The sequence below is a fragment of the Anarhichas minor genome, unplaced genomic scaffold (assembly GCF_050575085.1).
Source record: "Anarhichas minor isolate MPS153535 unplaced genomic scaffold, ASM5057508v1 ptg000055l, whole genome shotgun sequence".
Lineage (NCBI taxonomy): Eukaryota > Metazoa > Chordata > Actinopteri > Perciformes > Anarhichadidae > Anarhichas > Anarhichas minor.
The window spans coordinates 2360509-2620121 of NW_027466501.1; the positions used below are offsets into that span (position 1 = coordinate 2360509).

Sequence of the window (259613 nt, forward strand, 5' to 3'; positions counted from 1 at the left end):
GCGGACCAGAGAGCGTAGTACAGTTATCACGGTATGGGTTTAGCTTGAAAGGGGCAGCTAGAAGGATAACGCTGCGGACATTAGCAAACATCAAGGGGAAGATTTAACACCCCTTCAGACATGCACCCCTTTACATTACTCCGAGGGCATTATAACGTGTTGGTCTCATGTCTTAATAAGCACCCTGGTCATTTCTTTGTCACAAGGACAATAAGACTGGGTCGGACCCAGAAACATTTACAGACAAGTCTGCATTGTAAGCCTTCAGATTAACGTAAAGGCTGCAGCAGCACAAGGTTACACATGCAGAGAGAGAGAGAGGTTGTGTGTCTCTTAAACCACCTTCTGACATCACCGACAGAAAGTAAAATCAGTTCATTAACCTATGAAGCACTGTAAAATAACTCATTTTAGGTGGAGGCGAGTCTTCTCATCAGATCAGTCTATAAAAACTGACTTTCCCCACTCAGGGAAAATCCTTGTAACGCCAAAGTAATGATCGGACCAACAGTCTCTCCCTTTATCCTAAATGTTCATCAGTGCTTTACATACAGCATGTGAGCCAATAGGAAGTAAACATAGTGTCAGTAAATTGCAAAACAGGCATTTCTACTTCAAAATCACCTCTTTAGTGGAAATGTTCAACTTGTGCAGCTCTTTGGGTGTAGTATACACATCACAGCCCTTTCCTGTTGAACTCTTCACATGCATGATGTTCTTTGCTGAGGCTGACGGAGGGATAGAGCCAGTCAGGAACTGCGCTACACAGGAACTCCCTTTCTATTCCCGCTGAGGGTGCAAACGCCATCCCCTGAGGAGTGATGTCCAGATTGACAGCCATTGATCTCAGCAGCAGTGTGGAGGCGCCTGTGAGGGGGAGGGGTGTCTGTATTATGGAGGCTTCATTTTGTCCTTGAGGGGAAGGCACAACTGGGACTGGAAGTGAAGTATAAACTGCTGGGTAATGGATCTGTCCATTCCCATTTTCGTCCAGGCCGACAACCCGGCCTCGTTCTCAGACTCTCCTCTGCGAGATGCAGGACCCCCCCCCCACCTGTCCGCAGGGTCGTGCGGGACAACTTGTGCTCAAAATTCCAGTTTTGGCAGACATGAATATTGACCATCATTGTAGAGGTCGGTGGGAAGGAAGGAAGTGGAATGGAGGGAGACAGCAAAGCTCGTTCAGCACTAGAGTGTGCAGCGTAAGCTAAAGCGCGATGACAGCTGTGCTGTGTGCTGGCTGCAGCTGTTCAGCGTGTCAGGTCATTAGGGCATCTTCATGCTTAATCAGGAACAATGCCAGAAATACTCCAGCAGCAACGCGCCACACCTTATACAGTAGGGCACAACGTGGACATCCTCCGCAGACATTTTCCTCTTTTGTTCATTGTCCTACTTTGAAAGAATGAACTCCCCTTTGGACTGAGTGTTTCTTCCTCTCAGGTGCTTTCAGGCAGCAAGCGGATGCCGCCCAGCGATGCTCTGTATTTTGAAAACATGCAACTCTGCCGGGGAAAAAGGTTCATTCAGGGAACTCAGACGCCGCTTGAATCAGCTCCTGTATCGTTCCTCTCGCTGCAGTTTCTGCGGTTGCCATGGTCACGCAGAGACCCTGGGCAGCATGTGTTTTACAGTAAAAACAATGGAAGCGGCGGCCGACCTCTCGCTGGCTGAATGCACCTTTATGCCACTTTTGATTCTGTTTCACCAACCAAGGCACAAAAATCTGTTTTAAACCACTTTAAATTGACTGACCTGTTGACACAGGTGATATAAAGTGACATTTATCATAAAAATATGAATTTTGTCTCTTTATAATCAGTTTAACACTATATGTAAAGAAGCCTTAAAGTCAAAATGTGCATTACTTCATGCAAAATGTTATTATTTCATACTACAGTATGTTTTGATATTCACACACTGACGAGAACGTTTGTGTGTTATAAGATCCTCTGAAGCATAATTCATTTACATCTTAACTCCAGATCAGCTGTTGTGTTTCTGCTGTTCCACTGAACTGGACATTGATACTTAGACCTGAGCTGTGAACCAGAAAAGGGCTGTTTGCGCTCCTCTGTGTTGTGAGTACACTTTCCTTTAAATTGATTTGAGGTGACTGGGGAATTAGCACATGTGTATACGTGTGGTCATTTAGTAGTAGTAGTATGCAGTCCTGTCAGAGGTGTGGCGGTAGCATGGTAATGTAGTGTTACTGTATGTAGTTTGCTGATTATGTGTTTTTGCAGCACAGCTGGATGGCTATGCTTTAGAGCACATTTGCAAATGTTTTGCGTTGCTTCTGACCATATAAACACATCATCTGTCATCTATAGGTGTGTGCACGATCATGCGCTGTAGCGCTGTATCAATGTGTCTCTGTCTACGCTTAACCTAAGACAGAAACACGGTGCACCTTCAGCTACTTTAAGCAGTGGCAGATAAGACTGAGTTTTGGGGCCTCTTATAGCGGTAAATTTGCATCATAGTCCATCATTAGCATAAATATTATAATGGTCATTAAATTGACTTATTTAGGCATATAATGTAGCACCTGCTGTTATTAATCAAGCCTTCAAGCTTTCTTTTTATCAACACTTCTGCATAATCTGAGTTGGATTTCTATACAATTTGATTTCATCATCCCATGCAGCCCTTTAAAGGCCTCCAAAGGCCGGTGTATATATGCATGATTTCCCCCACTGATACGGTTCTATCAATGATATATTCTCGGAGAAGGGGATCCTCTAGACTGGGCTTTAATGTTCGGGGTTTGCCTCTGGCAGCTTCTCTGTTCAGTCCCCTGTTGACTGGCAGCATATCACTGTGGTGATTAGATCGTGATGGATACCATGACGTATCCAGAGCCGGCAGACTGCTATCTGAAATGATTCTAGACCTAGAGGGGGAGGAGGGAGATCGAATAAAGGAACTCCGCTGGAACACAAAATGCGTACCCTTCATCTATTTGAATGACCCCCCCCCCCCCCTACACAGGGAATTTTTTGACTTAATCTGATGGCTAATCCATTTTGACTTGACTTGGCTGTTCAGAGGAAGGGATCAATAACGGCAGCAAAATGGGAAAATAATTGTGCCGCTCAGCATCGGTTATGATCAATTCACCTTGACACAACACGACTGGCTGGCAAGGAGACGAGAACGTGCCGGCAGAGAGAAAATAATGCAGTCAGAAATGGAAGTGACATCCATAATCAACAGAGGTGTTCTCTCAGGAGTGGCTGAACAACGCGAGTGAGTCACCACCACTGACTGCCTATGAGCGACAGGAAGTAGGAACCACATCTTTGATTTTACACACCAATTTCATTTGAGTTATTCCTACAAAAAGAATTCTGGTTCTGTAAATCACTCACTAACGAAGCAACTACGTATTTATGTGCAGCTGAAAATAGTCCCTAACAAATGTACTATTACTGGGTCTTTTTTTTAAATAAACTATACATTTGTCACGTTTTTATGAAAAATGATGGCTTCAGTGGAATGGAGTAGTGGCTGACCTCAGGCAGGGGAGGAAGATTGAAAAGTATTGAGAAAGGCATTGTTGTTTTTGTTCTTTAAGAAATATATAGAATAACAGCAGTCGTATCCTTTAAAGTGTGTTTTGTTATGTCCTTGTCAGCGGGTTATAATAAAATAAATGATTATGTAATCACAGTGGGAATACAATTACCATTTTGCCTAAAAAGTCAATTAGAAATACACTTAAAGAATATCAATATGTTGATAAAGGATTGTTAAATCTCCCTCATATCTAACACAGTTAACTGTCATTATAACTCATAAAGCTCAACTCTGTTCCACACAGTACACGCTGCTTCAGCCGCCATCGTTTTTCTTTGGGACTCAACTCATTGTGAAGCAAACATCCTCAGTTGAATAGCGAGTTGCCGAAAAGACAGACAATTGATTTCACTCTGAACATCAGCTTGTCGTGCCAGCAAAGACAAAAAAATGTCTGCTGAGGAACGGAGCGGAACGCAGTCCGTACTTCAATGCGAGGAGGGAAATTGCTTTCAGTACGGCATGAAGGAGAGTAATGGGATACCTCTGCTGCTTTCATGGATATGGGACATCAAACATCAAACTACGCACATTGGATACAACACTGAACAGACTAGACAGAATAAACAGGAAAAGGTGGATCATGAACAGGTAATATGAAGTGTGAGCAGTTACATACAGTACCGAGGTGCCGTGTGAAAGGTGGGAATCAGGAGACACTGCTGACACAGCTCAATGAAGACGATACCCGAATCCTGACAAAGCTGTCCAAGTACCATGAAGCAGGCAAACTATTATCCTGTTGACCATCAGACCTATTTTCACTATCAAAATGAGCATATAAGTTTAGTTGAGGGCAAGAAAATGCCGTTCATCACATCGTACTGCTCTGTTGTCCAACCGCATGACAGCACAGGCGGCCTTTTTCTCTATCTGTTAACACTGAAAATGAAGGAAGCGATTGGTCACAATTGTTTCCACCCAACACAACAACCCAAGCATCTTATTTTGCTTCCCAACAACACAGCTCATGTCATCATCTATGCGAGCTAAGTGATCGACAGCGGATGGATTTGCTGTTGCCTGGAGACAGCGAAGCTTCCGAGTGTGCAGGCTTCTTAAAATCAAGGAAAGTAAGTAACAGTGAATTTAAACCTTGAGGACGAATCTGTTGTACTACTGAGGTTCCACAGAGCAAGTCATTAACGCCACTAATCCCATGTGCTTAGTTGTATTGAATGGTGGTTAACGAGTATCATCGTGATGTGGCTGCGTATAACTCGATCAAAGTACAAGAAAGCACCACTCAAAAGTGAGAAAAACATCCTCGCTCGGCGTTATTTCTCGCCTTATTGCCTTGCAGGTAATTCATAGACGATTAAGTGCCTCGTGCTGCCGTGAATCCAAGGTCGGCGCGGCTGTGACATGAATGACAATCTCAAAGTGATACAGTAAAGGAAAATGGAGGTGGACAGGTTCTGGGAGTAAGTAGAGAGGCTGTTAAAGTGTGATAGAGCGGGCAGGAAAGGGCAAGGTGAAGTGACAGGGGAAAGTATTTTTCTGCGCAGCTGGAAATGCTCTTTCAACTACTTTTCAACAAATATTTGAATGTTAAAGACCGTACAATGTGAGCCAATCAGAAAATCTCTCTCCCTCTCTATTCTGATTGAAAAAGAAACGTGAAAATAGCTGACCTAGCCTTGGAGACAGTAGTGGGACAAAACAATCTTGACTCAAGGTCTACCTACTATAGCTCTCTCCCGTGTTTCAAACCCATCCCAGGGTCTTCATGAGCAGATGGAATTTTCTCCATGACGACAGCTCCTTGACAACTGAGCAAATTTCATCCGCTGATGAAGACGATGAGGCTGAAAGCACAGGAAAAAAAGTAGTAAGTTGCCCTTGAGTCAGGATTTTGTTTTTCAAAATGTAGAAAATTATATAAATAAATATATAAAAACACACATGCAGCATACAATCTGTCAAAAACATAATTTGTATTAGGAATGCACCGATCAGACTATTTCAGTCGGGATACTGATAGTGATACCCGGGCTTTGGGTATCTGCCGAGAGTGAGTACCAATTCAAGAGTTTAATTAATAAGCTATTTAAATCAGGAGAGATAAGTTAGATACAGAAAAGATAGTTGTTTATTATTATGATATAGATGATATGTGATGATAGAGTCTTTGGCACTTGGACTCTACAGGGAGATTTGTAATGGAGGGGCGTCTGCCCTGAACAGCAACAAGATAAATCCCTCCGTGGAGTCCAGACACTGGTGAGCCACTGATGAGGCTGAGAGAATGATGAGTTGATGAAGCTGATGGATCTGTGAAGACTGGGCAGAGATAGAGAGTTGCGTAACAGCAGCCTGATTGTACAGAAGGTAAAGAGACAATCATATTTAAAAAGAGACAGCAGCAAGATGATAGGCTAACGATGTCATTGTGTCGTTGTGTTGATATCATGATTGACAGCCCTGAACAATGACAGCAGGGAAATAATGAGTGAGCATGCGTGAGGAGTGATTGGCAGATGTTTGAGAAATAAACTAGTGGCTTAGAGGCAAGAGTATAGTCTTCCTGACTGAATTTATGCCAGAGCTTCATATGCTTCACTGAGACCAGGATCATTCTCTTAAGCGTAAGGCAACATTGCTTTCCTAACGTTGTTATTAAACCAATTAATGCATGTATATAAATGTAATGAGAATATATATTTTTTTCTAACTATCAGGAATTACAATTCAAATGTAAACCATTTTAATGCAGAGAAAAAGATAAACAGGAATGAATTCATATTATATATATAATATATAAACATTGAATTGAATTGAATAAATGAGCCCAACTGCCACAGATATCCCATCCAGTTACATGAGTCAGTATCGGCCCAATGTCCAATATCTGTGCATCCCTAATTTCTATATGGTGAAAAACAATGTCATTCACTTGCTGAATATTGATCTCTCTGTGTTCCCCCGTCCCTCTCTCTCACACACACACACACAGCTACTGAAGGACACAAGCAGGACTTCCTCCCTGCCCTCCCTCCCCCCCTCCCCTCCTAGGTAATCAGCTATGAGCACATAAACAGCCGCCCATCCGCAGCCGCGCACCTGCTGCAATCTGTTGACTTTGAGCGGGATCTTTCACCTGTCGCTGCAGCTGAGAGAAAAGGGTGTGAGCCGGTCGGTTTGGAAATGTACCAGTTCTGCCTGGTTAGGTCTCATCGTGTGCCCACGTGTGACCCGTCAGGATTAGCTGACAGCTTTGAGAGCCCCCGCGGCAGAGGTGATGAATGCTCTGATGTAGCGGTGGCTGCAGGTGTCCTTCCTTTTTCTCTGGGTGGTTATTGACTCTCTGTTGCACTTTTACTCCCGAATATTCTGTAGCATTTACAGTAATTCCCTTCTGTGGCCACAGATGCATTGTTAATCCATGGCTACTGTAGGTCTTTACTGGGTAAATACAGGACTGTAAATGCACAGTCTCAATCCACAAAGAGCAGCAAATCACTGTGCATCAATACTCACAACTGCTAGGCGAACACATCATCTAAATACACCTACAGCTGCGACGCAGAAATCAACAGCAATCTCCACGTAATGTTGTCATTTTTCCTGCATAATTGGCAATTACAGCAAACAGAGGCAATCCTGTGAACAAACACCATCAGACGGCAGGGATGAGATTTTAAAGCCGTTACAGTGCGGAGCGCCATTGGTAATCAATGGGGGCTTAGAGGCATCTACCGATCGGCGCGCGGATGTCCCCCGTCACGTGGCGGCGATGATCTAAAGCCGGGAGACGTGCAAACGCTACGGTGTTCAATGGTGCTCGGCGGCACCACAGAGGTGACCCGGTGTGATCGATGGCACGCCGTGCGTCATCTTGGTTCAGCGGGGTTTTTGGTCTGAAGTGAATTGAGAAGCTTCGGGTGCAATTACTTTTAAAAACGTTGCAAATTGAAAACCCCATTTTCTCAATCAGCACCTCATAATGAGCAACGTGGCACTACAAGAACACACACGTTATTGCACAAGAGAATATGTGCATTTCTGTATTTGTCTTTGATTTCTCACTGGTTTGTGGGGTGGGGCTCAGCTGGAAAAAAAAAGGACCCCGATCCACCTGAACACCTTAGTACAGCATGTGTCCACAAGCAATTCCAGGAGACATGATTGCACATCGTTCGGACAAAGCAGCCTAATTGAGTTTTTGTGTGTTAAACTCAAATTTAATAAACAACTAATATTTTCCCTAAACTTTAACTTTGCCTATTTGGTCGGAATATTTTGTTGTAGAGAAAACACTTGAGATTCGTCAATCTCCAGCACAAGAGGCAGAGCCCTTCGCAGGCACAAACAGGACCGAAGTCCTTCAGCTGTGCTCAGCTGTCGCCCGTCTAACCAGAATCCTCTGTGGAGGGATGAGGGTGACGTGATGGACGAGACAGAGCAGAGGACCCTTCAGGAGTGCAGTGTTCCATTAGCCGGGCTGTGATGTGCTGCTGGTCCTCCTCACTACACTCACTCTCATACACACACACTCCTTCTGAAACCGCCATTCAAGCCTGCAGAGGAGCGAGATATGCCTCTTCATTCAGCTTCTACGAGGATGTTCATTTGGACTAAAAGTGAAAATTTCAAACCAATCCAAAAGAGGAAAACATGTTCATTTTGCCTCATTAATTCACTTCAAAACTGCCAAATGTGTAAATTTACCTTGTAATTTTTGCTAACCCCCCCCCCCCCCCCCCCCAATGTAGGTACTAGTATTGGCTGTGTGATTTCATTATTTTATACAATTGTGTTTACAACAGTCCCCTCCGCTGTTAGCAGCTGGAGTCCAGAGTCGTCCTTGAATGTGCCCGTCCTCGCACATCTTCATCCTTCACAGGCAGCAATTCACCGAGGACGATCTCCGGCTCAACTGGCCTCCATACGGGTGGGGGGGGGGGGGAGAGACAGAGAGCGAGAGCGAGAGAGAGTGAGCGAGAAAATAAATTCTCCCTTGGGCAAAGTATAAACGTCTATTCCCTTATTCTCCAAGGACGGCCAAAGAAGAAGATGAGCTTTGTTGGTGCGATGTGGCTGTTGGCTGCAGTTGGGGATGCAGCACACGCTTTTGTCTTCCCAGCTAACAAACGTGGTTTTTGGGCCTGAGGGAGCAAGTCCGACAGCGAATGAGAGAGCGGGAGATAAGTAAGTGTGTCAGAGACAGAAAACAGAGAGGATAAGAGATGATGAAAGCGTGACAAAAGAGATGGATGCTAACTTGGAGGAACGAAAAGAATAAGCGAGGCATGCTGGAAAAGAAAACAATGACGGTAAAGAAGAAGGGTGCCGTCTTTGTTACCGCACCTCAAAACCTCCTGTGAAGGATGGAACCGAGTCTCTTTGGACAAGACTCACAGGACAAATCCACAGCTGTGGGTAAGCCCAGCTTCAGCAGCACAGCAGTGAGGTTTTGTTTGCTATTCACTGACATGAGCCACCGCCTCAATTAATCAAGAGCAGCCTGCTAAAAGCAGATCACATCTGTCTGTTTGATGGGAGCCAATGATCGACTCGGCACGTATGCTCCCTTTCATTTTGTATTCACACGCTTACTCACATTTACAACTACTGCCCGCTGCAATTTAGCTCCACTGAAGTGGTTGCAGGGTTTGGTGCCCTGCTAAAGGCAGAGTGTAAGTCATGTCAGTTCAAGCTTTTTCCAGCTAAGTTAAAATGTAGACCAGACCACCAAAGCCCATCTTGAACCGAGACGGAGGTTACAGTCTTTCCTCCCAAATACACAACCACCTGTTTTTACACGACCACACGTCCACACTTGAGTCATCTACCACCTGGGCCAGCTATATTTGCAGAGGAAGACCATGGAATGCAGTGGAAAGCACCCTGAGATTCAGTTAAAATCTCTGAAAAGCGAGGAAGGGAACCTTTCTCCTGCTTTTTACAGACTTTGCTCCTGTCACATTTTACTCTCTGTGGCCTTGTTTTTCATTGCAATGTATAAGTCCTGCTCCTCTAAGGAATAAGGACATACATCATGGCTTGAAGTAGAGAGAACTCAAAAATGTATTTTGTGCAGTTTAACACAGTTCCAATGACCTGAATCATAAAAAAAGAAAAAACATTGTTCCAAGGACCCACAAGTGTTACTCTACGTCCAATGTACTTTGAACTATTTACATTTTTACAACCTCTACTAACAGCCTCTCCTGTCCTCTCTTCTCTGTGGAGATCAATACAAAGATTTGAATCACAGTACTGGTGAGCACTGAGATATTTTGCCTGTATGTTCGCACTTACTTTTGAAGATACCTTTTAATTTATAGAACTGCACTGACCAGATCACAGTCATAATTACTGTAAAGCTCCTCATCCTGGGTTGCAATGCTTTAATGATGCACTGCGCTCCAGGATCAAGGAAACAGGGAAGCAACCTCCTTTGCAGCGTCCTGGTAGATGTCCAGCGCATGGGTAAAAAGGGATAACCTGGTTTAAAAAGGAGATATCCGAGTCTGCCTGGCAGCCTTGCAGAGAGGAGGAAGAGAGCCTGAAGCAGAGAGGAAAACCCAGACAGAGAGAGAGAGACAGAGAAAGCCAGACAGGACAAGAGAAAAAAACAAAGCCAATTATAAAAGGAAGGTTTGAGAGAGAAAAAAGGAAAGGAGAGAGATGAGACGGCTATAGCGACTGACAGAGAAAGATGGAGATAGAGACCGGGAGGAAACGCCGGGCACAGGGAGAGAGAAAAAGGAAAGAAGAAAAGAAAAACAAGGAGAGAAAAAGGAAAGGAGAAAAGAAGGAAGACAGAAGACAGATGTAAGATCAGATGTAGAAAACAGGAATCAGAGAGAAGTGAGTGAATCACAGAGACCCTCAGATGGTGGCAGTAACCAAAGCATCGCTGGACTGTATTGGCATGGCTGAAATAAAAAAAAGCAGCAGTGCTCAGTGGACTTTCCTAAAGCTCAATAACTTAAACAAACAGGGATATTGGGAAAAGGGACATTGACATAGCAGACTGTATAACCCTCTGGAGACGACAGGAGGACGTTAAAGCAGGGAGCCAGAGACATCCAGCTGCAGCCGGAGAGGTGACAGCTGACTGTTTCCAGCTTGCGTCCAGACAAACAGAACCAGCTCCAGGTTGGAAGAGATCCAGCAGGAAGCTAGGGGGGCGATAACGAGACAGTCCTCATTTCCTCCGTCCAGACTGACCAGCCAGAGGACGATGGGGAGGGGGAGGAGGGCAGGAAGGAAAGGCTACAGGGTCAGAGTTGTCCAGCCAACAGCTTTAAACAAGCAGGAGGGAGGGGGGGGGGGGGCTGTGATGGAAAACACCAGCAGCGAGGAGAGCGACATGTGTCATCCATGGCGAAATTACTCTTCAGGCTTTCCTAGAGAGCAGCAGAAGACGCTCCAAAGCCTGAGGCCGCTCCTCTGCTTTTCTCCATACATACGCTTAGGTTAATTAACAGCCACCAACGTACGGTGTTGTTTTAGATGAACTCTGGTGCTGCGTTGCTCGGAAAGAGGTGTTCAAAGCCGGCGTCTCTCACTGATGTGCACTAAAAACCCGGTAATGTAACCGTTACACTCCATCTTGGCCAACCATCTATCTATGCATAATGTACGTGCCTGCAAAGTCCTGTGATTTACCACTTTTTTTTTATCTAGTTCTCTGTGAAGGCTCCATGAAGAACAACATAAAGTGAAATGAGCCACTTTCAGTGCGTTGGGTCTGTTCTGAGCACAATGCTGGCTTTGCCAAAGCCAATCAACATTTATCAATGGTAAATTGAGGAGAGTGCATCACACCACAACAGATGTCTCGTTTGTGAATTTTACAACGCTGTACGACACAGATGGATACTCTAACAATTAACGAATGTTTGATTTGGGATGCAATCATGAAAGTAAAAATTCAGAGTAAAGCAATTAGAGAACTTCATTGAAAAATAAACCAATAATGGAAAAATCACACTGACTAGCTCAGATATTCAATACAAACAGGTACTAATGTACAGTAACCGAAATAACCAAGTATCAAGTAGTACGGAAGCTACTCCAGTCAAACAATACGAGCATTAGATCCGTTTGTACCTAAATCTAGAAAAGAAATTATTATTTGCCTTTTTCCTGTATCTTATCAACGCAAACGTTCTATTTAACCCTTGTGTTGTCTTCACTTTCTGTATACACTACTTGTCCTAAGGGTCAAAGATGACCCGCCTTCACTCAACCCCTAAAATAAAGCAGCTTGATTGCATTTTATACCCCAAATCTACTTTGCATGTAGAAACAACCTTCATCATTCATCACAGACGTTGTGAATATCTAGGTTTTTCCTCTTCACAGTGCAGAAAGACTGTTTAATCAGTGGAATCCACTTCTCCCAGACCTCTCTTATGGCCGCAAGTTTGTCTGTCACACGCCTTGCATGTCTTGACTCATGATTATTAAATCATATCGTTCTTGAGAAAGTATGAAAGACTTTCAGTGGCATCGTTGCATGGAAAATCGCCCTTCCACTCTCTGCATCCCAAAGACTAGATGCAGCCTCGCATCGGGGCCTATACACACCTGCTAAGATTAGCAGCCCGATGTAGGCACGCAGGTCAATCTCATCCATCCTTTTCCATTTGTCTCCATATTTACGGAAACCCTCTAAATTTGTCATCTCCAGGATGATTTGTTCTGTGGCTGGTGTGATGAACATGCTGGGGTCATCCTTATGACATTTTGTGCTGCCATCCTGCCCTGGTTGTCATATATGGTGACAAGGACCATGTTATTTTTTCTGTTCATTGACAAAAATGTCTCTCTTTCAAATTGGGCGATTTCTTCTTCATCTGAAGATGATTCATCGTGCTCTGGGTCATATTCTTCCCCATCTTCTTCTTCAGATACCTCTTCCTGTTCTAAATCACCGTCCTCTTGTTCCTCCTGGACATCTGAATAAATCAGATCTAGGACCTGCTGTGCAGTGAAACGTGCACTCATGGCTACAGTAAAGAGAGTACTGGGGGTACTGTCATCTGCAGCACCTTTATAGCCTCTGACTGCATTTCCCATTAGTAAACAATGCTTTCAAGAAATGTTTATTCTCTCTGATCTTGTTTGTATTTTGTCTGCGAACTTCAGTCAGGTGTGGGGTCATGGAGAGGAGATGCTGCACATTCGCGAGAAAGTTTTCGTTTTCCCTAAGTTCAATCAGTAGCACACGGAATCTCAATTTCTTGTGTGTGTGTGTGTGTGTGTGTGTGTGTGTGTGTGTGTGTGTGTGTGTGTGTGTGTGTGTATGGTGTGTTTTTTATAGTTTCTGTAGTATGAAAATGATTTTAGAACTGCCGGGTCAAAAATGACCCCTAAGACAAGATTTGTACCCTGTTGGTGTACAGCTTTTATGGAAATATGAACAAAGGCAATGTTTAACTTTTTCTCATGTTGGGGTCATTCTAGGAAAAGTCATTGAATTTCAAGTTGAAATTGAAAAGATCATTAAGGGGGTTTCCTATGCTGTTAAACATAGCGGCGGGTCATTTTTGACTCCTAAGACAACACAAGGGTTCGGGTGATTGATTGGCCCACTACCGTAGCAGCTACAACCTATACATCCGAGATTGCTTCCACATGGCTCTCAACATGGAGATGTCTGAGCCGGTTGCTAACATTGCAAACAGCACTAACAACGGCTCACAGAGCTAACAGTGTTAACCAGAGGGGCGCTGTGCTCATGCGATTAGCTGGCAAGTGCGACACACACACAGCTTCAATTCACATGATGTGTAGCAAATGAAGCACTCTATTGGTATCGGTATCACTTTAAGGGGACTGGTATTGGCACTTGCAATGTCATTTTCTAAAATCAATACCCAGCCCTACTGTGTACGAAAGACAAAGTAAGAGTTGCAGGAGAGAAACCGGGCTGATTTGTCCGCCATGATCATTGTGATCAGACACCGGTGTGTTGCAGAGGAGGAGAAGCAGGAAGATGGGGGACTGAGGTGGGGGCTCCGTTGGTGCACTGCATCTGCAGGCAAGCAGTGTTCATGCTTCACTGGAGTAGCTGGATGACTTCACCATTTCCTCACGTTTTTCTCCACTTGGTGTGCGCACACACACACACATCTACTAGCTCATAGCCCATGTGGGGATGGTGACTTCACTTTCACTTCAGGTAGGATGACTTCATTTCTGTCTATCTCCCATGTTTTGCTCCCTCAAACCATTTCTTTCATACAATTTGTCTCTTCTTTTTTTTTTTTTTTTTTTAAACAAGGAAAAAAAATTCACTAATCATTGGTTCAATTTTGGAATAACTATGGATTTTGCCTCCCAACAGCTACACTGAAATTTCTTCACAGCCAGTATGGACGGGAAGAACAATTACGGAGACCAAAATACTCATCTGAGTATTATTATGAGACAAACCAGAAAAAAAGCTAACCTATGCTTTAATGCTTAACTGATCTCCTGGGTCCATATTTATTAAGTATCACAGAATCCCTCAAAGGAATCATGTGAAAGTCGACACAGGAGTTAAAACACTTCGACCTCAGAGTAGGACTTTGAGTTATTTATGAAGCCTCCAACACATACATTCAGCAAGGAGAAGCACTACTCCTAAGGGAAGACAGAAACTCAGAAATAGAAATTAGGATAACGTTATGTTTTCTGACAACTGTAGTTTCAAATATTTGCAGTCAAATTGAAAATGCAGAAATTGGCACTGCAAAGAAGTGTTGAATCTCATTCAATTTACAGTCAGGATGGAAGTGAAGATAACAAAAACAATGTCTGGCACCGTGCCTAACATTAATGGATCCTAACCTATCAGGTATGGAATTAATCTGCAGATGCTCAAACTTTTCTATGTGTGCCAGGTTTTGAGCCACGACAAAGGTCAAAATATGGCCCGCTAAAGACAAGTTGAGGCTTGAGGTCCTTGAGCATGCAGTCAGACGAGCACAGAAAAATATCAGGCTCATGGGTCGAGTAGTATGCGAGATCAGCCGTGGACAGAAAGACAGATACACACACACCCAACCCAAGGCATGATCTCCCCACAGGCTTAGAGACAAAAACATTGTGCAAAATATGTCACACGGTTTTAAGAAATGTACCAGAACAATATGAACATATCTGTCAAATACCATAGCACCTACTATTATCTGAGATATAATTATTATTATACAAATAATAAAAATAACAACAATAGCAATAATAATATTTTATTTTTTTTGGGTGACATCCAGCCAGAGGGACATGATTGTGTCTAAAATAAAGGTTTTAGTCTGCTCTCTTTGGACCCTAAGACCCTTAAGGGGAAGTTGTTTTCTGCAGGAACAGCACATGTTCTCTGTTCTGCACAAATTGCAATTAATTTGCTTTAACATATATCCGATCATCACCCTCTTTGTAAGTCAGTTGTCAAGGCAACGTACAGAGGCACAAAGAGGCCAGAGAGTCACTGCATGAAATGCTTACCAGCACTATTATGGCTATTGTGTTGTATTGGAAGGTCTTTTCCGTTATCTTGTCCACCTCCGGCTCTGTACAGTGGGGTATGTAAATATGTATAACTGTAAGATACAATACATAAAGACTTGGTGAATCACGGTTTGGTGCTCTTGCCGTTCCTAAAATAGTTTGGTCCTCATGAGGATTAAGACAATAGTGGACAGAGCTGAGAGAGAATTGGCTGCGAGTTATTAACTCGCAGCTCAGATAAGCAGAGATCGCTGCTCCCAGCTGTGCCACCTTGCCCTCAAGATAAGGGAATTAGAGGGGACAAAGGCGACAGTTTTTTGCACAGTGATGCCAACAGGAGCATATCGGAGCTGTGCGTGTGTCCCATTCAGGCCTCTACCGTTTCCACCATGGAGAGAGACAACAAGGCGTGAATACAGGAAGCAGTGAGGAGGAAAGGACTACGACGGGCAGAACACGGAGCCCCCGTGTGTGCGTTCGAGCCTCTGCTATAATACTCATCTATTTCTCTGAGGTTGTGACATTTCAGCCAGCAGTTATCACATCATCTATCAGCTCAATTACGCTACACAGGAACAACAGTTCCGCTATGTGCATGTGCAACTCTCAACAAAAACAAAAAAGAGGGATGGCTCACTCGTTAGGTATACTTCCATCATCAGCTCGTAAAACAACAATCGTGAGCCATCTCGCCTTTTTTCTCATCTCTGATTACAGTTCCACACGCTCAGTACCGACCGGACAGGTGCCAGCGGAGTGTGTTAGCCGTTAGTGTACTGTCAGCAATTCTCATTTTAGTCAGACTAGACTCTAAATGAGAGTTCTGTGGCATTCATTCTCTGTGTGTATTTGTTCATGTTTTACAAAGGGTTTAACCCAAGCAAGACCATACAGCAATGATAGCAATCATGTACATTCATACAGGGTTAAAATTCATACAAATGTTAAATGTTAAAAATAATGGTAAAATGTAAATTTCAGTTTTTAACGCACAGGTATCAGATCGGCCAATGTATAAGTTCAGGTATCGGAATCGGTGAGGAAACATCTGTCTCTTTAGCTGCTAAATGCTCCCCTGTGTTCAACAGCTGGTCTCTGGTTTTCTGTTCGCTGCCTTTTTGCAGCTGAAAACTGCATTGAAGAGAGCAGCGAGAATCAAAGAACACAAACCAATACAGAAGACACTAATAAAGAGCTCTTTAGAGCTGAGGGGAACTGTGGAGTCGGTGATATTATCTGAGGGTTTGTTACTACAGCTACCCTTTTAACATTTCACATAGTTGTTTGATCATTATTAATAATAAAACAATTATTATCAGAGCAGCTTTCATGGGATCTGGCGCTTACTATCAAAGGAGCTAATTCACGAATCTCGTTAGCCGTCTTTAGCGAACACTGTTGAGCACTGTTTAGGGTTGTCACACAGTACTTAAAGCTACCCATGTGTGGAATATCAAAATTTGTAAAATAGCTTTTAAATTCTTCATTACTTCTCGACTCTGAGGCCACTCCCTTCACCATTCCCTGCTGAAATGACCCAGTTTCCCCTCAGGGATCAATAAAGTGCATCTTATCTCACCGTGTGATATTCCTCATCTCATGAGTATTGCTCTACAAAGTCTTATAGCCGGGAGGCATCTGGGCAGACGTTATCACATCCCGGTCACTTCCCTACCCCCCTCATAAAAACTCAGCATTGTTTGACCTCTGCACCCCTGCCTAGAGGGGGGGGACGCCTGCTTGATTTGTTGGGGGGGGAGCAGCAAAGATTCCCGAAGCGGCCAAAGCGATAAATCCAAGGGACGGCGGTGGAATAGAGGAGGACTGAGAGGAAAAAGAGAGGTAGTCCCTTAAGAATATATCCGGGTCGCTGCATCGGAACTGTGAATGGAAAGAAATCTAGACTCTGCAACCCCTCACTAAGAGCCAACACACAGACACACAAATACAGTATGTCCATCAGCGGCCCCCTTTTGGTTCTGGGTCACGCATTACTGTCTGGGTGATTCCTGCTTCACGCTCACCCTGGAGGCCTGATGTCCAATTAGATCAAACAGCGCAGCAGGAGGCAGGCAGCCACCGAGGAAGCGGAGTGAGGTGGGAACTAGAGTGACCGCCTCGCGGTCGTATGCCTCCGCCAAACAGTCAAGTTAAAGTCCATGCCTGTCCAAAATGTTATCACTTCATCATTTCATCCTGTGAGACATTTGTTTGAAATATAATTAAAGTATGATTCTTGAAAATATGGTGACATTTAAGGTAATGTAACTGATTTAATGATTTGAATATGGTACCGATTGTGGTTGCTTTTGTCTGTGGGAGTATTGTGTTTGTGTGTATGTATAGAAAAGTGTTTTTGTGTCTTATATTCATACTGTATGTGAATAGTTGTGGCCAGAGAGGTATGTGCAGATATATCAGAGGGGGAGGAAGAGAGAGAGAGAGAGTCCAGAAGCACTAAAGAGAGAGAGAGAGAGAGAAATAAATGGTAATGTACAAGTGACAAAATCATTCAGGCGTTCCTGAGATGCAGCTTTCATGAGAGTGGGACACACGGACAGATGGACATACAGATGGACGGACAGACAAGACGAAAACATAACGCAGTGGCTGTCGGAGGCATAAAAAGGGCAAAGGTCTCATTCCTCCAAGAATACTTTAAGACAGTTTACAAAACATTTACAAATGAACCTTGTATTTAACGGATGTAACGCTTGTGTTAAATATAAGAATTCCAGCTTAAACAAGCTCATATTGTGCGACAATTAAATCAGAAAATCACAGCGAATATCATCCACACACCCTTGTATGGTGCAGTCTCCCACAATGCAACGTTGCGTTCACGCTCCTTTAGTGCCTCTGGACTCTGGTCGAGGTAAATGAGCACAGGGGTGAAGGGACATACTCATTTCATGAGGGGAGATATGAAGACGGGAACACACGCTTAATTAAAAGGAGGTGTGTGACCCACATCACTGCTGATTCGTTTCGCTGCCTTCACACAAGTAGCAGGGACGCCCAGCAACAAGAGGCACTAATCAAAGTGATCATCTCCCCTAAAGATTTTCAGTGCAATACATCTACATGTAGAGCTAAAAGCTTTTAACTTGCACGGACAAAGTAGGTGACACATTGGTCGGAAATAGACTTGAATCTTCATTTAAAAGCCCACACTTCCACCCAAGTAGATATCATCCACTCTACTAGCACTGCTGGTGCCCGGAATCAACGAACACATCATTTAGTGCAATCAGCTGGTCACCTCCGACAGCCCTGAGCGGTCCGCTAAGTGCTCCGCATGCAGCCGATGCTCTCCCCGCAGCATTTGTATTCAAAATGCTTCACCTGCTCCTCCGTCGTCCGACAGCTTCATGCATATTGCATGCGGCCTGCGTCAGCCTCAGCCGATAACAAAAAGACCGTCAGAGGAGTCCCGAGAGCAGCGTCCCCGTGCAAGTACATCAAACGGACGTGAACACAATGCCCGATGCCGTGCCGGTCACAGAGCGCGGCGCCGCTTATCGACTCCGGCGCAGACCTGCTGTGAGGAGAAAACATCTCAATCGTCATAAAAGGACGATAGAGTCTGGAGTGTCTGAAGAACAGACCGGGGAAATATTTATTGATGAAGTGGAGTAGGAACGAAAAATAAACATGTTCACTTTGTTCACGCATGAGACTTCCTAACAATCTGCATCGCTTGATTTGACACTCATCTGACCACATACATTTTGTGTGTGAAGTAAAACAGTGTCAATGCGGGCACCTGATTTAGTTTTAGTGGTTTTCTTTTAACAAGAAGTATTAGTTTGTCACATTCATGTCATTTGCTTATTGTTTTAGGTGAGTTTTTAGACATTTTGTCCAAAGCGTTGTATAAATGAGGAATAATCAAAGCCATGCGTGGCAGATCGAGGGGAAGCCTTCAAGAAGAAGCGTCCACTCAGTTCCATGCTCCACCTGACACAAGAGCCACAACGCTTGCAGGGGCATGAAGTGTGCCTGCGGTACTGTAGAAAAACCACAACCGTCATGTTGTCGTTTTTATTTTGGCATCAATTTGATACCATTTGCAGAGCTTTCACTCTGCATGCTGGTAGCCTTAACATGTTGTTACAATAGTCGGCTCAGCTTAGTTTGCATATTCATAAGTTACTTTTGTCTTGTTTTGGTGTTATATTCATCAGAAAAAAAGTACATTTTGTCACCATAGTTTTTTAAATTATCTCTGCATGTGATAATGAGATCAGTCTTGTGTGTGAGTGTGTGTGTGTCATTTACAGCTGCATGCTCAAGGACCTCTCTTGGATGCAGTGAGTCACATTTTCTCAATACACTTTTTATTGCCTGTTTGATACTTGACTGCTGACTCCTCACTCACTACTCTGAACCGGCCCCCGGTCGGCCGGCGCTGCAAGTCAGACACAGTGTGTGTGTGGGGGGGGGGGGGGACAGTTTGCTTAGCTTTATTGGTTTGGACGGTGTGTTTGGCTATGAGCTAACAGAAGTAACAGTACACACACAGCTGAGTGCATCGCCGCCGCTCAGTCCCTGCTCTGAGACAGTTATCTTTTGCTTTTTTGGGGCATCAAACTCCTGTTTACATGCGTATTATCGAAAATAAAGACTTGAAGGGCTTCAAGTAGTGGTTACGCCCGTGAGACAAAGCTGAGACGTGGACATCTGCACAGGCTAAAATGAGAGCGTATCACGTCCAAGGCCAGACGGGGAGTTAGCCAAACATTACAGCAGTGGTCGTTGCAGACACACCTGGCAGACATCTGCACTCTACTCAGTGCTTCTTTCTAATTAACACTGTTGAAAGGACATAGCACAAATAAGATTTGTAAGAACATAAACAGGCCCATGCACAAATGTCAAGAGTATTCACATCTCTACACAAGTGCACGCACACACACAAAGACAGTCTGGAGCATAGCACTTGATTTATTATTTTAGCTGTTTCAGTAAATTACATGCAATAATGACCAAAGGTGTAAATCAACCTCGCCATCTTGCCAAAGTTTACAAGCCGATTATAGCTGGAAGTACAGCCGCTCCACATAAACATAAGCGGCGCAGTAAAAGGAGGCCACAAACAGAGATTTCACCGGACGTAAATCCAAACAGAAGCCTCACGCATCTAAACTTCACCTTTTAGTCAGCGACAATGAAATCAGCATAGAAGTGAAGCGATTCCTTTCCGGTGTCAGCAGCATGTGAAACCGCAGAAACAGTTCATTTCCAGCTTCCTCTCTGAAGTGTTTGTTTGGAGGCAAAAGGTAGAATGAAGACAGGAAGAACCTATTGAACTCTGTCACTAAGCAAATCAAAAGGTGGGAATAGTTGAGGTCCGGTCTGAACGTGCAAACACTGCTGTGTCCTGCAAACATCTGAGACGAATAGAGATCTTTCTTCCATTTGTTCTTAACTAACTTAAAGCTGCTCCAACAAAGTAACTAAGAGTGCAAAGTGAGTTTTTCTACATCAGCGAAAGAATGATGGTGAAGTGTTGCAGCAGACGTTCCTTTACTCAGAGCAGACATGACAAAGGGCTGTGCTCGTTCTGTATTACAGTAAGTAAGCACTCATACTTAAACGCGCTGACAGAGTCCTTCTGCCACATTTCCGAGCTTGAAAATGAGACCAGAAAGCAATTTTAAGTCTTCGGATCGGTGGGGAAAAAAACAACAACAAGGAGAAAAAATAAAGATCAAAGTTTCAAAGATGTGGTCAGTCTCAGAATTCACCACAAGCGGAATAGGAGAAGTCACATCGAGTCGTGCCAAGTGATGAAGTCAACCATTCCGGGATGTTGGCAGGAAAATGACCAATTAGAAGGCTAGGAGCCGTCATCGCTCTGCCTGACAGCGAATCACGGGGAGGAGAGGGGGGGAAGTGAGTGGCTTCGATGGGCAGGTGATGAGACATTGTTGCCGTTGCTGGTCAGGAGAGTGAACCAGTCGAGGCAGGTCAGGCGCAACGTGAACTCTTGACTTCACACGCTGAAAACCGCTACAGTCCCAGATGGAAACACAACTCCTCTGAAGAGCATCTTGAAGTAGCCGCTCTCACTGGAGCTGATTGTTTTTACGCCACAAAATTCACTTCTTCAGGCCTACTTTTACAGACTGTATCATTTTATGACCTTCAATTATTGTAATTATTTTTTCTCTTTTGTTACTGATGGTTTTTGTGTTAGCATGAGTAAAAGTAAGCGTCATTTACACATAGCTGTATGGATAGTGTTGCCAGTTATGGTTACTGTTTTCATAATAACGTATTATTGGCGAGGTGTCCAGGCTGTATGTACCCCTTAATGCATGCTGGGACGGTCTCCAGCCTCCATATCGCCCTGAATAAGAGGTCTTCATGGGTTCTCTCAGTTCTTAGTAACTGAGACCTGGTCCAAATTCAGTCCAGTTGGGTCTCAGGCTGGAGAGGATGTCCTTAGATTTAAAAGGTATTTGGTCAAAAAAATGGGTGATAATGGAGGTACAAGTAACAGCACTAGAAGTACTCAGTAGTAGTAGCAGCAGGGTTTTGACAGTACTCGTAGTTATGTATCCTTCACCTCAATTGAGGATGAACATAAGAAAAGAGGCCAGTCTATCAATTACAGAGAAGGCTGGCCTACTTCAGAAGAAATACTCAATGTAATCTACCATCATTATTTGCAATCACCTGTCAACGTAGAACCAAGTCCTACAACAACAACAACACTGTTAATAACCATTCCCAAGGCCTTCTACTTTTTTCAAAGAGATCACCTAGACACAGAGCAGGTCCATGATGAATGAGAGTGCAAGCAGTCAGGTTTCCTCATACAGGATATATAGAGAGTCACAATAACAAACAGGCAGTGACAGACATGGCAGGCATGATGAATGGATCTCCATGAGCAGAATCTCTCAGCAAGACCTAAAGGCAGCGCGTGAACTTTAAATACATCGCCTGGCAGCATGCTGTTAGTAACAATGGGGTACAGATGTAGCCACTGTATGAGTCCTACTTTATTATGTCTGCTTACTGAATAAAAAAAAACGGCTGGACTTCATCCTGAATAGTGAATAGTGGTGAAACATCTCATTTAGCTCTCGTCTCAGCTGTCTGACAGTGTAAGGGATGGACTGTAACATAGCCAGCTAAGGGAAACTCCAAACTTCGAAACACAACGTATATTTAAATAGTTTGAGTTGTCTGCAGCAGCATTGTTAGACAAATACAAAATAAATACCTCACTTTATGTGTTTCACTATAGAATCAGCTGAATCTCAAATGTTGAGGGACTTTTGAATGATTGCTGGTTTTTACACCACCAAATAAATATTCATGGTCCCTGGAGGATAAATCCGTTTCGCATCAGCACTTTGGTTTATTTCGAAAAAACACTGTGTGGCAAACATTCCTTTAACCGTGGTTATTGCCAAGTTGCATGTGAATCACTCCTAAAGGCCCTACACACCAATCACCATGGGGTTTTCACTTGTGTTGCGTGATTAGACCTCATCTGAGCACTCGGTCACCAGAAGTAAGTGAAACACCTGTGTGGGTGTGCTGGGCCCTAAAAATTGTGTTTTCTTTACAATGAGCATTGCAACCTCACAAAGTGTGAATGGAGACCCTTTTATGCGACTGTAATAAAAAAGTTCTCTAATCATTTCTGAGGTGATAGTTTGTATTCTTGTTATTTTGTCCAATCCATGCATCCATAGACTGTATATATAGGTGGACATAGTCACAGTGACGTCACCCATTGGTTTGTGGACTAAGACTTTGAAGCCTTGAGTTTGGCATTTTGGCCGTCGCCATCTTGGTTTTTGCAATCAGAAGAGACACGAGAGGCTAGAGCTAAATAAAACGCTGAACAAGACATTTTTAGCAGACTGAAATGCTACAATTAACTTTTTTATTTTTTGTTCAGCACTCTCAGGTTGTTGTTCATATGCCTGTTTAGATTAAACCCAGAGAAGTGAGATGTACATCGTGAGTATGGAAATATATTCCCTCCTGCTGGCAATGCCACTGGTCTGCAATGAGAGACGGCGTTGTTTACTTGGAACCATGCAGCTAATCTGCTGCCCGTGACAATCATTGGCAGTCCAATAACTACACGCCGTGTGGGGCATTTCAGATGCCTTGCGCACTTCCTCCAATCAAGTCCAAATCTGGTCCCTTAAACGTCCTTGTTTGTGAGTAATTTATCCGCTGTGGCTCCGAGCCAAAGTATAATGAACACACTAATCCATAGATACGCTTCTTCCCAGCATCAGGTCAATAAAAACAAAAGGAGGTGTCGCCGTCATTTAGGTAAAGGTGAATTCCACCTTCAGCACCGTTCACTGATGTTTTAAAAGGCTCTGATCACACAGTGTGATTGATTTGAAACAACAGCAGTATAATTTTAAATTAGATCTACCAATGCTACTGAGTGTAAAGCTTTAATTGAAGATCCATAAAACTAAACTGGACCTGTATTTCTGAATACTGATCTTTGTCTTAACTTTTGCATTGATGTCTGTGTCTCATCTGGAAGCATTTCTATGGCTCTACATTGAGTTCTTATTGTCTTATTTCAATTTACTCAATATGCACTCTCTCTGCTTTTATTGCTGTGTGTAAATGAGAGTTGCTATTTCTCACTGGACAGCCCAGTGTAAACAAAGGTTAATGGAAGAATGAATGACTACACACAAACTAGCCCCCACACCCCACACCACAGGTAGGCCACAGCCGGGTGGACCACTACAGAAAAATCACCTGCAGTGAGGGGAAATTACTGTTGCTATGGAAACACCATTTAGGAATCCCATGATCCCAGGCGCACATGCTGCCTTCAGCCTAATTTGCTCAAATTCACATTGGTTCATCCTCACGTTTGATGAATGCTGAAAAACATTAACACTAATAAACACTCAGTGTGCAGCCATTTGAATTAGCAGGATTATTACACTGAAGTGGGCTGCAGCATCACTGTTGGCCTGTATAGTGATTTTAGTTACAACAACAGACGACTGCAGAATAAAGCCTGCATGATAAAGAATATGCATGATTAAACTCAGCCTCCCGGGGAAGGCTTGTGCCAGGGTGCTGCAAAGGAGGCTCCGACCGTTTGTCGAACCTCGGATTCAAGAGGAGCAATGCGGATTCCATCCCGGCCGTGGAACAGTGGACCAGCTCTTTACCCTCGCAAGACTACTGGAGGGGTTCTGGGAGTTTGCCCAACCAGTCTACATGCGCTTTGTGGACTTGGAGAAGGCTTTTGACCGGGTCCCTCGGGGGTTTTGTGGGGGGTGCTGCGGGAGTATGGGGTGCCGTACCCGTTAGAACGGGACGATCCGGTCTCTGTACGACTGCAGTAGGAGCTGTGTCCGCATTCTCGGCAATAAGTCAGACACGTTCCTGGTGGGTGTTGGCCTCCGCCAGGGCTACCCTTTGTCACCGGTCCTGTTCGTGACTTTCATGGACAGGATATCTAGGCGCAGCCAGGGGGTGGAGAACGTCAGGTCTCGGGATCGCCTCTCTGCTGTTTGCAGATGATGTGGTCCTCTTGGCCTCCTCGGATCATGACCTCCAGCATTCGGTTTGCAGCAGAGTGTGAAGCGGCAGGGATGAGAGTTAGCACCTCTAAATCTGAGGCCATGGTGCTCTGCCAGAAACCGGTGGATTGCTCCCTCTAGGTGGGGACGGAGTGCCTACCGCAAGCGAAGGAGTTCAAGTATCTCGGGGTCTTGTTCACGAGTGAGGGTAAGATGGAGCGGGAGATCGACAGGCGGATCGGTGCAGCTGCAGCAGTAAGGCAGGCGCTGCACCGGAACCGTCTTGGTGAAGAGGGAGCTTACCCGGAAGGGCTACAAGCGGCCGAAATGAGTTTCCTCCGTAGGGTGGCCGGGCTCAGCCTTAGAGATAGGGTAAGGAGCTCGGACATCAGGAAGGAACTTGGAGTTGAGCTGCTACTCCTTCGCTTCGAAAGGAGTCAGCTGAGGTGGTTCGGGCATCTAATTAGGATGCCTCCTGGGTGCCTCCCACTGGAGGTTTTCCGGGCACGTCCAACTGGGAAGAGACCCCGGGGAAGACCCAGAACACGCTCGAGGGATTACATCTCCCAGCTGGCCTGGGAACACCTCGGCATCCCTCAGTATGAGGTGGAACATGTTGCGCGGGAGAGGGAAGTCTGGGTCAGCCTGCTTGGCCTGCTGCCACCGCGACCCGATCCCGGATAAGCGGAGGAAAATGGATGGATGGATGGATGATTAAAAATCAACAATTCATTTTATATCATCTATAGATTGTATAATATAAGAAGTTGACATAGTCACTGTGACATCACCCATTAGTTTGTCGACTGCCATTTTGGTCGTCACCATCTTAGTTTCTGACTGTTCCCATCTTGGCTTTTTGCAAACAGAGGTGATACAAGAGGGTGGAGCCAAGAAATGTTCAGGCAACCAAAATGTTACGATTAACTTTTATGAACTGAAAACTCACTGTGAAAGGGTTAACGTTGTAAGATCGCAAACACTGACCATTCCTAGACCGGACAACACAGTGGTAGTAATCTGTCAATCACAAGGTAGCCCCGCCCTAAAGTATACTCCTCTCTATGGTCTACTTTACTCTAAATGGACCGTAATTTACTAAATGAACATCATGCTGTGTTGAAAAAGACTTGAAACTAGAGATTGAGACCATAAACTCATGTTTACAATGTTTACTGAGGTAATAAATCAAGTGAGAAGTAGACTCCGGTAGGAGTCGCTCCCTGCTGGCCATTAGAAAGAATGCAGGTTTTATCCACATCGGCTTTATTTTTCAGACCCGGAGGATGCCGTCTGGAATTATCTGAGCCACCAAAATCCTGATGAGACTAAATGTTTCAATTAAGTCAAAGCAATTACATGTTACAGTCACAACATTGAGCAAAATAATCAGGAGTATTGGTAAAAAAGTAAGTTCCTTCTCCCTTGAAAACTGAGCAGTTTACCTTGAATTTCGATGTTACGGTCAACTTCATATTTGGAGGACAGACATGAAAGTGGTATTCATCTTCTCTCCTCTTCCTTCAAACCTGACTAACCCTTGAAATTGCGCCAGCGTTATGGAATTTAGCCAGATTTGATTGGTTTTCTGTCAACAGCCATGAACGGCCAATTACAGTTCAGTTGTTGGTCTTGGTTTTGGTTAGTTAAAGAGATAGTACAGCCTAAGTAGCCCAAAGTTGATGTCTTTTGTTTCCAGCTCCTTTAAGACAACACATATGTGCAATATTATATTAGTAATAGTTTGTGTGCATCTGTATCTCTATTTTAGTTCACAATAAAAAAAACAAAAAATATCCCTGCTGAGATTGTTGGTCTTAGATTCATCGGGTGACTAGAAATATGACTCCAAATGAATGCTAATGTTACTCCGTATCTGCTGGATATTCAAATAGGCAACCTTTGCCTGTCAATTCAATGTTTGCGTTTCATTACGCTGCCGCCAAGTGGCAAAAAAAGAATCATTGCTTTTTTCATTTTAAGGCTACTCATCTGAACAAATGAATATTACGGAAATGCCAAACTAGTGAAAAACAGAAGATAATTCTGGTCAAAATAAAGAAACATCTACATACTTTGATGCAATCTTTGACTGTTTAACTGCCCACAATAGAATCAGGAGACAGCCCCATCAGTCAAAAAGCTCACTCCTTTCCTATTTAGCAGGACATAAGCTCTTCCAATCGCAGCATGACAGTCATCCCACACCCTGTTACACAAACAGAACAGCATCGTACCAGTGTGCCAATTTGTTCGGAAAGCAAAACCTTGTATCTTTGCCTTTGTTGACTGAGGCTGCCGCTGTTACATAAAGCCTGAGCAAACGCAGAGAGAGAGAGAGAGAGAGAGAGAGAGAGAGAGAGAGAGAGAGAGAGAGAGAGAGAGAAAAGATCACATGCTGCAGTCATTAATGCATCATCCTTCATCAATCCAATAAACTGCGGCCCCATGAACTCTTTACTTTCCTATCAGCTCGCCTGAGGACCAGGCTTGCACAAGAAAATCACTTTTTTCCCTCCGTGACACGGGCTCCCAGCCCCGCTCTATTGTCAACTCATGTGTCCTGCAGTATGTAAACAATTATCTCGCTCTACAATTATTGCAGCGCTGGCAGTGACATGGAAATGTGGATTACAGAGAGAGGGAGGAAAAAAGCACAAAGGCAGACTTAATGAACGACAGGAATTGCGGAGTACACCAGTCAAGAGTTGCATAGGGTTAAACAATTAGCTAATTGGGCTACTGGATAACCAATGTGGTTGTATATGTTTGTTCTGGGGGATGTTTCCGAGGTGAAGACATTCAAAATGCAGAGGCTATGCTGAGTCAGTCCTAAGTCTGTTTGCAGCGATGCTAAAAACAATTGCGGCAGCTGGAAAAACAGCACCGACGCAAGTGTCAAAACGGCAAAGACCTTGCTGCAAGATATTGAACACAGAGGCTCGCGCTCCGGGCTCATGTCAAGAGATATTGCTAGGAACACAAAGCATGGCAGTTCCCATAAGTCTGCAGGGAAGAATCACATCCACACATGGGCACATCGGGCAGGGAGGGAGATGGACGGCGCGAGGAGCGGAGCAAATTTGTTTGCATCCGAACTCATGCAATATGGAGGAGGTAATCGTCACTGTGGCAATTTTAAAGTGGATGCTTTTCAGAGCAGCGGGAGAGGAGAGCATTAGCTGTTTATTAGCCAGCAGGCAGAGAGCCATCAGCACATTGACTGGGTGTGTGTGCAGCACCGGGACCCATGTCTGTGATCTGTGGACATTAGAGAACGGTTGTCTCTCTCACGCTGAACTGCTGAAACCACATGTTTACCTGACTCATCACTGAAGACGCACATTTAAATACATATCATGTATATGGACATTAACGGCAAAGAAAAAACATCCTCTCTGCAGGCTTGTAGCTATAAACTCAAACCCTTAGGAGTGTGATATTGTTTTATCCACTCATCATAGTAAGAGTGAGGTCTCTTACAGGAAGAACTGGGACTCATTTGCTTAAATTAGCTTCCTTAATTTGCACATGTCGTAAGGTAGTCCCATAAGCCATGATGAAATGTAAACACCTTTGGGTTTTGCATTGCATCAATCTATTGATCAGATCAGACTGTGAGTCATTTTGGATAATGTGGTTGTATTTTCTTTTTAAATAAAGAGTTTATCCTTGCAAACAAAACAAAAGTGATGTTTGCGTGTATCCCACAGACCAGACCATGTAACCTGCTGCTAACAAAATCAAGATCGGTCGAAATCTAAACTCAGCAACAGTGAAGATGTAACCTGCGAAGGTTTGTCAGCGTTATTTAATATCTGACAATCAAAACTATAATTATTTCCACTATGTCAGGATATGTCACAAGTTGCTCAGCCATGGACCAAGAACTCATTAGTTGTTGCTTTACCATGTGGCCCTAGGCTTTGGCTGTACTAAGGACCATTTTTGTTCCATAACGGATCTTCAGAACCTGAAGAGGTGTGAAATTTTAGCATATCTGATCCACATATATAATATAATACATGTTTGATAAAAGCATTCAGTTTTCGGCTATTTAATTACCAAACTTGTTGAGGCATGGCCTGTCCAATATATACTGCCATACTTCGACACACTGAGCAATTGCGACTCAAATTAAAACTCGTATGCTGATGTGAAGATTTCCACGATAAAATGTTCCACAATAACGATGAGAAAAGTATGATATTTTATTTCAGTAATTATTTTTTGATCCGTTTACCTCAACCTAAAAAAACACTAAACGAACAGTCAGAGAACGGAGTCGTAGGCTCCGCCGTAGCATCTTTGATGGAGTAGGCTACATGAATGACGTTTCACTATCAGCATTCATCATCAATTCGTCTTGAAAGGTCTATAAGAGCCGCACGATTTAATTGTCATTCCCATTCAAGTAACTTTAGGGCTAATCTGATAGTAACCTGATGTTAGCCGGATTGGCCGGTGGAAGTCTTTGGTCATACTTAAAAGTAGCGAGCAGCAGTGAGACAGAAACTGTGCAGATGTAATCAACCCTCAACGACCAGTTCTGATAAAAAATTGTATTTTATGAACCATAAAAAACCTTCTGCTCTTAAAACTGTAAATCATACCATTTATTTCTGTATTTCCTCCCATGTCACTATGTGAATATTTCAGTTACTTTATTTAAATATGTAATGTCTACTCCATAATTAATGCACAACGAGGAAACAAGGTAAGGTGAAATAAACAGTATATAGAGTCATTATAAAAAATATATAGCGTGTTGATTATGGGCATTGATCAATATAAAAAATCCATATCCTAAAACCATATTTTACCATTTATCTTCCAGCCCGATGCTGATGGTAGTCCAACAGAATACATTTCATCAGACGTAGTAGTCATGAGTCTGACTCACATGAAAGTTTGCACCATTTACATACTTATATTTGCAGACAGGATTTAGGTATTCTTAAAAAAAAAAATGTCAGCATTAGGTTTGACCCCTCCCTAGGGGTCAGAGGTCAGGGTCAAAACAACGAGACTGACAACTAAAGAGCACTTGGTATGGAGCTCAAGGACACGTCGGCCCCAGGCAGTGGTCCTCCTCACTGATGTGCCCTAATCTTTATCTACCAGCACTCAAAGCAGCCGTTCCTGTCTGATAACAGCACCTGTGGAGAGGCAGGCATAACATCCCCCCTACTCCAGACCTTGTAATCGCTCCGTTCTTGTGCAGCCCCCCCCCCCCCCCATGAACCTCCTCTGGCAGTCACCGTCAGGTCTGGCTTACCAGGACTCCTTTTGCTGACATAGGATGAGATTCACCTCGGCTATCTTCTCCGTAATGCTGTGTCCTCCCACCTGCAGTGCTGCTGCTGAGAGGGGATGCGTGATAATCCTCGAAAAGGAAAAAAAGGCACAACATGTGGTGAGAACTTTCTCAGCGAGCAGAAATGTTGCCCTCGAAGGTGCTCTCCCCTTGCTCAACATGTTGGTCACCATCCTCCAACTCCACATGACCTGAAAGGTGTGGTCTGCACACACAAACGCCGTACCCGTTTACCCTCACAGCCTAGTTTTAAAAAGGTGCCACCGGCTGTGGGTGGCTATGGTTCAGACGTAAAGCAGGTCGTCTGTCAATAGAACCCAAAATTGCTTCAGATTGCTGTGCCATTTCGTGTATGAATGGGTGTGAATGTGAGTTAGTTCAGCCCTGATGGGCACGTGGCACCTTGCATGGTAGCCCCTGTCATCAGTGTATGAATGGGTGAATGATGGTAGTGAAAAGCGCTTTGAGTGACTAGAAAGGTGCGATACAAATACAAGTTAATTTACCAATTACCGATGACAAATGATGGAGAAGAGCCAACTCTCAGCTGCAGAACAACAACAAAACACAGACCTCTTCAATTCTGGAGACGTTAACTCTCTTACACAAATTAAACTAAACTCCAAATTTCCATCAAGCTGCAGGCTCGGGTTGTAAACCTTAGGCTTTGTCACAATATGATTTAAATTTGTAAGACCACAATTTGTCTATATATGCAATAGGATTCCTGCAAGTGATTTACAATGGGTATGATTGTTTCAATGCACAGTAAGCTAGGGCTCTTCCGTGTCATTTAGATTTACGGCAAATGTAACAACTCAATCTGTGCAGCCGCTTTCCCCCCTCTCTCTCTTGCCTCTTTCTGTCCGTTTAACAGAGCGTTTACACCAGCACTGGCCCGCGTCTCAGAGGACTCCCATCTTTGCAACTCCCTCTGTCTTTTGCTCTTGCTTTGCTGACCTGACCTTCCACCGTCCAGTTGTCTATGTGTGTGTGTTTGTGAGAGAAGGGCGGTGGCAGAGATTATATGGCCCTCCAGGCAGCTGTAAAAGATGACTTACGCCCCTGTGCTGTTCCAGATGCAACAGTAGTTCTTCCCGATAGTGGAAGAGCAGAGGGGGGTTTGGTGTTGAGATGAGGGAGAGAATTGATCTGCTAGGAATTGGAGGGGGGAATAAAACCAAAGGAGCGATGGACGTTTTTCTTTTCATGTACTGCAGAGGAGATTAGGGCCTAAACTCCGGCTAGTCGCATTGAAACAAAAAAAAACTCAGTGGACCAAGAAGGGGATTGAGGAGGAGAAAAAGGGAGTCAAACAAGGCCACTGCGTGAAGCCCTTTTCTCGCTCACTTGTATTCCCGTGTTGAAATATGGCAATCCAATTAGCACTCCAATTCAGAGTGTCGAACCTGAGAGGAAATAGAAAAGGGGCAAGGATAGAGCCTTGACATTTCTGTTCTGCACATTAAGGCTAGCGTCAGCTGCGGCTTGCACGCATGTTGCAGATAAATCACTGTTATAGGTCCAATCCAGTCTTGTCCTTGTGTGTGTGCAGTTGAGGAAAGAGGAGAGGGTGAAGAGGGAGCCAACAAAAATCAATTCGCAAGGGTGAGACATTCTGGCATTCCTACGTCAATCGATTGAAGGTAAAAGGACAAGAATCATTCAGCAGAGTGGACTAAAACAGTTTCAGTTCTTTCAACAATTTTTTTTTGGGCACTCAAGTGTAGCCCAGCTATTTATAGGTTCGATCACCTGGGAACTTTTATTGGATCAAGAGAAAGGACAGGCGGTCGACAACAGACAAATTTGTAAAACTCTGGATTTCATTTCATGATCTTTTTTTACATGCAATGCCAACGTTTTACACTAGTTAAGGCATAGGACAGGCTGCAGATAAGGTTAAAGTATGACTAGGGTAAGTACAGATTTCTGGCACAGTGTCACCTTCTTCTCCGATGCATAGAAGAGGGAAATTGTCTCAAAGGGTTTTGAGAAACTTGAGAAATTAGAGAAACACGTTTCAGGTTGCCCCTTTCAACAGGGTCATCGATGACCGTGACTTGGCTGGACGAACCAAGACAGTGGTGGGCTGCAAACCCTGGTTTCCTGCATAGAAATCGCTAAATGCCCGCACACCCGTACTTTCCCCCTCACTACATAAAGGGCACACTATCTCTTTCTGAACATTGGCATTGGTAGTAAATTGGCGAGGTGCGATGTCCACAATGGCCAACGTTTGTTCCCCAACAGCCATCTGTCCTTGAGAGAGATACCAAACCTTCATCATTCCAAACAGCACAGCGAGTAAAAGCCACAGCTTCATGCATAAAATGTAAATGTAATCTCCAAATAGTCTGTGCTTATCCACCAACACTTTGTCTCGCCCCAGGCTCCAGCATAATCTGTGTAAACCGAAATGCACACAGAGAAACAAGATGAATTTAGTGAGCCCGTTTGACAGCTTTTACCCCCCATTTCACTATGTTTTACATTTCGACAGTCGTCTGTGCACAGATGCAGGGGTGTGATGGGTGTGAAGCTACTGTAATCAACAGCTTTCCAGTGCAATGGGACCAATCTATGAAAGCACCAGTGTCGTATTGATGTTTGTTGGCGAGACTCCAGCCCCCTGCTCACAGCGATCTGAGAGGGACTCGGACCAAAACAGTATGGGTTGGAGCCAAACCTCATCAGCACATGCAATGCTGGACGAGACAAGAAAAGATGTTACCACTTTATCGAACAATCAACTGTTCATACGGCGTTTAATCACATGAAAAACCCAGGAAGTTTGTCGAACAGCCAGTGGTTTACTTGTCCATAACGGAGCTTTGCTGGGTGCAAATGGGCGTCAATCAGTGACAAATAATACATGCTACTAGGGTATACGGTGTGCCTGATAAGGAGATGTCACTCACTTTATTTGCTATACTAAGGAGTTTAGTTAATGCTCAGCGAAATCAGAAAAACATGTTGAAACAAAGCCTGCTCTCACTCTCTCTTATCACTCTCAGCACTATCGTTCATCCCACACTTCTTCTACCACGAACAAACAGTCTATCCGTCGAGGGAAGCATTTCAGGACCCGCGTCTTATCTGAGCTGTTTGTTTGGAAAATAATCCAATCTCGGTCTGAGCTAGCGGGACAACAGACTCCACACCGGGCTGATTTTAAAGGAGGCATGCACCGAGGCAGATACCAGCACAGACCAGTCATTCATGTCGCAAACAGTTAAAATAAGGCTCGGCTATCCGCCCAACTTATCCCTTCTTCATGTATCCATTTGAACCTTTTTTGTGTTTGTAACACTACTTGCAAGGGCCTTCCATTTTCCTATCAGCTAGAGCCAAATAGTGACAAAGTGGGGCCATTTGATCCCATGTCAGAGTTAAGACCCCCATCAGCTCCACTGATTAACAGTGCAATAGGGTGCTGCAGGAATCAGTCCTAAAACCCGCAAATATGTTATCATTTTTACACTTCCGGTTCCCTTGTCTCAAAGTAAATGGATTTTTTGGATATGGTTAACAAAAGCTATTTTAACGTGGGTGGTGCAGTTTGTTTGTAGCCCAACGTTAGCTTTCTACTTCTGTCTATTGCTTCTGTCTATTGCACATCTGGCTTAACAAAACATGTAAGTAGCCAAAAGGCTTGTTGTCAAGGGGACCAATGCCGTGCTAACTTCCGTTGAGGCCTACAAATATACTTCATCCCTGCAGCAATCTATAAAAAAATACAAGTAAAGCTGAACAACAGAAACAAGCGAAAAGCTGAACAACAGAAACAAGCGAAAAGCTGTCCAGCACAAACAAAGTTGTGTGCTATCAACCAATGAGCAACATGTTGCTTACAATTTTACTTCCAAATTTTCTGTTTTATGCCCAAAAGCCCTCATCATTTGTCCTCCGTCTGCCTTCCCCCTCCTGATCCAGTCCATGAGGCCATGCTGAAACTAATGTGAACCACCATAAATACATGCAAGCACATGAGCAACTCAGATCAATGCTAATTCCAGCCCCACTCTCAGCAGGAGCCCATCTGATGATGAAGGGGGGTGGGGGGCTTTACCCTCCCCACTTCACACATCTGATTAATGACCTCGGACCTTGCAAGTGGTGACCTCGTGGGCGTATCGGAGATGAACAGCCAACTGTGTGATAGGAGCTGCGTGTTCGGGGGTCAGAGGTCGAGATGGGCAGCAGAGGAGCTGCCGGTGGGGTCATGCTTGAAGCGTCTTCGGATTTTAAAGTGGAAACGGAGGGCTGCAGTGTGGCATGGCCATTACAGTTAGCGCCAGTTCACGCCCATTCGCAGCAAACGTCAGCCCTCAGACAACTCTAAGAGCGAGACACCAACTTGTCTACCAGTTTTCTGCTCCGTAGCTGAACTCAGTGTCCCTACTGACGAGGACAGGAGAAAAATAAAAATGTCTGCACACAGTAATCAATGGAGTTTCAAATGGAAAAAGCAGCCGTGCCTATTTGCATTTGAGTTATTCAGTTTAATGACCTTCTTGGGATAAACACTGACAAATTAGCATAGTGTTGTGATCCAGTGCAAGAGGCTGTTCCTAATTCAGTGTCGGCTGTGATTTCCTTCCCCAAATCCAAATGGGAAATTGAGAGGCTGTGGCTGTTTGAGCCAGTATCACACAGCATCAAATCATATGCCCCAATTGGATGGTTCGCGCGTACACTTCAGGTAATATAATACTAATTATTTTGGTAATAGATGACTGATTGTGCACATTCATCATATAAAGAAGCCTGTCCTTGGGGGGAATTCTAATGATGTGAACTCTCTGTGACAAGGAGAGGGTTAAGGCTACCATCTAAGCAGGTTATTTCAACATGCTCTGATGACTGCATCATCAACCAATTCTGCCTGCCGGCGGTGTGACATCTCCCCCGCTGTTTTCAAATCTAATCACAGATATTAAAAAGCCAGTGCCGAAACTGGGAGTGCGCTGAGGAAGATTTGACAGGTCTCCTTCCCAATTTAGTCTCTATTTTTTCTTGCACCAGCTGCAAAGCCCCAACCGGGGAAACAACCTCTAACCCTCCGCGTTATACCCATCCACTCTGAACGGCAAATCCCCGCTCTGCCGCACCCCGCGACACCCGAAACCTATACGGTAACTGCCACCACCGCAGTTCTTCTTGCATGACACGTCTGGCAGTAATGCTGGCCATCCGTCAGCGGCGGCGTGTCGCAGCGTAAATCATTGGCAACGCTCGATGAGCTCCAGGCATCACACACCGTCGAGTGTGGGGAGAAAGAGTGAGGCCAACGGGTGGAGAGGCGGAGAGCAAGAGAGAGGGAAAGAAAGATCTGAAGGTGGAGAGAGGAACAAAAAGATGATGGGCGATTGGCAGTAACCATGGTGATTCTGTTGTCTGTCCAAACTCCCATCCCTCGTCATCCCTCCCAAGAACTGATCAACTGTTTTAGCATCAGGCAAAGACAGTGTTTGAGTGGACAGATGCAGGACCAGGCTCATCTATGGTACACTGCTGCTTTTGGTCTCTGCCAGAAATATCTTCCAAGCGCCGTAATTCCTCAGCTAAGATTCTGATTTGATTGCTTGTACCTGGCCTTTTGGGTATGACCTTTTTCATAAATCCCATCATACAGCGCGGAGGTGTGTCCTAAACCTCATTTCTGGCACTGAAATGTATTAGTGCAACCTACAGGTTTGGTCATTGGCTCAGTAGTGTGCATAATGAAGGGCAAAACCATACGGAAGAAGTTTATTATTGCAAAAAATCTGTAAATCTTGCCAGCATGGTAAGGGAGCTCTCAGTCTGCACACATCAATCACACACACACACACACACACACACACACACACACACACACACACACACACACACACACACACACACACACACACACACACACACACACACACACACACACACACACACACACACACACACACACACACACACACACACACACACACACACACACAGATTTGCTTTCCAAAAGGAGGACATCGGGATGTTGAAAGTGGTCTGTCGCATTTCTGCATCCCCATCTTCGATTCCCTACCCATGCTTGACTGGCTTGATTTAATGGCTTCTTAGGAGAAATGGGGTGTCCTGCTTCTACGGAAAACATGCTTGCTTAAAAAAAAAAAACATAATCCAAACCCTCGCTGTGTAAATCCAATCTCTTACTAGATCTAAGGAAACCAAGCCTGGACAATAAATTGATCCAAAAACAATGGAAAAACAACAGCTCCTGATCCGTTAAAAGGAACAGAACAATTATCTATCTTGCAACCATAACTTAGCAAGGCCTCCGCCAGCATCTGAGACGGCGTCTGGCCTAATTCTCCAGTCAATTGTCCTCACGTTGAGTGGATAAATGTGTGCCATTTTAAGGACAGCTCTCCAGTGATGGGGGGGAGCAGTAGCTCTGGGACAACATGTACATGTCAGCTCCACAAATAGGCAGATCCATGCACTGCAGGCATGACAGGTCTTCCTCATAAGCTCATTTCTGCCTGCCTGCCTGTCTGTCCGTAGTACAGCATGTGTTATGATGAATGAGCTTCCTTCAGTGGCGGGGGAGGAGCCCTTTGTTCAAAGTCACAGCCTTGAGCAAGTTATCACAACTCGGAGAGCTGCCCTCTCATCCCTCCAGGAGAACTTAGAGCGCACACACACATACATATTCACTCAAGCATTTACATTTAGAGACATAAAATGCTCACATAGTGCTCTCGTTATTAGCCGTGGCCAGGCTTCAGGGCTCTTGGCAGGCAGGCGGCAAACAGAGCCGTGCACGCGTGTTGTCGCTCCAACCCTCCCATAGGCACAAAGCCTGCATGGAGTCTCGGCGACAACGCAAGCATGGAGGCCAACATGGTTTTGATCCCAATTGTGCTTTGTGAGGAAATCTGAGAATCACGGCAACAGGATTTCTTACATCCACACAGTATCTACCAGTGGCGGGCCGTGCATTTTATACCTGGGCCTTCTGTGCTGTCCTACTACAGTTGAATAACCTAATCATGAGACACAGCTACGATTATTATTTATTTCTAGGGGTGTAATAGTACACATATTTGTATTAAACCATTCGGTACGAGGCTTACGAACCGAAAAATACGTTTGAATAATACTAGTGCATTTGGAAAATGTAGAAGCTTAAATTGTGGGAAATATAATGTTTTCGGTGGACTGCGCTCACGTAGGAGACAACGGGCTTTGTGACCTTTGAACCCCGGAACAAAAATAAACAAAACAAAAACAGATGAGGCTACGCTAAACTAGCTTAACGGGAAAACAACCGCGGCAAACCCCGCGGTGACGGGATGCTTCGTCATTAACGGACAAGTCAGAATCAATGTAATTAACACAATAACGAGAACAAACTCACATGAACTAGTCACATATATTTATATGACAACAAAGCATGACAAATCAATCCAGCAACACTGCAGTGCTAACACGCGTATTCCGCCGCACACTGAAGAACACGAGCCATTCAACTATTATTCAGATCAGAGGGAACAATATTCACCATATCATAAACATGACACGATAGAAAATCAGTAGTAACGCTACTGCAGATGTAAAAACACAAAAGCACTTCACTTACCACAGCTGCTGTTCACTTAAAGAAAAGTCCATCCTCCTTTCTTTATTAACAAAGAGTTTAAAACCGCGGTTGTTCAGAACATTGGTTCAGTTCAGTTCCAGTCAGAGATCCTCCTGCGAACGTGTTCGCTGAGTTGTAAATCCACTCGGGTCTCAGCAAAAGTTTCATTCTTAGCCATAAAATGTGCAACGCTTCTCCGCCGCTGTCAGCCAGAAATACTGTTAGTACAAATCATTTTGCATGCTAGCTGTAGGGTTGACAGACCCTTTGATACGATGTCCAGTTTTTCTGGTCTTGAGAAATCCGTTTCTCCTCCTTCAGCCATTGAGTGTTAAAAAAACAAAGCCAGGAAAAAAAAAATAATCTATACCAAGCAAAAAGCTAAAAATGTCATAACTTCTCTTACATATGTTTCAACCTGAACTCTTACTAAACACTAAGATCTGCTAGCTAGCTTTCTGTTTGACAAAAGTCACGCTGGCCCACTGACCAATCACAGCGCACGTTAATGTAGACGTACTTAGCAGGCTACCGCGATACCACTGGCACGTCAAAGAATACGCCCAACATGTCAAACTAAAGATCTGATTGGTTGAAGACGATGACAATCAACAATATCGTCCCCATTTACTTTAATCTGCAAAGTCTACCTAGAGGGCATCGGGCTTCTCTCCTTACATAGAGACATAGGGGCTGAATCTGATTGGATAAAAGCTCTCCTTAAAACAAGCTGTGCTGGAAGCAGCGCTGCAGGCTGGAAGCAGAGCAACAGAGGAAGACAGGAGCTGTGCAATGAGAAAATAAGCTAATGGGGAAAATATTATAATACATGTAGTGTATTTGTGAAAAATTATTAAATTATAAAATAGCTATAACTTTGTGATTCTGTTTAGGCCAGCAGAGAAGGCTTAGCTGGCCCTGGCGGCCCACCACTGCTATCTACATATATGTAAGGTATCTAAACATGTACTGAAATCAATGAGGAGCTCAATTGTGACTCCCTGAAACCAGAGCCGAACATACAGACACCACAGGACACGGTTAAAAGATGGTGTCCTCTACGTCTATAACCGAGTGTTTCTCTTTGATCAGTGGATTTGATTTCGGCGCATTAACAACGACACACAAGCCCCCCAATCTCAGCAGAGGCGTGCTGAGATTGTCGGATGTCGGGCAAATAAGTGGATATATAGCTTGAATAAAGAAGGGTGCGGGTCGCTAAATTGGTGGCGATGAGACATGACAAGAAGTCTCTAGATTTGTCAATTATGGGAGTGACAGCGGCAGACTAAAAAGAAAAAAACATCCCAAAAATTCCTGAGAAAAAGAAGGCAAGACTGTCCACACCACTGGTGTCTTCTTTACCTCAGAGCGGGGAAAAAAATAGAAATACTACGACGCTAACAATGAGGTCATTGTAAGGGTGTACAAATTGGTGCATCCACAAGAAGAAATTATGTGATTCCAGCTGCAAATACTATATAAAATAACTAATATAATACAATTTAAAATAAAGTGGCTAAAAACTATAATTGCAAAATTAATCCATTTTCGGTTTTTTTTGAAATGCAGATCCCACTTAATGCAATTACAGGGTATTAAGGCTGGCTGCTGGAATGCAACACCATTACTAAGTGACTAACATTACTCGTAATCCGATGTCATGTCTGGAGCATGACGCCGTAAGAAGCTCTGCTGCTGTGATGTCATAATGTATGCCGAAGCTCCACAGTCTGCAGACGGTGATACCACCAAGGCTGCACGGCACTCATCCAAGCATTTTATTTCATCAGGAAGAATTACTAAGGCTGAACAATTATATTATTCACATCAAAGTCATACATCTGGAAAATGTACTATTTAGCTGTTATTAATCACAGTGATTCATCTTTATGAGTTGAAGACACTCATTCCCCGCACAACACACAATAGAACAATTCAAAAGGAAATGCTTTAGTTGTGCCCATATGTTATCATTTAATGATCATTAATTATGAAAATCGCATTGTTATGTACAATCAAGTGAGCTGTCTTGGAAGAAAACTGATACAGAGTGCTTTACTTGAGCTAGACAGAAGCACATCATTTAGGTACACCCACATTTTTCATCACGCCGTTTGGCACCACAATAACACATTTAAAGAGTTTCCTTTTTTTGTCAGTTTCCGTACACATTGGTCATTTCTTAAGGCATTACGTAAATAATTGTAAACAGGAATAAAGGTGCAGATCATTTTCTTTTTTTAGTCAGATGAGGCCATCTCCACCAAAGATGTTGGATCAGAAGTTTGTTTTATTTTAAGCCCTGTCCAGCATTGCGAAAGGGAGTTGATGTAGAAAACAATGGTTAAAATACCACTCGCCAGCTTTGATGCTCGCGGTACTACTGCGTGAAAAGAGCCAAGGCCGGGTTCAGTGCAAACCACATGTTTACATATTACGTTGGTTTAAGAGTAGAGAACTGAACCGTAGCAAAGATGTGGTCCCATGGTTGTGGGACGCTCTCCCAAACCATGAGGTCACTCCATCACAAGATCACTTCCTTTGCTAAGCAGTTGTGTTTACCTCAGTCCGAAGCAAATTAAAAACATCGGCACTATATTTATACCTCAGTCCAGCTCAAGCAAATGCACTCAATATCCGTTTTCTTGTACCACAGCATAAGTGGCTTGTTTAACATTTTCACGAGCCGTGTAGAAATGTACAGAAACATTCTCTCATTGGTTTGGGCTCTGAAGAAAGACTCATGAGTAAATTCACCATTAGCAGCAGCCAAAGACACCCAAGCAGTGTTTCTCTCTCTGTGCCATCAGAGTTATCAGCCAACTCTCACAATACAGTCCAAAAAGATAGAGATGAAGTCATTCTCATTGCAAATTACTCACTGGTAGCGATTACATCACTGTGTTTCATAGCAACCTCCAGACTTACAAAAAGCTCTCTCTCTCTCTCTCTCTCTGAGTCAGAGTAAATCCAAACTCTTCCCTCTGCCAGGTGTGAAAATCTACTTGAATGCAAAACCTGTTGCATTCCACATGGATCTCAAGGTTGCAGCTGGCAGATGTTGTAAATGAAAAAGCAGAACAATGTTTTAGGACAGACAGATAATAAATCAAGGGAGGAGGTGAAAGATAATGTCTTTCCATGTGGCCTTGGATTTGCTGATGGACTTTTTTTTCCTCTTCTGTCAACAGTCTTACATTAATGAGCAAAGAAAAAAAAGAGGCCTGCAGCGAGACTGATCAGAGACTGGCCACATACAGCATACCGTTGCATCATTGGCTTTTTTTTCCTTAATATGAGGAATGGAAAGAGAATTGGATGGTGTTGGGTAGAGCCATCCAACCCACTGAGCTACCCGAGGCATAGAAAGCTCACCCTATATGCACATGTGTGCGATTAAATGTGTTTAACCTCTTCCACTCACAATGTCAAAACAATTATTTTAAACCTACATTAACTTATTTTTGGGCAATGCAACAAGCTGTAAAGCTAACCCTGACATATTATCACCTCATAATGTTAGCATTTATCTGTAGACATGGTTCTGGCCACCTGACACCTGTCCAATATTCGCCAAGGAGAGATCTGGCTCTTTAGCTGCTAAATGCTCCATTAGGTTCACCAGCTAGTAGCTAACTTTGTTCGACACTGTGCAATTAAATCTAATTTCAATAATGATTTTGGCTCCCAATGATTATGAAAACAAGATAATAATAAACATAAAGGGCCGCATTCTATTTTGCAACGACGCTCTCTTTTTGCACGGCTCAGCGGGTCAGGGGCCGACGCTCTGTGTGGGAGGATCCCCTCGTTGGAACTCTCCCCGATGCTGGCTGGCCCTCAATGCGCGTATTTCCTTTCACGGTGGTGCACCGCGATCGGACCTCGCCGCTTAGTGCTTGCTGTGCTCTTCGTAGATCTAGCCACGTAATTTTGCTTTCAAAATGCAAAATTAAAGTTAAATAATCGTAATCTCAATTCTGACCAAAATAATTTTTGCCATAATCCAGCAGCCCTAACACTAAAATCCATGCCTTCAGATTGTGACGCATGCCTTCTGGTAGGGTTGGCCATTGTCTATTCAACTGGCATGACGATGTCCATGGTGAAACATTACGGGATCCCTAATCGGCCCAACCCTTCTTTCTGCAACAAAATTGTTTAGGAAGCTACCCACATGGGCTAATTCTTAGGAAAAACTCAGTGCAGTACACTTTAAAAACGTGTTTTGTTGTTCCAAGCGTTTTGCAATTTAAAAATCCTAGCAATGCACAGCTTTACAGCACACTCCTTTGCGTTTGTAATACCGCGTTGGCCAACTTTTATACCAACAGCTCACAAATTGGGGTTGAAAATATACTCACGATGCAGCAGGTGTTTCCAGCACTATAAAAAACCACAGCGTCACCATGACTGGCAGGTGATAATGTTCTTATTACTCACGTTTCATTGGAAAATCTGTGCAGATTTGCTGTGGGAAGCTTTACGACGTTTCCTCCGGCTTTGACGCACTTCAGGGCGAGAGAGCACATATTGAACCAGTCAGTTCTAATGCACGAGGGGGCCACTTTTAAAAACATGTAGCCAATACAGCCCAAGGATCTCTGAGGTGTATTATCGTTAAAAAAAAAAGCTCTCAGGACTGTGTTGGCGGTACAGTATCTGTATGAATCCCACTTTGGCTCTACATCAATGCCTCAAGAGAGGCGTGGACTTGGACATGAAAGCCAAGAGCAAAGCTGCCACTTTGGACCGCTCTGATCCCTGGGCCTTAGGTTGGACCGGCAGTTCAGAAGAGGTGGCTGCTGTCCACATTTTTCTAGTGTTAATAAATAAATAAATAAAACACCAGTGGGACGAGTGAACGGAAACAGGACAAATTGCACTCATCCCTCCACCCCTTGATGCCAACGGTCCCCCTCCCGCACATCCAAATGACAGGGTTGCCTTATAAATAGTGTCCAGAGATGACTGACGAGGGCTTTTGTGTCACATATGGTGCCCAGCCGAACATGCCGACACACACTGTGGCTGGGCAAATATGGCTGCAGACCTGGGGTCAGGACAAATTGCCTCGCTGGGTGTCTTTGCCAGATGAGGGCTGAAGGCTGATCAGCAGAGATGCACAGTGGCGTGGGCGGGAGCATCTGCTGCTTTCAGCATAGACAAAGTGAAAAAGTCACTGCTGAATGATAAAGACGAGTGGTTCTGTTGTTTATAGGAGCCAAATGTAAACAGTTCCACCTCCTTTTCAGTTTCTACAAAGGCCCTGTAACAATCTTGATGATCTCCTTTATTTAGGCTACAAAAACAAGAGGAACATTTTGAGGGAAAAAAACTAAAAAAATCTGGTTTTGCTGCAGTTTTGTTCCAATGAGCCTGGTTCCAGATCTCTGAATCACAACCCACATATCACTCTTCAGTTCAGCAGTTCAAAGAGATCTGGTGTCATTCCTATTGTCGTGTGGCTGCTTCCATTTGTTAGAGATGCAGTTGACCAATCAGATCTTTGTAGGTGGGATCAAGAATGGGGAAGCCCTACCCACCAAGCCAGCTAACAAGCTACATTTATCAACTAGATCAACAATCCACCAACCGGTCTAGTTGCAGTTTACATAACATGTCTGTCCAAAATGTCATCACTTCATCATTTTATCCTATTACACATTTGTGTGAAATTGTCACAATTGTATTCATTCGTGTTGGGTGAGTCACTAAAATCGAATCACTTCATCCTTGAGCGCAAATGGCCATTTGTGCCAAATATGAAGAAATTCGCTCAAAGCGTTACTGGGATATTGCGTTCACGAGAATGGGACGGGCGGACGGACAACCCAAGAACGTAATGCCTCCGGCCGCGGCTGTCACCAAGAAATGGTCACAAGAGCGGATGAGAGAGATGCAGCTTTACAACTTGTAGTTCGCCGACTCACGGAAACTAAATTGATCAAAACGGAATTCTTTCCAAACCCCCTATTGAATCGATACTTGGCTTGCACACTTTTATTTTTCATGAGCTACTTTCTCCAAATATCAGTTCCAGATTCAGAACTATTGCATCGGAATGCTGTTGATATGATATGAATAGAAAGTTTAACTGGGAGAGTCTTGCAACATTGATGAACGGTTACTGTCAATCTTAATATCAATTAATACATTAATACATTTTTTTAGTCTAGAAAATGTCAAAAACAACAGAAAAATGATCCTCGCATTTTCCAAAAGCTCAAGGTGATGTCTTCAAATGACTTGTTTTGTCCGACCAACAGTCAAAAGCCCAAAAGAGAACCAGTTTACTAATATAAACAAATCCTGTATATCCTGTATATGTGAGAAGCTGGGACCAGAGAATTTTGGCGATTAATCGATTAGCAAAACCGTTAACAATGTCACTTTCGTCTCTTTTAAAGTTACATAGCGATATTGCTGATATTGTCGCTTAATGAATCTGGGTATTTTGCCAACATCCATAATGAAACAGACAACTGGAACCCAACCCAAGCCTGGGTTTAGCCATCTTATTATGTCCTGCAATTTCTAATGAAAAATACTCTCACTGTGTTTTAGGGAATAAAATGTTAAAAGAAATGGCCCCTCGAGTGGAAGATAAGTCCCTACTGACTGAGCATCAAGATATCACAAAGTGTATAGACATCGTCTTACAACTATAAAGGTCACAGATCTGATAGCTGCAACAGCCTGTATCCATGAGCAACCTTATTAATTAACGGAACCCCCACCAGCTCACTGTCTGGCTCCAGATAAGAGCATCAATTAAATGCCATTGATGAAATATTTAAAATGTACATGAAAGGTGACAAGAAGGGCTACTGCTAACCTGAGTGACAGTCGCTCTGACTTTCATACATTATGCATCAAAGAAGTGCCCCCACCCTGTTGTTCTTCCACCGTGCTCGATGAGAGCTTAAAATAACTCTGATGAGTTTACAGCACGTTTAGGAGCAGCAGCTTGACCTGCAAGCATGACCCACTGCCCCATCACCTCCACCTTTTCCTAGAATAACCTGAGCTCATACAAATCAATACTGATGAATATTATGTCCAGCTTGGTTGAAGACAGAGTACAAGTAAGAAGGTGGAAATCAAAGAGAGCTGAAGGTAAAAGAATATCCGGCGTTGAATTTAAAGAGTGGAACATGAAAGATTAGACGGGGCACCACTGATCCACGTGATGATGATTCAGGAAGAGGAGGAAGATCCAGGCAATGGTTGGGTCAGATAGTCTGAACCCCGGGCCCTGGCATTGGTAAACTGCATAAACACTGCAATTACATGGCCAGTGCAGATGCAGTTTTCCAGGGTAATTAGCAATCCTCCATTTGAAAATGAGGGGGTTTCCTGAAGGATGATCCTCCATGTATAGTGTGTTATTTCTACAACGTGAGGTACTTTCAAAAAGATCCTGGAACACAGACAACTACTTTCCAAAGATGATAGAGCTCATCACTGTATATCCCAAGGCTGGAGGTAAAGATTACGTACTGGTTTCTGAGGCTTAGTTGGCATCAAGAAAGGAAATAAACTCAAATTTAAACCTTCGTTTTCTTGATTCCTGTACTGCTGCTGTTGTTCATGTGGACAGACGCTGACCGAGACGCCCAACAGATAATCAACCAAATAACCCAAACTTTTAAAAAGTACCACTTACTTCCGTCCTCTCTAGGATGTAAGAATGCAGAGCTGTAAACTAGAGCCAGCAGGCGTTCTAGATCATCAAACCTGCAATCTGTGACATCTTGCATTGTAATCATAGGAAATGCATTATTTAATGAAAAATATGATACTGTAAAAGTGGAATGTTGGTCAGGAAAGCAGTGTAGGCCAACCCAACAGGCTTAACCGCTCCCTAGTCGGTCCTTTGTCGGCATGCCGCTCAGACTGCAAGCAGAACATGAGGGTTTTACGGAAACATGATTTTATGGCTCAGAGGCTTGATGATTTTTCATTATTGGAGTAGCTGATAACACCAAAGCCCAGAAAAGCCATCGAGCAGTCTGGACTAAACTATGTGGATAACTGTTTTTATCTGATTGTCTTTTCTTTCATGCAGGAAAGTTTCGAAGACTGGAATCAAACCTGGGCCGCTGTAGTTATATGGCATGCACTGTAGCCACTCGCCTAAGGCGCTCCATTCCAATGATTCAATGACCCGGTGTACAGGATGTCCAGCAAAAGCGTTCAAAGCAGGGATGTTAACAATTCCTCAATTCAGCGTTAACCGTTAACACAAATTTGGAGCGATTAATGCAATAATAAATCAGTTAACCGGTTAGAAATATTAAAAATAAAGAAGCAGAGAAAACCTTTGAGGAGGGGCATGTCACATTAGGAGAATAGAGCTGGTCCACCTTAAAGTCAGCCCGCCTTAAGTGAGCCTGAATTGTTGCTAACTTCACTTTAATCAGCAGATGGTACGAAAGAAACGGGAACTTCACTTGGGTCTTGAAGAGTTGTTTTATTTATTCACTGACAAATAAACTGCACACAAACTTCTACGCTCACAGCTATAATGTTACAGCTTCATACTCATCACACGCACACACACACACACACACACACACACACACACACACACACACACACACACACACACACACACACACACACACACACACACACACACACACACACACACACACACACACACACACACACACACACACACACACTCTCTCTTTTTCGCGACTGGACCCTCGCTAACGTTACGCTGAGCTTGCAATACGCTGACGGAAACCCAGGAAGTTAGACACAGCTGACAACCTCCCACTTAAAACCTATATAAGTGGGAGGGTGGAGACTTATTGGGAAAGTGGCAACAGTGTTGTTGCATGGTTTTACAAGTGAGAGACCAACACAGTAATGCTGGTTTCCCTCCACCTACAACCCAAATTCTTCTAATAAATGACATATAGAAAATAAAACTACTATGCATGTAAAAAACATTCAGAAGAAACGCATGGCCCTACCTCTATTCTGCCCCTGCTATTGACATTTGCTTGGCTCATACTGGTTCATCCTTGCGTGTGTTCTAGCAAGGGGGAAAAACTGCCTGTCATCAAAAATTGCTGTGTGGTGACAGAATACTGTAATGGAAAGCCTCTCACTCAACCACCCGGCCTCAACAGCACAAAAAAATGAATAAATAAAAAAAAGAGAACTAAAAGGCATGCGAGTGATTTCCTAAAAACCGCTAAAGACAGAACCACAGAGGGCTGCGGGGGCAAGAGCAGCTAAATGACATCAGCAACGCGCAGCGGCAAGAAGAGCTTGCCATGTCACATTTACATTTTGATGTTTACGCCGCCCGCATGACTCACAGCTTGAGACGATTCAGCAGTCACCTGATTGTCAGTCACATTCCTCCGAGTTTGCGTGCATAAAATGTCATCGCCGAAATATCTAATGTTAGGTTGCAGCCACCGTGTCTAACCGGGTGTTCGCCGTGGCAATGGATTGATCTGTGCATTCAATGACTTCAACCACCCATGCAGGTGTGTTTGGTCACGCACTGGAAAAAAAAAACTGGAGAGAAGAGAGGAGGAAATACAGACTGAAAGAGCAGAGAACAGGAGCTTATATTAGTTTAGTTTGGGGTTTTGATGCAAAAACACTAAAAGCACACACCTCAAGATAACACAAAAAAAACTCTTTATGAATGACAACAGCAGTGAATGCACTCTTTAGGCTTTAAGTTGCTATCAAAAATGAATTCAAATGGATGCAGTAGGAGAAAATGTCAAATGGAAATCATTGGAAATCATTGCCCCAGAAAAGTTCCCAGAAAAGCATATTTTTAAGAAAGGTTTGACATTTTATGAGATGCTTTTATTCACTGGCTTGCTGAGAGTTAGATCAGAAGATTGATACCACTCTCGCATCCACCCCTTGACTATTAGCTACAACCAGCTTAGCTTAGCATAAGAAGGGCAAAACAGGAAGTAACTCCTCCTTTATATAGTATAAAACTCCTTTTTACAGGGTTATAACTTGGAATGTCTCAGGCCGATGGTAAGAACCGGTACCAGGGCCGATTTGAATTGATCAGTACCAAGCAGCTCAAAATGGGATAATTTCTTTACTGTACTCTACTCTGTGCAAGGTGTAAATGAGAAACATTACTTGGTCGCAAGGTGACACCCAGGTTGGCAAAATACACAGATATAACCTGTTAATTAGTGAGCTTTAGATACTGGTTCTTCAAAATGCTAAAGTATTCCTTCTTTTTGTTCGACCAACTGTCCAAATGCCAAATACAATTTGTTTTGAAATTTCACAGCAAATTCCTCAAACTTGACGTTTCAGCACTAATTACAATTCCTATTAGAAATCCTTCACCAATGTAAGTCATTTCTGTCCATGTTGAACACGCTGATGCTTCTAGAGCTGCTGAACAAGTCTTGCCCTTATTTCCATCCAATTATCAGGGGAGGACACTGTATCTGAGAAGCAAATATCAACCTGATATTTTTAAGCAGGTCACCAGGTCCAGTAGGGCCAACAAGGTCAGTGTCCTGACAGGACAAAAGTAAAGGGAAGACGGAGAGAGAAAATGAGTGACGGAGAAAGGATTTGATTACCGTCGGAGGTCTGTTCCATTGTTTATTAACTCCCTGACCAATGATGCATATCAGCAGGCCAGATTGTTAAGGGCTGGCATGTGCCCACTTGGCAGAGGCTTCTTCCACACCACACACACGCCTCGCTCTGTTTTCTCTCCGCTGTCTTCAGTTAATGTGAGGTCTTTTATGGTGGTTTACAGGCAAAAGTATGCTGTGTTAAGAAACAGAACATCTCATAATTGCTTCATCGCCTATTGTTAGAGGCAATAATAAAAATGGGAATCAATCCAAAGGTTTGGAACAGGAAGCAGAGCAGAGTAAGGCTACTGATGTAGGCGGGGTTAGTGCTTCCATTGCCTTTTAAAACTAAATAGATGGTATAAACGTCTGGGGCAGCAAGTGTATGCTTTACTTTTTCACTAACATCTCTGCCTTGCTGTAAACACAACAGTAACCAATGTATTTAACAAAAGTCATAGTTGCAGTCATATGTTAGCAGTTAACATTATTTATTTTGCAGAATTTCTGCTAAAAAAAAAAACTGGTTTAAAAATATATTTTCATTTTATTCACTCGTTAAAGATAAATCTCAATGTAGATTTACAGGTTAGGATAAAAATCTGTCAGAACTGTAGGCAAGCATATAATACAGCCTTCTCTTCAGATTTATAACTATAAACTGTAAATGGTAGGGTCGGGCCAGGGCTGTAGGAAAGAGAGAAAGAGAAGAAATAAAGCGTTGTGGCTGATGTTCAACTGGATGCAATCATAATACAGCTATAAATCCAAAGGTTTTGAAAAGGAAGCAGAGCAGAGTAAGGCTTTAAATGTAGGTGAGGTTAGTGCTTCTATTGCACTTCATACTAAATAATTGGAGTCAATGTTCTAATCTAATCACTCCTTACAAATGAATCTCAGTGTAGATTTACAGGCTAGACTAACTGAAGACATGCATACATGACTTTTCTTCAGATTCATCACTTCAAAAAATGTTTTCTGACACATCTGTGGTTTACCTTGTTTTGAAGAAGAACTCCAGAAGAGCTACAAAAAATGACAGAGACCGACCAATTATTGTGTCATTACACAACACACATTTCTGAGATGGTTTTAGTTGACAATGACAAAGAACACATTCTTTTTCAGAAGAACAACCGCGCTTGCGATAAGAACAGGACGCTGATGCACGTCTTGGTGACTTTATATAGTATAAAACTACACTAGCTACATAGGTAGTATAACATGTAAACAGCTTCAAGGCCTTGTATAAAATGTTGCCCCAATTGCATTTTTGATGGTATCCCACATTATTATATGACGATAGCTCTGCTGATTCGTGCAGTGAGTCAATGTCCCAATGGGGCGATGCATTCGAAGAGGTGTGCACACTCTCATGCCATGTTCATTTTTAGAGAACAAATGTCATGGGAGAGTATCTTACGGATCTCAAGTGTGTTTCAAGATTCATTGTTTGATCTAGAATGTGTGTGGTTAGGCAGATGTCTGCGTTGCAGCAAACCAAGCTAACATTAACACTGCAGGCACATTATCTTTGAGCTATCTTTTAAATGTGGCCAATATCAGATTCCAGTGTGAGCTGGTCCTGGTCCTCAACCGACAAGAACATGCAAAAGAGCAACAGCAAAGACGTCACATGCAGTCCTATGAAGTAAACACAGAGTCCACTGAAGTCCAGTGGAAGCCAGCGGATTCGAGAGCAGATGATATGGAGCGAGAGGCTTTTTGTGAGCAGTGGCCGCTACTTAATTTGAAAGTGGCCCAAATCTGAACTGAAATGACCAGATTCCATTTGATCCATTAGAGGAAGTGCATGGCAATTCCTGCATAACCTCAAAGCCCACCGGGCAGCCAGTGAGCGTCTGCCTGTCCTGTATCCAAAGTGATGCATACGCATCCTGCCAATCCAACCGCTAACAAAGCAGGGGTGCCTAATTGCAATGAGTATCTGCTGACGAGCACAGTGTCTGGGAAGATAATTGATGCTGAATCAGTAATTGGACGTGCAACCGTGTGTGTGTGTGTGTGTGTATCAGTCGGTGATTAAAGGGTTTCCAGTCGCGTCGAGACCCAGAGGACATTAGCAGCAACACCACTGAAATGAGAGGGAATTGATGAACAAACTAGAGTTCATTCGGTATGCATGAGTTGCTGCCCATGGGCCTCGACGGTGCTGTATTTGTGCCCATTTTCACATCTTTTGAGCAAATATGGCCACATTAACCAAACAGCGTGGTTATATATAGCTTTTGATTGACACGGCAACATAAACTGTTCCATCCCTGCACATTAGTTGCTCTCTGTGACTTTAAGTTATTGTGGTGATGATTTTGCTAAAGCATACAGGATTTCCATAAGGAGAAGGAATTGTTTTTCATCCTGAGTGGGTATTACCTTCCTTCATGGGTCAGGGTCATCCCTCTGAATTCTGCATTGTCGTGTATCAATAGTCAAATCTGTTTTATGACACAAATCAGTTAAAGATTCTCTACATGACATTCAGAGCATTACCATAGCAGCAAACAGCTATTGTCTCTATAAAGATAAATTGTGGGAATGTCTACCTAAGCAGAGAATGAAGTCACTCTCCCTCTGTGTGTGTGTTGAAACCAGAGTTTCTCTGTGGTTTGTTGACATGCCCGGGCCGGACATGCATGTGAGCGTGCCACAGTGGTCAGCTCAAGGCCGCCGCTCCGCACTGCTCTCACATGGCGGTCACAGCTGGTGACGCCGTCCCAACCAACCATACCTGCAAACTCATAAGAGGTGAAAAAGGTGACAAGCACCCGAACCCGAAACCCTGTCAGGGGATGCGGGGGCATGCTCCCCCAGGAGAATTTTATTTTAAATAGGAGCTTTAAAATGTAGCATTCTGGTGTACTCTGAGTTCACGCGGTCACTCAACCTTTCTCGATTTTACGGAGAAAGCTTAGCGTACAGCGTGTCGTACAATGCACGAATATAATGCATGTTATACACCTATTATATACCTGATTAAAGAACAAAGCCTGGGCTACAAGATCATGTAAGCCGTTTTTACATGTTCCAAACACAACTCAAACAATTCAAATAACCAACTATAAAATTACCAAAATATCATAGTCATATTTCGCCATGAGTGAGCCGACTCCGCACTCCGGTAGGAGCTACCGAGAGATAGCTGCATGCTAACAAAGGAAACCGAGATGCCAGAAAGTGAGCCAATTCTACACAGATTCCGGAGATATCTTCAATATTTCTCTCCGTGAAACCATTACCAAAATATGAGCCAACAAACACCAGAAACACAAACCGCTTTATCGATTATTATCAGAAACGCGCCTCAACTTTCGCCGTTTTCTTGAAGACAAAGCGTAAAATCCCGGTATTTTCACTCAGATATCTGTTCACCGGATGTCCTGTTTGTCATAAATCTGTTTCCGTGAATATAGTGGGTGTAATCTAAGCCTACGGAGCTGGGGGAAGGATTTGACTTTCGGCGTATCGGATTTTACGCTTCACGAGAGACGGCGCTTTGTTGATTCTGACTGGGTAACAGTGCTGTCAATCTTTTCAACGTGGCTATAGCTCAATTATATTGGCTCTAACGCGTCAAAAGAGGGGTGATTCATTGAATTCGACCAATGGGCTGCTGAGATAGAGCCCTGCGTACACACAGAGGACTGGAATCGGGCTCAGAGAGGATTCAGGCTCTCAAAATGAAGCCAAACTGCTGTATTTGGATGTATTGAACACCATTAGTGATAAAACAAGTGAAATATATAGTTATATAGTATAGAAAATTTAAATGGAACAGATGGTTCCAAAATGACCATTTTGGTGACCTCGCCTGACCTCTCTGTACTAAAACCTCTCTAATTTTGTTCTGCTTCATTTTATCAAAGTCACACTTTGCAGAGAGACTGTTCACATATTGTGCTATGATTTGGGAGAGGTTTTAGACTTCATTATTCATCCAAATCAAATGTGATTGGATGACATAATTAATTGGTTTGTTTGGACTTCAGGCCCTTTGCTTGAATTTCCAATAAAACGTGGTTGAGATCTTTTTTTATTCCTCCCTCGTCCTCTCTCTCCAGATCTTATAATAAGGGTGAAGGGAAATGTGATCCTCACTACAGATGTCCGTGGAGACGCTCTTTATGTCAAGTGAAGCAAAGCACAGAAAACTCTGACGTGGTTGACCACAATCGTCTTTCCTTTAGCGTGTTCATTGCGTCTAATGTTACCGACTACACATAACGCAGCCTGTTCATGTAGTGCCTCGCTAAAAATAAGGCCATTTTCCCATTAATCCTTCCCCCATGGGTGACCGTCTACATTTCATCTACCTCCATTTAATGAAGACAAAAAAATGTCTCCATGCCACCGTAGAATATACAATATTACAAACTGAGTGTGTGTGTGTGTGTGTGTTAACATACAGCAATGAGACTACATAACATGCTCTGAGATCAGTGATTTTCTACGTAGCCTCAAGTTGTTTCGATTCTTAACACAGAGCGGAAGGTTTGCATCCTCTGGCACCTACAGCGCAGCTCGCGCTCAGAAACCTACATTGAAGCATTAACACGTGGCGTTGCTAACTTAAAGTGAACCCACATAACCCTCTCGAAAACCCCATGAATCATGCGAGCCCCCTTCGGTTTCCCTGCGGCCAACCCCACCACCGCTTTGATGGTACGATTGATGCCATGCTGACTGTTGTGCGAGGAGAGAAAGCGGTTGCCTTCTCTTTGTGTCAGCAACATTCTCTGGCCGAGTGCCGCGGCCAAATCTTCCCCAAGACACGCATGCACACACACACACACCACATACACAGAGCAAGTTGCCGAAGCAGAAGTGAATCCAAGCACTAATTTCATATCCAAACTTGCACGTACAAACAATACCGAACATAATCCCAAAGCCGGAGCTCTAAGAAGTCCTCAGGGGCCACAGAGGAGGATTTGATACTTTCATAATGACATGTTGCATTGTGCAAACGCACTGAGAGCAGATTAGTGCTTCCCGAAGTCTTCGGGCTTTGCCACCTTCACATGCAGAGAAAGACAGGCAGCAGGAAGGAGGCAACTAGGTAACCGAAATGTGTTCACGGTGCCTACGAACACCAACCAAGTCGAAGAGCCGAATGGAGATGTAATGGAAACTGAAGCATATTTGATCCAGTGATGTGCAGTAGGTGTGCCAAGAGATCACTGATCAAGAGATCACAACATGCGAGGCTTGCAGAAACAAAAGCATCCCTGTAAAATGTAAATCACCCCCCTTAATTTCCCAGAATACCCGTATGGATGTGTGTTAGAGAGCGACAAACCCTAAGGGAGTCACAGGCAACATGTTGAATTCTGCTGCTGGTGCATGGTCGTAATAAAGGAGGAGGAATATGTAGTCACGGGGGAGGGTTTGGGTTTCTTTTTTTTATATGTGGGTGTAGAGGGGGGATCCCATAAGTATGACTTCTCCTTTATCCCTTTTACTCCACAGATCATTCCTTTAATTGAGGTGGAAGCCATCACATGGGAACGCTGCAGGCTTCCAGCAAAAGTCTATCTTCATCTCCCTGCAGTTAGCACATAATGCGCCTGCTTCAGCACTTGCCTTTGAGCTACAAGATCATTAAACCGCCATGCCATTCATCATGTCCGATTCGCCCCTAAGAGGGGGCAAAAAAAAAAAACTATGCGATACAAACCTAAGTCTCCTTTCTCCCGTGTTTAATACGCAGCCTCTTCAATGTCAAACTCAGCTTAAAATGAGCGGGGAGATGAATGGGCCTGATGTAAATAAGAGCCAAGCGCGGATATTTCTCCTTGCCTTGCTCTCAGCCTGCCACATTCAAACCAATGGGTTATCAATCTCGCGGAAAATGACATAAAAATGCAGATTCATGCCATTTGTGGAGTGCACAACGTTTCATATTAAAGCATTAGCACGAGTCAGGATTGAAAAGTTGCTACACATTGAGAGGAAGTGGATGCCGGCTCTATTATCTCTTCCTATGCAGCTTCAAGCTCCAAGATGAGTTTCATCTTCTTCTTGTAGATGTTCAGCTGTAGCTTGTTCCTGCCACGTCGCTCTGCATTTTAGGCATCAAAGTAAAAGACCCTGCTGTCAGCGCTGCCAATCAGACGGAATGTAACGCGTCTGTAGTCAGCACTCCTTAACAGCAGCAGGGTGTTAACATCAGACTCGATTAGGGCTCAGCTGGTTTGGATCAAAACCACCTTTTGCCAGAGAATGATGGATGCGTTTAGTGCATTTCACTGACGCAACGGCACTTTAAACCTAAACGTAGTTAAATCGAAAAGTCACCGCTGACACTTCCAGCCACTAGTACTGATCCCACTTTTCTTGGTTTTAACGGTATTAAAACAAGAGCACCATAGCACTGTGGGGGACAACATTATTTGGCAGTTCAAACCCCCTAGATTGCCTAAGATACCAACAGGCAAAGAACATGTTTGGAGCCCGACAGCTCCATTTTCAACATACCTTCAATGTGTGGGATTGTGTGAAGCTGAAGTGGGATGCTGCCAGCGAAGAAAACATACACTCTGTTGGTTCTTTGGACCGGTGAAGGTTAAAAGAGACACCGGCCGATGGAGGTTGTGGCAGGGAAAGTAGGGCTATGTCGGGTGTCGACAAGGAGCTGGTGGATTCGTGGGATGTTGGGGCAGATGTCGGAAAGGTTTATATCACCAAACAAGCAGATTGGACATTAATCTCAGTCTGAAGCCCTTTCTATCAGGCATCTATTTTTGCCTTGGAAAAGTTACCCTTCATTGTCATGTGCCATTTCAATTTCAAACGTTTACTTGATGCTATTATCTAACTCGCCAGCTGCTTTAACAAAGGACAATCAGTGCACATCCAATCAGTTAGCGAAGTAAAAAGACAGCCATGCCAGCAGCCTGTAAGGCTGTACATGTGCACAGATGTGCTTCCAGCTAAATGCTTAAGTCGTTGTACCTTGTTGACCTTCTTATTTTAGCCTATTTGCTAATAAGCCCACAGCAAATAATAGCTGAGCCTGATGGCTTACTTTTGCAGGTATTTGGTCATAAACCAAAGTATTGGACAAATTAAAACTCTGATATGATGATGGGGCTAGAAGAAAGGGCAGGGGCTCACCATCAAGTCATTAGGAATCATCCTCTGGGGAGCCTGAATGTCTGTACTAAATATCAGGGCAATCTATCTCAAAAGTTGTTATATATTTCAGTCTGGACCATAGTGATTGACCCACCGACCAACACTGCCATCCCTAGAGCCATGCTGCTAACATCACGGCCAGAATTTTGCAATACGCAGACAGTGCAAGTTCCCCAAAAGCCGATCTGGCACTTTCCTTCAAAAGTAGCAGATTTTTAGTAAATGAGGTCCTCTTACATCCAGCACCTTTTCTTTGTAATATAGAGACAAAACACAAATGAGCAACTGATCCACAGGGTAATACAGTTCCATTATTTCAAAAACCCCACCTGAAGCTAAGCTCTGTCAAAGACACTACTTAATAATTTTCATTTGACTCAGCCACCTGTTTTTCCCTTACCTGTTCCCTTCCACTGTTAGAGCACCTCATTTTAAGGAGCCAAAATCTTCGTTCTCCAAGCCAACCTCCTAATCTCTCACTGTACTGGAAAATGTATCCACGGCTCCCGGCTGCCCAGGGACGTGCCATGGCAAATTCATTCGGCATCCTCAAAGAGCAGCTTCATAGGCCATCAGTGTCATGAAGCTCTCTGCCACGAACACTAACTGGTGACAAATAATCCCCCTCCTACCCTCTCTGTGTCTCATCATCATTCCCTATTCTCTCTGTGTGGAGACACAAGCGAGCCTCTCCCCTTCTCCGAGGAGAATAAAAAAAACCAGAAAAGCCGTTTGTGTCCTGCACCCTCTGCTCTTTGATTATACACAGCTTTTGTCTTCCATCCTCCTTTTTGTAACGGCCTTTAATTCAGACTCGTTGCTGGCGTCAGAAACGCTTTGTAGTCAACTCTTTGAGCATCCGCGAGTAACTCGCAAACACAGCAGACTTTCATGGGTTAGCCCAGATTCACTGCAACAATGCATGACGTGGCAGGAGAACGTTTCAAAATAAACAAATTTAGAATCCGTGAGAGCATCAGATGGCGTCCCTCCAGGTACTATTTAGGGTCAGATTAATCAGACGAGACTCCCCCCACTAAAATGACAATGGAGCTAATCGATGGTGATGGGAGATCATGTCGCTGCTCTCCATCTAGGCCGTTAAACCCTCGACTGCGGAGGCTCACCCTAATTCAATCCGACACTTTAAATGAAATATCTTCAGCCGTCATTGATCTCGGTGAAACGCTACCCTTGTGATCTAACGCAGACATGACCCAAGGGCACGAAAAGAAGCTGTAAAGTGAAAGCTGTGACATGAAAGAGAGGGAAGGATGGGAAATGAAGAGAGATCGTAAGGGGGACGGGAGAGGAGAGAGAAAGGTGTTCCATCCATGTGGCGAGGAGTGGAAGAGTACAAGAATAGAGGACGGATTTAATGATGACAAGGAAGAAAAAGGGTGAGCGACGGCACTAGAGGTTGAATGGAAGCATGATCAAAGCGGTGCAGAAGACTGGAAGGAGCAGACGATGGGAGCGGCGGTGATAATGGAAAGCTACATTGAGGAACCAAAGTTGGAGATGCGGGTCAAGTCCCTCAGGGTCTATCGAATCAAGTCAATCAACTGTAAAACCCCCAACACATACCTGCACCACATCCCATCACCTTGAAGCTAATGCTAAGTGCCAAGCTACTCGTTTCAAACACGTTACTGCCTCAAATGTTAATTTCATTACTTCCTTTGCACCAGAAAATGTATGAAATAAATTATTTTTCGATCCTTTTCCGACATAACTTACAAACAAGTTTTTCTACAATGGTCTTTTTTTCATTTCACAGAGACAGTGACAGTTCTAAAATGTTAAAAGCTGCCTTAACACAAACAGTGTACAAGAATTTACAATAAATTAAATATTCCTTCCAACCTGACCAGGCATTTGCAGACATTCTTTGGTATTTGGACACATTTCAGTTGGTACCAAAAGAGTGATGAGGTTCAATACCCAGCATTACTTGGTGAAAGCAGAAAACAGCAGAAAATCTGTCATCGATCAAAAGCCAAGCGCCAGAACAACGGTAAAGATGACATTAGTCAATACAACATGCAGCACCACTGGAGTTCAAAGCCAAGAGCACGTTCAAACAGGGCTGAGACAGAAACCAGAGCGGAATCAAATGTCACCACCACCAATGTGGTGGCTTTTATTGGAGCAACCCAATAAAAAGAGTAAATGTCTTTCCAAATGTAAATTCAAATTAATTTAAACTTATTTAGCTTAGAAAAAAAGCACTTTTACTTGGAATTCAAACTGCATTAATGTAGGAAAAAATAGTATGATCTTTATTGATATTAGTATGATCTTTAGTATGATCTTTATTGATATTTCGGGTCATTCCCAAAATACACTGTCCATCCTGGTGCCCTAACGATAGGCTAGGCTATTGCTAGAGTTGAGCTGAATGGACAATCAACCAGATAAAAGCTAACGGTTTTGTTAGTTTGTCACATCAGTTCGACAGTGGTCGCACCAACATTTTTAGAGTTATTTAGAATTAGGAATGGAATTAGGTTAAGTAGCTTGTGTTCAAATACATTTGAACAAATTTGACTTCTTATCAAAAGTTAAGAAAGTTAAAGTAAGTTAACAGTTTGAGCCCTATCTAGAACTAGACTTAGGCCTCCTCTACAAAATGGGTCTATGGTGTTTGAAAGGTTTTGAGATGCATCTACAGTATGGCACATATGATTTGAATGATAAATATACATAAAGGCTGTCAAAATGTTAGATTTTCAACAGGAAAAAGTCAAATTCATCTTAACTTTGTTTATTTTGCATTTGTGTGTGTTGGGAACAGAAAGAAATCATATAAAAAGGTACTGGATTATTTACACAAAATTATAATATGTGTACTATTAACATCAATTTTAATTTGTAAAATATTGAGCTTATCATGACACCCCCAAGAGCTGCAACAATTATAGAATCACTGCAAAGGAAAATTAATCTTGAACTATTTTTATAATAAACAAATAGTTTCACTCATTTTTGTTTTTCTTCCTCAGAAGTGTCATATATGACAATCTTTAGCTTTTGGACTGAACAGAAAGCATCACTGTGGGCTCTAAAGAAATTGTGAATGCCATCTTCTCACAGTTTTTAAACATTTTATAGACTAAACGATTAACCGATTTTTCTTTGAAATAATTGGCGGATTAATTGATGGTGAAAATAATCCTTAGGTGCAGCCTATGTACATACATCACAGTATATACAAATTCTAAATCTAGTGTTAAAGAAAATGTAAAAAAAAAAAAAGCTAGAATGTGTGTAGAAAATATAAAAACAAAAAAAAGAAGAACAGAATTGGCAACCACCCAGCCTACCTGCTGGTCTTCAGGGCAGCATTCACCCCAGTGAAAGACTTCTCTCGGGCTAATCAAAGTGCTTCATTCCCCCTATCAGACTACATCCAGCCCCTAGCATGACCACAGAGTGCTGGCGCGCCATCACGCCTGCCTACTGGGTTAATGGTGAGCGAGGCTGAGACAAATCTCTCTGGTAAGGTTATTAGTATTCCCCGGGGGATGAAATCCTGAGCCCTCTCAATTCCGCAGCTTCTGGTTGAATGAATGAGGGGGTTAACGCCATCAATGGGCCCGCAGCCAGGCCCGGCCTCACACCGGTCCTGTGGGACGGGACACCAGATGCGGCAGCTATCGCACTTGTTACACAATCAAGGGAGTAATTGGTGCGCCTGACTTGGGCGTGTAATTCAATTAGGGCAATAAAGAAGCAGTTTTTATTCTCTGGAACAAATGCAAAGAGCAGCACGTGACAAGAGGCACAACTTCATGCAACCCGGAAAATCAAAAGACGCAGAAGATTTAGATCTGATCTATTCCAAGCAAGATGACAAGTCACTATAATTTCCCAAGAGTTTTCAGTTTACAAGTACCTCGCGATTTTCTTTTCTTCTTCTGTGGCATCACTATTTCCCTATCGCGACTAAGGTTTGCAATAATAACTTTATGGTTTTAGAATTTACTATATGATATATTATTTTGGTTTCGTGTCATTTGGTTGCATTGGACGACTCTTTACAGCCTCATACGGGCAACAATCGATGCGGCAAGCCCGTGAATCTAGTCAGCCATCTATTATTAAAAATGTTCCAGGCATCCGTGAGAGCCGGGCTGTGAGTGATACTAAATAGATTAGGATGAGCCCTAATCCACATCTGTGTCTCATAAAAACAGACCTCAGACAATGCCCCCCCCGAGGTGATATTTCAGTGACAGAAAAGAGAAAACCTTTGGGAGCATCCTCAGCCTAGAGGCATCTTCCACACGTTATAGAGGGAGCAGAGGGCAGTGTGGTGGATAAAGCTGACCGCTCAGTCTGAAAGTCCATGAGCCCGTGCAGCTTCACGTAAAGTTTGTCATTATCAAGGGAGGCAGACACAAAGACACTGCAGGGATGTAGCCTACACTGGAGAGTTAACTAAACCAGCTTTACTTCTCTGCAGAACAGCAAGTTCAGCTATTTTAATGTTGTCTAGTTTCAATAGTAGCATGCATCTCAGTAGGCAGCATCACATTGAACAGTTATATTGAAATGTGGTTTTAGAGACAGAAAATATATACAAAGGCACAACTCTTGTTATTTGCATAACACATATCAGCAACACTAACTGTTAACTACTACTCACAGCTGCATCACTCACTGAGAACAATACGCGAAGATGCGTTCAAGCGCGCCTTTAAGCAATCACAATCACTTCCCCAGTGACCGCCTTGCTGATGTCGACAGCACCTTGCAGAAGTGGTTTGTATATTTACACCCAACAACCGGCCGCACTCATTAAGAGCAGGTGCGGTCTCTTCGGAACAATCCGCGTTGTGCATATTGTCTTTCGTCCGTCTCCACGAGCCTCTCTGAGCGCTTTATAACACAGCAACGCAATACTGAGTGGCAACATGACACGTTTCTCGTGGCAAATTCATGATACATTCTCTTACCTGGTACCCAACAGCTGAAGAAGGGAGGCTCTCTCTCTCTCTCTCTCTTCAGCGCAGCTCTCTTTTCTTCTCCACTCAAGCAAACCCAGGCGGATTTTTAAGTGGAAGCACAGCGTCGGAAAAAGCAAGGTTTTTTTTTTTAGCTTTCCTTATATGTGTTGCTGGAGAGCGGAGGAGGACGGCTGTCAACCCGGGTGTCTGCGGGAGAAAAAAATAAATAAATCTCTGTTCAGGCGTGAGGGAAAGCGGTGGCGCCAGCTTGCAGACCTCCGAGCGCCAAGCCCGTCTGAGCGCTCAGCGGGGGGAGTGCAGCTGCTCGGCCGGACACGAGGTGGCAGTGTAAGCACACCAAATCTCTCAAAGTGGTTACCTGTGCTGCTCCTGCTCCATGAAGGGCTACTGTAGCCTCTGGGGCTTGGCTAGGGACGGCCAGAGGTTCTAGACAGGTGCCATGCCCTGCAAAACGATTCATGTGATTAAAAGGAAGAAGAAGAAAAAAACACAGTTAAAACACTGCACTCACAACCATGAAATTCCTGGGAGTGGTTTGTTCACTGGGTTAAGAGGGTTGTCTGGTAACCGCAGGGTCAACAGTTCGATCCTCGACTGGGACGTGTCACATTACAGTCATTTAGCAGATGCTTTTATCCAAAGCGACTTACAATAAGTGTATTCAACATCGGTTTTCGAGAGAACAACTAGTCACCAGAAGTAATAAGCTAGTATGAATACAATGTCACGTGTCGTAGTGTCCCTGAGCAAGACACTGAACCCCCGGCTCCCCGGGCGCCACTGCTCCCTATATACAGGGATGGGTCAAATGCAGAAGGCAAATTTCGTGTATGTGTATATGTATATGACAATAAAAATGGTTTAAGAGTGGTTAAAAAAATGGTTTAAAAATTCTTTAAGAGGGATGGGGTGAATCCAGCAATGATTTGGACATCTTACTTTAGCAAAGACTTGACCCTCACGGTATGACACGCCCTACTCTACCGCTGATTGGTTTACCTTTATATTCTTAAACTAAACCTAGGAAAGCATCAGTGTTACATTTCACCATCACTGTTTCGCTTACAAACATGAGATTTGAGCCGAAAAAGAGTAGAACAACGTCAATTTGAATAGCTTGTATGCATGATTATCATGCAATTGACAGACAACGTTAATATTGGCATTGGTATCAGCTGACAAGGATGTTTATAAATGTCAGTGGCACGGCCACCCTACTCACTGTGCCTTGCACATGTTTAAAATAAAAACATGAATATATGAACCTGTGTATTATTCAGTGGCGGGCCGTGCATTTTATACCCTTCACTGCTGTCCTGCAGCTGAAACACAGCTACGGTTATTATTTGTTTCGTGAAAAATGAAGCTCAACACTTATAGATAGACTGCGTCTCTTCTCTGCTCTGACTGCAGCTGGGACTGCTGCGCGAGGCTTCTGTGAGAGTACCCGCCTGTGTGTGCTTTGGGGCGGTGGAGGGGCTCACGTCAGCTCCCGCTGCTCGTTCACGACAGTGCAGAACGTACGTGCTTTAACGTCAAAACACCAGAAAAGTCTCCAATAACACCAGAACAAGTTGCTAGCTTTGTCACTAGTAGCTTTTGACAAAAAAAGTCGCCATGGGGGTTTGGAAATTCGCCAGATTTAGCGAGAAAGTCGCCAAATTGCCAACACTGGCACCAGTTAAATATGTCCCCAGAGCAACATTGGACGTAACAATGGTTCCTATCACATATAAAACCAAACAAAAATCCATCTTCCAAGTTGTACAAATAATAATATATGAACAAGCATATTAAAGCTACTGCAGATGTAAAAACGCATTTAACTTACCAGAGCTGCTGTTTACTATTTAAAGACAAAGTCCATCCTCCTTTCTTTGTTAATAAAGAGTTTAATCCCACGGTTGTTCAGTACATCCGTGCGTTTTTGTTCCAGTAAGAAGTCCTTCTCGATTCATGGACGCCAGTGAAGACAGTCGAGCCTCCCCAGTTGTATTTCTTGAATACGTTTTAATGCGTTTGAGGCTGAAAATGTCCGCTCGACAGAGGCAGCAGATTTTGGGATTGTCACCGCCCAACATGTCACGCTAGCCCACTGACCAATCACGTATGGCTCGGCCAGCTAGCAGGCTCTGACATGTCAAAGAATACGCCCAACATGTCAAACTAAAGATCTGATTAGTTGAACACCATGACAATCAACAACATCGTCCCCATTCACTTAAACTGCAAAGGGATTCACTTGTACTTCTGAAGGCCTCGGGCCTCCATTCTTACCTAGAGACACAGAGGTGAAATCTGATTGGATAAAAGCTCTACTTAAAACAAGTTGCACTGGAAGCAGAGCAACTGAGGAAGACAGTAGCTGTGCAATGAGAAAATAAGATAATGGGAAAAATATTTTTATAAATTATAATACATGTAATGTATTTAAGAAAAAATATTAAATTATAAAATAGCTATAACTTTGTGATTCTGTTTAGGCCAGCAGACGGCAGTGGTGACGGCCCACCACTGCCTTTATTTGAATAGCTTAGTATTAAATGCACAATAAAGAGGTATGTTTATACATGCACTCGGCCCAGTTTAAAATAAAACACAATTTCATACAATATATATAGTCGGGGGTCCCTGCTCCATCTCTCTATCAGTTTGGGGGTCCTTGGCCTGAAAAAGGTTGAAGACCCCTGATGTAGAAGATGCATGTAAATGTAAAGATATTTTTTTGGTGATATTTCTTGTAGGTGTACTGCTGTTACTGTTCTTGCTATACATACTAGAATGTTGTGTATAGCTTTAGGTTGTAACGCTGCTGTATCTACAAACATAGTAAAAATCCTCCTCTCCATTGTTAATGCCAGACTGTGAGTACTTGCTTACCTTTGCAGGACCTGGCCTGCTGTGGACACTCCAAAAACCTTTCCGTCAGTCCCTGCTTCAATCATTAGCAGACTTCTGCCCGTCACTAATCTCCAGGCAGTGCTTCTGCAGGTGCTTGGGTACACTTGTGCGTAGTAGACCCGGTAGGATCTGTCGACTCCCCAGCATCCGTTGTGTGGGCTGCAGCTGAAGTACCTCATCGACCTCGACAGGTAAGTCCAGCTCAGGGAGCTCGGTCGACTGTAGGCCAAAGCTGACGCACTTCTCAGGCAGTAGGCGCCCCAGGCGCTATTAACTCCCACGACCTGCTCATCACCTCCCGCGTCCACCTGCAGCATAGACAGACCTGAAGACGAGTACATTTAGTCAGCAAACAGTTTGATGTGAGTACTGTAAATGTGGAAAATGTCACTTGGGGACCGTTCTACATAGTAGTGCTGTACTGCACTAGCGCTATATTATACAGTAAACTAAACAAAAGCAGTAATGATGCCCACGTAAACCCATCCAGCCTGTTGTGTAGTGGATGTAATAATAACAATGCTAATAATACTACTACTAATAATAGTAGTTACCAGAGGATTGTTGAAAGTTGCCAGCTATGTATTTGTAGACCAAGTTATTGTAGCCAACTCCCCAGATTCCTGCAGGTCCCACTGAGACATGCTTGAGTCTGATTGTGCTCAGTCTGTACCAAGACGATCCAGCCAGGAAATACGGATAATTCTGGTCTCTTGCAATCACTTTCCCAAGCCCGGCGTCAATCTGTTGAACATTATTCAGCCGCGGAGCCTCTGTGCAGGTCCAGGCTGTGGAGGCAAAATGATCATTGTAGAGAGTGGAAAATACATATCCGTTAAAATAAAAATAAATCTAATTTCACCTGTAACCGCTTCAACGATTAATTTTGTTATGAAATGTAATCTGACGGTGACTTACCAGCAACACTGATGGCCAGGTAACACAGCACCAGCAAGAAGGCTACGACACCTTTCATGTTGTCTCAGTGTTTGCGAGTCTCTAGTCAGTGTACCTCGGTGTGAAGCTGCTGACCTACATCCCATCTGGTTTCTCTGGCTTTTATACTTCTCGATCCTTGGGTCCAAACTATCTGGCTAATTATAGGCAAAGCTGGTTCTGCAAGCTGTTCGGGGAAGCTCGGAGGACATTTTTATTTCCTTCTATTATTGTGGCCTTTCACTTCAAATATGCACCAGGTTTGCCAGCCTAGATGGTACAGCCTCCCACGTTGCACTGGCCAACATTACAAAAACAAAAAGAAGGGTGGTGATCTCTGAGATGAAAGCATACTTAATATGGGAGGATACGTTTGTATTTTGTGCTGGTTAGAACATTAATTGGTGAGTGCGTTCCAAATCGTACAAAGTGAATAAACAAAATGTACTTAATGTATCAAAAGGTTCTGCAGAACAATGGCCCCTTTGACTGATATATTTGACTCTGATGTAGTCTTTTGAGCAGGAGCTAGTTTAACTACTTGAAAGAAGGTTAGGTAGTTTTAGCATGAAAGTGGTCAAAGCTAAGGACTCTATCAAAATATTTGCACTTCAAATTTGAGTCATTTTGGAACTCATCTGAAACTCGCATGGCTTCCATGTAGAGCTTTGACAAGGGACTGATAGCATTACCTGACTGGTGTGCATGCGTTGGAGGCTAAAGGGATTAGTGTTGGTGCGCTAGAAAAAAATAGTTCCTGAATGGAACTCGAGGAAAAGCTGGAATGAGACCTACAGTTAAGGCCCTATACTGGCCTTATACATGATAGCACATTGTGTTTAGAATAATAACACTTTCAAAACTAAATTCACCTGTTAACACCACCGTTGCAACCTCATATCGTAGTTATTTCAACATTGTTTATTCAGTTTCACCTATTGTCAAAGACGTTTTCCATGAAATCACGATTCCCCTAAGAAAATGTTTTCATATTGGTGAAGGATCGAAATAAAGTCATGATGTGACTCAACGTCTAGTTTGACTATTTAAGAAAATGTTTGCCGGGTTGTTATTCCTTTTCACATTTGAAACAACAACAAACAACAAAACAACTAAATATGTAGTTATCCATGCTCTCCTGGGTCCTGGGCCCCGATCTTTGCACGAGGAAAACAGATTAATCCAGATGAGAACGTCGATGATTTTGAGTTCATCTGAAACTGTTGTTAAGGAAACAAGTCCTGAAGCTTAAATTTGTGAGATTGCAGCCAGTTACCTGGATCATGACCAAGATGTTATAACCCATTCTAATTCTGCTGTTATTTTGATCTCAACTACACACCTGTGAAGTTTCGTGCCTGCATGTTGGACAGATGTCATGCTATCACGGGGTCAACATCTGTCAACAGGCCGACAGATAAATAAACACATGGATACTTCTCGATCCTTGGGTCCAAACTATGTGGCTAATTATAGGCAAAGCTGGTTCTGCAAGCTGTTCGGGGAAGCTCGGAGGACATTTTTATTTCCTTCTATTATTGTGGCCTTTCACTTCAAATATGCACCAGGTTTGCCAGCCTAGATGGTACAGCCTCCCACGTTGCACTGGCCAACATTACAAAAACAAAACGAAGGGTGGTGATCTCTGAGATGAAAGCATACTTAATATGGAAGGATACGTTTGTATTTTGTGCTGGTTAGAACATTAATTGGTGAGTGCGTTCCAAATCGTACAAAGTGAATAAACAAAATGTACTCAATGTATCAAAAGGTTCTGCAGAACAATGGCCCCTTTGACTTTTATATTTGACTCTGATGTAGTCTTTTGAGCAGGAGCTAGTTTAACTACTTGAAAGAAGGTTAGGTAGTTTAGCATGAAAGTGGTCAAAGCCAAGGACTCTATCAAAATATTTGCACTTCAAATTTGAGTCATTTTGGAACTCATCTGCAACTCGCATGGCTTCCATGTAGAGCTTTGACGAGGGACTGATAGCATTACCTGACTGGTGTGCATGCGTTGGAGGCCAAAGGGATTAGTGTTGGTGCGCTAGAAAAAAATAGTTCCTGAATGGAACTCGAGGAAAAGCTGGAATAAGACCTACAGTTAAGGCCCTATACTGGCCTTATACATGATAGCACATTGTGTTTAGAATAATAACACTTTCAAAACTAAATTCACCTGTTAACACCACCGTTGCAACCTCATATCGTAGTTATTTCAACATTGTTTATTCAGTTTCACCTTTTGTCAAAGACGTTTTCCATGAAATCACGATTCCCCTAAGAAAATGTTTTCATATTGGTGAAGGATCGAAATAAAGTCATGATGTGACTCAACGTCTAGTTTGACTATTTAAGAAAATGTTTGCCGGGTTGTTATTCCTTTTCACATTTGAAACAACAAACAACAAAACAATTAAATATGTAGTTATCCATGCTCTCCTGGGTCCTGGGCCCACGATCTTTGCACGAGGATAACAGATTAATCCAGATGAGAACGTCGATGATTTTGAGTTCATCTGAAACTGTTGTTAAGGAAACAAGTCCTGAAGCTTAAATTTGCGAGATTGCAGCCAGTTACCTGGATCATGACCAAGATGTTATAACCCATTCTAATTCTGCTGTTATTTTGATCTCAACTACACACCTGTGAAGTTTCGTGCCTGCATGTTGGACAGATGTCATGCTATCACAGGGTCAACATCTGTCAACAGGCCGACAGATAAATAAACACATGGATACTTCTCGATCCTTGGGTCCAAACTATGTGGCTAATTATAGGCAAAGCTGGTTCTGCAAGCTGTTCGGGGAAGCTCGGAGGACATTTTTATTTCCTTCTATTATTGTGGCCTTTTACTTCAAATATGCACCAGGTTTGCCAGCCTAGATGGTACAGCCTCCCACGTTGCACTGACCAACATTACAAAAACAAAAAGAAGGGTGGTGATCTCTGAGATGAAAGCATACTTAATATGGGAGGATACGTTTGTATTTTGTGCTGGTTAGAACATTAATTGGTGAGTGCGTTCCAAATCGTACAAAGTGAATAAACAAAATGTACTTAATGTATCAAAAGGTTCTGCAGAACAATTTCTTTTCTACTCAATAAATCTGCATTCACACATATATTTATCTTTTATTTTTGGCCTATTTTGGGCCTCAAACTGTTTAAAATCATTAAAAACACACAAGAAAATAATAAGTCTACAGCCAGCAGCTGGTTAGCTTAGCTTAGTTTATCATAAAGACTGGAAGCAACTAGCCTGGCTCTGTCCAAAGGTTATCAGATCCACCCTCCAGTCTTGCTGTTTCCCCTTGTTTCCAGTCTTTGGGCTAAACTGAGCTAACCGTAGCTCTAGCTACATACAGGATTTACCCTGCACACTTGTGAGTGGTGTCAGTCTTCTCATCTAATTCTCAGCAGGAAACTGAATAAGTGTATTTTACAAAATGTCAAACTGCTCCTGTAGAAACATTCTCTTCAGGTACACGCGACACAAATTTCCTGCAAAACATCTTATTCCGTTTGTGTGGTGACAAACGCATGCAGACATACACAGAGCTGTAGGAAGAGGAATCTGTTCAGGCATTTAGGGAGTGGTTCACTTAAACCACAAACAATTCTGTTGACAACACGAAGTTAAACAGGTGAGAAGTCAAGGTTGTTGGTCTTATCTTAGTAAAAGAAAACCCAAACTTATTTAATATAGTTTTAGACAATGAAAACTGTTGACATTTTAACTTTTAATATCAGTCAATCTAGTTCGGCCAAAGTTATTGGCCAAATATACCGAAACAACGACCCTGTTGATGTCATTGGCCAAAAAAATACTGGCCCGATTCCGGCTGCTGACACTGCCATCATTGGGACATCCACCATGTCCTCTTGCTGGGTTGTTTGGTTCAAGAATCGAAAGAGTATGGCTCCAATTTGAAATTGTATTGCATACATTTGAGATGACGAATTCAAAGCAGCGAAAGACACAAATTTTGTCAGCTATTCTTTTATTTAGTCTTCGTCATGTGTTGAATATCCTTTTTCGTCAAATTCAGTCAACTTCAACTTTGATTTTAATTTTAGTTTACTTAATTTAGTCAAAGACCTGAACTTATTAGCATAGTTTTAGTCAATAAAAACGGTTGACTTACTGTAAGGAGTGGTTTGCTCATAACATAAAACAATTCTTCATTCTTATGTTTTTTATCGTCATCTTCCTTCTGTACCATCACAATCACCAAAACCCTACTAATCTGAAAAGGTGCACTGTATTTTTCTCGCATGCTATCAGAGCAGACTGGGCTTTATCTGGAGGGAGGGGGCCTAAAGAGACGGGTGCTGCAACGGGCTCAGACTCAGTGTTGAGTGTGACCAAATATGAGCGGTTGTCGAAAAAACAGCAACACCACAGGCCAAGCATTCGGCCTGTTTAGTTCTGGACAGGCATGTTTTGAGTTGGTACAATATAATCAGGTACAACCACAGACATACTGTAAATGTGGTCATATCCATTATCCTACCATGCATGTCTGTACTCTGATTGCAGCGTCACTAAGCTGGACGTTATTTGCACCTTAAAGGATAGGTTCACTACTTTTCAAGTCAATAGTGAGATGCCCAATTGCACATTAAAAACAGTTTTGTTTGCTCTAATCATTCCTTCTGTTCGTACTGGCCATTAAAAGATCCCTTTCTAATGCATTTACTATGTAAAAGACAGTTTGTTTGTTGTCAGATTCTGTACAGCAGTGCGGCTGAACAAATGCTTATCTTGTCAAAATTGACATCAAGGCAGCGTAAATGATGAAAAGACCCGGAGATATTCACTCTGACTGAAAACAAGAATCTCAGATAGGGGCAAAAATACGATAGCAGTTAGCTCATCTGCAGTGAAGGCCGGTCCTCAAACCACAAGGTTGGCGTTTCGATCCCCGTCTCCTACTGTCCTTGAGCAAGACACTTAACCCCAAGCTGCTCCCCGGGTGCTTTACAGCAGCCCACTGCTCCATAATATTTAGTTATTCCCGAACTTTTTTGAAGTGTAATACTAAATCCCCAGATAACCAATACTACAGTAAAGTAGCGCGATAACGTATCCCACAGTAAACCCAATAAGCCCCAAGATGACTCACTTAGCTCCATCAGAGAGCTGTTTTATTCAGCTTTAACCATATTACAGGAGAAGTGTGTATGGAAGTGGTCCCTTTTATTTTTACTGCGCACATTTGTGAGCCAATTTATGTTCCTGCAAAATGTTTGGCTTCACCCCTTCATGTTGCTTATCTGAGAGGATAGTCTTTGGTGCCTCACAGGCAGCTGATGTTCATTTGACTAAACCTCTACTAAATATTGAAAGTTAATTTTATTTGTAGAACACTTCATTGAAATAAAACATAGTCTTTTGATGATTTGGTGAGAAGCTGCTTCAACACCATCTGTGATTAAATGTCTGCTTTAATTTGCATCACAACACACAGGATTAAAGTTTAGCCATGTTTAATGAAATCTTTGTATGATCGCTGCAAAACTGATGTAGAGTCAGCACTGAGTTTGCCTGGTGGCTGTCACGCGTAGAGCGCGCCAACATGAAAGAGAGAGCCACTCAACTGCACCAGTTATTAACTCCTATTTTCAATTCTCAACATCAAAAGTCAGCTCGGCATTTTTCAATTAACCTCAGCAGAATCTGTCACAGTAACTGCAGTGCTCATGTACATACTGTAGCAACAATATGAGATGAAAGCATTACTCTTTTTGCCAGAGGTGAAGGATTCCGGATGAGTATTTCTACTGTGTGGTGCACAGAAAATATCAGTGATATAATATCAGTGAGTAACCTCCGCTTCTGCTGAGTGAAACCAATGCGGAAGTGTCTTAAAACTTGTATTCTCTCTACTGACCAGCAGGGGGCTCCAATTGTAAAAAGAAGTCAGATTGTATAGAAGTCTATGAGAAAATGGCTCTACTTCTCTCTTGATTTATTACCTCAGTAAACATTGTAAACATGAGTTTATGGTCTCAATCTCTAGTTTCAAGTCTTCTTCAACACAGCATGATGTTCATTTAGTAAATTATGGTCCATTTAGAGTCAAATAGACCATAAAGCAGAGTATGTTTTAGAACAAGGCTACTGACAGGTCGCTCCAGCTACCAGAGCCGTATACGTCACGTTCTCTCAAAACAGTGCAACAACATTCTTCCACACAACTTATCCTCAATAATACAAAACACCATTGTGAGGGGAAGATGGGACTACGGGAGCTTAGGAGGTACAGAAGAGGTGAGACGCCGCTTCCGCAGGAAACATTAACAACATAAAATAACGTTAAATAAAAAATAGCTCATTAAGATAAAATTCACACATATGCAACATAATCGTTAAAAGACAAACAAAATTAAAATATTACAATAAGAAATAATAAAGTACATTTTTAACTCTGTTACATCACTCCTCCCAATCCAAATATGGTAACTTCTGTTCATTGGTTGCAAAAAAACAACAACTTGGCAACGGCCGTATTCCAAGATGGCGACGGCGAAATCACCAAACTCGAGGCTTCAAAACAGCAGTCCACAAACGAATGGGTGATGTCACGATGAATACGTCCACTTATTATATACATTCAATGGTTCGAACACGACAATTAGCAGTATATTATATTATATTATTTAGGTTGACCGGGTGCAGATTAACCTGAAAGGAATTTTTGACAGCTAATTTATGCTTCACGAGCCATAGGAACATCCTCTCTACTCGCTTGACCAAGAAATCGTGCCCTGTCCGCCATCATGTAGGATCTTCCAATCCTTTAAATGCACCCCGAGGAGACAAAGAGCAAGGAGAGAGGAGGCTTCTGAAGGAGCTTTGTGGTGCGTCTTTTTGGCACCCGCAACATAAAAGAGGTATGACACACAGCTGGAATAATCTCAAACCAGGAATCTAAATGTAATTGTTCCTTTTGTATTCGTAAGTTTTAGTTATTTAAGATGATCAAACTCTGTGCCCTTCACTATTTGTGTAGCGCCTCATAAGGCTCTGTTCTAACCGCATTCCTTTATGACATTTCACATTAATATTACTTATGCTTTTATCTTAAAGATAAGCTACAACCAATTCAACTGCTTTCATCGCAACATGATGTTAACAAGTGCAAACAGCTGCTGCCGAAAAATCATTACATTACATGAAAAGGAACATTGTGTGTATATAATATATATATCACTCAATCATATATATATATAATAAATTACACTTTTTATTTGTATAGTACTTTTCATGCCAACATTTGTAATGCTTCACATAATCAAACATATAAAGGCAATTGTGTCTCTACTAGTGATGTGTATTCTGTATTATTTCGCTAACTTCACCAACTCCAAGTCCATCACCGTCTGCTCAGTCAGGACCGTTTGAATGCATACGTACGCCGTCGGCTGATTTGACCGAAATATTCAAAGTAATAAAAACAAGCCACCTTTTGTTTTCTCATAATAACGGGTTAATCTTGTGATCTCAAGATAACGGCGTTAACAGTGCCCGAAGTGGGTGACTTATTATTCAACCAAGTTTTGTCATCAGTCTTTTTAGGCGATAGGCTACAAATATCAGATGAAAGCACGAAGGGTTAATATAAAAACACACCACCTTAAACCTATAATGTTTCAGTTGGAATATTATTGGAGCATTTTAGTCGTGCTATAGAAGATGCATAGCCCAAGTATAATAATATAACAATAAAATCACAACAGATTATGACTGACAGTACAACATGCTAAAATTAATAATCATTAAATAGAAAGAGTTTGCTAATACCGGTCAACATGTGAACAAGGGGAGTACTGGCACTTATTCGTTTCTCTGCCTCCGTATTTAGTAAAGGGTGTTAGCATGCTAACATTTGCTAATCAGCACTACCCTCAGGGTGATGAAATGCTATTAGTTTTGTAGGCATCCTGTCATAAAACCAAAGTACTACATTGGAAGTTTTGACCTGATGTTTGCACTAGAGGAAAAGTGAGTCACTAAAGTCTGTAAGATGCATCCTGTAGAGCCCATGAATGCCTGAACAAAATGTTATGGCAGCCCATCCTGTTGTCTGGACGAGAAGTGGTGGACCGACCGACCACCTGACTTTGCCATCCATGCTGCCACCATCGCTAAAAAGCTACCTTGACAGACCAAGGTGTAGTGTCACTGCCAGACTTAATGTTTTTTAACAAAACACACCTGCGATACAAATTAATAAGAAACATATATAACATAAAACTACTCGAGCAAAACCAGACCACAGCAGCTGCTGGTATTTGGGATTCAGCATGGAGACCCTGTTGAGTAAATGTGTTGAGGAAAGGGACCCCGAACTGATGATCTACATCCCTACCCTGTGAGGCGTAATTCACTGAGCGCAGCCTCCTCTCTCTCTCTCTCTCTCTCTCTCTCTCTCTCTCTCTCTCTCTCTCTCTCTCTCTCTCTCTCTCTCTCTCTCTCTCTCTCTCTCTCTCTCTCTCTCTCTCTCTCTCTTACCCATACATCACACATGTGAAACCTAACAAGCAGCTGGCTGGCCGGCTCCACGCCAATTTGCACAAAATTGTTTTCCTCTTGTACTGTTGATGGAATCAAATCACATCGCGCTGCGGATGAGAATATTAGGCGGCATCATTCCTACTCAAACTGAGGGGGGCATTTGATAGAGAACGCCTCTCAGCTATAAACAGGTTAATTTTCCATCCATCTGTAATGATTCATATTGTGTAATGTATCATCTTTCAGTAATGCAGCCTCTGGCCTCATTTTCATTTCACAAAGAAAAATGGATTTCAAAATGCCTAGGTGGTAAGAACTGCAACAACAGGGGCCTTAACGGATTTGTATTATGGAAAAGTTTGTATACTGTGCGAATCCACGTGTCACAGGTCCTTACAGTATTAGTGGCTCAAGGGCGCCCTCTCTCAGTAGCTAAATGCCATTGCTCATTGCCATGAGAGACAAGTCAGAGGTAGGATGTTGACAAATACAATGTCTTAACATCTGTGAAACCTACAAGGCATATTTTAAGCCAAGATACATGTAGCAGCTTCTTCCTAGCAGTTTCTTTTTGCTAAATTAGCTCTAGCCTATATGTTGGTTGTGAATGGAAGTCTAAATTTGAAAAGGGAGTGAGGCACAATGACATTTCATGACAAAAATAAAAAAGTGAAGCATGAATGTTTTAAAAAATGTACTTAAAACTGAAAAAAAACGTGCAGTTGTAGAGACGTGTAAATTCAACTTTATGGAACGGACGTTTCACAATTTGGATATAATCTGTTCCAACTGACGTTTCACGTCCCTGTATTCCTATAGAGCCTTACAGTTATAGCATTTATATGCATTGTGTCTCTGTACAATATAATATATAATTACTATGGATTCTTTGGTGAGATAAAACATGCCCTGATAAATCAATGCTGCAGTAATCCTTTCAGCCATCTACTATTAAAAGTGTTTAGAACATTTATGAGAGCAGGCTGTGAGGGACACCGAACACATTACAGTGAGCCTCATAAACACACACCTCAGACAGTGTTTTACCAAAGGTAATGTTTTAACATTACCAGTAAAACCTCAAGATCAAGAAGATTAAAAAAAAGAAAAAGAACTTGGAGATTACAAAAGGAGCAGAGTGAGATGAAGATGGCAGTGCTTAGTGTAAGTCCAGGAGTACAGTACTGCCTACTGCATTTAAAATACAGTTTATGTCACTATCAAGGGATGCAGACATTAAAAAACCCATCTTACATATCACAGCAGTGATGTAGCCTGGTGGAGGGTAAAAGCCTCTTTGGCTATGTTTCAAACAGCCTCACTTCTTTGATGAAAAACTGTAATCAAGCCACAATTGATGCTGGTATAAATGAAATCTGCATCATGGTGAAGCTGGGACCGGTGCTTTGAAGTCTATCGGCATGCAGTGAAGGCGTTTGGCTCGCAACTAACTTTTTCCTCAAAATTAAATAAGGGACTTTTATTAGATGGTTCTTGCAGCTTCAAGTAAAGCGTGTTAAAAAGATAATATCGAAGACAACCTGGATGAGCATCTGGATGGTACCACAGCCAGTTGGGATGACAGGATGAACCGTTTTTTTCCATAACCGTGTTCATATAAGTAACGGCTTCATAACCGTAAGAATTGAAGAAGCTACGACATCTATGGTGTCCTGATTCCTGCCTTGTTGCCCTGTGAAAAGGGCAACAAGGCAGGTGTGCGCGGGGAAATCTTAGCTAGTTGGTAGTCTAGTGCTGTCTGAAATCATCAGGAGGAGAGCGAGTACCGTTGATAGAAACAGCTGTTAGAACGTACGGAGCAGAACCATACAGCTCTGGTACGGAGAATCTATTTATTTCCATTATAGTGTGTTCAATATCCATTTAGTAAAAGTTAGTATTGGATGAAAGTAAATTATAGTTCTCGTGATGTATTTAAATGCATTCTTCTCAAATCTGTTTTGGTGAGAAACTTGAATAAATATTGTTGTCTGAAGGAGCAACATAAAAATATATTAGAGAGGGAATTATGACCTGTTTAACTTCTTAACACTAAGCTCTAAGCAGCCTATAATACATCATTAAAACTGCGAACTACTGGCCAGCCTGCTCCCAGCCAGACATCTATCTCCAAGGCTTTTACCGTCATCTGCATCAGCTAACCCGTACACCAATCTGAATGACTGCACACACTGAATAGACCCCTCCAATCCAGAGGGCACAGATTGACTTCCCATATGTCTCTGTTTCTAGTCTCACCATTGACTAATTAAACCCACAGTGCTAATTGTTAAGCTCATTAAGCTTGATCTCAACCATCCCTTCTAATCTGTGATGTCCACTCATTCTAAAGGCAAAAATGTCCTGATAAATTATGAAATGATTGTCACTATATTATGCTTATTATTATTATTAGTAGTAGTAGTAGTGGTGGTGGTGGCACTTCCCTCTCTTACACATACTAAATTGGAAAGATCATGTCACTGGTTTTCTGAAGGCCAGTTCACTATGGGGTCTTTTTCAGTGGGTGCTGATTTGTTGTGGGCTTTCCAAAATTATATACAGCATCTGTAAGAGTTAGCAGCGTGGAACAGGTATATTTTCTCAACGTGGAGTGGGAACCCTACCTGTCAAATGATAAACAGGATAACCTGATCAACCTTGCATTGGTCTTCTTTTGGTTGGCGATGAAACTTATACCATTATTAATCCCAATAGGGAAATAATTTTGTCTGCTTTATTTAATCATTTTTGTTGTTAAAATAAAAACAAAACTATTTGAATAATACTTTGTCTTTTGTATGTCTAGTTTGTTTTTAAGGAAAAAAAACGAGATTCATATCTTAACTCAAATGTGGTGTGAAAAAAATCAGAATGTCCTTGTTCGGCCATATCACCCAGCCCTATAGCGCAGGAACTACTTTCCCTGAAACCACACATTTTTCTCCATCAACCAGCTGGCATGATTGAAAATATAAAGATAGAGTACTGGTCTGATGGTGGTGTCGCCCCTTAACCAGGAATTGCCAACAAATTAAAATGATCCACATCACAGTGTTTCATGGTTTATGAAGTATGGCTGTGTTTTTCTTTGCCCGTAAAAGATGATAATTAGGTGATACATTTATCACAGGAAGCCAGAGCAAGGGGCGCATTTAATAGTATTTGTGCTGCTGCTGCTGCAGCTGCTGCCTGGCATTCAATGGAGACCTGAGTCGTGTCGGAAGGGTTTTAAGGGAAATGTCACTAGAACCAGCCAAAGACTGCAGTTGGGACTTTTACGTAAAAATGACTTATTCAGACATGAGGTGTTAAAGATGCCATCACAGTGATGTAAACAGAAGAATGTAGTTATGACTTTTCAAAGTGCAATATTTGGAAAAGACCAACAAGGCGTTATAAGAAACATTTGCCACTGCTACCAGTTAATCTTCCAAAAGTGCACGTTATGGACCCTGAAACAATGGTATCCATAAATCTTTTTTTTTTTTTTTTTACAATGCTCTCTTCGGAATATAAAAATCTATCTTCCCAACAAACGCAAAGCACAAATGGGCAGAACTGCCATCAGGCTGACAGGGGCCATATTTACACATTTAACATGTTAATAACATAACAACAATATAAATGACGACCGTATCCGTCATAGCTGAGCCGTTACACCATCTGCAAACCATAAAAGCATCACAGAAAGGTACTGAAGGTCAGGGTAATGGACTGAATCAAATCCACGATACATAAAATGAATAACTAAAACCCAACAGGAAAAAAAACAGGCGCGAAGCACTCACACTGTTTGGGTGTCACTATCATTTGAAACACTGCCAGTGGAGAAGAGGGAATTAAGTTTACGACATTTAGATGTTAAATAGTGAATTGAGTTGTGGCTCAATCTGTTCCTTGTGTTGCTAACAGCGCAAAACTATTATTATGTAATATTAATGAGGAATTTGTTTTATGTTATCACTTTTCAGAATACATTCATCACAATACACAAGCAACAAGGAAAATAAAATGAAATGCATGCCATTTCCAACTACCCAATGATAGCCCAATGGCTACAGCCATTTCCAGCCCAAAAGATGCAACATATGGATTCCTATTTTAAAAAGGAGAATACATTTCATCAACAGCTACTTTTAACCAGGGTTGTCAATTCTTGTAGATGAGGTCTATTTAATTTAAACTTCAAAAAGAAAATCCTGCAGAGTGCATGTCATACAGACATAATACACTTGTCCTAGTCCTGGTACGACGCCTAGTACTCGTCGTAGGTTTCAGGTTTTATTTATTTATAGGATCTTTAGATATGAAAAAATATTGAATTATGTTACTATCCTTAATAATTTTACCCCGAAATAACTTACAAATGCCCCTAAAGCACTTGAAAAATATCAACTGCATACTTCTTACTTTGTACTTCTATTTCAGAAGAAAACATTGCAGTAGCCTACACATTTACCCAACAGAGAAATGTCATTACGTTGCAGATTCAGATGTGACTCACAAAATACAACAATGAGGAAATACAATCTTACTCACGGAGGAAAAACACACTCAAGTAACGAAACATCGGTGAAATGAACTCTGCTCCTGTTGACTCCTGAGAAGTGAGGAAGACTTTGGTTGTAACGTTTTGATCCAGCATCCATGACACATTAACAGGCTTTGTCCAGCATTCAGGGGCAAAAAGAAGTGCAGTGAATACAAGTTGCTGAACATATAGTATATTATTAAAGTGGCAATTTGCCACTTTAATAATATATTTGTTTTAACGTACTGTTATTTGTTTGTTGACCATATTTTATGGCAAATGTTTCTATTTTTAAATTATGTCTCATATATAGCACTGTGTTTATTGTTATGCACCATTCACCTAGTCAAATTCCTTGTATGTGTAACGTACTTGGCAATAAACTGTTCGGATTCTGACTCGACACTGCTCTCCCTTGGGTTCCCAACAATACATTCGCCAAGTGTGAAGTAGATTGAATTAACGGTTCTTGAGATATATGCGATGGACACACTCACATAGCGACTGACAGAAAACCCTTGATGTGTAGTTGGATCAAATCATTTCAGAATAAAGAATTACTTTATGTTTGAACAGGGCACAAACCCATGGACACATGCAGCCTGCGACAAGAAGCCATAGCTTCAGTTCAAGGGTTCACAAGACAAAAGGTAAGGGGTCCCTTGTGTTTACGTTGGTTAAAAGTATATTGTGTCACTTACTGATTTATACCCCATCCACTCTCCCCACTCCCTGTTCCTATAACTGAGTGCTGTGTTTTCCTCCCGTCTCTTTACGATGACCCTGAGTAGCAAGAAGCAGCACAACATTCTGTTTATTGGCAAACAGCCTCCCTTTTTACAGACTGCTGAGCAGGTGAGGCATCAGGTGTAAACTCATAAATCCTCTAAGATGTTGCCTGCATTTTAATTAGATCATAAGTTACTAGAAAGTGTACTGTGTGGAGTTTCAGTGCAGAAGTATGAGTTTCCCAAACATCCCTGTATGCTGAGCCTCTGTTTCCTCTTCTCTCCACAAAGCTAGGAGTTAAATCCTACCTCTTTGACAGCTCAGCCTAAGACTGATGGTCGAAGGTCGCAGGCACCTCCAGCACCGACAAGCCCCACAGGATGCCACAGTCCAGGGGGACGGAAGCTGATGGAGGAGCCCACGTGGCTTCCCAGAGCCTTTGGTTCCAGCATATACCTGTATACGCACTAGAATCTCTTCATCCTTGAGCCGTGAGACCGATGACTGCACCCGCCCTCTGATGTGCGAGGCCATCCATCACAGAAGCAGAAGTCAAACTATCATTTGATACACTACTGTGTGGTCCTCAATGCTACGGCTTCCTTTATCGACTTGCCATATACACACACAGACAGACTTTGAAGCTGCACTAATCAATATTATTACGTCAACAATCAATCAAATAACTACGCACAACATGGAAGGGGTCGGTTGTAGAGCGTGGAGACCAAACCAGAACTATAATTGAGAATGTTGGTACAGGCAGTGGTAACTTTGTTTTCTAAAGTAAAACTATTACACGTTAATAGTAACTATTCATTAATTAATTATATTAATACTTCAATTGAGTCAAAGAGGCATTATCAACACAATTTACTCAACCTACCTAACTTTCAATTCTAATTTGATGTTGGATAGTTTAATTAGTAATATGGCATTACATTTTAAATGTTATGTATTTGGTAAGTTAAATCTGAATCTGCAACATATTCAGTAACATTTCTCTGTCAGGTAATTGTTAATTCCTCTGAGGTAGAAGTACACAGTAAGTAGTGTACAGATCAATTACATCTTTTTTTAAGTGGTTCGGGGGCCTTTTGTAAGTTATTTTGGGGTACAATGAGTTTGAATAGTAACATAAAACAAGTAACATAAATATTTTTCAAACATGGAAGTATAGATGTTTAGGGCCCTTGTGTTGCTTACCTTGCCTATCGGTAAAGTCTGGCCCTGGTGGGGTTTTCTTTCCCTGTGAACCAAAGTGTATTTGTGTGTGATGCAACTTTCTTTTTTTTTTTAAGTAAAAAAAAAAGAGTCAAAATATATACATAACAAAAAAATGCGATAAAGAAAGTATACCCTTACAGTGGTTACTCCTATGTATTTGAAACTTTAAAGTATAAGTAAATTATTTTCACGTTGGAAGGCTCGTTCAAGGCAGATCTTCTATAAAAGTAAGGTCAGATAGGAATATAAGAAAATAATAATAATTAACAATAACTTAACGCACTTATTAAAGCAGCAGAGGGAACAGTCGATGCACACACCGTGGCTGGCTCTCTCCCAGTCCCCTGCAGCGAGTCAGAAAATATGCAAATGAGTGGAAATCTGTTGATTGTTGTTCAATGTTTGCATCTCCCGTCATGTCAAATTCCTTGTATGTTCAAGATACCATGGCAATAAACGGTTCTGATTCAGATTCTGATTCAGATTCTGAAATCTCTCACATAATTAACAGAAAAAATGGGCGTCAATGTTGAAACTCAGGAACACACTGCCTAAGACCTATTGTAACATTTACATGCAGTTTAGGCCATAAAGATCAAAACATAGAACATAAATAGAAAATAGATAACATATCATAGAACATAGTTTATATTTCCTGTCTAACTATTTTCTGTTGTTTCCTCCCAGCTGTCTTTTGCTTGAATGGAGAGAGGGTAACTGTACATGACAGCCACAGTAGCCTGTTGCGTATATATATATATATATATATATATATATATATATATATATATATATATATATATATATATATATATATATATATATATATATATATATATATATATATATATATATATATATATATATATATATATATATATATATATATATATATATATATATATTCATAAGACCCTCACGACAGCCTCCAGACGTGTATCTGTTCTGAGCAGCACAGATCACATCTGCCTTCTGCATTTAAATGTACAGAGGAACTTAACATTTCCTCTGAACATTTAAATGCAGGAGACAATTTGGAATAATCCCTGTTAGGCTCCCACATCTACTTCCCCTGACAGTACCTATTATCAGTTAATAGACTGTTCCCAAACTGCTTCTTCAAGCCTTTAGCTTATCTCCTCTGTCACTGAGATAAATCACAGAGTTCTGCTTTGGAGCACTTGTGGAATACAAACAGGTCTGGAAACCTAGAAACACACAGTCCTACTGTAAATAAGGTCATATGCAGCAGTGTAATAATGTCATGCCAGTGATGAACAGGGTTTAAAGAGTAACGGGACATTTAAACTTTTTTTTTTTCAAGTTATAAACTAAATAATATTCTTATTTCTTCTTACTTTTAAAAAAATCAGCATTTCATGATTGAAAATGGCTCAAAACACCATCTAGTGTTTTATATCAGCACTAATCTTAAAGACCAACAAGCCTACAAAGCAGCTCTGATTGAAGCATACAGCAGCTTAAAGCTTTTTCTTTTCATTGGGTATGTGTTATATCTTACAGATACCAGCAGTCAACTGAACAGACCTATAAGCCTACATTCACTGTGGAAACAAAGCAAAGAGGACGAGGACACTTTTAAATTAAGACAGCTAAGTCTGCCGAGATGACAAGAGAGTAAAAGACAAAGTGTTTCTCTTTTTCTGGGCCTGTATTTATCAATCTTCACACTTTGATTACATTACACTTAATTATTGTATTACACTTAGCTGTCTTTTGCTGAAAACCTATTGAAGCAAAGAAATTACATAATTGAAATTTTTATAAGCAACTGAATGTTGAAATTTAACCGCCACAGTTTTAAATTCCCCATGAGGTACTAACAGGTTGAGCAATTTCAAAAACTTGATTTAAAGTAATGTTTTTAAAAGGTTCAAATTCTGATTCAAGTCAGGTTAAAAAAGATAGAAATTGATTACATTCAAACTTTAAAATTGAAGGTGAAAAAATTAAAACCTGAACATCCAGGTTACCGAAGATAATCGAGGTTGTTCCTCCTCTGAGGCAAGAATAAGTTCAAAATATTAAAAAGAGCAATTGGTTGAACTCATTACAAATTTCCAGTGTCATTTGTAAAAAAAAGTTCCTCTCTTCTTTGGAAAAATATCCGTAATTGAAATTCTGATTAAAATCCTTGAACAGCCACACCTGCAGGACAAGAAAGTGTCAGTGGGAGGCAGAGGAGGACTGGACCTCTTGTGTCTATTTCATGTGAACCATTTTTTCCATGCTCATCTGTGATTGGCCAAAACACACTGCAAGGGAAGACGTCCTCGCTTAGGGTCTTTACCAATCAACAACCAGAATACAATGTTGACATTGCGTTGGTCCAATGGTTATTTCCAAATGTCATCTTCAGTGCACTGTATGTACATGACAAACTGGAAGTGAAGCGATAGCACGTTAGGAAATAAATTATAGCTTGCAATTTATGAACTACACATCAGTAAAAAGAAAATTCCGTTTTACTTGTACTATGTAGTCTATTCCCACTGGGAAAGTGACAAATGAATTTGAATCAGAACGGTGAGTATAAAACATGGACGTAGTCTCCTTGAAGTCACCCCATAGGTTTCTGAAGAGCTCAATGTGGTTGGCTCCGGCCCTGGCCATCTTGGCAGTGACAAACTCCTGGCTAATGTAAAAATGGGCAAAGAGATGGATCATTGGTGGAGCTGAGGCGACTCGGGTGAGGCAGCAGAAGAGCTTTATCTGTGTCAATTTAACCTTTAAGTGCAAGGCTCAAACCCTCCCTCTGAACAGAGCTTATATAAAAGGAATCACCTTTACCAAATCACAAACTGCTGATGTTGCTGCATGTGACAAGACCTCCGCTAAATATCAAAAATTCACTTCATTTAATTCAATTTGCATCAATATGACACTGGAGCTATAGGATTAAAGTTCCGCCGTGTTTAATGAAATCTGCCTCAGATCTCATGTTTGAGTACAGAACAGGGTGCAGCTCTGTGAGCTGCCTCTGTCATAGAGCAGTGTCAACATGAAAGAGGGAGCCACTCACTGCACCAGTTATCAACGCCTATTTTCTATTCCCAGCATCAGAAGTCGGGACAGCATTTCTCATTTATCTTCAGAGGAATATCTGTCATATTAGCTGCAGTGCCCATGTACTCAGTGGTGTATAGTAACGAAGTAGAAATACTTCGTTACTGTACTTAAGTCGTTTTTTTGGATATCTGTACTTTACTTTACTAGTTATATTTCTGTTGACTTTTACTTTTACTTCACTACATTTTGCAAAGAAAACTGATACTTTTACTCCGATACATTTCCCCTGAAACCTTCGTTACTCGCTACAAAATCAAATCTATCTTTAGAAACAAAATGAATCATGAGACCAGCGTTGGGGACTGTGGTGGAACAGAGACTGCAAGCAAGCAGGTTTGGTGAATCAGTGGTCCTAGCTTACAAGTTAAATCATTGGTTAATCACGTTAATGCGCAATTACAAACAAGTGCTCTCAAAGCCGCGGTGTTTAGATTCCCAGTGATGCCCAGGATGCTACATGCTATAGCTAGCGAGCGACAACACGAGTAGAATTCCACACAGGACGGGTGGGATGAGGAGAGGTGGATGGGTCAAACAAACACTGGTGTTTCCTCCAGGAGGCCGCAGTTTGTGCCGTGTGTGAAACGAGAAGCCAATGTTGATTTATTTGTGACGTGATTTCCGTACTTAAGCAACGCCACTTCCGTAGATATTTTAACGCAAACCACGATCTTTTCCTAAACCTAACTAAGTAGTTTCATCGCCTAAACCTTAGTCGTTTCCTGTGAAGATGGAAGTTTATTTTGAAAATACAGTATGCATGTAACAAGCGAAAACAGACTCATGTTGCTGGACTTTTGCAGGAAAAACGCACGAAAAATGAGGAGTAATATTTCGTAAGATATCAACAAAACGGGGATGAATTTATATCATTGTATAAAGAGAGTGACATGAGAAGATCAATCTCATGTCTGTATATCACTCTTTTAAAGTGATTAGTGACTCGTCTAAAGCATTTAAAAAAGGAATAACTTCAATAGAATCATTCTATACAATGTAGCTTCTTTACATTCTAATAGAATGTAGAATGTAAAGAAGCTACAATGTAGCTTCTTTACATTCTAATAGAATGTAGAATGTAAAGAAGCTACATTGTATTAGAATTGTCTTTTGAAGATGAACAGGACATTTTTCAGTTTCAAGTAATGACTGGGTTGTTACTTTCGGTGCTGCTTTAGTATCGATCATGTTTTGATATTTGAGTCATTTTGTGGATGATCAGATGGAGTTCTGATGGTAGCAGTCGCCCAATTGCAGATTCAGCTTGAGCAAAACCTTTGCCTATTGTGTTCAAATCAGGCCCATAGGAGTTTACAAGGCAGGTGTCCTTTCTCAAAACACTGACCTGATGCATCAAGTGGATATTTTTTGCTGAACACAATATTATGCATTTGCCCTCTACATCCTCTAGTCGGAATGAGCATACTTATAAACGCACTGTTACAAGTCCTAGTGTCATATTGCTTTTCGGAGAATTATGATGATAAGTTCATAGTAGATGCAAAAGTATACTTATGTACAATATATTATGTTGAACATTGTTGCTCCTGGATGGATCACAGCCAACCCAATTATTTTCAACACAGCTCCTTGTCCTTGGTCATGGTGCCACAGCACTTAAAAGAATAAACTTCATAATTCTCAAAATTCTGACCCTTTGCTTTTTTATTAACAGCATTTACTTGTACTTTTACTTTCAATACTTAAGTACATTTAATATCAGAAAATTACTTTTGATACTTAAGTACAATAAATATCAGATACTTTAAGACTTTTACTCAAGTAGTTTTCTAATAGGTGACTTTTACTTTTACTGGAGTAATTTTCCAGTAAGGTATCTTTACTTTTACTCAAGTATGGCTTTTGGGTACTTTATACACCACTGCATGTACTAGGGGTAGAGCTGAATTCTAATATGGTTTTATATATATGCATTTTAACTAATACTTATTTCATACAAATATTTAAAAAGTATGTGTTCAGGAAGGACAGGGGGTCCTCGATAAAAAGGGGAATAATTTATTTTCACAATAATTCTTTCCATAGAATGTATGACTATTTTGGTCAGGGCTTTCATACGCTTTCTGTAATAAAACATCTTAAATCAAAAAAATATCAAATTGGGTTCCATGGTCTAATTTCAATTTTAATTTTAGTCAGTTTAGAGGTGTTGGCATGAAAAAGGTGTGGGATCCACACCCTAGCCGCTAGCGTTGGCCTGTTGCCCTGTAACTTAGCCTGTATTGATGGCAGTGTAGTAGCAGGATATTTGCATTGTCATGTTAGGCTATACTCTCCTTTTTGCAGACAGCACGATTTCAAGCACAAGTGCTATATGTCACCTTCTGCAATGCACAATCACTTGCAGTTCAAGCATCCTTCCCTGGTGCAACGAGTTTGTAGGCCTTGATCAGACTGCCAACTCAAATCTGTTCTTTTGGCATATCCAAATTGTATCCAGATTGATTTTAGAAAGTCTGGACAGCAAAATGGAATTTTTTTGGATGTGGTTTGAAAACAGATGCAATAACAAATAATTTTGCTGCCAAATACTGGGCTGTTTGCACATCCCTACCATGTGCATACATGTACTTCTACTGTAGCACCAACATTAGATGAAACCATTCAAATTTTTGCCAGAGGTGAAGGATTCCGAATGAATATTTCTGCTTTGCGGTGCACAGACAATATCACCTAGTCGTACCGAATCAGCCTTTAACAGAAGCAATTCTAATTTACACTCCAGGCATTTAGCATGTGCCGTTTTTTAAAGCATGAAGACATACTAAAACATTTAATATAGCAGTTACATTAACAGTTTGAAGCAGGTCAAAGGTCATTGTAGCCTGACAAATCCTCAAGTGACTGATTCCAGATTGATCACAATGAGAAAACCAAAGGTAAAGAGGAAGGAAGGACACGTTGGGCTTTGGAGGTTGTTTTTGAAATCCCCTCACACCATAACTACACTGGAGATATACCCAAAGACTGTACTTCAAAAACTGCCAGCTTCCATCTCCACATGATCAGAATATAAATTCACTCCAGGCTGACACACACTCCTCATGCTATATGTTTTTAATATACAGTAGATCAAAAGACATTCAGTGAGTGAAACCATAGCAACTTGTAGTAAAGGCTGCCATATTTTCTGTTGATTCTGGAGTCACTTTGACAGATAAGAGGACAGAGGTATTTTCATTCCCCTTTAGTTTGCCTTGAATTCACATTGGAAGGTTGTGACAGAATGAAGAAGAGGCTGCTCGATATGTACTTTAATCAATGAAAAGAAATTAAGTACAAGTAGCTAAGTACATTAACTCAAGTACTACTTAAAGGTGCTGAAGTTGAAATTCAGAGCATATACTGTATATTGCCTCCACATGGCTCTCAACGTGGTGACGACTGAGCCAGTGGCTCGCAGCTAACGGTGCGCTTAATGAATGCCAATTGACCTTTCCCACTGAAGACAAAAACCAGATGTTAGCGGGTCTTAGTGGATTTTTAGTTCAGTGGGAAGAGATGGTATGAAAGATATCGCTGGCAAGTGCAACAACAACGATGAGTCGGCCTACAGGGAGGAGGTGCGGCACCTGGCGGTGTGGTGCGCCAAGAACAACCTGGCCCTGAACACCAAAAAGACCAAGGAGCTTATTGTGGACTTCAGAAAGACCAATGGCTGCACACACACTCCCATCCATATCAATGGAACGGAGGTTAAGCGTGTCACCAGCTTTAGGTTTCTGGGTGTCCACATCTCAGAGGACCTCTCTTGGACCCTCAACACCTCAACCCTGGTCAAGAAGGCACACCAGTGTCTCTTCTTCCTGATGAGACTGAAGAAAATCTACATGTCTCCTCTGATCCTGGAGAACTTCTACCGCTGCACCATCGAGAGCATCCTTACAAGCTGCATCACAGTTTGGTATGGCAACTGCTCTGTCTCAGACCGGAAAGCACTGCAGAGGGTGGTAAAAACTGCCCAACGCATCACCGCTACTCCACTTCCTGCTTTCGAGCTTTTTAGCACCTTTCCAAAGGTATGTTGTTTGTCATTCATGAATATTTACCACAATATCTGCTGCTTGTTTGGTGACTTGATTGCTCCTCAAACATTTTACCACAAGGTTACAAGGTTAATTTATTGTCATTGTACAACAGGGTTGCGCAACGAAATGTAGTTTTCAGTCCCATTTTGCTACATAAGAAAAAGACACAAAAAATGTATATATGATATGGTGGAGGATGAATTTAGGAGTCTCACAGCCTGAGGAAAGAAGCTGCCCTGAAGTCTGATGGTATGGCAGTTGATACCTCTGTATCTCTTGGCAGAAGGCAGTAGAGTAAACAGGCTGTGGGTATTTAATATCCATTGGGCTTTTTGCAGGCCCCTCTTGTCACCAATATCACTGATGCTCGGTAGATTGGTACCAATGATGTTCTGTTCTGTTTCTATACCTCCTCTGTAAATGTTAGCGAGAACTTGGCACAGGAAGTTTGGCTTCTTAAGTTTCGTTAATGAGGAAGAAATACAGCCATTTATTAGCTGACTATGTCAGGTTGTTGGTGATACTGATTCCGAGGAGCTTGCTCCACTTCAGATCCATTGATGTAGACAGGGGTATGTGTCTTTGAGTCCATCCATCCATCCATCCATTTTCCTCCGCTTATCCGGGGTCGGGTCGCGGTGGCAACAGGCCAAGCAGGCTGACCCAGACTTCCCTCTCACCGGCAACATGTTCCAGCTCATTCTGGGGGATCCCGAGGCGTTCCCAGGCCAGCTGGGAGATGTAATCCCTCCAGCGTGTTCTGGGTCTTCCCCGGGGTCTCTTCCCAGTTGGACGTGCCTGGAAAACCTCCAGTGGGAGGCGTCCAGGAGGCATCCTAATTAGATGCCCGAACCACCTCAGCTGACTCCTTTCGACGCGAAGGAGTAGCAGCTCGACTCCAAGCTCCCTCCTGATGACCGAGCTCCTTACCCTATCTCTAAGGCTGAGCCCGGCCACCCTACTGAGGAAGCTCATTTCAGCCGCTTGTAGCCGCGACCTTGTCATTTCGGTCACGACCCAGAGTTCGTGACCATAGGTGAGGGTAGGAACGTAGACCGAGTGGTAAATTGAGAGCTTTGCCTTCCGGCTCAGCTCCCTCTTCACCAAGACGGTCCGGTGCAGCGCCTGCTTTACTGCTGCAGCCGCACCGATCCGTCTGTCGATCTCCCGCTCCATCTTACCCTCACTCGTGAACAAGACCCCGAGATACTTGAACTCCTTCGCTTGAGGTAGGCACTCCGTCCCCACCTGGAGGGAGCAATCCACCGGTTTCCGGCAGAGCACCATGGCCTCAGATTTGGAGGTGCTAACTCTCATCCCCGCCGCTTCACACTCGGCTGCAAACCGCACCAGTGAATGCTGGAGGTCACGATCCGAGGAGGCTAACAGGACCACATCATCTGCAAACAGCAGAGAGGCGATCCCGAGACCCCCGAACCTGACGTTCTCCACCCCCCGGCTGCGCCTAGATATCCTGTCCATGAAAGTCACGAACAGGACCGGAGACAAGGGGCAGCCCTAGCGGAGGCCAACACCCACCGGGAACATGTCTGACTTATTGCCGAGAATGCGGACACAGCTCCTACTGCAGTCGTACAGAGACCGGATCGCCCGTTGTAATGGGTCCGGCACCCCATACTCCCGCAGCACCCCCCACAAGAACCCCCGAGGGACCCAGTCGAAAGCCTTCTCCAAGTCCACAAAGCACATGTAGACTGGTTGGGCAAACTCCCAGAACCCCTCCAGTAGTCTTGCGAGGGTAAAGAGCTGGTCCACTGTTCCACGGCCGCGACGGAATCCGCATTGCTCCTCTTGAATCTGAGGTTCGACAAACGGTCGGAGCCTCCTTTCCAGCACCCTGGCATAAGCCTTCCCCGGGAGGCTGAGTAGTGTGATACCCCGGTAATTCGAGCACACTCTCCGGTCCCCCTTTTTGAAAATGGGAACCACCACCCCGGTCTGCCAGTCCATGGGCACTGATCCCGACCCCCATGCAACATTGAAGAGCCAGGACAGCCCAACTATGTCCAGCGCTTTCAGCATCTCAGGGCGGATCTCATCCACCCCCGGCGCCTTGCCACCAAGGAGTTTTGACTACCTCAGCGGCCTCTGCCAGGGATATGGGTGAGCCTCCCCCTAGATCTTCAGGCACTGCCTCCTCTGCAGAGGACATGTTGGTCGGGTTTAGGAGTTCCTCAAAGTGCTCTTTACACCGCCCGACGATGTCCCCTGTCCGGGTTAGCAGTTCCCCCCCCCCCCCCCCCTGCTGAGAACAGCCTGGGGTAAGCCTTGCTTTCCCTTCCTGAGTCGTCGGATGGTTTGCCAGAACCTCCTTGAGGCCAACCGAAAGTCCTTCTCCATGGCCTCCCCGAACTCCTCCCATGCCCGAGTTTTAGCATTCGCGACCACCGCAGCTGCAGCCCTTCTGGCCTGCCGGTACCTGTCAGCTGCTTCGGGAGACCCCTGGGCCAACCAGGCCTTGAAGGTCTCCTTCTTCAGCTTGACGGCTTCCCTCACCTCCGGTGTCCACCACCGGGTTCTCGGGTTGCCGCCACGACAGGCACCGATGACCTTCCGGCCACAGCTCCTAGCGGCCGCGTCCACAATAGAGGCTTTGAACATGGTCCATTCGGATTCCATGTCCCCAACCTCCCTCGGGATGTGTGAGAAGTTCTTCCGGAGGTGGGAGTTAAAGACCTCCCGGATAGGGTCCTCCGCCAGACGTTCCCAGTTCACCCTCACTACACGTTTGGGCTTGCCGGGTCTTTCCAACCGGTTCCCCTGCCATCTGATCCAACTCACCACCAGGTGGTGATCAGTTGACAGCTCTGCTCCTCTCTTCACCCGAGTGTCCAAGACATACGGCCGCAAATCAAATGACACGATTACAAAGTCGATCATTGATCTCCGGCCTAAGATGTTCTGGTACCAGGTACACTTATGAGCCACCTTATGTTCGAACATGGTGTTCGTTATGGCCAAACCATGGCACGCACAGAAGTCCAATAACAAAACACCATTCGGGTTCAGATCGGGCAAGCCGTTCCTCCCAATCACCCCCCGCCAGGTTTCTCCGTCATTGCCCACGTGAGCGTTGAAGTCCCCCAGGAGAACTATGGAGTCGGTAGGCGGCGCCCTTTCCAGGACCCCTTCCACCGACTCCAAGTAGGCCGGATACTCTGAACTGCTGTTTGGTGCATAAGCACAAACCACAGTCAGGGCCTTGCTCTCCGCAACCCGTAGGCGCATGGAGGCGACCCTCTCATTCTCCGGGGAGAACTCCAACACAGCGGCGCTCAGCCGGGGGCTCGTGAGTATCCCCACTCCCGCCCGGCGCCTCTCACCCTGGGCAACTCCGGAAAAGGACAAAGTCCAACCCCTCTCCAGGAGCTTGGTTCCAGAGCCAGCGCTGTGTGTGGAGGTGAGTCCAACTATATCTAGCTGGTACCGCTCCACCTCCTGCACCAGCTCTGGCTCTTTCCCCGCTAGCGAGGTGACGTTCCACGTCCCTAGAGCTAGTCCATGCTGCCGGCGATCGGCTCGCCCAGGCCTCCCGCCTGACCCGCCGCCCGGTCTGCATTGCATCCGACCCCGATGCTTATCCCTGCGGGTGGTGGGTCCACAGGGTGGCTGCTCCATGCTGTTTATTCGGACTGAGCCCGACCGGGCCCCATGGGCGAAGGCCCGGCCACCAGACGCTTGCCGACGAGCTCCCCTCCTGGGTCTGGCTCCGGGAGGGTGCCCCGGTTTCCCTGGTCCAGGCGAGGTGACTGAGTCCGTGGGCTGCTTTTCATTGGGGTTGTTTTGAACCGCTCTTAGTCTGGGCTCTCCCCTGAGACCTGTTTGCCTTGGGAGACCCTACCAGGGGCTAATGCCCCGGACAACATAGCTCCCAGGATCACTGAGCCACTCAAACTCCACCACGTTAAGGTGGCGATTCGCGGAAATCTTTGAGTCCTTTTTTCTAAAATCAACAATCAGCTCAGTTGTTGTTTTTTGTAATACATTTCCTGTTGGTGCTGATTCCAGGAGCATCCATTGCCAAACAAAAAATGTGACACATGTGCTGTTGTTGGGAATGGTGGGATCTTGACCAACAGCAACTGTGGAAAGATGATTGATTCAGCTCAGTTTATTATCAGGTGAGAAAGGTGTCCAGTGTAGTGGACAATCTTAATCAACAGAATTAAACTCATCTCTGTGGAAATTCTATATAACAATCCCTACATCTTCTTTGTTGCTCGTTCAGGTGCAACCTACCTCCCTTTGACGAAGGCAATGCGAAGGATGTGGGCATCAAGACTGACCTTGTGACAGCGAATCCTTCCATCCTAATACATAAGTAAGCGAAAGGATGAATCACTGCCCCTTTAAATGTTCCCTTTTGTCATGTTGCTTGACATCTAGTGTTTATTTTCAGGTATGGGTCTTTGATGGAGCGTCGCCGTGCGTTTGTGGAGAGTCTGCGTAGCTATGGCAACTCCCTGCTGCTCCTTCACCCCTTCTCCTTTGGCTTCAGCACTCCCTTGTGCATGCGGGCCGCCTACAGTATTGAGGACTTCTGCAACCCTGAGTACCTCCAAAATCGGACCCTCTTCTGGCGCTCCCAAGGCCTACAAGCACAACGGCCCAGCACCGGCCTATTCATGGTTAGCCTGGCGCTGGAACACTGTGCCAATCTGTATGGGTTCTGGCCCTTCAGTAATCACCCATATGGACTCTATGGCTTGACTCACCACTACTACGATGACATTTGTCATTTCACACCATGCCGGTTGAGTTTGACATCTTGTTGCGGCTGCACAGTCAGGGGGTGCTCAGGCTTCACCTGGAAGATTGTCGACTAGGTAAAGGAGTAGCTGACAGGACAGGAGCAAAGTGCCTTGTTTGTATCCCAGTCTTTCATATACATTTGAATGAATTGCTAGATCTCTTTTGGCTAAAACAAGAACATTTTATAAATTTCTACATGCTTGATATCTTTCTCCACACTCTTTTGCAGCTGGTGCCCTTTTTTCAGAGTCCACCACTGTTTGATGACATGGATTAAGTGTGTCCAAGCAAGATGGAAGGTGAATGCTGAGTTGGCACATCAGCAGCCAAGCCATTTGTACTAAAAACCAAAATGCAACAATCATAAGACTGTAAACATTTTAGTCTTGCAGTAATTCTAAAACTGTCTGGAGGGGGTTATTTTGATTTTAATGGGAATCCTTTGTGAGACATTTTTAACTTAAGTTGAGTTTAATCTCGACAAAACACGTCTGCAATACAAATTAACAGAAAACTGCTGCTAGTATTTGGGATTCAGTGCGGAGACTCAGTTGAGTAAATGTGATTTGACTCCTGCAGGCTCCCAACTCTCTCTCCATTACCCATCGGCTCCACACCGATTCGCACCAAATTGTTTTCCTCTGATATTGTTTGATATTGTGCTGCTTGCCAGGTGAAATAGAATAACATCAAACTGCGGATGAGAATATGAAGCGGTATCATTCCTGCTCAAATCGAAGTCTGCGATGATTCATTTTGTGTAATGAGTCACCTTTTACGGAAAAAAAATAGATTTGAAAATGCATCTAGCGCCAAGCTGGTAATAACCCTAACATTTTTGCCCTCTACTGTTTTGTACCGCATGTTTGATTATGTGAATGTCCAAGCTTTTGGGATGCAACACCCCTGAATATGAATGCTAATAAGATTGCTATGCATCTAAAGGCTATGGACTAGGACTTCGCCAAAATCAGTACCATACATCTCTAAAGAAAATAGCTACAGTTGTGAAGGTATTAGGTAAATGTAAACTTTATTATAGTCACAGCGGGATGGAAGTACTGTAATGGCTTTATGGAATTTATATTTCAACACAGAGAGCAATTTTTATGGCAGACAAATCATCTCAATCCTTTTTTTATTCATTCACAGTTATTATCTATTCCACAGTTAGTAAATGATTGACTTGGGTACCTGTTTGCTGGGTACACCCACAGCATCAGCAGTAGAGTAAAGTCCCTATGTTTATCTGCTGAAATGATCCATTGGTGAAATTGTGTAGAGGCTCCTTGTTCATGGTTGAAATAACACAATATTGACTGTAAACAGATGAAATGACCCTGGTTGGACTCTGAAAATGGCATCCCTGTTTGAGCATCACTCATGACCACAGAGGACAGAGCTGGTGGCTGTTTTCCTTTAATCCATCTCTCCACGTCGGCTACATCATTTTCCATTTCATTCTGCAGAGTACCGACTCTGCATGGCTCATCATTTCACCCCCCTTGAATCAATATTAATCTCCATGTTTGGATAAAGGTTGTTTGTTTACCAATTCCATCAACAGGACTAATCCATAGATTTACATTTGGGGTCAAGTTGTCAATTTCCATTCAGTTTCCATTAGTTCAATTGTCGTTAGGGGGTTTTGCAGGTGATGTAAGGGAATATATGTAAATTACTGGAATGGCCGGAAATAGGTGAGGGTTATATTGTTTTTCTGTTGTTTTGATTTAATGGATTTGCTGAAGGGAGGGTAGTCTGAAATTTGGGGTAAGGCAGATTAGACTGTTTGAACTGTTTTTCTTTCCAGACGTGTATTGTATTATATTCTGCCTTTGTGAGACCGATTGTAAAAACGTAAATATGATCAAATAGATTCTAACAAATATGGCATTCATTGACACTATTTGCCTTTCATGTGTTTGAACAGTCGCTCCAGTGTAAAAGGGTTTTCTTTTTCAAAATGAGCTAGAAGGTACTAGGATTCATATGCTATTGTAGAACACAACAGACATTATAATCTTTATGGTTATTAGTTATTATTGACATTTTATTAGAGTGAGATATTGCAGGGAGTTTATTGCGGTATCTTTTCGGGTTTAATAATGTTAAGGGCCTTGCTATTTTTTCCAAAAAATATGAGATTCCCCTCCACAATTAATTTAGAGGTGGACTACAATGGCTTCTGACTCATCAGTTTTCTGTCTTTGGTCTGCTGGGAGAGCAGGCAGGAGCTCCGAGACTAGGTAGCTAACTAGCCAGCTCTGGAGATGGACAAGCTAGCTAACCAACAAGCCAGCCGTCCTCTCCGGAGCTCCCGTCTGCTCTCCTCCCGGCAAAGTAGTCTGCCAGTGGCGTATCGGCTATGTTCCCACTCGCTAATGTTAACTTTCTGATGACCATACATTTTGAGAGAAACTCATATTTTCTTTAGCCATTATTCAAAAGAAACAGATAAAAGGTCTTGTGTTTACTGGTCTATGAAAATGTCAATGTCCTTGGGAGGTTTCAATTCAACGCATTTCAGTTTAAAACTGTGTCCCAAATAGATATACTTTAATATTTCAAACAGATTGATTTTAAAATTCCATGGAGGCACAAAAAAATTGTGGATAATATTCTGCAGATGCCCTCTGTGCATTCCTTGCATCTGTCACTGCTAATGTTGACGACCTACTTTATCTTCCATCAAAGCTTCTGTAAAAAGGATACCGATGAATGTCCCATTGATTAATACGTCAGAGACCTGATGACTGAATGAGTTACACCGAGACGGATGGAGGGAAGGAGGAAGACGAGAAGAGAGCAGGACGAGGCCTGCTCACCGTCTCATGGAAATTATCACAACAGAAAAACATTTCAAGGTGATTTTCACCAGAAATATTAATTTTTGTCTAATCTGAATAAGAAGAAGGCATCAAAACACCATCAGCCTTCTAAGTGCTATTGATATTCTGTTTGCATGCCTTGTGAGAGAATGCTTTGGAGAGGAAGAAACAGGAGGTGGAGGGGGCAGGAGAGTCCTGCTATTAAATGTGCTGTTAATCAAGAGGAGACATGGGAGGGGGGTCATCAAAGATTCACTTACTTTGATTGACTCACTTCCCTAACATCCCATTGGATGAATGGATGAGCTACATCAAAGAGTATAGAAGGAAAGCAATTAAACTGTGGGGCTTTTTTGACAACTGGTAGTGCTGCCGCCATTTAGGACTGACAACGCCAATGAGTCTGTGGCCATGGATGTGGAAAGAGACGTCTGTAAATCAACGGATAATTTTTCTTTTTAGGTAGATAAAAGTTTTTTGGAGGGACAAGTCATTTTTTGCAAGTCAAGTCTAAAGTCGTTGAGGGACAAGTTCAAGTCAAGTATAAAGTATTTGAGGGCCAAGTTCAAGTCTAAAGTATTTAAGGGCCAAGTTCAAGTCTCAAGTATTTGAGGGACAAGTTTAAGTCATGTCTCAAGTATTTGAAGGACAAGTTTAAGTCAAGTCTCAAGTATTTGAGGGACAAGTCCAAGTCAAGTCTAAAGTCTTTGGTCACAAGTCCAAGTCAAGTCTCAAGTCTCTTATGGTTGTAGTGAGTGTTCCGTTTTACCAGTGGTGGGCCGTCAGGGCCTGCAAGGCCTTCTCTGCTGGCCTAAACAGAATCACAAAGTTATAGCTATTTTATAATTTAATATTTTTTCTTAAATACACTACATGTATTATAATTTATAAAAATATTTCCCCATTATCTTATTTTCTCATTGCACAGCTACTGTCTTCCTCAGTTGCTCTGCTTCCAGTGCAGCTTGTTTTAAGTAGAGCTTTTATCCAATCAGATTTCACCAGTTTAAGTGAATGGGGATGATATTGTTGATTGTCATAGTCTTCAACCAATCAGATCTTTAGTTTGACATGTTGGGCGTATTGTTTGATGTGCCAGAGCCTTCTAGCTGGCCTACAAGTACGTCAGCATTAACGGGCAGCTCAGTTTTAAGGAGCAGCGCTGCAGTGAGGTGCAGCGTGCGCTGTGATTGGTCAGTGGGCGAGCACGTGACTATTGTGAAACGGAACTTAAGGAAGCTGGCAAAGCTTAGTTGGAGTAGTAAGAGTTCAAATTGAAAGATATGGAAGAAATTATGAATTTTTTTGCATTTTGCTAAGTGTGGATTTTTTTTTTTTTACCTAGCTTTGGTTTTTTAACACTCAATGGCTGAAGGAGGAGGAGAAACGGATTTGTGAGTTGGGATCAGCATTTGGTAAGTCAACTGCCTTTGGTTTTTTTACATCTAATATCTGAACGGCCCTCGAGTGTGTAGCAGAATGCGTGTTGCTGCTGTTGTTTTCACCTTAAGCTAGTTTAGCATAGCCTCCCAGAACACGTGCGGTGCCTCAGCTGTTTTTGTTTTTGTTTTTTTTGTTCCGGGTTCAGAGGTCACAGCCCGTTGTCTCCTACGTGAGCGCAGAAAACATTATATTTCCCACAATTTAAGCTTCTGCATTTTCCAAATGCACTAGTAATATTCAAACGTATTGCTTGGTTCGTAAGCCTCGTACCGAACAGTTTAATACGAATAAGTGTATTCAGCTGCAGGACAGCAGTGAAGGCCCAGGTATAAAATGCACGGCCCGCCACTGCGTTTTACTGACTGATCATATGGTAGTCTCCTCAGTCCAAAATGGCGGAAGCGAAGCTCTGCTGCTGCGCACTGATGTTGCAAAAATACGACCAATTAGCTTTCACTTCTTACCGATTTACAGTAGGTTCTTCAGCTACTTTCAGAAAGGTACATTATAATGACCTTTGACCTTAAAAAAATCCAAATGCAGTTACAGCTGTTCACCTTTGTGGCGCGGTGTTTTGTTGCACTATAACTTCCATGCTTCGTTACCTAAACAACTATTATTAAAGAAATGAAGCTTAGTGTTGCACATTTAAAGTAAGCTGCTATGGATGAATGCACTTAAAGCCAATGCAAGTAAGGAATGAATATACAAGCAGCATTTTACTGGGGAGGAAAATGTGCTCTAATAATTTAATATCAATACCGCAATGGAAAAATACTATTAAAAGTAGATAACTGGGATTACTTCTCTGAAAAATGCTTTTTTCAAGACTAATTCACAAACTCTTGCCCAGAATGTGTTTAGCATCCATGGTTACGCTGTAGCTGAGCTGAGCTGCGAGCATAACACCTAATGTGATGCTGTTCATCCTCAAAACTGCAGTCTAAGTTTTTGTGATGTGAATTATTGTTGCTTAAACTAACAATTTCCTAATGGATAACATTGTCGATTATTGTGTTGATGAATTGCTTGTTATAAAAAGGTCGGATAAAAAAGGCCCAACAGAGCTCAAGTTGATGTAATCAAGTTGGTTGTTTGGTTCAAACAACACTAAAACCCAAAGATATTCAAGTCACAGAAGATGAAGAAAACCAGTGTTTTTGCCTTAAGAAATAGCATCGCTTATATGATTTATCGGTTTTCATTTCTGTTCTTGTTTAGGTTGAGTGTTGATGCCAATCTGTCAAACCCCTTGACAGATTGGTATCTTAGGATGCACAATGCCTTCAACGGCCCAATCAGATTCGAGTGTTGAGTTGTGACATTATTTAAATGTTAGAGACCTGGGAAAGCAGGAGGAGGGGAGTCGCTGCTGGCTGTTGGGGCCCAAACAGCTTCAGCTGACTCCCTGGCAACTTGAAAAAGGACAAGTCACGACCTGCCCGGCTGACAGCTGAGAGCTGAAATATAACTGACTGAAATATAACTGACTGATAAGTTAATTCATTAATCTGCAACAGTTCTGCTGATCAACTTAACCCTTAAGTATTTATTTTAAGCAAAAGTGGAAGAAAGTCATTGGCTTGAGCTTTTCTAAAGTGAATATTTGCTGGTTTTGAGCCTTCTATGATAGTAAACTGAATAGCTTTGGGTTTTCATTCAGTGTCCTCTGACCAGTGTCACTGCTTGTCTCAAGCAGCTGCTGAAGAAATAAAAGTCTTTGTCTACCCTCCCAAAAAAAATCCTCATCACACAGGTGTATTTATAGATCATATTCAACACAGCCTACAGATCAAATTAAAGAAGTGAGAATGAAGTGCTGATGAGTTTCTGCATGTGTCTCTGTGATGTAGGTGTTTTATTTCAATAAATTATCATTGATCTCTTGATAAAGATGCAAAGGCAAAGGAGGTTGAAGAAGTCACTGCCAAGATTTAATGAAACTGTTCTGTGTTCTCACTTTATGTTCCCGACCGTACTGATCCACTATATGCTGCTTTCATATGTGTTAACAAATACATAGTTTTAGCCATGCTAGCAGGACTTCTATAGAGAAGGCTAACACATTAAAGAGGTCTAATCTGATTTCATTAGACCGATATGATTGCTTACAGCTCCTTTCCAAAAAAAAAAAAAAAAATATTCCCTCATCTCTTTTCTCAGTTTTTATTTCCTCATTTTCCTGTCACTTGTCACCTGGGATGTATTTTGCGTTTACTAAATGTGATCAATAGGACATTTAGCGTTGCACCAATGCATCTTCCCTTTCAATTCGAATTTATTTATTTCTTTGAAAGGCTGCTGGACTTTTAGCCGATAAGGCAGACATTAATCACATTCGATGAAACATTCTGCTTTGTTAATCACTAGTCAGAACAGTCCTCTGCTATATTACTCTAATATATGTTTGATTTCAGATTAACACTGTACATAACAACGGTTTAAAATATGTTTTTCTGAATAGAATGTAAATGTATGAAATATTCACATAAATGGATGTTTTAAAGAGTTGGTGGTCAAATGTTTTCCATTCTTTTAAAAACCTTAATAAAGTTAAGTATTTACTACCCCCGCTTAAGTTCTACTCATCCACCCCGCTTACAATCTCTATACAAAAGGCAACAGGACACAATTTTGGTATCGGAAGCATTATTTTTTCGTTTGTAATTCGAGTATATCGACCAATCACATATGACAAGGCATCGGTAAAATGTCGACAAACAGTCCATGCGGAGAGCAAAAGAGGTGGAGCCCATTGGCCAAATCGCCTACTGCTCAGCAGACACTTGTTCTATTTCTACGAAGACCCTCGTTAAAGTTGTGGCACCATCTGGAACGCAGAAGGGCACCATAAGTTGGGGGAGAGTTGATGATGATGGAGGGGACTCCAACCTGCTGTAGCTCCCAGGGACACCAGTGAGACAAGTGAGGGAACACCTCAAAGTCACTATGTCCATTTCTACGACAATATTTGGTTAGACGCATCAATGTGTGATGGAGTTGAGCAGGGAAATAATAAAAGTTCTCATAGCAGCATTTACCATCTGTTGCACACAGTGTAAAAGTCAACCAAGCATCAACCTAACCTGGCAACGTATATTTATGGGACTTTAAAAATTTGGGAAATGAGTAATTTCAACAAGAATGTGTGACAGGAAAGTGCAACTGTGATAGAGGGCAGTCCGCACCTGGGAAGCCAACTTCAGATTGTGTCTGAAGCCTTTACTAAATGCTAATGTCAGGTGTAAGACATTTCAGATGTTGTAAAATGACGGCACTGAGCTCAGTGTGAATACGAACAATTTTCCAGGGGAGCAGTTTGAGAAAAGGTCAGCGTGCAATACAGAGCAGAGAAACAGGCAAGAAAAGGCTACAGCAACTGTGTTGGAGTCATACAAGTTCAGAGGAGAGTGAAAAGGGCAGGCAAAGAGAGACAAGTGGAGAGGGTATAAGGCAGCAAGAGCCTTGGTGATTTAACATTTCACAGAATGCCTTGCATAGACAAACCCCAGAGAATATTCCAATTAGCACAGAAACAAGTAAAGAAGGGACAACTTATATTATCAGGTAGAAATCTAGATCTTGGCTCCAAAATCAGCTCATTACAAAATACATCACACAATACCTCTATGAAAGCATCATGCTTTTTATCCGTTATTTCTCAAGTGTAAACCTAACATTTCCATCAAACCCTACAGTTTGTGCTCAATTGAAAATGTTTGCTCTTGTTTATTTCACAATGGATAGCAACATTGAAACTACATGCTGTGAATGTCAACCTCTGGAACCATCACCTTTGTGCAGCACCCTCGCAGTATTGACTCCTTTGAACCACCGACAGCCATATTTTACTGGATTTAATACCGAGCATTCTTACCTCAGGAATATACTGTCAGAAAGTATTTTCTATCAACATATATGCATAAAAAATATTGTTATGTTTTTGCATTGCTGACTGTAAAGCATATTCTAAACAACGACTTGTGTACAAAATGGCAAAGAGTCCTTCACAAAAATCAACATAGTTCCTTTCAGACCACATGCTGTAAGAGATTAGGGCTTGAAATAAACTTCAATCTAGTGACCTCCTTCATAGGTTGACAACTACAGTAGTTGATGAATTGTGAACAGAGAATTCTTACAGGTGCTGATGATATGAAGAATTGGGAACCCCTCGATGGGCCCCCACCCCCCAGGTTGGAAACCACTGTCATAAAGTAACATGCCTATTTTTTACAACAACTTAACTTGCAGTGAGAAGGAATCCACTTTAACATTATTGTAGATCAATAAGTGGAGTGATATTTTGAAACAGTTATCTATCCCTCTAAATTGCATCACAGATTTAATGTACTTGTGTTGTTTCCCTCCTTCTCCACTGGCTCAGATTTGAGTAGCATTTGGCGGCAGATTTTGTGTATTGTGGGCTATTATGTAAGAACTTTGGGGCTGTTCCTCAGACAGCCTCTTTGCATGCAGGGCGGGACCCTGTCTGCTAAAAAAAAAAGTGAGCACTCCCCCTCCACAACTTTTCGCGCTATGGCCCAGGTGATATTAGCGCCAGTCGTGTCGTCCCCCGCCTCCCTCCCCGGCCTCCCATCTGTCCGTTTCAACCGCAGAGCTAATTACAGCCAAACAAAAGCCTGAGGGATTAAGTTAAAAGGTACTAATAGTGGATTTCTAGGTGCGGGGTTTAACAAGCCTGGTTGGCGCTGGTGTCCCTGTGGGAAAGGAAGCAGGGGAGCTGCAAAAACTCCCAGCTGAAAATCAAAGACCGTCTATTAAGGCGACGAGTCACTTGTTTCAGAAGATAAATCGGTCGTAAAAGAAACAAACTCGGTCGTCATTAGCGGTATATCATCATATCTATGTTATATGGTGTCAACAAATAATTGTACCCTTTATTTTCACGTTCTTTAGAATACATTTGTTTTAATTCGTCCAAAAGTGGGCAGGATTAACAGTCATTATAGAAAGTTGTTACTGAAATTACTGAAGTTATGTTCAAATGCTACCTGTTAAATATTATTCAATTTTCTTTGGCGCCTCCCTGTGTCTCCCTTGCTTACTAATTATTGCTGAAACCAATATAACTGGAAATCATTTTATGCCCATTCATTTTGTACTGGAAAGGTGCTAGACTGTAAAAAAATAAAAATAAAAACGATTTCTGGTGCTGCACTGGAAAAAGTTACAGAGTGAGACCCTTCTTTTTTTAAACTCCCCTCAGGCTTGGACAGAGCGCGCCGGTTGCCCCGCCAACACAACTCTGGAGGCGTGGCCGTTGTCCACGCCCCTTGCTCCAAGTTGCGGCGCGTACCGAGCACAATAACGCTGACTGGCTGGAGATGAATGACGCGTCCATTCATCTGGGCGCTGATTGGCTGGAGTGTGCCAGATGCCGGAGAGCGCCAGAAAACAAGCTTGAGCGGGGGATGCTGGAGTCTCCACGGGACAGTGCTGAGTTTCCGCGAATCGGACAGGAATAGAGGACTGGAGTTACAGTCAGAGGACAGGCCCGCTTATTTTAAAGAGGGAAATTAGCTGCTATGTTAGTCTGAAGAAAGTACGCAGTGACAAGTCGATAAAACCGGACACAGACCTCCATTGGAACATTTCATTCATTCAGCAGCAGAGAAAGGTGAGAAATGAATTTCCTTCTTCCTGTAACACTGCGTTATGGTATACTAGTCAGCTGAGCTAGTAACGCTAGCCAAGTAGCTCATTAAAGCTGAATTAGCATTTATGACCAACGTTATAAATATGTCACAGTAATGTAACAGTAAGCATCCCCGTTAACAGGCTCTGCCACACCTAAATGTATGGACTAACACGAGTGAATTGGCCTTCTACCAAGTTGAGAATGTTGAGGCTATCTTACAACTTCGAAGTAACGTCATTTATGAATGTCATGTAAAAACACATACAGCTCTCAAGTTGCTACATATGCGGCAATGCATTAGGTGTACGTGACGTTAGCAATAAACCACTGTTAAGGAAGGAACTTGATAGTTAACTTACAGCCGCTAGCTTGCTACGGGCTAATTAGCTGATGTCCTTTGCGCCAAATTCAGCTGACCACTCGTCTGAGTTTTTAGTAAGTTACTACCTGAACTTCACCTGGCTTCCCCGTTCACCCCGCTGTTACACTAGTCGGGTAATCTATATCCGATTTCTTACATCCATCTTCACTTTTATTTGGACTGCAGTTTTCCCAGATGGAAGTTGAATGTCTCGCACTGAAAGACCTCACAAGTCCCAGGAAAGGTTTCACGGATGAGGATGGGGGCCACGGTGAACAAAAGGTAAGGTGGCCTACTGCTTGGTCTTAGGTGTGGTCTGAGCAGGGAAACGGGTTTGAGGAGATGCAACTTAGGGAGGACTGCGGAATCAGGCTAATCAGAGACCCATGTTTAGAGTAATGTGGTGGCATCTGGATCAGTGAGATGAGGTTGAAAAAAAAATGGGCTGGGCTTGGGTGGCTTTTGGATTAAACAGATAGGTTTCTGTGAGGGAAAGTAGTTTGTAGATTAGAGGGGGGACAAAAACGCCAAAGAAGTCAGTGGATTTCCTTGAAAGTACATCATTTCTTATTTTAATAAGGCACCCAAATTCATCCGCATGTCTCAGGTCTCTCTGTCTTAGTGTCAACGTCTGATAAAACCCCTGGATGGAGATTTGTGTTGACAGCAGCAGGTGAAAGTATAAGCAAATGTTGGAACCCGTAACCAAACATTTGTAACAACAACACACCATTGTCTCAACCACAGGAAAACATCTGCTCGGAGAGAAGGTGGTCCACGCCACTGAAATCAGCAGAGTCCCCCATCCCTGTCTTGCTGATGGGCAGAAAGGGGTCCACCCCCGACCTGACCCACATCACCCCCATCAAACACACAGCCCTGGCCGAGCCCTGGACGCCCACGGCCAATCTCAAGATGCTGATCAGTGCGGCGAGCCCAGACATCCGGGACAGAGAGATGAAAAAGGTGCTGTTTCGACCCATCGAGAACGAGAAGGACAAGCCGGCAAGTCCGGATACTGTGGCGGAGGATACGGAGGTGGAAGACTCTTGTCAGGTATTTGACCTGCTAAAGAGGCTAAGAGCCAAACCATGTTATTGAACATCATGTGGTTTCAAAAGATTTCTAAATTAGTCAATACAGCATTTAATACATTCTGTTTAGTTCTTGAAGTCTGAAAAGGTCTTATTCTTTTCTCCCACTGAGGAGAGATCTGTTAGATTGCCAGCCATAACTTCCACTGTCTTAGAAGTCCAGGGAGTAAACACTTACCCCCTCACTTTACTTACACTAGCAGCTGAACACTCGAGATAGGGAGTTTTCAAAAGCTCAAATACATTTACTCAGTTATGCCGAATAGATAAAGTCATATTGTATGTAAAGTGGCAGCTGCAGCCTAAATCGCTGAGCTTTTGTGTTGCGATTATTTCTTTAAATCCGACGTGTGAAGGTTTTTCCAGCCTTATTGGGATTTAATTATTCTCTAAAATATGTTTCCGCTGAAGACATGTTACAAAAAAGCTCTGGACTGCGATATGTCACACTCTAACCCTGGAGGATGGCAGTCCCCTTAGCCGGTGTAAAATTAGTGCCCGAATGAAAAATGTTTGTCATTCATCTCTTTATGCGTTTATCCGTCTGTCCAGTTTGAAGCTGTGGATGAAGAAGATGACGCCGACAAAAAGCCGAGCAGGAAGCAGAAGAGTCTGGGTCTGCTGTGCCAGAAGTTCCTGGCCCTCTACCCCGACTACCCACCGCCGCACAGCCCCATCTGGATCTCTCTGGATGAGGTGGCGACCAGTCTCGGTAAGTAATGGGGGCAGAGTTTGGACTTGTCCCAGCCATTGTGTTATTGGATTTAGGGACTTCTTTTTCATACAAACAGCTGCATTTGGAACCGTGCAATGCGTTCATTTAATATAAACCCTCAACATTCGGTGAGTTTTTATTCAAATGCGAGCGTATTGTTTCCAAGTACAAGTGGGCCATTTCTCTTCTCTCGCCATTACATAATCAGGAGTGGAGCGGCGGCGTATCTACGACATCGTCAACGTGCTGGAGTCCCTCATGATCGTGGGTCGGATCGCCAAGAACAGCTACACCTGGTACGGTCGCCTGCGGCTGGAGGCCACGCTGGAGGAGCTGCAGCGGAGGGGTCGGCAGCAGGGCTACCATCTCCAGATGGACCTGGCCACTGAGAGCAGGGGGGCCGGACCGGGGCGCGAGGACGACGGGGCGGACGGAGACGCCGGTAACGGTAATGAACCGGGACTTTTTTTTCAAACTTTTAATAGTCATGGGATTCTGCAAAAAAACATTTCCTTTTCCACCAGCTAATTCCCTCATTTTCTTCAACTAGCACCGTTGCATCTTTATCATTGGCTGCTTTGATGGCTGTTGAAGTTCTACTTACAGGAATAGACCATCAGTTTAATGCAGCACATTTAGGTGCAGCTTCCTCTGAATTAACACTACAGCTAAACGATCATTACCTTCAACCCCACGGGAACGAATACAAACCTGGTTTCCATAGCGATCCCTCATACAGTACACGCACACCAGCCTCTCATTGAGGCTGTGTGTGTGTGTGTTGACTTGGCAGGGTGGCTGGATAATAATAGCACTTACTCACTCACTCACTTAATAGTGAGTTAACGAAAGGTACATGGTGTCTGTTCAGTGGTTAGTGCGCTGGTTATGTTGTGGCTCGATGAATGTGACCTCAGGCGATATAATAATAATAATACATAGCTGCCAGCACGTCTGTGCTGCAGATCAACACACACCCACCAATGAAATTGTTACTAAGGCATCAGCTGCACATTTACGCATCGCATAATCGTTATTCCTTGCTGCGACAGTGACAACATTTTCACAGATGATTAATAAAAGTCATCTGATATAAAGTAGAGACCTGTGACTGCAGTGGTCTAACACACTTGCCTGTTTCCTTGTTATTTGTAGCTGGTGGCAACAGGAAAGACAAATCTCTGCGCATCATGAGCCAGAAGTTCGTCATGCTCTTCCTGGTGTCCAAGACTCAGACGGTTACTCTGGACGCAGCAGCAAAGATCCTCATCGAGGAGAGTCAGGACTCGTCCAGTCACAGCAAGTACAAAAGTAAGAGAGTACAAAAACATATGTCTTGGAATACAAATCACGTCTCTTCTGGGTCAAAACTAACCATCATCCCTGTGTGTTCAGCTAAGGTGCGGCGGCTGTACGACATCGCAAATGTACTGACCAGCCTGGGCCTCATAAAGAAAGTCCATGTCCGTGAGGAGAGAGGCAGGAAGCCGGCCTTCAAGTGGCTCGGCCCCGTTGACTTCAAAAGCCCTGGAAGTGCTGGTAAGAATAAAAGTCTCCCAAGTTAAGCTGAAACTTTTACTAACTGGCTCTCCACTCTAACAATTCTATAACAAACATGAACGTAAGCGTTTCAAAGAAGAAAGAAGCTCCGTTATATCTTCCGTGGCAAGAGCGCCGCCATGTTGCAGTATTCTAATCTGTTATGTAACGAGGTCGGTTGATGTAGCTGAGTTCAACAGCTACAGAAAGTAGAGACGGTGAGGGATGGAGACTTAAGAACCACAGCACAGAGGGAAAAAAAAGGGTGGTCACTGTTGTTATTGCCCCTGGGTGTAAAAAAAGAGCTTATTATAGCATCTGCTGCCGTGTAACTTCCGCTACCGGCTCAGCATCAGCATACCAAAATCAACATCTAACTCAATCTCTATCCATCTCCCCATCATCAGCTGTAGGAAATACTGTGAACATGGCAGCCATCACTCTGCCTGAGGCCACGCAGCCGATGTCAGGCCTGGACCTCAGAAGAGCCAAGATGGCGCGCCACGCCTCCTTCAACATCACACCCACTTCCGTGGCCGTACAGCGGCTGGTCAACTCTGCACCCAGCAGTCCACGTCGAGACCTTATGGGTAAGAGACACTCATTTGTATGCCTTTTTTTTTAAGTCAATGGTTTACTACAGTAGAAAGTTTTATATTCTCATCTGATGAATTGTTTTCTTCCCTCACACCGCAGGTCTGCCAACCCAGCCTGTGGATTATTCCAGAAAGACAATAAGCAACAGCGCGGTGTGTCGACTGCAGTTCGGAAATGGCCCCGAGTGAGTTAATGCCAGCACACGCAGATACCCAACCCGCTCTGTAAACTCCTTTGCATGCTCTCGGTTTAGATTTATCTGCAGTCTACCAACACAGATTTACTGCCAAACAGTTTACTGCCCACAGTTACTCTTTGCTGGCCTTTGCCGGGACAGTCTGTATCAGATTTACTGTAGAGAATCCACATCCGCTGCCTGGAACAAGGACAAATGTTGGAAGGTAAAGGCAATATTATAAACGGCTTATCTCAAAATGAAGTCCCCACTCACTGAAGGAGACTCCAGAATATTTCACACTCACTGCCAGCATTTGCATTGGCTGATGCGTTTGTAGCTCCGGGCTACATGTAACATGCCACTGTGGATAGTTTTCATCTCCTGTGAATGTGTGCTTTGGCTGCATAGATAGAGTACACAGTAGTTCATGTTGTTTCTATGGTTGGCCTGCTCGTGGCCCAACCACAGCTGCCTCAACACTGTGGCTGCTAAGTGTTTTTTGGAGGGAGAGAAATAGTAGGACATAGAAGTGTGTGTGTTGAAGAAAAGGAATATTCTTGGCGTAAAAACGAGAGCCATTACTGGCCCAAAGCCTGAGGGGCCGACTCAGGTTCAAGCCGACAATTTAAGCTTGAATTCTAATCATTTCTTGCTTCTGTCTTTGTTTTTCTCTGTAGTAACCGTCCTGCCAGCAGCAGCCCGCTGGCTCCGTCCTCCACCCGTCCCGCCCCGCGCGCACCACCCGTCCACCCGGAGCACCTCTTCGCCACTTCCTCCTCCCCCTCCCCCCACTGCTTGGCCTACCTGCCCAGCCTGTCCCAGCCCTCGGTGGTCATGCTGTACCGGGCGCCGGACAAGCCTGACTGGGCGCCCGCCGGTCCGAGGTCGCCCGGGGCGGAGTCTGAGGAAGGGAGGAAGAGGCGGAGGGAAGAGAGGGAAGAGGAGGGGACGGGGGCGAAAAAGAAAGGGACGTCCGGGTCAGACGGATGCGACGAGGTGAGGCGCTTTTAGCCTGAAAATGAAAAGTGATCTGTGTTTCATATCCGTCACGGCTGTTCTCGTCTCGGTTGAGCTTGACTGGGAACAGCAGAATTACTTTTGCTTCAGTGCAGTACTATGATGTTTCTTTATTTCTGTGCAGTTTTGCGGCTAGTAATTCTGGATCGCAGACCGTTAAATTGAAAATATGAAATACTACACGCTCGCTGATGGGGAGAAGTCATTCCTGGTGTAATTAAATACTTATATTAGTAATGTATAGGATATTATGATTGGAAAACCCTCGTCATTAATCAGGTTACACAATCTTAGTAATTGGGAAAAGTCACAGAAAAGGTTAAGAGAGTGGACTAAAAGCGCTGCACTTTTGCAATGACTTGTCAGAAGGTAATTCTAATGTTAGAAGGGGAGAGTGTTAATCACTGCAGTGATTTTTATTTGCCGGGTCATAAATTGTTACACTTTATCGCATAAAATATTCCTTTAAGATGGATTGTAGACTTCATCTAGCTTGAGGAATAGTGCCATGCGTCTCGGCCTCATGGATACAGCTCTAGATGGATGGTCCCAGGATTTTAAATCAGCTGATCCAGGTTGATTTATCCACAGTTTGTTCTCCTTCTAGGTGAGAGATGAACCTCGCAGGAAAGCAGCAGAGGGCTCGCTAACGGGTCACCCCAGGACTTCCCCCAGTCGCCCAGCGGGTCTCATCAGAGAGCATAGGCTCGATGAGAGTCCAGGCAGCAGTGAGCCCCCCCAACCATCGCACTACCTCTATGTACCCAACAATGCAGGTAATTCACACGACAAAACCCAGGTCACACAGAGACGTGTGTTTTTGTGCAACCTCATATAGAAGTACACTATACTACTAAACCATACTCTATGTAGAAACTAGGCTGCAAAAATGGGCAAATGTGTATGTGAATGACATCAGCTGACGGGAAGTAAACATGACACAAGCTATATAGAGTGTTTTAGAAGCACGTCTTTGGGAACAGATACAGCTTCCATTTTCTGAAATGTATGACTCCACAGAGCTCAAACATACACTGACAGTACATGTACAAATCCTGTTTGCAAAAATGAAATAAAAATGACTCAAGACTGGGATTTGTTCTCAGTTGTTTGGCTACAAAAGACGTAAAACTAATCAATAATTACGTTAAAGTTGTGAAGTAATTTGTCAACAAAGAGATGGTTTATTACAGAGGTAAAGATAAAATACAGATTCAAGTAAATAGTTACTTAAACGCATGTTGATGAAAACAAAGTAATCACCATATAGGAGTCAAAGAATGACGAGACAGTTTATTAAGACAGCTGTGTAGTTCTGATAGACAGGTGGCTTGATATCCGTCTCCATGTCTCTGTACAGGTTAGGAGACTACTTCCTAACAGGTTTTTAAATCACCAACAGCGTCCATAAAATTTTATATTCTCTTCTCCTGATCCGTCTTTTCCAGGTCTGAACGGCCTCAACTTCCTCCTCTCTGCTGGCCAAACACCAGCCGGTCTAGCACTTCCCCACGGCGGCGTTCCCACCCTGGCGCTGCCCTACGTCCTAGTGCCCTCTGCCGCCCTCTCCCGCTACCCCCTGGTGGCCGGCGGCATGTCGCCCGCCCACTTTATGGTTGGGGCGACGCCGTATGGCCTGGCGGCGGAGATTGGCGGGTCGCCGGCTCCATCGCCGTCCATTCCAGAACAGAGCGGTCTGTACGGCTCAGCAGCCGGAGCTCCACATTCCCCCTCAGGACTGCATCAGACTGTCAGCATCCACACACCAGAACCACTGGTAAGACACATGCACGCACACGCACACGCGCACACACACACACACAGATATCTGCTCTAAAAAACACATTAACTCCAACATCATTTTCCTCCATAATGATACATGACCTTTCTGGTACCGGGCGCTTGCAAAATACCACGACACAGCTTGACACCAGAGCAAGTGCGGCAGCTTGTTTTGTGGAGGGTCTCCCCTCATTTACTCATTCAGACGCTCTCATTTAGCGCTTTCAAGTTGATTAATCTCCAAGTTGTTCAATGGGGATTAATGTTCTTGTCCGAAGCCCAACATAGTCTGTCGGCACCGCTCTTCTCAAACAGCGGGTTCAAGACGACCCGCCGAGGCGCTGGATGGCTCATTAGTGCAACGTTAGAAACTATGCGAGGAGTCGATGGCCGTGTAGTAATGAGGCATAAATCAGGGGAGTACTCCCCCCCCCTTTCATTTTTAATATGGGCAGTTTTACTACCGAAAACAAAATCACTGGAACCATTGGTTAATATTTGCTGCTTTTTATTGTATTCTGTGATAGCAAATTGAATAGCTCTTTGTTGGTCCACCAGAAACAAGCAGTTTGAATAAGCTGACTCGGGCTTTGGATTTAACTATTAAATCAATAATTACCTTTGTAATACTTGCTCATGAGCAAACACATTTAACATGAAAAAATGAAGACCGTTTGCAAGTTACTAGTGCCTTTTACAAACTAGTTTGAAATGCTTTTGACTAATCAAAGTTTGGAGATTTGCTGTAGTCAGATATTGAACCTTGAACAGAAAAAAAGAAACTCAATTCAGACCATCTTAATGTCATCCCCAGTTGGTCTTTAACTCTCTAGCACTAGTCATCTATAAATAGCGTCTCAACAGTGGCAGTTTATTGTTATCTGAGAGGCACCTCCATAGAAACATATCCCTACAGTGCATGGAAATAATGCAGGACTCCGTCTAAATGTTCTCCGATCTCACATCGCTTCTCTACCTTCACAGACTCCACACACTCCGAAGGAAACAGCTCCGTCTGCCTCTAGGGCTTTCTTCCAGACCCCAGGCACACTGGGAAGTGTAGTCAGCGCTGCGCCGGCTGCCCGAAAAAGAGGCTCGGCACAGAGGAGACTGGACGTCGGCCACCCGCCAACCAACCAGTTGGACATGTGAGGAGATGGAGGGGTTGGCTAACATGCTGTTTTAACACTCAGGTGTTTGTCCTGAAAGTGAAAAAAAAAAAATGGTTTTAAAACCACTGGTGCTTTGTTATAAACTGTATGAATATAAACTTAAGCAAAACACTGTCAGCGGAGAACTCAAATGAAGTCTTTCCTAAGATACAAAACAATCCGATGTCTGACATTTTGCTAATGACTGTCAGTTTTTAACCAAACTCTTCCGTTATTGGTCCGAATGTCAACAGTCTGAATGTGCCTCATCACACAAGATTTCAGAGTGCATGAGTGAAGCAGTATTGCCAGTGTCACAGTGCCCTCCTGTGGTGGGAGTCGGCCACTGCTGTATTTAATATTTCAGCCTTAATTCCCCCTCCCAGACGTGATCAGGCTACCTAATTCCCCCGTACGTTGTGTATCATAGGCCAATTGCTATTTATATTTTAGCTAATATATGTTGATTACAGGGATTGTAATGGAACATTAACTGTGTTTTTAGCACTAAGCATCTGACAGAATGTCTGTCTAATTTTGAAGTGATTGTTGTTAAGTCGGCCCCTTCAGTTTTTGTTTCATTATCACGGTATAATAGAAATTCTATTAGCTGCAGATTACCAGTTTTTTTTAGTTTTTTTTTTTACATGGACAGTAGCAGACAATCCCCTCTTGGCTCATTTCAGACATTACTGTGAGGAGATAAATCACTAAAGCCTTAAATGTTTACAGTCAGCCAATAATCTCCAGGAACAGTTCTTGGCCTAGCGGGTGCATTCATCTACCCATCAGGAAGACGCATTTTACTGGTGCTGTGTATGTTTTCACAGAGTATCTGCAACCGTAGTGCTTAAATGTTAAACACCAAACCCTTTAGCCGCCGTTACTGACGACTGAGGGACAATGTGACGATGCTCTCAGGGACTTGAATACTTGGGACTTTATCAGAGTACTGTAAAGATGTTTTTTTTAAATCCTTAATTTATCCAGGGAAAGCAGACTGAGCTGAGTGTCGTTCGTACAGTCCCGACACATTAGGGAGACCTCCCAGTATGACCACAACCTGCTGTTGGCTGGTGATGTCCGGGGGGGGGGGGGGGGTGGTGGTGTAAGTGCCTTACTTAAAAGGCACCTTGGCTGAGATAAGAGAGTTGTTGCCTGATTACAGATTCTGAAGTTGTGCAGGGGATTCGTATCAACAGCCCTCTAACTTGCCTCCAGACGAGCCAGCCATATCGGTGCTTTGTACGGGAATCAGATTGAGGAGAGTTTAGCGGTGTCACACCAAAGGGTGCGCAGATAATCCACTCTGACCCGCCGACGTGTATTCATTAAGTACAATCGTATGTGTATTTCTGTATATTCTATTCATATTGTCATTTATGCAGAATGTTATATGCTGCTTTCCTGTGTTTGAAAATAATGATTATTGCACTGCTAGTTTTGGTAGTTGTGTCTGCTGATCCAACTTGTTACAACACCTTCACTGTAGCTCTCTGCTCTCTGTAGTTAAGAGCTAAACTGGCTCTGTATGACTTCCACAAACTTTCATTAAAAATGTATGACTCCGACCAGCATGTGTGCGAGTTTGTGACTGTATTTTCAGAATTATTTTTCATCAATTATCCTATTGTTTTATTCTACAATGGGAGAAAAAAAAAATCCCCTAAAATGGCAAGCCAAATGGTGACAGATTTACAGTTTACCGATATACTAATTAACAGATGCGCCCAATAACTCAGAGTCCAAGTTATAATGGCCCGGCAGATGGAGGCTAGCCATGCTAAGGCGGTCAGATGACACTCTTCATCTGTTACACAATTCCTGTCACTGCAAACTGCGGTGTTGTGCGTAATAAACACTCAAATGGAGCTGATGGTCTGTGTGAAGCCACTGTTATAATTGCATTATTACAAGAAATGATTCACTCCTCACATGTCAGTGCGAAAAAGCAGAAAGGTGGTTAAATTTCAAATTGACCATGCAGTAAATCCGCGTCGGTTCGCTGAGGTTAAGTTATTTATAATAAATACAAATTCCGTTGGGGAGAAACACATTCAACACATCAATTGTGATCTGTGGGTCAGATCGGGCTGATTGAGTCAAACTTAGAAACACACACACCATCTGTGCGAGGACATAAACATCTAATCTAAGCTTTTATATCAGCACTTAAAGTGAGCTGAGGGAGCTGCCAATAGATGTGTTTGGCGCCTGCCAGGCATTTATGACACTAAACCTCAGCAGATGGGACAATTAACTTTATATAGACGGATGGTTCAGCCAAGTATCTGCTGTGGCCAGAAACACTACAATGAAGACACACTATACACTTTCAAATATACACTAGTAGCTACTAGTATTCTTACCACCATGATACTATTGTTTCTACTACTATAACAAGTTAAACTATGATTCATACTACTACAATATATACTGTTACTACTGCATAATGTTAACTTACAACCTTTCACTCCTGCTGCCTGTTCTACTAGTGCTCCAACTACTACCACAAACGACTGCTAGTTCAACAAACGTTACTGCTAGTACACCACTGACTATCGCCAGTAATACAACTACACCACTAACTGCAGCTAGTTCTACTACTGCCACTACTACTACGCCACTTACTACAGCTAGTTCTACCACTACTACACCAGAAACTATTGATAGTTCTACTATTACCACTACTACACCATGAACTACTGCAAGTTTGACTACTACTAGTAGACCACTAACTATTGCTAGTTCTACTATGATAGTTCACCACTATATTGCTAGTTCTACCACTACGCTACTAATTACTGCTAGTTCTAGGAATATAGTAAACCACTAACTGTTGCTTGATCTACAATTACCACCACTAAGCCAACTATTGCTAGTTCAACTTCTACTAATACACCATTAAGTATTGCGAGTTATTCTACGGTTACTTCCAGTGGTGTATAAAGTACCCAAAAGCCATACTTGAGTAAAAGTAAAGATACCTTACTGGAAAATGACTCCAGTAAAAGTAAAAGTCACCTATTAGAATACTACTTGAGTAAAAGTCTTAAAGTATCTGATATTTATTGTACTTAAGTATCAAAAGTACTTTCCTGATATTAAATGTACTTAAGTATTGAAAGTAAAAGTACAAGTAAATGCTGTTAATAAAAAAGCAAAGGGTCAGAATTTGGAGAATTATGAAGTTTATTCTTTTAAGTGCTGTGGCACCATGACCAAGGACAAGGAGCTGTGTTGAAAATAATTGGGTTGGCTGTGATCCATCCAGGAGCAACAATGTTCAACATAATATATTGTACATAAGTATACTTTTGCATCTACTATGAACTTATCATCATAATTCTCCGAAAAGCAATATGACACTATGAAGGACTTGTAACAGTGCGTTTATAAGTATGCTCATTCCGACTAGAGGATGTAGAGGGCAAATGCATAATATTGTGTTCAGCAAAAAATATCCACTTGATGCATCAGGTCAGTGTTTTGAGAAAGGACACCTGCCTTGTAAACTCCTATGGGCCTGATTTGAACACAATAGGCAAAGGTTTTGCTCAAGCTGAATCTGCAATTGGGCGACTGCTACCATCAGAACTCCATCTGATCATCCACAAAATGACTCAAATATCAAAACATGATCGATACTAAAGCAGCACCGAAAGTAACAACCCAGTCATTACTTGAAACTGAAAAATGTCCTGTTCATCTTCAAAAGACAATTCTAATACAATGTAGCTTCTTTACATTCTACATTCTAATAGAATGTAAAGAAGCTACATTGTAGCTTCTTTACATTCTACATTCTATTAGAATGTAAAGAAGCTACATTGTATAGAATGATTCTATTGAAGTTATTCCTTTTTTAAATGCTTTAGACGAGTCACTAATCACTTTAAAAGAGTGATATACAGACATGAGATTGATCTTCTCATGTCACTCTCTTTATACAATGATATAAATTCATCCCCGTTTTGTTGATATCTTACGAAATATTACTCCTCATTTTTCGTGCGTTTTTCCTGCAAAAGTCCAGCAACATGAGTCTGTTTTCGCTTGTTACATGCATACTGTATTTTCAAAATAAACTTCCATCTTCACAGGAAACGACTAAGGTTTAGGCGATGAAACTACTTAGTTAGGTTTAGGAAAATATCGTGGTTTGCGTTAAAATATCTACGGAAGTGGCGTTGCTTAAGTACGGAAATCACGTCACAAATAAATCAACATTGGCTTCTCGTTTCACACACGGCACAAACTGCGGCCTCCTGGAGGAAACACCAGTGTTTGTTTGACCCATCCACCTCTCCTCATCCCACCCGTCCTGTGTGGAATTCTACTCGTGTTGTCGCTCGCTAGCTATAGCATGTAGCATCCTGGGCATCACTGGGAATCTAAACACCGCGGCTTTGAGAGCACTTGTTTGTAATTGCGCATTAACGTGATTAACCAATGATTTAACTTGCAAGCTAGGACCACTGATTCACCAAACCTGCTTGCTTGCAGTCTCTGTTCCACCACAGTCCCCAACGCTGGTCTCATGATTCATTTTGTTTCTAAAGATAGATTTGATTTTGTAGCGAGTAACGAAGGTTTCAGGGGAAATGTATCGGAGTAAAAGTATCAGTTTTCTTTGCAAAATGTAGTGAAGTAAAAGTAAAAGTCAACAGAAATATAACTAGTAAAGTAACGTACAGATATCCAAAAAAACGACTTAAGTAGAGTAACGAAGTATTTCTATTGCGTTACTATACACCACTGGTTACTTCTACACCATTATTAGTTCTACTACTACTGCGGTTACCATTGAAACAACTGCTACAACTACTGCTGTTGTTTTAGTCAATTGACATTTGTAAATAAATATATGTTATTGGTGACCACAAACAACATGTAAAATTAACGACAACCTATATATTATAAGATTTATATAATTGAGAATTGGCTAAAATGAAATGAAAGCATATCCTCAGATATAAAGCATGACACTACCTTATTCTTAATTATTCAGAGAACATATTTATTATAATCAATTACAGTCTGTGCAAGACCTAATCTAACTCATTTATTTTTAAATCATAAGAAAATTGATAAAGCTTTTATTCTTAGGTTTACAGATCGCAGTAAAAGTGAAATATCTGTACTTTTATCATGTACTTGAGTCAAAACTTTACTTTTAGCAATTTGTTAAATGTTCCCAGGTCCTGTTTGCCTGGATATACCTGGATCCTGTTATTGTAAAATGTTTCTCTAGTTGGTCCATTGACCACATTCCTAAAATCCTACAGGAACATTCAGGTCCTAAATCCCATTGTTTGCCAGTCTCTATCTTTATTGTGGAGTCATGAACACTGACCTTAGCTGAAGCTTGAGAGGCCTGTTCTTTTCTTTAAAGTATATTCATGGCTCTGCTGAGACTTCCTCCAGTTTTCCCTGCATATCCTCGGAGAACTCCTGGGTAGATTTCTTACTGTTCAGAGAGTTCTCCTTTTGCTCATAACTTCTCTCAGTGATTCTGTGCGGTCTCCGGCTTTGTAACCCTTTCTAAACCAATATACTTTTTTTCATTGCAAATTCCTTTGGTTAGAGGCATACTTTGACTGTAGGAGGGGATGTGTGGTGACTGCTTCACTGTGGGGTAATGGTTCAACACTAGCGAGATTCACATTCAGCAGGGCTGGCTGCTCAATCAGCTGCATGTAATTAACAATCACATTAGGTTAATGTGCCGACCGAGAGAACCGTTTTCACATGAGTGATGTCGGTCTCGCATAACTTTATTGCTTAAATAAATGAGATAGAAAAATTCCCATTGTCAATATATCAAATTCTATTTATTGTGGAAATGCTTTGCACAGCCCTGCGGTGTCTAGTAGCTGCACATATGGCTTCATTTAATGGCCGACAATTACCATCTCATATGTATTTTCCAGCTATTGTCTATAGTCACAATAAATGTCCTCGTCATCATCCATTTTACATAGAATAATGCTGAAATGAACAGTCGTCAGTCTGCGGATAAACAGCTGATTGAGTATTCCTCCATCAAGCGCTCTATTGTTCTGGTCATTTCCAAACTAACAGCATCATGGCAGAAAGATGAAGCTGAGGTTTGCTGGGCGACAGCGCAGGGTGCTGTCTGTTCTCCCTCTGCAAACCACTCACTGCAGATGATATTCTAACAGCAGGAGACTTGGATCAGCTACACATGCTGGTTTAACTAAGGATCAGATTCACTGCGTCTCTGTTTACATTAAAGTCTTTAATTAAGCACAACCCATAGCCCTGCCCTCCTTAAAAGGAGTTCATTTTATGATTGAACCTTTTAATTCAAGTGAATCTGCTCCCATGTAGCTCCATGTGATGGGACTTAGTGATGCCATGACAAAGGTTATGAGAATAAAGGTCATAACCAGGAGAGTTGATGCTTTCTCCCACATTGCATGGCACCGTAACAGCGGCGACTTAAAGCTTTAAAAATCATATAAAATATGGCTTGTCTGTGTTTAATGGTCTGTCAAATAGAATTGTTTTTATAACCCCTTTATGTAACTTGTAAAAAATTAATTTTTGGCGGGGCATATTTAAATGGAACTTAGTGCATGTTTTTCTCTGATTTGAGTCTCGCTATACAGAAAAATGCTTCCATGTAAGCTGTCCATGGGCCTATTACATACGCATCATTACTTGGTCCTCCGTTTACCATGAGCCAGAATTTCTGACGGCACCTGAAGGCAGCAGTGTTGAGTTCACGCCCCTTGAAGCCCCTCCTTGCGTTGAAACACTAAATATGTGGAGTATGTGGCATCGCAGCGTCAGTGTGGTGGAGTCTGCTGCAGTCTGAGGATCCGGAGGGTCGTCTACATACACAGGGAGCACGTCCAGCTGGAACCTAACTTCACACCTACCTACACCATACCCGCTTTTTAAAAGTCTACTTAAGGTAACTTTGATTTTGTTTAGTGTTTTTGTAATTTTTTAATTTAAATGTTTTTTTCTGAAACTCAATGGTGTGGATTTCCGACCGGTTTACTGACAAACTTGTGCTTTTATTGAATGTTACTGAATGTGTTGGTTGAAGAGCAAATAAAGTTAGTGTACTTGTTATACGTTGTATAACAAACTTTAGGACAACTTTTGCGCAATTACCATGGCCGCAGGTTCCAAGTGAATCTCTTTAGTTATGTATTGCCCAATTGTAACGTCAATACTTTGGATACATTGTTGCTTTTGCCATTTAAAGCCGACACAAATTAAGGTGAAAGTGGCAGACGTTAGCTAGCAATACAATACAAACACCGAATGACAAATTATCAGGCTAACAAGCCAAACAATACCCGCGAAACTATTTGGGTGACATTAGCACAAAAACATGCTAGCCTAAATGAATATGTAGTGTTTTAAATACTGTATAACGTTAATAATAACATGCTAACGCTGCTGAGTTTTTTTTTTTCATTTTATATATTACGTCGAAGCGAAAAGTAATTTACTTTAGCTAATAACGTCACCTAATACACTTTTATGAGAACAACATCTCACTGTACCCACCGGAATGTTGTACAGCGAGCAGGATTGTCTCCTAAAGTCCGATTCCTAAACCATTAAAAACATGTTAAAATTCGACAGAGACACTTGGTCCAGCTGCTGCTATTGATTGGTTCGGTATGTTTTCAAAGGTCAGAGGTCACACCGTATATTGACTATAGTATTCTGAATAGTGCCAGGAGAAAACAAAAAATAGAGTTCAATTAAAAATCAGATGCAATTTCATGTAATGGCAGTAATGTCTCCCAGAGTTTCCAAAGGGTTCGGTGAATCACCCTTTTGTAAAGAGTTCAACAATAATACAATTTAATTAGTCTTGGTTGAGTGGAACATTTAAGTGAGCAGCAATGATCTCAGAGCTGTTTAGGATTATTTTCTGGGAACAAACACTGAATACTGAATGAAATGTGCCGTGTTTAAAATCACTGGATATCAGCACAAATGTTGGTCTTTGGACACTTAAGTCTAAAAATAGCATTAATGAATCAAAGGCACATATGTGAATCCTTAATTGTAGACTAGATATTACCACTGAACTGTGTGAGGCTTTCAATTGACTGCGGTTTCTTTGATGGTACACATCAGCTGACTTGTTGGTGTGTGTGCCTTCTCATCACACCCAACCCCCTGAGGGTAATGTCAGTGTTCTTTTGATCTCCCCCCCGCCCCACCTGTTCTACACTCTAATCCAGCTGGGAGGAGGGCCGACCACATTAATGGTTTCTGCGGCTTTGTGCTTTCTCTTCAAATTAATCAAAGATAACGGAGCTTTTTAATTTCAGTCTTCCCGAATATATCGCAGCAGGCTTGCTTTTGCGGTGATGAAATGCTAAATCTGTCTCGCCCCCTTTTGACACCAATTTTAAAGGGGAGTGAGTCTGTAATTCCAGACAGATGTGCTTGTGAGTCAAGGAGTGAATGTGCCCGTCATGTCACGGAGGCTCTGTGAGGTAACAACAGTGGTTACTTTACACTGCTGTTTGTGTTTGTATCCTGCAGTCACGGCACACAACAGAAGCCTGAAGGCATGGCGCCCTGAAACATTCCTTTGGGTATTAGTCTGCCCTGTTGTTCAGGCCGACCTCTTTTTGCTTTGTTATTATTTATTTTTTTCAGGATGGCAGCGGTGGCCTGGAGCAGCGGATTCAGTTCAACCATGTGCAACATTATAAATCCACCCCCCCCCCCCCAATAGAGCTTATTGGTGGGACGGTCAAAGTAACCCTGCCCCAGATGCTTCAGCCTCTCACATCATCTCCACCTCTCCCTTCTCAGAAACGCTGACAATGCCGAACTGGGGAGGAGGCAACAAGTGCGCAGCGTGCCGCGGGACGGTTTACCACGCCGAGGAGGTGCAGTGTGACGGGAAGAGTTTCCACAAATGCTGCTTTCTCTGCAGTAAGTACGGCTGGAACACCTCAACGCGTGGACTAGGATCACATTTAAAGAGCATAGCAGTGTTTGTGCATGTTTTTAAGTGGAGTTTGAAGTCATTGGCATTTACCAGGGATGGTTGGTCCAAAAGAGGCTATGGAGGGGCATCATGGGAAGTGTAGGATAGTGCGCTTGCTCCATGCTACAGACTAAACGTCAGGACACCTGAGCCTCCGCTGCTGCTTTGATTTTGAATATTCTTCTTTTGTTGTCTCTTGTGAGTCCCACGACTTAATATAGTTCCCCTTTTAATAATGTGTTCTTGCCACATAGTAAAGCATGAGTGAAAGACCATTTTGTAATGACTAAAGCATCTCACCCCCCCAAAAAAAAAGAAAAACGGCGAGAAGCGTTGTGAAAAGAATCATGGAAGCTCATACTGCCATTTGTCTCACTGTTTGTTGATTTCACGATGTATTCTTATCAATTTGTTGGACGGGTGGGCCTCTTGTCCTATAAGATAGACACCAGAATTATACAAACTCTTTCATTCAGCTGCCATCAAGAGAAGACCAAAGCAATATGAGCCACAAAAAGACGAGTTTATTTTCTTCCATACAACGGCAGCTTTGTCTGACATTCCTACTGAGGAGATTACAGGCAAGGGGACTTGGTGTCCTTTGCCCTTTTCTCCAGTTTCTCAGTTTTGACATTCTGTGACATTCAGTGACATTCACCACTTTTCCGTTCTGTGTGTGAAAGGCATCTATATACTGACAGAAGTGTCAAACAGAGCCTCATGCGACCCTTTGTGCACGTACTGAAACTTTGTCTTCATTTGTATTTGCTTACTCTCTGCCAGCGGTTACGCGTGAAGATGGATGATCCGACTGTAGTGAAGGGAAACTTGAAGCACTCTGAGAAACCCTCACAGTATATGAAGATTTAGGAGCGATTGGATTGGACGAACAGAAATTTTCAAACAAGCTTTCATTGTGAAAGTGATTTGAGATCAGAGAGATGCGAGTGGAGACATTTTGTCCCAGCCAGTTGTGTGAAATATTAAACCGGTATCAGGTGGTCACACAGTGCAGGCCAGTGTGTGAAGAATTCCTCTAATCCCAGCACCAGCCAGCGTGCAGTCTTAAGCCTCTGTAATGCTTTTGTTTTTCCAAACAATGCATTCTTTACTTTGCACAAACCTGCTAAATAAACAAATCGCCCCAACTGCTACTGTTTAGATCTAATGAATCCTGCACCGACATCAGAAAAACTAGTTATGATGAAAATCTAGATCAAAAAGGGCATACATAAGAAATGTAGCCCCACTACTGAATGCCTCTTCCTGCTTTGTATATGAAGACTTTTACTTTATTGGTTGAGTTTGTGTGCTTTTCTGGTTGTGCTAACTTAATGTGTACAATACGGTATTCAAGGCATCTATTGCCTCCACGCGGCTCTCAACATGGAGACAGCTGAGCCAGCGGCTTGCTGCTTACGGTGCTAACAGCGCAAACAACGGCAGCAGTGCTGACAAAGCTAACGGTGTTAACCTGGGGGAGGAACGGAGCTCTAAGCGTCGTATGGAAACAGTGCAGAGCGACGGGCATTTAGCTAATGGGGGAATGCACTAATAAGGCATGCAGCCGGCCCGGCTATGTCATCAAAACAAGGCAGAGCTCAGATAACAACACACACGCAGAGGGAGGGTGACTTCATTCCATACTCCACTGTATCTTTACAGTCATTTCTGCGACATCCTGATCACAGGAAGATGCTGTGTTCCACTTGCGTAACTCCTTCTCTCTGTGCGTCCTCAGTGGTCTGCAGGAAGGGCTTGGACAGCACCACGCTGGCTATTCATGACCAGGAGATCTACTGCAAGTCGTGCTACGGGAAGAAGTACGGCCCCAAAGGCTACGGCTACGGTCAGGGGGCGGGGACGCTCAACATGGACCGGGGGGAGCGACTGGGAATCAAACACGAAGAGTGAGCTGGGCTGTCGATTGGGATGGTCGAGATGATTATTTCAGCCGACACGGAACCAAAGTGATCTGCTCTAGTGTGCTGTGTTCCTGTTTGTTACTTGCTATATATATATGGTCAGAGCTGTGTTGTTGTTGTTTTGTATCTTGAAATGTTTGCATAGAGGCTCATTTATGCAACGGCACCACAAACAAACACCCACCCACCCTGAATGTTTACGCCTGCCTCGGGCCTCAGGTGACGACCGTTGTGAAAGAGTTTGATTATGTAACCAGCAGGATCCCGCTTTCCCTCCTCTCTGTCCTCCGCCACAAAGGGCTTCATTCAGGGGCCGCTGGGGCTGGCAGTCACCCTTCGATAAGCAGCGCTCTGCTCACTTTCCCACCACTGGCTGAGGACAGCGAGAGAGACAGTTGAGGACTAGGGTCTGCCAGGTTTATTTATGGTGTCTTTGCATATGTCAATGTTTTGGGTCATACTTGGTTCACTATTGGTAAATGAGTAAATGTCTTCTCAAGAAAAGAGGTTCTGGTTCAGAAAAATCTGATATCCACCACTTAAGAAAAATATTTTTTATGACAAATTACTTTTTAAAGGATCAATTTCAGCTTGTAATATTTTTAGAGACTAGATTATTGACATTTTGGATGATGATGGTTTTAGATTCATGACTTTTTGGAAAACAATTTGTCATGTTCTTCATATGCCCCCCCCCACCCCCACCCTCTCTCAGGACACAGACTCACAGACCGACCACCAACCCCAACCCGTCCAAATTTGCCCAGAAGTTTAGCGGTTCGGACAAATGTGCCCGTTGTGGAGACTCGGTCTATGCAGCGGAGAAGATCATGGGGGCAGGCAAGGTGAGAGCTTTGTCCTCTGAGGTTGACATCTGTCGTTTTGAGTGAAATATCTCAACATCTGTCAAATGGATTGCCATGATAGTTGGCACATATATTCATGAATCTGATCTTTCGCCCCAGAATTGAAGGTTGTGCTCCTGCAACTCTACTCAATGAGTTTCACTTATTCAAGCTGCAGTGTGAACTTAACAGGGTTATAATGACCTGTGAGATGTGTTGTCCACTTCACCATGCTGCATCATAAAGTTTGATCATAAGCAGAAATCAAACCTCGCCAGCGGTGTTTGTTCCTTGAACTCCACAGGCAGGTTTGGTGTGGTCTCCTCTAATGAGAGAACACAAAATCCTGTTTTTCTGATTGAAGCTGTTCAATGACATTGAGATGGGAGCTTCCTAACAGCTGGCGTTAATCCAAATGATGTTTCGACAGGATGTTTTGGTTCTGAGGAAGAAAAAGCAATGAGTCTCGGACTCGTTGTCCACAGAAGAACAAAGAAATGTGTTCTGAGGGGCTCTGTTTTTCCCTCCAAAAATGGGAGCGGAGTGTTTCCTATCGCTGATCGCATGTGGATTCACACAAGCTGTTTCATGGCAGATGATGTCATCGGGTTCATGTGTTTCCTAATGGGAGGAACTCTACGAGGCTCCACTCATTGGCTCACAGCACCACCTGTAATTTTCTGTGTTCGCTGCTCTGATGGGACTTAATGAAGGAAACGATGACGTATGTTGTGAGAAACATCTGCTTTTATCAGCTCTTAACTTAAGTGCTTAACTTATTTCATCTGACCATTTAAAGGTAGATTTAGCATTAAAGCATGAAGACAGACTTGAACAGCAATACAATTCTCAGTACAACTAAACGTGTCCCTTTCTCCTCATAGCCGTGGCACAAGAACTGCTTCCGCTGCGCAAAATGTGGCAAGAGCCTGGAGTCGACCACGCAGACCGAGAAAGACGGAGAGATCTACTGCAAAGGTGAGACAAAAACATCTGGGGCGAAGGATGTGTGACGTTTCACTCACAGCATTACAACAGATTGTTTCTGATGGATTACTGTCACCACTAAGCTAAGGTGAAATAACATTTGCGCTCGCCAACACGTTTTGGCAGAGCAGGAGTGGAATAAATCCACCACGCAACACATTTCTCACTAAACATAATGAATGAGTCGTGAAAAGCCTGCTCATTGTGCCTTTAAAGAACTTTCTGCTTGTTTTTACCACCAAAACTATTGACGATCTCATCAGCCTCAACTGTGCTTTGTGTCTGCCACTAATTAGCAAATGTTATCATGCTAACATGCTAAACCGTGATGGTCAACATGGCAGACGCATACAGTCTGTGGGTAGACACTACATCTGTTAACACAGTCGTTGTCAGCTCAGATAGAGCCTCAGTAGCCATGTTATAGGTAAATAAGAGCAATAACAAACGAGAACATTTAACACCTGCTCATAAGATGAATTAGGGATTCACAAATCTGTGCAGAGATCAGCTCTTGCAGCTGAGCTCCTCACCACTGTCAGCTGATGTGATCGTATCAGCAAAATCAGACCTGGACCAACAAATCGCACAAACAGTCGTGTTCACGGTCGTACCACATGAGTTATTCCACACTTGGTGAGTCGGTTTTCTGAGGCAGAGATGCGTGCAGTGTGAGTTCTCCCTCCTCATCAGCACAACGAGATGCGGCCGGTTTGGTTAAACAGAAGACATAAAAAAACAAATGAATGTTTTGCTGAGTGTCATAATGAAACCTTGTACTGATGAGGACGAATGTTGCATCTCTGCTCTAAACCCAAACAGGCCAGACTCTGCTGCTGATATCAGTCTGTGGTTCAGAGACTTCCCGTCTCTGTCTGAGCAGCAGCTGGATATTCTTACTGTAATCAGGAACATTTTGAAGACTCATGTGGACAGCAGGACGGAGAAGTTCCCCCTTTAACGTTTTGTTCAAAACAAACCAGGAGTGGTTTATTAAAAAAAAAGTGTCCGAAATTCTGCACCTCATTGTTCCGACCACAACCTGAGTGGTGAGCTTGTTCTAAACGTTGCATGTTGATGTGAGGTAAACAGCTCTGAGTGTTCGAGCTGGGAAACTCCACTGTAAACGTGAACACACACACGCAACAGAAAAATGAGGGAGATGTCTTAATAAGACGCAGTAAAACTTAATGTTCTTCTTACCTGGAGAACTTTTTGTCCATCAGTGTGATTTATTAGATGTATAAGAACACCAGCTGTGGATCATCTCAATACAGCAGCAATAATTAGTCCTAATGATGGAAAATATGTGGAGCTCAGTAATAGTTCAGCTCCCTGATATGGGAAAAAAAATCTCTTGATCAAAAATCAGGTGCATTTTTTAACAGTAATATTAATTAGCTGTGTACATCTAGGATGCTAAAATGTCTGGAATTTATCTAAGGAGCAAAGACTGGAAAAATATGCACATCTGGAAGAATGGAAGCAGGTTTGTTCAATGTGTCATCTCAGTGATGCAGGAAATACGCTTTTATTTTTCTTTTGATTGAAATCTCACAATACTAATTAGTGGATTATTTGTAAAAGTTACGTGGATGATCTCCAAAAATTGGCTCTTCACATATGAAACATTTACACCTTACCTAGATACACAAAGAAAAAAAGCCCTTTAACAAGATTAAAGGGAAAATTCACCTTTAAATGTGGATGTCCAATCAGTGTTGATGGTCCTCAGAGCGTGCTATACTGACCCACAAAGCTGAGCTTGCTGCCGCAAAATGTGGTCCTCCTGCATCCTGACTCGATAGTGAAGAAGTTGGAGGTGAGGAAGAACTGCAGGCTGCTGGTTCAGCTTTGATTCCTCGTTCTGGACAGCCAGAGTGTTCTAGATGCGGCAAGAAAACAGAACCTCCTTGTTCTATTTGTTTTAAAAACTGTAAAATTGGCATCCCATGATATGAGCGCAGAAGATGTTATGGACATTTTAGGATGTTTTGGATGACTCAGATATTCAGGTATACGGCCGAAGAAATGCGGTGGAGAGAGCTCGAGAGGATCTGGCACGACGGGGACCCTCTGGACGTCAGAAGCTCCCACGCAATGCATTCTGGTACATGAAGGCACTGCTGGCACGGCGAGCAGTCAATATATAGCACTGAGGAATTTGTTGCTTTGGTCATCAGTTTACCATAAACACTGATTGGATGTCCACATAAAAAAGTGGTGCATTTTCCCTTTAACATAAGGCCAGAATATGTTTTGTCATATTTGATATCTACTGTATAGATAGCTTTGGTTTTTAATCCCATGAGGGACGGGCCACAGGTTTGGTATGACATGGAAATGAAAAGTAACCTCCATAATTCTTACACTGGTGAGGATTCTTCCCTTTGTGAAAGCTTGACCAACAACATGAAATCACCTACAGTTTTTAAATGCCTGCTTAATGTCTGTCATGTGAGGATGCAGTCACCTGCAGCTCGTTAACGTTTGTTTCCTCTCTCCCTCCACAGCGTGTTACGCCAAGAACTTCGGGCCCAAAGGCTTCGGTTACGGCCAAGGAGCCGGCGCTCTGGTTCACGCTCAGTGATCACAACATGAACGTCAACGTCCACCCCCCTCCCCCCTGTTGTTTCCTCACTCGATACAAATAAATAAACATTAACAAACCGAAACCCACTTGCTCACATTTGACTGTATTTTATTATTAAAGCCATTAAAACTGAACCATGCCCATATGTTTACATCTGAAGCGGAGTTACAGTGATGTCTTAAGGTGGGCAGAGAGGCACTGGAGATGATTATGTGCTTTCACTTTTTTTTTGTTTTTTTGTATTTATTTTATTATCCCACATGGCGAGGGGAGAGGGGAGACAGAATGGAGACTTTCAGGCTGCTGGAAGAACTAGTGAGGACTGATACGGCTTTGAATCCACGTCCTGGATGAGCTCTGCCCTAGAAAAACAAAAACACAAGCCCTCCTTTACCTCCTGTCACTTAAAAGGCAATATTAGAACACAAGTGGTTAGTTACTGGTTACTGATATGATATCAAGTCACCACCTTTGACCTTTTAAAGCACGCAAACACTAGCGGCTGTGTGTTGACTTTGCAGGGCAGAAATGACATCAGTTAGCAAGTTAGCAAGATGAGGGGGAGGGGCGCGAAACATGGGCCGATGACATAACCGTCCCCTTCTGATGATGAAGATGCAAACACGAGGCCCAAAAGTTCCCGAGGCCTTAATGTAATAGAACCTCCCCTCTAAACTATTGCATGATCACATTTCAGCTTTTAGAAAACAAAAAACAAAAGTTGGCGTCTGCCTTAGTTCTCTAGTGTCTTTGCTTTACAATTTGTACATCCAGTGGTATAACAAACCCAGCGATATATGACATAGAAATGATAAAATAAACCTTTAGGATGACAACAGAGTCCACAAGCATGGAACATTCAAATATATTACACACTTGCACAGGAGGGCCCGACTGCAAATCTGGCAACCTGAAAGAAAAGTTCCACTAAACACACTGGATTTGAGAGAAATAAAACTAAATAAACAAAAAAAACAAGTACAGACAAATGAAATGCAGAAAAGTACTTGCAAATACTTAACATTCACTATATACAGACACGTGGCTTGCCGGGCTGCCAGCATGGTGATGACTACGGGGTCGGGTCAATGGGGGGGGGGGGGGGGGGGGGGGGGGGGGGGGGCGTGAGAGCCCAGCTGTCCCAAGCATCGTACATGCAGTGGATAGTCCTCGGCAGGGTATTTAGGGGTTAAAATGCCAATAGACAGCAGTGTCGGACATCACTAGAAGCTATGGTCATACACTTGGAGTATAGTCACTTGATCTTCTTCTTTCCGTTTGGTTGGAAGAAATCCCCCCCCCCCCCCCCAAACTCAGAAAAAAACTAAAAATAGAAATCCAGGAGCACCTTCAACTAACACTGAGAAAAAGAAAATAGTTACAGAGAAAAGATATTGTTTATGTACAGGTGCACATTCTTTACACTTCAGTCCATCCTGCTGCTGACTGCGGGGGTGTGTGGGGGGCAGACAGGAAGTGATGGGAGTTGGCCATGTCTGATGGGCCCCTCCTCTTCCTGTCTGTAAACAATGGAAGCGTCGCTGATGGGTCCATGTGTTCCGTAACAGCCAAAAAGAGCCAAAAAACTACAACTAAATGATCAGTGCAATGTCATAGGCAGACAAAAGACAAACAAAACAAATAAGACTTTACAGCTTTTTTTGAGAGAAACACACATGGAATGAACCTTCCTTGTAAACTCGTCCGTCCTTCCGCCGCGTTCCCCTTCCTCTTCTACTGCTGCTAATAAATACTCGCTTTATAGAGGTTTACTGTGACGTTCCATGTCGAACCGCTACAGGTACTTGTTTAACCATTTCTTCTCATAAAAACCGACTTCAGCTAAAATGATGTGAAATGTAAAAATGGTGGTGCTAGCCCATAATGACTTTATCTATAAATAGTTTTAAAATAAATATACCTGTATCACATTGTCTGTAGGATATTTTCTGTCGCCTCTACAGTGGTCGCCGCTGGAGGAGTCACACACTTCGTCCTGTGTGAACGCCGCACGACGACTGCTGTCAGGGTGCAAAAAAATTGAAACTGCTCGGATATCTCCTAAAATTCCGTCTAACAGCTTTTGTCTCGAACAGGTGAGAAGTTGGACTCCTGCAGCAGCTCCACCTCTTAACCAACTCTGATGAGTTCAACTGTGTTGGCAAATCCTCATCAGCTCGACTCATCCCGGTGCAAAATCAAGACCTTTAAAAAAAGACATTCCCTTATCTCTATCATAATTAGAAACAAATTCATTATTTAAAAAACAAAACAAAAATGTTTTCCTCCAGCCTCCCTGGCCAGCACAGTTCACCTTCACAGGACCGACAGACTTCTTGAACCAATCAAAAACAAACAAAATACGTATAGGGCATATCAACAGGGACACCATAAATAGGGATATAGTGGGAGGGGCAAATAGAGATGCTGTCTCCGGTACAAACAGAAATGCTTTTATTTTGTAACTCCTCTGGACTGTCGGCCTCTCTCCTCTCCGTTTGTGCCTGGCAGCAACGCACCGTCCAAAAGGGCTGAGGAGAGGAGACGAGGTGGAGGAGTGGGACGGCTGATGCTGTAGAATAGTAGTAGTAGTAATAGTAGTAACGGTAGTGGTGAGGGCGGAGGGGGGGTGGGGGGTGGTGGTGTTGCCCCGTAACAGCATGCTAGTCCTGTCAGATTATTTTTTTCTAAGTCTTTTGATCGGTGTGAGAGAGAGATGGTCCAAAAAAAGCAAGCGCTCTTGAGAACAGCATCGCTCCGATATGAATGCCGGCGTGTGTGGGGGGGGGAGACGGGGAGGGTAATCCTTCTAAGCGACACTGGACACTCCCCTCCCCCCCCACTACCTTCCCCTTTTCTTCCTCCTCTACACCAGCTGGTAGCCCGAGCCTGACGTCTGGTCGTACTCTATTGTGTACTGCGTGGTCCAGTCCACCGCCACAGGCCGGATCAGACCGCAGCAGCGGATCTCGAAGAAATCGATGAGGTTTCTGATGCAGCCGTGGCTGCAGAGAGAGAGAGCGAGAGCTAATCATGTTATCATCATTTACCATGGTAATAACTAAAGAGTACTATCACATAATTTCTAAGAACTGCTGGTGGCATCATTTAAAGACTACTCCTCCAGTTTAGCATTACACTTGTCAAAACCGGGTGCCTACATTACCCACAGTTAGGGGTGCAACGGATCACAAACCTCACGGTTCGGTTCGGATCACGGTTCGGATAATTTTTCGGATCAACAAAGAAAAGGGGAGGAGACAAATATAACTTTGCTTTCCATTTATTAATTAAAGAACTTCAAAAACACTTAAAGAAAAGAACTTTGGGCTATAATCTTACATAAAAACAAAAATATTGAAGATGTCCAATTTGAAACAAAATTAAATAAATAAATAAAACATTCAAATATACTCAATTCTGTTAAGTTTAAGTGCAACATGAGGTATGTTGATACCCTCGTCCTTTGATCAATATTGAAAGAGAGAAACAGCCAGTGAGCTAGCTTCCACTGTTTACACTTAACTGAACTGCTCAGCAACAACTTGGGTCTATGTTTACTTCCTGTCAGGTTATGCCATTCAAATACACTGAAATAATGTTTACCATTACTGTGACATTATTTTCAAAAAGATGAGAATATCTCCATTGTCTGGAGTGAGGGTAGACCTTTCTGTGGTGACTGGGATATTACTTTTGGGCGTGTCTAGCTTCCACTCTACTGCTTCTGTCAGCACCTGCACCAGGTGTGTGTCTGTCACAGAGGGGGCGTGTCTGAAAGCAGTCACGTCTTTTCCTTTTCATAGAGGTCTGGAACAAGCTTCACACTGAAGTGGGTGCGTGAGTGGATTTCGTAGCGTGGCTACCAGATTTTGAAATCCTTTGTTTTCCACACCGGAGTGTCCCCCGTCGCTGACAGACGGGATGGTCTCTTCATATGTGTGGACATGCCGATGTATTGCCGGTGTCGTGTGTCTTTCTCTTTAAATAATGCCTACATACGGTTCACGAGTGATCCGAACCGTGAGGGCTGATCCGAACGGATCACGGATCAATCCGTGATCCATTACACCACTACCCACAGTGCAACCGGACCGCCGACAGTTCAGTCGTAGGTTCCTCTGACTCAAGTGACATCACTTGAGGATATTAATCAGTCCTCACACAGCTTCCTCTAGCGAGAACATATCTTTTTTCCCCCTGATTTTGGCGAACCCTTCAATGCTTTTTACTGAAACTCGCTGAAAGGATGGGATTCAGCTCTCTGTAGTAAACAAATAAGAGAAGATCACTCACTTGAAGGGGCTTTCGATGGACGTGGCTGTGACTTTAAAGTGCTTGTATCTCCGAGCGTTCATCCTCTCGTTGGTGGTGATTCCCAGAGCTGCGATCTAAGAGAGGTAGAAGGCGAAGAGGTCAGCCAACATTCCACAGAGTAACAGACTCAACTATTTAAGCGTGCATATTACAGGCTCAATTGTAAATCCTAGTTGTCCCAGACCTGGTAGAGCTGACACATGATGAGCACCGCCACCCACATTAAGTGGAAGACGCTGTTGAGGAACATCCAGAACATCCAGGGAGAGCAGGAGGCGATCTGGGTCAGGTAGAGCCAGAAACCATCCTTGGCGTAGCTGGTGGCACAGTGGATCCTCCAGTCTGAGGGAGGAGAGACCGAAGGGAGGGAGTCAGCAGAGAAACAGAGCAAAAACGAGGGAAAAGGGAGCGGGGCTTCCTACTCACAGCAAATGCAGCCGTATATCATCCAGCAGATCATGCAGAGCAGGAAGAACAGGTAACCCATGAAGTAGCGGTGATTGCCACTTCCTGTTGAGGAGAAACAAACATGTCACGTCCCATTCTCATCACCTTAGCTCTTTGCTTTGGTCATCTCTCTGCCGACTGAATGGAGGTCAAGTGAAAGGAAAGTCCAGAAGTGACAAGTTTACACACACATGCACCTTTGCCCTCTTCATTTCCTGCATCTCGTCATGATAGCCTTCTCCACTGTGTTGAGAACTGATGAACAAGTAAATGAAAACTAACCTGAACAAGTCTACACTTCATGATGTACTCTGTAAAAGGAATTGAAAAGCAATAACCAAATCCTTTTTTCAAACTAAATCGGCTGGAACAGTGCTCATTAAAAGGATCCCAGCTTACGTCCAGCATTTCCCTCAAGAACAAATTGAGAGCAGGAGTCCGGACACATGCTGCTTGTTAGAGTGGAATATGGAGCTGATAAAACACCACAATAAAAAGCCACAACTCTCTGTCAGGGGAAGGAAAATGGCGAGTGTTTGAGGGAGAGCGTGACATCGTCGTGAATCTGTGGCGGCGTTGACGTACCGACACAGTTCCCCACCCAGGGACAGTGGTGGTCGAACTTGGCGATGCAGCGGTTGCACACGGCGCAGTGTTTGGACCTGATGGGCTTCCGTATCTGCAAGGACGCAGACGTAATGGAGCAAAAAAAGGTTGTATTGTTATTTCTGTTTTGCTCTGCATGTATCGTCTTGTAAAAGAGAGGAGTCAGATTTTTACCAAGCAGGTGCTGCAGAATATGCTCAGATCCAGGCTGCCCGTCTCTGCCAGCTCCACAATTGTCTGGAGGAAGGAAAAGAGAAACAAAAGCAGGATTTTAGATTTTTTTTTAAAGCAGGCAGAGGCGTGGCAGAAAAATGAACAACCAACAAAAAAATGAATCTTGGAGAGTTCTAATCCGCACCGCAACAGAAGACCTACAGACAGCCTACAAGCTGAAGCTGAGGCTTCCAGCTGAGCGATCCCACTAAACTAAAGCTACAATGGGAATACAGTTTCATACAGCCATTAGTTTGGTTTCTGTTTTGAAGGCAAAAATACTTAACATACAGGGTTTGGATTTAATCTGCAGAAATATGATTGTTTTCAGACATTACGTCACTGTGCAAATAAACTAAAGCTGCAGAAATCAGAGGAAAAACAAGAGGTGGAAGGGCTCCTCTGCAGTGAATGGAAAGCTTTGAAGCCTTTGATGCAGAGGAGAGTCCTGCGCTGTGCTGAACAATGCAGGGTAAATATAGCCCTTCATCAATCACAGGGGCCCGGTGGGAAGAAGAGGCCTCTGTTGTCCCCCATTAGAGTGCGATAATGAGGGACGGAGACACCAAGAGGCCAGAGGAATCAACCGCGATCACGTCGTGTTCGCGGTAAAACAAATGATCGGACGCCTGTATTCACTGCACATACGTTAAAGGGACAGTGTGTAGGATCAGCCCTCTGCTCACTCCCCCCTTTCCAAGACTGCTGTAACGTTAGCCGCCCAGTGCTAACAGATCCCCCCCGAAGTGCTACACACTGGCTCTTTAACACTTTGTGTAGTAAGATACGACAAAAATAACAAAATCAAAAACATTCAAAGGAGAAACAAATGGCCAAAACACAAGAAAGCATCATCACTAAGTAGGGTTTCAAACATTGTTCTCAAACGGTGTTCCTGCTGCTGGTGTCTTTACCTTTTTCTTCTGCTCCTCGGTCGCTTTGATGATTCCCGGGTCGGACTTCCAGGACTTGCCAAAGTTGTAGAACAGCGCGATGGTGTTTAACAGGAAGGGCAAGTGGACGGTGGCAAAGGGGAGATGTGCAGCGAACGTTAAGGAAGACGAACGAACAGCTACACCAGTTTTAACAACTGCAGTTTTTTTTTTGCCACGATCAAATCCTATTTATTCTTGCCTGAGAATCCTCCTGTTTTTAAGCCAATATGTCAACAAAACTGTGTCCTGTGTTCTGTTGCAACCATGAACCATTCCTGCTCTCACAGAGGAAACTACCAGCACTAGCAGACTGTTTATGTGACGCTGTTATGCAGTGAATGTATACATGTACATGGGCCGATACCTGTTCCCATAGAGCACTGGTGTGCAGGTTCTACGGTCCTCTGTGTAAACAAGTGAGGCCTGTAACGGATTACGAGCAGAGTCACTCATGCAGGTGGGCATGACTCAGCTAAAATCCCACAGGAAAACCAGCCAAGTGACACAGAGAGGCCCAGATTTGCTAATGTGTGGCTGAAAATGGGAAAGTGGGAAAAATATGACAATTTTGAAGAAAAAAAAAAAATATATATATAGAATCGTTGAGAAACAGCTTCACATGTGTCTTTTGCATCTTGCAAATGCCCCCCCCCCCCCCATACTCTTTCAACAAAAGATTTGAGAATGGAAGCTGGCAGACCACTACGCTTCCACTTGATGTGTTGGGATCATATTCTAGGCTTCAAATGCTACCAAGTGCATAAGTCAGAGGGATTCATCCATGAATGTATAAAGAGAACTGGATAGAGTGTTGGAGGCAGCACCCTTGTTCATTCCTATGAAAGTTTGACTTCCGAGTATAAAATGACCTGATCTTCAGCATTATGGGGCCCATAGAGCAAGCTCACTAGTATTTCCTTTAACCCGGCCTCCCAGCCCTCCATCTGCTTAGTAACAGTTATTTAAGTTCAAACCAAACTGAACGCTTGGATCTGGACCGTCAAAGCAAACTGGATGCGAACACCAACCTCGAAAAGGCCAAATCCACCATAATAGACGATACTAAAGTCCTCTGAAGCACGAGGGACACACACCATGAGCATCTCAATAACATGCCCCAACAGCAACCTTCCTTTCACCCCTCTGGCACAGTTATGACCTCACTGATGAGCACTTACTCAGCACCGACAGAGTGAGAGGCCTCTACAAGTCCCTAAAGACCACATGAAGCCATTGATCTTCAGAAGTATCTCCACAAAGAACTGGGTGTTGACTTAATGAGTCAAACCCTCTCAGAGCTTGCCACTGGTCTGCTCACTCAGGGACCGGTGGAGATGCAGAGCGATCAATGAAACTCCTCAGACAAATGGGTTTGAAGCTTCCTCAGGGAGAGACTGTGGTCACCTCCCGTTAGCACCCAGTTATCTTTTGAAAGGAGTGGTGAGGTGGTTTTGACAAGGTCTCCCTACCTAACAGCAAGAGGGTCACAGACAGATCCATCAGTTTGCTGCTGAAGACTTACAATGACATGCAGACATACTATAGTGACATTAATGCTACATCACCAGTACAAAACTCCAGGGTCACCTGCTGAAAATGCATTCAAGAGTCTATCGAGTCTGAGGAAAAACACAGCATTTTGCTCATCAGGAGAAAAGGTCACCTAAAACAGTAAAAAGTGAAACGTCTCCACTCACATCCGACCAGATAATCGTCAGGCCAGATGTTGAAGTCCTTCAGCCCACAGCTCAAATACAAGGTTTATATTCTCATCCTCAAATCCAAGATCAATAAACCAAGAGCTCGTTGGAACGGCTTCGGAAAAAAACTTCCCTCGCTGCTTTCAGACGGCAGAATTTAAGTGCAAATTTTGTCATGCATTTCCATCCGCTACTTATGCTTTGTTTAATATGAGAAGTCGGGTGCATCGAGATTAACAGCTGGTGGTCTGGTACCATAAAAACCATTGGAAATAGCGTAATTAAAAGAGCTCCAGTCAAACCTCAAACAAGTGAAAAACAATGCAGAAAACATGACGGTGCATTATGGAGTTAGTCTCCTCACCTCTCCACACAGATCTGATGTTTTCGTCTGCTGCCATTTCTGCTTCAGTGGACGATCAAATCACAAGCACATGTACATTGAGATTCATTCACTACATCCGTTTTCATTGCACTTTTGTCACAATTTGTTTTTAATCAATGCACAAAACTTTTCCACCTCAGCCAAGGGGATTTTTTTTTGTATTGCGATGTTCAGACTTTGTAATTTCCTGCGTTTCCACTAATTCATGCCAACTTCACGCAGAGATTGAGCAGCTGTGTTGAGGTGAGAAAGTCAGATCTGATCTCTCTCGAGTTGTCTTTATTCATTTTCAACACAACTACTATCTGTCACTTTTCATGTGCACAAACAAGTGCAACACGATGAATGCCTTCCAGGAAAGAGTGTCCAAAAGTGTGCGCCATTATGGCAACGGTCTCGATCATATGTGAGCTTTGAATATATCATTAACTTCTAGTTAAGGGGAGACACTATAGATGAATAGGATAAAAAAACAGTCAATCGGCATGAAACTTCCCCAGTTGATTACTTACATTAAGACTATTTTTTGTATTACAAGTTCTATGACAGGAGACACAAATAGAGAAAGTAGTAAACACCGAAATGTGTATTTTGGATGTTTCATTTCCACTAGTCTGAAAGAAGACATGTTATGGAAGCACCAAACCATCCAGTCCCACAGTGCTCCTGATTTACATATCACTCAATTTGCATAGATACATGTGATTATAAAAATATGAGCTGTCAGGAACATGACTTTCAACTAAAAAGACACCATTACTGGAAAGAGATACATGGCAGATACGGCACACAAGCCTGTGTGTGGTCTGACTACCTTGATAGCTGGAGAGCAAATGAGAAGAACTCTTCTTTTCACTCTTTTTTTTTTCTCCAGACAAGAAAGAACCTGCCTGCCGTCAAAGGGGCAACTTTTGACCTGTGTACGAACAAGACTGCAGGTTGAAACGTAACCTGGGGGGCTGGTCTTTGAGGCTGAGTGCACGCATGTGTAAACCTCACTTAAGGAGCAGGTCAGGAGCAGGTCTGTCATTGTAGTAGATTCCCTCCATCAATTGTATGTCGAGTAGACACGTAATACACCCACCAAAAACATGCTCAGAACAAATCTCCAGCAGCATTTCACAAGAACCGAAAAGAGAACAGTTTTCTTTTCCAATGAGCTCCGGTCAAAGTCATCTTACCCTCTTCCCATTAGCGGAGCAGTGAGGCATAAAATCAAATGCCTTCCACAAACGAGAACTCCCCTCTCACAATTAGTAGCTTCCGAACAGAAAGGCAATTCTACCATTACATTAAAATAAAATAAAAACCTGAGAGTAGCCACGCTGAGGTCAACTGCAGCTCTTTGGAGTCGCTTCGTTGGGTTTCGCCCAGCAGCTGCTACACACTGAACTCCCTGTTCACAACTCTAACACAGCAACAGGCACATTTGTTAGCTCCGTCACAATGAGACCGTTTCAGCAGTTGCAGTTGTTTCACAGAGTTTCCACTCTTACAACTCTTTCTGCAGTAGTCCACGGGCCTGTAACTTAATCTCACTGATGTTCCGTCAGGCCAACACAAGCACTTTTCTCCTCTGCAACCAAAATGCATCACAGGCAGCAGAAAAAAATAAATCAATTTTACAAGTTATTGAGATCCTCCCTGCTTGGAGATCACATGTTTGCCAATTTTACAAACTGCCCTAACAGATTCGCAAAAGCTCTTGGCTTTTGCTGAATGACTTGTGCAATTGCTAATAAGCCAAAGATAAATAGCCCATTTTAACCAGCATGTGACACAAGTGCAAGGCTTTAAATTGACGTCTGTTTTCCAGACGGTGTGCGCCTGGTCTGGAAGCATTGGCATGGGACTAATCTGACTGAGCAACTACTACATTCTGTATGACCATAAAAATATTCAGTCTCATATTGCACAGAACAAAGCTCCATGGGAAGTCATCCCAATTTTTTTTTAAGCTAATCGGCTGCTGACTGTAGCGTTTATTCGTGTGTCCCGTACAGATCATTCTTCTCATCTACCTCACAGCAAGATAAAGGAATTTCCCCAAAATGTCAAAACTATCGCTCTGAGAAAAACAAAGACTGATGCCGTCTTAAGACGGAAAAGGATATCGTTCCAGAACCAGTAGAACCAGGTGGCGTACATCCAGAACTTGGTGGCCAGATAGATTCCCAGAGGGAGAGCACTGTGCATGGAGTGGTCGAAGAAAGCCCTGCAAGGAGAGAGGAGACAGGAGGAGGGTCATAGTGATTAGCAGTGTTTCTTAAAATGGTCATCTGTTCAGTTCTGAATTTTTGTCTTGTTAGAACTTATTTCTGTAGATAAAAAGTCATAAGAAGCCAGAATTGTCCTTTAATGGGCATCATTCCCACTGCAGGCACTGCTCAGCTCATAACGTATGTGTTCAATATATCAAGGCCCTCTTCCTGCAGATGTGAAGCTGCTCACTGTAGCACATGTGGTCAAATGCAAACCTGGGTGTTAGATCTGAATCCTGCAGACAGCAGCAAAAATAAACCAACCCATAACCTGCAGTTGGACTCAGTCACCATTGTTTTTTCACCAAGTAGGTATTCCAAGAATGTCAGTAAAAAGAAGCTAAGACACTGCGTAATGTGTGTTATCTTAGTCACAGAGCAAACAGTATTGAGGAGCACAACAAACTATAGCAGCAGGACCAGGTGGCAGAGGTAATGGGGCTTAAGTAGGGGGAACAATGTGTGTATGCTTAAGGGAGTATTTGTTAAGGAATGGTGTGGAATGTCGGAAATTACATGTTTGTTTGCATGCAAGAATATGTGTGTGTGCAGTTTATGTGCTGGTGCAATAAAGAATGTGTGTATTCAGGGGTGTGTCAAGTAAATCTATTGTAGTATAACGTACGTGTGTGGTGTCACGACATTCGGATCTAAATTGGGACATTGGGACTGGTATCACCCGGAGACCTTTAGTGATTTATAATAACTGATCTTAATCCTGTGAGAATCTGCCATGACTGCAATTCGACAAGAAAATTTCCACCGCAAATGTGATAGTATCAGTCCAGTGCAGTGTGATTTGGGGTCGTTTTTTTCTGCCTCTTTCCCAGAATTATGGAGGCTGCGTAGGTAATTATTAATATTAAAGGTTTTGACAGCATTCTGGGTGCAAATTCAGGACCTTCATCTCGCTAGATGCTTTGATTGAGGTTTTAGAATGAAGCTTGGAACATCTGTTGTCATATTTTATGATTGTATCACCCTTAAAATGGGAACAATATGATTGTGTTATTGTTGCTATATTAATGTAATATGGTACAGTAAGATTGTTAACGCAGGTGTGTGCGGGACCTGTCTTTTGACCGCAGTGAAAATATTTTTGAAAGGCTAAACGCCAACATTTTGTGAACTTTGGAAATGATTACATCTATCTTTAAAATAAAATACTGAGATAGTTTCAGAGACAAGGACATAGTGCGAGAGAGACGGGAAGTAAAGGTGGAAGCCTAAGGACTCTAACACACAATTTCTGTAAGTTATTAATAAGCAAAAATAACCAAATGTTAAGCAGAGCCTTGACGTCAGTAAATTCGAGTTAAATACAGACTTGGCGAAAACATGGACATTAGGGGGTGATTTGAAAAATGACATGAAATCCCCAGGTAATACTAGTCCTGTGTGTATGCTAGCTAGTGTATGGGTGTGTTATCTGTGTCTTTCATGTAATTGTGACGTACTTGGAGAGGCACTGCACGGTGACCCAGACGCCGGCGTACATGAGGCCCTTGATCAGCCAGGAGTCGATGTCCAGGTCAGCGATGAAACCAACCAGCCAGATGACCAAGAAGGGTGTCGCCAGCATCACCTTCTGCCTGAACTCCTGCAGGAGGAGGAGAGGAAGGAGACGATAAAATAACAAACAGGAGGGTAAGGAGGTATAGGAGAGGAGAGATGTAGTAGAGGTGGTGAAAACGAAGGCATAGAAAGAAAGTGGAATGGTGTAAAAACAAGGTGAAAGACAAAGCATTTGGGGGAGACAGAGAAAATGAAGATTGATAAGAAACAGGGAAGTTGGGCAAGAGATGAGACGAGACAAAAAATGGAAAAAACAGATGAGATTTTTACAAGCAGGAAGGAGTCCCATTGAGCTGCGTAAAAGTACAAATATTTCCTATAATTCACATCAGCCAGGGTAATGAATCATGACCATACACATCTCTCTACTGACTGATCAGAAACATTGTACACATTTACAATAGTTTCTATTCGAGGCGAGAGTGCAAACAGCAGTTTGCTTTGAATATTAGAAGCGTCATCGGAGAAATCACAGCGAAATAGTAATTATTCAAAATGTCATGTTTAAATAGCAAGCAAATATAAGTGTTTATACAAATCAAGTATTACATCTTTTTATAGCTATTTGTATTGAATCACATTTGTCTCTCAGCTGTGGAGATATAAAGAAAGGTAAACAGCAAACCAAACAAGTTAGATGCATTCTACAAATCTAGACATGGCCTGTAAAGCTCTACTCACTACAGCACTGGGCCTGACACGAGGGATCTGGACTAAAGGTGAGGCAAACCTCAGATGGGCAGCAATTCTAGTCATGTTTTTACATGCTAACTTACTGTCTCATTCTAAAAGTTACCTTCATTAACTAATAACATCCCAGCAGACAAGTGGAAAGACAACAAGAGTTAAAAACAGTTTTAAGTAGCAACAACAACAAGTTTATGCATGCACGATCTTTAATATTTCTGAAAACTAAATCAACATTCTGAGTGTTCAAAGTTCAAAGCTTGAGTAGAAGAGGTTATTTATCAGGATGCATGTCAAGTCACCCACTGTGGTGACTGGACGCTATAAAAGTTGTCCCTGTATTTTCTGGTAGTTGTAATATCAGACATAACCCGTCATTTAAGAGTCATCTCCTCTCTGTCAGACTGTCTGATCGGAGGCCAGCTTTGGACTAAAAGCTAATCACAACCCCAGACATGCTGTGCTGCTGCTGCAGTGCAACGGTTCAGTGTGGACAGGCTGGTCTGAGCATGTCTGTCTGAACTGAGACAGAGACACAAAGGTGTGCATGTCTTTACAGCAGAGATCAGATGGTTCATGTGACCTGACTGAAAAGGATTCTGTCTATTGGTTCAAATTGCTTGATGTTTCTTCTACTCCATGCCTGCCCATCCCGTCTCTTGACATATAATGTAATGCATTTAAGCATGTGTGTTTGTGTGTCTGAATGTGTACCTTGTCCATCTTCAGTCTTTTCAGGTAGGATGGGCTGTCGTAGCCTTTGGCTTGTCGCGCTTCCTGTAAGTGATTGATCATCCAAACGTTCTTCCTTTGCTTGGCGAGATCTAGCGGTGTTTCGCCCTAAAAACACACAAACACAAGAAAGGTCTATACAAATCTACCATTCCAAAAAGCTCTGGATAAATCCATATAATACGGCAGTACAGGCACACGAAGACAGTGGATCAAGGCGTTACCTTGATGTTCTGTGCGTCGACGTTAGCGTTGGCGTCCAGCAGCAGGCTGATGACGGTGGTGTTGCCGGCCAGCACGGCCCAGTGCAGCGCCGTGTTCTTGTGATATTTGTCGCCCAGGTTGACAGAGACGTTGAAGGTCAGTAGCAGCCGGGTGGGATCCACGCTGTTACACAACGGGGGAAAATCCAGTCAAACAAGCCGGCTCGTCACAAGGACGAAGACGGACAACGATAACGGGAAGGTGATCACAAAAAATAGGACAGTTGGAAAAGTTAAGGATTTGTCTGGCTCATACCCAACACTTTAGAACCAAACTCCATCGGTTTAAAGGGACAGTGTGTAGAATTTGGTGGCATGCAGCGGTGTGGTTGCAGACTGCAAACAACTGAGCACCCCTCTGCTCAGCCTCCTTTTTCATCCTAACCATAATGACACCAATAACACTACTACCGCTGTTTCACAAGCGTGTCGGAGAACTACGGTGGCCTTCAGGTAACGTAAAACCCCAAAGATATTCAGTTTACTATCAAGTATGACAAAAAAGCATCACATTTAAGAGGCTAGAACCAGATTATTTTTGTTGCCATTTTAGCTTGAAACAGCAGCACAATTCAACTACAAGAAAGCCTTCAATGTCATTAGAAAAGGATCCATTGAAATTTGCTTGCATCGGATTTAATTTCTTACATCATCATTTACAGAAGCTCTTAATAATCATTACCTCATTCGTTTTCATACAAATTTTTTTTGCAGCTAATGGGTCAATAAGTACATTTTTAAATGAAGGCCAGACAAAAAAGGCTGATCAGGGAATATTCAGATGAAGCTGACTTTGTTTCTGTGTTTAGAGATTTATGCATGAGCAAGTTGTGCGTGTGGCTGCAGTCAGCAGAAACATGCTCGAGCTTTCGCGTGGTGTTTAAGAGGTTTGAGCTTGAAATTAATCACCGAGCTGTAGCAGCAACACGCACAAATTACACACGTACGCACCTGTGTGTCCTGTAAGCCGCCCACATCAGAGGAGTCATGCCGTTCTGATCCATCATGTCCACATCCTGATACAGAGGAAAGATGCAATCAAAAAACTGAAGGAGTGAGAGGTGGAAAAGAGAAGCAATAGGGCTCCCCCTACTGGAGAGGACTGGTGCCAATTTATTTCAAAACAGACTTTTGCTATCACAGCAACATCTATCTCTGTCTTTAAGAACAACCTGGTGGACTGCAGTAAACCTCCTAAAGATCACCCGTCACACAAGCACCTTTGCTGTTGTGAAAAGCACCAGTTTGTGCATGACGAATGAGCCGCAGTGTTAACATTTCCTACCTGTCCTTTGGCGATGAGGTAGGCCACGATGGAGGTGTGGCCGAACTGCGCGGCCAGATGCCCGCAGCTGCAGCCCTCGCCGTCGATCAAAGACGGGTCGGCGCCGTACTTCATGAGCTGCACCACCATGGATAGATGGCCTTGTCTGGGACGAGATGAGCGCAAAACAAAAGGACACTTCTTATTCAGACAACTCGCTACTCAAAGAATAACATCTTTTAAAATGAACAGCAGCGTGCCAATAGCCGGTGACACGCAGGAACAAATAACTCCTGTCTTTCTCCTGAGGTTTGGGGTGAAGAAGGCCAAAGCCATTTTCACGCGATTACACATTTAGTTGCCGAGTGAGTGACCAGGCTTAAACTCAACAGTCCAAAGATCAGGGTCTCATTTACTCCGGCTGCTGTTAAACTGCCTTATTTGCACGTGAAATGATGTAGCCTCATATGCTGCCGCGACATCGAGAGACTGACTCCCTGCTCTTATCGCTTGGTGTTTGTCTCTGCGGTGTAGCGGGTGATTTGTTACATGCTTTTATTGCATATTGAGTTTTCAAAATGTATTTTTATTACGAACCTTGTCTGCAAGGTAAACCTCCCCTGCAGGACAATAATGACTGGTAAAAATTTAGAATAAATGCAAAGTCATAGATTTATTTCAAGTGAGAACTGTGTTCTAGGACTTTCACTTATTTGCTGCGTGTAAACGTGAGCAGACAAAACACCCGGTGCTTCCAGCATGTGTCTAAACGGCTGTGGTCACACAGACGAGAGGAGGCTGGGGGGCTTTTAAAGGTCACCGGCGGGTGGAGACCGGGTGGTGTAGGGAGATACACGGCTCCTGAGTGTGTGTGAGTGTCGATGGTGTGGATCCCGTGTGTCAAATCTATCAATAATTCAAGATGAGGAGCGCTTCATGCCCCCCACTGTCTGCTTGGGAGAGATGTTGGCAAGCCCTGTCCCTTCTCAGCCGTTACATTATGACTGAGTGAGCATTACAAAAAGGAATAAGACCCTCAGTCAAGCAGAGTCATAAATGTGTGCTTGTAGGAGGGATTTAGAACGAGACACAGAGGAAGTTGGCGAAACTGTCTTCTCTGAAAAGTAAAATAAATAATAATTTTAAAATGTTCTGCCGACCACAATCGGGAAGCTAACAAAGGTGTTTCTTAGATTCAGTTGCTTTCCGTTATAACGATTAGTGACATCAATTTGAAGGAACGAAAGGAAACATTGTATTAAGGCATGAATTACATTTCAAATAATAATAAATAAGGGCTCCGTGGATTCCACATGTCCACCAAATGGCAGATGTGTTATCTGCAGTGAGTGTGTGTCACCTGGTGGCCCAGTGCAGAGGTGTGGAGTTGAGGTCTCCTCCCAGCTGGTCCACTATGCCTCCCTTTGATATGTAGTACCTGCAAACACAAACACAATCGTCAGGTGGAACTTCATACCGCATTAATTCTCCCGAGAATCTCATTTAGGTAATCTAATCTAGGTGTGGGCTGCAGAACTGGTTTAAAAACAAAACCACAACGGACTAATCTGCAACTAATTTGTTAATCAATTCACAAATTTTTCAAGGAAAAAATGCCAAACATACTCTGGTTCAAGCTCCTCAGATTTATCTGTTTTATGGACATTGAATATATCTTTATATCGTATTTTAAGACGTAATTTTGAAGTCTAAGAAAGTGTGATGAGTATTTCTAGGCTTTTTTCTTCAATTTTTACAATTTTGTAGACAATTAGCTGAGTCTTGATAATGCTGTTAGCAGCACTAAAAGGAGGCAGATTTCTTCACAAATTATCTGTCTCATGTACTACTGTCAGGATATTGTGACAGAGCAAATGTGACAAAAAGTGAAGTTGCCTACTGAACCTTTATTACTCAATTTGAAATTAGAGTACATGTTGGGAGTTCCACACTATCCTGCTGTCTTGATGAAAGGCAGGACTGCATTGACTGAGCTCGATACTAATTATGACCCTTGAATTCCTGTAACATTACCTCTTTTAAGAAGTAATTAGTATTTACAGAGGAGGGGAACATTTATGCTGTCTTCCACACCGTAATACATTTGCAACTACAGCCAGTTCATTGCTAAATTTGCGCTAACCTTGTCTTCACTGAGCGACCTGAATCAAGCTAGTTCAAATCTCAGTGTGTTTAGAAACAGGGCCTCCATTTTCCTCTGATGGGGGTAAAGGGCTCAGTGGAAACGGGTTGTTAAACAACAACAAAGTACACAGGAAAAGCTGCCCAAGCAGAGAAAATTGTGTCCAAAAAAAAGAGAAAAGCAGGAGAAAAGCAGCTCCCACATGTAACTTATATTTAGGGTATGCTGGCTGAGCACACTTCTTTTACCTGTCATTTTTTGCTTCATACTTCAAACTCACACTTGTGAACTGACAACCGCATATCTCCAGCCAGTCCTGGGATTTGGACTCAACAACCATCCAAGTCTCTAACCTCTCTGGTACTGTGCCACCACCAACTCCGTGCAAAACGTGACTGGACTCACTTGACCAAATCTATCCTGTTGTTGATGGCGGCCCAGTGAAGGAGTGTTACGTTTTCTTTGTCTGGCTGCCGAACATCGAAGCCCGCCTCCACCAGCTCCCTGCAGCGCTCGAAGATGCCGTACCTGAGGAAGAGGAGCGCAGAGGGATTAAAGTCTCCAGACGAACAGAGGGTTACACACACACACACACACACACACACACACACACACACACACACACACACACACACACACACACACACACACACACACACACACACACACACACACACACACACACACACACACACACACACACACACACACACACACACACATTCCTGACCTCAAATCAAAACAACATAAATCTGTTGTTGTCTAATGTAGTATCACACACAACGCTTCTGCTGTCTTATCAGGAAACATGTCCACATTTGTCCTTCTCTCATTATTCTCTGAGCTTGTGAATGACTTCTTTAGCATAATGTGAATCAGACAACCACAGTCAAAAACACGGCGCCGTTAGATCCGGATTTAAAATATGTAGTGTCGTGATAACACAGAAGCTTATAAATTAACAAGTAAACATGCTGCAATCCAGTAATGATGTCACTTTTTTCAGAAAGGCAAGAGCTTGAAAAGCAGGTTATAAAAACAAACAAAAAAACGCCTGAATTACACCATTTATTATAGCTAGAAGTTTTAAAAAAAGCAGATATCTGATTTTCAATATTCCAATGGTCATCTAACACATCATGTGGGACAAACACGTCACGAAAAGCAACCACATCTAAGCTTAAAATTGTGTTTTTCAAAAAATATCTAAATCACTTTATTCTACATGCCTCACAATAAACCGTTTGAACTAGACAGATCCTGTAAAAAACATTCAATTCTGCGATTCTCAGCGCAACTGGAAAGCCATGATCAACTTGGCTGAGACCAACAGTCACGTGATAAAAACTCCGGACTGAACTGCAGGCTTTTTACATAAAACAGAGAGGGGAGGACATGAGAGACAGTAAGTAGATGTTGTAAAATTGTAAATAGTTCTGCATGTATAGCATGTGGACCCACATTTTTTATCAAATATTGGCAATACTCAAATGTTATATAGCTGATGTATAGCTTCCATTGTTTTCCAATTTTTGTAAAAAGAAATTTGCAAAGAAATTCATTGGGGGTACATTGTTCATAGGTCATCACAGTTCCAAGCTACAGTTTGGATTTGGAATAAAAAGTTACATCCTCAATGACAACCTTCCTGAGACTAACCAGTGTAAGCTATGACGAAACCAAACAAATCCATTCATCATTTTCTGAGGTTGCATCAAAGTCTGACCACATGACCGAAAGAGCGCAAAGCTTATCTTGATGTCGTTGTGAGACAACAACGCGTATATAATACATATCCATAAGCTCCACTCACTGTGTGGCTTTGACAATGTCCCAGGTGCTGTAGTCGTCCACATGGTTTTTACGGCTGACGTTCTCACTGTAGCCGTGGTTGAAATTACTCTGGGGCTTGATTTCCTGAAAAGGAGGACAAGAGATAGAAACACAGAGATAAAGACAAGTTGTTATGGTTGTGTTGCTTTATTAGATCATGAGGGTGATGTTGGAACACACAAGAATGCTCTGGCATGTGGGATGTGGTTGCAGGTGTGTATTATATACTTAATTTATGGGTCATTCTATGTCATATCAGATAAAGGTTTTTGTTGGTTTTTGTTGGAACCCTATGTGTTATTTGAGAACAGAAAATATATTTCGGCTGAATTTTAAGCATTTTAAATGTTTTTTTGGGGAATGTCATGCTGTTCAGCATTTGTAGCCTATATCGTGATTGTACAGCTGAGTGAAAAGTGACAGTGACGAGCGCAGCGGTTTCCCCAAAGTGGAACATTTTTCAACTCTCGGCAATCAGAAAAAAAAAAACAAACACCTAAGGTGCAGTGCTCAGCGCAGAACAGACGCACAGCGTCTCGCTCCCATTGCAAAGAAATAAACTAAGTGAACGTAGCGTTTGTGGCGGTTGCTTGCCATCCCTTGTGGTTGGCTCGTCAATAGCGCAGGTTTTTTCAACATTGCTGTTATTGTGACAGCCCTAATACCATTCAATTGTGACAAGGGTTTGATAGGATATGAAGTTCAATGCAATCCCTTTAATCCTAAAAACATTAAATGCTACAAATGTCAACACTGGGTTGCTAAACTGGAAAACCTCTGTAAGTGCTTTGAGTCTTCAGACACTGCATCTTTTGAGCCCATATTTTCTTGGCCTTGTCCACCAAATAAGATACAATCAGTGGCTGTGCCCACAGCAGCAGAGTCTACACATGACCAGCTGGGTGGAGCTACGGACAGTTACAAGATACCACCAAAGACTTTGAACTTCAAACAATGATTGACTGGACTTTCACAGCTTCACTCCCTGTTCAGTTGTCATGAACGGGAATATTAGCTATAGAGACCCAAACTGTTTTTGTACCAGGCTGTTTTAACATGGCGGCCTCCTGGTTGACCAGCCTCAAGTGGATATTTGATCAACTGTCAGTTTTCAGCACCAGAGATAGCCGCTTGGTGCACACGTGCGTGGTGACTTGTCAACACAGGTATAATTCCATTATTAATTGCACAGCAGTGATTGCTTGAATTGAGCCATCGTTAATGTTATTAGTTCCACCTGTGATTCTTCTGCTATGACAAGTCAAAATGTCTGTGAAAAAGTCTATGAATCGGATTCATCTGGAAACAATAAAGAAACAAGAGTGCTCCGATGCGCTCAGGGCCATCAAAATTTTAGTCAGCAAGAATTATTCAGAGAGCAAAATAACATTATTGTGCAAGATGGACAGGCTTGACTGAACTACTAGATTCAGCCCCTGGTGATGGCCCCGCTCAAAGATGACACTTCCGCACTCATTCCAATAAATGACTGCTGTATTAAGAGAGGGAAATAAAGGCGGTGGGACAAAAACAAAGACAGGCTTGTCGGGTCCTGTTGCTGGTGAAGATCTAATCTGTCGCACGACTGTGCAACTCGCATTCAATTAGCCTCCATAGCAACGTCAAGGACAACCGTAATTAGCCTCCATCATCCGGAAACAAGGGCTGCGTGAGGTAAACACAGAGCTCCCACAAGGCCCTTTGCCATTCTGACTTTCTGGAAAAACAGTGATTTTAGTTTTTACTTGGTGCTAGTTGTATATTAACATGAACTAAAAATACATTCACAGAAGGTATTTGGAGTCTCTGTCTCAATACCCTGTTTTTGCAAGAAATTATGTGAAATTACAGAAGCAACACACACCAGAAATACGGTTTCATGGTCCTCATGGCTTTAAATAAACCACCTAACCAACATTTTATGTCATCTCTGGATATACACACAGTGATGTGATGTGATAATGTCAGACCTCAAAACCACAACTCTACATTTGCCCCAACAAGTTAAATAAATAGAACCGGTCATATTTCTTCATCCTCTTCACATTCTCTGGTGCCGTTACCCAACGTTGCATTTACATGAACAGCAAAATGAGTTTTAATTCTGAGATCCAAAGCATTAAAAATCATCAGTTGTAAGGAGGAGAAAAGCATCAATGTTGCTGTGCTACTACAGGGGAGATAAACAGAGGCTAAGACGAGGGATTTTATTTCGGAGAGTAAATAAGACCGAGGAGGAGGGTGTGAAGGTGGGGATATGAAGGTGACCACCGCATATTTTTAATTCCTGTTTTTTTTAAGTCATCAAAGCTGCCAGCAAGCGTTCCTGCTTCTCATAGCCAAGTTTTGGTCATTTGCAAATCCATGCGATCTGTTTCAACTACCCCATGTGCTATTCAGACTAGATTGGCTGCCAGAGAAAAGTGAGAGTAACTCAAGTATGATCGGGACTGTGCTGAGCATTTTTCCTACGGCAGATTGACAAACAGGAAAAATGTATTCCTCATCTGGATATTCAATTGAGCGGAAACGGTTTCCCGTGTCTTTGCAGGGACAGGACAAAGACGTCCTGGCTCTAAACCCTCAGACAGCAGCTGTTCAATCACTTTCTCCATCTCAACCTTCCATGGAGATAACCTTTGACTTCAGTCACAGCAGCCCAACACTCTCTGTTCATTTCCTTACTGCAATCTAAAAAGCTGATGATAGCATTTGTAACACTATTGATGTGTATTTCTCCAGACTAGGGATTGTAATGATCATTTTTTACGTAGTATATATTTCTACTTACTTAGTATATATATTTCTACTCAGTATATTGTATTCATGCATAGGTAATTTTGCTCTGAACTTTACCGTGTCTCTGTTGTGCAAAAGAAGAATTCTCCCTTGCCTGTTCACAAAGATAACTAACTGTGTTGTATGATAATGTTCCACCACCAAGGCCTTTGGGCCACTTGTTTTGGTTGCTGGCCGTGGCCGGTCTGAAACCAAAATGTCTAACATTGGCCATCGGCCCCCACCGTTGCTCATTCTGTATAAAGAAAGTACATTCACTTTTTTCTTGGTTCTTCCTCCCTGAGACTACGCATTCTGTTGCGATGATGATTGTGATGATGAGTATTTATTCTCTGTGCAGAGAATAAATACTTAAAAGACAACCTGGTTTTCGGTATTATTTATTTCAGCAGTAAAAGACTCAAAGCGAGTATAGGAATATTTTCCTATACTATATTTTTTTAGTCCTGATACCATTAGCGATACCTGGGCTTTGGGTATCAGCTGATACCGGGTAGCGATCCGATATCAGTGTGGTCATCAGTTATCAGGAACTGGCTAATCCAGCATGTGATCTGGAGCACACAGCAGGAAACAGGAGCTTCTTAGCAGCCTGGAGATGTTGTTCATCGCTACATGTAGGCTCTTGAAGCAACGTGGACGTATGTGTGTGTGTCACTCACACATACGAGAGCAGCTAGTGATCTAAACAAATCCCATCAAATGGCCTCCGCAATTAAACTCCAGAAATAAATAGCCTTAGAGGAAAAATGTAGGTCTGTACAAGAAGAACAACAAACAAATAATGTGCTGGAGCAGAAGGCTCAGGACCTCCTGCAGTATATCACGTGGCAACACCACCTGGAAGAGAAGCGTGGAAAAAGGCTGGAGGAGAACAATGCCTTGACCCAACACAACCTTTCTCTGGAAGGTTGTGTTCAGGAGCTGATGGACAATCTCAGAGAGGAAAAAAAGACGAGGGACGAATATGCAACATTCAAAGCCGAAGAATCAGCCAAGATAGACCACAATTACAACCACCAATGCAGAAGCCAAGATTTGAAAGAATACGAAAATGTGAAACCTTGGTTCAACAAATATTACGACATCAAAGCTCAGATGGTCGCCCTCATGCGGCAATGTCAGTATGTCCACAGTAAGATCACACAACAAAACTCTATACACAAAGAGTGTAACAAAATCAAATCTGCAGACACTGTGTTCTCTGCTAAAATATTGAGGCGCTTAATTAACAACGAGCTCCAGGATTTTTAAACTGAGGGGCAAACACAAAGCTGTCATTTTACTGTCAAGTTTCTGAGAAAATTAAAGGGAATGTTAGCTAAAATGATGTGACAACATTCACAATTTCCTCATATTTGAACTGTTAAAAAATACTGATTATTATAAATGGCGTCAGATTAATACAGTGGCAATGAGCGGTTTTCGCCTCCCGGTGATGCAAAAAAACAAATAGACAACAGCAGCAATGATATCCTCAAAATATGTTCCATTTCACACCAACCATTGATTTTAGGTTGGAGTCTCATCTGTTCGGTGAGGCAGCAGGCTTGGCTCTCGTCAATGGAGCTGGTCAGTCTCGAGCCAAAAATGTTGCACAGCACCATTTCGTCAAAATGCATGTTTATTGGTTTACAGTAGGATCATCAGTCAAATACGGGTGACCAATTCACAGTTTGGAATCCACTTTAAAATCAGGAACACATACACAAAGATACAAAATAATTATAATTATAATAGTTTATCACTGCATCTGTAATGACTACTTTGCTGAGACTAGGTCGCACTGTTATTGTGTTCTTTTTCTTGCTGGCTGTGGCCGTAGCTCAACATCAGATTTGATCTGAAATGAGAGCCATTACGGGGGACTAATTCAATACTCAAGGCACAGTTTACCTCCACGGATCGGGAGGAAGCAGAGGGGGAAACTCTATTTTTTACGAGGGCATTAATGTGAACGTTCTATGGAAACAGAATGCATGTTTTCCAGTTTGTAAAGTATCAAATCAAGTGCCGGAGCATGTACCCTCTTTTATGTGGCTTTTATGCAAGAACACTCATTTGCATTTTCAAATGAGATCAGGAGACATTTGTCCGTTACGTTCCTCGAGAGAGAGCTCTCACTACAATCTACCCGATGACCCAGATTTCCAGCAGCACCCTGCTGAAAAAAGGAGCAACTTTAAGCCGAGCATGTATAGGCAAAAAAAACTCAATCTATGACGAAGCTACCACCGTCAAGACGTGTTCTTGCAATATGACAGGTGTATGTGCAGCCACAAGGTTTTAAAGACACTGGAGGTTGCGGCAACTTTGGGTCAGGGACACTGGAAGTCTGTGCTGTGCTGAGATGAAGTCAGTCTAAATACTACATGCTGCGTGACATTCATGTTTATTGCTTTAATTTGAATAGGCAGCCGGGTTTTTAGAGGGCTTCGTGCCATGCAGCCATTGGGGTATGGGGAGCGGGGGGTTTTGAAAATGAAAATTTGAAGCCCCTGATTTTAGAAAAGCTAAATTGAACACAAACATATAGACAACGCGGAGCTGATGCATGACAACTGCGAGGAGAGGAAGGAGGAGTGAGGCAGCGTATGGATGACCCATAACCATGTTACTATAGTTTATAATAACGCAGGACAGTGAAGATGCAACCATATCATACAGGAGACCAGCGAGGATATTATTCAAATAATACATACATTTATATTTTCAATTGCAGTTTAACAAAAGGCCTACAGAAAGAAAAAAGGGGTGTTGCAGCTCCCTCTGCACCAACACTTTCCACACTGATGCTTTAGACAAGGCCTAAGCACAGTTATGGTCTTGTATATAAAGTTTAAACAAAATTACATTGACTGTTTCTCTGATCTACAATTTGAGTTGATTGAAAATAGAGTATTTAGTTTTAGTTTTGTAAGATAAAGAAATGTAGAATAACCTTACAAACTACTGTCTTCCACAGTCTGATTCTCCTTCCTTTGTGCAAACCAAACTTGACATAAACACCAAATTAACATACAGTATGGGCCTTCACAAAAGCAGCCCCCATGGACCACATTTTCCCATTGTGGGGTCACATATGAACTGAGAGCCAGTACCGCAGTGGAGGCAAATCTATTTGTGGCAATTTGACTGCTTAAGATGTAGCATCATTACCACTTAAGTTCCATACATAATTACATAATGTGTGAGCGGGACTTTTACATTCAGTTATTTGATTAAACTGTTTGGACTACCAGCCAAAATAGCTATATGAACTTATCCGTCGGCACTTTCAGGACACACTGGACATTAAATATATGAATCATTTGAACTGTGCACTGCCAGGATTAAGAGATACTGACCAAGCCTCAAGGTAAAGTAACCCACTTAACCTGCTGGCTGCAAACCAACAAGCAAAACTGGACCACTGAGAGAACAGCACGCCAACTATCATTGAGGCATACTGATGTATGCAATATGAGCTCTTACTGGTTTTTAGTTCACCTGCAAAGCACAGATAATAACAAATGATAACCGGTCTGCGTTCCATATGCAAAACCTAGCTCTATCCAGAACCATGTATTGATGCATACTGCTCTGTAGCAAAGTACAGCACTACATGCACGTGATGTAGAATAAATAAGAGGTGAAGCCATTGGATCGCGATAAACAGAATGGTCACAACAGCCTATGTGGCTCTATCATCATTTAAGTCACATGGAACTTAAATTACGTGTAGTAAAAACGAATAAAGATAGGTAACTTAGGCTCAATTAGGTTTACAACTTCCTGTTAGCTAGGTGTCATTAGCTAACAATGTTGAAATGAATAGTTTTCAGCTGCAATGTGATTTCTTTCTTGAGTCATTGTTAGAAAGAAAATTACTTCGACATTATCCTTTATTGTTCTTTGAAACTAATTTGTTTATCATGAATCGTATTCCTAGCACAACAGTATTATGATAGAAACGACGAATGCTAGCTAACGTTAAATGACAACTTGGCAGATATTGTTAGGTTACTGTAAATCCCTTCCGAGAGGAACCTGTAACGTTGGGTTAGCTAGCTGACAGTGACTACAATATCCCATACTAAGACACGATTATCGTCAACAAGAAAAAGTGTGATTCATTTTTCAATCGTGGCTGTATATGTCAAGTTATTATGATTGCCGTCTGGACACCACAGGTTGATGTTTCCATGTACACTTGACCCCAATTTACCTCACCGCAGCTCTACCAGAGCTACCACTACCAGCTCCGCTAACGTACAAAGCTAACGTCGTACGACTGCAAGGATTAAGCATTAACATTACTGTTTTCCATTACAGACTTAAGCACACAGTTTAGAATCTCGTTTACTGACTGAACGGCGTCCCTGCCACATAAAGCACCACCTAGCATAACGTTGAAATGAACAGGAACATCTGCCCAGCATTTCCTTGCAATGCAGCAGGAGGAGGGGGGCTAGCGTTAGCACCGTTAGCATCGTTAGCTTCCTGCCACCCCCCCACCGTTGGTCCTGCAGGGGGCATCGGAGTTTCTGAAAAAAGCACGGCAAAAACCAACAGCCACCCATACACCGACCGGTGTAATGCGTTTTGTGTATGTTTATGTGTCCGTGCGAAGGAGTGAAGTCCAAATACTTTACCTCGGCATGGAGAATAGGGACGCAGACAGCTTCTTTCTCATATTCCTCCATAGCGTCCGCCATCTTGGTGGTGATGTTCGCAGAGCATTGTGGGAAACAAGAGGCTGTGTGTAGGGGGGAAACAAACAGAGGAGGCGGAGAGGGGAGCAGTCAAAAACACACAGATGAAGGACAGGCCATACCACACAGAAGGTCACATAATCATAGCATAGCCAGTGACCCAGGGCTACGAATATAAAGCATTGATTTATATTTGTGCTTTTAAATTCAGTTACATGCATTATTATTGCATACTACCTCTAAGGTTTTATGTAAGAATGGTCTGCTGTAGCCCAGGGGCGTCGTTAGGCCTATTGTAGGGGGTCTGCAGCCCCCCTAAAATGTTCTTTAGCCCCCCCCAAATAATTTGGCATTATTGGCTTTAAAAAAAAAATAGTGTCATTAAATTAAACTATTGTTTCTCACATGGACAAGTTATTTATAACTCTAACATGCTACATCTGTGCGTGCGTTCTGGTTTGTATGTTTTCTCCCCCTTCAAATTACAATCCAATAGCCTATCATCATACTTAACGATATAAAGTTGACACTGTCAAGGTCCATTCTCCATCCAATGTGTGCGGTCCCTTTAAGAATTAGGATTTGGGAGTGACGCGGATATGAAAGCTAGTTTATCCGTCTTTCCTTTACAAGCAGGAAAATTATTTCTCTCTCTTTATTTGAGAAAAGTTCATATTTGTGTTGTCAAATTTCACTATGACCCTGAAATTCTGTCTCTTGTGTTATCATATACTGAATGCAAGCAAAACTACAGAGCAAAATCACACTCTTTCTGATTGAACCAATCTATGAACTGTCTGAAACAACTGATATACCCCAAATGGGCCCCAAAAAAAATTGTGCGCGCAAACATACCACTCCCCTTGGGGTTTAGCCCCCCCTTTCATTGAATCCTAGAAACGCCCCTACTGTAACCTATGTCGCTTGTCACTGTAAGCTCATGGTGGACAGGCAAGAGAATGTGAAGAAAGATATACTCTGGGTACATGATGAACACTGGGTATGTGGATGTGTGTAAAGAAGGCAAGACGAGTGGTCGAAAGGGACCCATAGTGCAGCTTCCCCCCTAAATTAGTTGGTTAATCTGCAGAAAGCAGAGTCCACCAGACCGGCTCTACAGAAAACAGTGAAAGTGTGATTGAGATGTATTGTGTGTATGGTATATCATCAATCTTAATTTAATTTTGCCTTATGATCATTGCATGCCCATGCTGATGTTATTCGTGAGCAGAAATCACAAGTCCAAATAGTATATATTTGTATTATTTTTATTTTAACTACAAATATAAAATAATGTAATGACCAGTAAATATATATAAGTGTTTTTCTCATTGTCTGATAAGAATACAGAATAGAATAAATAAAATAAAAATGGTTCTCCAGTGTTTATGGTCACGAGAGAACCTCCGTAATGACAGACATGGGTGACATCTGACATTTCATTAGAAGGCCAGAAGCAGCCAATGCATTGCAGTTAGTGATTTGTGCTGAATCTAGACTCTACTAAACCTATACCTCCATCAGCCACTGGAGGTCACTAGTTATCCAAGCATGCGGCTCCTTGACTGAAAACAACTGTAGTAATCCTGTGTACAGTTTATAAACCTTCTTTTAATTGTGTAATTTCAATATTACCATAGGAACTTTAAAATATGTCAAATACGTCTATGATAGGATACCCGTTATAGCAAGTTCACCACAATGAATCCCAGAAGCATGCTGTTATATATGTATATATATTATTTATATGATGTTATATAACCCCACATACACAACTATAATTTCAGCAAAAATATATTTCATTAAACTTAATTCCTAAATTGCTGCATTTAATTTATGAATTGCATACATGAATTAACCCAGTGAAGAGGGCCATACATCGAATACATAACTAAATGGTGACTATCAAGAATCTGAAAGTGTTCAGTTGGACTGCATTTGGAGCGAAAGTGGACTGGACTGATCACATGTTTACGATGCCCTGTCCAGCCAGGCAAATCAGATGATCACCGAGCAGAAACAAGGGAGGAAGTCTGCAGTTGTTGCATCAAGTTACCTCGTTATAGATTAGAGACAGGATATTGAATGTTCAGCCTTCAAAATAAAAGCAGGACTACTACTTTTAATTCTACCATCATATGATTGTATACATACAGTATGGATATATATAGCACAGAAATAAATCAGAATGTGCTTTACAGGAAGAATAATAACAATTTAATAATATGTGTTACCCGTAACCACAGTGAAGTCAATACAAGCAGATGAAATAACTATGTAAAGTAAAGAGAAAGCACTAATAATGAAATAATACATAATAAAAAAAAAGATGTTTAAACAAATCAAAAATATGAAAATTGTATTCACAGAAACTGTACAATAAAAGAACGAAGAAGAAGCCCACATTATTTTTTTTAAATATGCATAGAAAGGGAATGTCATGCCCCATTTCCTGTACGATTTTTATGATTTGTTTTGTTTGTGTTGTGCAAATTTAGTGTATCTTCGTGCGCGGCTTTTAGTTTGAAATTTGTAACCGGAAATATTGTGCATTCCGCTTGCATTGACCGGTTACCAGTCGAACCACGACAGAATCGTGCGCGCGGGCTAGTGGTTATCGAGTTGGCTGAGTATCAGTAGGCGATAGACAGTAGAAAGCATACCAATACCAATGAAGATAGATTTTAACTGTTCAAGCTTTAATATTGGACCCACGTGACGCCGCTGGGCAGAGGAGGACGCGAGCCATCACAAGCAGGGGCAGTGAACACCTGGTAATAAACATTAACACGTCGTTAGCTAACAGCTAGCAGTCAGACATACGTCCCGGAGGAGTGCCTTCACATTTACAGCCAGCGTTTTTCTTCCGTGAGCCAGTCAGACAACCTACTGGGAGACCCCCAGCGAAGCAAAGGTAACGTTAAGTGCCACGTAAACCCAATGACAAAAACATAACACGAATGCTGCCTTCCACCGCCTGCTAATGCTGGCTAAACGCAGCTAATGTTAGCTCAATTTCCAATTCGCTCTGAGAGTCTGTTGCGAGTTCACAGACGTGACTCTGCAGTCAAGCAGTGCGTACTGTTATGTAATAAACCGGGCTAGCGACAGCTAATTAGGAAGTCGAGCAGCTTCTCCGTACGCTTCCCGTACGCCTTTTGCATAACCCGGCGGGAACATTTTTTGGGACTAATCTTCATCTAGTTACAAGTGTGTAACGTTAGCTTGTTTGCAGCTGTGCAGTTAGTACGCGATGTGCTACTGTATGCAGCAAAGTGGTGAATGGCTATGGATGCTTGATCAGATTTTCCTGCAGCCACACTGTATCTGGGAGATTCATGGCGAAATACAGTGACTTAGCAACCCTGTTGGCTGTGGTGTGTTTCTAGAACAGCCTGGGGTGCTGAAGATGTTGCTGGCTGCTTGTCCTACCTGACCTCCCCTGCTGTCTACATATTACCCCTCCACCCTCAAACATATGATCCTGCTGCAGTGTTGCATGTCTGCAGCCTCCTCAGCCCCTGTGCTCTGTTACCACTTTCCCCTGACAGAAGCCAGCAGCAGAAACAGGAGACTGGCCTGTTCCTAATTGTGTCAGACAACGGATGCATCTGGCAGATCCTGGTCTGTTTTCAGATATCTGATATCAGATAACATGTTATGTTGGTTATCCACTCTTGCTTATATTTTTTTTCTATAAAGGGCTCAACACAAACCTTTAAAAGTGGTTGCCAGCATCCATTCTCTCCCTTTCAAATGTTGGTTTTCTGGGCTTTTGCTCTGATTCCCGCCACAGATCCTTTGGCCCATCAGCAATGAAGTGTTGAATTGTGGGTCCCTCAAGAGATAACCTCCAGTATATCTTGGCTCTCTTAGCTGAATCCCCTCTCATATACAGTTAAAGAGACTGGGGTCCATGTTTGCCCTCCCAGTTTTTCTACATGTTAAAAAGTGGTTGCCACTGATGGCAACCATTTATGTGGATCCTAAATTAGGTTTTATAGTTAGTAGCTAATTCTTAATTTGAAGGCCTCACATATCATTTTTTTATGTGTTTGCATATAATAGTCCTGATAATAGGAATTGATTGACTTGTAATTGACGTCAGGCAATTTGAGTCAATGAGGAAAGCACCAGTCAGTTGTTTCTGTGAACCTGTGCCAACTCACATACTGTATTTCCATGTTTTCCATCCGCTGCTTATTTGCATGTCAATGAAGGGTCATCCCAGACTTTCCATGCCAAACTTTTGCTGAGGGGAGGATCGCGGTCACAACAGCGACCGGCTCATTTGCCATCCAAATGGAGTTTTCCTTTCTGCCCTTCTCTAACCTCAGCCTTTTGCCTGCTCACTGCTCTGGCAGAGACACGCAGATCCACATTTGAATGCAGAATCTAATTTTGGGAGTACAAGTATAAATACTCTCATGCAAAGGAAAACAGAAATAGATAATTTTTTTGTTTGGGTTGTTTGCTCATGATGTAGGGAAAACACCGAACTGGAAAAGCAAACGGTATGCTACAGCAAATATGTTATTCTGGACTCAAGACCAGATTATAATGCAGCAGTGGCAATTTTTTGCAATTTCTATTTATTGTTACCTATTATGGAGAACTATGGCCAAGGAAAATAGGGCTTCAGTGGGACATTTACTGTGAGATGCACAGTTATGATAATGATGCTGATTAATTATGCCAAGTGCTGGGCCAGCAGGACTAACTGGGAGGGCTAACTTGTGGCGAGGAGAGGTGCTGTTTCTTTGGATACCAGCCATTTAACAAGGCCTGGTATATTCCTGCTTTACATAAATGATTCTTTCCTATGACACGTTAGGTAAATTAGGTGCATGCATACAATTGGACACATCAGTATTTAGTTGTGGGACATTATACTGTACATCCACATGTACCTCTACAGCTGTTTTTCCAGAACTAAAAGGCCTTGTGTTCACAGTAGCTTTCATTTGCGTTTTATTGTTTTATGTGTTTGCACATGAGAAATCTGATAATGTGGGTAATATCAGTTGGACAAAATGTGTTGAGTGCTAATCTCAGCTGATACCAGTGTAGGGTATAATCTATAAGCGTCGTGAAATCTGCGTTTATTGTCCTTAATCACAGTATCAGTCCTCAAATGGCTTCACAGCAACCGCGTTATGAAACAATAAAACGACCCCCTTAATTTCAGTCCCTTACTGAGCAAATATTCACCTGTTGGCAAGGCACAGCGACAGCCTCGTCCCTTCCTGCCTCCGGACAGTCACACTATTAGGAGCCATAACAAACGCTGCGTCGCTCTTGAAGTTATTGAAATGCCAAGGCCAGTGCATCAGCGTGGCGTAATCTGCCCAGCTGGGACACTCGGGCCACTGGCTGTGGTTTGGCTGATTGGATGCATTTGCTCTGACAAATGCCAGATGGGCTCGAGATGCCTCGCACTTCCCGTCGGTGGGGATTTGCCCAACAAGCGGCAAGCAAGTCAGGTTAGGCCTCGGCCCGCTTTACTTAAGCGTGTGGTTCAACAGATTTTATTACCATCCAAAACAGCTGGTTTTGTTCCAACGGAACCAGTTAATTGTCTCCGTTTTAATTATTCTGAGAAGCTCAACTACCCTCGGCTCCCGTACATCAAACAAAACTGAACAAACGTGGCTTTAATATGCACCTGTCTCCGGTGATGAAAGGTTTCCAGTGTTTGCCTCGCACCAGGTCCACTGCTGAGCAGAGTTTGTTATTTGATGAAGGAGCGTGGGAACGTCGAGCCCTTTTTTTAGTGTCAAACTTCATTAACTTCAGCGTCCACCCTCGTCGACCCCCAGAGCATAGCTTCGGAAGAAGAGGAACCTTATTACTGCCCACCTGAACTACAGCTTCCTTCTGTATCACAGAGAGATCTGCTGGTTTCAAGGCTGTACACCTAATGTGGGAAACTCAAGCAGAAGCAGCTTTAGATGCAGTGTTGGCCTGTGCTACAGATTTAAAGTACGTGTATGTCTCGCTGACTCAAACCCTTAACAAACTGAGAATGACATCATGTCAAATGTCTAGATATCCAAGGACAAAACCTTTGATCTACTTAAGCCATTTCCTCCAAAGCTGACTTGTGATCGTGGATCAGTTGTCGTGTCAACGCGTGTGACCATCCAGATTAGCGGTTCCCTGATCCAGTGGAAAACATGAACATGACTTCCTTAAAATGGCCTTACTCATCTTTCGCTCACAGGATGTGGGGAACTTTTTTATCAGGGATTGGCATCTATAAAGCATTAATGCCAATCTCCTATAGCATATATTTGACTTAATATCGGCGAATACCGATTGGCAGTAAAACTGTATTTCACGCTGTGATGGTTAATCACAATTTACACTCATGTGTGTGTTCGGTGTGCAAGTCAGGTTAGGGTGAGATTTTCCTGACCGAGGACATTCGTATCAAAACGTAGTACATTGAGAATCTTTTAGATAACACAACAACACCGGCACAACTCTCTCTCCGACTCTCACTCACGTTTCCACCGCTGTCTCCCGGCAACAAGTCACACGACACAATAACAAACAGAAAGCAAAAGAAAAAGCGTTTGTTTCTCTGTAGGGTTCTTTCTGTAATGTTGTCTCACACACACACACACACACACACACACTAATAACAATTGTTGTCCCCATCAGTCCCTTGGACACAAAAACATTTAAAAATACATGTTGAAAAAGCCCAAAGTCACCCTTTAGGTGTGAAAGATCTTGACAAGCTAAATAAAGCACCCCTCCCAAATAATGTGTTCCTTTGCTCTTTGGTATAATCATTATGAGTCTTCTTTGTTTCCCACAAATGGTATTATGAATCAGTCACTGAGGAATCTTGCTTTGCTGCATAACTGTCATTAAAGCCACTTCCACAGTCCACCCCAAAAAAAACCCCATTGTGTCTGAGCTCACGAGTTGACTCATGAAGTCTTGGCTTGCACCGTAGGTGTTGCCTCTGACCACACCTAGCTTTGTACTGAGGGCTGCACCACGGAATATCTTCAAGAGGAGACAGTAAAGAAAAACTGAGAGGAATCTAAGGAAGAAGGTGGCGGAGGCTGCTCTTTTAGCTGCATTTTCTATTGCTGCATATTTTTTATCCATTTTCTAAAAGCAACTTCATGATATTTTCAAATACGGAGACAAACACTCGCACGTCTAAAAATCCACAGTGTCGAAGCCCAGAGCCGTGGCTCTTTTTTAAGGGTGTCAAATTGCGCATCAGGCGTTTTTGTCCAGCTCAGTAGCCACTGATCTTAAAAGAATTGGACACTTTTGTTGTAGCAGAGTGATGTCTTTATGATAAAGTGAATGTGAAAAAAGTCAATCATAGTAACTTTGATATTGACACTAATGGTCATAAATACTATTTAATGTTTAATCATTCACTCCAAGATCTTATACAGTTGTATGTAATTAGTCTATAAATGACTGAATAGGGTGGGCAATATGGCCTAAATCTACTATCACGGTAAATGCCATTTCATATCACGGTGATGGTATGTATCACGACACAGTAATTGTTTTGTAAATTTCAATTAAGAAATTGTTTTAAAAATAATTTTACCCTACATACATTTGATTAATTTCCTTTATTTGGACCTTCTACACAACAAAAAAAAAAAAATACAACTTTCCTGCAGGATTTGCTCATCTTTTAATTCAAAAAGCTGACTAAACCCTGTCAAAAGTTGTGTTCAGTTGTCAGGTCATGTAACTAGAGTTTGTCCTCATCTTGGGTTGATGATCTGTTCTGTATTTACAACTTCTCTCTCTTCCTCCTTGTCTGCCCAAATCTGGTTACCCTGCCAGGCAGCGGGACATCACAAGCTCACGCAATATCTCGCGAAATAACGTGAGAATAGCCACCGTAGTGTGAACGATATTGCCGTATCTCTACCGGTGGACACATTTCCATAGCCGCATGGTGTACACCGTCACATCCACAACCCTTGTTTGCAGTATGACTTTTCATCATGATCGTATCTGGCCACTGATACAGTTACAGCCTCTCCTCGGCTCAGGCTTTGTTGTTGAGCTGAAGGAGTTCCGAGTGTTGTACATGCTCTGCTTCCTCGTGTCCTAATTCACTCACTCAGGCTCCAGAGTCCTGTGCGCAGCTGCAGCTCTCTGAGGGATGCAAAGTGTATTGCTTTTCAATGACGGAGATGTTTTTCTTTTGCCGAGCTCATGCTCGGAGAGAGTGTAAGCGCCCACGCCAACTTATGGTCAACAAAAACCTCACCAGCTTTTGACGGCGACGTATTCCAGCCGCACTTCTCCAAAAATCCCCAAAGGTCTGGCTGTATTAATCCCCTCGGGCTAAGCCACGGTCGGAGGGGAAAGGGACAGCGGCGGTGACGCAAACTCACACGTACTCGAGTCGCATTATTCACACAGAATCAGCACTTAGTGGGTGTCGCATCTCTCACGTAACGTCTTTGGGCCCAGATGATTTGGGCTGATCAGACCAGAGAGGAGGCAGGATAGAGTGACTGGATGGCATTTAGCTCTTTTAAAGTAAATGTCTCTCCTATATATTCCCAGAGTTACAAGCAGTCATAATGCAAGGGTGTGATAATATTACTGCTTCGCCTGAAGTGCTGGGATAGAAAATCCAAGAGACCTTAGAGACAGAGGTGTTTTCATAAGCTTGACTCTTATCTCTCTTATCTAATTGTTGTGTTCTTATCAACATTTAAGCATCCCCTAGTTGTCATATAAAAAAAGTTTCTGTTAAAATCCAATGTTAGCAGTCTACATTTATATTAGGATACTAGATTAGCTTCGTTGTGCTTCAAGCTCCACACCACTGTGTAATTCAATTGAATACGATGCATCTCTCTCCTGAGCGATAATGTGAGAGGGTGAGATAGAAAGTTTTTTTCTCTATTGAGATTATATTTAGGAAATGTCTCTCTGTCTCTGTACATTCGAAAGATTTCCCCGACGAGATGTTTAATGTCATGTTTAAGGAATGTTACCGTGCACAGAAATATAGTTGATTGTATTTTTGAATAAATGGAAACCAGACTCCTTCACAGGAACAACACACAAAGCAGTAAAGGTTTTTAGGCCATGGAGGTGCTCTGACTTAATTATGAAGGGCTGCATTTGCTAAACAAAACCAAAAACATGCTGTGAGGTTCTTCAGATGAAATCGTCAAATCAGATTTTTGTTCTGATTTGTTGTCTGATCAGCCCACCTGGTGAGCTCACTGACTAATTTGTCTTCATCCAAACACCCTCAGCTATGCGGTGCCATGCTATTGCTATTATTATTATTATTATTATTATTATTATTATTATTATTATTGTGGGTGCTTATTTTGTGCAAGTCTTTTCCCAGGATTACTAGCGCACCAACCTCAGCTCAGCCTCTTCTCCCCTCAGGAACACGCTCACAGCTGGGTGCTTTTGTCTACAGCATGTTTCCCCTGCAGCTGGACCGAAACACACACCACACATGTAATAACACAGGAACACACACACACATCATGCACGTTGACGCACACAAGCACTACAATCTCCAATCACACAGACAAGTGGACAGGATGCTTGAAGAAAAGACTGCTCATGGTCTTGATCTTAAAATATGACAGAAATGCTCAGCTGTGCTTCCTCATGTTCCGCAGAATTGTGCTGGATCAGAGCCTGATAACCAAGACGTTTGCAGACATCACAGTGGGCTCTGATGACGTTATGACGTCCATATGTTGGACATTTATCATTATTGTACAAATGTTCCAGACTGGATTGAAAGAAAACCGTTAAATGAATAATTGATGTGTAGCCCTGTTCCACATAAATCATCCCCACACCCAACTTCGTACTCAACCTTCATTTTGATCTCAACCTACACATCTGTAAAGTTTGACAGATGTGACCAAATCTGTGCACAAACGTACAGAGATAGAAACACCTGGCAAACTTGTGTCTTTATGGCACATTTTGCCATGATGACACACACACACACACACACTGAAAACAATACCAGCGTCGCGGCTAGCAAATATAATACTATTATATATATTTTCTTTTAATTGTCCAAGCGACAGATCATAAAATGCTGTGTAGCCCTGCAATAAAACAATCAACTTCTCCTTCATATTGACTATAGACTGATATTTACAGAAGAGTCACTGGTCACATGACACGTGTGTTGCTGCACAGCCGTCGTGCCCTGAGAAATAGGCATTTTGGAACGCGAGTGCCGCCGCTCTAGGTTGTATCATAGTTGTTGCTTGGTGGCAGGTCACAGGCTTGCCTCCCAGGTGATATACTGGGTCACATTTAAGCTAGTCCCCATGGAGGATTTAACACATATTTTTCTTTAGAGGAATGATATCAATATGTCACTTATTCAGGTGTTTTTATTGTGTGTGTGTGTTTGAGGACTCTGTTGGGGTTGCACAACTACAATAGATTGAGCTCACATCCAGTTGGGAATGCCTACATGAAAAGCTGTCATTGCGCACACACACACACACACACACACAGAGGGAGCTCTGACTGCTGCCGACACCGGTAGCCCTGCAGCGGTAGCCTACATTTTAGAGGAGGAAGAAAAAATATGGTGATGTCACCTCTGTCTCCCTCTCTCTCGCGTCCTCTCTCTCTCGTCCTCTCTCTCGCGTCCTCTCTCTCTTGTCCTCTCTCTCTCGTCCTCTCTCAGAGGCTGTGTTGTGAATGTAATGGTGCTTTCTGCTCCCCGAGCTGCTTGAGGTAGGTCGTTTTATTCACCTCCCCTGTGCTCTCTTGCACATGTGCATGCCGCGTCGGTCCGGTTGCCTCCGCTCCCGTGTTTGTGTGCTAGAATGTACCTGCACCTGATCTGGATGAACGAAGTCTGCTTATGTTCTCGTGTGTGGAAATAGTTTCACTCTGGAGGCTCCTTCTGGCTGTTTTCATGCTGTGTGTCTGTGTGTTGGAAGGCTGCGTTGGGGCGACAAATGCTTATACATTGAGGTCACATCGCACCACAGCCCGATGGTGTGTCCTGAATGTGCTGACTTCTCAGCCTCACATCTTCTCTCTCTTTTTCTGTTATGCAAGAGACATCACGCGCACACACACACACACACACACACGTATAATTCCACTCGGGCTGTGTGCGTCACACACATCTCTCCCCGTGCAGCTCTCTAGCTCCGTTCTCTTACGATTTTTTCCTGTCCGTCTCCGTGGCAGGGATGGTTTCGTTATGAGCCAATAGTGAGTCAAAGAGCCGAGCAGCCGCAGCGTTTCTCCCATAAGGGGGTCGCAGTGCTCCGAGGTCACCGCCGTCTCCTTGACTTCGCAGAGGTTCACACCTTTTCCCGGCGCTCATCAGCATTCCCATCCACACGCCGTTCTGATGAATCAGATAAATGTGTGTTCGTGAGCGCTGAGTCACCTTGTTGCATTCCAAAAGCCTTTTAATTTTGCAAGGTGACACACTTGATGCTGGTGCTCCCACATTACAGGATAATATAGAGGGTGTATAATAGAAGGAAAAGAGACGCTCTATCATGTGGGAGGTTTTGCTGTCAGAGATGATATTGAAGCACCACGGGAGCACTGTTTTCATAATAACACTCATTATATAACTCTGAATCAGGTTTATTTACATGGTATCAGTCTCTAGTTGAGCAGGGCTCCATTTGGCTATGCTGGTTGTGCCGCATGTCATACAGTGGCAAGGATGTGGAAACCAGCTTTGATGAGCTGCATATGGCACATGATATTCTAAATGTCTCCTACTGTCAACAAATCCCATGAAAAGACCGAATCAACGAATGGATCCTTCTAACAAGCATTGTTTGTGCACCCGGAGCCTGACAGATCTTATTTCTCTGTGCCATATAGAGCTCTACTGTTGCCCAACAAATATTAAAAGCACGTCAATGAGCCACTCACATGTTCCTTTATCACTGTAGAGCAGACACTCACTGTAGTTTATTTAGACTCAATCACGAGCACACCGTCCTACTGCTGGAAATACTCACCAGAATGTGTATTCGGGGGGCTGAATGATGGTCACCAAGAAATACACTTTTAAACTCTGCTGTTTAATACAATGATTTAGTATTTTTTTTTAATTAAAGTATATATTTGTGAACTTTTTTCTTCAGGAAGAACCTATAGGATTGGGTCCGACAGGAAAACGTGGATGAAGTTGAGAGATGGACTAACGTTTGGTCTTTTTGTGACAATAAGAAAACTACAGAATAACAGTAGCCGTATCCTTTAACTGCTGCCTGTTTAAATGTTTGCAGCTGTCATTTAGTTTGGCCTTTGGACAGTTGCAACTGTTGGTGAAGGCAGTACTTTCCCCTGCAGCTCGACCGATATATCGGCCTATATTAGCCTAGCCTAGAGAGTAGGGAAGTTACCCAAAGACTAGCCAATGCAAAGCGCCTGAGTGATTCAGCCTGCTTTATTCAACACAGTTTTAATAGAATTTCTGCTTCATTTGATCGGTACACCGTGTGCACTCTCTCCTGCCAAATCTTCAGGACGCTCCCAGATGCTCTAATGGGGGAGAGGACAGAAATTATGTAAAGTTATCTTGTATTTATGAAAACCGGATCTGTTCAAGGATGAGATTTAATCTGTGCTACAGTAATGGCTGCCAGATAATTTTTTAATTGTGCAATGCTGTAAGTCATGAATGAATCATCTGTAAGTGTCCTGACTCTACTCTTTACATTGAAAGTAATCCTACTCTCTGTGTTTGAGTCTCTGTACAGTATACAGTATCAGATTTCTGTAGATTTCCTAGCCAGGGTGGGGATGGAAAGTGATTGTTATTCTGGTGAACCGGTGTTGGGTTCTCTGCGGTCCAATCCGCTGCCCCTACTTACATGGTTGATTAATAGTCCTCGCTCCCTGACCTACATGGCTTAATTCTGTTAAAAGATGTCTCCCCCTGAGCACGGCACCAAACTGGGACAGGCAGAAGATTATGTCGGACCCAGAGAGTCAGAGACTTGAATGTCCTCCCTCCTTCCCTCCCCATGTCCTGTTCTCATTTCCATAGAGAGCATAGTTGGTCCATCAGCCCCTCATTTCTAACAAGCTGGCATTTCTAGTATCGCCTCATGTTTGATATGCCTCTGCACAGGAAATTACATCTAGCCTGCTTGGGCTATTTTATCTTTAAAAAATAGATGCTCAGTAGATTTCTGAGCTGTCTGTATTTTTGTGAGTCAGTGGTCCTAATGGTATGTTTGTCTGTTTTCCATGTAATAATTAGCTCAAAGTCTTCATTTGCAGAGCGATTCATATTGAGCGTTCAGACTGAAAGCAGCTGTGTTGGTGAGAACATGTTGCGCCAGGTAACATTATACCTGTTGAATATCATGCTAGCATGATATTCAGCATGATATATCATGCTAGCATGATATTCAACATGCTATCATATTCATGATAGCATGCTCCCAAAACACATGTAGGTCTATATTTAGTTTTCATTCTTATTTGCAGCCAATAAACATCCGTTGTCTTTTCTTTCTTAAGATATTGGAATAGCATTGACATTGGCAATAGTGAAAACTATTAATTCCAGCAATGCAAACGCCCCACGAAAAAATACCGTGGCATAGATTTCTGGTCATGTCGTCCTCCCCTAGTTGAAGGAGAGATTGAATCCTCAGACAGAAACGCACTGTGCTTTGGTGTTTACATTTCTATTACTGAAGTGGGGGAAAACAATATCAAGGACCAACATGGGACATCATCACAAAGTCATGCTTTGCTTTTTATCATCAAGCATGGTGGCGCCCCGTCAGTCTCACTTAACCACTGGGTAATCATTCCTCAGCCTCCACAGATCTGCCTCTCGAGAGCGGACTGCATCATCACCACAATCAGCTTAGGGCCCTGAAATGATTGCTGTCCTCTCTTGCCCTTGAGCTGAGCCCTAATCTACCGGAAAAACAATCAAAGTAAAAACTGTGGCACATTCAAAACAATAGCGACAAGCAGTCAAAACAAATCTTTCCTGGTTCTCATTATTTTCAAACCGAGCATTATGTAATTATCGTAATGCATGTTGTCGTTGAAACAAACTTGTATGCATCATATTTTTGGGATATTTGGCAGACTACATTTAGTAATGTGCAGCCCATATTGAAAGCAAATAATGCTCTGCAAGGCTCCTATTGAACTCCTATTCAAAACCGCGGAAATACAAAAAATACAAGGTTTATATTATATACTAAGCCATCATCAACATCCAGAGGGACATGACATCGATACACTTTGAGGGAGTTCAGTTGTACTTACTGCCAGAGATGCTGTCGTCATTCTGAACTTTGTGGATTAGTTATTGTGGTATTGTCTCGTAAATCCACCACTCGGCCATCGTCCCATTCGTCTCTCAAAATATGCAGCACAAAGAATGGTTTCTTTTATCAAGACTGAAAAGATGCGTTGGCCTTTTTTTTGTTGCCAGTGATGCGTATTCACACACCTTTGCATTTATGCTCTCGCACTACAAATGCATGTTATCCCAAAAGGTTCCCTGCCATCTTTTGGCTCTGTGGAGGAACCCCTCAGCCAGTGTTTCCGGCTTTGTTGTCAGAGCCACTGCCAAACCACAAGTTTAGGATTCCCTGTGCGTTGCCCTCTATTTTTGGCAATGATTCATAGCTCTTAGCTGACAGACCGCTGTGGTACGGCTGAAACAGATTGGTATGGGCCAGCTTGTGCAAAGGGGGCCGAGTGTCACTAAAGTGTGGGAGAACGATAGAACAATAGAGCCGTAGCAGAGTGGATGTCTGTCACTGGATAGTCCATTGTTTAGTGAAGTGGAGTCTCCATCATGCTAAATGTTAAATGCTAACATCAGCATGCTAACATGCTACCATACAGATGTTATGCATGTATAATGTTTACCATTAAACTCTTTGTTTAGGATTGTTACCATGCAAACATTTGATAATTAGCACCAAACACAAAGTGCAGCCGAGGCTCATGGGGAATACCATTAGTTGTGCATTTTATTTGATCTTAAACATAAAATATTGGACGCATTTTTCTTTTCTTTTTTTAAAAATCAAGCACGAACATCTGTACTAAAATGTAATGGCAATCCATCCAAAAGCTGTCGAGACGTCTCACTCAAAAACAAAAACCGATCCATGCCATGTCCCCATGAGGGAAGCTGCTTATTTAGGGCAACTTCAGAGCTAATGTGTATTTAGTCATCCTAAAAATAAACTGGAGCAGAGGGGGAAGCATATGTTGCACATGGAGTGTCAACTAAATACGAAAAATGTAAGTCAGATGCCCAGAGCTAACTCTAGACCCGGTGATGAGAAAAAACCCTAAACGTATCCCAGAGGGACATCGGTTGTCATCGCTACAACTTCAGAGACTGTATATAATAGCAGCAAAAGATGACAGGGAACAAAACAAAATAAATAGTCTACCTCCCTTACACCGCTAGTCGCGGGCCTTGTTTTCTGTGTTGTTTCCCTGCCTCAGCTGTGCGGCCCGTGCTCCAGGCCGAGTCCTGGACTGATTGGTAAAGCTGGTTTTGAGAAAGAGTGGAAAGCATCTGTCTCAGCGTGACGGGGTCCTTGAGACTCGAGGCCAGATGAAGTGTGTGTGCCGGCCGGAGCCAAGAGGCTGTTGGAGCGCTGGAGCGTTACATTGGTAGAATGACTGGTGGGGGGGTTGGGGGTTGGTGACCTTCTCCTTGTGTCCTCGTCTGATAGAGTCTCCTAGAGCCGCTTGCTTCCTTCTACTACCTTCTTGGCACCTTTCAAAGGAAACTCTGGAAGAGCTGCTGCTCGGGCTGACAATTTGGGGTCAGTTGTTCTGTTGGTCGGTCGATATGCTCTTGTACGACCAAATTCTCCTTGGTTTGCTTCTTAATCTGATCACTTCGGGAGGCGGGAGGGGCATGTGTGCCTTATTAAAGCATACATTTGCACTGTTTGAGTTCTCAATTCCTAATTGAGCCAATTTAATACTGTTTGCTGCTGTCGAAAACATATTACAAAGAGAGGGCATCTGCAGTGTCAACCCTCAACTCACAGTAGTCAGTCTTTCTCAGGTGACCTCTCATGGCCACGTAGTCCTACAAGGTGTCATCTCAGTTGGGTCCACAGAGTTCATACCATTAATGTATCGACACAAAACAGCAATCAGCACAAGTGGCTGCCTCCCATAATCTTAAAAGCATTTTCAGAAGGACCACGTGTTGGCAGGCAGCTTCTCCACCCAGAATAATCTCCCCGGAAGCATAGAGTGTAATTAACAGATGGCCCCACTTGTTCATGAACTGATGTTGAGGATTTGGTGTAGTGTTGGCATTAGTGGCGGTACAGTGGCGGACAGTTGGGTCAGGCCTGTGTTTTATTGTGTGCTTGTGCATGGAGAGCAAAAATATTTTGACCATTCAAGGGCTAATTAACAAACCTTTACATCAAAATAAGACTTAAAATAAGATTCTTCTTCACCTATATTCAGTGCGTTTTTGTTTTGCCCATCTGCCCTACAGTGTGTTACTCTGCTGCTCTGGACTGTAGCCACAGCAATCAGGCTTCCACTGTAGGGTGAATGCACGGTGGCACAATACTTCCCCAAAAGTGAAGCCACAACATCTGGATCGCCGCCTGGTGGCTGGCTGTTCATTTAGGAAGCGTTTGATTTCATATGCAGCATCATTTTCTGAGAGGAGCACGCATGTTAAACGTAAATGACGCAGTCGAACATTTAATTGTGTGAAGCCAAAATCAGTTACTTGTGCAGCCCAAGCTACAACGAACGATATACTCCAGTTACGGTGCGTTCACACCAAATTCGCGCCGCATTTGGTGTAATCGCGTCATTCGCGCGAGACCATTTGTGGTCTACGTAATGATGCCGATTTGTAAAAAGTTTGAATTCATTCGTTTTGTTAGTTCTCTCCGCAAGACGACAAGCAATAACTTCAAAAATACTTGTTTTCTCAATGGAGCTTGGATCGATTGGTGCTATTCTATGCTAACACTGTAGCAGCTCCATCAACACTCAAAATAACGTCATCTACACGTAAATACTGCACCGTCTTTTTCCTTCTTTGTACCATATGGTTTACACACATACATTTATACACAGTTTCGTCCGGTCTCTACTAATATGAGGTATTGTAGAGCTCAGGGTGAACACCTACGGCTACAGAATTTGTTTCCTGATTCAACAACGACAGGACGTCAGTGATGACAGGAGGAGCATCTCAACGCCGATAGGCTATCGTGCCCAAGTTGAAAAATTTCAACTCACGCGAAATTTGCGTCAATCGCGCTGCGCCATCGCAAATTTGCGTCTCATTGCGTCTGTTCATAGATTTTGTATGTAATCTACTCGCACGAATAATTCGCGCCGCGTTTGGTGTGAATACACCTTTAGTTTGTTTGTCTGTAAAAAATGTTGAAACGGTTCTTAGAAGTAGTATGATAGTCTAAATATTTCTGTGTATTCCCTTGTGTATACACATGCCTCAACGCTTATTTGGTTTGTCATACGGGTTTATAAGTAAAGCAACTTTATTTTGCACAGTCAAGTTTTTTTGTGTTTTTTTTATTACCTCAGAATTTGCTAACAGCAAGACTTTTCCTGTAACATGCCACCCTAAATATACCAAGAACAATAAGTAATTCAAATTCCTGCGAGTAAAGTAACTTACAGCTTGTACCCTCACTGATGTAGCCCTGAGTAACTTCCCAGCGGGTCAGTGGAGCAGCCAGCAGAAACCTTCCTTGGATAGATGAAGGTTAGAAACTGTGTCACGCTCCAAGACTTCTAGAGGGGAAAACAAGCTGAGGCCAGACAGAAAAATATAGACTGGATGGATTTTTCAGGAAAAGGAGCAGACATCGCTGGCGTATTCTCCACCCTCTCCTGCTCGCACTAGAAACAGGCTGTTTATTAAAAGCCTGGAGCTACACCACCTTTGTTCGGGTGGAGACAAAAGGCAGCGGGGAATGGTGAGCAGGTTTCTGCTGCATTCGTATATAATAACAGAAATGAGGGAAATCTTTCGTCGTGCTCGTGTGTTGGAAAACAGCCAGTGTTGTCTGTTTGTTCTCAAATGGGATAGATAAGTAGGCATGATGGCGAGCTAGCCGTCCCACGTGAGGTCAAACCTAGTGCTATTCCAAGGCAGAAAATAAACGTAGAGGACCAAATGATGAACATATTGAAGTGGAAGAAATGAAACCTATGTTGCACTGTTGTCCTGCTGTGGTAACACTCTGCTTCTCCCTCCTAACAGATATGCAGTCGTCAGAGCAGCGCTGACACTCCCGACTCTGGTTCAACACAACCATGGAGTCCTCCTCGGAGTCCCAGCAGGAGCCTGAGAAAACCTTGGTGAGTCAACACACTCGCATATGCAGCTAGTGCCACAAGAAGAAGATAGCCAATAACCTGCTCATCAAAAAACAGGAATTATCAAACAATCGGGAATGCATAAAAAAAACCATTATGGTGCTTTGAAATGGTAATAGGTCCTTGTAACTGCTACACTTTTTGAACCTTGATTAACTTAAGGTGCTAGCTTGCCATGGGCTTGTCCGGCTCGCTGTGGCAGACACTGCACTTTTCTGCCAGTAATTAAACTTGTCTGAGGTTCTGCGTATATGTGTGTCAATAGATGGACGAGACCGCTACACTCACTTTAGCTGCAAACACACACCCTGTTTCACAGTCCGACTGCACAATATGTCTTTAAATTGTAACTGTTGTCCTTTTTATTGGTGCCTTTTGTGTTCAGTCCAATGTTTGTCCAACACAAGAATATTGAATATTATTTATTTTCAAGGTTTAATTCAACAAGCAATAATTTGTATTTTAGCAGAATACTGAAAGCAGCAGAAAGACAGAAATGAGTACACTTGAATATCAGTTGTTAATGGCAAGTTAAATCGTTACGTTATCGCATATTTTCCTCATATTGTGCAGCCCTTCTTCATAGTAACGTAAATGATGATGAAAGAGCACTGAAAATCAAAAGGGCCCAGTCATCCACATGTTCTTTGTTATGCACAACAATATTAAGTTGCTGCTACTTCCTGTTTGGTGTTGCAGGTTGATAGCGCCATACTAGAGGAAACCGCAGCTTTAAAATGAAAAAGTTCTGCACTGTCACAATTTTGACTTTATAAAGTGAAGTTTCGTTATTTGAAGTTAAATTTTTTATGTTTTTGTAGATTGTTTGTTTTTAGGATTTTACAAAAATAGAAACAAACAAAGCTAGGAAACACTTTTGTCTTTGGCTAGATTCATCTCATTGACCTTAAAAGAGAGGAAATACTGTTGGGAATGAAAGGGAGCGTGTTTGAGTTATTATCAGCATATATAAAAACTAAATTAGTGACATCAATAGAATTATTAACGATTATTAATAATAACGGGGCACCACCCTGCGAACAGGGACCAATAACCAAACTATAAACTAAGTCACTCAGGGTTAGCGTTACGCTGGGAGGGGCAGGACCAATACCACATAGGTCCTTCCACTCTCCCCACATGTGTCAGCCTCCCCTTCACCCAGAGCAAATACTTAACCCTGGGCTGACATTTTTTTCTTCCGCGCATATTCCATATCATAGCAACCAGATGCAACCAAAGCTCACAGCTGAAAGAAATGCTGCGCATCCAAAGCGCTCTCAGCTAGCGTTTTCAGAAGTGTCTGGCATTTTCAGCTGGGAAGAACTGCTTTGGTGGACACATTTTTGTATAATAAATATGACAAATGAGATATTTTGTGCATGTTTAAATATATGTATAGCTTCTGTGTTTTCCTATGATCACTTGGTAAACTATTATTAATGATTGTGAGGAATCACTAACCATAATCAGTGAACTTCTACAGTCTCTTAATACTGGTAGCCCACTAAATGGATTATTTTATTTAAAAGAAAACGTATATTATAGATTATATTACAACTAGTCCTCCATATTACTCTTTACCCTTCAGGTAGTTCTCAGTCTCATAAAAGGTTGGGGACCCCTGTTCTAAATTAACCTTCAGACAGCATGCACCCATTCACTCACCCACACATAGAATACCACTCCACTTCTCTCAGCTCTCAGGAGTGTGATTCTGCCCTTTCATTTCACCTTCATCAAAAATCCCCAGTAGCCATTTTTGCAGCGAGCAGGAGGGCAATTATAATTGCAGATAACGAGGGTGATAACGGTTCCGGCCATCTCTCCCACGGGCCTCCGCAGACAGTGACACACAATGGGATCGAATGGGAGCCGAGCTAAAAGCCCTTTCCTACTTCTTTGAGTCTTTGCTGAGAGTGGGAGTGAGTTTTAATAACACTTCATGTCTGCTAGTAGTGCGAGCTAATTCCTCCCTCCGCCTCCTCCAGAGCTTATTTCAGTGGCCGCATAATCAAACTGCTGATGCATGAATTGATTTGAAAGCCACGTCGGTATATCTACTGTGTCTTTTGAATGCTTTCTTTTTGATTGAATTGAATTTTACAAATGTGTACCTCTCTCTGGGCCATTGCGTTACTTATCACCCGCAGTGCCGGGACGGTGTGAGACTCGGGCTATGGGACGTAATGTGTGGTTGTCCGGTCCTGCTGTTTGCTAAAAAAGGGCCCGTCGGTAGAGATGATTGCTCCCAACGCGGGATGAAAGGCTCTGGGAAGCACGCCAGGTGTCTGGTGCTCTGACATCCTCGCAGTCAGGAGACGCTTCAGGAAGGGTTTATGGCAGCCAGCATTCAGTCTGCTGTCATTTGCATTGTACATACTGTAATGAAAGAGCTGGTGACCTGCTGTTCCGAATAGACGGCAGTGAAAAGGCACATAGACAGACATTATGCACTCCAACAATGGGTTTGGGGTAGCTTAGAGGTAAGGACACAGGATCCGTGACAAGGGGATCACTGACTGAGAGGATTTGAGCGGCTGAATGAGAAAAAAAAACGTTCATCCTCGGTGGCTGTTGAATTGCCCCTTTGGCCAGGCTCACCCCCCCATTTGTTCTAGAGGTGCTTTACAGTTGCCAACAGTACAAGACTAGAAGCTCCGAGATAAGCTCAGGTCTCTCTCATAAATGTTTTTTAAAATGTAGTCATTGCAATCCCTCAGGAAGCAACATGGGTACCATTCCCATCTGACGCAACACGCCACAAACCAGTTAGCATCAAACATAATGAGACTCATAATACGTCCAGAAGGTTCATGATTGAGCCTTCGTATGTCAGAGTTTGAGTTCTTTATGAATAAAAACGTAAAGAATTGCCCAAGTGTGCATCTCTTCTTGTTTACGGCACATAAAGGCCTATATATGACAGTCTGGAGGCCAAGATCACTTTCGTAATAAAAATCGACAATTGGTGTGTCCCCTAAATAGACTCCTTCCATGCGTGTCAGGAAGCCCTCCACGTCTCAATAAATCATCAGCATGAAAATCTAAACCGATATTTGATTACAGAGGCTAACCTCTGGTTTCCACCTGGCACCACGTTCCAACTGCAACTTTTCTTTCGTGTTTAAGAAGCACAGCGTTTCGCCTGCCCGATTGTGTTGACTTGATTTGGTCCTTATTCCTTGATGTTTGTGCATCTACCATAAGTAGTAGGCTGAGTAGTTTATTATTTTTGGTCTGTTTTAATCGTGTTGATGTTATTTCCTGCTTTGTTGTTCTCTAGCCTATAGACAAAGTTTAATGTCGTCAAAAAATCGGTTCTAAACCTTTTGGTCCGGACGGAAAGATCTCAACAGCTACTGGATGGATTGCTATGAAATTCTGGACAGATATTCATAGTCCACAGACAATTTATGCTCATGAGTTTGGTGATCCAATTACTTTTTATCAAGTTCCTCCAGCATGTCAAAAGCCTGACAGTAAAACATCTCAACATTTGCGTAATCGGGTGGCACAAAATTTGGTAAAGAAATGCGTGGTTCCCCTGAATGCCTTCCAATGACTTTTGACTTTTCCTCTAGCGCCACCCTGAGGTTGACATTTGTGGTGAGGAGTTAAATGTCTACTATTGGATGGATAGTTGTAACTGAATTTGCCGTTGCATCCACTTTTGTTCAACTTGCCGTATCTAGAGCACCTAAGAAAAGTTGTCACACCCTTGGAAGTGTTCATGTTTTGTTTTTTCACACAGTGAAACAGTGAATCAAAGTAGGTTTAATGTCTTTTTTTCACCGAGCAACACAAAATAGTTCGATACCGCTGCTTCAATTAGCGCTGACCAACATTTCCTAGAATTTGACAAGATCAAGAGAACAGACATGGACTGAATGCCTGTAGAAACTGCCTTGTGGCTGCATTGCATTGAGATAAGCTGATATCTGTTCCTCTGCTACCATTGATTTGATTTTGAAGCTTTTGCCCCGGTACCAACAAAATATAAATCTTTATTTAAACAGCAATGTCACAGAAATGCAAGATCCAATGCCAATAGTGCACATTTTGATACCACTGTATTGATTAAGCTGGATTTTGCTTTTAAAAAGCGTCTTAACTGGCAGAGACGGGGTCTTGGTTCTTAGACACACAGAGCCACAGCCTGTGACAGCAATAAGCTATGGGGGGGGGGGGGGGGCTGAAAGAAGCCAGAGGTAAAAATTGTCTTCAGGCGGCTCTTAGGGAGTGAGAAGCCGAGGCTGCATCAGTTTCTGCACATCAGTAGTGGGACCCGGGGTGCTGTTGACAGAACCGAGCTGACAGCACGGGCTGATGAGACACATTCTCACTACTAAAGTAAACAGGAAGAGCAAGCGTATTCTCCACGGCTTAAGCTTGGCCTCAGACGCGGATAAAGGGAACATTAGACGATGTGGGGGAGGTTGCCGATTTTTTTTTTTTCTCTCCAGGATTTAACCAAGTGCTGTGGAGAACCTTGAGTGGAGTGTCTTCTGCCAAGATTTGCTCAGTCCTTTCCCTGACAGAAAATCTCGAGGTGGTGGGGGGAGCTATTGATTTGAAGGCAGCCATCAAGGCAGTATGGATTTATTAGCACAGAGAATGGAAAAAGGCAGGGGGCATGTGTGTGTTCCCTTAAAGCAGTGATTCTCAACTGGTGGGTCGCGACCCAAAAGTGGGTCGCGGACCTGTTTTCAGTGGGTCGCGGGCCTTTGCATGACAAAAAAACAAAAAAAAAGTTGTGATTCTATTTTGAAGGGCATTTTTTATGCAGCGGAATTATTCCAGCATTTACGGCACTTGTTCAGCGGTGCAGGAAAAACACCGACCAATGCGTTGTGAATCACATCACGTGATGCAGCTCAGCCAATCAAATATGGCCATTCTGACAAGTTTCCTGACTTGAGTGAAATGTACAAACACCACACACGGGGAGAGACGAGGATACAGAGAGCAGAGCAGGACTGTTGAGGTGAGAGTTGTGGTGAAAGTCAAATCATAGGACGATCTCCAAAAGAGAGAAATGTCCAGAGAGACCAGAGTCATTAGACTCTGACTGGACAGACTCATATAGGTGAATTCTTCCAACACTAATTTCTCTTTTTAGAAGATGAGAAAAATATAATATTTTGGCTTTTTCACTTCACCCTGAATGAACTGAATTTAAAGCTGCAGGGCAATTCAGTGAAAATAACTTTTCTAAAATGAATTTCGTTACGTAATTTATTTTTAAATCCATTCGTTATTGTACTTGAAATAAGAATAACATTTATTTATGTATTTCTATGTATTATTTATAATCCATACAGTTAAATTTGAAAGCTGAGAATAATAATTGTTCTTTATTTGATTTGACTAGCCGCGACCCAAATTATATATATATATATATATATATATATATAATTTGGGTCGCGGCTTAAGGGGTGATGGTGGGTCCCGCAGCCAGACCAGTTGAGAACCACTGCCTTAAAGTATTGCTTTTTAAAGTAGGATCCTTTAGGAATTGTTTAAATCACACTAAGCACTGTTTTTCCTCTGGTGTGAATTGATTAGTGCGCACATGAACACACACGTACACACGTCTCTTGGAGTTTGGCTCGAGGAGGGTAATATATTGTCAGCTGACTGGCTACAATTATGATGAAGTATGTCTTCTGCTGGCTTCAATGCTGAGAAGAGGCAATCGTGTCTGACATGGTGTATTATATGTGTCCTCTTTTACAAGTCTATCCTGTAGCTATTATGTGCAGGTACTTTATAGTCCGATATAGGGTAGTACCCACTGTGTACAAAACGTCATATACTATAGGAGGATGATGTACTTTTTTCTGTTATGTTTTCCTCCCAAGGATGGAGGAAAAATGCAGCAGTGCATTTCTCTGAGCATGAATGAGATATTATACCGTGGAATATGCCAGACATAAAATGTATTCTGAATGCGTCTTTGCGATATGGCAAAACATAAACAAAGTTTCCTACCGGTTAATGTTGATGTATATTGAAATATGAAAGCGTAAATTCCCAAGAAGTAAAGTCAAAATCTGAATTGTTTGAGCTGCAAAAATAAATTTGAATAATAGATAAATAAATTGTACGAAATCAAACCCGTTTATTGTATATTTATAACTGAATTGCAGCTATTCTCAAGAAAATGAATAATGCCGCACCAAATTACTGATATTTTTTTTTACTCCTGCCTCACTCACTACCATAAATGGGTGCTTTGTTATTTCTTCCTCTTTGAAAAAACGTCAAAGTCACAGACTGAATCGCACTCAGCAGGAGTTTCCTGCCAGCAGCTGAGCTCTTTAGTCAAATTAAAATGGCCAGTGTTAAATTGCAAATGAGCTTTACATTTCTGAATCTGATGCACTTTGTGTATTTGACTTTTACTATTTTCAGTCGTCTTGAAGGAAGTTTTGGTGACTTGCTTTGCCACCGCGGAGCACTTCAAGGAACAGTCCTTTTTTGTCAAGATGCAAATGATAGATTTCATCTAACCCCATGATGTGAATCATGTTCATACCTCTCAGCAGACTAGATGTGGATTACTCCGTTACAACTGTTGCTTTGTAGGCCTGATAAGAAACAAATTGCCAGTTTCCACTATGTGAAATAAGCTTTTCAGTACTCGAAACAGCAGCTACTGCATCTTCAAAATAAAACTGATTCTTCCAATATTGACTAAATGTAGGTGTTCATTTTCAGCCCCACACTCATAAAGCTTGTTTAACTCACATCCAAACAGTCAACACAAAGACTCCATATTCGGAACCAGGGTTGCAAAACTTCATTGCTTTTTTTCTAACCGTTACAAAGGCAGCGCATACCAGAGCCACGCCTTACTTTTCACAATAAAAGCCTTAGAGTATTTCGCATTTCGTGTCGTTTATTTGCCCCGTCCCTGATGTGTAAAGTCCTTCAGAAGACTGATAACACTGTCATACCTGTCTTTAGCCATCTGTCACCTGTCACCAGCCCACCCTTGAAAGAATGCAACAGACGCGTATCTACTAGCAAACAGAAAATGTGCCAAAGTAGACGGTGGCTTTGAAGTGACTTGCCAGGAATATAAGTTAACAAAACAACATGTGATATGTTGTGTTTTCACACTATCTTAAGTTTTTTACAGTACATTTTACTGCCACCAACTGAGTTATTAAGTTCAAAATCATATTTCAAGCAATCTGGAGACAAAGTTGGTGAGAACAACAGCAGGCTGCAGTCATGTTGTACCATTCTTTAGAGCCAAGAAACTACCCGTCCCTTTTGTCCTAATTGCAGAGTACTGACAAAAATGTTCTGTTGTGCAAAGTAAACACAGCAGACCTCAGTTTCACCTTGCCCGAGGACACTACATGTGTTTGTTGATGACACGGAAACCATTCGGCTGAATCTGGTTCTGCAGATTATTCACTCTTATGGAAGGCCGGACTGTGTTGCTGCCTCTACAAACGACCTTTTGGTTAATGCGTCTACAGTAATGACAAACTCTCCAACGTACGTTCAATTCCACGTGGCTTTAAACGGCCCCCGCTGCCCCGTGTGTGGCAAACAGTTAAGCAGGTTAATGGAAACGGTAGCACAGGAGTGCATTAAAGCTTGCGTTATTGGGCCCGTAATAAGGTCACAGGACGGCTGCGTCGTGCATGCGTCGTCCTTTGGGGGGGAGGGGGGGCATCCATGATGGCCCGGGAGATTGGCCCGCTGACTTCGGTTTATTGGCGCAGAAGGGCCATGAGCATGAGGAAGAGCCGTGTGAGTGCTCCGACCTGCACCAATAGCAGCTTCAGCACACTAGATCCTCATTGTGGCTTTCAGTTGAGCCCTTTATAAACGGGCGACAGACCACTTCCTCATTTTGTGGCTGCGTGGTGTTTCGCTGGTTCGTCTGTCAGATGATGTTTGCCGGACAAACGTGTGTAAAAGAGTTGCATTGTACTTCGAAAATGCCTGATGGGAGGTTCTTAAAGAGAGGAGTAGATGAAGGAATCTGTTTTATGGATGGGGTGATAGCAAGAGGGAAGATCATGATTCCAGACTAAAAGCTGAGGAAGAGTAAACAAATGCAGACGATGTAACACATTTACAAAGTAGGACAATTACTTGTAGGAGGAGAAGAAGAAAAAGAGGAAAGGGCACTCATCAGAGGGAGAGAGAGAGGCTGGAATTGTCTCGCTTACTCGTTCTCTCTGGCTTGTCTCCTCCCTTCAGTGTTTAGTGTGTCTGTCAGTGTGTGTGGGAGAGACGGGGCTGAGCTCAGTGGCTTGTCGTACCAGGTTTAGTCCGACCGAGAAGCTGTGGCGGCGACAAGCTCACGACACACGGTACGCATTTCCTCTTTCTTTCGAGCGAGCCTCAACACCATCTAGCGTCAAAGCAGGAAACACGAGCTGGCGGATTGGACTGCGTGTGAGGCCGAGATGAAGTTGATCATACTGTGTGCAGTCGCATTTGAAGAATTTGCTCCAGTGAAGATGTAGACAGGTTAAAAAAAAAACCTGTCAGTCAGCCTTAGAAAATAATTTGTTGTCATGTGTTGCCATAAAAAGAATATGAGCTTTTTAAACTTCTGGCTTGTCTTTGTGATAAAGTTTCACTCTTTGACACTGCGTCTGCTGCGTTGCTTCCGCTCCAGCTCGCCGTTTGCTCGGTATATTGTCACCAAGCAAAGCCATGCCACACTGTGCTCAAGGGCTTCGTGGATAGCTAACACAGATCATGCTGCTCCCATTAGTGTGGCGGAGAGAGTCGCTCGGCACAATATTTGCCGCTTAAGAGTCCTGTCTTTCAGATGAATCCTTGCCTGTGTTTGTACCTGGAGGCCTGCTGTAGGCTGATAGCCAAACCAGGGCTTTAATCAAGGCTAATGACCGAGAGGGGAGGCCGGTATCTGGTTGCTTGCAACAGAGCATGGAGGAAAATCCAGTGCATTATAGAAACACGATAGCTACTTAAGGCAACGCTCTTTAGAAGTCCCATTGAGAACCCAGTGAGGCTTTCAAGTACAGTGTTTTAATTTTCCATCTGGTATGAATTAACAGCAAAATAAATGCCAACCAGGATTCTTAATTGCTACCTAAATGTGTCACCATGTGTGTGGCTTGTTGGAATGAGGGCAAATTAACCAATTATCTATTGCTGGGATGCAGTTATGTAACAACAGATTTCCAGGAATGGTTGTTTTATTTTTTTTCTGCCCACAAAAGAGGCTCTGGGGTGAATCTTGGCTGCAGCACAGGAGTGCAGGCAGCTGGGCCGGAGTGTAATCAGATTGATGGTACCGGCCGAGGCCTGTGTTCATTTACTCTCAACAGCTGCCAGAGTCCGGAGTTTTAATTCGATGCGACTTCCTACAACAGGACAGGGAATCAATTTAGAAACAAGCAATCCAAAGATATTACACAGTGAGCTTAAGTGACCGTTTTCAATTCGGACCACCAAAACACTTTAATGTAATCATATACATTAATTGTAGTAATCAGATTGAATTGCCATTTTGCTTGTTGTCGTTATTGAGTCAAATTTTAGATTCATGCTGGTGGAACAAGTATTGAAATCCTTTACTTAAGTAAAAGTAGCTAAAGGATTTCAAATACTCCATTACAAGTAAATGTCCTGCATTCAAAATCTTACTCAAGTTAAGTACTTAAGTATAGGCAGTAAAAGTGGTATGATATTGGATTTTTAGTTGTGAAGCAATATTAATAATATGCTGTATGTGTTGCTGCAACTGGTTGAGACGAAGCCATGCCTGTTGTTTATGTCTTTGACACAGGAAGATGACGTCTTCAACCTTCATCCTGCGTGCAAAGCTCTGATTGGCTTGTTTTATTCCACCAACCAAACAGCCTTCAGTGAAGACAACAGCTAATATATCATTGAACACATTATAGATATATGGGCATTGATTTGTAGACTAAATGAATCATACATTCTGTTTTGTAAAGACTTTGATCATAAGATCTTTTAAGTGCTGATTGTCCAGCCCCAATTTTTAAAGTGTATTTTAAAAAAGTACCTAACCTGATTTCTCCATCACAACCATTGTAGATCTTCTATATTGCTGCCATCCTTCCTCTTGGGAACATTTACCCTGTCACCTCCATGCCCTCCCCCCGCCCCCCTTGCAGTGATGAAACTGAGACTCCACTCTATGTGAGGCCCATGGACCCACCCAGCTACCCCCCACCTCAGCCAACTTTGAAGGCTGATGTGCTGAAATTATGTCTGCAGCCTGTGAGGTCCAATGTCGAGTCCTTCCTCATGAAAGATAAAACCATGGACAAGACACAATTGTCACAAATAGTCCAAACAACTGTAGACCCTACAACCAACAGGCGTCTTTTTTTTAATCTTTTTTTTTTTTTATCTACTTGCTTCCCAGTTGCCTCTGAGGCAACTTCATTTGGTTTTATGTTGCAATGGAGAGAGAGGATGACAAACAGAAAGCCAGTGGGATTGCTCCGGTTTGCTCCAGTGTCAGAAATATGCCATGCTGCTGACAATTATCTCTTTATGGATTTCCTCTCTGTCCTCCTCCACCCATATCTGGAGCAGAAGTTAAATGCTCTATATTTAATTGTAGTTCAGCACCTCCCAATACATTTTATGTTAAAACCCACTTTTAGAGCCATTAGTTGTAACTTATTTAAATTTTAAAAAATGTGTACTTATTCTTCAATGCTAGTAACAAAAGGATACTTAAAATATGTGACCATTCATGAAGCCAAGTAAGCAAATGATGAGATGTAGTGAAAAGTAAGTATTGAAAGAATGCCAAAAAGAAAGAAAAGCAGTATGGAGGCACCTTAACTCTTGGTTGCAGTCCACATCAGTGCCACTTAGTAGTTCATTGATACTGTCCATTTGGAGGACGCGTTGCACACGTTCCACACAAAGCCGTGTTCGGGACATTTCTGGACGTCAACTGACAAATCCTACTCGTACTACATTTTAGACTGGCCCATATTTGAATTATATCGTTCTAGACCAGAGGATTACAAACTGTGAGACACACCTTCCCAAGGAGGCGTGGGATAGATGGAGGGAGGCGCAGAGGAAGAGAAGGGAGGCAAAGATAATTGCCTGAGGTGAATTGCTGCAATTTGAGTCAAAAACCAGTCATAACGCAGTCACATCATAACACACAGACACGATACACTTATTTTTAGATGGTGACCTCCTGAGGATGTCTACATCTCTCATGTCCATCATGAAAAAAATGTCCATACATCTGCCGTCATAGAACAAAGAAACTCATTATATCTGCAGAACTGTCCTGAGAAGCATCAAGTTTGAGCGTTTTCTCCAGTATCAAGTATTCCTGTGACAGTTGTCCGTACATCAGTGGGTACGCTGCAAACTGGAGCTGCTAATCGATAACAATCTGGGCTCAAATTGTCTTAATGCAGAAGACAATGAGAATGAACTCCGTTCTAGACGGTTTATGAAAGTGTTTTTTCTTGTATGCAATTTGAGCTCGCTAAGTCCTTATCTGCTCCCTATCTTTGCTTATTCTCTGCCCATGCAGTCGACACAGACATTTTAATACATGCGGCACTGAAGGCTGCTCAATCTGATAGATTGTAAGTCCTACCTTTCAGCCTTCTGGTCAATTGAATGGATAGTGTTTTACAACCTTGGCTCAGGCCTTACTTTGGACAGTATCTTGGCCACACTCTCTGGTACCACGTGATTAGTTATTTTATCGCTGGTGCGAGTTGCAGTTCCAGTCCCACTGTAAATCAGCCCACATATGGGCGTCTCCCAAGGTCCGTACCTCCATACAGTCGCGCCAGATGTGTCATTTGATTGATAAAGCCTCTCTCACACTACCGCATGCTGGCCCACACTCAGCTAGTGCTGCAGAGGAGGTCGTGTTTGGGAGTTGGTGGAATGCACTGTCATGGCAGTTTGGCAAGGTACAAATGACAAAGCTTTGCGTCGCACAGATGAGATGGCGTTTTGTTATGTTGCTTCTTTTTTCCTAATGGATACATTTTTTTTTTATGCATTCTGTGACTTTCGCTCATCTGTGACAACCCAGAAGCTATTTGTTGCAAATTACAGAGTAAGATTGTAAAGTACAGTGTGTGTTTGTCGTCACTCAATTTAATTTCAGCTCTAAGAACAATCATGTGTCATTACTGTGGTCAGAAGAACTTGAATGATTTGTCACTAATCAGGATCATTGCTTTTTCCACAGAAATGTGACTTTGGTTTTCAAGTGGCTGAACTCGGGTTAGTTTAATTCTAACATGTGCTGGAGGTTACCCTCGAGGTTTCCCCGAGCCTTACAGAGGAGTGAGTGTTTCCCCTGTAACCAGCTGGAGCTCCTTCCTGTCTTGTTTTGATGTCAGGGGTTTACAGTTTGTCTTCATGCAGGAAATTAAGACATTTTCTCATGATTCTGATGATGATTCTACCTCTTAGAGAACTAGTCCTAGGCTGTCACGATAAATCATTTTGGTGGCCCTTAGTTAGTAGACAATATTATTTTTATTTTAAGACCATTTTATGCCACTGACGTAATGGCATAGTAAGGTAAGTACACCCTTTTAAAAAATGTTTCAGTATTGTTGATCGCTGTTGTGGAAATTTATCATATGGTTCTTTTAGTTACAACTTGTATTGCTTAAACCTGCATATACCACCCTAACCCTCTTCCCACGAAAAGGCTGGGAACCTGGCCTTGGTGGGTGCAGCGGCCAACAACATCTGCGAGGGGGAGGGTGAAGGGAGAGGAGACGAGATAACGCGCATATATACTCTGTTTTGTTTTTTATTGGGGTTAGACCTCCGAACCATTCGTGGGGAAAGAGCTCTATCCATTCAGCTGAATTTTGATTGAAGTGTCTGTTCATTAAATATGTTTTTAATACTTTTAACAAGTTCCATCGTGATTATTTCTCACTGGGAGGTCAAAAAGATTTTTTGTCCACCACAATCGCCACTTAGAATAAAAGTCTATTAGGACATCAGTAGAGGACAGCTCGTATCAGGTTGCTTAATTAGGGCGGAAACAGAGAATGAAACAAGATAGCAGATACCATCATGTGCTGAGGCTTGCCTGGAAACCACAAAATGAACACTTTCCTGTTACTTTCATTCACTCTCGGGGTGCAACCCCAGTAGCTACACAACAGCAAGTCACCATTTAACGTTAACATCAACTCAATTTTAGTGTCTTTCATAGCAGAGGGAATATCAGACGAACATTTGCGACGTGCCCTGAAACACGATTTCAAAAGAATGCTAATGTTACTCTGTTTCTCCGTGTTGCTAACTGTTTGCTAACACTTAAGGGGTCTGGAGATAGTAGGGAGCCAAACTGTGTTTATTGTATTTTTGCTGGCAGTTAATGCAGCTTTAAGTAAAGCTGCACAAACCAACAATTGTATGTAAAAAAAAAAAAAAAGAAATACTGCTTGAAAGTTATATTTATTATAACTCAGCGTTTTTTGTGTTAAATCCTCACTTCTTGCTGACAGTGTGTCAAGTTCTGCCCTTTGTGGCTGTTAAGGATACAGCCACGTGGAAGACGCTTCCATACAGGGAACCAGGGCTAACTCAATGTTCTGTGCATGGAAATGATGTGAATCATAGACTATGGCCTTAACAGTCACCACATCTAAAGGGCGTCTTGTCAGACAGCTCTTCCTACCACCATCACCAAAAACCCATCTGTATTTGTAGCGACCATTCAGTATGACGAGTATACAGCGGAGTAACCAAACGAAAAGAATAAAAACATTCGTAACCATCGCTGGATCTCTCAGAATGCTAAGTGTTAGCGACACAAATGACTCAGCTGCTCCTACCGTAGAAAGACTTGCTCTCTTTCTCTTTGAGCGTCTTTTAAAAAAAAATGTGTGTACTCTTTGTTGCCTTAAATACAAAAGACAGTCCATTCAGTATTAGACCAGCATTTATGTTTTGCCTTTATATCAACATGTTTTGATTCAAAGCTGAATAAACGGCAAAAGGTGCCCTTCAGATATCAAAAAACAAACAACAAAAAAAACTTATCTCTGTTTTCCCTGCTACTAGAAACTGGGTCATAAATCTGCTGCGAGTGATGTTTAAACATTATGTAATATGTCATGGCATTTTATCCCGTGTAAGCACTCTTCATCCTTCCAGGGGCAGAGAGAACGTGCTGCGTTAAAGGCAGTGTTTGGAGGAGATGAGGGTATTTTCTGTTACACAGTACATACAATATATAGGGTCATTTTTGTTCTAATTACTGTATGTAGTTTGGCTGTGGGTTGATAAACTCTGTGATGCATTTTGAATTACTATGCTGAACTTGTGTTGATGGGAAGCAATGTAGAGAACTTATGTGCAAGTGTGGGAATGGATAAGGAAATGTATCAATCATTTTAACTTTCAAAGGGTAGTTTATGGACAAGGGTATATTTAACAAGCTGCTCTTAGTTAATTAAGTCCTAGAAACAGTGGTTGATTAGCATGTCTGCTCTAGATGCTAAAGTTGACGTGCTTGCTAGCTTGTTTTGCCCGCAAAGATTTGCGATTCAACTCTGGCCAGGAGCAATGGTTTCAAATGTGTGTCGGGCTTTGTTGAGAGAGTTGGGTGAGCCAGGGGTCAAAACACCGGATAAATAGCGCTATTGGCAGCTCACAGTGGGTGATTAGCCTCCTTAAAGTCTCCACTTAACATTACTCGTAAAGGTGCTAAAGTATGGTGTGATAACCCGAAGAGTCACTGGAAGTTAATAATCCCAGCAAACTTGTAAATCAGACTTCCACAGAAAGGAACATATTAGTGAATGGCGCCATCCCCGTCTGTCATACCAGCGAGATCATCTCTGAAAATGTCCTGAAAAAGGATTCGTAGAAAAGAGTAGGAACCCTGGAGAAGCTCACAGAACTATTGTGACTGACCAGCACCAGCATGGCCCCGGTTGGCTAACTAGCCTTGTGAGCAGTTGCTTTGTCACAAATGCTTCGCAAGGTGCCAAACAGAAGAAAAGCGGGAACAAAATGGCTATAAAATATGCTGCGAAAAGCTATTGGAAGCATTTGTACTGGTAAAATAATATTAATAATAAAAAAAAGGAATACCTCTCTAGTGGCCCACAAAATCAGCTTCTCTCAAAATGAGAAGAAAAAATAAATGTTTCGCACAATTACTCCCTGCTCCCTGCCTCAGACAAGACTAGAGATATTTCAGTATTGGTTCAGAGCATCTCCTCTGCTGTCCTTGTATGTCGTGTCACTGACACAGCAGGCTGTCTGCTTTGGTCTGAAAGCCAGATAAAAGGCAGCCAAAATTCCCCCTACTCAGACAGCGAAATGTCACCTTGTCTTAAAATACAGCTTTTTCTCTTTTCCCCATCGACAACCAAACCACCTTTAGGTGACGATGTCATTGTTCTGTTTTTATTTGACCTCTTGTTAATGCAGGTGAGGTTGGCTGACATACATGCAGCGATACACACTTAAAACATTCAACAAAACATTTGCTCAAACAAAATCTGAATATAAATAGTGTGAAACTTGCCTGTTCTGTGGTAGAGAGGCGATGCAATGATTGCACAACTCATATGTGAATACACCTGCACCCAAGGTCGAATTATGGGCCAAATATTACATGTCTATTATGTTTTTGTCCTTCGCAGCAGAACGGCAGACTACTTTGGTATCTAAATGTGTGAGTCGTCACCGTGACGTCTATTTGCTTTGAGTCATATCATCTGACTTTGCCTTTATCTAACACAGCAGGCTGCTCACCGCCCAGTAGTGCAGCAGTACCTGTCACGTCCAGCCTTGTTTTCTGTATTTTCAGTCTCACAATGCACCATATCCGCTAACATCCTGGTGCCATGGATTGCTTTACTCCTCCAGTTTGTCTAAGACCTGATGTTTGGTTTACGCTTAAATGAAAAACTGGGTCATCAAAGTCCATCTGCTGTCTCAGAAAAAGACAGGGTAGACGTATGGGACTGTTTCTGGAAAGTCATGTGGATTCTGTTAAAAGGTACATTATGATTGTCAGCTGTCATCTTTCCCAGTGTCTGTAATCCGACCTTCGGTGTGAGTGTGCTTTTTTAGCAGTCAGACACTTTTGGAAGAGCCTTTTAAAGTGAATGTAGTAAAAATGTATTTTGTCTTCCATGTTCACCATACAATTCCAGAAAATAAAGTAATAATACATTTACTTATTGATGAATTAGTCTCCCAGGTCTGCTCCTGATTAAAAGTGGTAAACTCAAAATTCAGGATACTTCTAGCACCTCCACGTGGATCTCAACATGGCGACGGCTAACAGCGCAGAAAACAAGCTCTGTGGCAAACAACAGTTTATGGTACTTAGACATTTTGTTCGGCAAGATAATCTTCACAAATGAACTATTAACAATACTATAAACAAACTACACTATGGTCACATGACTTCACATCACCACGCAGCTGAAGGCAAACTAGTCGGCATGATGAGGTTTTGTAGTCATTCAGCCACTTGCTAACATCTGCCATTTTTAAGACACGTAAAAGCTTCAAAATTCACAAGTATTTTATGTGGTAGAACAAACAATTTAAATCTCTGAAGCTTGTGTCATCCAAAGACATTATTTCAGGCATCTAACCTAAAACCCATTTAAAAAAATAGACATTAAGGGTCAGGAAGTGACAAAATGCAGACTAATTTCTGGGTCTTTACAGAGACCATTTGTGTTAGCTGCTATATTAATGCTCTGAATTTCACGTAGAAACCTTTTAATGGATGAGCAATTTTTCTTCAACTCAAACTTTTGAAATGCCCTACCTCACAGTTTGGGACGCCCTAAAAGTATATTTAACAGGTTGGATTTTATCCTATTGTGGCACATGAAAGAAGATGTTCCCATACAAAACCCTATTGAAATTGATAAGCAACATCCCTGAATTGTTCAAAAACTGGAATTCCAAACTGTTTTGCTTATTCGATCAACTGTCTGGACTTAACCCACTGAAGGGCCCACTATGCAGTGTCGAATATCCCGCCTTCCCAAGGCACCTGACACCAGTTTAATCGATCTGGCTCTTGCCTTCAATCCAATAACTAAAGATGGCCCGTATCAGTTCTCTGTGATTAAATATAAGGCCTGAACTGTGCCCCTTCAACCAAAATACAAGCAGCTTGGCAGAAAGACATGGACCACTCGACAGCTTAGATTCATTCTGGAGAGATGTATTTTAACACTTTCTCAGACTCTAAACTGTGCAATCAAACCAGATTTCCCCCAACCAGCCTTATTTGGAATTTCTGATGCGATTGCACATTTGAACACAACTAAACCTAATGCTCTGGCTCCTTTTTGCTAGATGTGCAGTATTATTGAGATGGAAGGAAGCTGTCCCACCCACACATTCTCAATTGAGGCACATAATATCTTGCCTGAAGCTTGAGAAAATTGGCTACGCTGCACATGAATATGATAAGAGGTTTGGGGGTCCTTTCAAAGCCCCTATGTGGTGTGAGCCTGTGTTGTCACTGACCTCTTACACTTCACACGATGATTCGATTTTATTATGGGAGTGGAAGTTCGATGTTTTTTTTACAATGCCTCTCCTTTGAAACTCTTTTTTGAAAAGAAAGAAACTGTGCTGTACGTTTTACAAAGTATCAAATGAGCTATTTTTCCCGGACATGTCTACGTATTGAATGAGTCAAACTTGAACTAGAAAGAACCCTTTTAATTGGCCTGTCATGCAATTAGATGCACCCCTGTAGTCGAGTCACCCACCAGCCTCCGCTGCTTGATTGTCGATGTATAGTCAAGAAAGCTTTTCAAATACTAATACAGGCCTGCCACATGTAGGGATCCAACTGTGCCTCTCATTACACTGTACCAGTAAAACCCCTCTGAGGCTGCTTTGTCACAGTTGATTTTTATTAGTGACACTTTGAGATTATTCATAGGTTGAGATTATTCACTTTGTCTCTCCCGTCAGTCTCCACCCCGCCCCCACACACTCATCTGCATAATTAATCAGCACTAATCATCAGGTGAGGCTTTCATAAAGAGTATGAAGTCTGTCAGTTGAGGAAGTTGGCAACAATTGCCATGAGTTTATCTTTTGTTTAACCAAACAGAAAATGCGATGGTCAAATTATCACACTGGTTGGAAAAGCAGAAGATTGTTGATATGAATCCGTGAACTATTTCAGAAGAACTATCCAGGATTCCTCCCAGACCTTCAAGTCGCAAACCCCGCTAACATCCCCCGTGCCCTCATGACCGTAGGTCAGTGTTTTGCAACCCAGAGGGAGTGGCCAACTTTCCCACCGTGAGGAAAACGAGCTGAGCCAAGATTAAATTAGAAAAACCACTCTGTTGATTGCTCGCCCACAAAGCCTTGTTAATCGACCTCTGACGCTCAGTGAGAGTTACCTAATCTGTTCGCCTTATTGTTGTAAGCAGCTCTTAGTACTGTCTATCCTCTCAGACAGTGGCTCTAAGGTTCGTAACCAATCAGGACTTAGCATTTTGCTTTCCCTTCCTGATTAACTGAGCAATATCCAATCAGTGGCATTGTTCTGTCTCTCTGTTTGCTGACCTGCCTGTGGTTGGGTTTCGTCTGACTGGATTAGGGCGATCCAGCGTCGTTTTAGGTATGACTCTGACGTCAGTTTTCCACGCCATCCGCTGCAGCCGCAGGGATCATGTGCTAATTGAGCTCTTGTGAAATGGGCAGTTCCACAAAAGCCACATGTCCACCTGAAGAGATAAGGAATATTCTGCAAGTCTGAGAGATGATTGTGAATGTGAGTGTAGTAACTGCTCCTGATGCGTTGTATGACCATGGTGAGTAAACGTGATCAGAGCCCATTTTTAGCTAGCTGCTGTTTGGAGGTGTTTGGGGCCAGAGGTCAACATCTGGCCAATGAAAGCTCCTTTTGCTGCACTGTGGGTTGGACTTAATACAATTTTTTGGTTGCAATGTGCTTACATCTCTTTAAATGAAAGAGATAAGAACTGTAAATGTAAATGTATCCTTTTAATATCTATAATAATGAAATCCTGGTAATGGACTCCCAATATCCACAGAATTTATACTGTAAATGTCAAAGCAGGAAACGCATGAATTGTACCATGGAATCTAGACTGTTTAAAAGAAGTGGATGTAGTGACCGTGATGTCACCAATTAGTTTGTGGTTTTAAAGGTTCAACAATTCGGCCATCGCAAAGACATTTAAAGACGAACCAAAATGTTAGAATTCACTTTCATGAACTGATCGAAAACACGGAAACTCCCAGACGTGGTAACCTGTCAATCACACGATAGCCACGCCCTAAATCATACCCTGATTTATGGTGTATTTTACTCATGTGAAATTATATCAGATAGACTGACATTCATGGTTCCCAGATGATATATCCTAATGACTTTGGTGACTTTTCCTCTTGCTTCACCATGAAGTTGACATTTGTGGGTTTAAGTTAAACATCTCAAGAACTATTCATGGATTGTAACGAAGTGTTGTACACAAATTCAGACGCTTTTTAGGAAGTGCTGTCATGGGGTCGAATTGTAAAACTGTCAAATTATTTGGTTTATGACCCAATACCTGCATAACTAATGACATTCCCATCAGCCTCACCTGCACTGTGTTAAATTAGCAATTATTTGAATTAGCAAATGTTAGCATGCTAACAAGTTAAACACGGTAAACATTATAGCTGCTACTGTAAACACTATTACTACTATAGTCCAGGTCTCAACATTAACTCCTCAAAGTGTTTGCCAGTTGATATTTCAGTGTTGTTTTATAGTTATTATCGGTGAATGCAACAGTAATTATCAGGTCAGATGAAATAAAAGCATTTGCTCTTGTGAGCTAGTATAAATGTGTGTGTGTGTATATGTGCCAATCCGCTTGTATTGCCATTATCTCCGCCATTGCCCGATCTGTTGCCTGTTTTGTGTCAAGTTGTGTCCTCGGTTAACATTTTTGGTTGAACTAATGTCTGTTTTTTCTTTTGTTTTTGTCTCTTGTCTCCTTTTTTTTTTTTTTTTTTTTTTCTTCGTCCTGTGTGGCTGCGGCGTCTCCTGCTGCTCCCGTTGCTGATGCCACCCACAACCGTCCATCCTGCCGCACGCAATCCTGCCACTGCCAACATCTGGTCAACATGATGGATGCCCCCCCATTCTTGCCTTCCCTCCCATTCTTTAATCTTTATCCAAAATCTCCAACACACTTTTTCAATCCCTTTCTCTTTCTGTTCCTTGCTCTCTCTCTCTCTCTGTGTTCCCTGATCATCACCTCTTTTCTTTTTCTTTTTTTCCCATCCCTCTTTTTCTCATCCCGCTTTTCTTTTTCGTTCTCCACTCTTTCCCCTCCTAGCACCATGCAGAGTTAAGAGAGCACCATGCCACCTCCGGTAAGCCAGTGACCTTTCAGAGGAAGGGCTAAGGGCAGGGCACACAGTCAGGGGAAGGGTCAGCGTGGATATTTAGGGGTAGATAAAACATGAAGGGAGTGTGTGTGTTTTTTAATGAAGGCGAAGAGCTAATATAAACGCACCCATTTGACACAATCTCCTCTGACAAATGCTCTTTTAAATGTTTATTTTTCCCTGGTTTTTGTGTACTTAAACTGGTCTCAGGCTCCAAACAGTTTTCTTGATTGCTCTGCTAGTGCTTAAGTTTATCCAACCTCATTAATAAACCATTAACTGCAGATTGTCATGTAGCAGCATTTGCATGCAGTCTCTTTGACATTAACTTAGCTCTGGGCTTTCTTTGCACATGCAGATTTTTTAAGTTGTATAAGCCACCTATTTCCTTTTATTCCACATTCTTACCACTTGGTTTCTCACTGCTGTTGTGGAGGTTCAACACCTTTAACCAACCATGTCTTGTGGGAAGACTGTAGAGTAGCTCAGCTAATTTGAACAAATATGTATAAATTATTTCATGATTTAATTATATCCACGGTTTCTGTCATTCCAATAGGCAGTTATGGGAAAGCCAAGAAGTTCCATGTCAAAAACATTCCCATATCTGTTGGTTAGTTTTCATACTCGCGCTGTGTTGAGCTTTGTATGGAGTGCAGTTAGAAACTACCGTATATTAAAATCATGCAGCATCTCCGTTAAGCAGGGATGAATCTCTTGTTTTAATTTATAGATTTATTTTTGTCTTCTGCCAACCACAATGAGCTTCAGAGGGAACAGCTAGCCTGCTCGATTCCTTAGCACCAGGTAAACAAGGTGGAGCAATAAGGGACAAGCACACATATCGAGCCGATCAGCGCTCGTGAAATCGAAAGTTACACACAATATTAAAAATGTGTTATGAAACAGAGGGCCGCACCTAGCAGATGCTTCACAGGAGGGCTGTCTGTGGATGTTCTCTGATGTGAAGTAAGAAGGCAAACATGTCTGATCTCTCCTCTCATGTCGCTCCCTTTTCATCTCTCGCCTCCCATCCCCCCCCCCCCCCCCCCCCCCCCCCCCCCCGGCTGCCTCGTCTGCAGCTGCCGTAGTGTGCGGTGATGACACCGTCCTTCTGACACCAGGCAGGATGAGCCAGCGCCAGGGTAAGGACCGGGACAAGGAGAGGGAGAAGGAGGCGGGCCTCCAAACGCCCAACAGGGAGCTCGTTGCCAGTCCCTCCAGTCTCAGCCCGGGGATCAGTTACAGCCACGGTAAGATGCGCCATTCACCGCAAGCAGGCAATTTCCCGGCTTAAACTTGTCTTGTAGGTCAGCTTTGGTTTGTGCAGTATTACACTGAGCTCCATGGATTATTTTTGGATGAAAATATACTCACAGCTTAACACCTTTTCCTTTTTATGATGTCATATAATACATAAATGACTTCTTCAACTCTTTTAAGCTTTTTATGACCTGCACTCACACCACATTCTAATTCAGGAAGATAAAAATAGCTTATTTAAAAGAAAGAGAAACAAAGTATTATGACAAAAACTGCTACTGTAAATTCAGAAATACAAGTGGCCAGGGTCTTTACTTACTTCAAGTATAAAAACTATTTCTTATTTATTAATACAGACGGACCTGGTGTTCTAATTTCCCTGTTTTGTGAGCATATTGTACCATATTTCAGTATGATGTCTCTTAGTATCACCTCATGTGCTCCGATAAGCCAAATTAATTTGCTGCTGTTCACTGTGCAAACTCAGTACTTCTTCCATGTTTACCTGTAATCTTGGTAAATTGAGCACAATATTAATTTCTACAGCAATGTTTTACATAACTACAATAACTTAGTTGTACAGTTGAATAAATCCAGCGCTTCCTGCATAGGTTTCATAGTCAAATAACAACTTTTGTCCTCCGCTCATAAGTTATAACACGTACACTTCCTCAATGCAGGTCATTCAGCGGTTTTGTTGCTTTAAAAGAGAGTAATCCCTCCCTTACTTGTGATGTCTTCCTCACGTGACAGATTTGCATGGGATCTCCAACATTCACATTTTCTGGTGTTGCTAGTTCTGTGTGATGAGCCTGAAGGCCGAAGTCCAGTTCCTCTGTAGCAAATGTCCTGATAAAACACATGAATGTGACTTGCACTTGACATTGGACATTTGCAGCCCCCGGGACAGTGGTCAGTGTTATGTGTAGGCTGTACCTTTCCCAGACTCTCCTGCTGGAGAAACTATGACTCGGGCTCTCGATGAGTCCGTCTACTGATGCACTGCCACAAACCTGCAGGGTGATCAGGTTTATATCCTCTCTTCGTTGTTTACACCTCGCGAGTCTGTGTGTCATCGTGGCAAAATGTCTTCCTAGAGACACCAACTGTAGCGGGAACCACCACATCGGAGGTATTGAGTACGTTGCAGGTGTTTGTGTGTCTGTCTGTCCGTGGCAGGGCTCCATGATGAGCTCCTCACCGAAGATTTTAGTCAGACACTTCACCAACACATTCATATTTTTTTCCAATCTTAACAGTATGACTGACAAATGCCTTGGTAATACATAGACAATTTACAATAACAATAAATAACAATGTGTTCTTTAAAAGGAAAAGTCACAAAGTGAATTAGTACTTTAAGAGAAAAAATACATTGCTTTTTAAACATAGAAGGGGGTAGGAAGTGTGGACCCCCCCCCCCCCACACACACACACAAACACACACACACACACACACACTTTGTGCCCCTGGCCCGAATCCCGATGTTCTCTAGTTTTGCTGCCTTTGTCATTCTATGACAGCAAATGTTTTACACACAGTAGATCACATAGGATCACTATAGCGGCTGTGTATGACCTATATGCCTAAACTCCAGACCAGGTCAGACCCCTCATCATCGGACCCCTCATCATCAGAACATCATCGTCGTTGCACTATAGAGCCGTTGGAAAACGCCGTCAGATTCTGGCTGCATGGCTGTAAACCGTCTACTGATTTCTATTGACGGCTCATGAGAGTCACACTACAGGGCCTCCAATTAGGAACAGATCAAATGGAGGATGCATAACCGTCTAGAAATAAGCTCACAGGTAGATCCGGCCAGGGTCTTACATCACCCCTCGTCTCACTGCTTGGACTTTGTTCTTGTGTCACGGCGCCCTCTTGTGGATTCTCTGCTGTGGTTAGTGAACTGCAAGATTTTGATGGACATTTTCTTTGTATCTGTTTTGTTCAAAGGTTCATTTGGTCAGGTATTTTTTTTTGTTATGACAGCGCTGCAAAAATGGGAAATTAAAAAATATATATACTCTAGTGATGGGCAGGGCGAGATGCCTCAAGACTCAACAGCTTCTTTTTTTCTCAACCGAGTAGATTTGAATAACTTTGTTTGGCTTGTTGTTGTCTGGTAGTTTTGAGCCAGATAAAAGGGCATCTCACCAGATCCATATTCTGCCAGCATCCCAGATCACATGTGAAAGCTGTGTGGGCTTGTCTTCACTGCTAGATTTGATGAACAAATGGATTGCTGCTGGGTTGCACTTCCACTATTTCAAATCTCAAACTGCAAATGTGTTGCCTTTCACATTTGGTTGTTGAATTTGTAGGGTCACAGCTCAAAGATGATTGTGGAGAGAGGGAGGGAGGGAGGGAGGGAGAGAGAGAGAGAGAGAGAATAATAATGTGGGAAAAGAGCAATGACATGCAGCAAACAGTCCATCCGGGAAACGAACCGGAGACTCGCTGCTCATGACATTTAAGATCATGTCGTATGCGCTCTCAGCAATCGGCTGTAGCTTCATGCCACTGCATGAATAAATTTGATGTAACTTTTAAGAGAGCTGTAAACCTAAATCCAACCACAAGAGGGAGTGAGCATAACAGGAATAAATACACATCCCTCTTTCTTGACCTCCACACAAAATAACACACATTATATCCATCACATGTAGGCATGTTAGATGTATGTGCACACAACAATGTTAGTCATTTGCGTTAGCTTCTATTAAAGCTTTTTAACTGATGCCCAGCTTCTGTCATTGTTGTTTGTATATTTATCAAGAGGAAGACTTCATGCACTTCACAACAAACATAGTAGTTGAAGTCCCCCTTTGTGCAGGTGTCCTACATCTGTTCTGCACTCAGTTTTGTCCAGTTGACTCATATTAGTACAATGAAAGAAAAAAACCTCTTTGGCCACCAGTCTTATTGAGCAGATCTACAAGCGGACGTGGCCTTTGTCTGTCCATCAACATCACCTTCTAAGCAGTACTGCATCCGTGAAGCACGAGTCGGCAAAACAGCATGGAAGCTTCTTTTTTTCATCCTCATCTCCCTGCAGCACAAAATGTGTATCTATGGCAACGGATTTCCCTTCTGCTAGCCGTAGGTCCTACGTCAAAGTGATGACAGTGTATGCCTTGATTATTTTTTCTGGACCAATGTTTGAAGATGCTGTCTTTTTTTTTTCCTAAATGACTGATGTTTAAGTTTTCATCTTTACTCCAGAGTCACAGGGTGATGACTGTTATTTCTGATTTGAGAAGTAGGTCGGACGAGTAACGTGTGAAGATGGATTATGACGATAGTTATTCCTTTTTTTCAGCTCCTTTTATTAAGTTGATGCTGCTCAGGAAACAACATGCATGATGTCTGGAGGATGATTGTCATAAGTTCAGTTGGAACATAATCACATTTGATTGTACCAGAGTAAGTGAACTGCCTCCTCTGACTGGCCAGTGTGCTATATTTATACTCAAGTACATCGCTCTCTAAAACCCTCTTGTTTACTTTACATGGGGTTTGGCCGGTAATCAAATTCTCCCTCTACCCTCTCCAAAGAAGGAGCTGACGTCATCATGGTGAATCACGACGTTCTACTAATTTTGGTTTCGTAACCAAATACAACGTGGTTTCACATTTACAGACATTTTTAAATCAAACTACTGGCAAAGGTTGGGGAATAATCAGATTAATATCTGATTTCTCTGCCCTCATTGCCTGGTCCGTGAGTATTGGTCCTGCCTTGGCAATGTTTGTTGTGGTGCCTCATTCTTTCCATTTTGTGATAATGGATTTAATAGTGCTCCGTTAATGGGCTTCATAGCAAAGTGGTTACATAGTCACACACCATTTTCCCAAAATACGTAAAACACCAAGTGGTTAATACGTTTGCAAGGCACTGTAAGAAACTAAGGACCGAATCTCTGGCAAACACAACATCTAAAGTAATGCTTTTGTGGGATTCTTTGTGGAGGATCTCAGTTTTACAAACCTGGCGATCAATTAGTCGACAATCATATGAGTGTTATTAGACCACGAATTTCTTTGGTTGAGGACAGCCATCGCCCGGTATTTCCAATATTTCGGCGAAGTCCAATGTTATCCCCTGATGTGAATTTATCACAGATATATCGTACATAGAGATGTTGCATATATTACACATATATATTTACATATAAGATGTTGTACATGTCACCCGATTAGTAACAAGCGAGCAAAGCAAAGTATGTATGTTTTTTTCAACCCTTCAAATGTCTCGTCGGTACATATATTTGTCACAACTCTTTAATTATTATTTTTTTCTCCAATCAAATATCATTGACCTAAAACATATTTTGTCTATCTATTGGTCACACTCTAATAGAAAGTTACGTAAGATGTTGATATTATTTGTTTATGATTCAGACTACTTTCATAATGGAGCTGGAGTGGCGAGTGTTTGTCGCATCCTCACGCACAGACTTACTCTGGTGTCCGTAGTTTGGCTGCCAAGTGAGCCATTCTTTTCCATTATGACTCACTGAGAACCAAAAATAGACCCAGGAGGTTGTTTGACAAGGCTCCCTCAATCCGCTTTGGCGCTGCTCTCACTTTGACCGCCTCTCGCTGACTGGCCGTCGTCTTCCCCGGTAAACGGGAGAGTCTACCTGTGCTGCAGAGCGAGGCCGCGGTGGCTGGGGGGGGGGGGGCACCATGTAGTGAAGATAATAAGATAGTGAGAGAACCGAGAAAGAGATTTAAAAATGAAGAAATTAAGAATATATTTGAATGGAAGTTAGTTGATCAGAAACGTGAGGTGGGGGCGCAAGAGCGAGAGAGCAGGTGGGGTCAGCATGGATTTAGACTCAGCCTCATGGATTATGCCCTGTCAGACGGGGTTAACCACAGCCGAGGGGGCTGGTCTTATCCACACTCTCAGCCACTGCCAATCCGTTCCTTCTCCCGCTCACACTCTCATCCAATGAGCGCCTCAGCCCTGCGAGGCCTGAGCACTAAGAGGCACAAGGCTTGACAGCCGAGACGTGTTCTGTGAATAAGGAAGAGTACAGGAGGACAGGACGAAGCGATGGAGAATATCCCGGCCTCGGGGCCTGAGCTCTGCCCGGACGACCGAAGGCTTGCCTGCACTGACACGACCTGGATCTAAAGCGGGAGGGTATCCTAGCATGATTTGGACGATTTGGGTCCTGTCGACACTTGACCTTTGCAAACTTTTTTTCTACGTTTTAGCCTGAAGGAAAGCAAGGTACAGTGTGCAGTAGTGCCAACTGACAAGGGAGTGCTTGTTAGCGCTTGACGTCTGTGTTGTCCCAGTTCTATCTGTTCACGTGGAATCCCCCTCCCTGTGATGATTTCGGTATGTATGAAATGTCTATGTGAGGTGGCTCTCGTGAGGATAGAACAAAGATCACACCAAGGTGAAATGGCTTTTACTGACAAAATGTGGAGAGAAACTAGACCCTTGATCGTTGTATTCTTCAAAGTGTCTGTTTCTTACAGTGAGATTAGGAGGAGAGGACTACAGCAGGAGATACCTGTAGGCTAGTGTTCAAAAAGCCTCTTTGTTGAGAAGCTAATCCCAGGCTTACAGGGTCCCCTTGTCGCATTTATGTAAGACAAGATATGTTTGTTTGCATGTGACTGCAGTGTGTGTATTACGGTATCGAATGGATTGCAGCTCTTGAGTTACTGTGTCATAGTTTGTCTGCATTGCAGTCACGGTTTTTCATGGTTTCTCATGAACTCCTTTAAAAAATGTCTCGTGATTTGTGCATCCACTTGGACTCTAGGGTGAACTAATTTGATAGAATTTGTTGGCCAAAGGTCACCTGTGTCCATAACTCAAGAATTCATATGCTAACTATGCTGATTTCAGCAATGGAAGCGCACACTGTAAATAGTAGGTTGGTAGTTGGAAATTTCACCTGTGAAAATTGCGACCTCCGAGTTGTCTGGAACGCAGCAATAGGCACAGCAGTGCTTTGAAGCTACAGCAGCATGCTAGCATACATTCAAGGATTATGCTAACATACTGATGTTTAGCAGGTTTTCCATGTTTGCCATCTTAGTTTAGCTTGGTAGCGTGGTAAGATTTGCTAGTTAGCACTAAACAAATAGGTTTTGAATTGAATTGTTTTGAATAAAATATTTATTTTCATTTTTCACTTTCATATATATTTTGATATTTGAGGTCTTATATTTTTCACTTTCAGATTTTATATTTTCAGTTTCAAATCTTTTTTTTCACTTGCAGATAGTTTTTTTTCAATTCAGACTTGGGGGCGTGGCATCAACTGAGAGGGGCGTGTAATCATGATTGACAGCATAACAAAGAAGGCTGAGTAACTTCCTCAACCACGTTGCCTTTAGGCAACATAGGCACCGCGAGAATGATGATTCAACACTTTCTATACACCCTATTCACGTGAATGCAGTGGGGAAAAAAACTGTGAGAACTGGAGCAGGTAGACGGGTCGCACCAGTAACTTCATCAGGCCAGTCACGCCAAAGAGCTAAAAAACAACGCTCACATTTGGACGCCTAGTGGTTTTGCACGTCCCTGTGACGGGAATGCTTTTAAGACAAAGCTGGATGGAATTCGAAATTTTGTTGTAAGAGTGCATGAAATGATTTATTGGTGCCAGGAGTTCAGAAGATCTGTATCCATAGGACGGCACAAGTGGACAAAACGTTTGTTTACACGAGGATAAAGCCATGCTTGACTGTGGATTAGGTCTATTTGTTCAGTCAGTGAATGTGGTGCGGTGTAAGATTTGCTTGACCAGAAATAACTTGAAAAGTTATCCAGATGATGACTATACTCAGCCAATGTTTCTCAAGTGCCTCTCAAATGCCATTGGAGCAGCAGAAATGGGCTTTTCCTCTGCAAGCAGGTTAATGAGGTCTGGGATCTGAATTATACATACTGAACATCATAATTACCTGTGTTAATTAAAGCACATTGGAGTCATGCAGGCGGAGCCGCACATTCATCAGTTTTAAGATTCGTCAGTTGGCTCTGGGACAGTTGGCTCCGGAGAGGATCACACTGTTTACTTCTCCAAGCTGTCTTGGATGGAACGTCCCCACGAACAGTTGGTAGCATGGTTCGGTGTCGTGCGTCTTTCAACATGCTGAAATGAAAGCGTAAAACAGTCCAAGTCCGCTGAAAGGAAGATTAAGATGTTGGTAATATGAGGAAGGATCAACAGCAGATTGGGTTCTTAAAGATAAGGCCCAGTTCCAGCCAAGGCAATTCATTTCTGCAGAGATACAGTAACCGCTGGTGCCCTTGCAGAAAGAATTATCTTTCACAGCCTTCATTACAGCAACCAGACAGCTTTTCCCGGTTTGAGATCTAAAACGGCACATGGCTACTTACAGCATGCAAAAGGGCTCAATTTCTCATCGACATATGAAAAAAAAGCTCCAAGTATAAAGCTTTTCCTCTGGTCTGAGCCACATTTTTTCCGCGAAAATGCAGCTGGATTGGCACCACCGAGATAACATTTCTCTGAGTCCCAAGTGGGCCACAGATATCTGCCAACAAAAACAATTATGTCTACTCGGTCACACACAAAGCATCTGCTCTCTGCACTATTTAACTGCAGAAGCACATGCTTCAATGCAGCACTCAGTGACCAGTGCTCACCACACGGAGCCTTCGTGTCTCCTCAGCTGTCAAAGCTGAATATAGTAAATGGGAAGTATGACGACGTAAGGAGAATGTGATGATATTCCCCTTGAATTAGAATTTTGATTGATTTGTTAACGTCTGTGGAATATAGTGGGGTCAACAGAGCACTGGTGTGATCTTCTGTCCTCAATAGAGCCAATGTTTTGTGATTCAATATTGTGTGTGTGTGCGCGCAGTCTGACGCATAATAGTCACAGTTCACAAGCTGCATAACCTGAGCGATGAAGAGAATAGTGGGATTAGGAGGAGGGTCAGTGTCCTAAAGGAACATTTCACCGCTATTAACGTGGCTGTTCATTAGCACCTCGTGGTTTGTAAGGCCGTTAACACAACAACCCCTTTAGCGCCTTTCATATTGATGGAGAAATCAGCGCCCCTCTGTACAGACAGAGCCTTAAACCACAGTGCCTTCATGTACCAGTATGTATTTCACAGTGGGAAACCAGCCTGACTGTGTTTGCCAGACTTTAAGCTTGGTCCATTTACAGACTACAAGCTTGATAAAGTTACAAACAATAAGTAAATTAAAAAGGCAATTATATAATGTAAAAAACCTGTGGATTCAAATTAATGAAGAGTGTGACTTTCTTTTGCTATAAGTGGTTGAAAGCTATGTTTCAGTAAACGAGATAAAGGATTCTGATTTGATAAGCATAGTTCCAACTATTCGTCAGTGGCCCCTCCGTTGTCACGCAAACCAGCACCTCTTCCGAACTGGCAGCAAAAACAAACCTTCAATGGTGAAACTCTCTCCATGTGAATGACTGGATTTGGCGGGCAACTGGATCCAAATATTATTTTTTGCAGGTCTGCTTTTCTACTCCCAGTGGATCTGCTGTCACTTCCCTTAGCTGGCAGCACTGATGCTGCTGTTTGGCCAGTCTGTCCGTCAGCCACACGAGCTGCTACCTTTCTACGTCAGCCACTAGCTGGAAGGCAGCACCGCCGGTAGCAGCTTGAGCTCATGCATCTTCTTGTTGCATCGACTCCTCACCAAACAAATCTCTTAAGACTCCCGACAAGCGACATGGTGATGTTAACTTCTATCAACCAAATCCTCCTGTGTTTTCTTTTGCCATCATCCACTAATGTCATAAGAGTGAATGGAGAGATTACATCTGACTACAGGTGTTGTAGACCCCAGTGAATAATCCATTGAAATAAGTCGGGAAGCGGTGAAGCGTCCCTTTGAATCTTAAGTCCTTGAATGGAAAAAATAAAAAATGTAGCGAGAGATTGAGCAGCAAAGAGAGATGAGATGTGGAGCATAGGGGGCTTTTTTCAAGATTCAGCTCTCCTACCCATCCAGAAGAGAGGGAGTAGGAGGGGCTCAGCTTATTTGTTATTAAGTACTTACAGGCTGCTGCTTTCGGAGACGCTCACAGAGCAGAGAGAGAGAGAGAGAGAGAGAGAGAAAGAGTGAGTGTGCGAGGGAGAAAGGGAGCAGTCTGCTGAAGGAAGCGTAGAGGAAAGCAGCATACTGCACTTGTTTTGTGTCTGAGCTACTCTGTGTCTGTGTGTGTGTGTTTTGGTTGGTTTATCCGCTTGGTTCACTAGCTGCGTGGGACAGATCGGACTGTTTCCCCGACCCCCCTCGACCTTCCACCCCCGGGTTTCCTCGGGGTTCCCCCGTCCCTCCCTCCCTTCCTCGCACACGCCGAGGGAGAGGGAGCTCCCGCCAGCCCCATGATGATGAAGGAGGAGGGCCTGCTGAGTCGCCGCCGTTTCTCCACGTGTGGCGGTACAGCGTCGCTCCGACCCCCGCACCCGGACGGACGCAAACTCATCCGCAATGCCTCCTTCGGGGGCTATAACGAGCTGTCGCCCATCTCGCTGCCAGGTGGGTGTATGATGGCGTGGAGACTGTGGTTTTTTTGCCGGGAAAGGCCCATTAGTAGACCCTGTAGTTTCACGTCGTTATTGACTAGTTCCTCTGTAGTAGTGGATGTAGATGTACTTGTTTGGACTGACGGGCTGTGACGAAGGTGTGTCAAATAGTTCTCCACTGTGTGTGCTCTTCAGGTGTAGTGTTGACTGTCAGAAGCTTGTATTAGACACTTGATAGAGTATCTATTGCTATTCTGATCAATATACTGCAAGCTGGTTTTGACTGATTTGTGTCGGCTCATCCTTGGGTTTCAGAGAATGGATGCAGACTTGAGGTTGCGCTCAAGTTTCTGCAACAAAAAGCACATTGTTCATGTCAGCAGAGAGAAAGGAACCTAGAAAAGTGTACAGTTAAATGCATTACTGCCATGAACACCGTCAAGGGGCAACTTTCTCCTACTGTATGTGTTCTGTTTTTACAAATACAATGCAACCATTTCTTACTGCTAAACACAAATGGAAGTAACTGCAGAATATGAATTTAAAGTCAAATTTAAATTTGAAGTATAACAATACTGCAGCTACTGTGCACAATCTAAAAGAGGATGAAATCGTTGTGGACATATTTGTGGAAACTGCGTCTAAGCTTCAAGCCTCCGGGTGGGAGTTTCTCACGGCAGCTGGTGACATCTGAAGGCCGGCCTCTCTAGGAGATGAGCCGTCAACTTCATTATGGTATATTCTACAAACACAATACCTCAACCATGATTCAAGACATCTGCTCCAACATTTTGCTGCTGTCGAGTACGTTTTCCACCTGGAAAAGTTCAGCTAGTTAGCCCAGTTTGTTCATATCAGCACTGATTCCCACTTTTCCTTCAGGTTATTTCAACACCTGCTGAGTCATCTGCAGCTGTAGTCACAGATAAGAAAGGAGGGGCTGTAGTCTGCATAAGCCGTTTCACTGCCATGGTTCCAGATATGGTGACAACAAATCACTGGATTGTCAAAACTCGCAGCAACCGGGTTGTTTTGTCACTTTAACCTCCGTACGGACAAAAGCATGGAGTACTAAAACCACTGGGACACTAAGCAACGGCTCACAACACCGCTCCACAGCCTGTGAACAGCCTGTCTGTGGATGTTGGAGTGATATTAACTACTTTTAGTGTCGCCCCCCCAAAAAAAAAAAAAAAAATATTGCAGCAATCAAAATGAAGCACTGACATTGTTACTCGGATTCCAAAAACTTCAGCCAAAAAGGTACAAAAGTCAGAACAAACACAGAGAATATATGTACTGCCAACATACTGTATCTGTCGCATCGAAAAGTACATGTACATTTCTTTGAAGACTGTTGCTTGGTCATAGCTGTGAGGTGCTTGATCTTACTTGTGGAGAACACAGATAACTACTTAGCGGCTGCTGCACTTCAAACAGGCCGGCGCAGACTGATGAATGAGGGCGGCTCAGGCCTCCACTCAGCTGGCTTGTTTTTACTCAGGTTCCAACGATACCTCTATGAGAGTGCAGCGATAATCCTTTTATGTTTTTTAGAAGCACACCAAATCCCCCAGAACCTCTAGGATTAAATTAATTCCGTGTTCATTTGTAAAATGGCCTCCTCTTGTGATCTTCCCACCGTTTGTCCTGGAGTCAGACAGCTGGCAGCCCCCGGAGCTTTGAGAGGGTGGATGTTCTGTTCCACCCGACTGTTTTTTAACCTTTCATCAGTCCAGGAAAGACTGACTGTGCACAAACACCGCCACACTTTAGTGCAGTAATTCAGACTTGCACAACCTCAGTCAGATAAGTGCCTTGCCTAAGGGCGTCTGAACAGCAGTTGTTGAGGGAGCGGAGTTTGTTCGTCACCGTCTTTCTCTCCTCCGACCTTTCCGCGTCCGGGGATTCAAGCTTGTGACCTTTTGGCCACAAGCCCGCTTCTCTCTCTTTCCTCTAAACTAGCACCACGGCTCAGCAATACAAATAACATGAGCCGCGAGACATTGTCTGAGTCATGTTGTTTTCCTCACAGTCAGCTCCCGGCCTCGGCTCCATTAATCCTCATTTTGGACGTTCCGCTAACAGGCACCAGCTTTTAGAGAGACTGCAGGAGAGAGCTGGTGCATGCGGGTTGCCCTTACTCATTTTCGGTTTGTTGTTTTGTTTTTTCTTCTCTTCATTTTTACGTCTTTCTCCCATCGGTTCCGCAGTGGAGTCTGCCTACTCTTGTGTTGCTTTTACACATTCAGTATCTGTACTCGTTGTGGTTGTGTCTCATAGAAAACTGCCTCGCGTGGATGGTTGAGCGGTTGATGCCTTTTTGGTTGTACGCTGGCAATGTGTGTGGCATCAAAAGCTCTTCTTTGTGGTTATGCTTGCCTGTCAACTAATTGTCTCGAGTCATTTAACTTCCAATTGTGATTTTACTGGGTGTCTTTTCCATTTTTCATAACTAGGGAAGATACAATGCCTTCAAACCATCTGCCGTCTGGTTGATAGTTATGATAGATTTCGGTTTCTATCGAGTGCATTTGATGGAAACCAACACTCTGACTCTCTTTTGGCTCTTATAAAAGAGTATCAAAGTTCACTACTAGACTTCTATACAATCAGACTTCTTTTAGCAGCCAGAGGATTCGCCCCCTGATGGACATTAGAGAGAATGCAAGTTTAGGTTTCTTATGGATTGGCTTCACTTTTTAGAACCAGAGGTTGCCACCTGGATTTGATACATTTGACAGTTCTTGCTCTTTTCCTGGTATCTTTTTCTAAGCAAAACATATCAGTTTGACTCTCCCAAGCCTTCTTTTAAAGATCAAAAGATGGGCCGTGGCCTACAGTCTTTACCAAGGCCAAGGAACAGGCCAGGCATCTGGCAGTGCACACAAACTCAACCTCGGTGGACTATATTTAGAACACCAACACAAAACAGCAGCCATGGTAATGCAACCTGCCTAATGCCCCCACTCTCATCCAGACACATCCTGTTTGAAATATCACCCCCCTCCAAACCAAGAGATAATGTGCTTTTGTTTCCTCAAGCCTCCCGTGTGCAGACAGGATAAAAGTACAGCCCTTTTAATGTGGATTGGGCCGCTTCATCTCTGGTGGTGTAATGTTTGTTTGTGCAATACTCTGACAGGCTGCATAAGAAACAGGGTTGGAGCACAGGAACAAGGCCTGGAGATTCAAGTGAATAAGGGCTTGGGTTCAGCTGTGAAATTTTGATTCCCCCACAAACTACCGTGATAACCCACAAATGCACTTAATCCCAAAGTAACTTTATCGTTCACGTGTGCAATTACTTTCTCATATTGTGGACGCACCCTGTCATGTAGAACGAGCACTCTCTGACATGTTGTTTACCGTTGCTTCCTCGGTAGCCTGGGACTAACAAGGAGGGAAATTGATTTGGAGGTTGAAAACGGGCCCTTTTATAAAGCTAATTAGAGAGTGGAGAAAAAGCTGTACCATTGTGGTCGATAATTAGATGCAATCATGGCTCGTCTTGAGGTCAGCATGACTTGGCAAACTGCAAGTTGGAACGTTCAGTGGAGTCTCTGACCATGACGATAATGTTAGATAAGATTAGTGAGATAAGGTTTTTGATTACCAGCAGGAAGTGGTGCACTACAGTAGCAAAGAACAGAAATGTGCTTTAGGTCCAATAAGAGGTTTATATATTAAGGATATTAAAGTTCCCCCAATTTCAAAAATGTCTCTGTGGCTCTGGAGGAGCTTTTTGACCCTGTTGATGTCACCAGGGTTGGAGAGTGCACATTTATAACAGGAAGCCTGCGTTAGAATCAACAGGTGTGGAGCTTGAAAGACACATATGTTTAATATGATAGGGTCAATGAAAAGTGACTCTGAGTTGCATTATGGGAAGTGTAGGACCCAGCATTTTTGGAGCTGGAGACTTTTATTTCAGGATATCTCGGCCTCTTCCACTTTGATACTGACCACTCTTTTTACAATCAGTTTCTAACAAGACCCTCAACCTAATGGAAGTGCCATGCTGAGTCGCTAGAGTACCCATTTCCTCTACCCCTGCTGTAGAAAGTGACCGTATCCTTGATGCCGAGCCGCACTGCAGAGGTTTGATATTTGAAACAGATTTCTTTCATTCTGGGTCCATTCAAAATTGTCTGGGGGAACTATTTAGCTTTAAACTTGCTTTTTTTGGTGCCTCATCCTCTTATCCTACATTCAGTCTGAGCAGCAAAATCATTGAATTGTGTCAGCCAAGCAGGTCATTCCACACAAGAATAAAGGAAGCCCGCTTTGAGTTGTTAACTGTACTTTGATTATACTAGACAGGTTTGTACTTCTACTGTATTACATTACATAAAGGGATTCACAGTTTGATTTATGCTACTAATTGGATACTCATGTAAAATGGGAAAATCTTTATCGCTGAAACATTCCAGATGGTATCTCTCTTTCCTTCTGATGGACCAGCCATCTTTCAGTTCTCATGATTTCTGAGCCAAAGAAGTGTAGCCACTGTTACCATGGCAAGTCCTCAGTAAAAACAACCCTCTGAAATTTATGTATTCAGAAGAGTAACTGGACTGACAGATTCTCCCTTCATTTTATGTTCTCAGGTGACCTGTTGCTATGGTAGCCTTCACATGTCCCAGAAAATATAGCAGCATCATTAAGAGTTCCGCATTGCTTTTGAGCCATGGTTTATTACAGGAAGATGTAAGCATCGTGTTTTACACAGCTCCAAAAGGAGATAATATGCTGGTTTTGCAGCGTCAGTGTTGTGTTGTGTCGGTGCTGAATGTCTAAAATATCACAACTGCAGATGGCGGGTTCCAAAAGGGGTGTTTTCAGGTGGAAGTGACATTGAGTCGCGATTATCTCAGTGTTGCCTTGTTGTTGCTGTGATTATCTCGGCGGAGGTACAAACTGATACCTCCACGTGCATTCTTATTGCTACTTACAGCTCAAGTCTGAGCAACATATTTCATCTTCATATGATTAAGAATCAAATAAAAACGTATTGCCATTTTTGAGCCTCGATAGGAACGTTGATGTCCTGTAATGAAAATACAAGAAACCTATTTAGAAAAGCTTTATCGAGGAATGACTTGCGTGATCGCCTCTGTTTTTGTGTCTCTAGTCCAAGGCATATTAATGCTTCGGGCGACTGTATTCATTTTGTGAGGCACAGCATTGAAGTAGAACTAGAGTCATTGTAGCAGCACACAGCTCCCTTCTCTCCCTCTATTTCCCCTTCTCTCTCCTGTCTATGATCTTTCTCTGCAGTGGGACGTGAGCTTTCAGCTACACACACACACACTCCCTGACATTGGTTCACATGAGGAAAGGGTTCAGATTTAGCTGATCTACACACTGAATGTACTGAAATAAGACAAGAAACATGGGGATGCTAAAGACTTAATTTAAACAGTTAAAACTTATTTTACTTTGATCCACTGAAATAATGTTCACTGAGTAAACATGCATAGACTTGTTTAATCCTTTGTTCTTTAGTTATCCAAATGTTGTATCCTTCACTTTACATCTGGCTTTTCCGAGTATTTTGTTGTGTGAGGGTTGGAATAGACTTGATAATTACTGGAAACGGTCTTATTCTTCTGCCACACTTTGTGAATTATGTTGCAAAGTGGGTGTATTTGCAGTTTTTAACACAACAACAGTTGTGTGGCAGAGCTCTGACTGTCTCACATAAATAATACTGCTCACTTAAGATTGTTAATTGTGGATAGGAGTGGCAGGTCTATGCTAAAAAAGGTTAAATGTCACATCAAAGGTCAGTCTTGAATGCCCAAGTTACTTAAATGACAAGCAGTTGGCAAACAAACTACACTGAAGAATCATAGCATGCTCAAGCACTTTGTGAAATTCACACCAGTGAAACCCGCTCTACCTTAAATCTCCTGCTGGTTTTTACACATAGATTTCTTCCCTGCTCTGCCATTGTCCTACAGGAAGAAAAGCTTTTGCAATATTTCGCAGAAGCCCTCGGGACAAAGCCCTTTTCTAAGCCTGACCATTGTCCTTCACATTTAGCATAATCCCAAAAAATTAACAAAAAGGTTTTTGTGGGTTTATTAGGATTAAGATTACACATGAAAGATGCCTCATACCCGTGCATCATTTTGGAAGCTAATGTTTTCTAGTATTGATAGAAAGGTTTGGTTGGAGAGTGTCCTTCCAAAGAGAGGTGCCTAAAAAGACTAGTTGCACATTTCAACAAATGACTGTCTAAGATGTGTTTGAGAGCAATGGCCAGAATTGTATCCACATTTCCTTTCTTATTTTAGATGTACTGATGAATTTGTGGGGGAGTTTTCACCCAAAATGGAAATGCTTTGGAAGCTCCACTTTCTGCTTTATTATTTCATTTTTCATTACGTCACCTAGCCATACTTGTTCAGCAAGCTACCTCGAGCTTATGTCCAACTCCTCATGCTGCTGTAAAATATTTCTGTTTGCAACAAGACGGTGTGCTTGTTGTGCCATGCTAACACATGTTAGTTTTAATGGAGTGGAGAAGTGGCATCTTAAAGTGTCTCAAATTGAAATGGGACATCTCGTCACATTATATCATATATATATATATATATATATATATATATATATATATATATATATATATATATATATATATATATATATGATATAACTATCCAACTATATAGTTGGAGAGCGGTGGAGACGATGTATCCTCTCGGGGCTTGCTATAGTGGATGAAATGCCCTTGAGTTGGTTTCCAGCTGAAGTTGGCATGGAGATGCTCCTGTCAAGTGGGCACAGATGGTCTGGTGGGACATCTAATGCATGTAATGTGTACTGTGGAGCTCGGATGAAACCAGCTATATTAAAAGACTCCTACCTAAAATAAAAAGCCCACTTCTTTGTAGGGGGTTGTTTGCTAGAAGAGGCAGGTTCATGAAAAAGTGAATTTGACAAAAACAGCTTTGCACAAAACTCCTCCATAATGCACCGAACAGCACATTGTTTTTATTAAAAGCATCCAAACTGAGTCAATTTCATATTCACGATCCAATTTGTCTGCGGGACAACATTAAAGTATGCAGTAAGAATACATAAAAAGGATGCCTAGTTATATAACTACAGACACAAAGATGTTTTATTAAATCAAATGGCTTGTCAAATAAGTTGTGACTGTTTTCCAAAAGACGAATACCTCATTTGGTAATACAGCTCTGCAGCGCTTCCTTCATTCTCATGGCTGAATACTGGCCCACGGCCTGTGGATAGGAGACGGAAGCTATCAAATATTTAAAGGCTCTCTGTCACCAGCGTCACCCGCTGCCAGGATCTCAGTGGGGAGTCTGTTGCTGAGGTTAGACTAATTGGTTAGAAACGGGCTCATTAATAAAGATCGGAACAAGGTGGAGCTCAAGGGTGGAGCTTGTTGCAACTCACTATATCTACATCAACTACAGTCGTACACATTCATTATCTTAACTTGGTGTTTGTAGAGAAATACAGCACACATTCCCTTCAGCAACGTCACTGGAGCAGTCGGTAATTGAGTGTTCAAATGAAGTCTCCTTCGCTCTCCACCCCCCAGATTGTCCCAGCCAAACTATGGATTAAAACAGGGAATCTCCTTTCACCAGCCAAGTTATCTAACTTTAGCTCAGTTCAGATTAAGGACTTGCAGCAGCTCGTTGTCATCCACATTCTGTGGCTTGCGACGAGTTGCTATGAAGCACAGCCTGCTCTCGTGACCGCGGCTGACATTATGTAAAGAGATTGCATTTGTCTGCACAGACATTTGGAATCGATAAGACCCGCTTTCAAAGACATTAGATATCCAATGGGCAGATAATCTCACCAATTGGCCTGTAGTTTACATGAGCTTGTTTAGCTCAGTTTAAATATAAAAACAGCCACATCAAAACTGTTTATCAACGCCATTCGGTACGGTTTGTGTTGTCATTAGTTGTACTAAAGATTTTTTCCGCTAAATAGCCATCATTGGGAGTTCAGCATCAAGCTGTACCTTCAATGTGATGGAAGAGCCCTCAGGCAGCTCTACTTCTGGCAGACTGGACGCTACAGTGACTCACTATCGCCTCTCGTGGTACAAGTGGTATTACAATACAGGACGGGCCGCGGCTAGCTGGTTACCCTGCAACACAATACATAGACGTCTTTGACGTCAACCCTGTCACATTCTGTTGATAGTGTTACAAACTAAAATTCTGGCCAGACCTTACACGTTGCACCTTTTAAAAGCTAAAAAGCATTATTTGTTCTTTCATTTAAATCTTTAAATAACTATAAATCAATTAGTCTTTTGGTCTTTTAAGTGTAAGAAATTGATTAAAATAAAAGCCCATTTTGATTTTAAAAAAGATAGTTTAAATTAACATGAAACCTAGTTAATATAAATATCGCAGATTTTTGTAATGTCATAAAACGTCATTAAAAACACAATAAATTAACATTGATATGATAAATCTTCCAGCAGCCTCGGCCTACCCACTGCGCTGGAGGACCCAAATACGACATAAACTGCCATTTCATTAAGGTCCCTGAGACAAAATCAGAATCGATACCTAACCACCAGACAGGCGGCCATGGCCCCCTGGAGCCCGTCCATAGCACAGCCATTAGTCGTCCCCTGGAATGGGATACTGTAGGTTACCTGGAGAATGATGGTGGACTGAGTCTTTATGCTGTTGTGATTTTTTTTTTTTTTGTTCCAGGTTTCGAAAGAGGGAAGGAGGATCTCTTGCCTCTGCCCTTGAAAGAGGACTCACATTCCATATCTAAGAGCAAGGTAAGGACAAATCACCCCACTGAGATGAAGTTCCATGACTGGTGGGTGGGAGCGACTGTGTGTTTGGTTTTGTTGTAACGAGACCAGAGAGTATGGGAATTACTGCACGTCTCCTCTACCAGTCTCGCCTCAGGCGTGACATAGCCCACGTTCCGATGACTCACGCACCATGTACACTGTTACACATCAAACATTTATCAACTAGAATTCAAACTCAGCCCTCCTTTCAAGTGAGCTCAGTGTGGAGGAGGCCCGTCTAGTTTATCTGTCGAGGCCCACATCAAATATGTTTGTCAGTTAGAAACGTGGGAGTTTGAGTCTTTGTCTGAGTCACAGCAGAGACGGGAATCCTTTCAAAAATGTGCTCTGATTTTGTGAAGTATGATAGAGCAAGGCTTCCCAAAACCAATTGGGAAACCAATTTTTTCCCACTCCAATTAATCCTTAGATTCTGCTATCAATAACATCCACCATCATAGCAAAGCTATGGAGAAGCAGAATTGAGTCTTGGCCATGTATCCATCAATCTTCACAGCAATAAATGCAGTCTCAGCCAATTAGAAACCTCACTGTGGGTTTCTCAGTAGAAGGATTTGAAAGAGAAGATTTTAGCTTTGGTGCTTGTTATGATGCACCTTCAATCTTTGTCCAGCCATGTCTGTGGCCGCTTAAGACCAAGTAGCCCTGCTTAAGGATTCCTATACACCCCCCCACAGTCTGTCTCTCCACTTTAAATCACTCCAGTTGGCTTGTGAAAGGAGCTGGCAGAGACACACCTGCACGGGCGTTTATAGGATTCATTCTGCTAACTGAGCTAAATTTGGGTTAGGTTTATTTAATATTTCAAGATAATTAAGTTGAGAAATAATAGAGGTGTCTTGATTAATCAGGTATCATTTCCTGCTAATAAACCCTTCTCCTCCCCCCCCCCCTGTGTTCAGTCTGAAACAAAGCTGTACAATGGCTCAGACAAAGAATTGTCGGCATCCGGAGGAAAGCTCACCAAGAAGGAGTCCCTCAAGGTGAGTGAGCTAAATCAGCTTAGAGTAAGTTCTGTGTATCCCGACACGAAGGCAGGCATAATGAGTCTTAAAATACCTCTATAAGAGTCGATATGCATAAAATACTTTTAGATAGGTGTCATTTTCATATTATGCACCAACGTCACCACAATACAGGATAGGCTGGAATTATTACAGCCAAAGGGGGTATGAAATGCACAGTTCACGCTGCAGTCAGAAGGTACCAGCTGTTATTTAACAAGAACGCCGAGGAGTGTCATCCCAGTCCCGTTATTTGCTGCCAAATCTGATTCAGTGAGAATGCCATTGTGGAATATTAATATTCACAGTTGTGTGGAATTGATGTTGTCAGCATTGTCCTCCTGTCTGTGCTCCCTGTAGGTGCAGAAGAAAAACTACAGGGAAGAAAAGAAGAGAGCGACCAAGGAGCTGCTCAGCACCATCACTGACCCCTCTGTCATCGTCATGGCCGACTGGCTAAAGGTGGGAACCCCCTCCGCCCCACCGTCAATCTTTCCTGCTGCCGATGCCTATTTGTTGATTGTCCAATAGACTATGGTTATAATATAATTATACGATTAAAGGCATTTCTTTATTGGTTAATTTGAATCCTCAAGCTCCTGATATAGGATAACACTTCTGACTTATCGGTGTTTGATCCAGATCCGTGGCACTCTGAAGAGCTGGACCAAGCTGTGGTGCGTGCTGAAACCGGGCGTCCTGCTCATCTATAAAACCCACAAAAACGGCCAGTGGGTGGGAACGGTGCTGCTCAATGCCTGCGAGCTGATCGAGAGGCCCTCCAAGAAGGACGGCTTCTGCTTCAAGCTCTTCCACCCGCTGGAGCAGTCCATCTGGGCCGTCAAGGTCAGTATTTAACTGCTTTAAGAGACAGGATTCTCAGCCAGGAGTGACTCTCAGGAACATAAGGAGCACATTCCAGGCTGGGAAAATTGGGAGAGCAGAAATTCTCTGGGAATTTTGGGATGTATAGGGGATTTTTACAAATAGCAAATATCCCAAGAACATCCCCCCCAAAAAATGTCGCAACTTATTTTTTATTGAATAAGTGCTCTGAAACTACCGTAAGAAGTTTAAAAAGGTAGTCAGTGGAGCAAAGACTAGACGTGTCAGCCATTGAACAGAGTCAACGGTACTTGTGAATAAATGAAAGGCGTGTGAAGGATTAAATAGAATAGTAAATGCAAAAATGAAGCAAGTGGTGAGTGAAATTTGGCTCCCTGATCAAATATATAATAAAAAAGATAAATTTTGTTGTTTGTAAAGTAATATCCTATGCATATTTCATTTTATGTTGTTTGTAATTTTGTAAAATTTTAATATTATATAGGTGGAGGCTTCAAATAAGCCCAGTTGGCTTTTTGCCTCTTCCTGCACTGTGATATTCATTTATCTCTGTTATGTTTGTTTATTTTTAATATTATTGTTTGAATTGTGCAAAATAAATAAACAAAACTAAAAATAAGTAATATGTTTGTGTTACGGTAAGCCAGTGACCAGACCAATCAGTGTCATGTAAGGAGCTACTGGCAGAAATGGGAGGGGTTTAGGTGTATATGACGACATGGAGAGGCCACTGTTCATTCTGAACAACTATGGAAAAGGTTAGCGTAGATGCTGCAACAGCATCAGTTCTATCAAAACTGGAGAGTATTTCTTATTGGAAAAAATAGCAAAAAACAGCACTGAAGGCTTTTCTCCATGGAAAAGATCTCTTCACTCTCGATTGGCTTCTGTAATCATTGACAGATGGTTCAACCAATCACCTGCAAAGTATTTTTTGATAGCCTGCTCTTTTCTGAACAGTTTCCAATGAAGTTTTCTCAGATGGTTCAGTGTAACAAACTATCTGGCCGGTGGGGTTAAAAATACTCTGCCTGAGTATCAATGCTAACATTAAGGAGAATTTTAGTGTCATTCATACCCGTCTACTCTTCACTGTACAATGTCAGAAAACAAGGTGAACATGTGTGAGGTTGGCATTTAAAGGAATAGTTTGACATTTTGGGAAATAATTGCTGAGAGTTTGATGCGAAGTTTGAAACCACTTTCATGTCTGTACGGTAAAAATAGGGCTACTGTCAGGAGCCACTTAGCTTAGCACTGGTAACCAGGGGGATAACAGCTCACCTGAGTTTGTCCAAAGGTCACAAAGTCCACCGACCAGCACCTCCAAAGATCACTAACTTTCCTTTCATCCGTACAAAAGTGTAGAAAATGATCATTTACGGTCTTATGACGGTTCTGTGCCTGATTATATCTTGGCCAGGCTGGCGCTGTCACTTCCTGGAGGAAATAGTCTTCCACGTAACGTTTTGTCTTTGGATTTTGCTACATTTGGACAGAGCCAGGCTAGTTTTTTCCCCCGTTTCCAGTCTTTATGCTAAGCTAAGCTAAGCGGCTGCTGGCTGTAGCTTCACATTTACCATACAAACATGAGAGTGGCATCAATCTTCTTACCCAACTCTCAACAAATAAGTGTATTATTGTACTATTCCTTTAAATCTGACATATATTCCCTAAAAAATGCCTCTGACCTTATCGTCCTGTTATAATATAATTAATAATAGATTGATCAGGGGAAAGCGAGAGGAGCAGAATACTGAACAGGGTTTATTATGCAGGATGGATCTGAATGCCGCCTGCTTTGCTCTCCAGCGATGAAAAACAAAATGAACACAAACAGATCAGGGGAAACGATCTTTCATTAAAAACAAAATCCTCGGCTGCAGTTAAGAAAAATAGATAGTTAAACAGACGTTGATGTTAGCTGTATAATTAAGAGCTCATCTTTGCTTTAATTTCAGGACAGACACAGAAAATTATACATACTGCCAGCAATTTTCATATTTGGCGGCACACATTTTCCATTTGTTCCTCAGTTCTCCGCTCAGTCAGCACTCCAACTGTGATTTGGTATTCATCGCTGACCTCGCCCTGCCAGTCTTTTCCCTTGTGTCTGTGCAGTGAGAAGGCTTGAATCACAATTGGCAATCTGTGTTTTTAGATTACAGCGGTCCTGCTCTCCGCGTCGCCCCCCCCCCTTCACTTTAGAGATAAACACTTCATTCATTCAGCTCCTGTCCCCCCTCTCATAGCTCATTATTATAACGACACACCAGGGAGTCGACATTTTCTCTGTTTGCACACACGAACAATGACGACCTGAAAGAAATGATACACAAACTCTGAAGGTGAAACGAGGACACCACAACTCAAACCGCCTCAAATGAGAAGAGACCGAGATCAAACGCAACACCTACCTGAAACTTAAACACTAAAGTTGATGTATTCTCTCCCTTTCTTTCTTGCTGCCAGGGTCCTAAAGGAGAAGCTGTCGGCTCCATCACTCAGCCATTACCCAGCAGCCACCTCATCTTCCGAGCTACCTCTGAGTCTGATGGTAAGAGACAGGCTGCCAATCACACTGCAGCCATTTGTCTGAGTCGTGTCAGCAGCAACTTACATTGAAAGAAACATAAATCCATTGACTTTTTATATCAGCTACGTAAAATCAATATTAGTTTTGGTTCAAAACTACTTTTACGTGCAGTATTTGGCTGTATGTGGAAATGAAAGAAACCCTAATCCTTGTTATTTTTAGCCCAATTCATTATCTTAATATAAGCATTTCTTTCACACCTACGATATTTGTGGGAAAATATCAGGTATTCACATGGGCATCAGAAAGCCATATTAATACTCTCTACTGAGTGACTAGGGGATTTCTAGGTCATTTGGATAGCCGAAAAACAAACCTGTGACTTTTCAGTCACTCTCTTTAAACGGTGCTAACTTTACTCGGCAGTGTAAAATCGAAGGTAATTTCTTCTCATTTAGTTTTAAATCTCAAAGGAATAATTTGCCATTTTGGGAAATACGTTATTGGCTTTTTTCGCAGATAGTTAGGAATAATGATCAACACCACTGCATTTGGGGAATCAATGAACGCGGGGTGGGGGGAATGTAGAGTGGTGCTAAATTACAATGGATATGATTTATGTGGGTACAATCAGCAGAGTGCTCTCATACTGTCTTGCTAAACTATCTTTTTTTCATTATTGTTATTTCAACTTATACTTAAACTTTCCCCAATACTGGTAATGGTAATTAACAATACTTGAATGATATGGAGGAAAACATTTTTTTTTTTTAGATTAGATAGGTCTGCTAAAGGGGGCAAAACTCACACAATGAGTGAATGGGGAACTAGTGGCCCATTTTGCTCTGTGCCTCTGTCCATGGTGCTGAAACATCCGATCTAGTCTCTCCCTGTCTGGGTCTCCCTCCGTGGTGCTGGAATAGTTCTACAGTTTCCAAAAACACTTGCCGTTTTCTACCCTAATGCACAATATTTATAATAGTATAGGTTTTATGCATTATATATTAAAAATACCATCAATAACTTATCCAAGCAAGTTTTCATCCAACAAGAATGCTTCTATTTCTGAATAAAAGTCAGTCCTTTCTGTTTTTTATCGCAGTGACAATATAGTTTGCCTTTTGTAACTATGTAAATATTAAAATGAGAAGGATATTAAAATGTTGCTTGTCTTGAACCAAACCTAAAATGGGATCAGGGGTGACTTCGGGTAGAAGAGACAAAATCATTTAAAAAAAACTTTTGACCCAATTATTTTTGCTCCATATTAAGAGGAGGAGGAGGAGGATGATGAACTAACAGTAAAGTCTGAAAATATATGCGGATGTCTCTGAATCTCTTTCCCAGGTCGATGCTGGATGGATGCCTTAGAACTGGCCCTGAAGTGCTCCGGCCTGCTGAAGAGGACCATGATCCGCGAGGGGAAAGAGGACATGAGCACAGTAGCCACAGGCGGAGAACACTCCATCAATTTCTACAGCCTCCTCAGAGCCCACAACATCCACGGTTTTCAGTAAGTAGGAAATAAAACCGAAGCTACACTATTCCCCTTCGACTTTTATACTTATACTTTATACTTTTGCCAGCTCGTCTTCAAATGTATTATTATTTTTCGTAAACATCCTGCCACCCGATCCGCCCCTTCCTCCAGGTTCAACGACAGTGACCATTTGAAAGACCCTGACCTGTACTCGGACAAGTCCGACAGGGAGGGTGAACAGGACCACGAGGAGTCCGACCCAGAAGGCCTGGAAAAGAGTGAGGAGAGTGACAGCGACACGTCAGAGCGGCAGGACGACTCCTACATCGACCTGGACCCTAACGAGCATCTGCGGGAAACCCCATACCTGGAACAGTCCCATGAGGAACTTGGAGAGGTCGGGGAGCTTTTGATAAGACGCGTAGATCATGAGATTGCTGCATTGCACCACATTCTCACAGGATTTCTCAGGTTTCAGGATTAAGCTCGTGGAGACCCGTGCAAGCATTTTAAGATGTGTGCAGTAGAAAAATACATAACCTCTTTACCCTTGTTTGTGTCTCCTTCTCCAGGCTGGCGAGGCCGCCCAGACAGAGACGGTCTCAGAGGAGAATAAATCTCTGATCTGGACTCTGCTGAAACAGGTGCGACCCGGCATGGATCTGTCCAAAGTGGTGCTGCCCACCTTCATCCTGGAGCCAAGGTCATTTCTGGACAAACTGTCTGACTACTACTACCACGCAGACTTCCTGTCAGAGTAAGACCGTCACACTTTCTGCTTCTAAAGTCTAGAAGTGAAGCTCTTATCATTTTACAAATGAGGTTTCATTCTCAGGGCTGCAATCGAAGAGAACGCTTACAACCGGATGAAGAAGGTGGTGAAGTGGTACATCTCTGGATTTTATAAAAAGCCAAAGGTCAGGAGAATGAACACGCACAACCCACTTCATGTGAATGAGCTTCATAGAGTATTACATAAGCCCATTTCCACTTGTCAAAGAAAAAAATAAGATCAAAACCTAGCCTTGTTATGAAACAAAAATGATCCTGTAAGTCATTAATTATAATGACTTACAGGATCAAGTTATCAAAAGGACTTAGTAGGCTTAGTATCGCACAATAATGAGAAACTTTCACAAAATAAAGACTTACTTTTTTCAAATTACCACTTAGTATCTCATAATAATGACTACGTATCTCAAAATAGTGACTTTGTATCTCAAAATAATGACTGAATGAATGAATGAATGAATGATGTCAAAACAAGGAATATGTCAAAATAATGGCTTAGTGTCTCAAAATAATAATTAGTAGGTCATAATAATAAGAAACCTTTTCAAAATAATGAAAGATGCTCTGTATTTTGAAAGATGAAGACGTCATTTTTGAGAAAGAACCTCATTATAATGATTGAGTGAATCTTTTTTTTCCTCATCTCATTGGTGGAAAAGGGCTTCCATAGAGTTGACATGCTTTCTACTGTATATAGAATCTATTGTACTAAAGTTAGATCTCATGTTGGTTTTTGATCCACAGGGGTTGAAGAAGCCTTATAACCCCATTATTGGAGAGAAGTACCGCTGCATGTGGCTCCACCAGAAGACCAACAGCAAGACCTTCTACATAGCAGAACAGGTAACAACTGCCCTACTACCGTAGAGCAGTGGTCCCCAACCTTTTTTGCACCACGGACCGGTTTCATGTAAGACAATATTTTCACGAACCGGCCTTCAAGGTGTGGCGGAAAAACACAACGAAATAAAATGATACGATCGGCATGAAAACAAATATAAAATGCATAAATAAATACAACTCACAATAACGCTGAATCAGTGGGAGCCCTGAGCTTGTTTCTCTGCAACGAGACTGTCCCATCTGGGGGTAATGGGAGACAATGACACCCGAAGTGTGTTCCTTATGTCCAGTCTACTCCGTAATTTCGTTTTGATTGCTGTCACTGCAGAAAATCCCGCTTCACAAAGAGGATGTGTGAAATGAAAGCAGGGTTTTCAGTGCTTTAGTGGCGATCTCGCGATATTCAGCCTTGATATTAATCCAAAACACCAGCAGAGTTGTTGTCTCAAATATACTTTTAAGGCCACCGTCATTTACAATCTCCAGCAGCTGATCTTCCTCTGTCGCCACATATTCTGCAGAGCGGGCTTGGAGTACTAACTACTAGCAATCTGATTGGTCTCAAGCTCATTCCAACTTTATCAGATAACTCGCATAGTACAAGGCGATTGGACTACATTGACTATCTGTGATGAGATAAATCTAATGGTTATTGTTTTGGCTGATTTAAAATCAAATAAGTTATCTTGTATGTTTATATTATTAGCATTCAGTCCCACAACATCAGTGTGTTTTTCCTCAGGTATCTCATCATCCTCCTGTGTCAGCTTTCTATGTCAGCAACAGGAAGGACGGATTCTGCCTCAGTGGCAGCATCCTCGCCAAGTCCAAGTTCTATGGTACACTCGCACAACTAAAACAACTAAAGGCACCTTAAATAATAACAATATTTATTCCACTGCTTTACTTTGTCTTCGTTGTGTCCGCACATCTGTCAACTGACTGCTGTGCTTTACATTGCAGGAAACTCCCTGTCGGCCATATTGGACGGGGAGGCTCGGCTGACTTTTCTCAACAGAGGGGAGGACTACGTGATGAACATGCCTTATGCTCACTGTAAAGGTCAGTGCAACCTGACATTTCTCACAAGACAATCTCACTTCAGTAGGGCTTTTTTCAAGTTACTTTAATTTCGCTTTGCTCATTTGGAAAGCTGTAGATCTACCTAGAACAAGTTGTTTGGCTCCACTTTGAGCTCCTCAGTGCTGACTCAAATTCCTGTTGGTGCTTTTTCATCTGGTAGGCATCCTATATGGCACCATGACCCTGGAGCTGGGCGGTCAGATCACCATCGCGTGTGAGAAAACGGGCTACAGTGCTACGCTTGAGTTCAAACTAAAGGTATGGCTGTGTTTAAAAGAAAGATCCTTATTTAAGAGTAGCAGATCATTTTAGTCCTTTGTGAATAGAGTAGGACATTTTAAGTTGTTTAGAGCTAATAAACATCTTAAAGGGATAGTTTGGTTGTTTAGTGGGGTTGTATGAGGTACTTCTCCGTAGTCAATGTATTATCTACAGTAGATGGAGTTTGGAATACCAGCATGGGTACTGCTGTGGACATATTTTAGACACCTAAAATAATCAATATCAGTTTAAGTGTACTTTTTTAATGAAAATATATAATAATATATAATAATAATAACGTTTTCTAATGCACTGACTATGGAGAAGAACCTCATACAACCACACTTCAAAACTACCAAACTGTCCCTTTGAGAGGGAACTCCTCAAAGTCTTTCTAGATACAGGAGTGTTTTTAAAAAATAAAATCAGTTTCTCATGTTACTTTTCTAAATGTCTTACCCCACCACACCATCGCCAACTCCGCCATGCCACTCCTTCTCCACCCCCTGAAAAACGCCCCCTCCTCCGTATCGCCATTCACACCAACAACTGCATTATGCAATCACTAGCGTCAGGTACATGTCAGAGAAAGCTAACAGGGAATTAATACATTTCCTTTTCACATACAGATAATGATAGGTGTCTCTCGTTGTTACAGTTTAAACTTGAGTTCATGTAGATTAGTAGTATTAAATGCAGTGCACCATTTGGAACCATGCAGTTGATCTACTTTCATTAGTAAGTAAATTAGTGTTTCATTAATTGGGCGTAAATTAAAAAATGTAGTGTTAAAACCTTTTTTGTTTTTTTTAAAGCTCCAGTTAAAGCATGTTCTCCATGACTTGTTGTGTTCTGATCCATCAGCCACATTTCTTTTATATTTGAATGGGAAAGCATCCTGTTTTAAATTACTACAGACACATAAATGTAGATCAAATGACACATATTATACCAAACCACAGTCTTTTTTTCTCCACTGTAACTGCAGCAAGTAAACTGTCTGTGTGCATGTATCTCCCCCACTTTAAACCCCCATGTCCTCTTTCCTCTCCCATCCCTCACCTCCTACACCTTTGTTTTGTTTTTTCTCTTGCTGTCCTGTCTCCCTTCTCCTGCTCCTTACTTTACTGTCTATTTGTCCGACCTATCCTTTCCTCCTCTTTATTTGCTTTTCCTATTCTTGCCTCACCCGTCTTGCCCTCCCCTCCTTGCTGCTCCTTTCTCTCCTCTCTTTCCTCCAGCCATTCCTGGGCAGCAGTGACTGCGTCAATCAGGTCTCTGGAAAGATCAAGCTGGGGAAGGAGGTGTTGGCTACGCTAGAAGGACACTGGGTGAGACACATTTTCCACACATACGTTTCTGACGACTTCTTGTTATATAATAAACCCTGATGTATGCAACTTGCAGGGCTCAAGCATGCCTAGGACCTGAGTTACATGCTGGCCCATTTTGCGATCTGCAGTCTTCGCTGTAGTTTGCATCTTGCGATATCTCTAAGCAAGTAAAGGGAGCTTTTTTGACGTTCCCTCAACAGGACAGTGAGATCTTCATCAACGACAAGAAGACGGGGACGCTGGACACCTTCTGGAACCCGACGACAGAGCTGAGGCAGAGTCGACTGACTCGTTGCACCGTCCCACCGGAGGAGCAGGGAGACTCTGAATCAGAAAGGTGGACTTTGACTGAGTTATTATCAAAGTGTCAGCAGAACCTTAAACATGACAGCGTATTGTTTTGTGTCATTGGCTTTCAGTTTAGTTTACGTGCCCAAATTCACCTCTCACCCTTTTAGCATCTTGATATATTTGTAGGGTTGTCTTGTGCAGTTTTTTTACTACTCCCCTTTTTATTACACCCCAGACTGTGGCAGCACGTGACGCGGGCCATCAACAACAAGGACCAGACCGAGGCCACCAATGAGAAGTTCATCCTGGAGGAGGTTCAGCGGAAGTCCGCACGAGAACGGAAGGCCAAGTGCGAGGAGTGGTTCCCTGCCCTGTTCGAGCAGGACCCCGTCACCGGAGAGTGGCATTACAGATATGCAGAGTGAGTGGCTCCCTCTACTGCCTGTGGGCCCATGTGGGTTGAAATCAGGTTTGAGTATAGTGACAGGAAATAACAAAGTGGCTTCTTCATATCTACTGCCTGTACCTCAGTACTACAGTATACTATTTATAAATGCATTTGGAGGAGCTTAAAACTGTCTGCAACAAAGGAGAGTGCCTACGGTACTAACAAGTACAATACTACATTTTTAATACTGATACCGATAAATATTATTTAAAAAGTCAGGCGTTGAAAAAATCTACCAGTGATATATTGGCCTATTTTTGTTTTTTAACATAAACAATCAAAATCATTTGAATTTAATGACTAAATAATTGTGACCAAAGTACGAGATGTACTGAGTGGGTCATTTTCTGGTATGAAAATAAACTTGTGAGAGCGCTCTAGTGGACAAACTATATAATGGAGACAATGTTTTTACCACAAATTACCACAAACATATATTTGGCATCAATGGACTGCAATTATTATTTCATCCAATTGGATGTAATTTGTGTGTCGAGGTAATATCGGACAGCATTATCAGTCTACCCAGTCATTGGTCAGGCTTCGCTTACAAGTATTAAACAAATAAACATTCAACAAAATGACAACAGCTTATTGCTGATGTTAAATTTAGACAGTGGGGATATTGATAAAAGGCATGTAGTGCATTTACCTCGATTAGAATTACAGAAATACACTTGAGGACCTGAAAACCAAGTCTTTCTTTTCGATAGTCTTAGGACGTACTGTACTCTCATCTCACAATCAGTGCTGTAACAAGGCCGTTTAGTTTTCCCCCATTTGCTCCTCCATCTTCCATATGGAGTTAACCAATGGGACAGGGTGCCATCTAGTGTTGATTCCATATAACTGCAGAGGTGATCTGTCAGACTGCCCTTGATAATTATTGTAATTCCTCGTCTGTCATCTTTTTTTCCCATGGCTCACCCACGTCTGTCTCACTGTTTTCTCTTCCCCTGTGTCTCATCTCGCCTCCCTGTGTCTCTCGGCCCCCTCCCCAGCACGAGGCCATGGGACCCGCTCAACGACTTGATCCAGTTCGAGAAAGACGGCTGTATCCAGACCAAGGTCCGGCACCGCACCCCTATGGTACGTTCTGGCAGTCTTATTAGTCTGAGTAACCAGGGGCCGCGGAGGGACAATTGCAAGTGCCAGGTAGGTCGTCCCGATCGAAAACCGCCATTTAAAAAAAAAATAAATAAAAAAAAAAAGCAGCTCGCCGCCTCAGCCACCCCCCACGCAGCACCCGGTGCACCGTCTTCATTATCGCTTCTTCTCTTTGTGTCGTCATCGCTGTGCCGCCATCGCCGTTGTCGCCTCTGCTTCTTTTTCTTTGTCCCTGTCTGTTCTTTTCCAACCACCCGGCACCTGCTGTTCTCTCTGTATGGGAGGGAAGGTTATGTCAAAGTGCATGCTGAAGTAAGTGGATGAGCAGGTGTTCTCCTTCCTTTTCTCGCCTTGTCAAGAGGTAAAAGATTAGTCAAGTTTCTGAGAAATTAAAGCTGCAGTGAGTATAATAACCTCTACACAATAGGCACTTTTAAAGCACTTGGTAGAAAGTTTGTAAGGATGCTCAGTTCAATGTCATTTGCCACACCTTGTAAAATATACATTGAAACCATCTTTATTGATTTCATTTCAGTCAATAAAATGTCTTACAATCTAACAATGAGAGTGGAGTCAGCATTTATAGCTCCAAATCAAATTCCCAATGTGCAATGATAATTAACCAATGTGAGGGTTTTAAATGTTATTCTTCAAGTATGTTTTAAAGACCGTGACACCACAAGATAACAGTATGTAGTGAGTATGTTTTTCTCCCATACAAAGTCTAAAAGAGAGAATATCCATCACATCGACAGACCAACTACCGCCATCAACGCCTGGTCGCTTCAGGGCGTTCGCCATGCGCTCCCCATCCTTCACCTGTCCTCGTCTTCATTTTGTCTGTGTTCGCTCACCGAGTGTCAACTTCTACTGAGCTGTTCGTGTCGTGTTGAGAAGCCGAAGGCTGCTGCGGTGCAGTCTGTGCAACTGCTGCCTGTGTGTTTGGAGTTTGTGAAACAGTTTGTTCAGTGTAACTGCCTGCCAAGGGCCCAAGCTTTAGGCACTTTTGCTCTTTGGTTTAGCTTTTGAAGTTCTACTACGGAAGCCATAAAAGGCAAGTTTGTTGTTTTACAACAACAAACTTTTATCCTTGCAAGATTATTTTTCTCCAGCCAAAACTTTTTTTTTTTTTTTTAACTGCTCTTAAATCATAAACGCAGAAGAGAAACAACAATTTAGATCAGACTTAGAAAACGAATCCCCAGAATTGTTTTCTTCTCACTTGCCTAATAGAGCTTCCGTAACTACCAGTGGAATGATTGGGAAAATGTTTCTAGCTATAAATTAAAAAAAGAATAAAAATGTATTCCAAGCTCCTTTTTTTAATATATTCTTCGCACACTTTTGACCTTCTAGTTATTGTCAGGCAAAATCTGAAATGTTTTTGTGCTGCCAACTTTTACTCAACTTTAAAACCTGTTTTGCTTGATAAAGACTCCAGGCCTGAGAAACGTCATCACATTAAATAAACCAGAGCTTAATCCCGTTAAACTGAATTATTTTAATGAGCCAGCTCTTGGCAGGTCTGGTTCATTGTGTCACTGTTGAGTGTTTAATATGGATGTGATTGACTGATGTCTGCATGCCTTTGACACGTCAACACCGACTAGCATGTTAATGAATGTGTGTGTGTGTGTGTGTGGTTTATTGATAGGTAAACAAATCTGTTTATATCGTATTCTTGAGTCTTTGTGCAGATGCTAAGATGTGTTTGCATGTGCTCTCATTTGGTTGTAGCGGTTATCTGTGTGGCCTGTTTGTTTGACCTGTTTCTCTTTGTGTGCGTGTGTGTTTCTGCATGTATCTCTGTGTGTGTGCGTGTGTGTGTGTGTGTGTGTGTATAGGTAACGGTGCCAAAGAGGAAACACAAGAGCGATAAGCCCAAGAGCACAGAGAGTGGCTGCTCTTCACCCGAACCCGACCGCCAAGACTCGTCCGGCAGCGAACGTGAGTCACGCTCATTTACACTCTCTCTCTCTCTCACACACACACACACACACACACACACACACACACACACAGAAGCTAATGTGAATCTACCGTTACCATACTTTTTAATGTTAAAAATCAACATTTGGTCATACTGATCTACAGCATATGGTCTAAACATCACAGATACTGTACAATGTACAATATTATTATTGCAGAAACAACGGCCATAGAGGCAGGAAAAAAATGTCTAGGTCAAAACTGAGCTAAATTTTCACGTTTTTTGTATCGGTATAATTGCTTTTGAAATACTAGTCATATGTCATCTAAATAGCGATAAAGCTTTCACTTTCTAACCAATCTGCAGAAGGCCATATGACTGCTAGTAGTAGGCTGAGACTAAGTAAGTAAACAGCACATTCTGGTGGTGTTAGTTGTTTCTTGTGGAGGTGATGGTGTAGAACTTGCTTATATTTCATTTAGTCCAAGTGTAAATACCCAACATTAGAATCAACAATGTTAAAAAACACTCATAAGGCATTTTGAACTTCTTAAAAAAAACTGAATGCAATTCCCCCCCAAAAAATGATTTAATTTACAAAGGTCCTGAATATTTTTTCTTTCTTACCGTTTACAGTAATATGAGTTGTGTATTTTTTCTTGTATGTAGTTGCAGGATGTCAGGATGTTCTGCTGCTTGGGTCCAGGCTATATTGATTGATTATAATATAATATACAGTTGGGAAAGACAAAAATGTGATATAAATGTCAATTAATTCATGTACTTAATTATTAGTTGTGGGCCTTATTTTCCCTACGATTTTTTTAACCCGGACGACCCTAAAAAAATGTATTAAATTGCATTGTATGTGTTGTCAAAAAGGTCTTTCAAAAGTCTTTCAATTGTATTTGGTGAACGGATTAAATGTAGAAGCCGTGATGAATACACTTTGTTACAGGACACAAAAGCAAGCATAACAGTCGGCTGAGAAAAAAAGGAGCAGACCTCAGTGAACTTCAAAGTGCCATTGAATCCATAAAGCAGACGCAGGAGGACATTAACAGGTGAGAAGGGCATCAGTCACACCGTCCCGTTAAGCCTGCCCTTTGAGGATCTTACCCATAACCCCTGTTTGTTTGCAGGAACATCAGCGTGCTGCGGAGTCGTGCGGCCAGCCGGGCGGAGGGCAGTTCTTTCCTCCAGCAACGCGACTACATCATCATCGTTTTCCTCATCCTCCTTCAGGTCCTGATCAACTATGTCTTCAAGTAGCAGCCATACCCCAAGGAGAGAGAGAGAGAGTAATGCCCTCACACACACACACACACACACACACACACACACACACACACACAATGAACATTAAGAGTCACGACTTTGAGACGTGAACTTTGACCTCTCACAATAAGGAACTCCGACTCTCTCCTTCTCTGTCTTTATTGAATCCAACTACACACGTCCAGTAAAAGTGGAGACTCCCACACAAAAAGAGACTTTTTAATAAAACGTGTTGATTTTTAACCAGTCCATTCCGAAACTCTGGGGAGATCCGCAGATTTCAAAAGTGAAGAGGAGCGGCGATAAGAAGTAGTTGGAGGTGAGATTTTGTCCTGATGAAGTCTCAACTGCCGCTCTGGAGCGTATTGATTTGCCTTGATGTAAGAGGCAAAGACAGCAGCCATTTTCTTTTCTTTTTTTTTAGCCGTTTGTTTTTGTTTTTCCGATGGAGTGAAACTACTTCGTGAATCACATTTCACCTCAAACAGGGAACCTTTTAACATGGAGACGAGTACCATAGCTCATACGGTGACGCAGATTAAAGAAGAGTATAACTTTTAATTTGAATGTTTTTGTTATCGTTTTGTTTCGTTGCTCGTAACAAAAAGCGGTGATAAGGGAGAGAAAAACAAAGTGGTCCAATCTATGTGACTTTTATTTTTTTATTATTAGATACTTTGATATGAGCCGGGGTTTCCACGTGTGGAAATGGACTGGGAAGACAAATGACACAAGTGACATTGTCAAAAGGTACAGAAGCTATACTTTCTGCTGTATATTAAATCTTCACCTTTTGCATACTAAATCAATGTTGAAAGAAAGAAGTCATTGTAGGCTGTAGGTAGCATGTACAGACCGCGGAGCGTGGTTAGGACGTTAGCCCTATGTACAGTATTGCGTCTTAAGGCACAAATGCACTGGAAATGTCACATTTGTGTTATTAATATAGTTTTTAATCAGTTAAACCTTTGTGAAAAATGAACATGAAAATACTTTTACATCTTTGCTCTGAGGAGGTCTGGAGCATCAAAAGAGGGTCAAAAATATGTTTTTGGTGATTTGTCATGAGTGACCATATCTGAAACTAGGGCAGTGACCACTGCCCTAGTTTCAGATAAAGGGAGTACGTTTTAATCAAAGTCAGCAAGGCTCATTAAGGTAGTCTGAAATCTGCCTTCTTTCACCTTGTGACAAGTTAAAGGAATATAATAAGTAATGCACTTGTTTGCTTTCTTGCTTTGAGTTAAATGAGAAGATTGATACCACTCATGTGTGTATGTTACAACCAGTAGCTGGTTAACTTAGCTTAGCATGTTAATTAGAGAGCTTGAGGAAGTACTGGTGGGCTGATTTTGTTACTTATAGACGGAGCCAGGCTCCGTTTAGAGTCTTTATGGTAAGCTAAGCAGCTGTTCTCTTTAGCTTCATCTAACTTATGACGAGAAAGTGAGTATTTGTATTTCCCAAAATAAATTCTTAGCTATTCCTTCAAAATGAGTTTCAATTTCAGGGTTACGTTGTGCTAGCACATAGACAAAACCTAAAATATGTAAAGACTAGCTGATCTAAAGATTGATCTCTCAATATTAAAAACAGACTCCAGACCAAGCCATAGATTCGAAAACTCTAAACGTTCCCCATAGCTGCTGACTGCAGCGCCTTTCATGGCAAAGTCGTATTCAGAGCATCGATCATCGCTTTCAGTGCTTTGGCGCCTCAGATGTTAACCAGGATAACTAGTATAGACACTTTAGTAAGCTACTGGTGGGAGGAGGAGATAGACTTTTTTAACTACTACTATCACCACAGTAAACCATTCCAAATGTACGCAAGTACCAGCCAAACTCGGTGTGTAGAATAGGAGTCGACCCCGTTCACTGTGTAAATACCCAACGGGATGACTCGTTCCAACACCAAGGTTCCCAATACAGTAACCCCCGCGCTCTGTGCACAAGCCAGTCTTTTCAACCTTGTGTGTCTTTCTGTCCACTGCTCTGTAGATACACATGGACATTGGCAAAAAAAGAAAACGGATTAGTGGGGTACACAATTTGATTCCAATCGCAAATTTATTCAAAGGGCCTCAAGACGTTGCTGTTATTCATCACATAGTCGCAAAATATAAGGGTTTTTTTTGGGAAATTTTGTGAGTGTACACTGTGGTTCTAATCTGTTGCCTTCCTCTTTAGAAACAAGATTTTGCCATTTGAAAGACTCAGGAAAAAATTGCGGACATAATACCCTGAAAATCTACAGGCTTACGGGGACGATGACTTATGAGGACTAAACAAGTCAAGGCTGTGTTTAGCACTGTCCAACATTGGTTTTAACAATTATTCTTCAGTACCAACCGAGGATGAAGGCACCAAATTAGAAGCCACACCTGACCTTTTTACCACACGGTTTGTCAGGATTTTCCACCAAAGATGAAAGTAAAGGACTGCTAATTGAGGCAATTCAAAAAATATCCAAAACACTTGGGGACCATATGTGAACATTGATTTTGTATATCTCTTTGCCTGTCATGATGTTAGCCTTGTCGACGTTTACATATCCGATTGCCTCCGCCGTCAGCAGACTGTTGAGCGATGAAAACTTTGTAACGCTAACACAGGTATAAAGAAAGACTGGGAGCAACGTTGGGAGCCAACCGTACCCCCGTAAGTTACCCGGCTGGCCCGTGTGTATCTGTACGTGTATTTTTGTGTATCCTCATTGCCTCGATTGCTCATTTTAAATGGAGAATCCAGATATTAGAATGTGGAGAAATAAGTATATACCAGTGCCTTCTAGAGTCGAACTGGGGAGGGGGTAGATAGGGGGTTTATTGGAGGTGGTAGGAGGGCGGTGGGGGTGTGTGTGGTGTGGAGCATACAAAGTGTCCAAGTCTCAAGGTGAACTAATGATGATGGCAATAATCTGGAATAACTGCATATGTTGGACTCTGACTTGGATTAGGACCATGGCGGCGGCTGTAGTCACTGTAGTGTTTTCGAGCAGACGTGCCATACGAAGCCTTAGAAACGAGTCTGACTCCGGCTCCAGAGCTCACCACCCACCCAGCTCCTGCCCCCCTCCCCCCCCCCAACGAAGCACCGCCATCGTAAATCACCCGTAGGTTTTCCGGATGCTGATTCCTGCCACAGGAGAGAGAGAGAGAGGGAGGGAGAGAGACCACTCCTCTACGTTGCCCTCTCTCGCTCTCTCACATACCAAAATTCAGAGGGGAAATAAACATCTCTGCTGTCCGTTGTTGTTGCTGTCTCTATAAAATAATACATTTTATTTATTCCTCTTTAGTATGTGGTTCTATGTCCATTTTTTTCTGCTTGTAGCATTAGGTTAATGCTGATTTTATCCCACAACTCGTTACTTGACATCACACACAAGCGACTGTCCTAAACGTGTGCACACTGTCAATTTCAACTGCCCCCCTCCCCCTCAATACCCCCACCCCACACACACACTTATTCCGATCTGAGTATGTGAATATATTTACTGTATCTCCATGGCAACTATATAACTTCCTGTAAGTTTATGGTCACATGTAACATAACACAGAATAAAAACAAATGACATCCTGGGGTCGTCTGTCTGTTCGGTGTAAAAACACACATCACTGTCTATAGCAACTGTATTTTTGCATTCATTATTTATTCTGTATTTATTGATATTGTATTAGGGGGTGATGACGGTCATTACTGTTTATATTATCTGTCCATTACAAACAAGCATTGCTACATCTAGACCTAAACATGAACACGGTATCATTATGCAAATTACTAAAAACATGTCGATGAGGTTAAGACAAATATTCATATGGAAATATGTCACTGTAATTCAGGCACGAGAATAACATTTATATTACAGAAAAAATAAAAGGTGGAAAATAAATGAATAGAAATAAGACACACAGAACTGCCCTGGTTCGTGGAATAAAATCATTGCGTGTGTTCTTGTACATCTCTTTGTGAGGACCATATCTGTTTTAGACCTTCAGAGTGAGGACATTTTGGCCAGTCCTTGCTTTTTCCAAAGGCCTGTTTGAGGTTAGAATTAGGTAAGGGTTGGGGCAAGGCATTTAGTTGTGATGGTTCAGGTTAGGCTAATGCAGTATATAAGTGAGTGTCCTCACAAAGATAGATGTACTCAGATGTGTGTGTGAGCGAGAGAGAGAAATGGTTCAAACTAAATTGGTTTGGGATTTTATAGATTTAAATCAGATTTATTTAAATATGTTTGGAATTACTTACTTGGTTGCCATCTTATCATTGTATAAACAATTTAATCTTTTTCCAGTTAAAAAGGAACTGAATTTATTTTTTGCTTTCATTTAAATTCCATGTGTATTTTATCAGCTGTGACAAAACCACATTTCACTCCTATCTGATAGACTCATTTACAGTGGCGGGCTGTGCATTTTATACCTAGGCCTTCACTGCTGTCCTGCAGCTGAAATACCACCTTGTAACCACATGATGGCGCCAAACCTATTATTCGTTTTTAAGGCTGTAACTATGTATGTATTCGTATTAAACCGTTCGGTACGAGGCTTACAATACGTTTGATTAATACTAGAGCACTTGGAAAATGCAGAAGCTTAAATTCAGGAAAATATAATGTTTTCTGTGCTCATGTAGGACAGTGGTTCTCAGCTGGTCTGGCTGTGGGACCCACCATCATTCCTTAATGACAAGCTGTGGCACAGAGAGATCATCTTATGATTTTACTTTCACAACTTGAACATTGAATGTACTGCTCTGCAATATCTTTCCTCGTCTCAGCCCCCTGTGTCACGGTGTGTGGTACATCTCACTCGAGTCAGGAAACGTGTCAGAATGCCCATATTTGATTGGCTGACCTGCATCACGTGATGTGATTCACAACGCCGACTAAGCCTCTGCTGTTAAGTTTCATTTCACAATAGTCACGTGCTCGCCCACTGACCAATCGCAGCACACGCTGTACCTCACTGCAGAGCTGCACATGGAAACTGAGCTGCACGTAATGCTGACGTAGCTATAGGCCGGCTAGCAGGCTCTGACACGTCAAAGAATACGCCCAACATGTCAAACTAAAGATCTGATTGATTGAACACGATGACAATCAACAATATCGTCCCCATTCACTTAAACTGCACATGGATTCACTTGTGAGTCTGCAGGCCTCGGGCCTCTCTTCTTACCTAGAGACATAGAGGTGAAATCTGATTGGATAAAAGCTCTACTTAAAACAAGCTGCACTGGAAGCAGAGCAACTGAGGAAGACAGTAGCTGTGCAATGAGAAAATAAGATAATGGAAAAAATATTTTTATAAATTATAATACATGTAGTGTATTTAAGAAAAATTATAAAATAGATATAGCTTTGTGATTCTGTTTAGGCCAGCAGAGACGGCCTTGCAGGCCCTGACGGCCCACCACTGCCTCTGAGTTATAAAATAGAATCCTCTCCGAGTTATAAAGTAGAATCCTCTGAGTTATACAGTTTATAACTCACAGGATTCTACTTTATATCTCAGAGAGGATTCTACTTTATAACTCAGAGGATTCTACTTTATATCTCAGAGAGGATTCTATTTTATATCTCAGAGAGGATTTTACTTTATAACTCAGAGGATTCTACTTTTTCTGTTGTTGGATCCACTGGCAGGGCGTCCACAGTGTCATTTCCTCAGCCAAGGACGTCGCCGAAGGTGCATAGAGCAGAACAGTCCTTCCTGTCCATCTCAGATAACAACAAAACATCTGATATCAACCCCCACCGTGTCCCTTCCCTACTTTGCTCCCTTGCTTTCCATCAACAAAGGTATTGTCATGGAGGGAAGAAGGGAGAGAAAGTAGACAGGATGAAGGATTGGCAGGAGGGAAAGAAAGTGATCGGCAAGGAAGGAATCAAGCAAGGTGGGAAGGGAAGGACCGGAGCACAACCTTGAATAGAAGGATGAAAGCAGCACAGCTGGCGTTTTCCATGTGTTGTGAGACGCATAATGCAGCTTTATATGCGGATGTAGTTCCAGATTTGCTTGGGTCTACTTTCATCCAAGCTGTATTTTAATTACTGTTCAATTTGTTGGGTGGCCTTTCCATAAAAGGAGCTGAATGTATGTTGTTATCAGCATTCAAATAAGTCCTTTCTTCAGAGAATCTACTCTTGTCAGATCTGTGTTTCTGACCGGAGAGACAATCAGAGGGGCAGAGTTTCTACCTCCGTCATTGAGACGTGGACTGAAGTACGGACAGAGTCTCTCTGTGAACTTACAGTCAGTAAAGGAGGAGATAAGATCTTTGGCATCTACATCATAAAAGGAGACCAGACCCTCCTCATAATTAGGCTATCCTCGTCATATTGTATCGTATTGGCAAATACCTGCACACTGGCTTCTGTCTCTCTGTTTGCCTCTTCCTGGCTGAGCTCCTCAATCTTCAGTCTCTCCCGGATCATCTGCTCGATTTTAGCCTCTGTCTTCCCAGGACTCGGCGGAACCGACACGCACATCTGATCAGTCTTATAGAACATCTCCATGGTCTCATGCTTCTTACACATCCTGCCTTCCAGGTTCTCCACAGGATCAATCAGCATACGTCTTTTAAGGCCTGCGATTCTCTGATGAGGCTCCAGGTGAGTCTCACAGTAGGGGAGCAGACACACCAGGCAGGACTTCAGGGCCTTCGCTCCGGTTTCAGTGCAGACGTCACAGAGAACTTTTCCTGGTACTTTCCTTTACACCCGACCGAGCAGCCGTCTCAGATATGAAAGTGTTGACGTGCAGCTCTGGTCTTCTGTCAAAATGTTTATTGCACATTGGACGTTGATATCCCAGTGTTCTGTGACACAGGTCTTGCAGAAGTTGTGTCCACGTGGTTTGGTGCATCTGTCTGGATGTGTTCGCACATCCGAGTCAATATTTCACACTTTTACACAATATAGAGCTCAGTTTGACCCAACAACATCCCAGCAATATGTACTAAAACCCCAATGAAGTTGCAGGTTCAGAAATCCAAACGGAAGACGATAAGACACCAAAATGACAAAAAGAGCAACAAATCAGCATGACACAAGACAATGCAGAGCAACAGGAAGTAGCAATACAACAACCACATCCACTATTCAGTAGATGCAGACATGCAAAGCAACAGAACACAGATAAGCAATACTAAAATGTAAAACGGCTAGGTGGTGGTTGCTGTGCCATTTAACATCCTAAACATAAGGCAGGCATCAACGTATTTCATCAGGTTTTCAATTAAGGATGCCATATTTGCTAAGGATATTGCAGTGCTGGTGTGTTAAATTGCACACCGACAAGTATGGCAAAATGCAGTGTACTACTCCTAACAGTCGAACAGCTGATCGGGAATGCTGGACACTTCTCACCCTCGATGGTCGCCATCTTGGCTACGTAGTTGAAGGAGAGGCCATATTTTGAACCTTGTGTGAAGAAGGGGGCATGCACGAGCAAGTAAAAGTAAAATCACATTGATTTCTGTTCAGTTTTAATACATTTGTCAAGTGAGCAAACAAGCCAACCGATATGTTGGCAGGCGACAATCGTGGTAAAATGTCGGCAGTAATGCTTCGCCCGGTTGCAGTTTGTCTTTAAGAACATGTACATGGTAGTACATGTATTTGTGTATTACATGAATCGGTGGATACTGACATGCATGCAGTGTACTATTAAATAATTCTGGTATCAGATGATGATTATTACCCTTCCTCACCCCTCCTCCCCCTTCCACTTCCTCCAATCTCTCTCCTCTTCATCCAAAAGTAAAAATTTGTTCATCCTGATACTGAATGGGCGGGAGGGTCGCTGTTGCTAGGATACATCATCCTGATGGCTGGCTGGCTGGCTTTCAAGACCAGAGAGGAATGAGGGAGGAGGGAATGGGGAAGGACACAGGGAGGGGTGGAGGGAGGATATATAGCATGGAGGGTAACGTGGAAGGAGGTAAAGGAGATGGAGGGGCAGCAAGGTAGAAAAAGAGAGGAAGAGAGGAAGATGTTGAGGAGGAAAAAAAGAGGGGACCCGAAAGGGACAGGAGAGAGTGCACAAGGAAGGGAGGAAACAAAATAGAAAGGAGGAAGAGATGGGAGGGGGGAGGAGGTGAGAAGGAGAGAAGGAAAGCGGGAGGAAGGAAAGAAGGCGTAAAGTAGTTAAGGAGAGAAGAAGGAAAGGAAGTAATTGAGTGCAAGGAAAAGGTAAAAAGGAGAAATGATGTGAGTGACAGATGAGGAAAAGGAGGAAGGACGGAGGAATACAAGAGAGAAAGGACATTGAGACGGAAAGAAGAAGAGCAAATAGGACACAGTGATAGTGGACGATAAGGGAAGCACCGCATGTTTTCTTTCTCATTATGTAAGCTGCTTTGCTCTCTGTGTTGTCATCGTCCTTTTCCCTCAGGCCCTGCCCCCCTTGACATCGCCCTGGTGACGGGCCGTCAGACTGATGTTGCCGGGCGTAACTCCACAGTAATGCTTTGCATCGGTGGACGTTGAGCACCGTTTCGTAGAAAAAGGGGGTCAGTTCAAAATGATTGCATGGTACATTTGCATAAGCACACACCGCCTTTGATCAGTGTACATATTCAGACACTTTTGTGTCATGTGAGGAAGCCGTGCATTTCTCCACCCACGGTTTTTATTCATTTATTGGAGAAGGCTTATTAATATTTACAGCAGCTTGCTGTTAGAAGTGCATTAGTTGTTCGAGCTGAATAACCCAACAGTGAAAACCTAATAGAAGTAATAGGTCTTAACAATCTGCTTTCAATGATATTTTACACTCAGAGCCTGTCATTATGTGAAAGAGTACAAGGTTATTCAATGATGGAGTAGGCTAGTCACTTATAATAGACCTGGCATAAAATGTGTTTTTGTGTGGGTGGTTCTACAGAGCTTCTGTTTTTCCGTGTTTAGTTTCTATGTATCAATAAGAATACTTTGCTACATGAGAAATGTCTGTAATTAGGCCAGCAGGAGGTTAACAGTAAGTTTTCATTCAACTGTCTATCTGCACATTTTCAATTTGCTTATAACCTGAGTGGAAATGCTGGATATAAAAAAAAAAAATCAATAATATCAATAGAAGCAAAATGTGACTAAGTCCAATGGAAACAGACTTAGACGATAAATCGTGACGCACATGAAGCATGCCACTAATTTGTCACTCAAGCTTTATTCAAGGTATATTCACATCAATTTTGTCCCCTTTGAGATTTGACTGCCGCTCTTTTAATGAGATCATCTCATTGCACGTTCTCCCTCTGCAATATTTTCATGGCACCTGACTGTTGCGCGCATCTGTACTCGATACTGCTAGCTCACATAGCACCACTGAGCTAGCTAACGATACAGCTCAGCCGAGGACGGCGTCTTTAAAACCTCTATAGCCCGAGCGAGCCCCATTTGGGGTTCGAGTACCGGTACCGAAGTTCCGAATGGACTTTTCATCAAGAAATATGAAAAATGGTCCAGACATATATAATACCGAAAAAAAAAAAAGTCCAGGCAAAATCATCATGCCAGCCATTTTACACAATTATACACAGTTATACACAAACTAATTCAATAAACTAGAAGATTTATCACAATATCAGGATTTTTCTCCAAAAAATCCGCAAACTATGCACCCGAAATTCATCTTTCATCACAAAGCCGGCAGCGATCATCGCGGATGGATACATGATTTCGCACGAGGGCTCGATACGGTGTCGACCCAGCGTGTCCAAATTGACCTCCGACAAAGCATTCAAAAGTTACAGGACAAACGCCAAGAAACCACACACTGCTCTCCAGAAAAAAAAATTGAAAATCTGCATACCTTTTTGTGATTTTCATTTAATCCATTGAAAGTTGCTGCAGCGCTGTAGACCGTTTCCTGCTCCGTCTGCCTGCATTGAAATGAATGTGCTGTGACCTTTCATGAGAAAATGGCCCGTATTTTTCTCCTGGACCAATCTATTTTACGCATGAGGGTTGAGCCCACCGTATCAAGTTTTTACTGACTAATGGCTCTCAACTTTCCAAATAACACCCCTGGCGGCTTTCAATGGACTATTCCGCACCTAACAAGGTGTTATATGATTAAATCCGCCAATTACAGGCCTTACAAATCCCACATACACATTGAGTGAGAGCAGATTCTTTTCATGGATGAGACATATGACATCTGAAAATAGCTGAACATGGCTGAAAATGATTCCAAACTGCTTTATTACGATGTATTGAACACTCTTAGTGATAAAGCAAGTGAATATATAGTTAATATGTAGTTATATAGTATATAAAATTAGAATAGAGCAGCGCAAAATCTGGTTCCAAAAATGAGAATTCGGCTTGAAATTCTGTACTCAGACCTCATTTATGCTGGCCTGCTAAGTAAAATTAGCTTGGAGAGACCACAAACCTCTTGTGCTATGATTGTGGAGTATTTTTAGGCTTCAATCTGCATTATTTAAAAAAAAAAGTTCAATAAAAGTGCTTTTTTTTCAGGTGAACCTGAAACTTTTCAATTTGAGCTGTGTGCCATCTTCATTCACTATTAACCAGTAACATATAAACAATATTTACACATCTGAACAAGTCTCTCACAAGTTTTACCTGTATTATACCATCAAAATTATTAAAATAGACCTTGTAGTTTCAGATCTACAGTCTTTAAGTATGGGTATGCAATTCTCGAGCAGAGGCCTAAAAATAGGGCTAAGGGGCTAGAGGTTTTAAAGTTTACATTTAAATACAGCTGTCACAAAGCACAAGCCTCTCGTCCATGAGTAGATGCACGCTTCCTTCAGGTGAAGTTAGTTATGAAACTGCTCTCAACAAGTTCTGTGGATTATCTTGAGTAATCGGATCATGATTTCTGGAAAAGAGACATTGCTGTTTTTTAAATGTTTTTTGTTTTTTTTTGCGCTTTTGAGCACCACAGGTCGAGTGCCATCTAGTTTTGGAGATAAAATATGTAGAATTGATTTTGGGGTGAAGTGTCCCTTTAGGCTCTCTTAAAGAAACAGCTGTGTTTTTGGGACTGGTGGAGTATGGTGGAAAGTATACTGTTCTCCCCATAGACATACAGTCTTTCATACGGTTTTCTCACACTTATCTCTGGGCACAGCGCTGGGGGTCAGCGATGCACTCAGCTGTATAATCATCAGCGGCCCCTACCAGCCGGGGACGGTTAAGAGCAGTGAGTTAAGAGTCCGCAGGCAGTCAGTAGCAGTATGAGTAATAAAAGGTGTTTGGAGGAGGCTTAACTCGCCGCAACCACCAGAGGTCCTTGTGCATGCAGCCATAACTGGGCACTCAAAATATTTTTGCAGTTTGCTTCAGCAGAATGCAAATTATTTGCAGACAGACACAGAGCCGCACACTCACTCACATGTAGCACGATGGTCAGAGCGGTGGCCATTTCTGTCCATCTCGTTGCCACGTAGTGTGTGTGCGCTGTAGCACCGCCATGCTAGTGGTCACTTTTATAAGTGATTAAGAAAGAAAGTGTAAACTGAAGTCTATTCAGCTCTGTGACTACTCCTCTTAGCGGCGGTGCAACATGTTTTACGGCCCCACTGACACCATAACAACTAACAACAGCAACCATCTAGTTCCCAGCCAAAGGCATAACTACAGATGCTTTTTAAAAGCCGTAGAAGAAGAGCGGAGGAGCTCCGTTATGGCCGACAGAGGATGCGTTGCATCACCTGAAAAGCCATCTGCCCAATTTGGCAGCCGGTTGTCGCCGGTAGGCTTAAATGGGTTAAACAGACATAAAGTGAGGTAATCCGCAGTGCTTGTGGTGCGGCGGGGTTGCGCTGGCTGCTGGCTCAGCACTGTGTTTACTCCCCCCCCCCCACACACACACACACACACATAGACATAGCATAAAAGAAGTGCTGCAGCGAGCCGCTCTCATTCACAGCCGGATTAGTGGAGCATTTAGGCGTCTTTTTATTATGATTTTCTTCTCTTTTTATCTGGCTGCGCCTCGACAACACAGACATAAACACACTGCGGAGAGACCTATCCGTCTCCCGGAGCAGTGCTGTCCATATAACCGGCTCAACCCCGGCCTCCTCCCCTCCTCTCCTCCTTCCTAACATCTGGGTCAGAGATAAGGAAAGTGTGACGTGTAATTTAGGCAACACAATCATCACTTTCTGAGGAGACTTCCTTCGGTCTGGGCAATTTCACAGGTGGTGTTTTCTCCTCCTTGAACGTTACATGACCATCAGACACGGTGTGAGCTTTAGTTTTATTCACAGCACAACAGCAAGACCCGATAACTGGCAATGAAAGGTGCTTGCCACTCTCCCTCCCTCTTCATTTGAATGCACGCCTTGGATGGGAATGTTTTTCATCCTCGCGTCCAGGTCGCCCGAGCTGCGGCTATTTTTGGAAAGGGGCATGCTTTGGGGAACCCCGATAAGTACAGCTGCCTGCCTCTCTCCGAACACTACACCCTGCTTTCGTGCACACCTTAAATACAGGTGTGCAGCCGCTCAGGATTGATGCCCTTTAACTGGCAGTAGGCAGCCAGAGTCCTGTGAAACGGTTCATATTTTCTCTGGAAAAGCCTGAGAAAATGAAGTGCTGACAGACAGCGTATAGATGGCATGGCTGGTACAAGCAGGCATGTCCGTCAGGGTAAACATATGCATCGGCGCTAAGGAGCGTCTGTTCACAAGCACAGATGATGTTTATCATTCAGATGTGACATTATGAGCTGAGGAAGCTGACGGAAGGAAGTGTGCTTGGCACGTGGCTGTGCGCTGACATTCATATTCGTCGAATAGTATAGTGCAAAATAGCCTGTGATGGAAAAATATCATGTAAATGCACTAGTGTTTCATTCACGTGCTAATTTGTTGGGAAATCAAACACAGATGAAGATAAGTGTTTGACAAAGGGATGATGATGGATTTTGCTGTTTCATCCAGTTTGGCCAAATTCATGTATGTGATTGTGACTGTTTTCTCACCAATAACTGACGACTAAAAACAATATTCAAATGATATTTACTATGTGGACTCACGAAAAATGGATGCTTCTTTTAGTTGGTTTTTTTATGCTTTATTTGATATTTAACATGCATCTCAATCAACCAACTAATCCACTATAATGCCTCACAGCTAAACAAGACTAACACTGGGGTCGAATAGACTTTTGTTTTTGTTTTAGGAGGTTCCTAACTGAGGGAAATGATCTGGAAGTATTAGCCACGATGAGAGCTGTTGGAACTCTCTGAGTGCTCAGGAAAGGTGCTTAAGTGCTTAAAGCGACAGTAGACTCATGTCAATAACATCCGCCAACACAAAATCACGTAAACTATTAAATATATAGTTTACTGACAGGGCTATAACCTCTATTGTCATCGGTTTGTACTGTGTCTGCACATCCACAGCCAGAACACTCTTTGTGTCTGCTTTGATGACCTTAGACCTCTGAGGGATGTTGGAGATGCAAAGAGACATTAAAGATTCTGTTAGGAGAGCTGCAACTTTCCATCTTAGTTGTGTACAGGTAAGTGAAAAAAACTCCAATGGCTCAAACTGCATCATTCTCTTCTGTGACATTGGCCTGATCCGTCTCTCCCACCTGTCGTCTCCTTGTTTCCTTGAGCTAATTAACACCAACAGGTGACAGATGTTGCGTGGGGGCGTCATGTATGTTCTGTGAGAGAGGCTCCAGCAACTTGACAGTCCAGGACCTCCTTAAATCTAACACCATCGCTCCATTCGGAAACAAAGCATTTCAAAGGAAAGGCACAAAAAAATGTTCTCAAACAGGATTTTTATTAACTAGACTTTAGAGTGGACTAGCTAATTGCTTCCATCAGCATGCTACGGTGCCGATGATTAGCAGGTATACTGTTTGTTACGTTCACCATCTCAGTTTAGCATGAAACACAAAGTGCAGCTGAGGCTCATGGGGATTGTTGTGAATTTTTGCATCCAATAGTTGTCGCTCAAACCGTCATGGTGGTGCTAGAGAATGATCAAAGTCATTAGGATTCATCCTCTGAGAACCATGAATGCCAGTACAAAATATGTTTCAGATTCATTCATATAGTTGTTGAGATAATTCAGTCTGTACCAAAGTCGTGTGTTGACAGACAGCCCAACGTTGCCATCCCCAAAAGCGGTCAGTGTGTTTTGGAGCACTTTTCAGGTTCATTCTAAAACTTATGGAGCTCGTATGAATAGTAATTCCTGTTCGTCACAGTGTGTTGTGTTTAAAGTTTACCCATAATGCTGTACATGCACTGATATTAAACTAGATTTAAAGGGGGAAATATAAGTCAGAGTAAAAAGTACTGAGTAGAATGTGTTTGTCTCTCTCTCTCTCTCTAGTAATCGTCTTTCTTCGTGCTGCCTATTTCAGCCTGCTATAAATAGATGAACACTTTCACATCACCAGTGAAAACTGATTCCCTTTGTGTTTGAGTTGTCGACATCTTTTTCGTTTGTGATCATGATTTCTCAACAAATAATCTAAACCTGCCAGAAACGCTTTGACGATACTGTCTTTATTATTATTCAGCACTTTCTCGGCTTACAGGTGAACTGTCCTGTCACACAACCACAGATTTAAAGACCGCTTACATGCTCACTCCCATCAAATCCCCAGTTTGTCCTCTCAAAACTAATGAACTCCTTGAATGCGAAGGTTTCTCCCACTGACTCCTAACAGCTCTATTTGCATGTGTTGTCACTGAGACTGATGGCTGAAACAACAGAGGAGGAGAAGCAGCAGTGGTTGGTGCCGGTGAAGGTGTGTGTGTGTGTGGGTGTGTGTGTGTGTGTGTGTGTGGGGGGGGGGGGGGGGGGGGGCGGGGGGGGGCAGTCGATGACTCAGGCCATGTCCACACTACTCCGTTTTTACTCCGTATTTGCTACGTTTACACTGAGCAGCCACACTACGCCGGAGTTTTGGAGCACCCTAAACGGAGGGATCTGAAAACTCCCGCGAGGTTGGAGGTGTTTGAGAACTCCGGGGTTGCGTTTGCGTGTGGACGGTCGGATACGGATGTGCTTAGAAAAAATTACGCCCACACCCGTGTTCGCTACTGGATTGGTTCTTGGCAACCATGACGTCTCCGTCCCTGATTCGTCACACTCACTATCACATGACCCGTACCCGGAAGAAAACAAACTGGGCTACCAGCGATTCATTTCAACATGGATAACTAATTGCAAGCGTTGCTGCTAGCACAACAGCTAGCAGCAGCTATGCAGTAAAAGTCTGCATTTCTGTGGAGGAAGCAGCTGTTATTGGAGTGATTAGCGAGCGGCGTGACCGGCATCAGCCCTATGGAGCAGCTCGTTATTTTTAGATTCTAATGAGAAGACACGCTGCACTAACGTTTTACTTCTTCCGTTTGGTAGCCTTGAGAGACCTTAGTCTGTAAGTATGTATTTATGGAGCATGAAAATATGTACGTAGATATATTCTATTCGCGTGTTTAGTATAACATTTGTGTTGTATTAAATGCTAATCGCGGTTAGCATTTCTCCATTGGCGGTAATGTTAAAATTAGCTTAGAAGCTAGCTAGGCGGACATGTTACATGCTGGCTATATCATGGATTGTTGTTTTGTATTCGTGTAATGTGAATAGGGACAGTTCGTAAAGCCATATTTCATATTGTGCTTCCACAGTTTTACAAATAAAGATTCACACTGAAGTCTTGAAACTCTTCTATGGATTCCATGGTCTTTATTTCACGGATCTACTGTTAGCGATCTGCTAAGCTTTCCTGCACGAAGGAAGAGCAGAATAGAGTGAGAGACGTGTGTTGACCACATGTATGGACCCATATTCTAGTAAACGTTTACGTGTAAGTGTTGATTTTAAAGTAAATTTGATGTGAGAGAGATAGACCCGCACCGCTGTAATGCTAATCGCGGTTAGCATTTCTCCATTGGCGGTAATGTTAAAATTAGCTTAGAAGCTAGCTAGGCGGACATGACGTTCAGAGCTACTAGTGAGAACAGACATCAACAACACGGAGGAAACGAGTGAGAGACCACATTGATGGACCCATAATCTAGTAAACGTTTATGTGTAAGTGTTGATGTTAAAGTAAATTTGGAGAGAGAGAGACAGAGCGAGTATTTTTATTTTGTTTAACTAAGCAAGCAATTCACTTCCTGTTTACACCGTCACGCGCATGCCCAGTGTAGTTAATGGTCACGTGCTGTCCGCCTTCGACGGCTGCCGTGTGGACGCAGATCAACTCGAGAATGATGCTGAAACTCCCGTGTGGACGGAGATCGTTTCTATTTGACAAATCTGCATCCAAGGAGAAACGGAGTAGTGTGGACAGGGCATCAGAGATTTTGAAGCGCTGCCTCCCCTGGTTGCCAGCCTGCCTGTCTGTGTGGCCGACAATCTGCTGACTCCTCAGCGCCCTATCCAACACCTCTGTGTGGTTACGCTCCGTCCGGACCCAGACAAAAAGCTGTCTGGAGGTTTCGGCATTTGGGTGCTAACTCTATTGCTATGAATACAGGAATATATATTGCTTGCTTGTATATTATCCTCAAAAATGGAAACGTAGAAACAAACAGTGAACGTTGTGGGGAATGTAACTCAAGAATTTCATTAAGCATTACAATTAAACCGAAGTATAAATCAACTAATACATTTGCATTTATTAATATGTATTAAGCTACTTTACAGTATATATAGTAGCTGAAATTAGTTCTACCTTTACCAGCTGCAACACTTACTATAAGCCAGTAATATAATACATTATTCTGAAAAGGGACCTTCTGCATAATGAGTACTTTTACTTTTAGTACTTCAAGTATATTTTGATGCTGATGCTTTTGTACTTTAACTCAAGTAAAAGTTCTGAGTACTTCTTCCCCCACTGGGAAATCTAAAAGTTAACGTCACAGACTCTTGGCCTGGGTTTTTTTATATTCAGGCTACAGTTTTGTTTTGGCTCGCTTTACATTGAAAGACATCATATTTTCTGTATATCTGTACACAGTGTTATTCCCCAGGTTCGGGTGTCACTAACACACTCGTGTTATCATATCCACCTTTGTTTTTCTCACCAAGCTGACAATCTGTGAAAGCAGGACATGGAGTGACTCTCAGCTCTGTAATGAGGATTTCATTCCACTCTGCCGTCTGTGCTACTCAACGAGCCACTGCCACTGGCTGGCTCTGATATCATCACTGTTTTAGATTCTTGACTGACGGGTGTGGATGTGAAAGTGGACTTCATAAAATCCAGTGACAGTTGAAAATCGGAGGCACAACGCTGCTACAAAAAGAGGAAAGTGTTCAGTTAACTGTCCTTTGATTACGCTTTGTTTAACTGTTAAAAGTGTGTTGAAAGAATCCAATGTTTTGCTACCTGACTCACCGTCAGCTGATAACTTTTGCACAAATGATGAAAACAAGACGTGAACTGAGCAGGTGAGGCATAAAGACCTTCTAAAACAGTCTGTAAATGAAAGTCAGAGGGAAAACAACACTAATGATTCTGAACTCTCAAACAGATGAAATCCTTGTCACGTTCACTGATGGGTCTCTTGTCTATTTATAGAAGCACACAACACTGATATAGACTTTTTACAGGGGCTGGCTTATGAGACAAAGGGCCTGTGGACACACACACTCGTCAGAAACTCGTCATCTCTTTCTGATTGTTTTGTGCCTCTATGTGATTGTTTTGTGCCTCTATGTGGTAGTCTTGTGCCTCTTTGGGATCGTTTTGTGTTTATTTGCGGTCATTTTGAACCTCTTTTTGATGGTTTTCATGCATCTTTCTGGTCATCTACACCTCTGTTTGATCGTTTATTGCTTCTTTGTGGTCATTTGAAAATGTTGTGGCTCTTTGTGGTTGTTTTGCATATCTTTGTGGTCATTTTGTGCTACGTTTTGATTTTGGTCGTTTGATTGATTTTCAAATAAGAAATGTCAACAGTCACTTCAAACAGTCCAGGCCCCCTTAGCCTGTAACCGGCAGGCCCCTTCATGAATCAATCTATGATACTAACAAGCCAACTGTGTTTCATCTTCTGACTGTGGTAGGGGGGCACCAGAGGTGGCCAATCTGATTCCAGGCTCTGCCACGTTTTGCTAACGGACTACATTATTATAGTGTTGTAGTCTTACAGCCGGCTTAGGTGTACTTTATTTCCACATATACAGTACATGATAAATGTCATTCCTCCCCGTTTTACGCCATGGAAAATGATCAACAACAAATGCAGCCGTGAAAAAGAATGGCAGAGAAAGGAATTGTCTGATGAGGACTGAAATGTGTCTTGTGCTACCAACAGATGTGATGTAAGATGAAGAAACCTCTGTCATTGTTAGGGGAACACTGTAAGCTAACAATCAATGGCAGGATGACTCAGTGAGGGTGGAGGAAGGTTAAGAGACGGCACTGCTGAGAGCTTTTAGACTGGGGAAGTTTTTCATTACCAAACCTACACATGCTCCTGTGGTGCTGTGGAGCATAGTGGCTAGAAACTGCAGTAACACTGTCAGAATAAAAACAGAAGATTGTTTTGATTGCTTTTATTAGACAGCGGATGGTGGAGACGGTCAGGAAATATGGGTAGATAGACACCAAATCCATCCATGTGTCCCCACTGGATGTTGGCTTGAAAGCTGGGGGAAAAGTACCAGAAGCTCCAGGAGGAAGAGATAAAAAATAACATTGTTTTGGAATGGCATGGACTATTTTCAAAGTACCACTGACGACGTCTTGTTGCTAAAATATCAGTTATAAAGTCATACTATATACCAGTGGTGGGCTGTCAGGGCCAGCAAGGCCTTCTCTGCTGGCCTAGACAGAATCACAAAGGTATAGCTATTTTATAATTTAATAATTTTTCATAAATACACTACATGTATTATATTTTTCCCATTATCTTATTTTCTCATTGCACAGCTACTGTCTTCCTCAGTTGCTCTACTTCCAGTGCAGCTTGTTTTAAGTAGAGCTTTTATCCAATCAGATTTCACCTCTGTGTCTCTAAGTAAGAAGAGAGGCCCGAGGCCTGCAGACTCACAAGTGAATCCCTTTGCAGTTTAAGTGAATGGGGACGATATTGTTGATGTCATAGTGTTCAACCAATCAGATCTTTAGTTTGACATGTTGGGCGTATTCTTTGACATGTCAGAGCCTGCTAGCTGGCCTAGCCATACGTGATTGGTCAGTGGGCTAGCCTGACATGTTGGGCGGTGACAATCCCAATATCTGCTGCCTCTGTCGAGCGGACATTTTCAGCCTCAAACGCATTAAAACGTATTCAAGAAATACAACTGGGGAGGCTTGACTGTCTGGAATTAAAACGCACGGCTGTACTGAACAACCGTGAGATTAAACTCTTTGTTAACAAAGAAAGGAGGATGGACTTTGTCTTTAAATAGTGAACAGCAGCTCTGGTAAGTTAAATGCGTTTGTTTTTACATCTGCAGTTGCTTTAATATGCTTGTTTCTATATTATTATTTGTTCAACTTGTTTTTATGAAGATGGATTGTTGTTTGGTTTTATATGTGATAGGAACTATAGTTACGTCCAATGTTGTGCTGGGGACACATTTAGTCGGTGCCAGTGTTACCAACTTGGTGACTTTCTCGCTAAATCTGGCGACTTTCCGAACCCTCTTGGCGACTTTTTTTTGTCAAAAACTACTGGCGACAAATCTAGCCACTTGTTCTGGTGTTGTTGGAGACTTTTCTGGTGTTTTGACTCTGACGTGAAAGCACGTACCGTTCTGCAGTTACTGTCGTGAACGAGCAGCGGGTGCTGCCGTGAGCTGCCCCAAAGCACTCACAGGCGGTCAGTCTCACAGTAGCCTCGCGCTGCAGTCAGAGAAGAGAGGAGACGCACTCTCGGCGTATTCACGTATCTGCACTCTGCAGTTAGTGTATTTGTAGGTGTTGAGCTTCATTTTTACACAAAACAAATAATAACCGTAGCTGTGCCGTCATAATGAGGTGTTTCAGCTGCAGGACAGCAGTGAAGGCCACTGCTGTGTATGCACAGTTTGTAATTTTAACAAAAACTAAACTAAGATAGTGAACATGGTAATTACCCTCTACACATGGTAACATTGTCGTTGCCAACATGTTAGCGTGCAACAATTTCCATTATTTTCATTTACTCCATCACACTTGCTCAGGATCAAAAGCAAACTTTGGTCCTCAACTTTTATCAGTCTCACCATTTGGCCACCAGTTGGTTTGTCTGACTCGTGCACTTTTTTCGGAGTGCAGTCACCGCACATGCTGCTAGCTGCCTGTGTTCTGTCACGTCATTGTTTGAGTGTACTTCATTCAGTTTTACTGATAAACCATCCTGCAGCGTTTGCAGTGTTCAGACTCTGGATGTAGCGTGAGAGCGCTCTGAAGGCCCCCGGAGCCAGCCGGCCCACGTTGCCGCGGACAATGACCTCGCTTTACCCAAAACCAGCCGATGAGGCGCTTTTCATTGAACCTAAGGATTAGGAGCCAGTTGTGCCTCGTCTCCTCAGAGGCCCAGCCCGCTCCCCCTGTGGACAACTGCTCACACACACACTGACATTCAATGTTGCAGTGTTGCAGTTCAATTCACTTCAAAGCACTCATCCTGTGAAATGGTCAAAAGCTTGATATACAGTTTTAACACGACTATGAGTCCACGGCTATGCTAGCTGCTCTGTGAGGCTGTTGTTATGTCGCGTTCATGTCATATCATTCAAACCGTAATTATCATTAATGTCAGTTTGCAAGTAATTCCAAACAGGATAATATTTCCCACTTGGGTAAAAGAACAAGTGTCAACAAACTGCGAGCAAAATGGCTACTAAGCCTCCATCTATGACAGTTACATCAAAAAAAAAAAAGTAACAAATAGAATCAATTTGGTTAATTTAAAAAGAGCTATGCAACAAAAGTAGCTAATTCAGGCTAATAAAATGATTTGACTACAAGGCTAGCATCCATCCATCCATCCATTTTCCTCCGCTTATCTGGGGTCGGGTCGCGGTGGCAACAGGCCAAGCAGGCTGACCCAGACTTCCCTCTCACCGGCAACATGTTCCAGCTCATTCTGGGGGATCCCGAGGCGTTCCCAGGCTAGCTGGGAGATGTAATCCCTCCAGCGTGTTCTGGGTCTTCCCCGGGGTCTCTTCCTAGTTGGATGTGCCTGGAAAACCTCCAATGGGAGGCGTCCAGGAGGCATCCTAATTAGATGCCCGAACCACCTCAGCTGACTCCTTTCGACGCGAAGGAGTAGCGGCTCGACTCCAAGCTCCCTCCTGATGACCGAGCTCCTTACCCTATCTCTAAGGCTGAGCCCGGCCACCCTACGGAGGAAGCTCATTTCGGCCGCTTGTAGCCGCGACCTTGTCCTTTCGGTCACGACCCAGAGTTCGTGACCATAGGTGAGGGTAGGAACGTAGACCGAGTGGTAAATTGAGAGCTTTGCCTTCCGGCTCAGCTCCCTCTTCACCAAGACGGTCCGGTGCAGCGCCTGCTTTACTGCTGCAGCCGCACCGATCCATCTGTCGATCTCCCGCTCCATCTTACCCTCACTCGTGAACAAGACCCCGAGATACTTGAACTCCTTGAGGTAGGCACTCCGTCCCCACCAGGAGGGAGCAATCCACCGGTTTCCGGCAGAGAACCATGGCCTCAAATTTGGAGGTGCTAACTCTCATCCTCGCCGCTTCACACTCGGCTGCAAACCGCCCCAGTGAATGCTGGAGGTCACGATCCGAGGAGGCTAACAGGACCACATCATCTGCAAACAGCAGAGAGGCGATCCCAAGACCCCCGAACCTGACGTTCTCCACCCCCAGGCTGCGCCTAGATAATCTGTCCATGAAAGTCACGAACAGGACCGGAGACAAAGGGCAGCCCTGGCGGAGGCCAACACCCACCGGGAACGTGTCTGACTTATTGCCGAGAATGCGGACACAGCTCCTACTGCAGTCGTACAGAGACCGGCTAGCAGTGTGGCTAATATCTTGCTGTAATGATTAAACACTCCAAAACAAGATTAACAAAAGGATTCTCAGTTCTTTGCATTCCTGACAGCATGATTGCCGTGCTTTTAGATAAATTGTAATGTGCTGATGTTTAGCAGACAGTAATGCTGCTATGCAGGTGCAATGTTTACCCTGTTCACCATTTTAGTTTAGCGTGTTAGCGTGCTAACATTTAGCTAACTAGCACTAAACACAAAATACAACTGAGGCTGATGAAATGTCAGTAGTTTAACAGATATTTAGTCAAAAAATAAAGAATTGAACAAAGTGAAATTTGGACTTGACATGATGGTGCAAAAGTCAGGGGATTGCCAAAAACTTTCGGACTCATCGTCTGGGGACAATGAATGTATCTGAACCGAGAGACCAACATGTCATAAGCATTGCTAAAAAGTCACGACAATGTAGTCTGTAGATTGCTGTTTGATTCACTTTTATTTTGTTAATTTTTTATAGATGGGACGATGACATGATCTATGAATTAGCCACGGCCAGGTTAAAACAGCCCAGCTGCTGTCGTTATTGTGCAAGAGGTTATGAATGGATTCATGTGCCTGTGAAGCTGCTCGTAGATGAGCCTTGGCACTGCACCGTTCACGGCTAATGGATGCACGAGTGGCTCCGTAAATAGGCCATGGCACAGGAGCAAGCCAACGGCAGCAGCCAGGTCATGAATAATGCATGGTGGTGAATTCCCCAAAAAAGAAGACTTCCGGCTTCAAGGAGACTTCACTGAAACTCTGCTTTTGGAGAAAGTCTGGGGCAGATCCAGAGCTAAAACAGCTCGTCCCGTTCTTCAAAACACTTGTCTTGAAAGCAATTTCTGCAACATGCCTCCCCGCTTTTACATTATTCTTGGCTTTGTTTTCTCGTGCATCCATTCTTTATTTACACTGAGGGCTTCAGGGAGTGACAGTCGTCTGGCAGCTGACCCTCCAATTTTTTTAATCCTCTAAATATTTGACTTAACAGTTCTGTTATATCTCCATTACATGACAGCAGTGGTGGGCCGTCAGGGCCTGCAAGGCCTTCTCTGCTGGCCTAAACAGAATCACAAAGTTATAGCTATTTTATAAAATACACATGTATTATAATTTATAAAAATATTTTTCCCATTATCTTATTTTCTCATTGCACAGCTACTGTCTTCCTCAGTTGCTCTGCTTCCAGTGCAGCTTGTTTTAAGTAGAGCTTTTATCCGATCAGATTTCACCTCTGTGTCTCTAGGTAAGAACAGAGGCCCGAGGCCTGCAGACACACAAGTGAATCCCTTTGCAGTCCTCTTAAGCACGACGCCCCCAAATTTGGGGGCTCTCGGGCTCAGAACCCCTCAAACTCACATGCAGCAAATAGCCTGATTATTAGCCAGTAGTGTGGACACGGCCACTTTTTATTTTCGATGAACCAGCAACGTGTGGACAACAACATCATATAAGTCACTTATTATAAACTCCAAAGACAACTATAGGCTACTCATATAAGCACAAAAATATCGTGGCATAAAAGCACCAAATCCTGGCCCGAAATCGGCGCTATGAGTACAGTAAATCAATGTTTGTACCCTCATGCTAACGGCTACCCAGTCATACAATGCATTTATTAGCATTAGCACACGTGGCGGAACACGTAACTAACTTCTGTTTTACGATCCGTAGAAGCACTAAACCGTTGTGGATGATCAAACGTACCTTCATGCTGAACTTCGCCGACAAAAATCGTGGTTATGCGCCCAAGTTTTCTCAAAATATGGATAATAACGTCGCGGAATTTCCGTTCCAAAGCTGTAGTCATTGCTGCCAACTGCATACTGTTGACTTCCGACTTGTTTCCAGAATAAGAGCGGTCAAGGGGGCTTGGGCGAGTGGTCAGACTGCCTGCGACCGGAAATTTCCGCCGGGGTACACGCCTCACTTCTGGCAACTTTATTGTACGAAATCTTTTGCCGATCACCACCAAATTTGGCATGAGTCTTCCTAAGCCTGTGACACGTCTAAGGAGGTGTTTTTGGAAATCGACCGAGGATAGGCTGAGATCCAGCCACACACACACACATGAACTGAGAAAATCCTACAGATGACAGCCAAAACTGGCTCTGATGATGTTATGAATATGAATATGATTCCTATTATCTGTATTTGGATGTATTGAATCATATGAGTGATAAAGAAAGTGAAATATATAGTTATATAGTGTATAAAAGTACAATGTAAGAGCTGCAACAGCTGGTTCGAAAATGATGCCTCGCCTGACTAAAACCTCTTATTCTTAACTTTATTCCACTTTATTCCACTTTAACCTTTTTTTAATAACTACTGATCAGTTATGCTATGACTTGGGAAAGAATCAGGGAGCTAGCTGCATTATTTCAATAACCTTTTATCACTGAAAGTGCATTTTTCCCAGGCGAGGCTGAATATTTTCACTTTCAGCTGTGTTATGTCTTATTCTCTATATTAACCAGCAACATATTCACAATATGACCAATGTAAACTATGTCACAGGTGTTGTGATCTGATTATATCAACAAAAATTATTAAAATCGACCTTGTAGTTACAGAGCTATGGTCAGTTTTGTAGGGCTATGCTTTTTCGCTCAGAGACCTCAAAAACGGCTCCGAGATTAAGAGGTTAAGTGAATGGGGACGATATTGTTGATGTCAGTGTTCAACCAATCAGATCTTTAGTTTGACATGTTGGGCGTATTCTATGACATGTTAGAGCCTTCTAGCTGGCCTAGCCATACGTGATTGGTCAGTGGGCTAGCGTGACATGTTGGGCGGTGACAATCCCAAAATCTGCTGCCTCTGTCGAGCGGACATTTTCAGCCTCAAACGCATTAAAACGTATTCAAGAAATACAACTGGGGAGGCTAGACTGTCTTCACTGGCGTCCATGAATCGAGAAGGACTTCTCACTGGAACTAAAACGCACGGATGTACTGAACAACCGTGAGATTAAACTCTTTGTAATTAAAGAAAGGAGGATGGAATTTGTCTTTAAATAGTGAACAGCAGCTTTGTTAAATGCATTTGTTTTTACATCTGCAGTAGCTTTAATATGCTTGTTTATATATTATTTGTTCAACTTGTTTTTATGAAGATGGATTTGTGTTTGGTTTAATTAATATGTGATAGGAACCATTGTTACGTCCAATGTTGCTCTGGGGACATATTTAGCCGGTGCCAGTGTTGGCAACTTGCTCGCTAAATCTGGCGACTTTCCAAACCCTCACTTCTGTAGAGCATAAAATGACCAACAATAGTTGATTCTGTTGATGCCAATAAGACCTCGGTTATTTAACAATTGGATAATTGAAAACAAGAATGTAGAAAACTCTTAAATGTTTTTTATTCACTGTACAAGTCCTTAATCCTCCCTGGTGATGCTTAAAACATTGTGTGATTGACTGGTTGAAACAAGTAGTTGCAAACTTAATAGTTTTATTGACATTACATTTTTTTTTTTTTTTCCTTCCAATATCATTCTACTTATTGCTCTCCGGATCAATAAGGTGTCACGGGATGTGGTGGAGGACTCAAAAGCAGACACGGCCAGAAACAGAGAGAAAGAAGACATAACAGGAATCTTACATAGAAACAGCAGGGAAACCAAGGACGAGACGAGGGGATACAGGGCAGGCAGACTGGGAAGCAGGGAGCAGGAACACGACAGAAATCTTACATGGACACAGCAGGGAATCCAAGGACGAGATGAGACGAGAGACGGCATGCAGACTGTGAAACCGGGAACAGGACAAGCCAAACAGGCGGGTAGACATGGCAATGATCTGACAAAGAGTGACTGAGAGGCAGGAGTTTATATAGTGGCTTGAACAGGTGAGGGGAGTTGTGCTGATGAGGAGGGAGTGCTTGATTAGTGATCAGAGGCAGGTGAAGGGAGTCAGGCTGATGATGAGGGAGTGGCTGACAGGTAGAGTGTGGAGCTACACAAAGACACACACAGACACAGAACACAGAAGGCAAAGCCTAATCGTGACATAAGGACCCTTTTTCTGCTGAATTTTAAACCAGGACGAAGAGATGGAGTTTGGTAGGGCAGTGAAAACTAACTGCCGTATCAAACTCCATCTCTTCGTCTGGGTCAATTTGTCAAAAAAGAGATTTCAAGTTGTTACATCTTTGAAATATAAAAAATACATAATCATTTTGGATCCAAACCAATCGGTTTAGGTGCAGTTTTTATTTAGCAGGGTGGTGTAAAGTTCTTCTGTGGTAACCTGTTTTAAGTTAACTAAAGAAAAAAACGTTATCAGAAATTCAACATTGGTTTTCTAGGAGATGTGAGGTTTTCATCCAGCAGCCATGATGATGTGTTGGATACAGGTGCCACATCATCCCGGAGCAAACATGAGGCTGTTAGGCAGCATCAGAATAATATCCAGAAGATCACAGCTGGAAGCCTCACACAGACGGAGGGAGGAGAGGGTGGGGGTGTCACACAGCCGCTGTAACCCCCGGATACCGTTATCCCCTCTAACCTACACCCCTCCATCAGCCCCCAGAGCCGGATTCACTGCTTGTTACGCAACAGGGTTGTATGCCATGTGCTGCAGGCTAGTTAAGTATTTATCAAGCCTCCTGTGTAAGCTGGGGACGGCAGGCGGCTGCCAGTTGCCTCTCCCTCTTTCTATCTCCCCCCTGCCGAGCTCGATCTATTTTTCCTCCCCGTAAACTGTGTGTGTGCGTGTGCTCAAAGGGTACCCAGATGTCACGACCAATCCTTCCAATCAAACGTATACGTGCAAGGCTTCCGGCTCGACGTTTCATGATGATGCTTGATTCTGATGCGGCATCATAGCCTCCTGTTGTCCCCTGAGTGATGTGCGGCGCTATAAGAAGAGGCCGAGACAGAAAATCAAACGTGCAGTGATTGAACTCCTCCACTGCAGCGAGTCGCCGTCTCAAGTTTTACGGTGCCGGTTTGTGACAAACATCCCATCTGGCTGATCAAAGTTAAATTCCCATAATGCTCTGTGGTGGCAGACAGAGAGCGCGGGGCCGGGATCCGGTCTGTCAGGAGCCCGGTGGATTACACCCGTCACAGTCTTGTCACTCCATTTTTGCAGAAGGGCAAAGCAGAGGGGAGGGGGGGAGAGGGGACAGTGATGATAGGGTTAATTAATTAACGCCGACAATTATTTTATAGCGCGTTAACGCATTTTTTATTTTGAAAGTATGAATTATATTCACATTAAGTATAAAACATGCTACCTGCATCTCGTAAGTTAAAGGGAAAATACACCTGAATTGTGCGTAAAAGTGTCTTTATTCTTTGATCGCTGGGTAACCATCATCACCTCGGAGTTACAGCATTATATTGAAGAACAGTAGAGCTGCATTCACATGCTTTGACTGTCATGAAGACACAAGACACACATTTAGATGAAACGTGCTGAAACATGTTATTCATGTTGCACAGCAGTGGAACGTTTCACATACAGTCACACACTGAGCACAGATAGTGAAGAGATATAACTGCTACTGTGTAAAGGGAATACTGCTGCTAACAAGAACCTGATGTGTGTAAAGTGTTTGCAAACCAAATGTTATTGCCCTTTAGTTCATATAGCAGTACTTTTAAAATAAAAGTGCACAATACACTACTTTTGAATTCATTATTGAACTTTGCCGTAACAATGCTATTAATCGCGAAAAATACATGCGATTAATCGCGATTCAAATTTTTAATCGTTGCCCAGCACTAGTTTCAATACATTGATAAAATGTATGATCGACGTTGAATAAATCCTGTTTATTTTTAACAAGAAAATAATGCATATTATTGCAGCTTTAATCAGATGACAACTCAGTCTTGTCCAGAAGCTTTGAAGTGCTCCATGTTCATTGATCAAATAGTTTCTCCAGAAATTACACAGGATTTTCTCTTTGTCAGCTTTCACAGAGATTAGTTGTCTCCGTTTTTAAAGCATCCCTTACACTATCGGGCTGCTGCTGAGCTAACATCAGCCCTGCAGCGAATATTGCTCTCCCTCCTGCTGTGTTCACTCAGCCATCTGAGGTTTGCCGTCACCCTCATAATAATCATATTTTGTCCTCGGTGGAGAGGAGAGAGACAGGGGAGAAAACTGGGGAGCATCTACCATGCAGGCAAGGGTTAAAGGAAGCTGGTAGCTTCCATTAATATTTAAATTTGGCATCTCGTACAGCCATCTCTCCTTACAGGGTCGGAGAAGATGTCGAGTCACATCTTTGCAGTTGATGACAGCCTTGTCATCAGTTCCATCCTGCGGAGCCACAGAGCAGAAAACCACTAAAAGTGAGAGTTATGACCTCAGACATTAGCCTCTGTTGGTACAGAAGTGGGTGTCATGTAATCCTTGGCCATGACCTTTGACCTTAAAGCTCATGTTTTTTGGTTCATATTTCACATGAGAAATTATTCTGTCTTTATGTATTGTCCTTATATTTTTTCCCCCACAGGTCTTTAAGTGGGCAGGGTTCGACTAGATTATGATGATGCCATGAACTTCTGTGCACCAATTAGAATAAATAAGAACTTTTGGTTTATGACCAATTACATGACGCTGATCTGAACTTTGTGTTTAGTGTTAGCAAATGTTGCTAATGATGCTAACATGCTAAATAAGGGTTGATGAACATGATAAACATTATACCACCTAAATATCAAGATGTTAGCATTGTAATTGTGAGTTTGTAAGCATGTTGAAGTTAGCATTCTGCTAACCCAAGTAAAGCCTCTCAGAACTGCTAGCATAGCTGTAAACTCCTTAATGCAGAGCTATTTTTGGTCTGAATCCCCGCTTGGTCTTGTTGGGTTTTAAACTCAAAATAAATACATTTTAACCTATATTTTTATCCATTTAGTTATTACCTTCGCCAAGCAGGTAATATTTTCGGTCTGTTTGTCAGTAGGATTACTGAAAAACTACTGGCCGAATTTTCATGAAGCTTAGTGGAAGGGTGTTGCAGGGGCCAAGGAAGAACCCAATACGTTTTGGACTGGATCCGAAGCACAGGGCGCATACTCGCATTATTTTTTCACTTAGTGAAACTCCTCGGCGGAAGTCTGCGCTCTTCGAGTGGCCCTCTGGTTAATGTATGATGCCAGTGAGGAAAGCTTTGGTTTGATTGGTAAATGGTGAAAGGACTTGCATTTACGGAGCGCCTTTGTAGTGTTCTGAACGCTCATAGTGCTTTACACTACATTTGAAAACCAGATTTCATGGGCTCACTGTGAAGTGTGCTTCACAGAGAGGATGAAGAGGAATCAGAAGGCTGAATGTGTGAACACATTGTGAGCAGATGGTAGATTACCGTGACAAGAATTGGCACTGCTAAATATTACAAATGAGAAACAACACACACACAAATACCCTTTATAAAGTACTTGAAACACAGCTATTGATCAGCTGGACTGTGAATCATCAATTATGCTGAGTGTGACACAGTGCTTATCAACTGAGCAATAACATGAGTCTGTGCCTCCCACAGTGATCGCTCCGGAGACAAGTGTTGTGTCTACTCTTGAACGGAAAATTGCCGAGACGGAATATTCGCCCCCACACGCTCTGGAGCCGAATGCCCTGCCTGGCAACTCGAGAGTCGCAACCAAGGTCCACATTTGCATTTGATGGTCTCATTAAACAGCCCATTAGGGAGCCTCGCTGTGCGGATGGGAGGCTCTGCGTGGCCATTTGCAGTTTGATGGCCACAGGATACGTTCCTGCACCGTTCTGTCAGGTGCCCTTGAGTGGTACGTGGCATTTCTCCTCCTAATGGAGGCTCGGCAGTTAGTTTTTTGGGAACATTGTTTAGTCTGAGGTGCTATTATTGGGCTGCAGTTTTGACACAATGGTAGACTCTGGACTCTGATAATGATGCCATCCAACTCGCATACATAAATATTTGACTTTTCTGTGCTTCTGTGTGATCTACAGGGTTGTTTCTACAGCAATTCCTATTGACTTCTTCCTGGCTCTGGATTATTATTCACATACAATTCTGATGGTTGCAGAGAAATCAGAGGCTGAGTGCTGTTCTACCTTTCAATAGAGTTCCACAAAGAAGAGGAGAAGATACCGGGAGCTTTGCATTTTATTGTGCAATCAGATGCCCTCCATTCAGTGAGGAGATCTCATCCGATAACAAAAATGTCACCTTGTTCCTCTGGGTCACCGCTCTCCACTGGATTCAGGAGCTGCTGATTCACCCACAGGGGCAAAGTTCACAGAGGAGGCAAAGTGCACAGCAACACACTTTTTTTTCAAAACCAAATACTCTCTTTCTGTCAGCATTAAATTAACAAAAAACATTCAAAATGTCAATTTCTGCTGGAAGTAATTATACCCTGCTCACTTCACAATCTCTTGCACGCTGTCAACACGTTCATCTATATGTGTTGCTTGATTGTCTGTAGAGGCTCGCGGGTGCGTCTCCCCTCAGCCGTTCAGGCGTCCTGTTAATAATGCAGAGGGGTGGTGAAACTTTTTCAACTTGAATGCATTTGCAGATCTGGTGTGCATTTTCCCTCCTCACTGTCAGGTCACTGTCCCCGCGTGCAAACAAAGCAAACTATTTATACACTTCAAACTTGATAGCTCTTGTGAACAATGTGATGGGTGGATCCCAAAATGAGACGCCCCGAATGAGACAATATGCTCAGGGAGGGCTGTGACATTTCAGATAACATTTAGAGGCCAGCCCAATTAATATGAGCAAGGGCATGTTTACAAACCCGGTCCACTTTGCAGATTCAAATTTATTTCCCAATTACTTCAAAACAACTGCTCTCTTAATAAGCCTGACTTGCCCTTTTGTCTGCTAACTCACTACTTTGCTTCCCATCATGGCTGCAAGCACACATACAGGTCGCTTTAAAGCTAAAATGCTGCTTGGTTACTAGACTCTGGGTTGATACATCAGTCTGTGGATCCATCTGCTAGCATTGCACTGAAGAGTTTGCTCATGACATTTATTGCATTGTACAGCAACATATTGTATATTTGTTGTCTGTCTTGTTATGCTAGGAGCTTGACTTTCGGGACTTTTGGCTGGTTGGTTGATCCACAACTTGAAATATCTCAAAGAGATGTTGGATGGATTCCCATGAAAACATGGTTCAGACATTCATGGTTTCCCTACCACGGGACTTTAGGGATCATCTAGCACCGCTACAGGTTAGAATTTCAATATGTCCAATACTTTTAGACAAAATACTCTCTCTTCTTTGTGTTTAGCGTGTTAGCATGCCAACATTTGCTAATTGCTAAGGCGCTGAACTGAATGTCAGCATGTTAGCATCGTCAGTGTGAGCGTGTTAGCTCGTTAGCGTGTAGCTCAGAACAGCCACTGTTTCCCCCATGTGTGACTGTCTACAAGACAATAGATTTTATTTTGGTCTTAGTTTTTTTTGTCTGCTTTTTTAATTCTTATTTATCCATTTATATTTTTTGGTCTTTTTTTTTCCAATTTTGTTTGGGTTTTTGCAAGTAGTTAATTAACTGTTTCCCCTTCTTTATTTGGTTGTTGGGCTTCATGACTCTGCTTTGACTTGCTGATATTCCAATTTTTTCTTAGGATGCATATGTTGTTGTTTTTTAAGCTACTTAAATTTTTATTTCACATCCCATGCCCAATGTTATATGTTGCGTAGTATAAGACAATTTAAATAAATAAATCACAATTTGGAATCCTTTTGATATCTGTCTGTTGTTATGCAGTTATACTTTGGTTTAATGCCCGTTTGTCAAAAAGATCTCATCCATTTGTACGGTTTTACAACATCCTGTCCTTGCTGAAATACAATCTCTGTAAGTAAAAATATAATAGTTTTGCTGCAGGTTTTCCAGAGTAATTGTCCATCACTGTGGTCAGACAGGAAGGAATAATCAATATCTGCCCAAATGAGCTTTCCCAGTGCACCCAAGTCCTCTCCTGTTGTCCATTAACACCTGCACCAGTCTGGGTTAACTACCCTGCTCGCTGACAGTATCTTTTCAGCCTGAGGAGCAGGTTTTTCATTCACTTGTTCCCATCTGGTGGATTCAAACAGAGGAATCGTTCTCTACAGCAGCGGCGGAGAAGTTGGTGGCAGCGTTATGGCTCCAGACACAAACCTACGGTGACATTTTGAGGCTGCCGTGTCCTGAGTTGAAGCGTGCACCTGGTTTTTATTCCCATGCAGCAGGGCTCCGAGCACTGAGGCTGCTTCTCTATTTTCTAAAACTGCCCTGTCTTCTCTTTGCTGCACTTAAGTGTAATTTAAACACTGTTCCTCACAGGATCCAGTCCGGTCTAGAGCTCATCAGGTATCCTGCTGACAGCCCAGGCTACCTCCAGAACTGCACACTCAGCGGCGAGGATTTTGTTCAGAGAAGGAGCTTCCTTTGTTATTTGAAACGTTAAACTCCGAAATGTAACGTCCACTCCCTGAAAAATGAACTAACATCTGCTTTTATAAAATGAGTGCTGTTGTGACAAAGTGAACAGAGGGGTGCTGCATAAAGTTACTAATTTACTTTCAAAATATCCTTTTTTTAACCTTATCTTCTATTTTTATTTGGTCATTTTCCACAATTGATATGTAGTGTGTTGACATATATATGGCATATATGAGACTCATTAATGACAGTAAATGATGCTGGATTTGATGAAGTGTCAGGTCATGTTTTAGTTACAACTTGATGTCAGTGGCAATAAGTTAAAAGGAAATTACTGGATTCCTGAAATGTGAAGAGAAACAAAGCTTTTCTTTTTAGGAGGTAGAGATGTGAATAATTATGAATCCAAAGTATTAATGCATTGTGGATATGGGCTTGGTGCCAGGTGCATGACTACTACACACTCACAGTCAGAAAGCAAGAAAAAGTAACACTTGCTATTGTGAGATGACCTTTTTTTAAATGCCAGTTTGTTTTCTGGTCACATCGGTGGCTTCTGTATTAATTGCTGCTCAAGGGCTGTTTGTGAAACAAAAACGAAAAAAAGCCATGTCTTTCTTCACTGTGGTCACTTCTGTGTTTTCTGTTGACACGGTTCGCATGTATTGTTTCCTTTGGCTGTTGTACATCAGCACAGCCCAAAGTGTTTCAACAAATACCCCAGAAAGAACTCATAGATGCAAGACTATACAGCAAGAGCCGACAGCACGGCTGACCCATACTCGGAACAAGGAAAGTGTTGTCCACTCTGGAATATCTTACCTGAACGAACTGAGCTTTTCCTGCCATCAACAAGGGCTACGGGGGTATATAGGAAATATTCACTTATGAGTTTCTGACATGGAAGGCAAACGTGGGAAGGTTTCCTCTTGTGGGAAAGCGTCGGATGACAGATCTGACCTTTGGGCTCGTGCCAGATATCGCCGGGGGAGGGTTGGTCTGGTGTTAGTAACACTCGGGCTGGTGACGCCTGACGGATGAATCACACTGCAATCCCCACAGTCTCTGGCTGGCTTTGCTCAGGGTCAAGAGATGTTGTATGAGTCCGTCTGTGTTTTGAGGTGCCTCGTCACTGAGAATAGAAAGTTTACTACATTTATTATACCCAAATTCTCCTAGAAATCTATTGAATTGTCTATCGCCTAGTAAACACAAGGGACTGTTCTTTATAAGCAGGTCCCCTGGTATTACGTTTAGAGCAGTTTATTCAACATTCTGTTCTTCAGTTTTGAACGTTTTGACGGGTGAGAGAAGTGCAATTTGAAGTCAGGTGGTAGCAAATCACACCTGTGACACACCTGAACATATGAGCCATTTTTCACAGAAAAGATAATCTTCAACAATTACAAGAAATCACTCTGAAATGGAGAGGTATATGGGTGCATGCATGCTGGGAAACAAAATAAGGTCAGTCCGGATTGATGCTCTTATTTAACAGTTTTTGTGTTTCTTAACCGGTATTAACACTGGCACATTATTATGAAAATGCAGGCGTCTAGCATGCTCTGATATAATTATAGGACCCCCCCCGCCTTTAATTGAATAAATAGCTACCCAATAATTAGGCTGCTTGTGATCCTGGTAATTAAAAAATAAATATTATTCATAGTTCTGATGTCATTTGGCTATCGAGCAAAATAAAGCACAACAAATTAAAGATGAGAGCGTGCTGTAAGTGTAACTACACCCAAGTTAATCCCCGGGGAGGCCAATAGGTGGCACAGCATTAAGGCAGGTGCCAATTCAATAATGGCAGTCTGTCATCAGTATGAGAGGTGTAGCAGCTTCCCTCATACTGGCAGGACAAAGTCTTCTCCTGGACAACACTTCAATGGCACAGAATGCACAAAAACACCTTGGATGATTTCATACATTTTTCATCTACTCTTTGGCAGGTCCACACTTTTCCTCATCATAGGCTGAATGAATGAA

At 42.7% G+C, this 259613-nt stretch overlaps 5 protein-coding genes and 1 pseudogene across 14 annotated transcripts; 4 read left to right on the forward strand and 2 right to left on the reverse strand.

Annotated features, from left to right (window-relative positions):
- Positions 1-63112: 63112 nt before the first annotated feature.
- Positions 63113-64113, reverse strand: LOC142932018 (fish-egg lectin-like). Its single transcript, XM_076076212.1, has 3 exons — positions 64056-64113; positions 63692-63925; positions 63113-63462 (listed from the first exon to the last, which is right to left on the reverse strand). Exons 1-3 carry the CDS (start codon positions 64111-64113, stop codon positions 63113-63115), a joined length of 642 nt encoding a protein of 213 aa, XP_075932327.1.
- A 21592-nt stretch (positions 64114-85705) lies between these two features.
- On the forward strand, positions 85706-91264 carry LOC142931869 (alpha-N-acetylneuraminide alpha-2,8-sialyltransferase-like; annotated as a pseudogene).
- Positions 91265-101492: 10228 nt separating this feature from the next.
- Positions 101493-110934, forward strand: e2f7 (E2F transcription factor 7). Its single transcript, XM_076076161.1, has 12 exons — positions 101493-101579; positions 102045-102353; positions 102944-103103; positions 103315-103554; positions 104262-104417; positions 104502-104645; positions 105053-105235; positions 105342-105426; positions 106098-106416; positions 107045-107213; positions 107886-108214; positions 109204-110934. Exons 1-12 carry the CDS (start codon positions 101493-101495, stop codon positions 109369-109371), a joined length of 2349 nt encoding a protein of 782 aa, XP_075932276.1. The 3' UTR covers positions 109372-110934.
- A 5284-nt stretch (positions 110935-116218) lies between these two features.
- csrp2 (cysteine and glycine-rich protein 2) lies at positions 116219-125605 on the forward strand. Its single transcript, XM_076076013.1, has 6 exons — positions 116219-116313; positions 118194-118316; positions 120113-120281; positions 121012-121141; positions 122026-122119; positions 124642-125605. The coding sequence occupies exons 2-6, from the start codon at positions 118205-118207 to the stop codon at positions 124716-124718; spliced, it is 582 nt and encodes a 193-aa protein (XP_075932128.1). The 5' UTR covers positions 116219-116313; positions 118194-118204; the 3' UTR covers positions 124719-125605.
- Positions 125606-126096: 491 nt separating this feature from the next.
- On the reverse strand, positions 126097-185632 carry zdhhc17 (zDHHC palmitoyltransferase 17). The gene is made up of 19 exons (XM_076076012.1): positions 185501-185632; positions 162759-162949; positions 151516-151619; positions 144063-144166; positions 142655-142777; positions 141467-141544; positions 140128-140272; positions 139794-139858; positions 138804-138966; positions 138562-138687; positions 137043-137185; positions 135437-135539; positions 131219-131341; positions 130266-130328; positions 130071-130164; positions 129465-129548; positions 129223-129380; positions 129018-129112; positions 126097-127726 (listed from the first exon to the last, which is right to left on the reverse strand). The coding sequence occupies exons 2-19, from the start codon at positions 162847-162849 to the stop codon at positions 127588-127590; spliced, it is 2001 nt and encodes a 666-aa protein (XP_075932127.1). The 5' UTR covers positions 162850-162949; positions 185501-185632; the 3' UTR covers positions 126097-127587.
- osbpl8 (oxysterol binding protein-like 8) lies at positions 154149-228820 on the forward strand. 10 transcript variants are annotated; one of them, XM_076076007.1, is made up of 25 exons: positions 154149-154489; positions 169844-169941; positions 179753-185977; positions 190329-190365; positions 191463-191633; positions 209894-209967; positions 210909-210989; positions 211371-211472; positions 211653-211856; positions 214329-214413; positions 215740-215905; positions 216044-216269; positions 216445-216629; positions 216708-216789; positions 217409-217507; positions 218250-218346; positions 218471-218569; positions 218751-218848; positions 220093-220182; positions 220386-220522; positions 220712-220897; positions 221926-222079; positions 223876-223978; positions 224920-225025; positions 225104-228820. In XM_076076007.1, the coding sequence occupies exons 5-25, from the start codon at positions 191510-191512 to the stop codon at positions 225231-225233; spliced, it is 2628 nt and encodes an 875-aa protein (XP_075932122.1). In that variant the 5' UTR covers positions 154149-154489; positions 169844-169941; positions 179753-185977; positions 190329-190365; positions 191463-191509; the 3' UTR covers positions 225234-228820. The 10 variants fall into 10 exon arrangements, with proteins under 10 accessions (XP_075932122.1, XP_075932123.1, XP_075932116.1 ...); XM_076076008.1 differs by having other exon boundaries at positions 154149-154349; XM_076076001.1 differs by lacking the exon at positions 179753-185977.
- The last annotated feature ends 30793 nt before the right edge of the window (positions 228821-259613 follow it).

Coding starts and splice junctions, on each gene's coding strand:
- LOC142932018 (XM_076076212.1), bottom strand. CDS start 64,113: ATGAAAGGTGTCGTAGCCTTCTTGCTGGTGCTGTGTTACCTGGCCATC. Junction 63,926..64,055: donor CCTGGCCATCAGTGTTGCTG/GTAAGTCACCGT, acceptor TTGCCTCCACAG/CCTGGACCTGCACAGAGGCT. Junction 63,463..63,691: donor CAACTTTCAACAATCCTCTG/GTAACTACTATT, acceptor ACTCGTCTTCAG/GTCTGTCTATGCTGCAGGTG.
- e2f7 (XM_076076161.1), top strand. CDS start 101,493: ATGGAAGTTGAATGTCTCGCACTGAAAGACCTCACAAGTCCCAGGAAA. Junction 102,354..102,943: donor AGGTGGAAGACTCTTGTCAG/GTATTTGACCTG, acceptor CCGTCTGTCCAG/TTTGAAGCTGTGGATGAAGA. Junction 105,427..106,097: donor CAGTTCGGAAATGGCCCCGA/GTGAGTTAATGC, acceptor TTTTCTCTGTAG/TAACCGTCCTGCCAGCAGCA.
- csrp2 (XM_076076013.1), top strand. CDS start 118,205: ATGCCGAACTGGGGAGGAGGCAACAAGTGCGCAGCGTGCCGCGGGACG. Junction 118,317..120,112: donor CAAATGCTGCTTTCTCTGCA/GTAAGTACGGCT, acceptor GTGCGTCCTCAG/TGGTCTGCAGGAAGGGCTTG. Junction 120,282..121,011: donor CTGGGAATCAAACACGAAGA/GTGAGCTGGGCT, acceptor ACCCTCTCTCAG/GACACAGACTCACAGACCGA.
- osbpl8 (XM_076076001.1), top strand. CDS start 169,897: ATGGAGTCCTCCTCGGAGTCCCAGCAGGAGCCTGAGAAAACCTTG. Junction 215,906..216,043: donor CACAACATCCACGGTTTTCA/GTAAGTAGGAAA, acceptor CCCTTCCTCCAG/GTTCAACGACAGTGACCATT. Junction 216,790..217,408: donor GATTTTATAAAAAGCCAAAG/GTCAGGAGAATG, acceptor TTTGATCCACAG/GGGTTGAAGAAGCCTTATAA.
- zdhhc17 (XM_076076012.1), bottom strand. CDS start 162,849: ATGGGAGAAACGCTGCGGCTGCTCGGCTCTTTGACTCACTATTGGCTC. Junction 142,778..144,062: donor GACATTGTCAAAGCCACACA/GTGAGTGGAGCT, acceptor CCTCTTCCTCAG/GTACGGCATCTTCGAGCGCT. Junction 137,186..138,561: donor AAAGACTGAAGATGGACAAG/GTACACATTCAG, acceptor CTCCTCCTGCAG/GAGTTCAGGCAGAAGGTGAT.